The sequence below is a fragment of the Saccoglossus kowalevskii genome, chromosome 2, assembly GCF_978046115.1.
Source record: "Saccoglossus kowalevskii chromosome 2, keSacKowa6.1, whole genome shotgun sequence".
In the NCBI taxonomy this organism is placed as follows: domain Eukaryota; kingdom Metazoa; phylum Hemichordata; class Enteropneusta; family Harrimaniidae; genus Saccoglossus; species Saccoglossus kowalevskii.
In genome coordinates this window covers 42,985,521-43,260,983 of record NC_140642.1, presented here as the reverse complement: position 1 = coordinate 43,260,983, position 275,463 = coordinate 42,985,521, and the positions used below count along the sequence as shown (strand labels likewise).

At 37.7% G+C, this 275,463-nt stretch overlaps 1 protein-coding gene across 1 annotated transcript; it reads right to left on the bottom strand.

Annotated features, from left to right (window-relative positions):
* Positions 1–96,036: 96,036 nt before the first annotated feature.
* Positions 96,037–222,959, bottom strand: LOC144353126 (uncharacterized). Its single transcript, XM_085495767.1, has 11 exons — positions 222,774–222,959; positions 222,323–222,385; positions 131,629–131,801; positions 128,981–129,093; positions 127,227–127,316; positions 118,474–118,645; positions 118,261–118,376; positions 112,398–112,582; positions 106,976–107,082; positions 101,439–101,583; positions 96,037–99,434 (listed from the first exon to the last, which is right to left on the bottom strand). Exons 1-11 carry the CDS (start codon positions 222,791–222,793, stop codon positions 96,821–96,823), a joined length of 3,798 nt encoding a protein of 1,265 aa, XP_085351893.1. The 5' UTR covers positions 222,794–222,959; the 3' UTR covers positions 96,037–96,820.
* Between the last annotated feature and the right edge of the window lie 52,504 nt (positions 222,960–275,463).

Below are 275,463 nucleotides of genomic sequence, written 5' to 3'. Positions count from 1 at the left end.
AAAACATTGTACATGCAAAAGGTGCACTACAAACTAGCATGAGTGAATGTAAAACATTGTACATGCGCAAAAGGTGGGCTGGAAACTGACATGAGTGAATGTAAATAATTATACATGCAAAAGGTGGACTACAAACTAGCATGAGTGAATGTAAAACAATGTACATGCAAAAGGTGGACTACAAACTAGCATGAGTGAATGTAAAACATTGTACATACAAAAGATGGACTACAAACTAGCATGTGTGAATGTAAAACATTGTACATGCAAAAGGTTGACTACAAACTAGCATGAGTGAATGTAAAACAATGTACATGCAAAAGGTGGGCTAGAAACTGACATGAGTGAATGTAAAACATTGTACATGCAAAAGGTGGACTACAAACTGACATGAGTGAATGTAAAACATTGTACATGCAAAAGGTGGACTACAAACTAGCATGAGTGAATGTAAAACATTGTACATTCAAAAGGTGGACTACAAACTAGCATAAGTGAATGTAAAACATTGTACATGCAAAAGGTGGACTACAAACTGACATGAGTGAATGTAAAACATTGTACATGCAAAAGGTGGACTACAAACTAGCATGAGTGAATGTAAAACAATGTACATGCAAAAGGTGGACTACAAACTAGCATGAGTGAATGTAAAACATTGTACATGCAAAAGGTGGGCTAGAAACTAGCATTAGTGAATGTAAAACAATGTACATGCAAAAGGTGGACTACAAACTAGCATGAGTGAATGTAAAACAATGTACATGCAAAAGGTGGGCTAGAAACTGACATGAGTGAATGTAAAACATTGTACATGCAAAAGGTGGACTACAAACTGACATGAGTAAATGTAAAACATTGTACATGCAAAAGGTGGACTACAAACTAGCATGAGTGAATGTAAAACAATGTACATGCAAAAGGTGGGCTAGAAACTGACATGAGTGAATGTAAAACATTGTACATGCAAAAGGTGGACTACAAACTGACATGAGTGAATGTAAAACATTGTACATGCAAAAGGTGGACTACAAACTAGCATGAGTGAGTGTAAAACAATGTACATGCAAAAGGTGGGCTAGAAACTGACATGAGTGAATGTAAAACATTGTACATGCAAAAGGTGGGCTAGAAACTGACATGAGGGAATGTAAAACAATGTACATGCAAAAGGTGGACTACAAACTAGCATGAGTGAATGTAAAACATTGTACATGCAAAAGGTGGGCTAGAAACTGACATGAGTGAATGTAAAATATTGTACATGCAAAAGGTGGACTACAAACTGTCATGAGTGAATGTAAAACATTGTACATGCAAAAGGTGGACTACAAACTAGCATGAGTAAATGTAAAACAATGTACATGCAAAAGGTGGGCTAGAAACTGACATGAGTGAATGTAAAACATTGTACATGCAAAAGGTGGGCTAGTAACTGACATGAGTGAATGTAAAACATTGTACATGCAAAAGGTGAACTACAAACTGTCATGAGTGAATGTAAAACATTGTACATGCAAAAGGTGGGCTAGAAACTGACATGAGTGAATGTAAAACAATGTACATGAAAAAGGTGGGCTGGAAACTGACATGATTGAATGTAAAACATTGTACATGCAAAAGGTGCACTACAAACTAGCATGAGTGAATGTAAAACATTGTACATGCAAAAGGTGGGCTGGAAACTGACATGAGTGAATGTAAATAATTATACATGCAAAAGGTGGACTACAAACTAGCATGAGTGAATGTAAAACAATGTACATGCAAAAGGTGGACTACAAACTAGCATGAGTGAATGTAAAACATTGTACATACAAAAGGTGGACTACAAACTAGCATGTGTGAATGTAAAACAATGTACATGCAAAAGGTGGGCTAGAAACTGACATGAGTGAATGTAAAACATTGTACATGCAAAAGGTGGACTACAAACTGACATGAGTGAATGTAAAACATTGTACATGCAAAAGGTGGACTACAAACTAGCATGAGTGAATGTAAAACAATGTACATGCAAAAGGTGGGCTAGAAACTGACATGAGTGAATGTAAAACATTGTACATGCAAAAGGTGGGCTAGAAACTGACATGAGTGAATGTAAAACAATGTACATGCAAAAGGTGGACTACAAACTAGCATGAGTGAATGTAAAACATTGTACATGCAAAAGGTGGGCTAGAAACTGACATGAGTGAATGTAAAACATTGTACATGCAAAATGTGGACTAGAAACTAGCATGAGTGAATGTAAAACATACATGCAAAAGGTGGGCTGGAAACTGACATGAGTGAATGTAAAACATTGTGCATGCAAAAGGTGGGCTAGAAACTGACATGAGTGAATGTAAAACAATGTACATGAAAAAGGTGGGCTGGAAACTGACATGATTGAATGTAAAACATTGTACATGCAAAAGGTGCACTACAAACTAGCATGAGTGAATGTAAAACATTGTACATGCAAAAGGTGGGCTGGAAACTGACATGAGTGAATGTAAATAATTATACATGCAAAAGGTGGACTACAAACTAGCATGAGTGAATGTAAAACAATGTACATGCAAAAGGTGGACTACAAACTAGCATGAGTGAATGTAAAACATTGTACATACAAAAGGTGGACTACAAACTAGCATGTGTGAATGTAAAACAATGTACATGCAAAAGGTGGGCTAGAAACTGACATGAGTGAATGTAAAACATTGTACATGCAAAAGGTGGACTACAAACTAGCATGAGTGAATGTAAAACAATGTACATGCAAAAGGTGGGCTAGAAACTGACATGAGTGAATGTAAAACATTGTACATGCAAAAGGTGGGCTAGAAACTGACATGAGTGAATGTAAAACAATGTACATGCAAAAGGTGGACTACAAACTAGCATGAGTGAATGTAAAACATTGTACATGCAAAAGGTGGGCTAGAAACTGACATGAGTGAATGTAAAACATTGTACATGCAAAATGTGGACTAGAAACTAGCATGAGTGAATGTAAAACATACATGCAAAAGGTGGGCTGGAAACTGACATGAGTGAATGTAAAACATTGTGCATGCAAAAGGTGCGCTAGAAACTGACATGAGTGAATGTAAAACATTGTACATGCAAAAGGTGGACTACAAACTAGCATGAGTGAATGTAAAACAATGTACATGCAAAAGGTGGGCTAGAAATTAGCATGTACGAATGTAAAACATTGTACATGCAAAAGGTGGGCAGCAAACTGACATGAGTGAATGTAAAACATTGTACATGCAAAAGGTGGACTGGAAACTGACATGAGTGAATGTAAAACATTGTACATGCAAAAGGTGGACTACAAACTAGCATGAGTGAATGTAAAATATTGTACATACAAAAGGTGGACTACAAACTAGCATGAGTGAATGTAAAACATTGTACATGCAAAAGGTGGGCTGGAAACTGACATGAGTGAATGTAAAACATTGTACATGCAAAAGGTGGGCTGGAAACTGACATGAGTGAATCTAAAACATTGTACATGCAAAAGGTGGGCTGGAAACTAGCATGAGTGAATGTAAAACATTGTACATGCAAAAGGTGGGCTAGAAACTGACATGAGTGAATGTAAAACATTGTACATGCAAAAGGTGGGCTGGAAACTGACATGAGTGAATCTAAAACATTGTACATGCAAAAGGTGGGCTGGAAACTAGCATGAGTGAATGTAAAACATTGTACATGCAAAAGGTGGGCTAGAAATTGACATGAGTGAATGTAAAACATTGTACATGCAAAAGGTGGACTACAAACTAGCATGAGTGAATGTAAAACAATGTACATGCAAAAGGTGGACTACAACTAGCATGAGTGAATGTAAAACAATGTACATGCAAAAGGTGGACTACAAACTAGCATGAGTGAATGTAAAACATTGTACATACAAAAGGTGGACTACAAACTAGCATGAGTGAATGTAAAACAATGTACATGCAAAAGGTGGACTACAAACTAGCATGAGTGAATGTAAAACATTGTACATTCAAAAGGTGGACTACAAACTTGCATGAGTGAATGTAAAACATTGTACATGCAAAAGGTGGACTACAAACTGACATGAGTGAATGTAAAACATTGTACATGCAAAAGGTGGACTACAAACTAGCATGAGTGAATGTAAAACAATGTACATGCAAAAGGTGGACTACAAACTAGCATGAGTGAATGTAAAACATTGTACATGCAAAAGGTGGGCTAGAAACTAGCATTAGTGAATGTAAAACAATGTACATGCAAAAGGTGGACTACAAACTAGCATGAGTGAATGTAAAACAATGTACATGCAAAAGGTGGGCTAGAAACTGACATGAGTGAATGTAAAACATTGTACATGCAAAAGGTGGACTACAAACTGACATGAGTGAATGTAAAACATTGTACATGCAAAAGGTGGACTACAAACTAGCATGAGTGAGTGTAAAACAATGTACATGCAAAAGGTGGGCTAGAAACTGACATGAGTGAATGTAAAACATTGTACATGCAAAAGGTGGGCTAGAAACTGACATGAGTGAATGTAAAACAATGTACATGCAAAAGGTGGACTACAAACTAGCATGAGTGAATGTAAAACATTGTACATGCAAAAGGTGGGCTAGAAACTGACATGAGTGAATGTAAAATATTGTACATGCAAAAGGTGGACTACAAACTGTCATGAGTGAATGTAAAACATTGTACATGCAAAAGGTGGACTACAAACTAGCATGAGTAAATGTAAAACAATGTACATGCAAAAGGTGGGCTAGAAACTGACATGAGTGAATGTAAAACAATGTACATGCAAAAGGTGGGCTGGAAACTGACATGATTGAATGTAAAACATTGTACATGCAAAAGGTGCACTACAAACTAGCATGAGTGAATGTAAAACATTGTACATGCGCAAAAGGTGGGCTGGAAACTGACATGAGTGAATGTAAATAATTATACATGCAAAAGGTGGACTACAAACTAGCATGAGTGAATGTAAAACAATGTACATGCAAAAGGTGGACTACAAACTAGCATGAGTGAATGTAAAACATTGTACATACAAAAGATGGACTACAAACTAGCATGTGTGAATGTAAAACATTGTACATGCAAAAGGTTGACTACAAACTAGCATGAGTGAATGTAAAACAATGTACATGCAAAAGGTGGGCTAGAAACTGACATGAGTGAATGTAAAACATTGTACATGCAAAAGGTGGACTACAAACTGACATGAGTGAATGTAAAACATTGTACATGCAAAAGGTGGACTACAAACTAGCATGAGTGAATGTAAAACATTGTACATTCAAAAGGTGGACTACAAACTAGCATAAGTGAATGTAAAACATTGTACATGCAAAAGGTGGACTACAAACTGACATGAGTGAATGTAAAACATTGTACATGCAAAAGGTGGACTACAAACTAGCATGAGTGAATGTAAAACAATGTACATGCAAAAGGTGGACTACAAACTAGCATGAGTGAATGTAAAACATTGTACATGCAAAAGGTGGGCTAGAAACTAGCATTAGTGAATGTAAAACAATGTACATGCAAAAGGTGGACTACAAACTAGCATGAGTGAATGTAAAACAATGTACATGCAAAAGGTGGGCTAGAAACTGACATGAGTGAATGTAAAACATTGTACATGCAAAAGGTGGACTACAAACTGACATGAGTAAATGTAAAACATTGTACATGCAAAAGGTGGACTACAAACTAGCATGAGTGAATGTAAAACAATGTACATGCAAAAGGTGGGCTAGAAACTGACATGAGTGAATGTAAAACATTGTACATGCAAAAGGTGGACTACAAACTGACATGAGTGAATGTAAAACATTGTACATGCAAAAGGTGGACTACAAACTAGCATGAGTGAGTGTAAAACAATGTACATGCAAAAGGTGGGCTAGAAACTGACATGAGTGAATGTAAAACATTGTACATGCAAAAGGTGGGCTAGAAACTGACATGAGGGAATGTAAAACAATGTACATGCAAAAGGTGGACTACAAACTAGCATGAGTGAATGTAAAACATTGTACATGCAAAAGGTGGGCTAGAAACTGACATGAGTGAATGTAAAATATTGTACATGCAAAAGGTGGACTACAAACTGTCATGAGTGAATGTAAAACATTGTACATGCAAAAGGTGGACTACAAACTAGCATGAGTAAATGTAAAACAATGTACATGCAAAAGGTGGGCTAGAAACTGACATGAGTGAATGTAAAACATTGTACATGCAAAAGGTGGGCTAGTAACTGACATGAGTGAATGTAAAACATTGTACATGCAAAAGGTGAACTACAAACTGTCATGAGTGAATGTAAAACATTGTACATGCAAAAGGTGGGCTAGAAACTGACATGAGTGAATGTAAAACAATGTACATGAAAAAGGTGGGCTGGAAACTGACATGATTGAATGTAAAACATTGTACATGCAAAAGGTGCACTACAAACTAGCATGAGTGAATGTAAAACATTGTACATGCAAAAGGTGGGCTGGAAACTGACATGAGTGAATGTAAATAATTATACATGCAAAAGGTGGACTACAAACTAGCATGAGTGAATGTAAAACAATGTACATGCAAAAGGTGGACTACAAACTAGCATGAGTGAATGTAAAACATTGTACATACAAAAGGTGGACTACAAACTAGCATGTGTGAATGTAAAACAATGTACATGCAAAAGGTGGGCTAGAAACTGACATGAGTGAATGTAAAACATTGTACATGCAAAAGGTGGACTACAAACTGACATGAGTGAATGTAAAACATTGTACATGCAAAAGGTGGACTACAAACTAGCATGAGTGAATGTAAAACAATGTACATGCAAAAGGTGGGCTAGAAACTGACATGAGTGAATGTAAAACATTGTACATGCAAAAGGTGGGCTAGAAACTGACATGAGTGAATGTAAAACAATGTACATGCAAAAGGTGGACTACAAACTAGCATGAGTGAATGTAAAACATTGTACATGCAAAAGGTGGGCTAGAAACTGACATGAGTGAATGTAAAACATTGTACATGCAAAATGTGGACTAGAAACTAGCATGAGTGAATGTAAAACATACATGCAAAAGGTGGGCTGGAAACTGACATGAGTGAATGTAAAACATTGTGCATGCAAAAGGTGGGCTAGAAACTGACATGAGTGAATGTAAAACAATGTACATGAAAAAGGTGGGCTGGAAACTGACATGATTGAATGTAAAACATTGTACATGCAAAAGGTGCACTACAAACTAGCATGAGTGAATGTAAAACATTGTACATGCAAAAGGTGGGCTGGAAACTGACATGAGTGAATGTAAATAATTATACATGCAAAAGGTGGACTACAAACTAGCATGAGTGAATGTAAAACAATGTACATGCAAAAGGTGGACTACAAACTAGCATGAGTGAATGTAAAACATTGTACATACAAAAGGTGGACTACAAACTAGCATGTGTGAATGTAAAACAATGTACATGCAAAAGGTGGGCTAGAAACTGACATGAGTGAATGTAAAACATTGTACATGCAAAAGGTGGACTACAAACTAGCATGAGTGAATGTAAAACAATGTACATGCAAAAGGTGGGCTAGAAACTGACATGAGTGAATGTAAAACATTGTACATGCAAAAGGTGGGCTAGAAACTGACATGAGTGAATGTAAAACAATGTACATGCAAAAGGTGGACTACAAACTAGCATGAGTGAATGTAAAACATTGTACATGCAAAAGGTGGGCTAGAAACTGACATGAGTGAATGTAAAACATTGTACATGCAAAATGTGGACTAGAAACTAGCATGAGTGAATGTAAAACATACATGCAAAAGGTGGGCTGGAAACTGACATGAGTGAATGTAAAACATTGTGCATGCAAAAGGTGGACGACAAACTAGCATGAGTGAATGTAAACAATACATGCAAAAGGTGGGCTGGAAACTGACATGAGTGAATGCAAAACATTGTACATGCAAAAGGTGGGCTAGAAACTAACATGAGTGAATGTAAAACATTGTACATGCAAAAGGTGGGCTAGAAACTGACATGAGTGAAAGTAAATAATTATACATGCAAAAGGTGGACTACAAACTGACATGAGGCAATGTAAAATATTGTACATGCAAATGGTGGACTAGAAACTGACATGAGTGAATGTAAAACATTGTACATGGAAACGGTGGACTAGAAACTGACATGAGTGAATGTAAAACATTGTACATGCAAAAGGTGGACTACAAACTAGCATGAGTGAATGTAAAACAATGTACATGCAAAAGGTGGGCTAGAAACTGACATGAGTGAATGTAAAACATTGTACATGCAAAAGGTGGACTACAAACTAGCATGAGTGAATGTAAAACAATGTACATGCAAAAGGTGGGCTAGAAACTGACATGAGTGAATGTAAAACATTGTACATGCAAAAGGTGGGCTAGAAACTGACATGAGTGAATGTAAAACAATGTACATGCAAAAGGTGGACTACAAACTAGCATGAGTGAATGTAAAACATTGTACATGCAAAAGGTGGGCTAGAAACTGACATGAGTGAATGTAAAACATTGTACATGCAAAATGTGGACTAGAAACTAGCATGAGTGAATGTAAAACATACATGCAAAAGGTGGGCTGGAAACTGACATGAGTGAATGTAAAACATTGTGCATGCAAAAGGTGGGCTAGAAACTGACATGAGTGAATGTAAAACAATGTACATGAAAAAGGTGGGCTGGAAACTGACATGATTGAATGTAAAACATTGTACATGCAAAAGGTGCACTACAAACTAGCATGAGTGAATGTAAAACATTGTACATGCAAAAGGTGGGCTGGAAACTGACATGAGTGAATGTAAATAATTATACATGCAAAAGGTGGACTACAAACTAGCATGAGTGAATGTAAAACAATGTACATGCAAAAGGTGGACTACAAACTAGCATGAGTGAATGTAAAACATTGTACATACAAAAGGTGGACTACAAACTAGCATGTGTGAATGTAAAACAATGTACATGCAAAAGGTGGGCTAGAAACTGACATGAGTGAATGTAAAACATTGTACATGCAAAAGGTGGACTACAAACTAGCATGAGTGAATGTAAAACAATGTACATGCAAAAGGTGGGCTAGAAACTGACATGAGTGAATGTAAAACATTGTACATGCAAAAGGTGGGCTAGAAACTGACATGAGTGAATGTAAAACAATGTACATGCAAAAGGTGGACTACAAACTAGCATGAGTGAATGTAAAACATTGTACATGCAAAAGGTGGGCTAGAAACTGACATGAGTGAATGTAAAACATTGTACATGCAAAATGTGGACTAGAAACTAGCATGAGTGAATGTAAAACATACATGCAAAAGGTGGGCTGGAAACTGACATGAGTGAATGTAAAACAATGTACATGCAAAAGGTGGGCTGGAAACTGACATGAGTGAATGTAAAACATTGTACATGCAAAAGGTGGGCTGGAAACTGACATGAGTGAATGTAAATAATTATACATGCAAAAGGTGGACTACAAACTAGCATGAGTGAATGTAAAACAATGTACATGCAAAAGGTGGACTACAAACTAGCATGAGTGAATGTAAAACATTGTACATACAAAAGGTGGACTACAAACTAGCATGTGTGAATGTAAAACATTGTACATGCAAAAGGTTGACTACAAACTAGCATGAGTGAATGTAAAACAATGTACATGCAAAAGGTGGGCTAGAAACTGACATGAGTGAATGTAAAACATTGTACATGCAAAAGGTGGACTACAAACTGACATGAGTGAATGTAAAACATTGTACATGCAAAAGGTGGACTACAAACTAGCATGAGTGAATGTAAAACAATGTACATGCAAAAGGTGGGCTAGAAACTGACATGAGTGAATGTAAAACATTGTACATGCAAAAGGTGGACTACAAACTGACATGAGTGAATGTAAAACATTGTACATGCAAAAGGTGGACTACAAACTAGCATGAGTGAATGTAAAACATTGTACATGCAAAAGGTGGGCTAGAAACTGACATGAGTGAATGTAAAACATTGTGCATGCAAAATGTGGAATAGAAACTAGCATGATTGAATGTAAAACATACATGCAAAAGGTGGGCTGGAAACTGACATGAGTGAATGTAAAACATTGTGCATGCAAAAGGTGGACGACAAACTAGCATGAGTGAATGTAAACAATACATGCAAAAGGTGGGCTGGAAACTGACATGAGTGAATGCAAAACATTGTACATGCAAAAGGTGGGCTAGAAACTAACATGAGTGAATGTAAAACATTGTACATGCAAAAGGTGGGCTAGAAACTGACATGAGTGAATTTAAAACATTGTACATGCAAAAGGTGGACTAGAAACTAGCATGAGTGAATGTAAAACATTGTACATGCAAAAGGTGGGCTAGAAACTGACATGAGTGAATGTAAAACATTGTACATGCAAAAGGTGGACTACAAACTAGCATGAGTGAATGTAAAGCATATATGCAAAAGGTGGGCTGGAAACTGACATGAGTGAATGTAAAACATTGTACATACAAAAGGTGGACTACAAACTAGCATGAGTGAATGTAAAACATATATGCAAAAGGTGGGCTGGAAACTGACATGAGTGAATGTAAAACATTGTACATACAAAAGGTGGGCTAGAAACTAACATGAGTGAATGTAAAACATTGTACATGCAAAAGGTGGGCTAGAAACTGACATGAGTGAATGTAAAACATTGTACATGCAAAAGGTGGACTACAAACTAGCATGAGTTAATGTAAAACAATGTACATGCAAAAGGTGGACTACAAACTAGCATGAGTGAATGTAAAACATTGTACATTCAAAAGGTGGACTACAAACTAGCATGAGTGAATGTAAAACATTGTACATGCAAAAGGTGGACTACAAACTGACATGAGTGAATGTAAAACATTGTACATGCAAAAGGTGGACGACAAACTAGCATGAGTGAATGTAAAACAATGTACATGCAAAAGGTGGGCTAGAAACTAACATGAGTGAATGTAAAACATTGTACATGCAAAAGGTGGGCTGGAAACTGACATGAGTGAATCTAAAACATTGTACATGCAAAAGGTGGGCTGGAAACTAGCATGAGTGAATGTAAAACATTGTACATGCAAAAGGTGGGCTAGAAACTGACATGAGTGAATGTAAAACATTGTACATGCAAAAGGTGGACTACAAACTAGCATGAGTTAATGTAAAACAATGTACATGCAAAAGGTGGACTACAAACTAGCATGAGTGAATGTAAAACATTGTACATTCAAAAGGTGGCCTACAAACTAGCATGAGTGAATGTAAAACATTGTACATGCAAAAGGTGGACTACAAACTGACATGAGTGAATGTAAAACATTGTACATGCAAAAGGTGGACTACAAACTAGCATGAGTGAATGTAAAACAATGTACATGCAAAAGGTGGGCTAGAAACTGACATGAGTGAATGTAAAACATTGTACATGCAAAAGGTGGACTACAAACTAACATGAGTGAATGTAAAACATTGTACATGCAAAAGGTGGGCTAGAAACTGACATAAGTGAATGTAAAACAATGTACATGCAAGAGGTGGACTACAAACTAGCATGAGTGAATGTAAAACATTGTACATGCAAAAGGTGGGCTAGAAACTAGCATTAGTGAATGTAAAACAATGTACATGCAAAAGGTGGACTACAAACTAGCATGAGTGAATGTAAAACAATGTACATGCAAAAGGTGGGCTAGAAACTGACATGAGTGAATGTAAAACATTGTACATGCAAAATGTGGACTACAAACTGACATGAGTGAATGTAAAACATTGTACATGCAAAAGGTGGACTACAAACTAGCATGAGTGAATGTAAAACAATGTACATGCAAAAGGTGGGCTAGAAACTGACATGAGTGAATGTAAAACATTGTACATGCAAAAGGTGGACTACAAACTGACATGAGTGAATGTAAATCATTGTACATGCAAACGGCGGACTACAAACTAGCATGAGTGAATGTAAAACATTGTACATGCAAAAGGTGCGCTAGAAACTGACATGAGTGAATGTAAAACATTGTACATGCAAAAGGTGGACTACAAACTAGCATGAGTGAATGTAAAACAATGTACATGCAAAAGGTGGGCTAGAAATTAGCATGTACGAATGTAAAACATTGTACATGCAAAAGGTGGGCTACAAACTGACATGAGTGAATGTAAAACATTGTACATGCAAAAGGTGGACTGGAAACTGACATGAGTGAATGTAAAACATTGTACATGCAAAAGGTGGACTACAAACTAGCATGAGTGAATGTAAAATATTGTACATACAAAAGGTGGACTACAAACTAGCATGAGTGAATGTAAAACATTGTACATGCAAAAGGTGGGCTGGAAACTGACATGAGTGAATGTAAAACATTGTACATGCAAAAGGTGGCTGGAAACTGACATGAGTGAATCTAAAACATTGTACATGCAAAAGGTGGGCTGGAAACTAGCATGAGTGAATGTAAAATATTGTACATGCAAAAGGTGGGCTAGAAACTGACATGAGTGAATGTAAAACATTGTACATGCAAAAGGTGGACTACAAACTAGCGTGAGTGAATGTAAAACAATGTACATGCAAAAGGTGGACTACAAACTAGCATGAGTGAATGTAAAACATTGGACATGCAAAAGGTGGGCTGGAAACTGACATGAGTGAATGTAAAACATTTTACATGCAAAAGGTGGGCTAGAAACTAACATGAGTGAATGTAAAACATTGTACATGCAAAAGGTGGACTACAACTAGCATGAGTGAATGTAAAACAATGTACATGCAAAAGGTGGACTACAAACTAGCATGAGTGAATGTAAAACATTGTACATACAAAAGGTGGACTACAAACTAGCATGAGTGAATGTAAAACAATGTACATGCAAAGGGTGGACTACAAACTAGCATGAGTGAATGTAAAACATTGTACATTCAAAAGGTGGACTACAAACTAGCATGAGTGAATGTAAAACATTGTACATGCAAAAGGTGGACTACAAACTGACATGAGTGAATGTAAAACATTGTACATGCAAAAGGTGGACTACAAACTAGCATGAGTGAATGTAAAACAATGTACATGCAAAAGGTGGGCTAGAAACTGACATGAGTGAATGTAAAACATTGTACATGCAAAAGGTGGACTACAAACTAGCATGAGTGAATGTAAAACATTGTACATGCAAAAGGTGGGCTAGAAACTGACATGAGTGAATGTAAAACAATGTACATGCAAAAGGTGGACTACAAACTAGCATGAGTGAATGTAAAACATTGTACATGCAAAAGGTGGGCTAGAAACTAGCATTAGTGAATGTAAAACAATGTACATGCAAAAGGTGGACTACAAACTAGCATGAGTGAATGTAAAACAATGTACATGCAAAAGGTGGGCTAGAAACTGACATGAGTGAATGTAAAACATTGTACATGCAAAAGGTGGACTACAAACTGACATGAGTGAATGTAAAACATTGTACATGCAAAAGGTGGACTACAAACTAGCATGAGTGAATGTAAAACAATGTACATGCAAAAGGTGGGCTAGAAACTGACATGAGTGAATGTAAATCATTGTACATGCAAAAGGTGGACTACAAACTGACATGAGTGAATGTAAAACATTGTACATGCAAAAGGTGGACTACAAACTAGCATGAGTGAGTGTAAAACAATGTACATGCAAAAGGTGGGCTAGAAACTGACATGAGTGAATGTAAAACATTGTACATGCAAAAGGTGGGCTAGAAACTGACATGAGTGAATGTAAAACAATGTTACATGCAAAAGGTGGACTACAAACTAGCATGAGTGAATGTAAAACATTGTACATGCAAAAGGTGGGCTAGAAACTGACATGAGTGAATGTAAAATATTGTACATGCAAAAGGTGGACTACAAACTGTCATGAGTGAATGTAAAACATTGTACATGCAAAAGGTGGACTACAAACTAGCATGAGTAAATGTAAAACAATGTACATGCAAAAGGTGGGCTAGAAACTGACATGAGTGAATGTAAAACATTGTACATGCAAAAGGTGGGCTAGTAACTGACATGAGTGAATGAAAAACATTGTACATGCAAAAGGTGAACTACAAACTGTCATGAGTGAATGTAAAACATTGTACATGCAAAATGTGGGCTAGAAACTGACATGAGTGAATGTAAAGCAATGTACATGCAAAAGGTGGGCTAGAAACTGACATGAGTGAATGTAAAACATTGTACATGCAAAAGGTGGACTACAAACTAGCATGAGTGAATGTAAAACATTGTACATGCAAAAGGTGGACTACAAACTGACATGAGTGAATGTAAAACATTGTACATGCAAAAGGTGGACTACAAACTAGCATGAGTGAATGTAAAACAATGTACATGCAAAAGGTGGGCTAGAAACTGACATGAGTGAATGTAAAACATTGTACATGCAAAAGGTGGACTACAAACTGACATGAGTGAATGTAAAACATTGTACATGCAAAAGGTGGACTACAAACTAGCATGAGTGAGTGTAAAACAATGTACATGCAAAAGGTGGACTAGAAACTGACATGAGTGAATGTAAAACATTGTACATGCAAAAGGTGGGCTAGAAACTGACATGAGTGAATGTAAAACAATGTACATGCAAAAGGTGGACTACAAACTAGCATGAGTGAATGTAAAACATTGTACATGCAAAAGGTGGGCTAGAAACTGACATGAGTGAATGTAAAATATTGTACATGCAAAAGGTGGACTACAAACTGTCATGAGTGAATGTAAAACATTGTACATGCAAAAGGTGGACTACAAACTAGCATGAGTAAATGTAAAACAATGTACATGCAAAAGGTGGGCTAGAAACTGACATGAGTGAATGTAAAACATTGTACATGCAAAAGGTGGGCTAGTAACTGACATGAGTGAATGTAAAACATTGTACATGCAAAAGGTGAACTACAAACTGTCATGAGTGAATGTAAAACATTGTACATGCAAAATGTGGGCTAGAAACTGACATGAGTGAATGTAAAGCAATGTACATGCAAAAGGTGGGCTAGAAACTGACATGAGTGAATGTAAAACATTGTACATGCAAAAGGTGGACTACAAACTAGCATGAGTGAATGTAAAACATTGTACATGCAAAATGTGGGCTGGAAACTGACATGAGTGAATGTAAATAATTATACATGCAAAAGGTGGACTACAAACTAGCATGAGTGAATGTAAAACAATGTACATGCAAAAGGTGGACTACAAACTAGCATGAGTGAATGTAAAACATTGTGCATACAAAAGGTGGACTACAAACTAGCATGTGTGAATGTAAAACATTGTACATGCAAAAGGTTGACTACAAACTAGCATGAGTGAATGTAAAACAATGTACATGCAAAAGGTGGGCTAGAAACTGACATGAGTGAATGTAAAACATTGTACATGCAAAAGGTGGACTACAAACTGACATGAGTGAATGTAAAACATTGTACATGCAAAAGGTGGACTACAAACTGACATGAGGCAATGTAAAATATTGTACATACAAACGGTGGACTAGAAACTGACATGAGTGAATGTAAAACATTGTACATGGAAACGGTGGACTAGAAACTGACATGAGTGAATTTAAAACATTGTACATGCAAAAGGTGGACTAGAAACTAGCATGAGTGAATGTAAAACATTGTACATGCAAAAAGTGGGCTAGAAACTGACATGAGTGAATGTAAAACATTGTACATGCAAAAGGTGGACTACAAACTAGCATGAGTGAATGTAAAGCATATATGCAAAAGGTGGGCTGGAAACTGACATGAGTGAATGTAAAACATTGTACATACAAAAGGTGGACTACAAACTAGCATGAGTGAATGTAAAACATATATGCAAAAGGTGGGCTGGAAACTGACATGAGGGAATGTAATACATTGTACATACAAAAGGTGGACTACAAACTAGCATGAGTGAATGTAAAACATATATGCAAAAGGTGGGCTGGAAACTGACATGAGTGAACGTAAAACATTGTACATGCAAAAGGTGGACTACAAACTAGCATGAGTGAATGTAAAACATTGTACATGCAAAAGGTGGGCTAGAAACTGACATGAGTGAATGTAAAACATTATACATGCAATAGGTAGGCTAGAAACTGACATGAGTGATTGTAAAACAATGTACATGCAAAAGGAGGACTAGAAACTAACATGAGTGAATGTAAAATATTATACATGCAAAAGGTGGACTACAAACTGACATGAGTGAATGTAAACATTATACATGGAAACGGTGGACTAGAAACTGACATGAGTGAATTTAAAATATTATACATGCAAAAGGTGGGCTAGAAACTGACATGAGTGAATGTAAATCATTGTACATGCAAAAGGTGGACTACAAACTAGCATGAGTGAATGTAAAACAATGTACATGCAAAAGGTGGACTACAAACTGACCTAAGTGAATGTAAAACATTGTACATGCAAACGGTGGACTAGAAACTGACACGAGTGAATGTAAAACATTGTACATGCAAAAGGTGGACTACAAACTGACATGAGTGAATGTAAAACATTGTACATGCAAACGGTGGAATAGAAACTGACACGAGTGAATGTAAATCATTGTACATGCAAAAGGTGGACTACAAACTGTCATGAGTGAATGTAAAACATTGTACATGCAAAAGGTGGACTAATCACTGACATGAGTAAATGTAAACATTGTACATGCAAAAGGTGGACTAATCACTGACATGAGTAAATGTAAAACAATGTACATGCAAAAGGTGGACTACAAACTAGCATGAGTGAATGTAAAACATTGTACATGCAAAAGGTGGGCTGGAAACTGACATGATCTAATGTAAATAATTATACATGCAAAAGGTGGACTACAAACTAGCATCAGTGAATGTAAAACATTGTACATGCAAAAGGTGGGCTAGAAACTGACATGAGTGAATGTAAAACAATGTACATGCAAAAGGTGGGCTGGAAACTGACATGAGTGAATGTAAAACATTGTACATGCGAAAGGTGGACTACAAACTGACATGAGTGAATGTAAAACATTGTACATGCAAAAGGTGGACTACAAACTAGCATGAGTGAATGTAAAACAATGTACATGCAAAAGGTGGGCTAGAAACTGACATGAGTGAATGTAAAACATTGTACATGCAAAAGGTGGACTACAAACTGACATGAGTGAATGTAAAACATTGTACATGCAAAAGGTGGACTACAAACTAGCATGAGTGAATGTAAAACAATGTACATGCAAAAGGTGGGCTGGAAACTGACATGAGTGAATGTAAAACATTGTACATGCAAAAGGTGGACTACAAACTGACATGAGTGAATGTAAAACATTGTACATGCAAAAGGTGGACTACAAACTAGCATGAGTGAATGTAAAACAATGTACATGCAAAAGGTGGGCTAGAAACTGACATGAGTGAATGTAAAACATTGTACATGCAAAAGGTGGACTACAAACTGACATGAGTGAATGTAAAACATTGTACATGCAAAAGGTGGACTACAAACTAGCATGAGTGAATGTAAAACAATGTACATACAAAAGGTGGGCTATAAACTGACATGAGTGAATGTAAAACATTGTACATGCAAAAGGTGGACTACAAACTGACATGAGTGAATGTAAAACATTGTACATGCAAAAGGTGGACTACAAACTAGCATGAGTGAATGTAAAACAATGTACATGCAAAAGGTGGGCTGGAAACTGACATGAGTGAATGTAAAACATTGTACATGCAAAAGGTGGACTACAAACTGACATGAGTGAATGTAAAACATTGTACATGCAAAAGGTGGACTACAAACTAGCATGAGTGAATGTAAAACAATGTACATGCAAAAGGTGGGCTAGAAACTGACATGAGTGAATGTAAAACATTGTACATGCAAAAGGTGGACTACAAACTGACATGAGTGAATGTAAAACATTGTACATGCAAAAGGTGGACTACAAACTAGCATGAGTGAATGTAAAACAATGTACATACAAAAGGTGGGCTATAAACTGACATGAGTGAATGTAAAACATTGTACATGCAAAAGGTGGGCTAGAAACTGACATGAGTGAATGTAAAACAATGTACATGCAAAAGGTGGACTACAAACTGACATGAGTGAATGTAAAACATTGTACATGCAAAAGGTGGACTACAAACTAGCATGAGTGAATGTAAAACAATGTACATGCAAAAGGTGGGCTAGAAACTGACATGAGTGAATGTAAAACATTGTACATGCAAAAGGTGGACTACAAACTGACATGAGTGAATGTAAAACATTGTACATGCAAAAGGTGGACTACAAACTAGCATGAGTGAGTGTAAAACAATGTACATGCAAAAGGTGGGCTAGAAACTGACATGAGTGAATGTAAAACATTGTACATGCAAAAGGTGGGCTAGAAACTGACATGAGTGAATGTAAAACAATGTACATGCAAAAGGTGGACTACAAACTAGCATGAGTGAATGTAAAACATTGTACATGCAAAAGGTGGGCTAGAAACTGACATGAGTGAATGTAAAATATTGTACATGCAAAAGGTGGACTACAAACTGTCATGAGTGAATGTAAAACATTGTACATGCAAAAGGTGGACTACAAACTAGCATGAGTAAATGTAAAACAATGTACATGCAAAAGGTGGGCTAGAAACTGACATGAGTGAATGTAAAACATTGTACATGCAAAAGGTGGGCTAGTAACTGACATGAGTGAATGTAAAACATTGTACATGCAAAAGGTGAACTACAAACTGTCATGAGTGAATGTAAAACATTGTACATGCAAAATGTGGGCTAGAAACTGACATGAGTGAATGTAAAGCAATGTACAAGCAAAAGGTGGGCTAGAAACTGACATGAGTGAATGTAAAACATTGTACATGCAAAAGGTGGACTACAAACTAGCATGAGTGAATGTAAAACATTGTACATGCAAAAGGTGGGCTGGAAACTGACATGAGTGAATGTAAATAATTATACATGCAAAAGGTGGACTACAAACTAGCATGAGTGAATGTAAAACAATGTACATGCAAAAGGTGGACGACAAACTAGCATGAGTGAATGTAAAACATTGTGCATACAAAAGGTGGACTACAAACTAGCATGTGTGAATGTAAAACATTGTACATGCAAAAGATTGACTACAAACTAGCATGAGTGAATGTAAAACAATGTACATGCAAAAGGTGGGCTAGAAACTGACATGAGTGAATGTAAAACATTGTACATGCAAAAGGTGGACTACAAACTGACATGAGTGAATGTAAAACATTGTACATGCAAAAGGTGGACTACAAACTGACATGAGGCAATGTAAAATATTGTACATACAAACGGTGGACTAGAAACTGACATGAGTGAATGTAAAACATTGTACATGGAAACGGTGGACTAGAAACTGACATGAGTGAATTTAAAACATTGTACATGCAAAAGGTGGACTAGAAACTAGCTTGAGTGAATGTAAAACATTGTACATGCAAAAAGTGGGCTAGAAACTGACATGAGTGAATGTAAAACATTGTACATGCAAAAGGTGGACTACAAACTAGCATGAGTGAATGTAAAGCATATATGCAAAAGGTGGGCTGGAAACTGACATGAGTGAATGTAAAACATTGTACATACAAAAGGTGGACTACAAACTAGCATGAGTGAATGTAAAACATATATGCAAAAGGTGGGCTGGAAACTGACATGAGTGAATGTAATACATTGTACATACAAAAGGTGGACTACAAACTAGCATGAGTGAATGTAAAACATATATGCAAAAGGTGGGCTGGAAACTGACATGAGTGAACGTAAAACATTGTACATGCAAAAGGTGGACTACAAACTAGCATGAGTGAATGTAAAACATTGTACATGCAAAAGCTGGGCTAGAAACTGACATGAGTGAATGTAAAACACTATACATGCAATAGGTAGGCTAGAAACTGACATGAGTGATTGTAAAACAATGTACATGCAAAAGGTGGACTAGAAACTAACATGAGTGAATGTAAAATATTATACATGCAAAAGGTGGACTACAAACTGACATGAGTGAATGTAAACATTATACATGGAAACGGTGGACTAGAAACTGACATGAGTGAATTTAAAACATTATACATGCAAAAGGTGGGCTAGAAACTGACATGAGTGAATGTAAATCATTGTACATGCAAAAGGTGGACTACAAACTAGCATGAGTGAATGTAAAACAATGTACATGCAAAAGGTGGACTACAAACTGACCTAAGTGAATGTAAAATATTGTACATGCAAACGGTGGACTAGAAACTGACACGAGTGAATGTAAAACATTGTACATGCAAAAGGTGGACTACAAACTGACATGAGTGAATGTAAAACATTGTACATGCAAACGGTGGAATAGAAACTGACACGAGTGAATGTAAAATATTGTACATGCAAAAGGTGAGCCAGAAACTGTCATGAGGCAATGTAAAATATTGTACATGGAAACGGTGGACTACAAACTGACATGAGTGAATTTAAAACATTGTACATGCAAAAGGTGGACTAGAAACTTACATGAGTGAATGTAAAACATTGTACATGCAAAAGGTGGACTACAAACTGTCATGAGTGAATGTAAAACATTGTACATGCAAAAGGTGGACTAATCACTGACATGAGTAAATGTAAACATTGTACATGCAAAAGGTGGGCTAGAAACTGACATGAGTGAATGTAAAACAATGTACATGCAAAAGGTGGACTACAAACTAGCATGAGTGAATGTAAAACATTGTACATGCAAAAGGTGGGCTGGAAACTGACATGATCGAATGTAAATAATTATACATGCAAAAGGTGGACTACAAACTAGCATCAGTGAATGTAAAACATTGTACATGCAAAAGGTGGGCTAGAAACTGACATGAGTGAATGTAAAACAATGTACATGCAAAAGGTGGGCTGGAAACTGACATGAGTGAATGTAAAACATTGTACATGCGAAAGGTGGACTACAAACAGACATGAGTGAATGTAAAACATTGTACATGCAAAAGGTGGACTACAAACTAGCATGAGTGAATGTAAAACAATGTACATGCAAAAGGTGGGCTAGAAACTGACATGAGTGAATGTAAAACATTGTACATGCAAAAGGTGGACTACAAACTGACATGAGTGAATGTAAAACATTGTACATGCAAAAGGTGGACTACAAACTAGCATGAGTGAATGTAAAACAATGTACATGCAAAAGGTGGGCTGGAAACTGACATGAGTGAATGTAAAACATTGTACATGCAAAAGGTGGACTACAAACTGACATGAGTGAATGTAAAACATTGTACATGCAAAAGGTGGACTACAAACTAGCATGAGTGAATGTAAAAGAATGTACATGCAAAAGGTGGGCTAGAAACTGACATGAGTGAATGTAAAACATTGTACATGCAAAAGGTGGACTACAAACTGACATGAGTGAATGTAAAACATTGTACATGCAAAAGGTGGACTACAAACTAGCATGAGTGAATGTAAAACAATGTACATACAAAAGGTGGGCTATAAACTGACATGAGTGAATGTAAAACATTGTACATGCAAAAGGTGGGCTAGAAACTGACATGAGTGAATGTAAAACAATGTACATGCAAAAGGTGGACTACAAACTAGCATGAGTGAATGTAAAACATTGTACATGCAAAAGACTACTAGCATGAGTGAATGTAAAACATACATGCAAAAGGTGGGCTAGAAACTAACATGAGTGAATGTAAAACATTGTACATGCAAAAGGTGGGCTAGAAACTAACATGAGTGAATGTAAATAATTGTACATGCAAAAGGTGGACTACAAACTGACATGAGGCAATGTAAAATATTGTACATGCAAACGGTGGACTAGAAACTGACATGAGTGAATGTAAAACATTGTACATGCAAAAGGTGGACTACAAACAGACATGAGTGAATGTAAAACATTGTACATGCAAAAGGTGGACTACAAACTAGCATGAGTGAATGTAAAACAATGTACATGCAAAAGGTGGGCTAGAAACTGACATGAGTGAATGTAAAACATTGTACATGCAAAAGGTGGACTACAAACTGACATGAGTGAATGTAAAACATTGTACATGCAAAAGGTGGACTACAAACTAGCATGAGTGAATGTAAAACAATGTACATGCAAAAGGTGGACTACAAACTGACCTAAGTGAATGTAAAATATTGTACATGCAAACGGTGGACTAGAAACTGACACGAGTGAATGTAAAACATTGTACATGCAAAAGGTGGACTACAAACTGACATGAGTGAATGTAAAACATTGTACATGCAAACGGTGGAATAGAAACTGACACGAGTGAATGTAAAATATTGTACATGCAAAAGGTGAGCCAGAAACTGACATGAGGCAATGTAAAATATTGTACATGGAAACGGTGGACTACAAACTGACATGAGTGAATTTAAAACATTGTACATGCAAAAGGTGGACTAGAAACTTACATGAGTGAATGTAAAACATTGTACATGCAAAAGGTGGACTACAAACTGTCATGAGTGAATGTAAAACATTGTACATGCAAAAGGTGGACTAATCACTGACATGAGTAAATGTAAACATTGTACATGCAAAAGGTGGGCTAGAAACTGACATGAGTGAATGTAAAACAATGTACATGCAAAAGGTGGACTACAAACTAGCATGAGTGAATGTAAAACATTGTACATGCAAAAGGTGGGCTGGAAACTGACATGATCGAATGTAAATAATTATACATGCAAAAGGTGGACTACAAACTAGCATCAGTGAATGTAAAACATTGTACATGCAAAAGGTGGGCTAGAAACTGACATGAGTGAATGTAAAACAATGTACATGCAAAAGGTGGGCTGGAAACTGACATGAGTGAATGTAAAACATTGTACATGCGAAAGGTGGACTACAAACAGACATGAGTGAATGTAAAACATTGTACATGCAAAAGGTGGACTACAAACTAGCATGAGTGAATGTAAAACAATGTACATGCAAAAGGTGGGCTAGAAACTGACATGAGTGAATGTAAAACATTGTACATGCAAAAGGTGGACTACAAACTGACATGAGTGAATGTAAAACATTGTACATGCAAAAGGTGGACTACAAACTAGCATGAGTGAATGTAAAACAATGTACATGCAAAAGGTGGGCTGGAAACTGACATGAGTGAATGTAAAACATTGTACATGCAAAAGGTGGACTACAAACTGACATGAGTGAATGTAAAACATTGTACATGCAAAAGGTGGACTACAAACTAGCATGAGTGAATGTAAAAGAATGTACATGCAAAAGGTGGGCTAGAAACTGACATGAGTGAATGTAAAACATTGTACATGCAAAAGGTGGACTACAAACTGACATGAGTGAATGTAAAACATTGTACATGCAAAAGGTGGACTACAAACTAGCATGAGTGAATGTAAAACAATGTACATACAAAAGGTGGGCTATAAACTGACATGAGTGAATGTAAAACATTGTACATGCAAAAGGTGGGCTAGAAACTGACATGAGTGAATGTAAAACAATGTACATGCAAAAGGTGGACTACAAACTAGCATGAGTGAATGTAAAACATTGTACATGCAAAAGACTACTAGCATGAGTGAATGTAAAACATACATGCAAAAGGTGGGCTAGAAACTAACATGAGTGAATGTAAAACATTGTACATGCAAAAGGTGGGCTAGAAACTAACATGAGTGAATGTAAATAATTGTACATGCAAAAGGTGGACTACAAACTGACATGAGGCAATGTAAAATATTGTACATGCAAACGGTGGACTAGAAACTGACATGAGTGAATGTAAAACATTGTACATGCAAAAGGTGGACTACAAACAGACATGAGTGAATGTAAAACATTGTACATGCAAAAGGTGGACTACAAACTAGCATGAGTGAATGTAAAACAATGTACATGCAAAAGGTGGGCTAGAAACTGACATGAGTGAATGTAAAACATTGTACATGCAAAAGGTGGACTACAAACTGACATGAGTGAATGTAAAACATTGTACATGCAAAAGGTGGACTACAAACTAGCATGAGTGAATGTAAAACAATGTACATACAAAAGGTGGGCTAGCAACTGACATGAGTGAATGTAAAACATTGTACATGCAAAAGGTGGACTACAAACTAGCATGAGTGAATGTAAAACAATGTACATACAAAAGGTGGGCTAGAAAGTGACATGAGTGAATGTAAAACATTGTACATGCAAAAGGTGGGCTAGAAACTGACATGAGTGAATGTAAAACAATGTACATGCAAAAGGTGGACTACAAACTAGCATGAGTGAATGTAAAACATTGTACATGCAAAAGGTGGGCTAGAAACTGACATGAGTGAATGTAAAACATTGTACATGCAAAAGGTGGACTAGAAACTAGCATGAGTGAATGTAAAACATACATGCAAAAGGTGGGCTGGAAACTGACATGAGTGAATGTAAATAATTATACATGCAAAAGGTGGACTACAAACTGACATGAGTCAATGTAAAATATTGTACATGCAAACGGTGGACTAGAAACTGACATGAGTGAGTTTAAAACATTGTACATGCAAAAGGTGGACTACAAACTAGCATCAGTGAATGTAAAACATTGTACATGCAAAAGGTGGACTACAAACTAACATGAGTGAATGTAACACATTGTACATGCAAAACGTGGGCTAGAAACTAACATGAGTGAATGTAAAACATTATACATGCAATAGGTGGGCTAGAAACTGACATGAGTGAATGTAAAACAATGTACATGCAAAAGGTGGACTAGAAACTGACATGAGTGAATGTAAAACATTATACATGCAAAAGGTGGACTACAAACTGACATGAGTGAATGTAAAACATTGTACATGGAAACGGTGGACTAGAAACTGACATGAGTGAATTTAAAACATTATACATGCAAAAGGTGGGCTAGAAACTGACATGAGTGAATGTAAATCATTGTACATGCAAAAGGTGGACTACAAACTAGCATGAGTGAATGTAAAACAATGTACATGCAAAAGGTGGACTACAAACTGACCTAAGTGAATGTAAAACATTGTACATGTAAACGGTGGAATAGAAACTGGCACGAGTGAATGTAAAACATTGTACATGCAAAAGGTGGGCCAGAAACTGACATGAGGGAATGTAAAATATTGTACATGCAAAAGGTGAGCCAGAAACTGACATGAGGCAATGTAAAATATTGTACATGGAAACGGTGGACTAGAAACTGACATGAGTGAATTTAAAACATTGTACATGCAAAAGGTGGACTAGAAACTTACATGAGTGAATGTAAAACATTGTACATGCAAAAGGTGAACTGCAAACTGACATGAGTGAATGTAAAACATTGTACATGCAAAAGGTGGGATAGAAACTGACATGAGTGAATGTAAAACATTGTACATGCAAACGGTGGACTACAAACTAGCATGAGTGAATGTAAAACATTGTACATGCAAAAGGTGCGCTAGAAACTGACATGAGTGAATGTAAAACAATGTACATGCAAAAGGTGGGCTAGAAATTAGCATGTACGAATGTAAAACATTTTACATGCAAAAGGTGGGCTACAAACTGACATGAGTGAATGTAAAACATTGTACATGCAAAACGTGGACTACAAACTAGCGTGAGTGAATGTAAAACATATATGCAAAAGGTGGGCTGGAAACTGACATGAGTGAATGTAAAACATTGTACATGCAAAAGGTGGGCTGGAAACTGACATGAGTGAATGTAAAACATTGTACATGCAAAAGGTGGACTACAAACTAGCATGAGTGAATGTAAAACATTGTACATGCAAAAGGTGGACTAGAAACTGACATGAGGCAATGTAAAACATTGTACATGGAAACGGTGGACTAGAAATTGACATGAGTGTATTTAAAACATTGTACATGCAAAAGGTGGACTAGAAACTGACATGAGTGAATGTAAAACATTGTACATGCAAAAGGTTAACTGGAAACTGACATGAGTGAATGTAAAACATTGTACATGCAAAAGGTGGGCTAGAAACTGACATGAGTGAATGTAAAACATTGTACATGCAAACGGTGGACTACAAACTAGCATGAGTGAATGTAAAACATTGTACATGCAAAAGGTGCGCTAGAAACTGACATGAGTGAATGTAAAACATTGTACATGCAAAAGGTGGGCTAGAAATTAGCATGTTCGAATGTAAAACATTGTACATGCAAAAGGTGGACTACAAACTAGCATGAGTGAATGTAAAACATATATGCAAAAGGTGGGCTGGAAACTGACATGAGTGAATGTAAAACATTGTACATACAAAAGGTGGACTACAAACTAGCATGAGTGAATGTAAAACATATATGCAAAAGGTGGGCTGGAAACTGACATGAGTGAATGTAAAAATTGTACATACAAAAGGTGGACTACAAACTAGCATGAGTGAATGTAAAACATATATGCAAAAGATGGGCTGGAAACTGACATGAGTGAATGTAGAACTTTGTACATGCAAAAGGTGGACTACAAACTAGCATGAGTGAATGTAACACATTGTACATGCAAAACGTGGGCTAAAAACTAACATGAGTGAATGTAACACATTGTACATGCAAAACGTGGGCTAGAAACTAACATGAGTGAATGTAAAACATTATACATGCAATAGGTGGGCTAGAAACTGACATGAGTGAATGTAAAACAATGTACATGCAAAAGGTGGACTAGAAACTGACATGAGTGAATGTAAAACATTATACATGCAAAAGGTGGACTACAAACTGACATGAGTGAATGTAAAACATTGTACATGGACACGGTGGACTAGAAACTGACATGAGTGAATTTAAAACATTATACATGCAAAAGGTGGGCTAGAAACTGACATGAGTGAATGTAAATCATTGTACATGCAAAAGGTGGACTACAAACTAGCATGAGTGAATGTAAAACAATGTACATGCAAAAGGTGGACTACAAACTGACCTAAGTGAATGTAAAACATTGTACATGTAAACGGTGGACTAGAAACTGGCACGAGTGAATGTAAAACTTTGTACATGCAAAAGGTGGGCCAGAAACTGACATGAGGCAATGTAAAATATTGTACATGCAAAAGGTGAGCCAGAAACTGACATGAGGCAATGTAAAATATTGTACATGGAAACGGTGGACTAGAAACTGACATGAGTGAATTTAAAACATTGTACATGCAAAAGGTGGACTAGAAACTTACATGAGTGAATGTAAAACATTGTACATGCAAAAGGTGAACTGCAAACTGACATGAGTGAATGTAAAACATTGTACATGCAAAAGGTGGGATAGAAACTGACATGAGTGAATGTAAAACATTGTACATGCAAAGGGTGGACTACAAACTAGCATGAGTGAATGTAAAACATTGTACATGCAAAAGGTGCGCTAGAAACTGACATGAGTGAATGTAAAACAATGTACATGCAAAAGGTGGGCTAGAAATTAGCATGTACGTATGTAAAACATTTTATATGCAAAAGGTGGGCTACAAACTGACATGAGTGAATGTAAAACATTGTACATGCAAAACGTGGACTACAAACTAGCGTGAGTGAATGTAAATCATATATGCAAAAGGTGGGCTGGAAACTGACATGAGTGAATGTAAAACATTGTACATACAAAAGGTGGACTACAAACTAGCATGAGTGAATGTAAAACATATATGCAAAAGGTGGGCTGGAAACTGACATGAGTGAATGTAAAAAATTGTACATACAAAAGGTGGACTACAAACTAGCATGAGTGAATATAAAACATATAAGCAAAAGATGGGCTGGAAACTGACATGAGTGAATGTAAAACATTGTACATGCAAAAGGTAGACTACAAACTAGCATGAGTGAATGTAAAACATTGTACATGCAAAAGGTGGACTAGAAACTGACATGAGGCAATGTAAAACATTGTACATGGAAACGGTGGACTAGAAACTGACATGAGTGTATTTAAAACATTGTACATGCAAAAGGTGGACTAGAAACTGACATGAGTGAATGTAAAACATTGTACATGCAAAAGGTTAACTGGAAACTGACATGAGTGAATGTAAAACATTGAACATGCAAAAGGTGGGCTAGAAACTGACATGAGTGAATGTAAAACATTGTACATGCAAACGGTGGACTACAAACTAGCATGAGTGAATGTAAAACATTGTACATGCAAAAGGTGCGCTAGAAACTGACATGAGTGAATGTAAAACATTGTACATGCAAAAGGTGGGCTAGAAATTAGCATGTACGAATGTAAATCATTGTACATGCAAAAGGTGGACTACAAACTAGCATGAGTGAATGTAAAACATATATGCAAAAGGTGGGCTGGAAACTGACATGAGTGAATGTAAAACATTGTACATACAAAAGGTGGACTACAAACTAGCATGAGTGAATGTAAAACATATATGCAAAAGGTGGGCTGGAAACTGACATGAGTGAATGTAAAAAATTGTACATACAAAAGGTGGACTACAAACTAGCATGAGTGAATGTAAAACATATATGCAAAAGATGGGCTGGAAACTGACATGAGTGAATGTAAAACTTTGTACATGCAAAAGGTGGACTACAAACTAGCATGAGTGAATGTAAAACAATGTACATGCAAAAGGTGGACTACAAACTGACCTAAGTGAATGTAAAACATTGTACATGTAAACGGTGGACTAGAAACTGGCACGAGTGAATGTAAAACATTGTACATGCAAAAGGTGGGCCAGAAACTGACATGAGGCAATGTAAAATATTGTACATGCAAAAGGTGAGCCAGAAACAGACATGAGGCAATGTAAAATATTGTACATGGAAACGGTGGACTAGAAACTGACATGAGTGAATTTAAAACATTGTACATGCAAAAGGTGGACTAGAAACTTACATGAGTGAATGTAAAACATTGTACATGCAAAAGGTGAACTGCAAACTGACATGAGTGAATGTAAAACATTGTACATGCAAAAGGTGGGATAGAAACTGACATGAGTGAATGTAAAACATTGTACATGCAAACGGTGGACTACAAACTAGCATGAGTGAATGTAAAACATTGTACATGCAAAAGGTGCGCTAGAAACTGACATGAGTGAATGTAAAACAATGTACATGCAAAAGGTGGGCTAGAAATTAGCATGTACGAATGTAAAACATTTTACATGCAAAAGGTGGGCTACAAACTGACATGAGTGAATGTAAAACATTGTACATGCAAAACGTGGACTACAAACTAGCGTGAGTGAATGTAAAACATATATGCAAAAGGAGGGCTGGAAACTGACATGAGTGAATGTAAAACATTGTACATACAAAAGGTGGACTACAAACTAGCATGAGTGAATGTAAAACATATATGCAAAAGGTGGGCTGGAAACTGACATGAGTGAATGTAAAAAATTGTACATACAAAAGGTGGACTACAAACTAGCATGAGTGAATATAAAACATATAAGCAAAAGGTGGGCTGGAAACTGACATGAGTGAATGTAAAACATTGTACATGCAAAAGGTAGACTACAAACTAGCATGAGTGAATGTAAAACATTGTACATGCAAAAGGTGGACTAGAAACTGACATGAGGCAATGTAAAACATTGTACATGGAAACGGTGGACTAGAAACTGACATGAGTGTATTTAAAACATTGTACATGCAAAAGGTGGACTAGAAACTGACATGAGTGAATGTAAAACATTGTACATGCAAAAGGTTAACTGGAAACTGACATGAGTGAATGTAAAACATTGTACATGCAAAACGTGGGCTAGAAACTGACATGAGTGAATGTAAAACATTGTACATGCAAACGGTGGACTACAAACTAGCATGAGTGAATGTAAAACATTGTACATGCAAAAGGTGCGCTAGAAACTGACATGAGTGAATGTAAAACATTGTACATGCAAAAGGTGGGCTAGAAATTAGCATGTACGAATGTAAAACATTGTACATGCAAAAGGTGGACTACAAACTAGCATGAGTGAATGTAAAACATATATGCAAAAGGTGGGCTGGAAACTGACATGAGTGAATGTAAAACATTGTACATACAAAAGGTGGACTACAAACTAGCATGAGTGAATGTAAAACATATATGCAAAAGGTGGGCTGGAAACTGACATGAGTGAATGTAAAAAATTGTACATACAAAAGGTGGACTACAAACTAGCATGAGTGAATGTAAAACATATATGCAAAAGATGGGCTGGAAACTGACATGAGTGAATGTAAAACTTTGTACATGCAAAAGGTGGACTACAAACTAGCATGAGTGAATGTAACACATTGTACATGCAAAACGTGGGCTACAAACTAACATGAGTGAATGTAACACATTGTACATGCAAAACGTGGGCTAGAAACTGACATGAGTGAATGTTAAAAATTGTACATACAAAAGGTGGACTACAAACTAGCACGAGTGAATGTAAAACATATATGCAAAAGGTGGGCTGGAAACTGACATGAGTGAATGTAAAACATTGTACATGCAAAAGGTGCGCTAGAAACTGACATGAGTGAATGTAAAACAATGTACATGCAAAAGGTGGGCTAGAAATTAGCATGTACGAATGTAAAACATTTTACATGCAAAAGGTGGGCTACAAACTAGCATGAGTGAATGTAAAACATATATGCAAAAGATGGGCTGGAAACTGACATGAGTGAATGTAAAACTTTGTACATGCAAAAGGTGGACTACAAACTAGCATGAGTGAATGTAACACATTGTACATGCAAAACGTGGGCTACAAACTAACATGAGTGAATGTAACACATTGTACATGCAAAACGTGGGCTAGAAACTAACATGAGTGAATGTAAAACATTATACATGCAATAGGTGGGCTAGAAACTGACATGAGTGAATGTAAAACAATGTACATGCAAAAGATGGACTAGAAACTAACATGAGTGAATGTAAAACATACATGCAAAAGGTGGACTACAAACTGACATAAGTGAATGTAAAACATTGTACATGGAAACGGTGGACTAGAAACTGACATGAGTGAATTTAAAACATTATACATGCAAAAGGTGGGCTAGAAACTGACATGAGTGAATGTAAATCATTGTACATGCAAAAGGTGGACTACAAACTAGCATGAGTGAATGTAAAACAATGTACATGCAAAAGGTGGACTACAAACTGACCTAAGTGAATGTAAAACATTGTACATGCAAACGGTGGACTAGAAACTGGCACGAGTGAATGTAAAACATTGTACATGCAAAAGGTGGGCCAGAAACTGACATAAGGCAATGTAAAATATTGTACATGCAAAAGGTGAGCCAGAAACTGACATGAGGCAATGTAAAATATTGTACATGGAAACGGTGGACTAGAAACTGACATGAGTGAATTTAAAACATTGTACATGCAAAAGGTGGACTAGAAACTTACATGAGTGAATGTAAAACATTGTACATGCAAAAGGTGAACTGCAAACTGACATGAGTGAATGTAAAACATTGTACATGCAAAAGGTGGGATAGAAACTGACATGAGTGAATGTAAAACATTGTACATGCAAAAGGTGGACTACAAACTAGCATGAGTGAATGTAAAACAATGTACATGCAAAAGGTGGGCTAGAAATTAGCATGTACGAATGTAAAACATTGTACATGCAAAAGGTGGGCTACAAACTGACATGAGTGAATGTAAAACATTGTACATGCAAAAGGTGGACTACAAACTAGCGTGAGTGAATGTAAAACATATATGCAAAAGGTGGGCTGGAAACTGACATGAGTGAATGTAAAACATTGTACATACAAAAGGTGGACTACAAACTAGCGTGAGTGAATGTAAAACATATATGCAAAAGGTGGGCTGGAAACTGACATGAGTGAATGTAAAACATTGTACATACAAAAGGTGGACTACAAACTAGCATGAGTGAATGTAAAACATATATGCAAAAGGTGGGCTGGAAACTGACATGAGTGAATGTAAAAAAATGTACATACAAAAGGTGGACTACAAACTAGCATGAGTGAATATAAAACATATAAGCAAAAGGTGGGCTGGAAACTGACATGAGTGAATGTAAAACATTGTACATGCAAAACGTGGGCTAGAAACTGACATGAGTGAATGTAAAACATTGTACATGCAAACGGTGGACTACAAACTAGCATGAGTGAATGTAAAACATTGTACATGCAAAAGGTGCGCTAGAAACTGACATGAGTGAATGTAAAACATTGTACATGCAAAAGGTGGGCTAGAAATTAGCATGTACGAATGTAAAACATTGTACATGCAAAAGGTGGACTACAAACTAGCATGAGTGAATGTAAAACATATATGCAAAAGGTGGGCTGGAAACTGACATGAGTGAATGTAAAACATTGTACATACAAAAGGTGGACTACAAACTAGCATGAGTGAATGTAAAACATATATGCAAAAGGTGGGCTGGAAACTGACATGAGTGAATGTAAAAAATTGTACATACAAAAGGTGGACTACAAACTAGCATGAGTGAATGTAAAACATATATGCAAAAGATGGGCTGGAAACTGACATGAGTGAATGTAAAACTTTGTACATGCAAAAGGTGGACTACAAACTAGCATGAGTGAATGTAACACATTGTACATGCAAAACGTGGGCTACAAACTAACATGAGTGAATGTAACACATTGTACATGCAAAACGTGGGCTAGAAACTGACATGAGTGAATGTTAAAAATTGTACATACAAAAGGTGGACTACAAACTAGCACGAGTGAATGTAAAACATATATGCAAAAGGTGGGCTGGAAACTGACATGAGTGAATGTAAAACATTGTACATGCAAAAGGTGCGCTAGAAACTGACATGAGTGAATGTAAAACAATGTACATGCAAAAGGTGGGCTAGAAATTAGCATGTACGAATGTAAAACATTTTACATGCAAAAGGTGGGCTACAAACTAGCATGAGTGAATGTAAAACATATATGCAAAAGATGGGCTGGAAACTGACATGAGTGAATGTAAAACTTTGTACATGCAAAAGGTGGACTACAAACTAGCATGAGTGAATGTAACACATTGTACATGCAAAACGTGGGCTACAAACTAACATGAGTGAATGTAACACATTGTACATGCAAAACGTGGGCTAGAAACTAACATGAGTGAATGTAAAACATTATACATGCAATAGGTGGGCTAGAAACTGACATGAGTGAATGTAAAACAATGTACATGCAAAAGATGGACTAGAAACTAACATGAGTGAATGTAAAACATACATGCAAAAGGTGGACTACAAACTGACATAAGTGAATGTAAAACATTGTACATGGAAACGGTGGACTAGAAACTGACATGAGTGAATTTAAAACATTATACATGCAAAAGGTGGGCTAGAAACTGACATGAGTGAATGTAAATCATTGTACATGCCAAAGGTGGACTACAAACTAGCATGAGTGAATGTAAAACAATGTACATGCAAAAGGTGGACTACAAACTGACCTAAGTGAATGTAAAACATTGTACATGCAAACGGTGGACTAGAAACTGGCACGAGTGAATGTAAAACATTGTACATGCAAAAGGTGGGCCAGAAACTGACATAAGGCAATGTAAAATATTGTACATGCAAAAGGTGAGCCAGAAACTGACATGAGGCAATGTAAAATATTGTACATGGAAACGGTGGACTAGAAACTGACATGAGTGAATTTAAAACATTGTACATGCAAAAGGTGGACTAGAAACTTACATGAGTGAATGTAAAACATTGTACATGCAAAAGGTGAACTGCAAACTGACATGAGTGAATGTAAAACATTGTACATGCAAAAGGTGGGATAGAAACTGACATGAGTGAATGTAAAACATTGTACATGCAAAAGGTGGACTACAAACTAGCATGAGTGAATGTAAAACAATGTACATGCAAAAGGTGGGCTAGAAATTAGCATGTACGAATGTAAAACATTGTACATGCAAAAGGTGGGCTACAAACTGACATGAGTGAATGTAAAACATTGTACATGCAAAAGGTGGACTACAAACTAGCGTGAGTGAATGTAAAACATATATGCAAAAGGTGGGCTGGAAACTGACATGAGTGAATGTAAAACATTGTACATACAAAAGGTGGACTACAAACTAGCGTGAGTGAATGTAAAACATATATGCAAAAGGTGGGCTGGAAACTGACATGAGTGAATGTAAAACATTGTACATACAAAAGGTGGACTACAAACTAGCATGAGTGAATGTAAAACATATATGCAAAAGGTGGGCTGGAAACTGACATGAGTGAATGTAAAAAAATGTACATACAAAAGGTGGACTACAAACTAGCATGAGTGAATATAAAACATATAAGCAAAAGGTGGGCTGGAAACTGACATGAGTGAATGTAAAAGATTGTACATGCAAAAGGTGGACTACAAACTAGCATGAGTGAATGTAAAACATTGTACATGCAAAACGTGGGCTAGAAAATAACATGAGTGAATGTAAAACATTGTACATGCAAAAGGTGGGCTAGAAACTGACATGAGTGAATGTAAAACATTATACATGCAATAGGTGGGCTAGAAACTGACATGAGTGAATGTAAAACAATGTACATGCAAAAGGTGGACTAGAAACTGACATGAGTGAATGTAAAACATTATACATGCAAAAGGTGGACTACAAACTGACATGAGTGAATGTAAACATTGTACATGGAAACGGTGGACTAGAAACTGACATGAGTGAATTTAAAACATACATGCAAAAGGTGGGCTAGAAACTGACATGAGTGAATGTAAATCATTGTACATGCAAAAGGTGGACTACAAACTAGCATTAGTGAATGTAAAACAATGTACATGCAAAAGGTGGGCTAGAAATTAGCATGTACGAATGTAAAACATTGTACATGCAAAAGGTTGGCTACAAACTGACATGAGTGAATGTAAAACATTGTACATGCAAAAGGTGGACTACAAACTAGCATGAGTGAATGTAAAACATATATGCAAAAGGTGGGCTGGAAACTGACATGAGTGAATGTAAAACATTTTACATGCAAGAGGTGGACTACAAACTAGCATGAGTGAATGTAAAAAATTGTACATGCAAAACGTGGGCTAGAAACTAACATGAGTGAATGTAAAACATTGTACATCCAAAAGGTGGGCTAGAAACTGACATGAGTGAATGTAAAACATTATACATGCAATAGGTGGGCTAGAAACTGACATGAGTGAATGTAAAACAATGTACATGCAAAAGGTGGACTAGAAACTGACATGAGTGAATGTAAAACATTATACATGCAAAATGTGGACTACAAACTGACATGAGTGAATGTAAAACATTGTACATGGAAACGGTGGACTACAAACTAGCATGAGTGAATGTAAAACATATATGCAAAAGATGGGCTGGAAACTGACATGAGTGAATGTAAAACTTTGTACATGCAAAAGGTGGACTACAAACTAGCATGAGTGAATATAAAACATATAAGCAAAAGGTGGGCTGGAAACTGACATGAGTGAATGTAAAACATTGTACATGCAAAAGGTAGACTACAAACTAGCATGAGTGAATGTAAAACATTGTACATGCAAAAGGTGGACTAGAAACTGACATGAGGCAATGTAAAACATTGTACATGGAAACGGTGGACTAGAAACTGACATGAGTGTATTTAAAACATTGTACATGCAAAAGGTGGACTAGAAACTGACATGAGTGAATGTAAAACATTGTACATGCAAAAGGTTAACTGGAAACTGACATGAGTGAATGTAAAACATTGTACATGCAAAAGGTGGGCTAGAAACTGACATGAGTGAATGTAAAACATTGTACATGCAAACGGTGGACTACAAAGTAGCATGAGTGAATGTAAAACATTGTACATGCAAAAGGTGCGCTAGAAACTGACATGAGTGAATGTAAAACATTGTACATGCAAAAGGTGGGCTAGAAATTAGCAAGTACGAATGTAAAACATTGTACATGCAAAAGGTGGACTACAAACTAGCATGAGTGAATGTAAAACATATATGCAAAAGGTGGGCTGGAAACTGACATGAGTGAATGTAAAACATTGTACATACAAAAGGTGGACTACAAACTAGCATGAGTGAATGTAAAACATATATGCAAAAGGTGGGCTGGAAACTGACATGAGTGAATGTAAAAAATTGTACATACAAAAGGTGGACTACAAAATAGCATGAGTGAATGTAAAACATATATGCAAAAGATGGGCTGGAAACTGACATGAGTGAATGTAAAACTTTGTACATGCAAAAGGTGGACTACAAACTAGCATGAGTGAATGTAACACATTGTACATGCAAAACGTGGGCTACAAACTAACATGAGTGAATGTAACACATTGTACATGCAAAACGTGGGCTAGAAACTAACATGAGTGAATGTAAAACATTATACATGCAATAGGTGGGCTAGAAACTGACATGAGTGAATGTAAAACATTATACATGCAAAAGGTGGACTACAAACTGACATGAGTGAATGTTAAAAATTGTACATACAAAAGGTGGACTACAAACTAGCACGAGTGAATGTAAAACATATATGCAAAAGGTGGGCTGGAAACTGACATGAGTGAATGTAAAAAATTGTACATACAAAAGGTGGACTACAAACTAGCATGAGTGAATGTAAAACATATATGCAAAAGATGGGCTGGAAACTGACATGAGTGAATGTAAAACTTTGTACATGCAAAAGGTGGACTACAAACTAGCATGAGTGAATGTAACACATTGTACATGCAAAACGTGGGCTACAAACTAACATGAGTGAATGTAACACATTGTACATGCAAAACGTGGGCTAGAAACTAACATGAGTGAATGTAAAACATTATACATGCAATAGGTGGGCTAGAAACTGACATGAGTGAATGTAAAACAATGTACATGCAAAAGGTGGACTAGAAACTAACATGAGTGAATGTAAAACATTATACATGCAAAAGGTGGACTACAAACTGACATGAGTGAATGTAAAACATTGTACATGGAAACGGTGGACTAGAAACTGACATGAGTGAATTTAAAACATTATACATGCAAAAGGTGGGCTAGAAACTGACATGAGTGAATGTAAATCATTGTACATGCAAAAGGTGGACTACAAACTAGCATGAGTGAATGTAAAACAATGTACATGCAAAAGGTGGACTACAAACTGACCTAAGTGAATGTAAAACATTGTACATGCAAACGGTGGACTAGAAACTGGCACGAGTGAATGTAAAACATTGTACATGCAAAAGGTGGGCCAGAAACTGACATAAGGCAATGTAAAATATTGTACATGCAAAAGGTGAGCCAGAAACTGACATGAGGCAATGTAAAATATTGTACATGGAAACGGTGGACTAGAAACTGACATGAGTGAATGTAAAACATTGTACATGCAAAAGGTGGGCTAGAAACTGACATGAGTGAATGTAAAACATTGTACATGCAAACGGTGGACTACAAACTAGCATGAGTGAATGTAAAACATTGTACATGCAAAAGGTGCGCTAGAAACTGACATGAGTGAATGTAACACATTGTACATGCAAAAGGTGGGCTAGAAATTAGCAAGTACGAATGTAAAACATTGTACATGCAAAAGGTGGACTACAAACTAGCATGAGTGAATGTAAAACATATATGCAAAAGGTGGGCTGGAAACTGACATGAGTGAATGTAAAACATTGTACATACAAAAGGTGGACTACAAACTAGCATGAGTGAATGTAAAACATATATGCAAAAGGTGGGCTGGAAACTGACATGAGTGAATGTAAAAAATTGTACATACAAAAGGTGGACTACAAAATAGCATGAGTGAATGTAAAACATATATGCAAAAGATGGGCTGGAAACTGACATGAGTGAATGTAAAACTTTGTACATGCAAAAGGTGGACTACAAACTAGCATGAGTGAATGTAACACATTGTACATGCAAAACGTGGGCTACAAACTAACATGAGTGAATGTAACACATTGTACATGCAAAACGTGGGCTAGAAACTAACATGAGTGAATGTAAAACATTATACATGCAATAGGTGGGCTAGAAACTGACATGAGTGAATGTAAAACATTATACATGCAAAAGGTGGACTACAAACTGACATGAGTGAATGTTAAAAATTGTACATACAAAAGGTGGACTACAAACTAGCACGAGTGAATGAAAAACATATATGCAAAAGGTGGGCTGGAAACTGACATGAGTGAGTGTAAAAAATTGTACATACAAAAGGTGGACTACAAACTAGCATGAGTGAATGTAAAACATATATGCAAAAGATGGGCTGGAAACTGACATGAGTGAATGTAAAACTTTGTACATGCAAAAGGTGGACTACAAACTAGCATGAGTGAATGTAACACATTGTACATGCAAAACGTGGGCTACAAACTAACATGAGTGAATGTAACACATTGTACATGCAAAACGTGGGCTAGAAACTAACATGAGTGAATGTAAAACATTATACATGCAATAGGTGGGCTAGAAACTGACATGAGTGAATGTAAAACAATGTACATGCAAAAGGTGGACTAGAAACTAACATGAGTGAATGTAAAACATTATACATGCAAAAGGTGGACTACAAACTGACATGAGTGAATGTAAAACATTGTACATGGAAACGGTGGACTAGAAACTGACATGAGTGAATTTAAAACATTATACATGCAAAAGGTGGGCTAGAAACTGACATGAGTGAATGTAAATCATTGTACATGCAAAAGGTGGACTACAAACTAGCATGAGTGAATGTAAAACAATGTACATGCAAAAGGTGGACTACAAACTGACCTAAGTGAATGTAAAACATTGTACATGCAAACGGTGGACTAGAAACTGGCACGAGTGAATGTAAAACATTGTACATGCAAAAGGTGGGCCAGAAACTGACATAAGGCAATGTAAAATATTGTACATGCAAAAGGTGAGCCAGAAACTGACATGAGGCAATGTAAAATATTGTACATGGAAACGGTGGACTAGAAACTGACATGAGTGAATTTAAAACATTGTACATGCAAAAGGTGGACTAGAAACTTACATGAGTGAATGTAAAACATTGTACATGCAAAAGGTGAACTGCAAACTGACATGAGTGAATGTAAAACATTGTACATGCAAACGGTGGACTAGAAACTGGCACGAGTGAATGTAAAACATTGTACATGCAAAAGGTGGGCCAGAAACTGACATAAGGCAATGTAAAATATTGTACATGCAAAAGGTGAGCCAGAAACTGACATGAGGCAATGTAAAATATTGTACATGGAAACGGTGGACTAGAAACTGACATGAGTGAATGTAAAACATTGTACATGCAAAAGGTGGGCTAGAAACTGACATGAGTGAATGTAAAACATTGTACATGCAAACGGTGGACTACAAACTAGCATGAGTGAATGTAAAACATTGTACATGCAAAAGGTGCGCTAGAAACTGACATGAGTGAATGTAACACATTGTACATGCAAAAGGTGGGCTAGAAATTAGCAAGTACGAATGTAAAACATTGTACATGCAAAAGGTGGACTACAAACTAGCATGAGTGAATGTAAAACATATATGCAAAAGGTGGGCTGGAAACTGACATGAGTGAATGTAAAACATTGTACATACAAAAGGTGGACTACAAACTAGCATGAGTGAATGTAAAACATATATGCAAAAGGTGGGCTGGAAACTGACATGAGTGAATGTAAAAAATTGTACATACAAAAGGTGGACTACAAAATAGCATGAGTGAATGTAAAACATATATGCAAAAGATGGGCTGGAAACTGACATGAGTGAATGTAAAACTTTGTACATGCAAAAGGTGGACTACAAACTAGCATGAGTGAATGTAAGACATTGTACATGCAAAACGTGGGCTACAAACTAACATGAGTGAATGTAACACATTGTACATGCAAAACGTGGGCTAGAAACTAACATGAGTGAATGTAAAACATTATACATGCAATAGGTGGGCTAGAAACTGACATGAGTGAATGTAAAACATTATACATGCAAAAGGTGGACTACAAACTGACATGAGTGAATGTTAAAAATTGTACATACAAAAGGTGGACTACAAACTAGCACGAGTGAATGTAAAACATATATGCAAAAGGTGGGCTGGAAACTGACATGAGTGAATGTAAAAAATTGAACATACAAAAGGTGGACTACAAACTAGCATGAGTGAATGTAAAACATATATGCAAAAGATGGGCTGGAAACTGACATGAGTGAATGTAAAACTTTGTACATGCAAAAGGTGGACTACAAACTAGCATGAGTGAATGTAACACATTGTACATGCAAAACGTGGGCTACAAACTAACATGAGTGAATGTAACACATTGTACATGCAAAACGTGGGCTAGAAACTAACATGAGTGAATGTAAAACATTATACATGCAATAGGTGGGCTAGAAACTGACATGAGTGAATGTAAAACAATGTACATGCAAAAGGTGGACTAGAAACTAACATGAGTGAATGTAAAACATTATACATGCAAAAGGTGGACTACAAACTGACATGAGTGAATGTAAAACATTGTACATGGAAACGGTGGACTAGAAACTGACATGAGTGAATTTAAAACATTATACATGCAAAAGGTGGGCTAGAAACTGACATGAGTGAATGTAAATCATTGTACATGCAAAAGGTGGACTACAAACTAGCATGAGTGAATGTAAAACAATGTACATGCAAAAGGTGGACTACAAACTGACCTAAGTGAATGTAAAACATTGTACATGCAAACGGTGGACTAGAAACTGGCACGAGTGAATGTAAAACATTGTACATGCAAAAGGTGGGCCAGAAACTGACATAAGGCAATGTAAAATATTGTACATGCAAAAGGTGAGCCAGAAACTGACATGAGGCAATGTAAAATATTGTACATGGAAACGGTGGACTAGAAACTGACATGAGTGAATTTAAAACATTGTACATGCAAAAGGTGGACTAGAAACTTACATGAGTGAATGTAAAACATTGTACATGCAAAAGGTGAACTGCAAACTGACATGAGTGAATGTAAAACATTGTACATGCAAAAGGTGGACTACAAACTAGCATGAGTGAATGTAAAACAATGTACATGCAAAAGGTGGGCTAGAAATTAGCATGTACGAATGTAAAACATTGTACATGCAAAAGGTGGGCTACAAACTGACATGAGTGAATGTAAAACATTGTACATGCAAAAGGTGGACTACAAACTAGCGTGAGTGAATGTAAAACATATATGCAAAAGGTGGGCTGGAAACTGACATGAGTGAATGTAAAACATTGTACATACAAAAGGTGGACTACAAACTAGCGTGAGTGAATGTAAAACATATATGCAAAAGGTGGGCTGGAAACTGACATGAGTGAATGTAAAACATTTTACATACAAAAGGTGGACTACAAACTAGCATGAGTGAATGTAAAACATATATGCAAAAGGTGGGCTGGAAACTGACATGAGTGAATGTAAAAAATTGTACATACAAAAGGTGGACTACAAACTAGCATGAGTGAATATAAAACATATAAGCAAAAGGTGGGCTGGAAACTGACATGAGTGAATGTAAAAGATTGTACATGCAAAAGGTGGACTACAAACTAGCATGAGTGAATGTAAAACATTGTACATGCAAAACGTGGGCTAGAAAATAACATGAGTGAATGTAAAACATTGTACATGCAAAAGGTGGGCTAGAAACTGACATGAGTGAATGTAAAACATTATACATGCAATAGGTGGGCTAGAAACTGACATGAGTGAATGTAAAACAATGTACATGCAAAAGGTGGACTAGAAACTGACATGAGTGAATGTAAAACATTATACATGCAAAAGGTGGACTACAAACTGACATGAGTGAATGTAAACATTGTACATGGAAACGGTGGACTAGAAACTGACATGAGTGAATTTAAAACATACATGCAAAAGGTGGGCTAGAAACTGACATGAGTGAATGTAAATCATTGTACATGCAAAAGGTGGACTACAAACTAGCATTAGTGAATGTAAAACAATGTACATGCAAAAGGTGGGCTAGAAATTAGCATGTACGAATGTAAAACATTGTACATGCAAAAGGTTGGCTACAAACTGACATGAGTGAATGTAAAACATTGCACATGCAAAAGGTGGACTACAAACTAGCATGAGTGAATGTAAAACATATATGCAAAAGGTGGGCTGGAAACTGACATGAGTGAATGTAAAACATTGTACATACAAAAGGTGGACTACAAACTAGCATGAGTGAATGTAAAACATATATGCAAAAGGTGGGCTGGAAACTGACATGAGTGAATGTAAAAAAATGTACATACAAAAGGTGGACTACAAACAAGCATGAGTGAATATAAAACATATATGCAAAAGGTGGGCTGGAAACTGACATGAGTGAATGTAAAACATTGTACATGCAAGAGGTGGACTACAAACTAGCATGAGTGAATGTAAAAAATTGTACATGCAAAACGTGGGGCTAGAAACTAATATGAGTGAATGTAAAACATTGTACATGCAAAAGGTGGGCTAGAAACTGACATGAGTGAATGTAAAACATTATACATGCAATAGGTGGGCTAGAAACTGACATGAGTGAATGTAAAACAATGTACATGCAAAAGGTGGACTAGAAACTGACATGAGTGAATGTAAAACATTATACATGCAAAATGTGGACTACAAACTGACATGAGTGAATGTAAAACATTGTACATGGAAACGGTGGACTAGAAACTGACATGAGTGAATGTAAAACATTATACATGCAATAGGTGGGCTAGAAACTGACATGAGTGAATGTAAAACAATGTACATGCAAAAGGTGGAGTAGAAACTGACATGAGTGAATGTAAAACATTATACATGCAAAAGGTGGACTACAAACTGACATGAGTGAATGTAAAACATTGTACATGGAAACGGTGGACTAGAAACTGACATGAGTGAATTTAAAACATTATACATGCAAAAGGTGGGCTAGAAACTGACATGAGTGAATGTAAATCATTGTACATGCAAAAGGTGGACTACAAACTAGCATGAGTGAATGTAAAACAATGTACATGCAAAAGGTGGACTACAAACTGACCTAAGTGAATGTAAAACATTGTACATGCAAACGGTGGACTGGAAACTGACATGAGTGAATGTAAAACATTGTACATGCAAAAGGTGGGCCAGAAACTGACATGAGGCAATGTAAAATATTGTACATGCAAAAGGTGGACTAGAAACTGACATGAGTGAATGTAAAACAATGTACATGCAAAAGGTGGACTAGAAACTGACATGAGTGAATGTAAAACATTATACATGCAAAATGTGGACTACAAACTGACATGAGTGAATGTAAAACATTGTACATGGAAACGGTGGACTAGAAACTGACATGAGTGAATGTAAAACATTATACATGCAATAGGTGGGCTAGAAACTGACATGAGTGAATGTAAAACAATGTACATGCAAAAGGTGGACTAGAAACTGACATGAGTGAATGTAAAACATTATACATGCAAAAGGTGGACTACAAACTGACATGAGTGAATGTAAAACATTGTACATGGAAACGGTGGACTAGAAACTGACATGAGTGAATTTAAAACATTATACATGCAAAAGGTGGGCTAGAAACTGACATGAGTGAATGTAAATCATTGTACATGCAAAAGGTGGACTACAAACTTGCATGAGTGAATGTAAAACAATGTACATGCAAAAGGTGGACTACAAACTGACCTAAGTGAATGTAAAACATTGTACATGCAAACGGTGGACTGGAAACTGACATGAGTGAATGTAAAACATTGTACATGCAAAAGGTGGGCCAGAAACTGACATGAGGCAATGTAAAATATTGTACATGCAAAAGGTGGACTAGAAACTGACATGAGTGAATGTAAAACATTATACATGCAAAAGGTGGACTACAAACTGACATGAGTGAATGTAAAACATTGTACATGGAAACGGTGGACTAGAAACTGACATGAGTGAATTTAAAACATTATACATGCAAAAGGTGGGCTAGAAACTGACATGAGTGAATGTAAATCATTGTACATGCAAAAGGTGGACTACAATCTAGCATGAGTGAATGTAAAACAATGTACATGCAAAAGGTGGACTACAAACTGACCTAAGTGAATGTAAAACATTGTACATGCAAACGGTGGACTACAAACTAGCATGAGTGAATGCAAAACATTGTACATGCAAAAGGTGCGCTAGAAACTGACATGAGTGAATGTAAAACAATGTACATGCAAAAGGTGGGCTAGAAATTAGCATGTACGAATGTAAAACATTTTACATGCAAAAGGTGGGCTACAAACTGACATGAGTGAATGTAAAACATTTTACATGCAAAAGGTGGACTACAAACTAGCGTGAGTGAATGTAAAACATATATGCAAAAGGTGGGCTGGAAACTGACATGAGTGAATGTAAAACATTGTACATACAAAAGGTGGACTACAAACTAGCATGAGTGAATGTAAAACATATATGCAAAAGGTGGGCTGGAAACTGACATGAGTGAATGTAAAAAATTGTACATACAAAAGGTGGACTACAAACTAGCATGAGTGAATATAAAACATATATGCAAAAGGTGGGCTGGAAACTGACATGAGTGAATGTAAAACATTGTACATGCAAAAGGTGGACTACAAACTAGCATGAGTGAATGTAAAACATTGTACATGCAAAACGTGGGCTAGAAACTGACATGAGTGAATGAAAAACAATGTACATGCAAAAGGTGGACTAGAAACTGACATGAGTGAATGTAAAACATTATACATGCAAAAGGTGGACTACAAACTGACATGAGTGAATGTAAACATTGTACATGGAAACGGTGGACTAGAAACTGACATGAGTGAATTTAAAACATACATGCAAAAGGTGGGCTAGAAACTGACATGAGTGAATGTAAATCATTGTACATGCAAAAGGTGGACTACAAACTAGCATTAGTGAATGTAAAACAATGTACATGCAAAAGGTGGGCTAGAAATTAGCATGTACGAATGTAAAACATTGTACATGCAAAAGGTTGGCTACAAACTGACATGAGTGAATGTAAAACATTGTACATGCAAAAGGTGGACTACAAACTAGCATGAGTGAATGTAAAACATATATGCAAAAGGTGGGCTGGAAACTGACATGAGTGAATGTAAAACATTGTACATACAAAAGGTGGACTACAAACTAGCATGAGTGAATGTAAAACATATATGCAAAAGGTGGGCTGGAAACTGACATGAGTGAATGTAAAAAAATGTACATACAAAAGGTGGACTACAAACAAGCATGAGTGAATATAAAACATATATGCAAAAGGTGGGCTGGAAACTGACATGAGTGAATGTAAAACATTGTACATGCAAGAGGTGGACTACAAACTAGCATGAGTGAATGTAAAAAATTGTACATGCAAAACGTGGGCTAGAAACTAACATGAGTGAATGTAAAACATTGTACATGCAAAAGGTGGGCTAGAAACTGACATGAGTGAATGTAAAACATTATACATGCAATAGGTGGGCTAGAAACTGACATGAGTGAATGTAAAACAATGTACATGCAAAAGGTGGACTAGAAACTGACATGAGTGAATGTAAAACATTATACATGCAAAATGTGGACTACAAACTGACATGAGTGAATGTAAAACATTGTACATGGAAACGGTGGACTAGAAACTGACATGAGTGAATGTAAAACATTATACATGCAATAGGTGGGCTAGAAACTGACATGAGTGAATGTATAACAATGTACATGCAAAAGGTGGACTAGAAACTGACATGAGTGAATGTAAAACATTATACATGCAAAAGGTGGACTACAAACTGACATGAGTGAATGTAAAACATTGTACATGGAAACGTTGGACTAGAAACTGACATGAGTGAATTTAAAACATTATACATGAAAAAGGTGGGCTAGAAACTGACATGAGTGAATGTAAATCATTGTACATGCAAAAGGTGGACTACAAACTAGCATGAGTGAATGTAAAACAATGTACATGCAAAAGGTGGACTACAAACTGACCTAAGTGAATGTAAAACATTGTACATGCAAACGGTGGACTGGAAACTGACATGAGTGAATGTAAAACATTGTACATGCAAAAGGTGGGCCAGAAACTGACATGAGGCAATGTAAAATATTGTACATGCAAAAGGTGGACTAGAAACTGACATGAGTGAATGTAAAACATTATACATGCAAAAGGTGGACTACAAACTGACATGAGTGAATGTAAAACATTGTACATGGAAACGGTGGACTAGAAACTGACATGAGTGAATTTAAAACATTATACATGCAAAAGGTGGGCTAGAAACTGACATGAGTGAATGTAAATCATTGTACATGCAAAAGGTGGACTACAAACTAGCATGAGTGAATGTAAAACAATGTACATGCAAAAGGTGGACTACAAACTGACCTAAGTGAATGTAAAATATTGTACATGCAAACGGTGGACTACAAACTAGCATGAGTGAATGTAAAACATTGTACATGCAAAAGGTGCGCTAGAAACTGACATGAGTGAATGTAAAACAATGTACATGCAAAAGGTGTGCTAGAAATTAGCATGTACGAATGTAAAACATTTTACATGCAAAAGGTGGGCTACAAACTGACATGAGTGAATGTAAAACATTGTACATGCAAAAGGTGGACTACAAACTAGCGTGAGTGAATGTAAAACATATATGCAAAAGGTGGGCTGGAAACTGACATGAGTGAATGTAAAACATTGTACATACAAAAGGTGGACTACAAACTAGCATGAGTGAATGTAAAACATATATGCAAAAGGTGGGCTGGAAACTGACATGAGTGAATGTAAAAAATTGTACATACAAAAGGTGGACTACAAACTAGCATGAGTGAATATAAAACATATATGCAAAAGGTGGGCTGGAAACTGACATGAGTGAATGTAAAACATTGTACATGCAAAAGGTGGACTACAAACTAGCATGAGTGAATGTAAAACATTGTACATGCAAAACATAGGCTAGAAACTGACATGAGTGAATGTAAAACAATGTACATGCAAAAGGTGGACTAGAAACTGACATGAGTGAATGTAAAACATTATACATGCAAAAGGTGGACTACAAACTGACATGAGTGAATGTAAAACATTGTACATGGAAACGGTGGACTAGAAACTGACATGAGTGAATTTAAAACATACATGCAAAAGGTGGGCTAGAAACTGACATGAGTGAATGTAAATCATTGTACATGCAAAAGGTGGACTGCAAACTAGCATTAGTGAATGTAAAACAATGTACATGCAAAAGGTGGGCTAGAAATTAGCATGTACGAATGTAAAACATTGTACATGCAAAAGGTTGGCTACAAAATGACATGAGTGAATGTAAAACATTGTACATGGAAAAGGTGGACTACAAATTAGCATGAGTGAATGTAAAACATATATGCAAAAGGTGGGCTGGAAACTGACATGAGTGAATGTAAAACATTGTACATACAAAAGGTGGACTACAAACTAGCATGAGTGAATGTAAAACATATATGCAAAAGGTGGGCTGGAAACTGACATGAGTGAATGTAAAAAATTGTACATACAAAAGGTGGACTACAAACTAGCATGAGTGAATATAAAACATATATGCAAAAGGTGGGCTGGAAACTGGCATGAGTGAATGTAAAACATTGTACATGCAAAAGGTGGACTACAAACTAGCATGAGTGAATGTAAAACATTGTACATGCAAAACGTGGGCTAGAAACTAACATGAGTGAATGTAAAACATTGTACATGCAAAAGGTGGGCTAGAAACTGACATGAGTGAATGTAAAACATTATACATGCAATAGGTGGGCTAGAAACTGACATGAGTGAATGTAAAACAATGTACATGCAAAAGGTGGACTAGAAACTGACATGAGTGAATGTAAAACATTATACATGCAAAAGGTGGACTACAAACTGACATGAGTGAATGTAATACATTGTACATGGAAACGGTGGACTACAAACTGACATGAGTGAATGTAAAACATTATACATGCAATACGTGGGCTAGAAACTGACATGAGTGAATGTAAAACAATGTACATGCAAAAGGTGGACTAGAAACTGACATGAGTGAATGTAAAACATTATACATGCAAAAGGTGGACTACAAACTGACATGAGTGAATGTAAAACATTGTACATGGAAACGGTGGACTAGAAACTGACATGAGTGAATTTAAAACATTATACATGCAAAAGGTGGGCTAGAAACTGACATGAGTGAATGTAAATCATTGTACATGCAAAAGGTGGACTACAAACTAGCATGAGTGAATGTAAAACAATGTACATGCAAAAGGTGGACTACAAACTGACCTAAGTGAATGTAAAACATTGTACATGCAAACGGTGGACTACAAACTAGCATGAGTGAATGTAAAACATTGTACATGCAAAAGGTGCGCTAGAAACTGACATGAGTGAATGTAAAACAATGTACATGCAAAAGGTGGACTACAAACTGACCTAAGTGAATGTAAAACATTGTACATGCAAAAGGTGGACTACAAACTAGCATGAGTGAATGTAAAACAATGTACATGCAAAAGGTGGACTACAAACTGACCTAAGTGAATGTAAAACATTGTACATGCAAAAGGTGGACTACAAACTAGCATGAGTGAATGTAAAACATTGTACATGCAAAAGGTGCGCTAGAAACTGACATGAGTGAATGTAAAACAACGTACATGCAAAAGGTAGGCTAGAAATTAGCATGTACGAATGTAAAACATTTTACATGCAAAAGGTGGGCTACAAACTGACATGAGTGAATGTAAAACATTGTACATGCAAATGGTGGACTACAAACTAGCGTGAGTGAATGTAAAACATATATGCAAAAGGTGGGCTGGAAACTGACATGAGTGAATGTAAAACATTGTACATACAAAAGGTGGACTACAAACTAGCATGAGTGAATGTAAAACATATATGCAAAAGGTGGGCTGGAAACTGACATGAGTGAATGTAAAAAATTGTACATACAAAAGGTGGACTACAAACTAGCATGAGTGAATATAAAACATATATGCAAAAGGTGGGCTGGAAACTGACATGAGTGAATGTAAAACATTGTACATGCAAAAGGTGGACTACAAACTAGCATGAGTGAATGTAAAACATTGTACATGCAAAACGTGGGCTAGAAACTAACATGAGTGAATGTAAAACATTGTACATGCAAAAGGTGGGCTAGAAACTGACATGAGTGAATGTAAAACAATGTACATGCAAAAGGTGGACTAGAAACTGACATGAGTGAATGTAAAACATTATACATGCAAAATGTGGACTACAAACTGACATGAGTGAATGTAAAACATTGTACATGGAAACGGTGGACTAGAAACTGACATGAGTGAATGTAAAACATTATACATGCAATAGGTGGGCTAGAAACTGACATGAGTGAATGTAAAACATTGTACATGCAAAAGGTGGACTAGAAACTGACATGAGTGAATGTAAAACATTATACATGCAAAAGGTGGACTACAAACTGACATGAGTGAATGTAAAACAATGTACATGGAAACGGTGGACTAGAAACTGACATGAGTGAATTTAAAACATTATACATGAAAAAGGTGGGCTAGAAACTGACATGAGTGAATGTAAATCATTGTACATGCAAAAGGTGGACTACAAACTAGCATGAGTGAATGTAAAACAATGTACATGCAAAAGGTGGACTACAAACTGACCTAAGTGAATGTAAAACATTGTACATGCAAACGGTGGACTGGAAACTGACATGAGTGAATGTAAAACATTGTACATGCAAAAGGTGGGCCAGAAACTGACATGAGGCAATGTAAAATATTGTACATGCAAAAGGTGGACTAGAAACTGACATGAGTGAATGTAAAACATTATACATGCAAAAGGTGGACTACAAACTGACATGAGTGAATGTAAAACATTGTACATGGAAACGGTGGACTAGAAACTGACATGAGTGAATTTAAAACATTATACATGCAAAAGGTGGGCTAGAAACTGACATGAGTGAATGTAAATCATTGTACATGCAAAAGGTGGACTACAAACTAGCATGAGTGAATGTAAAACAATGTACATGCAAAAGGTGGACTACAAACTGACCTAAGTGAATGTAAAACATTGTACATGCAAACGGTGGACTACAAACTAGCATGAGTGAATGTAAAACATTGTACATGCAAAAGGTGCGCTAGAAACTGACATGAGTGAATGTAAAACAATGTACATGCAAAAGGTGTGCTAGAAATTAGCATGTACGAATGTAAAACATTGTACATGCAAAAGGTGGACTACAAACTAGCGTGAGTGAATGTAAACATATATGCAAAAGGTGGGCTGGAAACTGACATGAGTGAATGTAAAACATTGTACATACAAAAGGTGGACTACAAACTAGCATGAGTGAATGTAAAACATATATGCAAAAGGTGGGCTGGAAACTGACATGAGTGAATGTAAAAAATTGTACATACAAAAGGTGGACTACAAACTAGCATGAGTGAATATAAAACATATATGCAAAAGGTGGGCTGGAAACTGACATGAGTGAATGTAAAACATTGTACATGCAAAAGGTGGACTACAAACTAGCATGAGTGAATGTAAAACATTGTACATGCAAAACATGGGCTAGAAACTGACATGAGTGAATGTAAAACAATGTACATGCAAAAGGTGGACTAGAAACTGACATGAGTGAATGTAAAACATTATACATGCAAAAGGTGGACTACAAACTGACATGAGTGAATGTAAAACATTGTACATGGAAACGGTGGACTAGAAACTGACATGAGTGAATTTAAAACATACATGCAAAAGGTGGGCTAGAAACTGACATGAGTGAATGTAAATCATTGTACATGCAAAAGGTGGACTACAAACTAGCATTAGTGAATGTAAAACAATGTACATGCAAAAGGTGGGCTAGAAATTAGCATGTACGAATGTAAAACATTGTACATGCAAAAGGTTGGCTACAAACTGACATGAGTGAATGTAAAACATTGTACATACAAAAGGTGGACTACAAACTAGCATGAGTGAATGTAAAACATATATGCAAAAGGTGGGCTGGAAACTGACATGAGTGAATGTAAAAAATTGTACATACAAAAGGTGGACTACAAACTAGCATGAGTGAATATAAAACATATATGCAAAAGGTGGGCTGGAAACTGGCATGAGTGAATGTAAAACATTGTACATGCAAAAGGTGGACTACAAACTAGCATGAGTGAATGTAAAACATTGTACATGCAAAACGTGGGCTAGAAACTAACATGAGTGAATGTAAAACATTGTACATGCAAAAGGTGGGCTAGAAACTGACATGAGTGAATGTAAAACATTATACATGCAATAGGTGGGCTAGAAACTGACATGAGTGAATGTAAAACAATGTACATGCAAAAGGTGGACTAGAAACTGACATGAGTGAATGTAAAACATTATACATGCAAAAGGTGGACTACAAACTGACATGATTGAATGTAATACATTGTACATGGAAACGGTGGACTACAAACTGACATGAGTGAATGTAAAACATTATACATGCAATACGTGGGCTAGAAACTGACATGAGTGAATGTAAAACAATGTACATGCAAAAGGTGGACTAGAAACTGACATGAGTGAATGTAAAACATTATACATGCAAAAGGTGGACTACAAACTGACATGAGTGAATGTAAAACATTGTACATGGAAACGGTGGACTAGAAACTGACATGAGTGAATTTAAAACATTATACATGCAAAAGGTGGGCTAGAAACTGACATGAGTGAATGTAAATCATTGTACATGCAAAAGGTGGACTACAAACTAGCATGAGTGAATGTAAAACAATGTACATGCAAAAGGTGGACTACAAACTGACCTAAGTGAATGTAAAACATTGTACATGCAAACGGTGGACTACAAACTAGCATGAGTGAATGTAAAACATTGTACATGCAAAAGGTGCGCTAGAAACTGACATGAGTGAATGTAAAACAATGTACATGCAAAAGGTGGACTACAAACTGACCTAAGTGAATGTAAAACATTGTACATGCAAAAGGTGGACTACAAACTAGCATGAGTGAATGTAAAACAATGTACATGCAAAAGGTGGACTACAAACTGACCTAAGTGAATGTAAAACATTGTACATGCAAAAGGTGGACTACAAACTAGCATGAGTGAATGTAAAACATTGTACATGCAAAAGGTGCGCTAGAAACTGACATGAGTGAATGTAAAACAATGTACATGCAAAAGGTAGGCTAGAAATTAGCATGTACGAATGTAAAACATTTTACATGCAAAAGGTGGGCTACAAACTGACATGAGTGAATGTAAAACATTGTACATGCAAAAGGTGGACTACAAACTAGCGTGAGTGAATGTAAAACATATATGCAAAAGGTGGGCTGGAAACTGACATGAGTGAATGTAAAACATTGTACATACAAAAGGTGGACTACAAACTAGCATGAGTGAATGTAAAACATATATGCAAAAGGTGGGCTGGAAACTGACATGAGTGAATGTAAAAAATTGTACATACAAAAGGTGGACTACAAACTAGCATGAGTGAATATAAAACATATATGCAAAAGGTGGGCTGGAAACTGACATGAGTGAATGTAAAACATTGTACATGCAAAAGGTGGACTACAAACTAGCATGAGTGAATGTAAAACATTGTACATGCAAAACGTGGGCTAGAAACTAACATGAGTGAATGTAAAACATTGTACATGCAAAAGGTGGGCTAGAAACTGACATGAGTGAATGTAAAACATTATACATGCAATAGGTGGGCTAGAAACTGACATGAGTGAATGTAAAACAATGTACATGCAAAAGGTGGACTAGAAACTGACATGAGTGAATGTAAAACATTGTACATGGAAACGGTGGACTAGAAACTGACATGAGTGAATGTAAATCATTGTACATGCAAAAGGTGGACTAGAAACTGACATGAGTGAATTTAAAACATACATGCAAAAGGTGGGCTAGAAACTGACATGAGTGAATGTAAATCATTGTACATGCAAAAGGTGGACTACAAACTAGCATTAGTGAATGTAAAACAACGTACATGCAAAAGGTGAGCTAGAAATTAGCATGTACGAATGTAAAACATTGTACATGCAAAAGGTTGGCTACAAACTGACATGAGTGAATGTAAAACATTGTACATGCAAAAGGTGGACTACAAACTAGCATGAGTGAATGTAAAACATATATGCAAAAGGTGGGCTGGAAACTGACATGAGTGAATGTAAAACATTGTACATACAAAAGGTGGACTACAAACTAGCATGAGTGAATGTAAAACATATATGCAAAAGGTGGGCTGGAAACTGACATGAGTGAAAGTAAAAAATTGTACATACAAAAGGTGGACTACAAACTAGCATGAGTGAATATAAAACATATATGCAAAAGGTGGGCTGGAAACTGACATGAGTGAATGTAAAACATTGTACATGCAAAAGGTGGACTACAAACTAGCATGAGTGAATGTAAAACATTGTACATGCAAAACGTGGGCTAGAAACTAACATGAGTGAATGTAAAACATTGTACATGCAAAAGGTGGGCTAGAAACTGACATGAGTGAATGTAAAACATTATACATGCAATAGGTGGGCTAGAAACTGACATGAGTGAATGTAAAACAATGTACATGCAAAAGGTGGACTAGAAACTGACATGAGTGAATGTAAAACATTATACATGCAAAAGGTGGACTACAAACTGACATGAGTGAATGTAAAACATTGTACATGGAAACGGTGGACTAGAAACTGACATGAGTGAATGTAAAACATTATACATGCAATAGGTGGGCTAGAAACTGACATGAGTGAATGTAAAACAATGTACATGCAAAAGGTGGACTAGAAACTGACATGAGTGAATGTAAAACATTATACATGCAAAAGGTGGACTACAAACTGACCTAAGTGAATGTAAAACATTGTACATGCAAACGGTGGACTGGAAACTGACATGAGTGAATGTAAAACATTGTACATGCAAAAGGTGGACTAGAAACTTACATGAGTGGATGTAAAACATTGTACATGCATAAGGTGGACTAGTTACTGACATAAGTAAATGTAAAACATAGTACATGCAAAAGGTGGACTAATCACTGACATGAGTAAATGTAAACATTGTACATGCAAAAGGTGGACTAGAAACTGACATGAGTGAATGTAAAACATAGTACATGCAAAAGGTGGACTAGTTCCTGACATGCACTATGGTCTTCAGTGAACATTCATTTATAGCAGAGAGTTGAGTCATCTAGCAACATACTTTGTTAATTGTAAAGGGTCATGTGAATTGATTAGATGAAGCTGTAAACAGGCCTCAGAAAGAAAAAGTTCAGTACTAGTCAAGGATGAACAAAAATACATTGTGATATACACCATACATGCATCTAAAGTTAGGATTTTGTTTTTTTCGTAGTTACCAATTCTCTGAGGATAAAATTTAAGGAATCTGATTCTTGGAAAAGGCCAAAAATCACTGTACAAAAAATGACACCGCATTTGCATAGAGTACGAGGCGCGGAATGTAAATTTATTATTTTGTGTATACTAGAAGAAAACGTACAAATCACCTAAGTATTGGAGGCCTTGGCGTGTGTGTTTTAAAATGATGTGTGCATACGAGGCGCGGAATGTAAATTTATTATTTTGTGTATACTAGAAGAAAACGTGCTAATAATTCAAAATTACGTACGTATTGGAGGCCGTGGCGTGTGTGTTTTAAAATGATGTGTGCATTTTAAAAAAACGGCGTGACTGTGCGTTTTAATGGTATGTGCTTTAAAAAAACATGTGTGTATATTAAATGGCGTGGGTGTTTTAAAAAACGTGTGTTTTAAAAATGACATGTGAATTAAAAATGATGTGTGTCTTAAAATGACGTGTGTGTTTTACAATTATGTGTATTTAAAAAAACGTGTGTGTATAAAAGGACATGTGTATACGAGGCGCGGAATGTAAATTTATTATTTTGTGTATACTAGAATAAAACTGACTAATAATTCTAAATTACGTGCGTATTGGAGGCCGTGGCGTGTGTGTTTTAAAATGATGTATGCATTTTAAAAACGGTGTGACTGTGCTTTTTAACGGTATGTGAATTAAATGTATTGTATTAAAAAATGATGTATGTATTTTAAATAGCGTGTGTTTAAAAAAGACGTGTGTGTATTAAACATGATGTATGTATTAAAATGACGTGTGTGTTTAAAAACGATGTGTGTGTTTTAAAAATGGAGTGTGTTTAAAAATGACGTATTAGTTTTGAAAAGACGCGTGTGTATTAAAAATGATGTGTTTTTTAAAAACGACGTGTGTGTTTTAAAAATGATGTGTGTATTAAAATGACGTGTGTGTTTAAAAATTACATGTGCATTTAAAAATAATGTGTGTTTAAAAAATGATGTGTATGTTTTAAAAATGACGTGTGTTTAAAAACGACGTGTGTTTAAAAACGACGTGTGTGTTTTAAATGATGTGTATATTAAAATGGCGTGTGTAAAAAAAACGCGTGCATTAACATTTTTACGCCTGTAGGAGGCGCTATTTGAATGATTTTTTTTCCTGTGTGTGAACAAAACGCGTGCATTAACCTTTTTACGCCTGTGGAGGGCGCTATCTTTGAATGATTTCATCGATTTTTTTCGTGTGTGTGTAAACAAAATCGTGTGCATTTACGAGGCGCGGAATGTAAATTTATTATTTTTTGTATACTAGAAGAAAACGTACTAATAATTCAAAATTACGTACGTATTGGAGGCCGTGGCGTGTGTGTTTTAAAATGATGTGTGCATTTAAAAAAAACGGCGTGACTGTGCGTTTTAATGGTATTGCTTTAAAAAAATCATGTGTGTATATTAAATGGCGTGGGTGTTTTAAAAAACGTGTGTTTTAAAAATGACATGTGTGTTTTTAAAAATGGCGTGTGTTAAAAATTACGTGTGTGTTTAAAAATGACGTGTGGGTTTAAAAACGACGTATGTGTTTTTAAAAATGGCGTGTGTTTAAAAACGACGTGTGTGTTTTTAAAAATGGCGTGTGTTTAAAAACGACGTGCGTGTTAAAAAATGACGTGTGTGTTTTTAAAAATGGCGTGTGTTAAAAATGTCGTGTGTGTTTAAAAATGACGTGTGTGTTTAAAAACGACGTGTGTGTTTTTAAAAATGACGTGTGTGAGGTCGAATGAAAATTTCGTGTGTGTAAAAAGAAAAAAAACGCGTGCATTAACTTATTTACGCCTGTGGGGGCGCTGTTTTGAATGATTTTTTTTTCGTGTGTGTGCAAAAAAACGCAATTGATGTATGCGCACGCTATATACCTCACGAATAGAACCTCACAGATACGACCTCACGAATAGGACTCAGGAAGTGACGTATTGATTGTTCAATGGCGTTGTGGCACATTATAATTTAACGTTGCCGGGCCCATTAGTATCAATATATTTGGTATTTCGTAATGTGTTTTGAGGCCTTCGAGTTCCAGTTCATAATCTTCAACTTACCGGTAGTGATGTTTTCAACAATTAGATTTTTCGGTACTTTGTAGAAGTTGGTCATGGAGAGCGACACGTTTACTATAGAGTCCTGTAGGTCCTAGCGAAGTACTCTGATGACAACAAACAATGATGCTCGCAAGATAATTCTAAAATAAAACAGCGTTTGCTTATAATTATAAATGTGTGGGTTGAATAGAACTGCGGTGCTATCTAAATTTAGCTCTGAAAAACAGATTTCCAAATAATCTGGGTGACAGGAAACTCTCAATCTATTACATAAAATATACATGATTCGTCTTCATAGACTAAAAAAATATTTGACCCATTATTTGAATTGACCATCAGCACTAAGTTTCATGTTTTAATGCTGTAATGGAACTATTTACGTTCAACAAACTTATATAGAACTCACGGTTTCAGGTTTTGTCACAGTCCGTGCTATTACAGAGAATGGCATTTTCCAGTACACTAATAACGCTTTATAAATTCTCTCAGAGTGCAAATTTTATTTCAAATGACAGCAGTGTGATGATACCATTCAAGCGAATGTTTTATTTGCAAAATCAATGTCGAAATATGTAAGATGGTATGTTTTAATAGGTGTTCTAACTCCACTTCTTATTTATATTAGAAAAAGTCTTAAAACTCAGGCTCCATTTTGGGTAAATTGTACTAAAATGGATATTCAAATTTCGACATTTTGATGAAGATGTGTTGTCATAATAAGACATAGTTCTACATTACACTGAAAAGAGGGGTTAAACAGTTTGAAATGAGAACTCCGTAGCGCAGAATGTACCTATACCTATACCTATACCAACACATGGAGCTTCAACTTGGCAGTGAACCCCTTCCATTCACGGTGAATCGTCATTTAAGGATGTAACCCTGCATATTGTCTGTCTTTCTGTTGTCTAATAAGTATATTAAATGAGATTGGGTAATGCCAAAGAAATATTATTTTCTATTGCTATTTTGACAAATTATTATACTCAGTTTAGGTGATGAATTCCACGTCTTTGTTTCACTCATTTAATGAAATATACATTGCACTTACTACTAAATCAGAAAATACAACAACAGCTACATACAAATGAAAACAATATAGAGTACTGAGGCCTTTCATAGAAATGTAGATGTTTTAAGAATTATCATATTTCTACCGTTAAATGCGATTTCAACTTGTGCATTAGTACGGCTGCCAGTGAATGCAATTCATATTCACATAACTGACTTGCAGTTGATTGCCGAATGCGCTGTGAATCAAAACACATTTAAAAGATGCGTAAACTAACCACTGAGCTTAATGTTTCATTTCGCCACGGTTTTGAGAATATGGGCTACTGGCAATAAGCCCCTGCAAAATTCGCCGATTGGCTTTAATACTAACCTCGGAGTATGCAATGTTATTTTTCTTTTAAGGGGCAGTTACACGTGATTCTTTGTGAACCCTGTGACAGACTCATTAAGGCGTAAAAGACAAAATATCCGACATGTACATATAATACACATATCCATGTGATACTAGTATATGACCCAACCATCCGACTACACTATACATATCCATGTGATACTAGTATATGACCCAACCATCCGACTACACTATACATATCCATGTGATACTAGTATATGACCCAACCATCCGACTACAACTACACATATTCATGTGATACCAGTATATCACCTCAACCATTCGACTACAACTACACATATTCATGTGATACCAGTATATCACCTCAACCATCCGACTACAACTACACATATCCACGTGATACTAGTATTTCACCTCAACCATCCGACTACAACTACACATATTCATGTGATACCAGTATATCACCTCAACCATCCGACTACAACTACACATATCCACGTGATACTAGTATATCACCTCCACCATCCGACTACGACTACACATATCCATGTGATACTAGTATATCGTCTCAACCTTCCGACTACAACTACATATATCCATGTGATACTAGTATATGATCTCAACCATCCGACTACAACTACACATATCCATGTGATACTAGTATAGTATATCACCAACCATCCGACTACAACTACATACATCCATGTGATACTAGTATATCATCTCAAACATCCGACTACAACTACACATATCCATGTGATACTAGTATATCACCCAACTATCCGACTACAACTACACATATCCATGTGATACTAGTATTTCACCCAACCATCCGACTACAACTACACATATCCATGTGATACTAGTATATCACCTCAACCATCCGACTACGACTACACATATCCATGTGATACTAGTATATCGTCTCAACCTTCCGACTACAACTACATATATCCATGTGATACTAGTATATGATCTCAACCATCCGACTACAACTACACATATCCATGTGATACTAGTATAGTATATCACCAACCATCCGACTACAACTACATACATCCATGTGATACTAGTATATCATCTCAAACATCCGACTACAACTACACATATCCATGTGATACTAGTATATCACCCAACTATCCGACTACAACTACACATATCCATGTGATACTAGTATATCACCCAACCATCCAACTACAACTACACATATCCATGTGATACTAGTATATCACCCAACCATCCGACTACAACTACACATATCCATGTGATACCAGTATATCATCTCAACCATTCGACTACAACTACACATATCCATGTGATACTAGTATATGACCCAACCATCCAACTACAACTACACATATCCATGTGATACTAGTATATCACCCAACCATCCAACTACAACTACACATATCCATGTGATACTAGTATATCACCCAACCATCTGACTACACTACACATATCAATGTGATACTAGTATATGACCTCAACCATCTGACTACAACTACACATATCCATGTGATACTAGTATATCACCCAACCATCTGACTACACTACACATATCAATGTGATACTAGTATATGACCTCAACCATCCGACTACAACTACACATATCCATGTGATACTAGTATATGATCTCAACCATCCGACTACAACTACACATATCCATGTGATACTAGTATATGACCTCAACCATCTGACTACAACTACACATATCAATGTGATACCAGTATATCATCTCAACCATCCGACTACAACTATCACCCAACTATCCGACTACATATCCATGTGATACTAGTATATGATCTCAACCATCCGACTACAACTACACATATCCATGTGATACTAGTATATGACCTCAACCATCTGACTACAACTACACATATCCATGTGATACTAGTATATCACCCAACCATCTGACTACACTACACATATCAATGTGATACTAGTATATGACCTCAACCATCCAACTACAACTACACATATCCATGTGATACTAGTATATGACCTCAACCATCTGACTACAACTACACATATCAATCTGATACCAGTATATCACCTCAACCATCCGACTACAACTACACATATCCATGTGATACTAGTATATCACCCAACCATCCAACTACAACTACACATATCCATGTGATACTAGTATATCACCCAACCATCCGACTACAACTACACATATCCATGTGATACCAGTATATCATCTCAACCATTCGACTACAACTACACATATCCATGTGATACTAGTATATGACCCAACCATCCAACTACAACTACACATATCCATGTGATACTAGTATATCACCCAACCATCCAACTACAACTACACATATCCATGTGATACTAGTATATCACCCAACCATCTGACTACACTACACATATCCATGTGATACTAGTAGATCACCTCAACCATCCGACTACAACTACATACATCCATGTGATACTAGTATATCACCTCAACCATCCAACTACAACTACACATATCCATGTGATACTAGTAGATCACCTCAACCATCCGACTACAACTACACATATACATGTGATACTAGTAGATCACCTCAACCATCCGACTACAACTACACATATCCATGTGATACTAGTAGATCACCTCAACCATCCGACTACAACTACACATATACATGTGATACTAGTAGATCACCTCAACCATCCGACTACAACTACACATATCCATGTGATACTAGTAGATCACCTCAACCATCCGACTACAACTACACATATCCATGTGATACCAGTATATCATCTCAACCATTCGACTACAACTACACATATCCATGTGATACTAGTATATGACCCAACCATCCAACTACAACTACACATATCCATGTGATACTAGTATATCACCCAACCATCCAACTACAACTACACATATCCATGTGATACTAGTATATCACCCAACCATCTGACTACACTACACATATCAATGTGATACTAGTATATGACCTCAACCATCTGACTACAACTACACATATCCATGTGATACTAGTATATCACCCAACCATCTGACTACACTACACATATCAATGTGATACTAGTATATGACCTCAACCATCCGACTACAACTACACATATCCATGTGATACTAGTATATGATCTCAACCATCCGACTACAACTACACATAGCCATGTGATACTAGTATATGACCTCAACCATCTGACTACAACTACACATATCCATGTGATACTAGTATATCACCCAACCATCTGACTACACTACACATATCAATGTGATACTAGTATATGACCTCAACCATCCAACTACAACTACACATATCCATGTGATACTAGTATATGACCTCAACCATCTGACTACAACTACACATATCAATGTGATACCAGTATATCACCTCAACCATCCGACTACAACTACACATATACATGCGATACTAGTATATGACCTCAACCATCCAACTACAACTACACATATCCATGTGATACTAGTATATCACCTCAACCATCCAACTACAACTACACATATCCATGTGATACCAGTATATCATCTCAACCATTCGACTACAACTACACATATCCATGTGATACTAGTATATGACCCAACCATCCAACTACAACTACACATATCCATGTGATACTAGTATATCACCCAACCATCCAACTACAACTACACATATCCATGTGATACTAGTATATCACCCAACCATCTGACTACACTACACATATCAATGTGATACTAGTATATGACCTCAACCATCTGACTACAACTACACATATCCATGTGATACTAGTATATCACCCAACCATCTGACTACACTACACATATCAATGTGATACTAGTATATGACCTCAACCATCTGACTACAACTACACATATCCATGTGATACTAGTATATGACCTCAACCATCCAACTACAACTACACATATCCATGTGATACTAGTATATGACCTCAACCATCTGACTACAACTACACATATCCATGTGATACTAGTATATGACCTCAACCATCCGACTACAACTACACATATCCATGTGATACTAATATATAACCTCAACCATCTGACTACAACTACACATATCCATGTGATACTAGTAGATCACCTCAACCATCCGACTACAACTACACATATACATGTGATACTAGTAGATCACCTCAACCATCCGACTACAACTACACATATCCATGTGATACTAGTAGATCACCTCAACCATCCGACTACAACTACACATATCCATGTGATACCAGTATATCATCTCAACCATTCGACTACAACTACACATATCCATGTGATACTAGTATATGACCCAACCATCCAACTACAACTACACATATCCATGTGATACTAGTATATCACCCAACCATCCAACTACAACTACACATATCCATGTGATACTAGTATATCACCCAACCATCTGACTACACTACACATATCAATGTGATACTAGTATATGACCTCAACCATCTGACTACAACTACACATATCCATGTGATACTAGTATATCACCCAACCATCTGACTACACTACACATATCAATGTGATACTAGTATATGACCTCAACCATCCGACTACAACTACACATATCCATGTGATACTAGTATATGATCTCAACCATCCGACTACAACTACACATATCCATGTGATACTAGTATATGACCTCAACCATCTGACTACAACTACACATATCCATGTGATACTAGTATATCACCCAACCATCTGACTACACTACACATATCAATGTGATACTAGTATATGACCTCAACCATCCAACTACAACTACACATATCCATGTGATACTAGTATATGACCTCAACCATCTGACTACAACTACACATATCAATGTGATACCAGTATATCACCTCAACCATCCGACTACAACTACACATATACATGCGATACTAGTATATGACCTCAACCATCCAACTACAACTACACATATCCATGTGATACTAGTATATCACCTCAACCATCCAACTACAACTACACATATCCATGTGATACCAGTATATCATCTCAACCATTCGACTACAACTACACATATCCATGTGATACTAGTATATGACCCAACCATCCAACTACAACTACACATATCCATGTGATACTAGTATATCACCCAACCATCCAACTACAACTACACATATCCATGTGATACTAGTATATCACCCAACCATCTGACTACACTACACATATCAATGTGATACTAGTATATGACCTCAACCATCTGACTACAACTACACATATCCATGTGATACTAGTATATCACCCAACCATCTGACTACACTACACATATCAATGTGATACTAGTATATGACCTCAACCATCTGACTACAACTACACATATCCATGTGATACTAGTATATGACCTCAACCATCCAACTACAACTACACATATCCATGTGATACTAGTATATGACCTCAACCATCTGACTACAACTACACATATCCATGTGATACTAGTATATGACCTCAACCATCTGACTACACTACACATATCAATGTGATACTAGTATATGACCTCAACCATCTGACTACAACTACACATATTCATGTGATACTAGTATATCACCCAACCATCTGACTACACTACACATATCAATGTGATACTAGTATATGACCTCAACCATCTGACTACAACTACACATATCCATGTGATACTAGTATATGACCTCAACCATCCAACTACAACTACACATATCCATGTGATACTAGTATATGACCTCAACCATCTGACTACAACTACACATATCCATGTGATACTAGTATATGACCTCAACCATCTGACTACAACTACATACATCCATGTGATACTAATATATAACCTCAACCATCTGACTACAACTACACATATCCATGTGATACTAGTAGATCACCTCAACCATCCGACTACAACTACATACATCCATGTGATACTAGTATATCACCTCAACCATCCAACTACAACTACACATATCCATGTGATACTAGTATATCACCCAACCATCTGACTACACTACACATATCCATGTGATACTAGTATATCACCTCAACCATCCGACTACAACTACACATATCCATGTGATACTAATATATAACCTCAACCATCTGACTACAACTACATACATCCATGTGATACTAGTATATCACCTCAACCATCCAACTACAACTACACATATACATGTGATACTAGTAGATCACCCAACCATCTGACTACAACTACACATATCCATGTGATACTAGTATATGACCCAACCATCCAACTACAACTACACATATCCATGTGATACTAGTAGATCACCTCAACCATCCGACTACAACTACATACATCCATGTGATACTAGTATATCACCTCAACCATTCAACTACAACTACACATATCCATGTGATACTAGTAGATCACCTCAACCATCCGACTACAACTACACATATACATGTGATACTAGTAGATCACCTCAACCATCCGACTACAACTACACATATCCATGTGATACTAGTAGATCACCTCAACCATCCGACTACAACTACACATATACATGTGATACTAGTAGATCACCTCAACCATCCGACTACAACTACACATATCCATGTGATACTAGTAGATCACCTCAACCATCCGACTACAACTACACATATCCATGTGATACTAGTAGATCACCTCAACCATCCGACTACAACTACACATATCCATGTGATACTAGTAGATCACCTCAACCATCCGACTACAACTACACATATCCATGTGATACTAGTAGATCACCTCAACCATCCGACTACAACTACACATATACATGTGATACTAGTATATGATCTCAACCATCCGACTATTTTATAAAGTTTATTCTTTACTCTGGGTTTTAAGTGTTCAGTCAAGAGAGCAAGTAAACATTATTCCTTGCAAAATCCGCTATTCTTATGATGATGCACAGTCCCTCTGATGATACAAGGGTTCTTCAGCTTTTTAAATAAATTTCAAATACGTACACATTTTTTTAAAAACAACAACAACAACAACAACAACAAAAACATTCAATTAACAAAAACATCAAAAGCATACCCTATTGGCGTAATTTCAACACATCAATAAAAACGATTGCCCTGTTAGCATTTTGCCCATCTTTATTCTAAACACCGAATATACATGTTCCCGAATGAGGTTTGCACATCCAACATTAGCCGGCCAAAAAATGAAAATATACTTCTATGAAATCCAGAAATATCATTTTGAAAAAAAATATAATTCATCATACCACCATCATGATATAATTCAGTGTTTGGCTGAACTATTCATTACAAATTAACTCACATCAAAATGTATCATACGCATTAACGATTAGATCAACTAAGTTCTGCATTCAGGAAGGAAATTATACATATTTATGCAGTTAACACGCCAGTCTGTTCTTCGCGATTATTCAGGGGCGGGGGAATTCTGAACGTCACGAACTACTAAGTATACCTTACCGGAGATTCGCTGGTAGGTTCGCCGGAGAGATTCACAGAAGAAATTACAAAAATGTAAAACTTGAAGATCGATTAGTAACCTCTTTTCCGTTTATCTTATATGTCGGAAAAAGTATACCCGTATTTTGTTTTCTCGATTTTAATAACCCTACCTACGTGTAGACATTACTTTCTATTGCATAACCACATTCACGGGCATGCACGCGGGAGGGGGGGGGGCAGTTGATACATAGCTGGGTAGGGAAGTGCCCCTGAGTGCTCAAAAGTGTGGCCAATTTTATAACTGGATAGTGGCAAAATCTATACCCATGTTTATACCAAAGTACCATTTCTGTCCTCACTGTTTATTTCGAATAAAACAGTTACCTAGGGATATGAGGCCGGAATCTGAGGTGGAGATATTCGCTCATATACGGAACCATAAATACACCAAATTGGGAAAATACTACCGATATTCATACCTATCTTGATCAGAAATAAGACCGATACTTATTTCTAATATTCTAAAAACGAGAACCACTTCAGGGGCACGTAAAATATGCCGCCACTCGAAAATCAAGCTGAAACCTTTTGTGTCAGCACAATTTGCCCCTCAAAATGAAGGAAATAGCTTAGGTTGTAGAGGGTCTAGATTTCAAAATTCAAGGAAGAGTATGCCCCTGGGTCCTCCTAGTAAGCGAGGGGTGATGAGCAAATCTCGCCCCTCCATGGGATATTTCGTTCCGCCGCCTCTGTAAGTCATAATAGCGACTGATTTGAATATCTCGGCAAAATGTATCCTTGTTTATATTACTGTGACACCCCCCCCCCAATCCGAGACCACAAAATCTTTGTGCGCGTGTGTTCTCTAGAAAAGTTTGTTCTAGATGATTGGATATAAATTGTATTATCTGATGAAATGTTGAAACCTGTCTACACAACGGAGCAAATGTAACTTCCAGCCATATGTGCTAATTGTTGTAATCTTTCATTTTCCTTCGCAGTGCTGCAAAACAGCACGAACAAGTAATATTAAAATTTACTGTTTTGTCTATTATGTTTCTTTAAGGTTTATGCACACTACGAATTGTTTCCATAAAATGTTAAGAAAATATTGTCGTAACTAATAAGTTTTTGTTGTGTGATAAGTAACTGCCATTTTCGACGGATCAACATGAAACCTCAACCGCAGCCTTTCAAATAGAGTCTGCGATGAACCTCAGACCAATGGTCTGACATTTACAGATAAATATCACAACTAGGACGAAACGAAACGTTGGCATGGCGACATCGATACACATACTGTAAAATGACTAATTTTCACTTGGTTTAAATTTCGCTGATTTACCATTTCAGGTATATTAAGTGGGTTTTAAATTCACGGTTTTGTCATTTAGATAATGTATTCTATGCTAAATTTTACATATTCACTGGGTTTTAATTTAGCGCATTTTTCATTCAGCGAAATAAGCCAAATTAAAACCCGGTGAACAATTGATCCTTTTACAGTATATGGCGCATTACGTATGAAATGCTAGAAAGTTGTAAATATGCACAATGCTTTCAAAACCTTATGCTTTCACAAAGCTTAGAAGACAGGATGCCCATGCACGATTATTTGTTCAAATACAAATCTGCAATATATGACCCTGATTTAGAGCTTGTGCTGCTGGGTGTAATCAGACCAGACGTCACAAACATGATTTATTGGTTGTCATCGTGGGTGGGAAAGTCCAATAACGTGTCGGCAGATGAACATTTGTAGACGGAGTACAGTTCATATAGCTGACGGCCGTACGTGGCTACATGGGGGTCGAAAGTTTTTTTGATAGTGGTTTGTCATCAGCTAGGTCAGTTTACCAGCTACCCAAGTTACAGTTGGTTTTCCAGTTCTCATCATGAATAGCGGCTACTTTTGTTTGAAGTAGATATAAGACGCATAATAATAATAACTGTATTTAAATCTACAAATACAACACTATCAGATATTGACAATAATGAGCTAAAATCGTCACAAATGTCACGGATATACGATAAAATAAAAAATGTATTTATAAAGCATTGGATTAACTCAATTAATGATGATAACAGACAAAACACTAATACAAAAAACAAACTGAGGACTTACAAAAAATTTAAAACAAACTTCATTTTGGAAAACTACTTAATTAAGCTAAAAAATAAAGAACTGAAAAGTACCCTAACTAAATTCAGACTGAGCAATCACAGTTTAGAAATTGAAAAAGAAAGACAAAACAGAATCAAAAGTAGCGACAGAATCTGCAAATTGTGTAATAAAAATGATATTGAAGATGAACATCACTTCCTCATAATATGCCCAGTATATAGTAAAGAGAGGGTCGTTTTATACAATGAAGCTGAAAAGATTATTCCTGACTTTACTAATCTCACACCTGAAAATAAATTCATAAAAATAATGTCAAATAATAACTTAGCAATTCCTCTGGCACAATATCTGAAATACAGCTTTGCTATTAGACAGCAGCACCTACCCCTGGTACTTAGTCATTGACTTTTTATTTTATTTTTTTTTTACACCTATTCATTGGGTTTTTGTTTTTATATTCAGTTTATAGTTTTTTTTTGGTGTTTCATTTTACTTTATTATATATTTCCGTTACTAACTTCGATTTAGTCTGTTTTTGGTTGTCTTTAAACTATTAGCCATTGTAATTTGATTAATTTTTTTTCTGTAATTTTTGTTGTTGTTGTAACCTTTAACCTCCTTCAGTAGGTTGTTATGAGTTAATAAATTGTACTGTATTGCATCTTTAGAAATACGCAATTTTCTATCAGTACCGGTATATAGCAATAACTCCAAATGTATTAGAACAGTGTACAGAACAGTGTTGGGTGCTTCCGCAGTAAGCTATTTTGGGGGTTATGTATTGCATGGAGCTTCATGTGTAGCCAGCTGACAATGAATGTTTGTTAGTTCATGGTATTATCAGCACTTTTAATATGAAAAACATTTAAATATCATCTGAAACAATTTCTTTTCATTGTAATGTTTCAGTGTCACTTTATTTAACCCATCGAGGAAAGGGAATTATTTCCTGGACTCGAGACTCAAGTTAACAAATGAAAATAGCTTATAAGATGATTATCAAAAAAAATATTTTCATTATAAACTGAAATAATCTGGCAAAATGTCTGTCCTGACATTGCACCCACATCTATACAATGTTGATAATTCCAGGTTAGCCAGCATTAATTTATATTATATCCAGTATACAGTGCAGTAATGTTGGTTTCCATACAGCTTGTTCTAAAGAATATAAAGGAAAAAATATGGCATTCTTTATCAGCATCCTCAGTTATATTATATAGGTTCTCTAATAAAACACAATTTGTTTTATAATAATTGTAAATGGTTGCAGTGTTATTCCATACTAAATAAACTTGGTTCTGAATGTCCATATGATTTGTGTGACATTTTAGGCGCAAAACTGACAATTGAGATTTGTGTCCACAAAATATAAATAACTGTACATCCACAATTATGAGCAACTAATTTAAAGGGCCAGTGAAAATTTGCACCACAAATTTCATCAAGTATCTTAAGTAGGTAAAGATAATTTTCCAAAAAAATTGAAAACTGTAAATGTGCTGCCTTCTAGATGACTAATATGGCAAGTGTCAGTTCTGCAGTAGCAATAATTAGCTATTTAAATTTGAACTGACATCAATGAAAATCAGTTGTCACTAATACCCTCATAATTGTATTAAAGTTGCCTACAGTGCATGTAAGTAATATACTGGAATGTGGTGGATACTTATTTCATCGTCATCTCAACATTTTATTACAAACTATGGAATTATAAACTTGTTAAATAGGTTAATCAGGTCTAGTGTACAATGTCTTCATTATAACACTGTGTGACTATCTCTATATGCACTAGTGCTCCTGACAGGACTCTGTACGAACCTGTGAAAATAGGGCATCAAGGGACACCAAATACTTTCTGCATTTTCCTATACTAATGTAACATACAAACTAGAAAAGCATGCACTCAGAATGTCAAACACACATGATATATACAAGGATGATTTATCTGTGGTTCCACAGAATTTCTGTTTTCTCAGCCATGTTTTTTAAGATTTATATATAGTTTAAGCTCAACAAAACAAAATAATGTTTCAGATCACCATGCACATCAGTCAAAGATTACATGTCAAATGTTTTTTTTTGTAGTTGGCCATGGTAGTAAAGAAATGCATCAATTTTGAAAAAATAATTTGACCAGAAACATTGTTTTTGGGCAAAGAGTGTACAATGTCACCTTTGACTTATTGTGGTACATTAAACTGCTATAAATAGATAAAACCCAAGTTTTACTGTATTGCCTGCCCAAAAATACTATTAACAAGTTATACAGTCCTCATTGGTTATGAAGTTTAAGTCATTGCATAAAAAACAAAATCCATCCAAGATGGGGCCTTCTGCAGTCATCTTAATAATATTTATTAGATGCATAAAATCCTCAGGGAAGAATAAAAAGGGTCTTACAAAAAGAAATTTAAAAACTATAATTTAAAAAAAACAAAAAAGAAAACTAACTATTCTAAAAATAAAAAAAAACAAATAAAAAACAAATATGAATAAAAAATATGCATCCCGAGTTGTGTGCATGTTTAAAGTTTCAGGTTAACTATCCAAGTACTTTCAAGATATGGAACCAGAATTATATTTGTTAAATCAAAAGGAAAGGACGCGCATCAAGGTTCAATATTAGTTCAGAAAGGCCAATTTAAATAAGTTTAATGCATTTTTAGTACTAAATCTTGAATCAAGTAGTAGCACATGTTGTATGGTGTTTGTATAAAGTTTGAACTTGACCATTCCAGTGTTTCCAATATAGAGACCTGGAACTGTATTTGGTAAAACAAAATGGCCACCAGTAAGCCATTTTTAATTATATCTGCATGTCTCGTGCATCAAGGTCCCATTCGTTTTCATTGTACCAAGTTTGAATGTAATCAGTCTATGCATTACCAAGATCTGTTTCTGAAATGGCCAAAACAGGGAATTTTGATGTATTTTTAGCACTAAAATTGCCACTGTTTGTCCATGTTAAATAAGTCTGTATCACAAATGGATGTTCATATGTAAGTCATATGTACAAGCCTATATAACAATTTTGTAAAAGTCTGGAAAACAACCAAATTTGAGGTGAAATCAGTGAATAAATTCATTTGCACAGAAATTAAGGGTGACCAATACATTTTCAAGACTGTATTCAGAAATGGCTAAATAAAATGTTTCATTACTATACACCCTTATTCAGTTTACATGGTGGTTTATGGGGAAAACTGCAAACATTTAATGTGATGGTCAATTTTGTAAAAAAAAAATACCAGTTTTCTTTATACTCCAAAAAAATTAGAGAAAAGAAATAGAGAATTTTAATGCACCAATAGAGAAAAACTGTATTGATTGTATATTTTAATATCAGTAACATTTTCCATCAACTGTAAATTCTGCAGTACTGGTAGTAGCATTGGAAATGATGGGAAATGTTCTTAAGAAATATGTTGCTAACATAAACACTGTATTTGCTGTTTAATCTGTTTATGAAAATGATTGGTCAAACTACTACTTGTCCTAATCAATATGGAACTCATGACATACACAATACGTGTAAAATACACATTTGTTTACAGGGAATGCGCAGCAACGCTTTAATGACCATGAATACATTAAATACAATTATTTAATTGTAAATATGGCACTGCCAAACTGTGGTTATATTTATTCCCACTTTTAAGAAACTTCGTGCATGCAAATTTATGGGATCTTCGTTGATTTTATTATCAGGAACAACATAATATAATTTTTAAGATCAAAAGGTAAAATAATAAAACAACATAATTCAACGAGCATGCAACACAAGCTATTATATAGTATTCCCTATTTTGAGTGACGTATCACTAGGAGTCCACAAACTTCAGATCTTCTGTGCAAATCAAAGACTCAGATTCCTATATTTCACATGGATGTTACCCTAATATTCAGAACTTGTAATGGTTGTCGTTTATAGATTGCATATGTGATTTGATAGCATACCATGTACACAGTGATGATTTGTGCTGTGAAATAAATCATTAATCTACTGAAAACCAAGCGACCTGACGGTCGAAATAGGTCCGCTGTTTTCATTATCATGGAACAAGAATCAGTGACGTGGCATTGTGGTTGTAATATTCATAGTCAGTCATTTAGAAAACATTGCAGTTGCAGTTTCTTGCAGTTGCAATTATGAACTTTTATAGTGTTCATAAGGATAGTGCATTTCATTGGACAAACATCATTGAGGCTAAACTTAAGAAATCATGGATGTGCAAAAACCTGAGAAATGGTCGAGAAAAAAAAATATGTTTTTGTTTGAAAATTGTGGTCATGTTTTTGAAATGTTATCTTTCCTGATACGTTGTACATATATGTAATTGTTTTGTTACACCCAAGAACAAATGTTCAATAAATCTGTGCAGTAATAATCTTATGATCAGGTATAAAAGAGTCAATTACAAATGTACTCCAGTTTTACATAAGACATTGCTGAATGCAAGATCAATTGTTGTGCCATATATGTGGTGGCTTCTGAAATAAGCTGAGAAGATCTAAAAGTTGTTTCTAATGACTGCATCAATGTTCTATTTATAATGACCGTCCAAATTATTATGTGTGCAATTTAAGGGACCTGATATAAGCAGAATAATCATCGCATTTTTCATCAAAAATACCAGTTACTTAACTCACTTGTGCTATTACATATTCAAAGTATACTTTAAAGCTGTATTATGTTTTATATTTAGTTGAAAGCTCTCTGTAAATAGGGCTTACGGTTTTGAACCAGTTGTCAAAAATAACATTTTTTACCAAAAATGAGAAAAATGTTCACTAAAAATCCAAATTTGCTTATTTTGACACCAGTTTAACAAATCTGACCATCCAACGTATCATTGCTGGAAATATGAAAGCATTTGGACTTATGGTTTCGAACTAGTTGTCGAAAATAACATTTTTTACCAAAAATGACAAAAATATTCACTTAAAATCTAAATTTCCATATTTTTACACGAATTTAACAAATCTGACAGATATATATATATAACAATTTTTTTTTAGATGGTGCCGAGCATTTTATAGTGGAACTCTGTTAAATCCAATAGCAATGTAAATCAGCATATATTTTTACTTAACTATAAAATATACAAATTAGCAATTGTCTCTTATAAACTTTACGCTTTGACCTTTTGTTTTGAAATTTTCACAAATGATTGACAATGTGTTTATCTTCAAAACGCCGTAGGGGCATTGTTTTTGGTTGAACAGTGTTACAACAATCGTACAGACAACTAGCCTGGGTGTTAATTTATGCATAAACTTGAATTAGTGAAATTTGAGCTGCTGCCCAGGTAGACAGTTTTCAAGACGAAACTTTCTTCATAGTAAACGAATGTACCCGTAAACCAATTTTGACAGGAAACAGAGACATGGTTTAGAAGCGAATTTGTTTTAAATCACTTTTGACCAAAAAAAAAACATTTTTGTGCATATTTCAAACTACAATGTCCATAAAAAAAATACTTACAAAATTTTAAAATTCATACAATAAGCTTTCTAAAAATATATAGTTATGTGGACAAGGGAGGTCATCTTGGTTGCCTAATTAACTAATTAAAATACCTGTCTGGTAAACTGCATCTCTACCTTAAATATCAATTGGCCCAAACCTAATAATCCCCTTATATAGCTACAATGGTATGTTAATGATTTGTAAACACAATCACTTTTCTATTTCAAAACAATATTCCTTCCATGAGAAATCTCAACCCAGGCATTTGGGATGTGGGATTCAATTAGTCTCAAAAATTGAATAATGCTGCCTAGCACAAAGGGATGGCTGGACAAATGTGAACAATAAGATACAGTATTGTATTTATATATGCAATATTATGCAATATTCAAATGCTGCACCTTTCACAATATGAATGATTAAAATATTAAATGAATGAATTTTCAGGACAGCTGATTCCAAAACTATGGTGAACACAATATATTAAGGCATGCCTGAAAAATGATATTCTTCACTTCATGATTTTAAATGGTAGAATTTGAACAAGGTGGAACTACATTTACAATTATCAGACATTAATCTTTCTTGAACTTCTATAAAACTAACAATTGCTATGCAATCTTCAATTTCAATTACCGGGGGTAGTTCACATTATTTTGTATCTTTCTCCAAGCAACCCATAGAGGGCACTGTGTATTTAAAAAACATTCACTGGTTTGAATTCCAGTGGATACTAAATAGAAATATTCATTAGATTAAAAATTCACTTGTTTGAGAAAGGTAACTATACATTCTACTGTTAAATCATGGACCATTTTATTAGGTTCATACTGTCTATCAGCCATCCAAATCAGCTACTGGTAATAATTTAATCTGATTTATGTACATGCAGCGGTAAATTTGATAAAAATCATTAGCCACATTTTATTTATTATAAGTAATAGAGATGACATCTATTAGTAAAATAATTTGATTTTCAATAAACACAAATTAGAAACATACATTGATCATTATTGAGAAAAAAATTGTAGCACCTGATGGTTACCAAAAGAAAGTTGTTGTAAAATACATTGCAGTAATTAGCCTGTAGTAAGCACACCAATCACTGTCTTCCTTTTATTTTAAGGAACTATTCAACATCATGAAAGATGTTTATTCCAATCACAGTTTTGAAATATAGGTTCTGTCTTGTGTATAGGAATGGGATTGAATGTTTTGATCACTGAAGCAATATAAGACCAAACATGCTAAAACAGAAACATGTTATGTTCTAAGATATCAAATTTATACTGCTCCTTATACCGGGGTATAAACCACTACTATACCAAGATAATAATGTTTAAAAATTACAAAGGTATGAAGTATTGTTTTAACGACAACAATAATACACAGTCACCTGAGTTAGCCAGTGAAATTTGTTTACGTCTAATGTGGAAAGAATATTACCCAGTTCTTTAATGCTGTGTTCCCCAATCTTAGAAAAAAAATTTACCCAAAAACACTCAGGTCTAGAACAAGTAATATCAGGATAACCTTACATTTATTGAAACATGTCAAATTCCTGGAGAGGAATTAAACTGGTTTTATACAATTGTACCAGTTAAATGCTACAAGCTAACATACTAGATGTTAAATAGTACATTGGAACAGTACATGCTTCAATGCCCCCAGACATCACTACCTCAAACAAGGATTAGCTGAATTAAAAAATAAATTAATTTGTCAAATAATTTATTTATTCAACACTAAAACGAACTACAGTGAGTTGTTCTATGGTCATATAACAATAAAAATAGATAAGATAAAATAAAATAAACTACACTAAGATACAGTAATGTTAATCAACTACACAGAATGCTAAATAAAGCTAAATAATATTACAAACACGCAAAAGATCAAAATAAACTTATACGGTACAATACAATACACTAGCTAATATTATTAAGAGGTAACAAAACCACATTAAAATCACATTAGAGTCATAATTATGGTGGAAAGAATATTTTTAATTTTGGTGGAGCTGCTCACATCTCATTTGCATACATTTTTGTATGTATTGTGCAGTTCTTATTCCTGAACAATATTTCATGATTGCATTGAACTTTTCTAGTTCATTTAACTTCCTAAAATTTTGTATAATTTCCTTACAGTACTTGAATAATTCAATTCTGTGTGTATTGTACAGACTGCAGTCCATAAGGAAATGTATCTCATCTTCAATCTGCTTTTTAGCAGTGTTTACAGACCCTTTCATTCCTTGGAGTTCTGCAATGCCTGCCAGTTTCAATATGAAGTTTGTGATCAGAGATTCTGAACTGGCATAGGGAGTGTCTCAGTTAAATATTACTCATTGTTATTAAACATTTTTCCATTTTAAACTGTGTTTTGAATGTTCTATAATTTTCCAATTTGTTTGTTCCACCATTTGCTCTGTTGTCATCAAATAGAGCTTCTTTCCATTTTATTTTATAATTTTCTTTCAGTAAAGCAGAGATAGTCTTGGTTTGGTGTGGTTTCTTTTTTTTTATTTGTTGTTTTATTGCCTTATCAAGATTGTTGTCACTGATTATTTTGTCGACATTTCTTGTCCACCTAGTTTTTACTGTATTGACCTCATCAAAGGTGCTTTTTATTAACTTGGGCGTCTATGGAAGTTTTGATCTGAGCCAGAATTTAATTATTTGTGTGATAATTTTTATGGCAAGAGGGTATCTTCCCAATTCCCCTAAGATTGCAAGCTTAGTAACATTCTTTTTAACCCTCAGAAGTAATCAGAAGAAAGAATAGTTAACAGTTTCAATAATATCGCTATTTTTAGTGACTTCCTCTCCCCATACTTCACACCCATAGCTAATGATGGGTGCTATCAATTTATCAAATAGGTTTAGAGCTATGCTTATTTTGAGGTTTGAGACAGAATTGAGTGTTTGTTTTAGTACGAACTTGTACTAGTGTACGTTTGTTTCAGTAATAAGCCTTCTTCCCTATACCCCCTCTAGATAACTATAGGCGTCCTTAGAAGGGACATACGCAATTAAATTGGGCTAGGAGTGGTATGGGGTGGTGGTTTTGGTAAAAGGAGCCCCCCCCCCCCCCCCCGTGTTGGAGCACAGGAACTATGATCAAATTTGAAATTTTAAACAGCAACCAATATTCTTCAAGCTGGTATTTTTTTTTTAGATTTTATTTTTTCATTCCGTTTGACTGTTTTTTCGAGTTTAAAAAATATGAGCTGGCTGGAGCCTTCATCCCTTATTTCTTAAACTAGATACCAGCCGATAACACCCCCCCCCCCTCATAGGGATTGCGTACAGTTGATCAAAGTTCCTGGGCTCCGACTGGTTGGAGGGTCACAAGTGTTCATAGCAAAAATGTCTGGAGAGCATTTATAAAATAAAAACGATTAAATAATGTTGGGCTTAAGTTACAGCTCTGTTTTACTCCTGAAGAGTATGGAAATCTATTTGTTATTCTTCCGTTTAACAAGCTGTCGAAGATTCGGGTCAACGCAACGAGTCCGATGCCAATAAATATTCCAATAAATGTCAATAAATCCTACGTTCATAAACATGAATAAACATGCAAACTGAATCGCTATCTCGCGAGGCGATATTGGTTCAAATACTGCGTCAGGAAAACGTACGATTACTGGTAAACGCAAAACATCAAGTACACACTGCGAAGAAACCGAAAAAAACTAACAACTAACCTACCAGCCATTTTGTATAATGCAATATGGGTAATATGTAAAGTAGGTCGTATTCGTGAGGTCCTATTTGAGAGCTCCCAGATACGACCCAATGTGGCGTGCGCATAACCCTTCTCAAAAAACGCGTGCGTTAACCTTTTTACGCCTGTGGGGGCGCTATTTGAGAGATTTATTTCACGTGTGTGTTAAAAAAATCGCGTGCATTAACCTATTCACGCCAGTGGAGGCGTCGTCTCAAGTGGTAGCCATTTTCGTTTGTGGATTTCTATAGCGTCAATAAGATACGTAAAAAGGAACTTGTCCAGCACGAACGTTTTATTCATTTTGCCCTATAAATTTACCGACACTGTGTATAACTCAGAGACCTGGTGATTTATTTGTGTGGTTGGTTGCTGAAGACAATGTGTGGACGTCTGGTACAATGGGGCAGAAGAAAGTACTCATACTGGTCTCACAGGCGTTCGGAACGTTTCTTGGATAATAAAAAATGACCTAAAGTAGGCTCGGCATATTTAGTCAGTCGCCGGTACATTTGCCTACCACTCATATAAAAAAAAATCGATCGATTGTTTCTACCGATATCATGCTTGAGTTGTGTGAAGTTTCGAAATACAATTTTGAAAATCGTGTTATTTTCGGACAATTTTGGTGTCATGGTGTAAACGCTTTCCTACATTGTGTTATCATATGAGTAGTAGGCGAATGTACCGGCGACTGATTAACTATGCCGACCCTACTTTAGGTCATCCAAGAAACGTTCCGAGCGCCTGTGAGACCAGTATGAGTACTTTGTTCTGCCCCATTGTACCAGACGTCCAAGCATTGTCTTCAGCAACCAACCACACAAATAAATCACCAGGTCTCTGAGGTATACACAGTGTCGGTAAATTTATAGGGCAAAATGAATAAAACGTTCGTGCTGGACAAGTTCCTTTTTATTTCCTTATTGACGTTATAGAAATTTTATTTTCTTTATTGACGTTATAGAAATTTTATTTTCTTTATTGACGTTATAAAAATTCACAAACGAAAATGGCTACCACTTGAGAGGACGCCTCCACGGGCGTGAATAGGTTAATGCACGCGATTTTTTTAACACACAAACGAAATAAATCTCTCAAATAGCGCCCCCACAGGCGCAAAAGAGTTAACGCACGCTACATCAATTGCGTTTTTTTGCACACACACGCGAAAAAAAAATCTATTCAAAACAGCGCCCCCACAGGCGTAAATAAGTTAATGCACGCGTTTTTTTTCTTTTTACACACACGAAATTTTCATTCGACCTCACACACGCCATTTTTAAAAACACACACGTCATTTTTTAACACACATGTCGTTTTTAACACACACGTCATTTTTAAAAACACACACGTCATTTTTAAACACACACGTCATTTTTAAACACACACGTCATTTTTAAACACACGCCATTTTTAAAAACACACACGTCATTTTTTAACACGCACGTCGTTTTTAAACACACGCCATTTTTAAAAACACACACGTCGTTTTTAAACACACGCATCGTTTTTACACACACGTTATGTTTTTAAACACACATTATTTTTAAAACACACATTATTTTTAAAATACACATGTCCTTTTAAACACACACGTTTTTTTAAATACACATAATTGTAAAACACACACGTCATTTTAAGACACACATCATTTTTAATTCACGCGTCATTTTTAAAACACACGTTTTTTAAAACACCTACGCCATTTAATATACACACATGATTTTTTAAAGCACATACCATTAAAACGCACAGTCGCGTCGTTTTTTTAAAAATGCACACATCATTTTAAAATACACACGCCACGGCCTCCAATACGTACGTAATTTTGAATTATTAGTACGTTTTCTTCTAGTATACAAAAAATAATAAATTTACATTCCGCGCCTCGTATGCATTAACCTATTCACGCCTGTGGAGGCGTCGTCTCAAGTGGTAGCCATTTTCGTTTGTGTATTTCTGTAACATCAATGAGGTACGTAAAAAGGAACTTGTCCAGCACGAACGTTTTATTCATTTTACCGTATAAATTTACCGACACTGTGTATACCTCAGAGACCTGGTGATTTATTCGTGTGGTTGGTTGCTGAAGACAATGCGTAGTTGTAAAAAACAATTGGCAGAAAATAGTTTTAAGTTGTTTCTTTGTGGCAAACCTATTTATGGCACTTTGCCATGTCCATGCAATACAGATATCATAGTAAATATATCTGGTGAAGGTGGTGTTCGATCAATAGCAAAAGAAGCACACCCAAATAAAAATGTCTGTGGGTCTTGTGGGAGATGTGCTACAACATCTAGCAGTAGGTGGCATCACAAAATCAAAAAATCAGTAAGGAACTATTATATATATATCTGTTGCACAGGCGCTTGTCAAGTTTCTTAATCCGTTGTCTGTATGTAGAACAAAGTAGAAAATTCCGGAGGGGGTGAAACGGGCCAGACTTTGCTCTTTGGCAACGCCTGCAAACGTATGATCAAAGTACGCGTTCTATTTTCAGCGTTAAATTTGGCTCTTTCGTTTCACCCCCTCCGGAATGTTCTACTTTCGCAGCCCAATCGCAGGTTTTTCGGAAAACGTCGAAAAAACACAAGAATTAGTAGAAATGTTCCTGTTTTGGGCGGATTATTGATAGAGAATAATGTCTTTATTACAAAAATGCTGAAAAACCGTGAGTTTTTGCCTTAGTTATTTTTTTATCGGTGAAAAACTGCGAACTCGGCAATTTTGGTTCCCGGGGTTTTGGTTGCACAACTTCCCTCTATCGTATACACCCAGCGACACCGATGCCAGCTGACTGTGACTCAAAGAGCCAGACTGACTGACAACAACCTTCAAATGAGGGCGCACTGCATTCGATCAGAGGGTTTTGAGCAACCCAGTTTTGATGGTTACACACCTATATTCTGACACCCTATGTTCCGACATCCCTATATTCCGACACCCCTATGTTCCGACATTCCTATATTCCGACAACCCTATGTTGAGATGCTAATAGGTTCTGACACCTACGAAATTTTAGAAACGTTTTTGACATTTCACTGCGTTTTTATCTCTTTACTATAAGAAAAAATATCATTATTCTTCTTCAAATATTATTCAATGCTCACCTTTTGTAACACAATGTTAAATTTCTTTACATTAAAAAATAACTATGCCGGATTATACTTGCCACTCTTCTGGCCATGGGCTTTCATGGAGGTGTTTTTGCGATCATCGTCGGCAATATTCTCAGACGCAATGTATCCTATCAAGCTTCAGACGCAAAATATTTGTTTTTTTTAATTATTGCCAACCGTTCAGATCAACAATAAACTATGTACCTGACAGTCTTCACGTGGGCCCCTGACAACTTGTACTCGGGGAGACCTAAATTACATTGTTTAGTACTTTTATGTTCGACGATCATCCAATAAATTCTGAGCCGGCCATATTTTCAATGGAAATATGTACGCTACTAGTGGTCGGAAGCCAAAATTAGATAAATACCCCTCCCCATGGTAGAACAAAGCAACATGTTTTTTTCTTTGTTCAGCGCGATCAGTCTAGTTACAGAATACTGACTGTACAATTAAAATTAAGACAAGGCTGTCAAATTTACATGCCATAAAATAGACAGAAACATGGGAATTAATTTGGTCAATTTTGGCTGTAGAATCTGAGCCGTTTTGCCCCCGAAAATCAGGGTAAATATGTCAGCTTTAAAAAAATATATACAGCGTCAAATAAAAAGGGAATTTTATGGCATCAATCTTATACAAAGATATAATTACGTAATAGCCTGTCACATATTAAATAGGAATACCTCAGAAACACCATCATGTTATATATCAAGTTAAAGCTATATTGGTGTAGCGTACAAGTATTACGTTGGATATTACATCGTATAATTCATTACTTATTGACATTATGAATTCATTAACTTTATTATACGCTATTCAAAATCACCAAATGGCATTTTCTGGGCAAATCCTGTCTATGATAAAATGAATTAGACATGACATATTCATGTATTTGAAAATAAGTCTTTTTATGCTTTCTCAATATTTTATTTATTTATTTATTTATTTATTTATTTATTTATTTATTTATTTAAGAGAACGCTATTACACTGCCAAGAAATTACATGTAGATAACAATGGAATTCAAATAGATGGCGAGACGTTGCCTGACCTAAGATTTACATAAGTAAATTAAACATATGTAGCAAAGAAGTCTGGGTAATTTACACAAACGTAAAATACAAAATCGACGACTGCACAATGGAGCGAATAGGCAGTTTCAAATACATCTGCAGAACACGAAGGATATTGACAAAGAAATAATGTAAAGTATAAATACGGGATATACATGTTTTGGCATATATAAGGATAAGTATTTAAATTGTGTATTATACCAACTGTAATTTATATTTTCATAATAAAGAGGAATATCAGAACAATGCAATGGAACAACGAAGAATAGAATAGAATAGTGCTTCCTGACTTCCTTAAGGAAATCTGTCTAATATGGACCTTAAACTTGAACGATGAATTATGCATCAAATTTGCAGGTAGTATAAACTTGTGCAATATCCTCGCATTAGAGGAAGCCGGCCTATTGTACATTTGAATTATCGGATAAATATCTGATAATTCTCAATGTTTTAGATTGATATTAGACAGCTACAGCTTGGTGGTGGTTTAATTTTTTTAAACATGGAATTCTCTGAGACCTATCAATGTCTTACATTGATAGGAAAACGTATAACGTGTGGAGGTAAACAAGGAATGTTGGCCGAAAAAACACAATATAGGAATGGAAAGAGATAGTATGAAACCTTTGTATTTTTTGGCAATCTCAAAAACTTATGCAAACACTACGGAAAGCTAAATGCAGTGCCTATTCATCTCTCGCATAATTAATAAATAAATAAATAAATAAATAAATAAATGATTTTAATTAATATGTAGATAAACTTGGAAAGGTGCTACCGGATGTAAACGGCAACCTTGCAATTCCGCGACTGGTGATTATCGAAGTACAACTTTCATAAAAAAGGTAAAATAATTCTCCGATAATTATCGATCTAAAACTTCGATAGTTAGGCAATCGGAGGATTTAAGGTTGGAACCACGTCCAACAGACACGGATAATGTCAAATAATTGTCGAAGTATTAGAATGATACAATGGGCATTGTTTGATAATTCTCTGATAATTATGCGATAACATTATGCAAGATCCCGCCTTCACAGACTTTCGAGCATCATGACCGGACAACACTACAGTTGGATTTCCAGTATTAACCCACAGGACATCAAGGTAGTAAAAGGTCACGCACGGCTAGTCAGATTAAGTTTGACACAAGTATACTGTGTGTCGGAACATAGGGGTGTCGGAACATAAAGATGTCGGAACATAGGGCAGTGAGACTTTGACCATCTCTGCTTATTTAGGACACATTAAAAATACATGTAAATGTTTTCAGGGCCATAGGTCAATTCACTAGGAAAACATTACATTCGTCCCATCATTTTCAAAAATGGAAATAAACATGTGCATTTACAGCTGTTAAATCCGAGAGATTGTGGCTTAACCCATGACGCCATACCTGTGTGTGGCAACCTAGAGTAATGAACTTTTACGAGTTCTCCAATCCAATAACACTAATAAAATGTTTCAATTCTGCAAGTAAATTTCTCGACTTTACAACCATTTTTTCCACTTGCTGGCTGGCATATTACTTTTCATCAACCTTTATTGAAACAAACACACAACAAACAAACCATTTATGTGAATATGATACAATCATTATATCAGTGGAGCAAATAAACATACAACAAACAAACCATTCCTGTGAATATGATACAATCATTAAATTACAGTGGAGCAAACAAACCTACAATAGACAAATTATTTCTGTAAATATGATACAATCACTCTCCATCACAGCCTAACATCTCTGCCACACATGACTTTTCACACTATGATTTGCCACATATCAATATGCAGGTGTTGTTCGGTTATTCAAGACAGCAACCCATACCAATCTTTCTCTTCCCATACACTTTCCATAACTAAAACCTTCTTTGGTTTCAATTCCACGTAAGAATTGTATTCATTCAGAATACGTTTTAAAGCTCTCGCAAACTCCGCCATATTTAAATATAGTTCGGGTTTGACCCTACCAATGACCCTTGATTTGCATAAATGCATAATCAAGCTATGGCAGAGGTGATTTGAAGAAGCGCCTTCTTGCGTGGAGAGTGACAATTATCATATCACAATGTGGAGCAAACAAGAACTGCCATGTGCACTATGAAAGTATTTATAACCTTGATTTCCACAGAAAATACAAAATTGATCTCTAATTTTCCACACAAAAATAGTATTAAATAAGCCATTGTTAATGACACAGTCCCCGTCCAAAATTTTGTGATCTGACATATCAATTTGCTGCTGATGAAGTCATTGAGATTAGATTAAAACCATTAATAGGAGATGGATTTGTAAAAAATTATGATTTAGTGCTTTTACACGAGAATTGGACATTGGGCAGTCATCTTGAATCAAATTACAAAAATAATGTTCATGTTGATGTATCTATTGATTGGTATACTGTCTTTGTACAAAATTTAAACAGAAATGTTCATTGCATTCATGGGAAAGTAGGCATGGGTATCATGAAAAACGAAATGGCCAGCAGTCAGCCATATTAATTTGAATCACAGAAAAAATATGACATGCAACTATAACCCAATATGTATGATCATCATACCAACTTTGATTCAAATTGGCCTAGTCATCTCTGAGAAACAGCTCCGGACATGTAAAAATTACGATTTAGCACTTTTACATAAAAATTGGGCATTGGCCGGCCATATTGAATCGAATTACAAAAATAATGTTGGTGCGCATGTATCCCTTGGTATATTATCTTTGTACAAAATTTAAAGAGAAACGTTCATTTCATTCAAGAGAAAGTAGAATGTTTACCATGAAAAACAAAATGGCCGCCAGTCAGCCATATTTGTTCAAATCACGAAAAAAAAATGACGTGCATCTATAACAAACTCTCCCCATCTTTTATGTGGGATTTATACAAGGAGAAAAATGTAATGTACAATTTAAGAAATTCTCATCAATTACAGTTAAAACGACCAAGGACTAAACGCTATGGACTGGAGTCATTGTCTTATTATGGTGCTAAAATGTAGAACTCACCTCCTAATCGAATGAAGGAGTGCAAAGATTTGTATTCTTTTAAGCAAATGGTGTCATTGTGGTCACCATCATTTTAAGATATTTAATTGATTATTTGTGAAATCTTGTTTTTCTCTGTGTTTGATGTTTGTAAATTTTTGCTTTTGTTTGATGTAATTTTTAGTAGTCAGTGATATTAGCCTTTGGCTAGGTATTTCAAACTGACTTTAAATAAACGAATTCAATTGAACTGAATTGAATTGAACCCAATATGTATGATAAACATATCAACTTTGATCCAAATCGGCCTAGTCATCTCTGAGAAACTGCTGCGAACACGTTTAGGTATCAGAAATAGCAAATTTTACATACAAAATGACTGCCAGTCGGCCATTTTTGCTCCAATCATAAAGTAACTTGACGTGCATATGCGAGACATCATGTATTGTCTTCATGTGAAGTTTGAATGAAATCTGTCAATGGGTGTCCGAGATATAGCTACGGACATACAGACGTACGAACGGACATACGAATGGAACAAACCAAAATTAATAGTCCCCGTTTTTGGACTTCGTCTTTCATTTCTGTGAATATACCATTCATTTTCATATCACAAAGTGGAGCAAACAAACACAACAGATAAACCATTCCTGTGATTTTGATACAATCATTATCATATCACAAAGTGGAGCAAACAAACACACAACAGACAAACCATTCTTGTGATTATGATACAATCATTATCATATCACAAAGTGGAGCAAACAAACAACAGACAAACCATTCCTGTGAATATGATACCATTTATTTATTTTCACATCACCATGGGATAAAACCAAATACAAATATAGGAGATCTAGTGGAAGTTTTTTTTTATTTACACAGACATTTCTAAAAATAAAAAACAAGACTGATTTTTAATTCCATATTCCCTGTATTAGAGTGCATATCTATATTACACAACATAGGATTATTACGGCGCAAAAACAGTGATTCCTAGGATTAAATATTCAAATTTCTAAAACATCTGCAACTAGAAAACACAAAGCGACATCTGACATGGCTTTAAAATATCAACAATATAAAATTGCTTGCTTCCTGTAGCACCTTTCTCATAAATTTGTGTTACCCTCATTTTGCCTGGACTCTATATTACAAAACTTAGCCCAACAATTGGACACTCTTTACTGTTACAATCAATATCATAATGGTATAATCAGTTTTTTTAGTGATTACCTAAATAAAAGACTTATTGTATGTGAATAAGAACATCACCTATATGAGCCACTGAAAATTAACAATATAAGCTTTTATATTCACACACAAATCTCTCACTAATTTTTTTTTATGATTTTTGTTTTATATCTTTTTTGTGTTTGTTTATTTTTAAGAAATCTAGCTAACAAAAGAAATGTACTCTTATTTTCATTAATGGTGTGTTGACTATACATGCTGTAGTGGTCACTACAACCACAACATCCTATCATTAAATCAATAGTCAGGGGGGTAATTTGAAAACATGTTATTTATAAATATGACACAATGTAAGTGTTATCTAAATGAGGTGTGCTGTATCTGTCACAGAAATGGTGCCATTATGAGACAGATAAAGCAGCACCACATTGTAGCCATTTCAGTGTATAACAAAACCATATATGTGAGGTAGGCTGTATGCGTGAGCATAGAACCAATAAAAGTGAATGTGTAGAGCAAAGGGGTTTGTCAAGAAATCACTATTTTATTATCTGTCCTTGCGTCACAGTGCCAGTATTACACAAGTGCCTTGGTGTCACCGTGTAAGTATTACACAAGTGCCTTGGTATCACCAAGTAAGTATTACACAAGTGCCTTGGTGTCACCATGCCAGTATTACACAAGCGCCTTGGTGTCACTGTGTCAGTATTACACAAGTGCCTTGGTGTCACCAAGTAAGTATTACACAAGTGCCTTGGTGTCACCATGTAAGTATTACACAAGTGCCTTGGTGTCACCAAGTAAGTATTACACAAGTGCCTTGGTGTCACTGTGTCAGTATTACACAAGTGCCTTGGTGTCACCAAGTAAGTATTACACAAGTGCCTTGGTGTCACCATGCCAGTATTACACAAGCGCCTTGGTGTCACTGTGTCAGTATTACACAAGTGCCTTGGTGTCACCAAGTAAGTATTACACAAGTGCCTTGGTGTCACCATGCCAGTATTACACAAGCGCCTTGATGTCACAGTGCCAGTATTACACAAGTGCCTTGGTGTCACTGTGTCAGTATTACACAAGTGCCTTGGTGTCACCAAGTAAGTATTACACAAGTGCCTTGGTGTCACCATGCCAGTATTACACAAGCGCCTTGGTGTCACCATGCCAGTATTACACAAGCGCCTTGGTGTCACCATGTAAGTATTACACAAGTGCCTTGGTATCACCAAGTAAGTATTACACAAGTGCCTTGGTGTCACCATGTAAGTATTACACAAGTGCCTTGGTATCACCAAGTAAGTATTACACAAGTGCCTTGGTGTCACCATGCCAGTATTACACAGGTGCCTTGGTGTCACCATGCCAGTATTACACAAGTGCCTTGGTGTCACCATGTAAGTATTACACAAGTGCCTTGGTATCACCAAGTAAGTATTACACAAGTGCCTTGGTGTCACCATGCCAGTATTACACAAGCGCCTTGGTGTCACCATGCCAGTATTACACAAGCGCCTTGGTGTCACCATGCCAGTATTACACAAGCGCCTTGGTGTCACTGTGTCAGTATTACACAAGTGCCTTGGTGTCACTGTGTTAGTATTACACAAGTGTCTTGGTGTCACCGTGTCAGTATTACACAAGTGCCTTGGTATCACTGTGTCAGTATTACACAAGTGCCTTGGTGTCACTGTGTCTGTATAACACAAGTGTCTTGGTGTCACCGTGTCAGTATTACACAAGTGCCTTGGTATCACTGTGTCAGTATTACACAAGTGCCTTGGTGTCACTGTGTAAGTATTACACAAGTGCCTTGGTGTCACTGTGTCAGTATTACACATGTGCCTTGGTATCACCGTATCAGTATTACACAAGTGCCTTGGTATCACTGTCTCAGTATTACACAAGTGCCTTGGTGTCACTGTGTAAGTATTACACAAGTGCCTTGGTGTCACTGTGTCAGTATTACACAAGTGCCTTGGTGTCACTGTGACAGTATAACACAAGTGTCTTGGTGTCACTGTGTAAGTATTACACAAGTGCCTTGGTGTCACTGTGTAAGTATTACACAGTGCCTTGGTGTCACCGTGCCAGTATTACACAAGTGCCTTGGTGTCACTGTACCAGTATTACACAAGTGCCTTGGTGTCACTGTGTAATTATTACACAAGTGCCTTGGTATCACTGTGTAAGTATTACACAAGTGCCTTGGTGTCACTGTGTAAGTATTACACAAGTGCCTTGGTGTCACTGTGTCAGTATTACACACGTGCCTTGGTGTCACTGTGTAAGTATTACACAAGTGCCTTGGTATCACAGTGCCAGTATTACACAAGTGCCTTGGTGTCACCGTGCCAGTATTACACAAGTGCCTTGGTGTCACCGTGCCAGTATTACACAAGTGCCTTGGTGTCACTGTGCCAGTATTACACAAGTGCCTTGGTGTCACTGTGTAAGTATTACACAAGTGCCTTGGTGTCACAGTGCCAGTATTACACAAGTGCCTTGGTGTCACAGTGCCAGTATTACACAAGTGCCTTGGTGTCACAGTGCCAGTATTACACAAGTGCCTTGGTGTCACAGTGCCAGTATTACACAAGTGCCTTGGTGTCACTGTGTCAGTATTACACAAGTGCCTTGGTGTCACTGTGTCAGTATTACACAAGTACCTTGATGTCACAGTGCCAGTATTACACAAGTGCATTGGTGTCACCAAGTAAGTATTACACAAGTGCCTTGGTGTCACTGTGTCAGTATTACACAAGTGCCTTGGTGTCACCAAGTAAGTATTACACAAGTGCCTTGGTGTCACCATGCCAGTATTACACAAGCGCCTTGGTGTCACTGTGTCAGTATTACACAAGTGCCTTGGTGTCACCAAGTAAGTATTACACAAGTGCCTTGGTGTCACCATGCCAGTATTACACAAGCGCCTTGATGTCACAGTGCCAGTATTACACAAGTGCCTTGGTGTCACTGTGTCAGTATTACACAAGTGCCTTGGTGTCACCAAGTAAGTATTACACAAGTGCCTTGGTGTCACCATGCCAGTATTACACAAGCGCCTTGGTGTCACCATGCCAGTATTACACAAGCGCCTTGGTGTCACCATGTAAGTATTACACAAGTGCCTTGGTATCACCAAGTAAGTATTACACAAGTGCCTTGGTGTCACCATGTAAGTATTACACAAGTGCCTTGGTATCACCAAGTAAGTATTACACAAGTGCCTTGGTGTCACCATGCCAGTATTACACAGGTGCCTTGGTGTCACCATGCCAGTATTACACAAGTGCCTTGGTGTCACCATGTAAGTATTACACAAGTGCCTTGGTATCACCAAGTAAGTATTACACAAGTGCCTTGGTGTCACCATGCCAGTATTACACAAGCGCCTTGGTGTCACCATGCCAGTATTACACAAGCGCCTTGGTGTCACCATGCCAGTATTACACAAGCGCCTTGGTGTCACTGTGTCAGTATTACACAAGTGCCTTGGTGTCACTGTGTCAGTATTACACAAGTGTCTTGGTGTCACCGTGTCAGTATTACACAAGTGCCTTGGTATCACTGTGTCAGTATTACACAAGTGCCTTGGTGTCACTGTGTCTGTATAACACAAGTGTCTTGGTGTCACCGTGTCAGTATTACACAAGTGCCTTGGTATCACTGTGTCAGTATTACACAAGTGCCTTGGTGTCACTGTGTAAGTATTACACAAGTGCCTTGGTGTCACTGTGTCAGTATTACACATGTGCCTTGGTATCACCGTATCAGTATTACACAAGTGCCTTGGTATCACTGTCTCAGTATTACACAAGTGCCTTGGTGTCACTGTGTAAGTATTACACAAGTGCCTTGGTGTCACTGTGTCAGTATTACACAAGTGCCTTGGTGTCACTGTGACAGTATAACACAAGTGTCTTGGTGTCACTGTGTAAGTATTACACAAGTGCCTTGGTGTCACTGTGTAAGTATTACACAGTGCCTTGGTGTCACCGTGCCAGTATTACACAAGTGCCTTGGTGTCACTGTACCAGTATTACACAAGTGCCTTGGTGTCACTGTGTAATTATTACACAAGTGCCTTGGTATCACTGTGTAAGTATTACACAAGTGCCTTGGTGTCACTGTGTAAGTATTACACAAGTGCCTTGGTGTCACTGTGTCAGTATTACACACGTGCCTTGGTGTCACTGTGTAAGTATTACACAAGTGCCTTGGTATCACAGTGCCAGTATTACACAAGTGCCTTGGTGTCACCGTGCCAGTATTACACAAGTGCCTTGGTGTCACCGTGCCAGTATTACACAAGTGCCTTGGTGTCACTGTGCCAGTATTACACAAGTGCCTTGGTGTCACTGTGTAAGTATTACACAAGTGCCTTGGTGTCACAGTGCCAGTATTACACAAGTGCCTTGGTGTCACAGTGCCAGTATTACACAAGTGCCTTGGTGTCACAGTGCCAGTATTACACAAGTGCCTTGGTGTCACAGTGCCAGTATTACACAAGTGCCTTGGTGTCACTGTGTCAGTATTACACAAGTGCCTTGGTGTCACTGTGTCAGTATTACACAAGTACCTTGATGTCACAGTGCCAGTATTACACAAGTGCATTGGTGTCACTGTGTCAGTATTACACAAGTGCCTTGGTATCACTGTGTCAGTATTACACAAGTGCCTTGGTGTCACCGTGTCAGTATTACACAAGTGCCTTGGTGTCACCGTGTCAGTATTACACAAGTGCCTTGGTATCACTGTGTCAGTATTACACAAGTGCCTTGGTGTCACTGTGTCAGTATTACACAAGTGCCTTGGTGTCACTGTGTCAGTATTACACAAGTGCCTTGGTATCACTGTCAGTATTACACAAGTGCCTTGGTGTCACTGTGTCAGTATTACACAAGTGCCTTGGTGTCACTGTGTCAGTATTACACAAGTGCCTTGGTGTCACTGTGTCAGTATTACACAAGTGCCTTGGTATCAATGTGTCAGTATTACACAAGTGCCTTGATGTAACTGTGTCAGTATTAAACAAGTGCCTTGATGTCACTGTGTCAGTATTACACAAGTGCCTTGGTGTCACTGTGCCAGTATTACACAAGTGCCTTGATGTAACAGTGCCAGTATTACACAAGTGCCTTGGTGTCACTGTGTCAGTATTACACAAGTGCCTTGGTGTCACAGTGCCAGTATTACACAAGTGCCTTGGTGTCACTGTGTCAGTATTACACAAGTGCCTTGGTGTCACAGTGCCAGTATTACACAAGTGCCTTGGTGTCACTGTGTCAGTATTACACAAGTGCCTTGGTGTCACTGTGTCAGTATTACACAAGTGCCTTGGTGTCACTGTGTCAGTATTACACAAGTGCCTTGGTGTCACTGTGTCAGTATTACACAAGTGCCTTGGTGTCACTGTGTCAGTATTACACAAGTGCCTTGGTATCACTGTGTCAGTATTACACAAGTGCCTTGATGTCACAGTGTCAGTATTACACAAGTGCCTTGGTATCACTGTGTCAGTATTACACAAGTGCCTTGATGTCACAGTGCCAGTATTACACAAGTGCCGTGGTGTCACTGTGTCAGTATTACACAAGTGCCTTGGTGTCACTGTGTCAGTATTACACAAGTGCCTTGGTATCACTGTGTCAGTATTACACAAGTGCCTTGGTGTCACTGTGTAAGTATTACACAAGTGCCTTGGTGTCACTGTGTCAGTATTACACAAGTGCCTTGGTGTCACTGTGTCAGTATTACACAAGTGCCTTGGTGTCACTGTGTCAGTATTACACAAGTGCCTTGGTGTCACAGTGCCAGTATTACACAAGTGCCTTGGTGTCACTGTGTAAGTATTACACAAGTGCCTTGGCATCACTGTGTAAGTATTACACAAGTGCCTTGGTATCACCGTGTCAGTATTACACAAGTGGCAGAGTGTCAGTATTACACAAGTGCCTTGGTGTCACTGTGTAAGTATTACACAAGTGCCTTGGTATCACTGTGTAAGTATTACATAAGTGCCTTGGTATCACCGTGCCAGTATTACACAAGTGCCTTGGTGTCACCGTGCCAGTATTACACAAGTGCCTTGATGTCACAGTGTCAGTATTACACAAGTGGCAGAGTCAGTATTACACAAGTGGCAGAGTGTCAGTATTACACAAGTGCCTTGGTGTCACTGTGTCAGTATTACACAAGTGGCAGAGTGTCAGTATTATACAAGTGCCTTGGTTTCACAGTGTCAGTATTACACAAGTGGCAGAGTGTCAGTATTATACAAGTGCCTTGGTTTCACAGTGTCAGTATTACACAAGTGCCTTGGTATCACTGTGTCAGTATTACACAAGTGCCTTGGTGTCACTGTGTCAGTATTACACAAGTGGCAGAGTGTCAGTATTATACAAGTGCCTTGGTTTCACAGTGTCAGTATTACACAAGTGCCTTGGTGTCACTGTGTCAGTATTACACAAGTGCCTTGGTATCACTGTGTAAGTATTACACAAGTGCCTTGGTTTCACAGTGTCAGTATTACACAAGTGCCTTGGTATCACCATGCCAGTATTACACAAGTGCCTTGGTGTCACCGTGCCAGTATTACACAAGTGCCTTGATGTCACTGTGTCAGTATTGCACATGTGCCTTGGTATCACTGTGTAAGTATTACACAAGTGCCTTGGTGTCACTGTGTAAGTATTACACAAGTGCCTTGGTGTCACTGTGTAAGTATTACACAAGTGCTTTGGTGTCACTGTGTCAGTATTACACAGGTGCCTTGGTGTCACTGTGTCAGTATTACACAAGTGCCTTGGTGTCACTGTGCCAGTATTACACAAGTGTCTTTGTGTCACGGTAAGTATTACACAAGTGCCTTGGTGTCACTGTGTCAGTATTACACAAGTGCCTTGGTGTCACCATGCCAGTATTACACAAGTGCCTTGGTGTCACAGTGCCAGTATTACACAAGTGCCTTGGTGTCACTGTGCCAGTATTACACAAGTGTCTTTGTGTCACTGTAAGTATTACACAAGTGCCTTGGTGTCACTGTGTCAGTATTACACAAGTGCCTTGATGTCAGTGTCAGTATTACACAAGTGCCTTGGTGTCACTGTGTAAGTATTACACAAGTGCCTTGGTATCACAGTGCCAGTATTACACAAGTGCCTTGGTGTCACTGTGCCAGTATTACACAAGTGTCTTTGTGTCACTGTAAGTATTACACAAGTGCCTTGGTGTCACTGTGTCAGTATTACACAAGTGCCTTGATGTCAGTGTCAGTATTACACAAGTGCCTTGGTGTCACTGTGTCAGTATTACACAAGTGCCTTGGTGTCACTGTGTCAGTATTACACAAGTGCCTTGGTGTCACAGTGCCAGTATTACACAAGTGCCTTGGTGTCACTGTGTCAGTATTACACAAGTGCCTTGGTGTCACTGTGTCAGTATTACACAAGTTCTTTGGTGTCACTGTGTAAGTATTACACAAGTGCCTTGGTATCACTGTGTCAGTATTACACAAGTGCCTTGGTATTACAGTGCCAGTATTACACAAGTGCCTTGGTGTCACTGTGTCAGTATTACACAAGTGCCTTGGTGTCACTGTGTAAGTATTACACAAGTGCCTTGGTGTCACTGTGTAAGTATTACACAAGTGCCTTGGTATCACAGTGCCAGTATTACACAAGTGCCTTGATGTCACTGTGTAAGTATTACACAAGTGCCTTGGTGTCACTGTGTAAGTATTACACAAGTGCCTTGGTATCACAGTGCCAGTATTACACAAGTGCCTTGGTGTCACTGTGTCAGTATTACACAAGTGCCTTGGTGTCACAGTGCCAGTATTATACAAGTGCCTTGGTGTCACAGTGCCAGTATTACACAAGTGCCTTGGTATCACTGTGTCAGTATTACACAAGTGCTTTGGTATCACTGTGTAAGTATTACACAAGTGCCTTGGTGTCACCGTGTCAGTATTACACATGGTTCTGAGTATCTGGTTTTGGTAAAAAGTAATTTGAATGCAACACACAATATAATGAATATAATAGTAATACTATACAAAATAGCATGTTTAATTTAATCATTACCCCATACCAAATGTGGTCTTAAATTGAGAGTCACTATTACCAGTTTTAATTCAATTAAAACATATCTAATACAGCAGTTGTAATTTAAATATACAAGATATGGTTATATGTGTAATGTCTACCAGAGTGTAGATACATGTGTAATGTCTACCAGAGTGTAGATATATGTGTAATGTCTACCAGAGTGTAGATATATGTGTAATGTCTACCAGAGTGTAGATATATGTGTAATGTCTACCATAGTGTAGATATATGTGTAATGTCTACCAGGGTGTGGATATATGTGTAATGTCTACCAGGGTGTGGATATATGTGTAATGTCTACCAGGGTGTGGATATATGTGTAATGTCTACCAGAGTGTAGATATATGTGTAATGTCTACCAGAGTGTATATATATATGTGTAATGTCTACCAGGGTGTAGATATATGTGTAATGTCTACCTGAGTGTAGATATATGTGTAATGTCTACCAGGATGTAGATATATGTGTAATGTATACCATAGTGTAGATATATGTGTGAAGTCCACCAACATGTAGATAAATGTGTAATGTCTACCAAGGTGTGAATACATGTGTAATGTCTACCAGGGTGTGAATAATGTCTACCAGAGTTTAGATATATGTGTAATGTCTACCAGGGTGTAAATAGATGTGTAATTTCTACCAGAGTGTAGATATATGTGTAATGTCTACCAGGGTGTAGGTATATGTGTAATGTCTAGCAGAGTGTAGATATATGTGTAATGTCTACCAGGGTGTAAATATATGTGTAATTTCTACCAGAGTGTAGATAGATGTGTAATTTCTACCAGGGTGTAGATATATGTGTAATTTCTACCAGAGTGTAGATATATGTGTAATGTCTACCAGGGTGTGGATATATATATATATATATATATATATATATATATATATATATATATATATATATATATATATATATATATGTAATGTCTACCAGAGTGTAGATATATGTGTAATGTCTAGCAGAGTGTAGATATATGTGTAATGTCCAGCAGAGTGTAGATATATGTGTAATTTCTACCAGAGTGTAGATATATGTGTAATGTCTACCAGGGTGTAGGTATATGTGTAATTTCTACCAGTGTAGATATATGTGTAATGTCTAGCAGAGTGTAGATATATGTGTAATGTCTAGCAGAGTGTAGATATATGTGTAATGTCCAGCAGAGTGTAGATATATGTGTAATGTCTACCAGAGTGTAGATATATGTGTAATTTCTACCAGAGTGTAGACATATGTGTAATGTCTACCAGAGTGTAGATATATGTGTAATGTCTAGCAGAGTGTAGATATATGTGTAATGTCCAGCAGAGTGTAGATATATGTGTAATGTCTACCAGAGTGTAGATATATGTGTAATGTCTAGCAGAGTGTAGATATATGTGTAATGTCTACCAGGGTGTGGATACATGTGTAATGTCTACCAGAGTGTAGATAAATGTGTAATGTCTACCAGAGTGTAGATATATGTGTAATGTCTACCAGAGTGTAGATATATGTGTAATGTCTACCAGAGTGTAGATATATGTGTAATGTCTACCAGGGTGTAGATATATGTGTAATGTCTACCAGGGTGTGGATATATGTGTAATGTCTACCAGGGTATGGATATATGTGTAATGTCTACCAGGGTGTGGATATATGTGTAATGTCTACCAGGGTGTGGATATATGTGTAATGTCTACCAGGGTGTGGATATATGTGTAATGTCTACCAGGGTGTGGATATATGTGTAATGTCTACCAGGGTGTGGATATATGTGTAATGTCTACCAGGGTGTGGATACATGTGTAATGTCTACCAGAGTGTAGATAAATGTGTAATGTCTACCAGAGTGTAGATATATGTGTAATGTCTACCAGAGTGTAGATATATGTGTAATGTCTACCAGAGTGTAGATATATGTGTAATGTCTACCAGGGTGTAGATATATGTGTAATGTCTACCAGGGTGTGGATATATGTGTAATGTCTACCAGGGTATGGATATATGTGTAATGTCTACCAGGGTATGGATATATGTGTAATGTCTACCAGGGTGTGGATATATGTGTAATGTCTACCAGGGTGTGGATATATGTGTAATGTCTACCAGGGTGTGGATATATGTGTAATGTCTACCAGGGTGTGGATATATGTGTAATGTCTACCAGGGTGTGGATATATGTGTAATGTCTACCAGGGTGTGGATATATGTGTAATGTCTACCAGGGTATGGATATATGTGTAATGTCTACCAGGGTGTGGATATATGTGTAATGTCTACCAGGGTGTGGATATATGTGTAATGTCTACCAGGGTATGGATATATGTGTAATGTCTACCAGGGTATGGATATATGTGTAATGTCTACCAGGGTGTGGATATATGTGTAATGTCTACCAGGGTATGGATATATGTGTAATGTTTACCAAAGTGTAGATAAATGCATGGTAGTACAGCATACACAGCTCTCCAAGTTCTGCATTAGAAAGTTTTAAAATAATGTTTGTGTTACTGTATACTGTAAAACAATAAAGAAAAAAGGAAGAGTGCAAAAGCTTGGTATATTGAGAATTCAAGAATGTTACAAGATATTTAGTTATAACTCATATTTAATGTTACAAAGCTATTGTCTGTTTTAATAGAAACTGGTCAGGATTCTAGATAAATAACATACATCACCTGTATATGGTCTTGTTATGCAGACAAACTACTCACTCACTATCCTATGACATTTTCATCAATTTTAACTTACACAAGTAGAAAGAACAGTTTTTTAATCGATGGGTTGAATTCTGGAAAAGTTGTGTAGAAAAAAATTCCTATTTGAAAACTGGGTCTACTGGATATTGAAAAAAAAGATGTGAAGATCAGAGATGAAAGAAACTGTAGCTAGCTTTCACAACTCAAAAAAAAAAAAAAAAATTCATTGCACTTTTGAGATTTACATTAACATTTGATTTTTTGTTTTTGTTTAAAAATTGAAATATATCGATACAAGTAGTCCAGATATTAGTGTACTCTTCAAAAACAGAGAAAATAATATATGGAAGAATTGGTCAATGTTTTGACCAATATAAAGAATTATACAATTATAGCTATTGAATCAAACGATTCATACTCAAAATAACGTAACAATAATGAGCTTCATTATTAAACTTGTCAAGTACAAATAAAATATATTTATATTCTCTTCATTTTACTAAAATGCATGCGATATAGACGGGTTCATTGTCTCTGAGGTAATTTTAGAGTATGATCTGAAAAAAATTTGGCAATTTTTCAAACCAAATGATTTGCATTAAAATGTTTGCTGTATAAGCCTATATATGTAGGCTGGCTTGTGCTGTGGTTTGACTAAGTTTATACCTGCAAACACTAATGTTGCAAAGGAAACGAGAGATCCTGATTATTTAGCTCAGTACTCTGCTGATCAACAACTTGTTGGTTGCCGTTGTACAGACTAGTATGTGCCTGTTGCCATGGGGACATGCTGTGTAGTTGTTGATGGTAGTCAACAATCTGCTGTGAGAGATGAGAAGGTAGTCCTTGATGCACTAATGGAGGTGGGTAGTCTTGTTGCGGACAATTTGGATATTGGATTTGTTCTTGGCACTGTCGGTTCGACTGCATATTCCTTTGGCATGGGATTTGTTGTTGCTGCAGGCCTAGTTGCCATGGTTGTTGTTGAGGTGGTAGTGATAGAGGCAAACCATTTCGAAATGGTTGTTGATTAATGGGTTGTGTAAGTTGCTGTATGTTGCATTGTGGCCTAAACTGTTGTGTTATCTGGTGTTGAATGGGTACAGCTTCAGAATTATTAGTAGGTGGGCTGGTTCTTGATGGCTCTTGAAGATATTGTTGGAGCAATGAATCTGTTTTCTCTAACGCAACATTTGTTGTATGTGGGCTTTGAAGAAGATTTATTTGTTGCAGTTGTTGCTGTAATTGTTGTTGCTGTTCCAAGACTTGCCTTCTCTCCTGTAGCTGACGCTGTAACAGCAACCTTTTCTCTTTCAAATGTGATAACTGTTGGTCCTGCACTTGCTCTGTCTGCTCTGCTTCTAATATTTTTTGCTGTTCTTCCTGAAGCTGGCTCTCTTTTAGCTTCTGTTTCAGGAGTTGTTGTAAGATAAGTTGTTTGTTTAATTTCTGTTCTAGCATATCTCGTTGATGCATATGTTCATTAATCAATCTCTTTTGCTGGTCATTCTGCTTTTGTTCCAGTATGTATCTCTGTCTTTGCTGTTCTTGGAGAACCAATAAATCAGCTTGTTGAGCAACGTTGTTATTTTCAAATTGTAAGTTAGTCGCAATTTGCCTGGAGTCCACCATTGGGGTGTCTTCCAAATCCAATATAGTATCAGTAATTTGTTTTTCCATTGGTGTTAGTGGACCAATGACGTCACTTGTATTCTCAGGCTTGGATGCAAGTGGATTAACCTCATCACCTGTCAACAAAGCACGCAGAAGAGGAGTGTTTTTATCATCAGAAATACCCAACATAGATATTTTTTCTGTTACTTCATGTGCTGGGGTATCTTTCTGAAGTGTATTCTCCTCTAAAGCAGTATTTGCTGTTAGGTGGGCAAATAGTGTGGGACATCGTTGTTGTATTGGTTTATTCTCTTCAGGTGGTGCAATCTTTTCCTTTGTCTCCACTTTTTCATCCGCTGCATGTGCTAATGTGACATCTGGTGCAGTAACAGGGGAAATATTGTTCATCCAAGTTAACATATTACTTGGTATTTCTGGCATCTCTTGACAGTCCATGTTCGCTCCCCCTAACTGTATCATTGCACTTGATGCCATCTGATCCACAAGCTTATCGCAAAACTCCATGGAAAACTCTGCCAATTCCTCTGGAAGTGAGTCACTGTCTTTTCTCTCAGCTTTATTTGACATGGATGATGTATCCAATTTATGGATAGTTGTCTCCAATATGCCAGGCATTATGCCTTTACTTGTATCACCAGATACAACAGTGGTGACTTTGGTTGCCGTGGTGGAAGAGAGAGTAAACGGGCTGCCATTATTGCCTAGTAGAGTTGAAAATAGATCTGATGCCTCACTTATATCCTCTGTGCTAAGTTTATCAACAATGTCACTTAATTCCGAATCCAGGAACTGTCGTGCGGGACTCAATGGACTATTTGAAAAAATATCATTAGGTGATCCTGTGCAATTATTAACCGACTGTGGACTATTTACTGTTGATTGTGGGCTATTTACTGATGTTAATTTGCTAGAAAGCGGACTACATGCAGGAAAGCCTGCCGGGCTGGTCACTGTGAACATTACACTTTCATTCTGATATCTTGGCTGACTATCATTGTCTTTTGTGTAATCATCTTTGGTAATTTCTAACAAGTCTTTTATCATGCTTTCATCCATATTCTCATCACCGCTGTCATCAATCATAGGTAATGATTTGTATTCTTTCCTTTCACATGAATATAAATCAGGAGGGGAAGTAACAGAACTAATGTCACTGCCACTACAAACAGAATCAGCATCACTACATGGAGAACTATCTGCTGCTAACATTTGGCTCTTTCCGACCTTGTTAGTACTAATGTTCTGTACTTTAATTCCTATGTTCTCTGCACAACCAGCTACCCTCATTTCAACATCAATGTCATTCACTAATTTTCCATCACATTCTGCCTTCTTAACAAGTCCTGAAAAGGAGATGTCTTCTTCATCTTTTGGTTTTACAACTTTCTGTGTTTTAACATGCTGTACAGGGTCACGTATGATCTGTGACTCCATGTCAATTTCCATCACATCAATTTCTGACACAGTCATAAAACCAGGAGAGTTGTAGATAGAATACCCTGGACTAGATGCTCCCAAATTGGGATTAGGTGATGCGTCAGAGCTCTCAATACCACTATCTTCAGAATCACCTTGTTTAGCAGCAGCAGCACAGCCATTTGCATGGGCTGCCTGCATCTGCTCCAACATTAAATATTTGTCACCTTCGTCTTTGCTACATGGATGAAAACAAACAGAATGCTTACTTAAAAGTTAACAAGAGGAAGTATCAATGTTTTATAGCATAGTGTGGTAATGGTAAAATTATGTCACAGTGAGGCAATGGTAAGAATTATGTCACAGTGAGGCAATGGTAAGAATTATGTCACAGTGAGGCAATGGTAAGAATTATGTCACAGTGAGGCAATGGTAAGGATTATGTCACAGATTGGCAATGGTAAGGATTATGTCACAGATTGGCAATGGTAAGGATTGTGTCACAGTGAGGCAATGTTAAGAATTATGTCACAGTGAGGCAATGATATGGATTATGTCACAGTGAGGCAATGGTAAGAATTATGTCACAGTGAGGCAATGGTAAGGATTGTGTCACAGTGAGGCAATGATATGGATTATGTCACAGTGAGGCAATGATATGGATTATGTCACAGTGAGGCAATGATATGGATTATGTCACAGTAAGGCAATGATATGAATTATGTCACAGTGAGGCAATGATATGGATTATGTCACAGTGAGGCAATGGTAAAAATTATGTCACAGTGAGGCAATGGTAAGGATTGTGTCACAGTGAGGCAATGGTAAGAATTATGTCACAGTGAGGCAATGATATGAATTATGTCACAGTAAGGCAATGATATGAATTATGTCACAGTGAGGCAATGATATGGACTATGTCACAGTGAGGTAATGATATAGATTATGTCACAGTGAGGCAATGATATGGATTATGTCACAGTGAGGCAATGATATGGATTATGTCACAGTGAGGCAATGGTAAGAATTATGTCACAGTGAGGCAATGATATGGATTATGTCACAGTGAGGCAATGGCAAGAATTATGTCACAGTGAGGCAATGGTAAGGATTGTGTCACAGTGAGGCAATGATATGGATTATGTCACAGTGAGGCAATGGTAAGAATTATGTCACAGTGAGGCAATGGTAAGGATTGTGTCACAGTGAGGCAATGATATGAATTATGTCACAGTGAGGCAATGGTAAGAATTATGTCACAGTGAGGCAATGGTAAGGATTGTGTCACAGTGAGGCAATGATATGGATTATGTCACAGTGAGGCAATGATATGGATTATGTCACAGTAAAGCAATGATATGAATTATGTCACAGTAAGGCAATGATATGAATTATGTCACAGTGAGGCAATGATATGGATTATGTCACAGTGAGGCAATGATATGAATTATGTCACAGTGAGGCAATGTTAAGAATTATGTCACAGTGAGGCAATGGTAAGGATTGTGTCACAGTGAGGCAATGATATGGATTATGTCACAGTGAGGCAATGATATGAATTATGTCACAGTGAGGCAATGATATGGATTATGTCACAGTGAGGCAATGATATGAATTATGTCACAGTGAGGCAATGATATGGATTATGTCACAGTGAGGCAATGATATGAATTATGTCACAGTGAGGCAATGATATGGATTATGTCACAGTAAGGCAATGATATGAATTATGTCACAGTGAGGCAATGATATGGATTATGTCACAGTGAGGCAATGGTAAGGATTATGTCACAGTGAGGCAATGATATGGATTATGTCACAGTGAGGCAATGGTAAGAATTATGTCACAGTGAGGCAATGGTAAGGATTGTGTCACAGTGAGGTAATGATATGAATTATGTCAAAGTGAGGCAATGATATGGATTATGCCACAGTAAGGCAATGATATGAATTATGTCACAGTGAGGCAATGATATGGATTATGTCACAGTGAGGTAATGATATGGATTATGTCACAGTGAGGCAATGATATGGATTATGTCACAGTAAGGCAATGGTAAGAATTATGTCACAGTGAGGCAATGATATGGATTATGTCACAGTGAGGCAATGATATGGATTATGTCACAGTGAGGCAATAGTAAGAATTATGTCACAGTGAGGCAATGGTAAGGATTATGTCACAGTGAGGCAATGGTAAGGATTATGTCACAGTGAAGAAATATGGATACTGTCTACTTACCCTATCACATAATTCTGACAAACAACATACTGAGCTTCATTATTGGTATTATAGATAATAGTAGCTCTCGTCTGCATCCAGATCCATTCACTACTCTTGCCAAGAAATCTGTAATATTTACTTACACTGGTACCCTTTACAATCACTATAAAATATATAAGCAAACCACATTTTATAAGTTGTATAAAATGCCTCCAGAACACTTGATACCCAGCACATTGTCAAAAATCACTGGTATTACTGGTATATGAATTTTATTATAGTTTATATATATGGAGGGAAAAGAATTTTGATATTGCTATCTACTATCAGTCACAAAGCTTGATTCATTTACGAGACATAGTTCTCGGTTATTAATTTTGTGATTTGTCCTCATGGCTTACAATGGTATATTTCAAGTCTTCTCTCTGTTAAATACACATAACCTGGAAATCCTTATTGGTAAAAGAAATTCAAGAGGAAAAAAGCGTGTCACATGTACGGTACAAAGTTGTTACAATCACTCAGTGATCTCAGGAATCTTTATGTAGAAATGTTGGTACTAACAACAGTACGCATTAGACTCTGTAATGGTGTCATCAAAACATGAACTTAAATTAATTTATGATAACATAAATGCAATTACAGATATGTTGAGTTACAACAACTATTTAATATTGTTTGAAGCAATGCAAGCTTGTTGCGTAAAATTAGATTTCTAATTGGAACAACAAACTCTTCTAGGGGAAACAAGATGATTCGTTTTGAGTGCTAGCCTTGCAATTATAATTAAATTACAGTACTGGATTAACAATTTTAATATTTAGGCTACTTTGTCCATTTATGGTAAGAAGAAAATTCATAGCAAGTAATTCAAAATTTTTTGGGGTAATTCAATTTCATAATCTTTAGCCCCTCCACACACAAATTTAATACAAACATGATGGATCTTTAAATATTCTATACACTACAGAATAACAAATACATGATTTTCACTAGTAATTTATTGCACTTGTAAAAGAAATATTGTTAGTTATTGTTAGTTATCAAATTTAAGATATATAGTTTTGTTTACAGTAATATGGCTGGAATATAACCATGTCAGGAATATGATTTTTTAACATTAAAATTGACATTTGTATCTGATCGTCAAACAAGCACTTGTCCATATTGAGAGATATTGCTCTGGAACAGCATTCAAAATCAGCCATTTTGAATACATGTATATATAAAACGTGATGTATAATGAATATTTAAAATTTGAATATAATCAGTCAAAGCAAGTCAGAGATATGGCACGAGAACCACATTCATTAAAACAAAATGGCCGCCAGTCAGCCATTTTGAATCTTATCTGAAAAACAAAATTATTTGCATCAAGGTCCCATAATGTCTAATGTATATACCAAGTTCAAACAAAATCCATCTGTAAAATAGCTGAGAAATGCTTGATTTTTAGGATTTTTTAACACAAAAATGGCCGCCATTCAGCCATCTTGAATCAGATCATAAAACAAAATTATTTGCATCAAGGTCCCATAATGTCTAATGTATATACCAAGTTTGAACAAAATCCATCTGTAAACAGCCGAGAAATGCTTGATTTTGATGATGATTTTTAGCACAAAAATGACCACCATTCGGCCATCTTGAATCAGATCGTGAAACAAATTGACGTATATAATATCATGTATGATGTATGTGTGAAGTTTGATTGTGATTGGTCCAGGCATTTCTAAGATACAGATACTGCGTCTGAATGGGGACTAATTAATGCAATAATTGACTAATGCACCAAAATCTAATGAGCGCATCTACTCATCATATATTAGCTGTGTGCCAAATTTTATTTGAATTGAAATTGTAGATCTTGAGTTATCAGTGGAACAAATTTTAGTCACATTGTCACAGAGTAACAGAGTCACAGACACCGGTACCACATAAGCTCTGTTTCACGGGAACTAAAAATTAGAAAACTGTGAAATGTGCCGACAATTTAAAAATCAAAGAAAGCTTAGAAAGAACTCCCATGTGCTGAGAGTATTGGAGACACATTAAATATAATTCGAAATTACTTAGCTGAAAACTAATTATGCAAATCAGAAAATTAATATGACCAGATTTGAGTGTAAAACTAATGAGGTCTGCGCAATGTAACAGAAAATCTATGTCTCCAAGTTTAATTGAAATGTGATTAGAACCAAAAAATTATGAATTATTATGCTTATTAGGGAATTAATATGAACAGATTTTTACCCCAAACTAATTAGGTTTGTACATTGTCCTAGAGCATCTTTGTACTAAGTTTCATTGAAATGGAATAATTAGTGCCGTAAAAACTCCAAAATTTCGACCCCTCTAAAAATTCGTTCACCTAATTATTTGCCGGGCTTCGGTGTTTTATTTACCTCAAAATTTTCGACTCCACTAAAAATTGCCGACTCATTCTTATTCGAAAATTGCGACCAGTTTTAGTTTTCCCCCAAACGAAAAAAAAACCCGATGTGAGCGTTCAAACGGGACCTTCCTCGACGGCATGAATCCGGGTTTCTGATTGACTGAGAGATTTTTATTTTATTGGTAACGAAAATATATTCTAAATAAACGAAGTTTCAAATAAAAACGAACACAAAAATCTCAGCATGCTGCGTTTCTGAATTGTTGATTATTACCGTACTCAGTAGTGATTATAATAATGTACACAAAATAAATTTGTTGAATGGTTATGAAATACAAATAAAAGTCAACTTAGTTTCATCGTAAGCGAATGATTCCGGTCTCGTATAAACGTTTGATGCTGTAGGATATCCGCCATGTTCTTCCTAGGTCAAATAGGTCAAATCGCTAATTAACCAATCAAAAAACTGGATGATGCCAACGTGTTCAAATTACCATAGCTTATTTAAATATGTTAATGTTATTGAACGCAATGCGGAAGAGATTGATGTTGTAGTACGATATTTTGGCTTGAATTTTGATGCGAAAACGGCATGATTTTTTTTAAATAAAAAAATTAGTTGTTTTTAAAAAATAAACTGGGCATCTGAAGAATAATTTAACATTGTTCACAGTGATAACAGCTCATTCTCGAAAGGAAGCTTACCCGCTCACGCTAGTCACGATAAAAATCATACACGTGTACTCTTGAATAGACAAACGTCAATGACTACGGTAAAACTTAGACTCTATTTTAGCCGGCAGGATTGATTGAAATGTCCGAAAAATAACGCCAAAATACACCTTAAAAGTCCCATTTTATTTTCTTAAATCCCATTTTATTTTTTAATCCAAGGGCGAATTTACGGCAGAATCTGGTCCCTCAAATAAGGGACACGTGAGCTTTGATTCTAACCGGATACATTGCACTGGGTCGGGGAGATAGTTTGCTAAACTTCCATGTATCTTTTGTCCAATGGGTACCTGTACTTCGAACATTCGCAAGTTTTCCTAGGTAGTGCGAGACAGCTTTGTCTTTTGACCTATTAGTTTTGTGCTGACCTCTCCTCCGCGTCTTGATGTTTTGTTTTGCTTGTCATAATACTCAATGATTGATGACTTTGTTTAGATTTTGAGTTACAACTCGGCCACGACCTTTGCTTTTACCGTGAAACATGGGGAAGTTTACGTCAATTGACGGACATTGCATTTTTTTAAAAACTAATAAAGCACACTGTCTATCATCCCCATTTTTTCATTTGCTGATATCTATTCTGAAAAATTCGACCGTCCGAAAATGCACCTTAATTTTGACTCTAAAAACATTTCTAACACCAATTATTTAAAACCGGTCGAAATTTTGGAGTTTTTACGGTACTTTAGATATCAGTGTGAAAGCTTAAAATTGGTTAATTATGCAAATTAGGTAATTAATATGTACAGATTTTAACCCACAATTATTCAGGTCTGTCTATTGTCCTACAGCATCCATGTACATTCATTGATATGTGATGTATAGTACCTGAGATATCAGTGTGAAAGTTGGTTAATTATGCAAATTAGGTGATTAATATGCACAAATATTTACCGGAAACTAATTGGGTCTGCATAATTCTAGATTCATTGAAATGTGATGATTAGTACTTTAGATATCAGTAGAAAAGCTGAAAATTAATTATGCAAATTAGGTAATTAATATGCACAATTATTTACCCTAAAACTAATCAGGTCTCTGCATAGTCCTAAAGGATCTATGTACCAAGTTTCATTGAAATGCGATGATTAGTACTTGAGATACCCGTGGAAAAGCTGACAATTAACTAATTATGCAAATTAGGTGATTAATATGCACAAATATTTATCGAAAACAATCAATCTCTACATAGTCCTTGAGTATGTAAGTACCAAGTTTCATTGATATGTAATGCTAACTACTTATATCAAATGCTGAAAATTAATTAATTATGCAAATTAGGTAATTAATATGTACTGATATTACCATAAAAACTATCACGTCTGTGCAGTGTCATATGACATCTATGTACCAAGTTTCATTGAAATGTCATGATCAGTACTTATATCAAATGCTGAAAATTAATTAATTATGCAAATTAGGTAATTAATATGTACTGATATTATCATAAAAACTATCAGGTCTATGCAGTGTCATATGACATCTATGTACCAAGTTTCATTGAAATGTGATGATTAGTACTTATATCAAATGCTGAAAATTAATTAATTATGCAAATTAGGTAATTAATATGTACTGATATTACCATAAAAACTATCAGGTCTGTGCAGTGTCATATGACATCTATGTACCAAGTTTCATTGAAATGTGATAATTAGTACTTGAGATATCAGTGGAAAAAACGAAAATTGACTAATCATTATGCAAATTAGGTAATTAGTATCCACGGATTATTACCAAAAACTAATCAAAACCTAGCATTAGTTCAGAGCATGTATGTACAAAGTTTCATCAAAATCCAATGAGTGGTTGTTTAGATATCAGTGGAACAATCATGGAACAGCTAAAAATCAGCTAATTATCATGCAAATTAGGTAATTAATATGCACGGATTTTTACCAAAAACTAATCAAATCTGCACATATGTTCAGAGCATCTATGTACCAAGTTTCATCAAAATCCAATGAGTGGTTGTTTAGATATCAGTGGAACAATCATGGAACAGCTAAAAATCAGCTAATTAACATGCAAATTAGGTAATTAATATGCACGGATTTTTACCAAAAACTAATCAAATCTGCGCATATGTTCAGAGCATCTATGTACCAAGTTTCATCAAAATCCAATGAGTGGTTCTTTAGATATCAGTGGAAAAGTCATAGAACAGCTAAAAATTAGCTAATTATCATGCAAATTAGGTAATTAATGAGCATGGATTTTTACCAAAACCTAATCAAATCTGCGCATTGGCCCAGAGCATCTATGCACCAAGTTTCATCAAAAACCGATGTATGGTTCTTGAGATAGCAGTGGAACAGTCGGACACACATACACACATACACACACACAGACACACTAACTGCAAAGACTCCCATTATGTGCTTCGCACATGGGAGTCAATTAGTGAACACTGATGGTAGTTACTTACAGTTAGAATGACAGCTGCTGATTTTGCCGACATCCAATGGATTGTGAAACTGATACGCAGTCTTGCCAATCAACTCATGCGGTTCATACCCAATTAATGTGATAATTCTAAAATATAAAATAATGAGCAACAAGTCATTGTCAATGACACGTCCCCGTTCCGTTCATATTTGAGTGACATATACATTCAAAGCAGATCATGACCGAAATGCACCTGCATATGTACAACACATTGTGCTAAATCTGAACAAAATCCATCCATGCATGACTGAGATCCGGTTCTGAATTGTGAAAATACATGATTTTGATGCATTTTCGGCCTTAAAATGGCCATCATTCCGCTATTGTTAAGCAGATCATGAAACAAATGCACATATCTATTTGTGACATGATGTACCATGTGTGTGTGAAGTTTGAACTTGATCAATCCAGACATGTCTTGGATATGGATCCAGAACTGAATTCTTTAACAAAATGGCCGCCAGTCGACCATTTCGAACTTGATCTGAAAAAAAAAAAGACGTGCATCAAGGTCCTATTATGTTTAATGTATGTACCAAATTTGAACAAAATCCATCCATGCATAACTGAGATACGGGTCCGGAATGGTGAAAATGTGCGATTTCAATGCATTTTCGGCCTTAAAGCGGCCCCCATTTGGCTATCGTTAATGAGATCATGAAACAAATGCACATACATATTTGTGACATGATGTACCTTGTGTGTGTGAAGTTTGAACTTGATCAATCCAGACATGTCTCGGATACGGATCCAGAACTGAATTCTTTAAAACAAAATGGCCGCCAGTCGGCTATTTCGAACTTGATCCGAAAAAAAAAAATGACGTGCATCAAGGTCCTATTATGTTTAATGTATGTACCAAATTTGAATGAAATCCGTCCATGCATAACTGAGATCCGGGTCCGGAATGGTGAAAATGTGCGATTTCAATGCATTTTCGGCCTTAAAGCGGCCGCCATTTGGCTATCATTAATGAGATCATGAAACAAATGCACATACATATTTGTGACATGATGTACCTTGTGTGTGTGAAGTTTGAACTCGATCAATCCAAGCATGTCTCAGATACGGATCCAGAACTGAATTCTTTAAAACAAAATGGCCGCCAGTCGGCCATTTCGAACCCGATCCCCCCAAAACAATGATGTGCATCAAGGTTCTATTATGTTTAATGTATGTACCAAATTTGAACAAAATCCGTCCATGCATAACTGAGACCCGGGTCCGGAATGGTGAAAATGTGCGATTTTGATGCATTTTCGGCCTTAAAATGGTCGCTTTTCGGCTATCGTTAATCGGATCATGAAAAAAATGCATGTGCATATGTCCCATATAATGTGTAATGTATGAGTGAAGTTTGAACTTAATCGGTCCATGCATGTTCGAGATACAGGTGATCACGGACGGACGGACGGACGGACGGATGGACACAGGGCAAAACATAAGTCCCCGTTTTCGGACTGCGTCCGAACGGGGACTAAATATTCTGAAGCAAATTGTCAGCATTCTTCATTCTATGCTTATGTCATATTACCTCAAACCCTGCAAATATTAGTGTGCATGGAATCATGGGAAGAAACAGTATGCATTGCCATGTGATAACTGTCATTGATTGACAGGTCATACTTGTTTTCAAAAATTGGAATCTATCAGGTGTGCTGTTATTTGAATAACCTGAAGACCTATTTTCACGATTAAAGGGGAGCAGAGGTGTGGCTTTTGACACTCTGAACATGAAATTTGAGATCTATGAAAGAATTCTGTCGATAAAAACAACTTATATGTGCTGCAAAATGCCCTAAATATCGGGTATAAAACGGGCTGTGAAGCAGACGACAAACTTCCGCTTTTCCTGGTGTTATTTCGCCTCTAGAGGGCCAGTCAGATGTCATCAGTGAACACTGATAATTGATACCATTCATGCTAGTACGTCAATCCCATAGAAATGCTACTATGAAAGACCTTGTTAACTGACAACTTAAAAGTTGAAACATGGAGAGGTGTTGTGTTATGAATGCCATAACGATTCATGTTATGTTTCTCGAAATCCCAAATAAAAATTCACGTTGCTGGTTGCGAGAAATCAGCGGAAGAACTAACCTGAAAGTGAAGACACGTACAGCGCTCTAGCTATAGTAAACAGTGAGTAAATAAATATTGTACGAGTTAAAATTAAATGAGAAATATGCTAATATCACTTGATCCACAGTACTCATTTTGCCCAACTTCCCACTTTTTAAACGATCGCTTAATTTTCGACCGCACTGTATTTTCCAACCGGAAAACGACCACATTTTTACCGTTTTTTTTTTCTCTCGCTCGCTTATCGAAAACACCAACCGCTTGCCCAAACACTGGTCACCGGCACAGGGGTAGTCAAAATGTTTGGGGATATACAACGAGTGTTAACTATTATAAATTCTGAACGGCTCTTCAAATCTATACCACTCTGTATCATTCGCAAACAACTTCATCTGTGTCCAATACTAGAGCCGGTACAATATTGTAAACAAATGCCATGATATCTCAGTCATATCGCTAATGTATACACAACCTTTTTTTATTCTGGTTTGAACAAACGTTGAATAGCCGTCAAAAATTCAAATATATTTAGTTTTTAACTATCTATAATTATATGCACGCAATTTGACCCTTTGACCTAGATTTGATTGGGATGAAATATTTTATTTTAAACAATATTCTGACGTTACTTACTGCCCCTAAAATGTTTCAACACAATTGCGGTATGACTGTCCGATTTACAAGTACATCGGGTAATATATTAATAACCATTCTCACAAATCGCTAGCTTAGGAGAGAGTAGGAAATCAAACAGCCGCAGGTCGCCCGCCTTTTATGCATAGATTATCATTTCATGACGCCGTCTAACCACGGTCAGGTACGAAAAGCTCGAACAGCAATTCACATAAATTGTCAAGACAATGAATGAACAGAAAGGACTGGGAAATTAAAAAGCTTATATTGCCACAAAGTTAAATAAATTTGGCTGCATCAAAAGCTTGGAAACTAGTTATAATATTTTGCAAAAGACTGAGTGATCAACGACATCATTTTGGGACGCAATAGAACTTTAAGTATTTCATTGCGTAACTTACTGCGCGGCGATGCTGACATCAAGTGTGTGTTGACCGAAGTTTGACCCCCCAAGTCACGCACTGAACAGGCGCGTTACCTTAGCAATCTTTTTCTTTCATGCTCCGCGCGTTGATCTTGTAAAATTGTTATTAGTTCTGACGGTGCTGTACGCAAACTTGTATATTTTGAGGTCGTTTACTTAGTGTGCTGCTTTTCTAATTACGCAAATTTGTTTACAATGTTGTACCGGCTCTAAAAAATTCAACATTGTAATATATCGCTTTCATAATAATTACGCAAACTCAGTTATTTAATATTGGACACAGGTGAAGTTTCGTCCGCGAACGATACAATGTGGTATATATTTAAAGAGTAGTGCGGAATTTAAAAATAGTTAGTACTCGTTGTATCCCCAAACTATATCACTCAAAACCACTATTTCGATCACTCCTGTGCAAGTGACCGGTGTTTTCAATGAGTGGTGAGGGAAAAATTACGATAAAATGCGGTCGTTTTCCGGTCGGAAAATACAGTGCGGTCGGAAATTAAGCGATAGGCGGTCGATTAAAAGTGGGGAAGCTGGGCGAAATGATTACTGTAGTTCAAGTGATATTAGCGTATTTCTAATTTAGTTTTTAACTCAAACAATATTTATTTACTCACTGTTTACTATAGCTAGAGCGCTGTACGTGTCTTCACTTTCAGGTTGGTTCTTCTGCCGATTTCTCGCAACCAACAACGTGATTTTTTTTCTGGGATTTCGAGAAACATAACATGAATTGTTATGGCATTCATACGCACAACATTTCGCCATGTTTCAACTTTTAAGTAGTCAGTTAACAAGGTCTTTCATAGTAGCATTTCTATGGGATTGAAGTACGAGCAATAATGGGTTCAATTATCAGTGTTCACTGATGACATCATCTGACTGGCCCTCTAGAGGCGAAATAACACCAGGAAAAGCGGAAGTTTGTCGTCTGCTTCACAGTCCATTTTATACCCGATATTTAGGGCATTTTGCAGCACATATAAGTTGTTTTTATCGACAGAATTCATTCATAGATCTCAAATTTCATGTAAAGAGTATCAAAAGCCACACCTCTGCTCCCCTTTAAACGAGGGTCGTTTTTCACCAAAATTGATGTTACCAAGGGCAGATCCCCATGAGTGAGGGGGCTTAAAATAAGACAGCCTTTCTCACACAAATATTCTGAAGCAAATGAACAAATATTCTGAAGCAAATGAACAAATATTCTGATTTTTTTATGCAAAAGTAGTTTAGTGAATAACAACATTAAATAAACAAATAGTGTAAAAACCATAGAAATACCCACAAACAACTTTAAGAGGAAGCTATTCAAGGTTTTAGACATCTTGAATGAAACTAGCAGCCTGTGGGCTGATATAGCTCCGCTGTTTGTGATGCATGCTCTGAAAACAATGACTAAGAAGCAATTTAAACTTAATGCTAGCTGCTTTAATATCGCAAGACACCAACTTTTCTTATTTTGTTGCAGAGAATATTTCACTAAAAGTAGAGAATTGAAGATATTTTTACGTATCAAAGAATTTGGACTACTGGTTTTGAAGGACAAAGTCAAAAATATGTTTTTTGATAAAAAATTACAAAAATATTTGCTAAAAATAGAGAATTAAAAATGTAGACAGGAAGTGAACAAATCTGACAGAGGTCCACCCAAGGTACCTAGAAATAAAGTTATAAGTTGCAATCAGGTTAGAGAATTGAAGATATTGTCATGAAATTAAGAAATCTGACAGAGATCCACCCAAGGTACCTACAAACACATTTACAAAGCAATCGAATTAGCGGTTTTCAAGAAGAAGTCGAAAATAGCATTTGTGATCAAAAATGTTCGCTATAAATAAGACAATTGAACATATCCACACGAAATGAACAAATCTGAGAGAGAACCACCCAAGGTACCTTTCTAGAAATGTTCACAGCTATACAGTCTGTGGTTTTCAAGAAAAAGTCAAAAATGTAAAGTTGACGATGACACCGAGGGCGGCCGCGACGGACGCCAACGAACTATCAGTAATTTCGTCGACAGCGGAGCTTATAGTATTACTGATTTTATCACAGGTTCCTATGGCAGAGATATTATGCAATATCTCAAAATCTAGCCTGGTAACATATATTGTTAATGATGAAGTACTTTTTTTATTACCTTAAATAGGTCTAAGTATCAAAGCAATGGTCGATAATAAACTTTTCTTTTTATTAAAAATGACTACTGGCAAAACTGAAATGAGAAATTTTTTAAAGCAATCTAATCACCACTTACCTGGGATCACAGAATGTAAAACTCATATCCAGGCTATGTCTACTCATAAACATATTTCCGTCCATACGGATTTCAAGAATTGGACTTGGCTGTACTGGTCTACATATGAAGATTAATCCTTCCACAATATAGCCTTTATTATTTGAGGAACTCTTTAACTTTAATCTTCCAGAACACTGTACAAGCTGCAAAAAAGAGAGCACACTACTTGAACTACATTGTATTGATCTTTCACAGCGCCCTCTAGAGTTTATTCAAGGTGTTAATGTACACATTTGAATCACATCTTAATGCGGTACAATTATTCATGTCTATTTCATTCAAGTATGTGTTATATATTCTATAACCAAAGAAATGCGTATAACAAATATTCAAACAAGTCATGCATGTCATAGTTCTTGTGTTTGAAAGAGTATCTCAAAAATGCAATAATTTATACTGAGAAAAGAATATTTTCATTTATAATACAGCCATCTTGTGTAACATTTAAAGTAATTCTGCAATGGAACACATTTGTGAATTTGTAATATTTGCATTTATGAAAAATTATTACTCAAAGGGTGAGATATTTTAAAACATTCACCATGGAGCAAAAATGCACATGAGAGACGTACTAATAATACTATTTATTATATGCAATTTGATACTTTGCCCTAGTTTATGCAATAAGAATACAGAAAAGCTGGGCACCCAAATCACACCCTCAATGATGAAACTAAAAGAACATATATTTAGGAAATAACTCCTCGACGAAGTTGGGTATACCACGAGATATTGCACAATTCATGACATGCATGTAGTTTTGGACAACATACCTGAATTTAGCATTTTAGTCGATATATACAGGCGACTGCATACATGTATATGGAGTGAATTGTGCAATATCAAGTGGTATACCCAACTTCGGTGGGGTGGGGGTGGGGGTGGGTGCTATTATATTATACCAGTATATTGACTTGCATCTACTATAAGATCATGATTATGGCCCTTGAACATGAATATTTATAAGAAAAATATGTACACTGGATGCATACACAAATTACATACGCAACACAGTTCAAATTAAATATAAATTAATTCCCGCATGAAAACTAAACGTATCCACAGTGAATAGAGCAGCGTAAACACAAACATTAGCATAACCGACCGAAGTTTGAGATGTGGTGGTGTATCATGTAGGGCAACCGGCATGGCGACCTCATTCTCAACATCTGACCTGGATACATCTTTAGTATAACCAGTTTGTGACAGTATGCCTGAAAAGTTTTGTCATTGTGCTGGAGTAAGTTTGATGGCGTAAGATCCGATTCTCACATCGTTTTTGTGACATGTACATGATATACCTTGTCTCAATCTTGGTTGAATGAAAGACTTTGCACACCGTCGCTCTAACAATGGTGTACACTCGGCACAAATCTGCAGCTTTTGAAATTACCTTCATATTCTCCTGTAATTTATTTACCCATAGTGGAGAATTACAATATCATATATCGTCGTTGAATTCTGCATTGTCCTGTGTTCTTTGAAACAGATGGCAATTACCCGGGTGCAATTTCACTGCATTTTTGTCAGCTAGAATTTGAACGCCGCTACGGGACACCAATTGTTAATGGTGGCATACATTTTTGCCTGTGACTCAGTTTTTTTTCATTTTTTTGTCCTTCAATCTCTCATCTAGTTGGTCACCAGTTAAACTTAAAGATCATGTTTTCTTTGTTGGAGGTTCACAATCCATTTCAAAGTCACAACACAGAGAACACAGCATTCTGGCATTCGTTTAGGCACCTCGTGGTGTTGAGGGACGGTGGTTTAGGTTTGTGTGGCGAACGACAATCACTCAACAACCAACGCTCACAACTTGGATCCCGCAATTAACAAAAAGAATTATTATGATTATATAATTTTTCAGATGTTTTTAATTTGGTATTCAACCGCTATATTCCCCCCAAAATCAAATACTGTATATCGGTTTTATGTATTTCCGTATTAAACCTGTAGTCAATTCATATTCCAGGGCCAATTGGCTTAGCCGTGCATTATCAGCCAATATACCATTAATTGCATATGCAAATTTTGTGTTTGGGCCAATAAAATCGATGAATTAACACCATCAATATACTGGTATAATATAATGATTCATATGACCTGGAGATGAAGGGAAGTGCAGTTAGCTTGTCGAAAAATATTTGGTTGGATGCCGAAATAAAAGTATTTATTAGTATATTGAGAGAAAATGCCATTTTGTATTAAGACTGCTTTAAGATGGAAAAATATTTGGCACTCAAAAAGGTTAACATGAATGCAACTGCTGTAGTTCCTCTGCAAACATGAGGGATTACAAATATTCAACATGTCCCAAGATCCTGTAGTGTGAACATAGCTAATGGCTTCACAAACTGCCAAGATAGATATTTAATACTCTGCAGCCATGTGTTGGTATTTTTTTTAGTAACTATGGTTGTCAAATATTGCATCATCCATCGGTTCAATGGAACTGCCTTCTTGTAATTGCATTATTTTATAAAAACAATTATTTTTTTATAGATTTTAACAGGTTGGATTTATTTTGCTTGCTGTACATGTTGATATTGAAGTCACAATGTGCTAATAATATTTTTTTTCAGTGGATGAAGAACATGGACTGGGTGAAATGAGATATACAACAAAAAACAACCTAGCATTATTTTTGCATATTTGCATGATATGAATAGTGTTTAGTTATTCAAATAAATATCTATGCCTGCTTGCATATTAATAATACTTATTTGAAAGCAACCCTGCCCTAGCTATTTTGAAGTTATCTTCTCATGTTAATTGGTGTTCCTTTGCCTGGTATAGAACAGAGTAAAATGAGTTTGTCTAAAATTAGGAGACACAATGATATTGAAAACATAATTTACTGACCATTTTTATTAATACATTTGAGTCTGTACTAACTGAAAATATAGATATCAAGTTCTCATTATGTTTAATGTTAGTGCCAAATTTGAATTCATGTGTTCATGTACGACTGAGATCAGGGTCCAAAACAGCAGGAATGCTTGATGCAAGTTTAATATAAAAATGGTCACCATTCAACCATCTTCCATTGGATTATCAAACAAATACTGTGTGACATATGTCTGATGTATATAAAAACTTTGTACATTATCAGTTCAGACATACCAAAGTAGAAATATCATACCCAACCATAGATCTGTGAACATAATATAGGGAAATTTACAACATCAAATGATAAACAACAATCAACAAAACAGACAACACAGTTCACATTGAAATTAGGAGAAATGTTATCATGCCTAAAATAAAGCAAGATGGTTGCAAGTGTTGTGTTTTATCTGATCACAAATTGAATTGTTTTGGACAGTATACATACTGTACATACCAAATGTGAATGGAAACCTGTGTATCTGTTATGTATTCAAATTGTAAATACAAATAAGAGCATATATGATGTATGTGCCCTATATGAAGCTTGCCACCAGTCGGCCATCCTATATCCGATTATAAAACAAATAGTCATGGACAGGTATACTAATACATACTGTATGTATAATGTATGTAACAAAAACTGACAAAGCATTCCAAGATATCACATTTTCAAACAAGCCATGCATGGCACATTCCCCAGTTAGTTATAAAATTTAAGATATATAGTTTTGTATATAGTAATATAGCTGGAATATAACCATGTCAGGAATATGATAATGATGATTGTTTAACATTAAAATGATTGACATTTGTATCTGATCGTCAAACAAGTACTTGTCCATATTGAGAGATATTGCTCTGGAACAGCATTAATTAAAACAAAATCAGCATGAATACATGCATAAATCTATAACATGATGTATAACGAATAAAATTTGAACATAATCAGTCAAAGCAAGCCAGAGATCAGGCTCTAGAAGCCCAATCATTAAAACAAAATGGCCACCAGTCAGCCATTTTGAATCTGATCTGAAAAATACAAGCCATGCATGGCACAGTCCCCGTTAGTTATCAAATTTAAGACATAAAGTTTTGTTTATAGTAATATAGCTGGAATATAAACATGTCAGGAATATGATGATTGTTTAACATTTAAATGATTGACATTTGTATCTGATCGTCAAACGAGTATTGAGAGATATTGCTCTGGAACAGCATTAATTAAAACAAAATCAGCCATTATGAATATATGTATAATGAATATATGAAATTTGAACATAGTCAGTCAAAGCATGTCAGAGATATGGCTCTAAAAGCCCATTCATTAAAACAAAATGGCCACGAGTCAGCCATTCAGAATCCGATCTAAAAAATAAAACAAGTTTTTTAGCACAAAAATAGCCACCATTAGGCCACTTTGAAAAGGATCGTCAAACCAATATATCCATATATCTGTGACATGATGTATAATGAATATTAAAAATTTGAACATAATCAGTCAAAACAAGTCAGACATATGGGTCTGGAAACCCATTCATTAAAATAAAATGGCCACCGGACAGCCATTTTGAGTCTGATCTGAAAAATAAAATGACGTGCATCAGGAACCCGTAATGTCTAATGTATGTACCAAGTTTGAACGAAACCCATCCATAAATGCCAGAAATGCTTGATATTTGATGATTTTTTAGCACAAAAATGACAACCATTCGGCCATTTTGAATAGGATCGTCAAACCAATATATCTGTCTATCTATGACATGATGTACAATGAATATTTAAAATTTGAACATAATCAGTCAAAACAAGTTGGAAATATGGGTCTAGAAGCCCATTCATTAAAACAAAATGGCCGCCAGTCGGCCATTTTGAATGTTATCTGAAAAACAAAATTATTTGCATCAAGGTCGCATAATGTCTAATGTATATATCAAGTTCGAACAAAATCCATCTGTAAACAGCCGAGAAATGCTTGATTTTTATGATTTTTTAGCACAAAAATGGCCGCCATTCGGCCATCTTGAATCAGATCGTAAAACAAAATGATGTTCATCAAGGTCCTATAAAGTCCAACGTATATACAAGGTTTGAACAAAATCTATCTGTAAACAGCCGGGAAATGCTTGATTTTGATGATTTTTAGTACAAAAATGGCCAACATTCGGACATCTTGAATCAGATCATGAAACAAATGGACGTACATATGTATGATATCATGTATGATGTATGTGTGAAGATTGATTGTGATTGGTCCAGGCATTTCTAAGATACAGGTCCGGACGCATGCACAGACAGACGGAAACACGGATGCACAAGGGTCAAAACATAAGTCCCCGTTTTCTAATAACCAATAACAATAAATGAATTTGATACAGAGGGTACTAAAATACAAATCTGGATGGACATGTACAGAAACATACAGAGACCAAACTAAAACTGATATGCCCACAATGCTAAACAGTCAAATCAGTAAGAGAAAGATATATGAAGCCATATACATTTGTATACATGAAGTGATGCCAGATAATTCCAAAAGACCCTGCTTCACATGTGGGGTTCTCATATATCAATCTGAATCATAATCAAATGGTTTCTTGAAGAAATCTGGGGAACTGCATTCATTAAAACATAATGGTCAAGCACTCCAAAATGACAGAAATTATTATACATCATGAATTGGGTCATGAAATGAATTGAAATGCATATGTATCCTGAGTTATATGATGTATGTTTGAATGTAATCAGTCAAGACATGTCAGAGTTGTATAGGTGAAGACATACATGTATGCAAAAATACATACACACAACTTTGTCTGAATGGAGACTTAATATAAACCAAACCTACCTACCCAATATTTTGTAAGCCTGGTACTCAAAACACAAAATTTGTTTTCAACGATTTTATTAGTTTCAAAGGAGTTAGCACACTTACTCTATAGCCAATTATTTTGCCTTTTCCGCCTGTTCCTTTCTTGGGAGTTACTGATCTCACTCTCATGAAAAAGGATCGTTCTTGGATATAATCCAAAGTAGATACACATTTCTTTTCTGTTAACACAAAAAGCAAACAAGAACATGTGAGAAGATTGGCACTGCATGTGATCATCCAAGTACAATACATTGCATTGATTTCATTATAGCATACCTTGGTCACCAAAGAAGTGAACTTCCATAGATAGAGGTGAATCACCGGAATCCTGGACTCCAAAACCTTTATAAGATTGTTGACCTGGCCTCTTTACAATAAATTGCTTAGATAATTCTTTTTGATCATCAGGATGTATGAACTCCACTATATTATTACCAATCATGTCATGCTATAAAAAGAAAAATACACATTTTTCATAAATCATGTGACCTGTCTAATATATTTCATTTATGATCCTTACTTGACTCCTTATTAGATACGCTTTACATGTGGTTTCCAACAAGAAGTCAAAAATATAACTTTTCACCAAAATGATAAAAATATTCATCGAAATTAGAGAATTGAGATATCATGATATGAACAAATCTAAGTGAGGTCTACCCAAGGTACGTATACACCAAGTATCAAAGCATTCAGGCTTGTAGTTTTCAACAAAAAGTTGATGAGTATGATAAGCTACACTCAACAAAGTCAACAGCATGGCTAAAAATGTAAACAGGGTTATTTTGTTAAAGGTGACAAAAGTTGACTTTGGCATTCAAGAAAGAACTCATCGACTTCCAAATATAAATATAAAATAGTAGCTACCCTCCCCTTTAGTACAAAGTACTTATCTGTTTCAAGGAAAATGTTGCTCACCATTTATGACAAAAAATTTATCTGATTTTGATTAGCAGATTTTGTTCATCATATTTTGCCTACCTTTTACCTACCCCCGCTATGAACATAGAGAAAGAGTTGAATTATTGATGACAATGCCAGCTAGTAGGTAGCTTAGGAGTAAAGTTACACCCAGACTGTATGGCACATGTTTGCGATATCAAAAAACAGTTGCACATGCATACACAGACACAGTTTGAATATGTGTGATTGTTATCCTGCCGCTGTTTATGTGATTTCAATATTACATTTAATGACACAACACATTGCTTGCTGATTTCAGCTACCCAACAAACAAGTAAGCTTTGTAGATGATGTGTTGTTCAAATATCAAAACTAGCAGCCTGTGGGCTGATATAGCTCCGCTGTTTGTGATGCATGCTCTGAAAACAATGACTAAGAAGCAATTTAAACTTAATGCTAGCTGCTTTAATATCGCAAGACACCAACTTTTCTTGATTTTGTTGCAAGAGAATATTTCACTAAAAGTAGAGAATTGAAGATATCTTTATGAAATGGACAAATCTAATAGAGGTCTACCCAAGTTGCATGTGTACTTGTACTTGTATCAAAGAATTTGGACTACTTTTTTTGAAGGACAAGTCAAAAATGTTTTTTTTTGATGAAAAATGACAAAAATATTTGCTAAAAATAGAGAATTGAAGATGTTGACAGGAAGTGAACAAATCTGATATAGGTCCACCCAGGGTACATATGCACTAAGAATCATGGCATTCAGGTTAATAAATTTGAAGAAGTCGAAAATATCATTTTTGAGCCAAAAACGACAAAACTATTCGCTGAAAAAAGAGACTTTAAGATATGGTTACGAAATGAACAAATCTGAGATCAACCCAAGGTACCTACAAATAAATTTACAAAGCAATCAGGTTAGAAGTTTTCAACAAGAAGTTGAAAATAACATTTTTACGACGAAAAATTACAAAAATATTCATCAAAATTAGAGAATTGAAGATATTGTCACAAAATCAACAAATCTGACAGAGGTCCACCTGATGTACCTACATATACAATATTAGCCCAGAGTCTGGCCGTTGGTTTCTATTCTAACGAACGCCCAGTGAAACAAAATTTTTATTCAGATTAGCAGAATGTGGTCGTGGCAGCAGTCGCCTTCGCTCAGTAACAAGATAAGATCCATCAAATTTTGACAGGGGCCTTTGGTTGGCTATTATTTTTAACCACACTCACTCATTACTATTCATGAGTCTGTTAACTGTAACAACTAGGGGAAAGCGAGAATTTCGCGCATGATAATGTTCAGACTCCTCCCTACTTCCTTTTCTGTCTCTTTCGAGTTGAAACCAGGATCACATGGGGATGCTTTGACGTAATGTTGTTTGTGTCAGTTGTCCAATTAGCTTCATACCACCCATATTCGCCATTTACATACTCGCATCGCACTGATTTCTGTGCTCGATCCAGCTTGTTTCACTGGGCGGTGATTACGGGCAGCTATGCAAAGTATCACAGCCGAGTCTCTGGGCTAATAAAATATCAAAGCAATCAGACTAGCAGTTTTCAAGGAGAAGTCAAAAATATAATATTCATCAAAATGAAGACAAATCTGAGAGAGGTCCACTCGAGGTACCTACATACCAAGTATCAAACCATTTGGGCTAGCGGTTTTCATGAAGAAGTCGAAAATAGCATTTTTGACCAAAAATTACAAAAATATTTGCTATAAATAAGACAATTGAACATATCCACACGAAATGAACAAATCTGAGAGAGAACCACCCAAGGTACCTTCCTAGAAAGTTTCACAGCTATACAGTTTGTGGTTTTTAAGAAGAAGTCGAAAATGTAAAGCTGACGACGGCAGACAATAACCATGGATGCAACAACAAAAAACAAAATGGCTGCTGTCAGCTGCCCTAATTTTGAATGAAATAAGCTTCTTCTGTGTGTCTACTGTGCCAATCAAATAAGTCAATAGATGCCCACAAACTTGTACAGATGGATGTACACTCATCCCTATTTTCCAGACTATGTCTATATGTATGACTATTGTGCATTTCCCAAATTCTCTGAAACCATGAATCGAGTGACAAAAGTAACAGCTAATTTAGATGCCATGCTTTGCATTACAATCAAGAGTGTTTGACTTTTTTTTTTGATTCTGAACAAAAGTTGTCATGTCACACTATGAATGTAAAAAGAAATGTTTACGTCACTCCATTCAATCCATTCAATTCAAAGCCTCTTACTATTATTTCTTGAATATAAAGATAGGTCTGATTATTCCAGACTCTCTTCAATGGCAATTAGTTTGGAGTAAGGAACCCTGCTATATCATTCAAAACCCAATCTATATCACATATCTGACTGTACAGTGGGTTTGGAGTGAAGGACCCTGTTGTACATGAATAGTTTTCAAAAAACAGCAGGTTGAATTCTATGCTATGACTTTGATATTTATGAAATCACTTCTGTAATGCTATAAACCAATATTTGGATAATGACAGACATCATTCTATTATTGGTTAATGACAATGTTGACCTGGAAGTCAAGGATTGAATAGTAAGTCAATTTATGCGTAATAAACAACATGTATTTCCGGAATATTATAAACCTTTGCTCATACATTTTACATACATTTCATAGAAACTCAAAGGAATACAATTTTTTTGTACAGCATTATGTCTTAAAACAATAAGTTATTTTGTTATGTGCAATACATCAAAAACACTTGCATGAATGTCCGATGTTGAGTTTGCCAAAAAAACTTGTGCCTTAATGGGTGACCTCTCAACAACTGCAGTTGGTTTCGAGCCATGATTTGATTGTTCTCATTACGTTGAATAGCATGTACTGTAACAACAGATTGGTTGTGAGCCATGATTTGATTGTTCTCATTACGTTTAATAGCATGTACGGTGACAACAGATTGGTTGTGAGCCATGATTTGATTGTTCTCATTACGTTGAATAGCATGTACTGTGACAACAGATTGGTTGAGAACCATGATTTGATTTTTCTCATTATGTTGAATAGCATGTACTGTGATGCTTAAAAAAGCAGCCAATGCATGAATCCATCCATCGGTTTATAAATCATTCACACAAAAAACTTTTTGCTCTGAAGCATAACGGAATGATACATTCAATGACAAGACTTTATATATATTGTAAACAATATCATACATATAAAGATGGTGATTTGTTTTTTTCGGTATTCACAACCTTGTGCAATCTTTCACATATTAAAAGACTAGCGACCCCATGGTTGACATAGCTCCGCTTCCTTTTTAGAATGTCTTCCTCAAAACAAAGTTGACAATGTTCTGTACGATGAGATATTGGCTATTATCTATTTGTCATGGTTATTGTTCACACAATATTTTTGCCATATCACAGTTTAAATGATTGTTGTCATAGCAATTACAATCATTACAACTGGTTACAAATCTAACAGAGGATCACCCATAGTACCTACATACCAAGTATCAAAGAAATTGAGCTGGTAGTTTTTAAGAAGAAGTCAAAATCAGCACTTTTAACCCAAAATGACAAAAATATTTGCTAAAAATAGAGATTTGAAAATATTGTCCTGAAATGAACAAATCTGACGGAGACCCATACAAGGTACCTGCATATGACATATCAAAGCAATTCAGCTAGTAGTTTCTAAAAAGAAGGCAAAAATAGCACTTTTTATTAAAGATGAAAAAAATATTCGCTAAAATAGAGATTTGAAGATTTCATCTTGAAAGGAATAAATCCAACCAAATTACCTACATACCAAGTATCGAAGCAATTCAGCAGGTAGTTTTCAAGAAGTGGAAAATGCAGACTAATGATAGACGACTATCACTATATGAACAGCTCTGATGGCAGCTAAAAATATATTGCATTGCATTGTTCAGTTACCATCTTTTCTTTTCTAAAACTGAATTTACACAAATCATTTCATATATTTGATTGGTGTTGATTTCTACCCTACATTTACGTGTAGTCGCTGGTTATGCGGCAAATGACATATGTATTGTTGTGATTTATCAATAATCAATGCCAGGCAGTCATTATGTCAGTGACTGTGAATTAATGTGTCACTCTGTGAATGTCTGCGCAGCTCTCATCATGCCTTATTTCTAGTACATTTAGTAGTTTTATCAAGAGATTCAATGTAGGCATATGAAAACAGCATCAAGTAATTATAGAGTAAAATGGCAAATTCAGATAAAATGAACAACTAAAATGGTAAGCAGTCGACCATTTTCAATCATATGAACAAATTATTGTATGTGTATATGTACCTGTATGTACTGTTCACATATATTTATTAAGAAGAATTGAATATATGTCTGAAATAGAATTCAATGGCCACCACTTCACCATCTTAAGTCAAATTTATAAATCAAAGTGCAGGCAATCAACCATAATCGTTAATCCTTCCACCAAGTTCATGCAAAATCAGCCAACACATGTTCAAGATCTACAGTACAGTTCTCGTGTCAGCTTTGCTTCAGCATTGCATCATTATGGCATTGTTATGGCTTCATCATTGCATCAATGTCACGACATTAAAAAGTTAGGTAGTTGCATTTTATCTATGCTGCAGTTAGCAGAAACACTGAATGATGAAACACACTATTAAGCATGTAGTCTAGCTCCTGAAAACTTCAATCGTTGATAAAGACTGCACTCAAAAAAGGAATACACACGTCACAGTGGCATATAATTAATCAAAATGGCCACCAGTCGGCCATTTTGAATACATATATATATCTAAAACATGATGTAAAACAAATAAATAAAATTTGAATACAAGTCATTGTCAATGACACGTCCCCGTTCCGTTCATATTTGAGTGACATATACATTCAAAGCAGATCATGACCGAAATGCACCTGCATATGTACAACACATTGTGCTAAATCTGAACAAAATCCATCCATGCATGACTGAGATCCGGTTCTGAAATTGTGAAAATACGTGATTTTGATGCATTTTCGGCCTTAAAATGGCCATCATTCCGCTATTGTTAAGCAGATCATGAAACAAATGCACATATCTATTTGTGACATGATGTACCATGTGTGTGTGAAGTTTGAACTTGATCAATCCAGACATGTCTTGGATACGAATCCAGAACTGAATTCTTTAACAAAATGGCCGCCAGTCGGCCATTTCGAACTTGATCCGAAAAAAAAAAAGACGTGCATCAAGGTCCTATTATGTTTAATGTATGTACCAAATTTGAACAAAATCCATCGATGCATAACTGAGATACGGGTCCGGAATGGTGAAAATGTGCGATTTCAATGCATTTTCGGCCTTAAAGCGGCCCCCATTTGGCTATCGTTAATGAGATCATGAAACAAATGCACATACATATTTGTGACATGATGTACCTTGTGTGTGTGAAGTTTGAACTTGATCAATCCAGACATGTCTCGGATACGGATCCAGAACTGAATTCTTTAAAACAAAATGGCCGCCAGTCGGCTATTTCGAACTTGATCCGAAAAAAAAAATGACGTGCATCAAGGTCCTATTATGTTTAATGTATGTACCAAATTTGAATGAAATCCGTCCATGCATAACTGAGATCCGGGTCCGGAATGGTGAAAATGTGCGATTTCAATGCATTTTCGGCCTTAAAGCGGCCGCCATTTGGCTATCGTTAATGAGATCATGAAACAAATGCACATACATATTTGTGACATGATGTACCTTGTGTGTGTGAAGTTTGAACTCGATCAATCCAAGCATGTCTCAGATACGGATCCAGAACTGAATTCTTTAAAACAAAATGGCCGCCAGTCGGCCATTTCGAACCCGATCCAAAAAAAAAAATGACGTGCATCAAGGTCCTATTATGTTTAATGTATGTACCAAATTTGAACAAAATCCGTCCATGCATAACTGAGATCCGGGTCCGGAATGGTGAAAATGTGCGATTTTGATGCATTTTCGGCCTTAAAATGGCCGCTATTCGGCTATCGTTAATGAGATCATGAAACAAATGCACATACATATTTGTGACATAATGTACCTTGTGTGTGTGAAGTTTGAACTTGATCAATCCAGACATGTCTCGGATACGGATCCAGAACTGAATTCTTTAAAACAAAATGGCCGCCAGTCGGCTATTTCGAACTTGATCCGAAAAAAAAAATGACGTGCATCAAGGTCCTATTATGTTTAATGTATGTACCAAATTTGAACAAAATCCGTCCATGCATAACTGAGATCCGGGTCCGGAATGGTGAAAATGTGCGATTTTGATGCATTTTCGGCCTTAAAATGGCCGCTATTTGGCTATCGTTAATCGGATCATGAAAAAAATGCATGTGCATATGTCCCATATAATGTGTGATGTATGAGTGAAGTTTGAACTTAATCGGTCCATGCATGTTCGAGATACAGGTGATCACGGACGCACGGACGCACGGACGGACGGACGCACACAGGGCAAAACATAAGTCCCCGTTTTCGGACTGCGTCCGAACGGGGACTAATAATCAGTCAAAGCATATCAGAGATATGGCTCTTGAAGTGCGTTCATTTAAACAAAATGGCCGCCAGTCAGCCATTTTGAATCAGATCTGAAAAATAAAATGACGTGCATCAGGAACGCCAAGATCCAGTTCTGGAATGCCAGAAATGCTTGGTTTTTGAAAATTTTTTAAAACAAATATGGCTGCCATTTGGCCATTTTGAATCAGATAGTCAAACCAATTTATCTATGTCATGATGTATAATGAATATATAAAATTTGATCACAATCATTCAAAGCATGGCAGACATATGGCATTAAAACTACATTCATTAACACAAAATGGCCACCAGTCAACCATTTTATATTGGATCTGAAAAATAAAATGATGTGCATCATAATGTCTAACATATGTACCAAGTTTAAACAAAATCCATCCATAAATGTTTGATTTTGATGATTTTTTAGCACAAAAATGGCCACCATTTTGGCCAACATGAATCAGATTGTGCATGTGTATAATATTACCGTACTCGACCGCGTTAGCGCCCATGCCCGGGCAAGCGCCCACCCCCCACTTTTGCGCAATTTTTATATTTGGGATCACATTCGGCAAAGCGCCCACCCTTTCAAAATGCAACTAATTTGAAACTTGGTCTTGCGTAATGAATCTTGGTAATCGTTTTTATATGATACAGCGTGGATATCGACCGCTGTGAACATGTTGTGAATGCGTAAAACACGGTAACCGTGCGTAAACTACGCTTCGACAATGACCTGTTAATACAAGTAAAATGCGGTAAATATTTCATGCCATATTCAGTTTACCTCTCAAAAATGGCTAGTTACTAGTTTTTTTGAAAAACCATGTCGTTTATTCGCTGAAATCAATTCCAACAGATCGTACTTCGACATCGATAATTCACTTCCGCATTGCGTTACCGGAAAGTCTTCGGGAATTTCCGAAGAATTGCGTCAGTACAACACAGCATTGTGATTGGTTAATAACCAACTTGACCTATTAGGTCAAAGGACGCCGCTGCAGGTGAAATCTGCAAATGCATCGTGGCAAAAAGTGATTTTCTTCGAGAGTTTGCGTATGATCCAACACCTTCGTCAGTGGAGATAATATGACAATTTTGACTTCGACTGTGTTCCAACAGACTCAAATGTTTTTAATTTTGTACATTCTGGTGGTGCGTAATTAACAGTAATAAAATGTGCATATTTTTTGTGATCATTTCTGTTTCTTCGTTGTGAAAATCAATGACGACTCAACTAATTTCGTAATTTGATTTCCCTCAAAGACGTGATCTGTCACTTGATGAATCAAATTTTTCATTTGCACTCTTTTTCGTGGGGGGTGCTCGGGTAAGCGCCCACTCCTAAAAAATCGTGATTTTCTGAGTTGAGGCCCCTGGGCGCTAACACGGTCGAGTACGGTATGTATGATGTACGTGTGAAGTTTGATTGTGAATGGTACAGGCATGTCTAAGATACAGGTCTGGACGCACACACGCACCGACACACAAAGGTCAAAACATAAGTCCCTGTTTTCGGACCGGTCCGAACAAGGACTAACAAGAAATGTCTTAAAAATCAAGTTGTATTTAATGAGAATTACCTGAGGTATACCAAGATGTTTGACAACGTTTTCTGCCACATATAATATTCTTCCCTTACGGGAAATAAAAATAACAAAACCATTCAATGCCTGCAAAATAAAATCATTACAACATATAATGAGAATATTCCTTAGTTTCACATGTAATTATGTAATGAGACTGTCCTTTAGTTTCACATGTAATTATGTAATGAGACTGTCCTTTAGTTTCACATGTAATTATGTAATGAGACTGTCCTTTAGTTTCACATACAAATATGTAATTAGACTGTCCTTTAGTTTCACATGTAATTATGTAATAAGACTGTCCTTTAGTTTCACATGTAATTATGTAATAAGACTGTCCTTTAGTTTCACATGTAATTATGTAATGCAACTGTCCTTTAGTTTCACATGTAATTATGTAATAAGACTGTCCTTTAGTTTCACATGTAATTATGTAATGCAACTGTCCTTTAGTTTCACATGTAATTATGTAATAAGACTGTCCTTTAGTTTCACATGTAATTATGTAATGAGACTGTCCTTTAGTTTCACATACAAATATGTAATGAGACTGTCCTTTAGTTTCACATACAAATATGTAATTAGACTGTCCTTTAGTTTCACATGTAATTATGTAATGAGACTGTCCTTTAATTTCACAAGGAATTATGTAATGAGACTGTCCATTCGTTTCACCTGTAATTATGTAATGAGACTGTCCTTTAGTTTCACATGTAATCATGTAATGAGACTGTCCATTCGTTTCACCTGTAATTATGTAATGAGACTGTCCCTTAGTTTCACATGTAATTATGTAATGAGACTGTCTTTAGTTTCACATGTAATTATGTAATGAGACTGTCCCTTAGTTTCACATGTAATTATGTAATGAGACTGTCCCATAGTTTGATACAATTTCGTAGACTTGTTTAGTTTCACATGTAATTATGTAATTAGACTGTCCCTTAGTTTCACATACAATTTTGTAATTAGACTGTCCCTTAGTTTCACATACAATTATGTAATGAGACTGTCCCTTAGTTTCACATACAATTATGTAATGAGACTGTCCCATAGTTTGATACAATTTCGTAGACTCCTTTAGTTTCACATGTAATTATGTAATTAGACTGTCCCTTAGTTTCACATACAATTTTGTAATTAGACTGTCCCTTAGTTTCACATACAATTATGTAATGAGACTGTCCCTTAGTTTCACATACAATTATGTAATGACACTGTCCCTAAGTTTCACATACAATTATGTAATGACACTGTCCCTTAGTTTCACATACAATTATGTAATTAGACTGTCCCTTAGTTTCACATACAATTATGTAATTAGACTGTCCCTTAGTTTCACATACAATTATGTAATTAGACTGTCCTTTAGTTTCACATACAATTATGTAACTAGACTGTCCCATAGTTTGATACAATTTTGTAGACTCCTTTAGTTTCACATGTAATGAGACTGTCCCTTAGTTTCACATACAATTATGTAATGACACTGTCCCTTAGTTTCACATACAATTATGTAATTAGACTGTCCCTTAGTTTCACATACAATTATGTAATTAGACTGTCCCTTAGTTTCACATACAATTATGTAATGACACTGTCCCTTAGTTTCACATACAATTATGTAATGACACTGTCCCTTAGTTTCACATACAATTATGTAATTAGACTGTCCCTTAGTTTCACATACAATTTTGTAATGCGATTATTAAATTGCATGATTCACTGACAACTGCTGTGCTACTTACTTCCAACATCAATTGCCCTTCCTGAAGATTACTTCTGGAAAGCACACGATTATCCCCATTGGTGATGGCTTTTTGTTGATGGTGTTGAACTTCTTCCAGTAAAGAATCACCATCTTTAAATAATGACAAAAATACAGTTACAATGTTATCATGTAAGAGAATGTAAAAATTTTTCATGATTAAAGATTTGTAATTTTCACAACACTATCTTACACTTATGCTCATAGATATGCAACTATTACTTTAAACTTAGCCATAAATTTATTTCTATATAAACAGAACATAAGGCACATACAGAGAAGTTATTAAAACCAGCAACCTCACGGTTAAAATAACTTGCTTCAGAAAGTGTCTTTTTCAAAACGAAGTAGGTAATGTTCTGTATGATGAAATATGAGCTATCCACATTTTGCTTTCTAGTTTTGAGAACAGCCAACACAAATTATTCAGATCCAAGAAATCACCTGGGCATAGCTGTACATGTATTTCTGAGAACAGCCCACACTTGTTATTCAGATATTAAAACACTGACTCCTGAAAACTACCATCAACAGCCACACATTTCTGATATCTATTTTACTTAAAAAGGCAATGTGTTAACACATTGAATGATAACACAACTCTTATTTTCAAATTGCTTGAATATTTTGGGAACGAAAACTGACTTATTGTTGACAAGACTTTTCTAATATTTAGCTTGCAAGCTAATACATGTACATGTAATCATATTTACTGTTGACATATTATAATTTCAAATTAATAAAATTTGACACAAATGGCTGATCAAATTATAATTGAAATATTATTGAAGACACATCATGTCAGCCATCAAATGAGTAAAGCAAAAATACATTACTAAACTTATATTGTAATTAAATCTCAATAGAACCGAGTAAACACTGCACAAAAAATAACAATGGTCCTCATACACCAACAATTATCTCTGGTTAATAGGTATGAACCTATCACTCTGGTTAATAGGTATGAACCTATCACTCTGATTAATAGGTATGAACCTATCACTCTGGTTAATAGGTATGAACCTATCACTCTGGTTAATAAGCATGAACCTATCACTCTGGTTAATAGGTATGAACCTATCACTCTGGTTAATAGGTATGAACCTATCACTCTGGTTAATAGGTATGAACCTATCACTCTGGTTAATAGGTATGAACCTATCACTCTGGTTAATAGGTATGAACCTATCACTCTGGTTAATAGGTATGAACCTATCACTCTGGTTAATAGGTATGAACCTATCACTCTGGTTAATAGGTATGAACCTATCACTCTGGTTAATAGGTATGAACCTATCACTCTGGTTAATAGGTATGAACCTATCACTCTGGTTAATAGGTATGAACCTATCACTCTGGTTAATAGGTATGAACCTATCACTCTGGTTAATAGGTATGAACCTATCACTCTGGTTAATAGGTATGAACCTATCACTCTGGTTAATAGGTATGAACCTATCACTCTGGTTAATAGGTATGAACCTATCACTCTGGTTAATAGGTATGAACCTATCACTCTGGTTAATAGGTATGAACATATCACTCTGGTTAATAGGTATGAACCTATCACTCTGGTTAATAAGTATTAACCTATCACTCTGGTTATTAGATATTGAACCTATCACTCTGGTTAATAGGTATGAACCTATCACTCTGGTTAATAGGTATGAACCTACCACTCTGGTTAATAGGTATGAACCTATCACTCTGGTTAATAAGTATGAACCTATCACTCTGGTTAATAGGTATGAACCTATCACTCTGGTTAATAAGTATTAACCTATCACTCTGGTTAATAGGTATGAACCTATCACTCTGGTTAATAAGTATGAACCTATCACTCTGGTTAATAGGTATGAACCTATCACTCTGGTTAATAGGTATGAACCTATCACTCTGGTTAATAGGTATGAACATATCACTCTGGTTAATAGGTATGAACCTATCACTCTGGTTAATAGGTATGAACCTAACACTCTGGTTAATAAGTAATAACATATCACTCTGGTTAATAAGTATGAACCTATCACTCTGGTTAATAAGTATGAACCTATCACTCTGGTTAATAGGTATGAACCTATCACTCTGGTTAATAGGTATGAACCTATCACTCTGGTTAATAGGTATGAACCTATTACTCTAGTTAATAGGTACTAACCTATCACTTGGGTTAATAGGTATGAACTTATCACTGGTTAATAGATATGAACCTGAGTAACTTGGCTGAAATCATGTAGACAGGTAGACCTGACTGACTTGGCTGAAATCATGTAGACAGGTAGACCTGACTGACTTGGCTGAAATCATGTAAACAGGTAGACAGGTAGACCCGAGTGACTTGGATGAAATCACGTAGACAGGTAGACCTGAGTGACTTGGCTGAAATCAGGTAGACAGGTAGACCTGAGTAACTTGACTGAAATCATGTAGACAGGTAGACCTGACTGACTTGGCTGAAATCATGTAGACCTGAGTGACTTGGCTGAAATCATGTAGACAGGTAGACCTGAGTAACTGATATAGTGGCATGTTGAGTAATAGCTACATATATAAACTAAAACTTTATCCCACCTGAATATGAAATAAGGCTTTATCTAACTCCATTATATATATAACGCAGTAACTTACCTTTTTGTGTAAATTTTTTTATTCGCAGATAACTTGTTGTTAATCGTATAATAGATCCTTTATCTAATTTAGATGTAATTTCATCTGGAAATGGTAACAGCTTAGCCAGAGCAGCAATTTCAACTCCTTCTTTATCTCGGCGCATTTTGGCAGCACATCTTGACTTCTCAGCCCTACTGGTTGAATAAAATAAAAATGCATTTAGTAAATATACTGGATGTAAAAGCAGTGTTACAAGTCAAACCTCTATCTCTATAATCACCTGTGTATAGGGATCACATTTTGCCAGTCCCACAACAGTATGAGCAACCTGTGTATAAAGACCACCTGCGTATAGGGATCACATTTTGGCAGTCTCACAACAGTATGACAACCTGTGTATAAAGACCACCTGTGTATAGGGATCACTTTTTTGGCAGTCCCACAACAGTATGAGCAACCTGTGTATAGGGATCACTTTTAGGCAGTCCCACAACAGTATGAGCAATCTGTGTATAAAGACCACCTGTGTATAGGGATCACATTTTGGCAGTCCCCCAACAGTATGAGCAACCTGTGTATAACGACCACCTGTGTATAGAGATCACATTTTGGCAGTCCCACAACAGTATGAGCAACCTGTGTATAAAGACCACCTGTGTATAGGGATCACTTTTAGGCAGTCCCACAACAGTATGAGCAACCTGTGTATAAAGATCACCTGTGTATAGAGATCACATTTTGGCAGTCCCACAACAGTATGAGCAACCTGTGTATAAAGACCACCTGTGTATAGAGATCACTTTTAGGCAGTCCCACAACAGTATGAGCAACCTGTGTATAAAGACCACCTGTGTATAGAGATCACATTTTGGCAGTCCCACAACAGTATGAGCAACCTGTGTATAAAGAACACCTGTGTATAGAGATCACTTTTAGGCAGTCCCACAACAGTATGAGCAACCTGTGTATAAAGACCACCTGTGTATAGAGATCACATTTTGGCAGTCCCACAACAGTACGAGCAACCTGTGTATAAAGACCACCTGTGTATAGAGATCACTTTTAGGCAGTCCCACAACAGTGTGAGCAACCTGTGTATAAAGACCACCTGTGTATAGAGATCACATTTTGGCAGTCCCACAACAGTATGAGCAACCTGTGTATAAAGACCACCTGTGTATAGAGATCACATTTTGGCAGTCCCACAACAGTATGAGCAACCTGTGTATAAAGACCACCTGTGTATAGGGATCACATTTTGGCAGCCTCACAGCAGTATGAGCAACCTGTGTATAAAGACCACCTGTGTATAGAGATCACATTTTGGCAGTCCCACAACAGTATGAGCAGCCTGTGTATAAAGACCACCTGTGTATAGAGATTACATTTTGGCAGTCCCACAACAGTATGAGCAACCTGTGTATAAAGACCACCTGTGTATAGAGATAACTTTTAGGCAGTCCCACAACAGTATGAGCAACCTGTGTATAAAGACCACCTGTGTATAGGGATCACATTTAGGCAGTCCCATAACAGTATGAGCAACCTGTGTATAAAGACCACCTGTGTATAGAGATCACATTTTGGCAGTCCCACAACAGTATGAGCAACCTGTGTATAAAGACCACCTGTGTATAGAGATCACATTTTGGCAGTCCCACAACAGTATGAGCAGCCTGTGTATAAAGACCACCTGTGTATAGAGATAACTTTTAGGCAGTCCCACAACAGTATGAGCAACCTGTGTACAAAGAACACCTGTGTATAGAGATCACTTTTAGGCAGTCCCACAACAGTATGAGCAACCTGTGTATAAAGACCACCTGTGTATAGGGATCACTTTTAGGCAGTCCCACAACAGTATGAGCAACCTGTGTATAAAGATCACCTGTGTATAGAGATCACATTTTGGCAGTCCCACAACAGTATGAGCAACCTGTGTATAAAGACCACCTGTGTATAGAGATCACTTTTAGGCAGTCCCACAACAGTATGAGCAACCTGTGTATAAAGACCACCTGTGTATAGAGATCACATTTTGGCAGTCCCACAACAGTATGAGCAACCTGTGTATAAAGAACACCTGTGTATAGAGATCACTTTTAGGCAGTCCCACAACAGTATGAGCAACCTGTGTATAAAGACCACCTGTGTATAGAGATCACATTTTGGCAGTCCCACAACAGTACGAGCAACCTGTGTATAAAGACCACCTGTGTATAGAGATCACTTTTAGGCAGTCCCACAACAGTGTGAGCAACCTGTGTATAAAGACCACCTGTGTATAGAGATCACATTTTGGCAGTCCCACAACAGTATGAGCAACCTGTGTATAAAGACCACCTGTGTATAGAGATCACATTTTGGCAGTCCCACAACAGTATGAGCAACCTGTGTATAAAGACCACCTGTGTATAGGGATCACATTTTGGCAGCCTCACAGCAGTATGAGCAACCTGTGTATAAAGACCACCTGTGTATAGAGATCACATTTTGGCAGTCCCACAACAGTATGAGCAACCTGTGTATAAAGACCACCTGTGTATAGAGATCACATTTTGGCAGTCCCACAACAGTATGAGCAACCTGTGTATAAAGACCACCTGTGTATAGAGATCACATTTTGGCAGTCCCACAACAGTATGAGCAACCTGTATATAAAGAACACCTGTGTATAGAGATCACTTTTAGGCAGTCCCACAACAGTATGAGCAACCTGTGTATAAAGACCACCTGTGTATAGAGATTACATTTTGGCAGTCCCACAACAGTATGAGCAACCTGTGTATAAAGACCACCTGTGTATAGAGATAACTTTTAGGCAGTCCCACAACAGTATGAGCAACCTGTGTATAAAGACCACCTGTGTATAGGGATCACATTTAGGCAGTCCCATAACAGTATGAGCAACCTGTGTATAAAGACCACCTGTGTATAGAGATCACATTTTGGCAGTCCCACAACAGTATGAGCAACCTGTGTATAAAGACCACCTGTGTATAGAGATCACATTTTGGCAGTCCCACAACAGTATGAGCAGCCTGTGTATAAAGACCACCTGTGTATAGAGATAACTTTTAGGCAGTCCCACAACAGTATGAGCAACCTGTGTACAAAGAACACCTGTGTATAGAGATCACTTTTAGGCAGTCCCACAACAGTATGAGCAACCTGTGTATAAAGACCACCTGTGTATAGGGATCACATTTAGGCAGTCCCATAACAGTATGAGCAACCTGTGTATAAAGACCACCTGTGTATAGGGATCACTTTTAGGCAGTCCCACAACAGTATGAGCAACCTGTGTATAGGGATCACTTTTAGGAAGTCCCACAACAGTATGAGCAACCTGTGTATAAAGAGCACCTGTGTATAGAGATCACATTTTGGCAGTCCCACAACAGTATGAGCAACCTGTGTATAAAGACCACCTGTGTATGGAGATCACTTTTAGGCAGTCCCACAACAGTATGAGCAACCTGTGTATAAAGACCACCTGTGTATAGGGATCACATTTTGGCAGTCCCACAACAGTATGAGCAACCTGTGTATAAAGAACACCTGTGTATAGAGATCACTTTTAGGCAGTCCCACAACAGTATGAGCAACCTGTGTATAAAGACCACCTGTGTATAGGGATCACTTTTAGGCAGTCCCACAACAGTATGAGCAGCCTGTGTATAAAGACCACCTGTGTATAGGGATCACATTTTGGCAGTCCCACAACAGTTTGAGCAACCTGTGTATAAAGAACACCTGTGTATAGAGATCACTTTTAGGCAGTCCCACAACAGTATGAGCAACATGTGTATAAAGACCACCTGTGTATAGAGATCACATTTTGGCAGTCCCACAACAGTATGAGCAACCTGTGTATAAAGACCACCTGTCTTATGTGACCCCCTTCCAGCAAAATATGTGAAGTTTTGCTTTTGTTCAGAGACCAGAAGAATAATCAGTTTTCTGTTCATAAAATTATTTTTAATTTCCTAAAGGCAAACTTATTTCATTTTGATCAACTCAAATCTGTTTTTGTTGCAACAACATCTCATTATTTTGTGAACAAATATTATGTCGAAAGTATGAGTTGGTGATCCATAATAAAGTCCTTTGGGTGTTAACTGTAAATACTGTATTGGCAAGGCACCATTTCTTGTCCCAGGCTACTGAATATTGAAAATATTTACTTCATGCATAATTACAATCATTTAGTTAACTCATAGATTTGAACTACCAGTACCACCTTAAGAGAACCTGTACAAGTTTTATACTGATATAGTTAGCTATATTAGGCTATATACCGATACAGTTACAGTACCACTGTCGCATATACATTTTTGTTTTTTTTAGCATCTACAACCTGCATATGACAATAAATTAGGTAAAAAAAATGATAACATAATTTAGACGATGTAAACAGCATCTTTTACCAAATGGTTTGCAGAGTTAGTAGTAGTTGTATATAAGTATTTGAAGTTTAGAAATGGATTCACATTGTTCAAATTTGAATATAAAGCTTGCAAAAAGATTGTGAATTAACCCACATATTGAAACCTACCATAGGGGTATTCGCACAATTAATATGCAAATTAGAATAACAACGTACTTTGTAGCATGGCTAAATGGATAGGAGGAATCACAACAAGATGTAATAATTGAGATATCGTACATGTATTACCTATTTCACAGGCAGGCAGGCAGACAGGCGGGCAGGCACGCGGGCGGGCGGGCGGGCAGGCAGGCAGGCAGGCAGGCAGGCAGGCAGGCAGGCAGGCTTGCAGGCAGGCTTGCAGGCAGGCAGGCTTGCAGGCACGCAGCCAGGCATACATTTGCATATGAATGTTACAGACACAAAGTCATTACCCAATCAGAAGGCATAATTTAAGAGTCATTACTGTTACACTCATAGCAAAACAAAAATTCAATATAATACAATTTAAAATGGTACTATTTTTAATTTTCCAGACTATACAAACACAATTATAGTAATTTTTTTCTCATAACAAATACTTCAATCGATATGTACTGAACAATGTTAATTAAGTCAAGTATGTAAATAAGCACATATCCCATAACAACTGAATGGGCGGCTTGTTGACCTCATTTTGTATCATTTGGATTTCAACAAAATGAAGCATTTTTTTCTAGTCATGGACCATGCATAAAATCTTTTAATAATACAAAAAAATCATTCAATTTATACAACAATATAAATTTACAATTAGTTAATTTCTATAAAAACAAATTTAATTGATAATTATATATACAGATAATACCATATCAATCCTCATCATAATATTTATAACATTCATGTTTCCAGAGTGACCGTAGTTGATAAATCAGGTGGGTTGAATGGAAAAACAAGTAGCAAATCTAATGAAACCTAGATTTGAGGATTTGAATACATAGTAGGAAATCAGAGAATTACAAAAAACAAGACCCCCCCCTCCCCTCCCTCAATGACCTCTGCAACACATGGACACCAATGTACATCTTGCTTGTTGGCATGGTAACAAAGCAATTATTGGCATTATTTTGAAACTAACATTTGTATCAAGTGTTATTTAACATACCTCTCCCACACAGAAAAAAGATACTGTTGACATTTAAATACCTGCTGGGAACAACAAGTTGTTTTCAAATTGTACATGTACCACTCCACCCACATGGTACACACAAACTGTAGGAAGAGAATACTTTTGTGAAAAATTAAATTGCCTCCCATTATATATTTATTTTTGACATTTGGTTATTTACCAACCCTTACAAATTTATACGATGACACCAAACACCTACATGTACTTGTTTTAAAGTGACTGGTAACGCACTTCATATTCTTTATTGCACAGAAAAAAATGATTCATTACAATACCAATTTGCATATCTTTAAATTTTGTGTCTGAACATAATTAGATCCAGGTATGTTAACAAACCATAACACTGCCACTACCATCCAGGTATGTTAACAAACCATAACACTGCCACCACCATCCAGGTATGTTAACAAACCATAACACTGCCACTACCATCCAGGTATGTTAACAAACCATAACACTGCCACCACCATCCAGGTATGCTAACAAAAACCATAACACTGCCACTACCATCCAGGTATGTTAACAAACCATAACACTGCCACCACCATCCAGGTATGTTAACAAACCATAACACTGCCACCACCATCCAGGTATGTTAACAAACCATAACACTGCCACCACCATCCAGGTATGTTAACAAACCATAACACTGCCACCACCATCCAGGTATGTTAACAAACCATAACACTGCCACCACCATCCAGGTATGTTAACAAACCATAACACTGCCACTACCATCCAGGTATGTTAACAAACCATAACACTGCCACCACCATCCAGGTATGTTAACAAACCATAACACTGCCACCACCATCCAGGTATGTTAACAAACCATAACACTGCCACCACCATCCAGGTATGCTAACAAAAACCATAACACTGCCACTACCATCCAGGTATGTTAACAAACCATAACACTGCCACCACCATCCAGGTATGCTAACAAAAACCATAACACTGCCACCACCATCCAGGTATGTTAACAAACCATAACACTGCCACTACCATCCAGGTATGTTAACAAACCATAACACTGCCACCACCATCCAGGTATGCTAACAAAAACCATAACACTGCCACTACCATCCAGGTATGTTAACAAACCATAACACTGCCACTACCATCCAGGTATGTTAACAAACCATAACACTGCCACCACCATCCAGGTATGTTAACAAACCATAACACTGCCACCACCATCCAGGTATGTTAACAAACCATAACACTGCCACTACCATCCAGGTATGTTAACAAACCATAACACTGCCACCACCATCCAGGTATGTTAACAAACCATAACACTGCCACCACCATCCAGGTATGTTAACAAACCATAACACTGCCACCACCATCCAGGTATGCTAACACAACCAATAATACTGCCACATACTGATTTGTATATCTTATATAAAATCAGTGCATAACCATGATTGTGATTTGAATAGATATGGTAGTCAATGTACATACTGACTTGTATGTCTTATATAAAATCAGTGCATAGCCATGATTGATTTGACCATATTCATGTATGTCACTATTTGTTTACTATAAAACCAAGACTAAATATAATATTCAGACACCCTCCCCTTAGAGCAAGGACTATGTAGACTTGTATTCATGCTAAGATTAGATAATATTAGCGAGGTATGTCTGAAATAAAACTACATCTGAGATAATGACTGTCGGGGCTAAAAAAAGGTTCATCACAAACGTCCACACTAAACAAGTCAAAGAAGATTAATCACACTGACTGCATACATTATTAGCGTTAGATGACCTAAATACACAGGTCACTGTACAGGGCTTTTGCATTTACTGAAAAAAGCCCTAGTTTCAGAGGGAATTATATTATGTACTACTAAAACAAAATGTTGAATTATTGTGGTAGCTGACACAATATTATATACTGTATGTGTTGACTGCAACAATTGAAGGCGATAATTAAAAATATGGGTTACATATTATGCAAATGATTCATAGAAAAAATTTGAATATCACTATTTTGAAAAAATAATTCAAGACAAAAATTAAGCGTTCATGTATTTATTTTAATATTAAATTACACTAAACTAATGGCTTACAATATTATCCAAGTGGAAAGAACCAAATAACATACATATAAATGAAACTTGGTAAAAACAACCAAAAAATATGGATCAAAATACATGTACTACATATAAATATCCCTCATATACTACATAAATTCCCTCATTCATTTGCTATTATAAAAAGCACATCAGTTAAATCAAAACTGAACATTTTTCAAAGATATCATACCATATTTCATCCCACACCCTATAGTCAACACAAGTCTGAGGGTTGTATCACATATCAGACCATCTCTCACCCCCATACCCAAAGATCAAAACAAGATTGAGGGTTGTCACACATACCAGACCATCTCTCACCCCTACACCCAATAGTCAAAACAAGACTGAGGGTTGTATTACATATCAGACCATCTCTCACCCCTACACCCAATAGTCAAAACAAGACTGAGGGTTGTATCACATATCAGACCTTCTCTCACCCCCATACCCAAAGATCAAAACAAGACTGAAGGTTGTCACACATACCAGACCATCTCTCACCCCTACACACAATAGTCAAAACCAAACTGTGGGTTATCACACATATCAGACCATCTCTCACCCCAACTCCCAATAGTCAAAACAAGACTGAGGGTTGTATCACATATCAGACCATCTCTCACCCCCACACCCAAAGATCAAAACAAGACTGAGGGTGGTAACACATATCAGACCATCTCTCACCCCTACACCCAATAGTCAAAACAAGACTGAGGTTTGTAACACATATCAGACCATTTCTCACCCCCACACACAAAGATCAAAAGAAGACGGAGGGTTGTATCACATATCAGACCATCTCTCACCCCCACACCCAATTTGTCAACACAAGACTGAGGGTTGTAACACATATCAGACCATCTCTCACCCCTACACCCAATAGTCAAAACAAGACGGAGGGTTGTATCACATATCAGACCTTCTCTCACCCCCATTCCCAAAGATCAAAACAAGACTAAGGGTTGTCACACATACCAGACCATCTCTCACCCCCACACCCAATAGTCAAAACAAGACTGAGGGTTGTATCACATATCAGACCTTTTCTCACCCCCATACCCAAAGATCAAAACAAGACTGAGGGTTGTAACACATATCAGACCATCTCTCACCCCTACACCCAATAGTCAAAACAAGACTGATGACTGTCACACATATCAGACCATCTCTCACCCCCTACACCCAATAGTCAAAACAAGACTGAGGGTTGTATCACATATCAGACCATCTCTCACCCCTACACCCAATAGTCAAAACAAGACTGAGGGTTGTATCACGTATCAGACAATCTCTCACCCCTACACCCAAAAGTCAAAACAAGAATAAGGGTAGTAACACATATCAGACCATCTCCCACCCCTACACCCAATAGTCAAAACAAGAATGAGGGTTGTAACACATATCAGACCATCTCTCACCACCATACCCAATAGTCAAAACAAGACTGAGGGTTGTCACACATATCAGACCATCTCTCACCCCTACACCCAATAGTCAAAACAAGACTGAGGGTTATCACACATACCAGACCATTGCTCACCCCTACACCCAATAGTCAAAACAAGACTGAGGGTTGTATCACATATCAGACCATCTCTCACCCCTACACCCAATAGTCAAAACAAGACCGAGGGTTGTATCACATATCAGACCATCTCTCACCCCTACACCCAATAGTCAAAACAAGACTGAGGGTTGTATCACATATCAGACCATCTCTCACCCCTACACCCAATAGTCAAAACAAGACAGATGGCTGTCACACATATCAGACCATCTCTCACCCCCTACACCCAATAGTCAAAACAAGACTGAGGGTTGTATCACATATCAGACCATCTCTCACCCCTACACCCAATAGTCAAAACAAGACTGAGGGTTGTATCACGTATCAGACAATCTCTCACCCCTACACCCAAAAGTCAAAACAAGAATAAGGGTAGTAACACATATCAGACCATCTCCCACCCCTACACCCAATAGTCAAAACAAGAATGAGGGTTGTAACACATATCAGACCATCTCTCACCACCATACCCAATAGTCAAAACAAGACTGAGGGTTGTCACACATATCAGACCATCTCTCACCCCTACACCCAATAGTCAAAACAAGACTGAGGGTTATCACACATACCAGACCATTGCTCACCCCTACACCCAATAGTCAAAACAAGACTGAGGGTTGTATCACATATCAGACCATCTCTCACCCCTACACCCAATAGTCAAAACAAGACCGAGGGTTGTATCACATATCAGACCATCTCTCACCCCTACACCCAATAGTCAAAACAAGACTGAGGGTTGTATCACATATCAGACCATCTCTCACCCCTACACCCGATAGTCAAAACAAGACTGAGGGTTGTATCACGTATCAGACAATCTCTCACCCCTACACCCAAAAGTCAAAACAAGAATAAGGGTAGTAACACATATCAGACCATCTCCCACCCCTACACCCAATAGTCAAAACAAGAATGAGGGTTGTAACACATATCAGACCATCTCTCACCACCATACCCAATAGTCAAAACAAGACTGAGGGTTGTCACACATATCAGACCATCTCTCACCCCTACACCCAATAGTCAAAACAAGACTGAGGGTTATCACACATACCAGACCATTGCTCACCCCTACACCCAATAGTCAAAACAAGACTGAGGGTTGTATCACATATCAGACCATCTCTCACCCCTACACCCAATAGTCAAAACAAGACCGAGGGTTGTATCACATATCAGACCATCTCTCACCCCTACACCCAATAGTCAAAACAAGACTGAGGGTTGTATCACATATCAGACCATCTCTCACCCCTACACCCAATAGTCAAAACAAGACAGATGGCTGTCACACATATCAGACCATCTCTCACCCCCACACCCAATAGTCAAAACAAAACTGTGGGTTGTATCACATATCAGACCATCTCTCACCCCCATACCCAAAGATCAAAACAAGACTAAGGGTTGTCACACATACCAGACCATCTCTCACCCCCACACCCAATAGTCAAAACAAGACGGAGGGTTGTATCACATATCAGACCTTTTCTCACCCCCATACCCAAAGATCAAAACAAGACTGAGGGTTGTATCACATACCAGACCATCTCTCACCCCCACACCCAATAGTTAAAACAAGACTGAGGGTTGTATCACATATCAGACCTTCTCTCACCCCCATACCCAAAGATCAAAACAAGACTGAAGGTTGTCACACATACCAGACCATCTCTCACCCCTACACACAATAGTCAAAACAAAACTGTGGGTTATCACACATATCAGACCATCTCTCACCCCAACTCCCAATAGTCAAAACAAGACTGAGGGTTGTATCACATATCAGACCATCTCTCACCCCCACACCCAAAGATCAAAACAAGACTGAGGGTGGTAACACATATCAGACCATCTCTCACCCCTACACCCAATAGTCAAAACAAGACTGAGGGTTGTATCACATATCAGACCATGTCTCACCCCACACCCAAAAATCAAAACAAGACTGACGGTTGTAACACATATCAGACCATCTCTCACCCCTACACCCAATAGTCAAAACAAGACTGAGGGTTGTATCACATATCAGACCTTCTCTCACCCCCATACCCAAAGATCAAAACAAGACTGAGGGTTGTCACACATACCAGACCATCTCTCACCCCTACACCCAATAGTCAAAACAAGACTGAGGGTTGTATCACATATCAGACCATCTCTCACCCCTACACCCAATAGTCAAAACAAGGCAGATGGGTGTCACACATATCAGACCATCTCTCACCCCCACACCCAATAGTCAAAACAAGACTGAGGGTTGTAACACATATCAGACCATCTCTCATCCCCACACCCAATTTGTCAACACAAGACTGAGGGTTGTAACACATATCAGACCATCTCTCACCCCCATACCCAAAGATCAAAACAAGATTGAGGGTTGTATCACATATCAGACCATCTCTCACCCCCATACCCAAAGATCAAAACAAGATTGAGGGTTGTCACACATACCAGACCATCTCTCACCCCTACACCCAATAGTCAAAACAAGACTGAGGGTTGTATCACATATCAGACCATCTCTCACCCCTACACCCAATAGTCAAAACAAGACTGAGGGTTGTATCACATATCAGACCATCTCTCACCCCTACACCCAATAGTCAAAACAAGACTGAGGGTTGTATCACATATCAGACCATCTCTCACCCCTACACCCAATAGTCAAAACAAGGCAGATGGGTGTCACACATATCAGACCATCTCTCATCCCCACACCCAATAGTCAAAACAAGACTGAGGGTTGTAACACATATCAGACCATCTCTCATCCCCACACCCAATTTGTCAACACAAGACTGAGGGTTGTAACACATATCAGACCATCTCTCACCCCTACACCCAATAGTCAAAACAAGAATGAGGGTTGTCGCACATATCAGACCATCTCTCACCCCCACACCCAATTTGTCAACACAAGACTGAGGGTTGTAACACACATCAGACCATCTCTCATCCCCACACCCAATTTGTCAACACAAGACTGAGGGTTGTAACACATATCAGACCATCTCTCACCCCCATACGCAAAGATCAAAACAAGATTGAGGGTTGTATCACATATCAGACCATCTCTCACCCCCATACCCAAAGATCAAAACAAGATTGAGGGTTGTCACACATACCAGACCATCTCTCACCCCTACACCCAATAGTCAAAACAAGACTGAGGGTTGTATCACATATCAGACCATCTCTCACCCCTACACCCAATAGTCAAAAGAAGACTGAGGGTTGTATCACATATCAGACCATCTCTCACCCCTACACCCAATAGTCAAAACAAGACTGAGGGTTGTATCACATATCAGACCATCTCTCACCCCTACACCCAATAGTCAAAACAAGGCAGATGGGTGTCACACATATCAGACCATCTCTCACCCCCACACCCAATAGTCAAAACAAGACTGAGGGTTGTAACACATATCAGACCATCTCTCATCCCCACACCCAATTTGTCAACACAAGACTGAGGGTTGTAACACATATCAGACCATCTCTCACCCCTACACCCAATAGTCAAAACAAGAATGAGGGTTGTCGCACATATCAGACCATCTCTCACCCCCACACCCAATTTGTCAACACAAGACTGAGGGTTGTAACACATATCAGACCATCTCTCACCCCTACACCCAATAGTCAAAAGAAGGAGGGTTGTATCACATATCAGACCATCTCTCACCCCTACACCCAATAGTCAAAACAAGACTGATGGCTGTCACACATATCAGACCATCTCTCACCCCTACACCCAATAGTCAAAACAAGACTGAGGGTTGTATCACATATCAGACCATCTCTTACCCCTACACCCGATAGTCAAAACAAGACTGAGGGTTGTATCACATATCAGACAATCTCTCACCCCTACACCCAAAAGTCAAAACAAGAATAAGGGTAGTAACACATATCAGACCATCTCCCACCCCTACACCCAATAGTCAAAACAAGAATGAGGGTTGTAACACATATCAGACCATCTCTCACCCCTATACCCAATAGTCAAAACAAGACTGAGGTTTGTCACACATACCAGACCATCGCTCACCCCTACACCCAATAGTCAAAACAACACTGAGGGTTGTACCACATATCAGACCATCTCTCACCCCTACACCCAATAGTCAAAACAAGACCGAGGGTTGTATCACATATCAGACCATCTCTCACCCCTACACCCAATAGTCAAAACAAGACTGAGGGTTGTATCACATATCAGACCATCTCTCACCCCTACACCCAATAGTCAAAACAAGACAGATGGCTGTCACACATATCAGACCATCTCTCACCCCCACACCCAATAGTCAAAACAAAACTGTGGGTTGTATCACATATCAGACCATCTCTCACCCCCATACCCAAAGATCAAAACAAGACTGAGGGTTGTATCACATATCAGACCATGTCTCACCCCCACACCCAAAGATCAAAACAAGACTGAGGGTTGTATCACATATCAGACCATCTCTCACCCCTACACCCAATAGTCAAAACAAGACTGAGGGTTGTATCACATATCAGACCATCTCTCACCCCCATACCCAATAGTCAAAACAAGACTGAGGGTTGTCACACATACCAGACCATCTCTCACCCCTACACCCAAAGATCAAAACAAGACTGAGGGTTGTATCACATATCAGACCATCTCTCACCCCCATACCCAATAGTCAAAACAAGACTGAGGGTTGTCACACATACCAGACCATCTCCCACCCCACACCCAATAGTCAAAACTTTTAAAACTAGCGCCGAAGGCGCATATTAGTTTTTATGTTTATATAAGAGATTGCATACTTACCTTTGGTTAATGAAATTTTAATTTCATAAACAAATGGGATAATTGCCAATTATCATATAATACTGGTTAAATAAAATCGAAATAACAGTGGATAGCTCCCGTAGGGGGCGTCCTTCCCCTGTCATCTGATTTGCATACTTCCAGATCTTTTTGACCACGATATTGATTCGTAGCTATTTATCTGGGGTGGTTTTGGGTGGGAAGGTAAGTATGCAATCTCTTATATAAACATAAAAACTAATATGCGCCTTCGGCGCTAGTTTTAAAAGTTTATTACAGAGTATTGCATACTAACCCCTTTGGTTAATGAAATTTTAATTTCATAAACAAATGGGACAGATTACCAGAGAATATCTCTTGGCAGATAAATACTACCCCACCTGATTATGGAATTGAAAAAATTCCATCCCCCCAACTGTATAACTCCCGCTAACTGAATAATTCTTGCAGTTGCGGAAAGTTACATGCCCTATTGTTTCGTTACAACTTGGCCTGTCACTAGGTAGCCTAACGAGTGTAGGCCCTGTGACTCGGCCGCTAGGTCTTTCAGGTAATAAGAGAGAAAAGTGTTGCTAGTTTTCCAGGACCCGGCTGCTAGCACCTGGGCTAAAGAAGCTCCGCTAGCAAATGCCAGTGTATAACCTATGCCTCTTAAGTCATGCATCTTGGCAGTGACTTTGCCTGCCTCTGTGCTCAAATACTTATCACTATAAGCGTGGTAAACCGTCTCTTTTACCCATCTCGCTAACGTGAATTTCGACGCCGCTGAGCTTTGTTTACCTTTTTGGTAACAAACGAACATCGACCTTTGACCCCTTCTGACCCCGGAAGTACGTTTCTTATAATAAGCTAGCGCACGTACCAGACAAAGAATTCTGTCTTGTTTTTCATTGGAAATATTGCTCAGTGCCGGGATAACGATCGGAGTCGCAGTCTCGTGCAGTTTCTGATTTTTTCCTCTGAATTTTACTGATGTCATTAAAATCGCTTTATCGGGATAAAACACCGTAAAATTGTCTTCAAATGACAGAGCGTGTATTTCGCTAACTCGCCTCCCTGAAGCGAGTGCTAGTAGAAAAACAGTCTTTTTCGTCCAGTCCTGTAGTGATGCCAATTCCTTCGGTTCGTATGGGAATTGTCGTAGCGCTTCAAGGACTACTGACAAGCTCCATGCAGGTGCCACTAGAATCATGTGCGAGTTCTCCGATTGTTCCAGTTTTTGTAACGTTCGGTGGATCAATGGAAATGGTGGGAATGCGTAACTGAACATTCCGCCCCACTCCATCTGAAGTGCGTCCCACGTCAGTGACTGTTTGTCCGGATCACGCGTCACAAAAACGGGACGTTTTTTGTTTTCCGGTGTTGCAAACAGATCTACCTGGGGTTCCCCCCACATGTCGAACACTAGGTTTACTGCCGTCTGTGACAGCTCCCATTCTGTGTCGTCGTAGGGTTTCCCCCCGGGATAGCGAGTCCGCTACACCGTTTTGGACTCCCGGTATATGTTTGCACATCAGCTCGACTTTGTTTTGTGCACACCACTTTAGCACTGCTACAACTTGGTCGTTTAACGACTGTGATTTCGTTCCCCCTTCCTTGTTGAGGTAAGCTACTACAGTCTGATTGTCGGATCTTATTAACACGGCCCGGTTTTTTACCGCTTTTTTGAAGGATTGCAGGGAGAACTGCACCGCTAGCATTTCCAGTCGGTTTATGTGAAATTTCCTTTGTTTTTCGTTCCACTGACCGTGTACAATCCCGTCCATGCAGTGCCCTCCCCAGCCCGTCATGGATGCGTCCGTCACCAACGTTACTGTCGGTTTCGCCTTGTCCATGGGAATCCCCGCCGTGAGGTTCTTGAGGTTGCCCCACCACGGAAGTGATTCCAGAAAGGCCGGTGTGAACAGTACCGGTTTTTCGTATTTTATCCCGTCCTTTGATAGTCGCATTTTTAACTGTGCGTCTAACACTAGGCGTTGGATCGGTCTGGACTGTAGCGCCGCTCTCGGTACTAAGCCCCTCATCGAAGTTAACATCCCCACTAGTCGCATTACCTGGCGTAGTGTGGCTTGTTTTTGTTTTAGAAATGATTGTTTCCCCGAAATACATGTTCTTTTTTTGCATTTCGGTTCTTTTATCAACGGTATTCGATACCCGTGTGTTATTATCGATATCACATACGGATCGTTTATAGTTTCTTTCCACCGGGGAATACATTTCTGCAGACGCAGTGCCACCGGCGTCGAGGGACTCACCAACCCTCGGTCGCTTGTGGCGGTATACATTGACATCGCCGATTTCTCCATTTCCCCCCGGAGTGAATGCGGCGTTATATCCCCGTTTAACGTCCTTCCCCCCCTTTTTTTCCAACCTGGAGGGGAGTAGGGACTCTGCCTTACGGGTTTCTGTTTTTTCACCGGTCGATGCGTCATTCTCCCTAGGTCCACGCATTCGGCCGGTTGTTTGTTTATACGATCGCCCACCGACCTGAGGTGCGGCCGACCATGTTTTTGTTGTGCACGATTGAGTTCCCGCCATCCTGGGCACTGAACAAAATCGCTTAATGCACGATGTTTTGCACGACTTGGTTCCCGCCGACCTGGGCACTGAACCGAATCGTTTAATGCAAGTGGTATATGTGTGAGGGGATCTGTGGTTTGATTTGTTTGACAAAAATACTCGGAGACTTGAGTAATATTTGACATGTTTAATCGCACCTTGTTTTGATACATTACCATATTTGCTGACGTATAGTCAGGAAGACTTTTTAGTGTTACCAGTCTGTTTCGAGAATTGTTTATTCTGTCGCTGCTGGTTTTCACTTTTTCCTTTTGCCTGATTCGGGTTTGTCTTTGCGTTTCCCTTGGGCTGACCCGTAGTAGCTTGGTTAACTGGCTTCGCCTTGGTCGCGATGCTCTGTTTGTTATTAGCGGCTTGCTAGGCTTTAAAGGCGCCTTCGATCATCACACGGTTAACTTTTGCCGCTGCTTTCTCATTCAACTTAGAATTCACAGCGCTGAGTTTTCCGTCGAATAATTTGGTCCCTCTGAAATCGATCGTCGCCAATTCGTTCTTGATTTCAGCGTTGGCGGCTGTCTTTAGCATAGCGGACCAAACTGCTGCACGGCGAGAGTGTTGAATAGTCACTCGTAACTGGAGGTGACTCTGTATTATGTCAGCGTCGACGACGTTAGTCGCGACCAACAGCGGCTCTAATGTGCTAAACAGTTCATCCTTGGTGATGTTGCCCGTTTTGAATTTCGCTAACTGAATTTGTGTAGTAGTAGTGAAAAATTCTCTATGGCTTAATGCAAGAGAAGTGTCCCAAACGTTGTTTTCCAATCTACATAGCGTTGACTGGGACAGGCAATACGGGATGTAAACTTGTGGTTTGCCGAGTGGATGTTTCGTTATACTTCCTTCGGCGACCATTTCCCGGACGCATGGCTCCAGTTCTGGTGGTTGTACGCCGAGAGGTCGTTCGTGCAGGCTGGCGTCGGTACCGACCGGTGTTTTCCACTCATCAGCGGGCGGTATGACTTTTTGGTAGCATCTGCTCCAATCGTCCCGGTTAGTCCCCAAGAAGTCGTCCTTGGTGGCTGTAGCGGTTTTCTCGGTAACTTCACGATCCCATTTGCCTCCTCCGATCACGCGTTGTGTTATAGCAGCGCCCTGTGTCAGTCGGGGAGACCATGGTAGCATTGCTGAAGTCGTAAAAGTGTCCTTTTTCGGCAGTGTAGACAAACCGATCGAGAAACGTGGGGCGTCCGCCATCGGTGGAATCGGTAGAGGTAAGATTTTCTTGACCATAACCGCACCTTTCGTGATAGCATCGGAGCGGATTTTGAATTCGGGGTCCTCCTTGTCGGTACCACTCGCTGTTGTGGTTTTCGACGAGCCGGCCTCCCCCGCGTTGCTTGTAGCATCTTCAGTAGAAAAAATCACGCCTGCCTCAGCCAGTGCGTCTTCAACATTTTCTCGCACCACTGTTGTGTAGGATTTTTTCTTTTCCGCCTGGAGAGCGCTGACACTCCATGCTTTTGGTGGTACCTCTTCGTCTACTGGGTTTTCCAAAACTTTAATTTTTCTGGTCAGTAGATCCACCTTGTTCTGTAAATGAGCTATAACACTTTGCTCATTGTCAGTCTCCTTTGGACGTTTTTGGCTGGGTTCGTCTGCCAATAGTTCGTCCTCAGCGTTGGTTGGTACCGATGAAACCGAAGACTCCTCCAAATGACGTTTTTTGGATTTCTTCTTTCCTGATTTTCCCGTTGACTTGCGTAGGCGGGAATCCCAGTTCCAAGTTTCTATCGGCCAGGCGAGGCAAACACCGCAGTTGATGTGCTCATTACATTTTCTGCCACATGGAATGCAAATACGGTGATCATCGTAAGTGAGCATCGATATATGGCACTCTTCACACTTTCGTCCGAAATTGTTTGAATCCGAAGTGCTGGGATGAACGGTGTTCAACTCTCCGGTATCCATATTTTCCGCCATCTTGAAACTGAAGGCGGGCTTTTGAGTTTCGTTACTAAAACTACAATTTTTTACTCAAGGTGACTAAGTACGAAGTTCTTGATGTCCACAAGAGCTTCCTGACACACTAATAGTTCGGTGGCTGTGTTGATGGGTGGTAACAATGTATTTCCACCGCAAAAACAATGATATTTTGGCAAGCCCAAATTTCAACCGTGAATCAATCTCGTGGTTAAAAATGGAAGTATGCAAATCAGATGACAGGGGAAGGACGCCCCCTACGGGAGCTATCCACTGTTATTTCGATTTTATTTAACCAGTATTATATGATAATTGGCAATTATCCCATTTGTTTATGAAATTAAAATTTCATGAACCAAAGGGGTTAGTATGCAATACTCTGTAATAAACAAAACTGTGGGTTGTATCACATATCAGACCATCTCTCACCCCCATACCCAAAGATCAAAACAAGACTGAGGGTTGTATCACATATCAGACCATGTCTCACCCCACACCCAAAAATCAAAACAAGACTGACAGTTGTAACACATATCAGACCATCTCTCACCCCTACACCCAATAGTCAAAACAAGACTGAGGGTTGTATCACATATCAGACCTTCTCTCACCCCCATTCCCAAAGATCAAAACAAGACTAAGGGTTGTCACACATACCAGACCATCTCTCACCCCTACACCCAATAGTCAAAACAAGACTGAGGGTTGTATCACATATCAGACCATCTCTCACCCCTACACCCAATAGTCAAAACAAGACTGAGGGTTGTATCACATATCAGACCATCTCTCACCCCTACACCCAATAGTCAAAACAAGACTGAGGGTTGTATCACATATCAGACCATCTCTCACCCCCATACCCAAAGATCAAAACAAGATTGAGGGTTGTCACACATACCAGACCATCTCTCACCCCTACACCCAATAGTCAAAACAAGGCTGAGGGTTGTATCACATATCAGACCATCTCTCACCCCTACAACCAATAGTCAAAACAAGACTGAGGGTTGTATCACATATCAGACCATCTCTCACCCCTACACCCAATAGTCAAAACAAGGCAGTTGGCTGTCACACATATCAGACCATCTCTCACCCCCACACCCAATAGTCAAAACAAGACTGAGGGTTGTAACACATATCAGACCATCTCTCACCCCTACACCCAAAGATCAAAACAAGACTGAGGGTTGTATCACATACCAGACCATCTCTCACCCCCACACCCAATAGTCAAAACAAGACTGAGGGTTGTATCACATATCAGACCATCTCTCACCCCCATACCCAAAGATCAAAACAAGACTGAGGGTTGTAACACATATCAGACCATCTCTCACTCCTACACCCAATAGTCAAAACAAGACTGAGGGTTGTAACACATATCAGACCATCTCTCACCCCTACACCCAAAGATCAAAACAAGACAGAGGGTTGTATCACATACCAGACCATCTCTCACCCCCACACCCAATAGTCAAAACAAGACTGAGGGTTGTATCACATACCAGACCATCTCTCACCCCCACACCCAATAGTCAAAACAAGACTGAGGGTTGTATCACATATCAGACCTTCTCTCACCCCCATACCCAAAGATCAAAACAAGACTGAGGGCTGTCACACATACAGACCATCTCTCACCCCTACACCCAATAGTCAAAACAAGACTGAGGGTTGTATCACATATCAGACCATCTCTGACCCCTACACCCAATAGTCAAAACAAGACTGAGGGTTGTATCACATATCAGACCATCTCTCACCCCTACACCCAATAGTCAAAACAAGACTGAGGGTTGTATCACATCAGACCATCTCTCACCCCTACACCCAATAGTCAAAACAAGACTGAGGGTTGTATCACATATCAGACCATCTGTCACCCCCATACCGTAAGATCAAAACAAGGCTGAGGGTTGTCACATATACCAGACCATCTCCCACCCCCACAGCCAGTAGTCAAAACAAGACTGAGGGTTGTATCACATATCAGACCATCTCTCATTCCTACACCCAATAGTCAAAACAAGACTGAGGGTTGTATCACATATCAGACCATCTCTCACCCCTACACCCAATAGTCAAAACAAAACTGTGGGTTGTAACACATATCAGACCATCTCTCACCCCCATACCCAAAGATCAAAACAATACTGAGGGCTGTATCACATATCAGACCATCTCTCACCCCCATACCCAAAGATCAAAACAAGACTGAGGGTTGTATCACATATCAGACCATCTCTCACCCCCATACCCAAAGATCAAAACAAGGCTGAGGGTTGTCACATATACCAGACCATCTCCCACCCCCACACCCAATATTCAAAACAAAACTGTGGGTTGTAACACATATCAGACCATCTCTCACCCCCATACCCAAAGATCAAAACAAGACTGAGGGTTGCATCACAATCAGACCATCTCTCACCCCCATACCCAAAGGTCAAAACAAGACTGAGGGTTGTAACACATACCAGATCATCTCTCAACCCCCACAACCAATTTGTAAACACAAAACTGTGGGTTGTAACACATATCAGACCATATCTCACCCCCATACCCAAAGATCAAAACAAGACTGAGGGTTGTATCACATATCAGACCATCTCTCACTCCCACACCCAAAGATCAAAATAAGACTGGGCGTTGTATCACATATCAGACCATTTCTCACCCCCACACCCAATAGTCAAAACAAGACTGAGGGTTGTAACACATATCAGACCATCTCTCACCCCCACACCCAATTTGTCAACACAAGACTGGGGGTTGTAACACATATCAGACCATCTCTCACCCCTACACCCAATAGTCAAAACAAGAATGAGGGTTGTCGCACATATCAGACCATCTCTCACCCCCACACCCAATTTGTAAACACAAGACAGACGGTTGTAACACATATCAGACCATCTCTCACACCTACACCCAAGTCAAAAGAAGGAGGGTTGTATCACATATCAGACCATCTCTCACCCCCATACCCAAAGATCAAAACAAGACTGAGGGTTGTATCACATATCAGACCATCTCTCACCCCCATACCCAAAGATCAAAACAAGACTGAGGGTTGTAACACATATCAGACCATCTCTCACCCATACACCCAATAGTCAAAAGAAGGAGGGTTGTATCACATATCAGACCATCTCTCACCCCTACACCCAATAGTCAAAACAAGACTGATGGCTGTCACACATATCAGACCATCTCTCACCCCCACACCCAATTTGTAAACACAAGACAGACGGTTGTAACACATATCAGACCATCTCTCACACCTACACCCAAGTCAAAAGAAGGAGGGTTGTATCACATATCAGACCATCTCTCACCCCTACACCCAATAGTCAAAACAAGACTGATGGCTGTCACACATATCAGACCATCTCTCACCCCCTACACCCAATAGTCAAAACAACACTGAGGGTTGTATCACATATCAGACAATCTCTCACCCCTACACCCAAAAGTCAAAACAAGAATAAGGGTAGTAACACATATCAAACCATCTCCCACCCCTACACCCAATAGTCAAAACAAGAATGATGGCTGTCACACATATCAGACCATCTCTCACCCCCACACCCAATTTGTAAACACAAGACAGACGGTTGTAACACATATCAGACCATCTCTCACACCTACACCCAAGTCAAAAGAAGGAGGGTTGTATCACATATCAGACCATCTCTCACCCCTACACCCAATAGTCAAAACAAGACTGATGGCTGTCACACATATCAGACCATCTCTCACCCCCTACACCCAATAGTCAAAACAACACTGAGGGTTGTATCACATATCAGACAATCTCTCACCCCTACACCCAAAAGTCAAAACAAGAATAAGGGTAGTAACACATATCAAACCATCTCCCACCCCTACACCCAATAGTCAAAACAAGAATGAGGGTTGTAACACATATCAGACCATCTCTCACCACCATACCCAATAGTCAAAACAAGACTGAGGGTTGTATCACATATCAGACCATCTCTCACCCCACCTCCCAATAGTCAAAACAAGACTGAGGGTTGTATCACATATCAGACCATCTCTCACCCCCACATCCAATAGTCAAAACAAGACTGAGGGTTGTCACACATACCAGACCATCTCTCACCCCTACACCCAATAGTCAAAACAAGACTGAGGGTTGTAACACATATCAGACCATCTCTCACCCCTACACCCAATAGTCAAAACAAGACGAGGGTTGTAACACATATCAGACCATCTCTCACCCCTACACCCAATAGTCAAAACAAGACTGAGGTTTGTCACACATACCAGACCATCGCTCACCCCTACACCCAATAGTCAAAACAAGACTGAGGGTTGTATCACATACCAGACCATCTCTCACCCCTACACCCAATAGTCAAAACAAGACTGAGGGTTGTATCACATATCAGACCATCTCTCACCCCTACACCCAATAGTCAAAACAAGACTGAGGGTTGTATCACATATCAGACCATCTCTCACCCCTACACCCAATAGTCAAAACAAGACAGATGGCTGTCACACATATCAGACCATCTCTCACCCCCACACCCAATAGTCAAAACAAAACTGTGGGTTGTATCACATATCAGACCATCTCTCACCCCCATACCCAAAGATCAAAACAAGACTGAGGGTTGTATCACATATCAGACCATGTCTCACCCCACACCCAAAAATCAAAACAAGACTGACGGTTGTATCACATATCAGACCATCTCTCACCCCTACACCCAATAGTCAAAACAAGACTGAGGGTTGTATCACATATCAGACCATCTCCCACCCCCATACCCAATAGTCAAAACAAAACTGTGGGTTGTAACACATATCAGACCATCTCTCACCCCCATACCCAAAGATCAAAACAAGACTGAGGGTTGTATCACATATCAGACCATCTCTCACCCCCATACCCAAAGGTCAAAACAAGACTGAGGGTTGTAACACATACCAGACCATCTCTCAACCCAACACCCAATTTGTAAACACAAAACTGTGGGTTGTAACACATATCAGACCATACCTCACCCCCATACCCAACGATCAAAACAAGACTGAGGGTTGTATCACATATCAGACCATCTCTCACTGCCACACCCAAAGATCAAAATAAGACTGAGCGTTGTATCACATATCAGACCATTTCTCACCCCCACACTCAATAGTCAAAACAAGACTGAGGGTTGTAACACATATCAGACCATCTCTCACCCCTACACCCAATAGTCAAAACAAGACTGAAGGTTGTAACACATATCAGACCATCTCTCACCCCCACACCCAATTTGTCAACACAAGACTGAGGGTTGTAACACATATCAGACCATCTCTCACCCCTACACCCAATAGTCAAAACAAGGCAGATGGCTGTCACACATATCAGACCATCTCTCACCCCCACACCCAATAGTCAAAACAAGACTGAGGGTTGTAACACATATCAGACCATCTCTCACCCCTACACCCAAAGATCAAAACAAGACTGAGGGTTGTATCACATACCAGACCATCTCTCACCCCACACCCAATAGTCAAAACAAGACTGAGGGTTGTATCACATATCAGACCATCTCTCACCCCCATACCCAAAGATCAAAACAAGACTGAGGGTTGTAACACATATCAGACCATCTCTCACCCCTACACCCAAAGATCAAAACAAGACTGAGGGTTGTATCACATACCAGACCATCTCTCACCCCCACACCCAATAGTCAAAACAAGACTGAGGGTTGTATCACATACCAGACCATCTCTCACCCCCACACCCAATAGTCAAAACAAGACTGAGGGTTGTATCACATATCAGACCTTCTCTCACCCCCATACCCAAAGATCAAAACAAGACTGAGGGTTGTCACACATACCAGACCATCTCTCACCCCTACACCCAATAGTCAAAACAAGACTGAGGGTTGTATCACATATCAGACCATCTCTGACCCCTACACCCAATAGTCAAAACAAGACTGAGGGTTGTATCACATATCAGACCATCTCTCACCCCTACACCCAATAGTCAAAACAAGACTGAGGGTTGTATCACATATCAGACCATCTGTCACCCCCATACCCAATAGTCAAAACAAAACTGTGGGTTGTAACACATATCAGACCATCTCTCACCCCCATACCCAAAGACCAAAACAAGACTGAGGGTTGCATCACATATCAGACCATCTCTCACCCCCATACCTTAAGATCAAAACAAGGCTGAGGGTTGTCACACATACCAGACCATCTCCCGCCCCCACAGCCAGTAGTCAAAACAAGACTGAGGGTTGTATCACATATCAGACCATCTCTCATCCCTACACCCAATATTCAAAACAAGACTGAGGGTTGTATCACATATCAGACCATCTCTCACCCCTACACCCAATAGTCAAAACAAAACTGTGGGTTGTAACACATATCAGACCATCTCTCACCCCCATACCCAAAGATCAAAACAATACTGAGGGTTGTATCACATATCAGACCATCTTGCACCCCCATACCCAAAGATCAAAACAAGACTGAGGGTTGTATCACATATCAGACCATCTCTCACCCCCATACCCAAAGATCAAAACAAGGCTGAGGGTTGTCACATATACCAGACCATCTCCCACCCCCACACCCAATATTCAAAACAAAACTGTGGGTTGTAACACATATCAGACCATCTCTCACCCCCATACCCAAAGATCAAAACAAGACTGAGGGTTGCATCACAATCAGACCATCTCTCACCCCCATACCCAAAGGTCAAAACAAGACTGAGGGTTGTAACACATACCAGATCATCTCTCAACCCCCACACCCAATTTGTAAACACAAAACTGTGGGTTGTACCACATATCAGACCATATCTCACCCCCATACCCAAAGATCAAAACAAGACTGAGGGTTGTATCACATATCAGACCATCTCTCACTCCCACACCCAAAGATCAAAATAAGACTGAGCATTGTATCACATATCAGACCATTTCTCACCCCCACACTCAATAGTCAAAACAAGACTGAGGGTTGTAACACATATCAGACCATCTCTCACCCCTACACCCAAAGATCAAAACAAGACTGAGGGTTGTATCACATACCAGACCATCTCTCACCCCCACACCCAATAGTCAAAACAAGACTGAGGGTTGTATCACATATCAGACCATCTCTCACCCCCACACCCAATAGTCAAAACAAGACTGAGGGTTGTAACACATATCAGACCATCTCTCACCCCTACACCCAAAGATCAAAACAAGACTGAGGGTTGTATCACATACCAGACCATCTCTCACCCCCACACCCAATAGTCAAAACAAGACTGAGGGTTGTATCACATATCAGACCATCTCTCACCCCCATACCCAAAGATCAAAACAAGACTGAGGGTTGTAACACATATCAGACCATCTCTCACCTTCTACACCCAATAGTTAAAACAAGACTGAGGGTTGTAACACATATCAGACCATCTCTCACCCCTACACCCAAAGATCAAAACAAGACTGAGGGTTGTATCACATACCAGACCATCTCTCACCCCCACACCCAATAGTCAAAACAAGACTGAGGGTTGCATCACATACCAGACCATCTCTCACCCCCACACCCAATAGTCAAAACAAGACTGAGGGTTGTATCACATATCAGACCTTCTCTCACCCCCATACCCAAAGATCAAAACAAGACTGAGGGTTGTCACACATACCAGACCATCTCTCACCCCTACACCCAATAGTCAAAACAAGACTGAGGGTTGTATCACATATCAGACCATCTCTGACCCCTACACCCAATAGTCAAAACAAGACTGAGGGTTGTATCACATATCAGACCATCTCTCACCCCTACACCCAATAGTCAAAACAAAACTGTGGGTTGTAACACATATCAGACCATCTCTCACCCCCATACCCAAAGACCAAAACAAGACTGAGGGTTGCATCACATATCAGACCATCTCTCACCCCCATACCTTAAGATCAAAACAAGGCTGAGGGTTGTCACACATACCAGACCATCTCCCAACCCCACAGCCAGTAGTCAAAACAAGACTGAGGGTTGTAACACATATCAGACCATCTCTCACCCCTACACCCAATAGTCAAAACAAGACTGAGGGTTGTAACACATATCAGACCATCTCTCACCCCACACCCAATTTGTCAACACAAGACTGAGGGTTGTAACACATATCAGACCATCTCTCACCCCTACACCCAATAGTCAAAACAAGAATGAGGGTTGTCGCACATATCAGACCATCTCTCACCCCCACACCCAATTTGTCAACACAAGACTGAGGGTTGTAACACATATCAGACCATCTCTCACCCCTACACCCAATAGTCAAAAGAAGGAGGGTTGTATCACATATCAGACCATCTCTCACCCCTACACCCAATAGTCAAAACAAGATTGATGGCTGTCACACATATCAGACCATCTCTCACCCCCACACCCAATTTGTAAACACAAGACAGACGGTTGTAACACATATCAGACCATCTCTCACACCTACACCCAAGTCAAAAGAAGGAGGGTTGTATCACATATCAGACCATCTCTCACCCCTACACCCAATAGTCAAAACAAGACTGATGGCTGTCACACATATCAGACCATCTCTCACCCCCTACACCCAATAGTCAAAACAACACTTAGGGTTGTAACACATATCAGACCATCTCTCACCACCATACCCAATAGTCAAAACAAGACTGAGGGTTGTATCACATATCAGACCATCTCTCACCCCACCTCCCAATAGTCAAAACAAGACTGAGGGTTGTATCACATATCAGACCATCTCTCACCCCCACACCCAATAGTCAAAACAAGACTGAGGGTTGTCACACATACCAGACCATCTCTCACCCCTACACCCAATAGTCAAAACAAGACTGAGGGTTGTAACACATATCAGACCATCTCTCACCCCTACACCCAATAGTCAAAACAAGACGAGGGTTGTAACACATATCAGACCATCTCTCACCCCTACACCCAATAGTCAAAACAAGACTGAGGGTTGTCACACATACCAGACCATCGCTCACCCCTACACCCAATAGTCAAAACAAGACTGAGGGTTGTATCACATACCAGACCATCTCTCACCCCTACACCCAATAGTCAAAACAAGACTGAGGGTTGTATCACATATCAGACCATCTCTCACCCCTACACCCAATAGTCAAAACAAGACTGAGGGTTGTATCACATATCAGACCATCTCTCACCCCTACACCCAATAGTCAAAACAAGACAGATGGCTGTCACACATATCAGACCATCTCTCACCCCCACACCCAATAGTCAAAACAAAACTGTGGGTTGTATCACATATCAGACCATCTCTCACCCCCATACCCAAAGATCAAAACAAGACTGAGGGTTGTATCACATATCAGACCATGTCTCACCCCACACCCAAAAATCAAAACAAGACTGACGGTTGTATCACATATCAGACCATCTCTCACTCCTACACCCAACAGTCAAAACAAGACTGAGGGTTGTATCACATATCAGACCATCTCCCACCCCCATACCCAATAGTCAAAACAAAACTGTGGGTTGTAACACATATCAGACCATCTCTCACCCCCATACCCAAAGATCAAAACAAGACTGAGGGTTGTATCACATATCAGACCATCTCTCACCCCCATACCCAAAGGTCAAAACAAGACTGAGGGTTGTAACACATACCAGACCATCTCTCAACCCCACACCCAATTTGTAAACACAAAACTGTGGGTTGTAACACATATCAGACCATCTCTCACCCCCATACCCAAAGACCAAAACAAGACTGAGGGTTGCATCACATATCAGACCATCTCTCACCCCCATACCTTAAGATCAAAACAAGGCTGAGGGTTGTCACACATACCAGACCATCTCCCAACCCCACAGCCAGTAGTCAAAACAAGACTGAGGGTTGTAACACATATCAGACCATCTCTCACCCCTACACCCAATAGTCAAAACAAGACTGAGGGTTGTAACACATATCAGACCATCTCTCACCCCACACCCAATTTGTCAACACAAGACTGAGGGTTGTAACACATATCAGACCATCTCTCACCCCTACACCCAATAGTCAAAACAAGAATGAGGGTTGTCGCACATATCAGACCATCTCTCACCCCCACACCCAATTTGTCAACACAAGACTGAGGGTTGTAACACATATCAGACCATCTCTCACCCCTACACCCAATAGTCAAAAGAAGGAGGGTTGTATCACATATCAGACCATCTCTCACCCCTACACCCAATAGTCAAAACAAGACTGATGGCTGTCACACATATCAGACCATCTCTCACCCCCACACCCAATTTGTAAACACAAGACAGACGGTTGTAACACATATCAGACCATCTCTCACACCTACACCCAAGTCAAAAGAAGGAGGGTTGTATCACATATCAGACCATCTCTCACCCCTACACCCAATAGTCAAAACAAGACTGATGGCTGTCACACATATCAGACCATCTCTCACCCCCTACACCCAATAGTCAAAACAACACTGAGGGTTGTAACACATATCAGACCATCTCTCACCACCATACCCAATAGTCAAAACAAGACTGAGGGTTGTATCACATATCAGACCATCTCTCACCCCACCTCCCAATAGTCAAAACAAGACTGAGGGTTGTATCACATATCAGACCATCTCTCACCCCCACACCCAATAGTCAAAACAAGACTGAGGGTTGTCACACATACCAGACCATCTCTCACCCCTACACCCAATAGTCAAAACAAGACTGAGGGTTGTAACACATATCAGACCATCTCTCACCCCTACACCCAATAGTCAAAACAAGACGAGGGTTGTAACACATATCAGACCATCTCTCACCCCTACACCCAATAGTCAAAACAAGACTGAGGGTTGTCACACATACCAGACCATCGCTCACCCCTACACCCAATAGTCAAAACAAGACTGAGGGTTGTATCACATACCAGACCATCTCTCACCCCTACACCCAATAGTCAAAACAAGACTGAGGGTTGTATCACATATCAGACCATCTCTCACCCCTACACCCAATAGTCAAAACAAGACTGAGGGTTGTATCACATATCAGACCATCTCTCACCCCTACACCCAATAGTCAAAACAAGACAGATGGCTGTCACACATATCAGACCATCTCTCACCCCCACACCCAATAGTCAAAACAAAACTGTGGGTTGTATCACATATCAGACCATCTCTCACCCCCATACCCAAAGATCAAAACAAGACTGAGGGTTGTATCACATATCAGACCATGTCTCACCCCACACCCAAAAATCAAAACAAGACTGACGGTTGTATCACATATCAGACCATCTCTCACTCCTACACCCAACAGTCAAAACAAGACTGAGGGTTGTATCACATATCAGACCATCTCCCACCCCCATACCCAATAGTCAAAACAAAACTGTGGGTTGTAACACATATCAGACCATCTCTCACCCCCATACCCAAAGATCAAAACAAGACTGAGGGTTGTATCACATATCAGACCATCTCTCACCCCATACCCAAAGGTCAAAACAAGACTGAGGGTTGTAACACATACCAGACCATCTCTCAACCCCACACCCAATTTGTAAACACAAAACTGTGGGTTGTAACACATATCAGACCATCTCTCACCCCCATACCCAAAGACCAAAACAAGACTGAGGGTTGCATCACATATCAGACCATCTCTCACCCCCATACCTTAAGATCAAAACAAGGCTGAGGGTTGTCACACATACCAGACCATCTCCCAACCCCACAGCCAGTAGTCAAAACAAGACTGAGGGTTGTAACACATATCAGACCATCTCTCACCCCTACACCCAATAGTCAAAACAAGACTGAGGGTTGTAACACATATCAGACCATCTCTCACCCCACACCCAATTTGTCAACACAAGACTGAGGGTTGTAACACATATCAGACCATCTCTCACCCCTACACCCAATAGTCAAAACAAGAATGAGGGTTGTCGCACATATCAGACCATCTCTCACCCCCACACCCAATTTGTCAACACAAGACTGAGGGTTGTAACACATATCAGACCATCTCTCACCCCTACACCCAATAGTCAAAGGAAGGAGGGTTGTATCACATATCAGACCATCTCTCACCCCTACACCCAATAGTCAAAACAAGACTGATGGCTGTCACACATATCAGACCATCTCTCACCCCCACACCCAATTTGTAAACACAAGACAGACGGTTGTAACACATATCAGACCATCTCTCACACCTACACCCAAGTCAAAAGAAGGAGGGTTGTATCACATATCAGACCATCTCTCACCCCTACACCCAATAGTCAAAACAACACTGAGGGTTGTAACACATATCAGACCATCTCTCACCCCACCTCCCAATAGTCAAAACAAGACTGAGGGTTGTATCACATATCAGACCATCTCTCACCCCCACACCCAATAGTCAAAACAAGACTGAGGGTTGTCACACATACCAGACCATCTCTCACCCCTACACCCAATAGTCAAAACAAGACTGAGGGTTGTAACACATATCAGACCATCTCTCACCCCTACACCCAATAGTCAAAACAAGACGAGGGTTGTAACACATATCAGACCATCTCTCACCCCTACACCCAATAGTCAAAACAAGACTGAGGGTTGTCACACATACCAGACCATCGCTCACCCCCACACCCAATAGTCAAAACAAGACTGAGGGTTGTATCACATACCAGACCATCTCTCACCCCTACACCCAATAGTCAAAACAAGACTGAGGGTTGTATCACATATCAGACCATCTCTCACCCCTACACCCAATAGTAAAAACAAGACTGAGGGTTGTATCACATATCAGACCATCTCTCACCCCTACACTCAATAGTCAAAACAAGACAGATGGCTGTCACACATATCAGACCATCTCTCACCCCCACACCCAATAGTCAAAACAAAACTGTGGGTTGTATCACATATCAGACCATCTCTCACCCCCATACCCAAAGATCAAAACAAGACTGAGGGTTGTATCACATATCAGACCATGTCTCACCCCACACCCAAAAATCAAAACAAGACTGACGGTTGTATCACATATCAGACCATCTCTCACTCCTACACCCAATAGTCAAAACAAGACTGAGGGTTGTATCACATATCAGACCATCTCCCACCCCCATACCCAATAGTCAAAACAAAACTGTGGGTTGTAACACATATCAGACCATCTCTCACCCCCATACCCAAAGATCAAAACAAGACTGAGGGTTGTATCACATATCAGACCATCTCTCACCCCCATACCCAAAGGTCAAAACAAGACTGAGGGTTGTAACACATACCAGACCATCTCTCAACCCCACACCCAATTTGTAAACACAAAACTGTGGGTTGTAACACATATCAGACCATATCTCACCCCCATACCCAACGATCAAAACAAGACTGAGGGTTGTATCACATATCAGACCATCTCTCACTCCCACACCCAAAGATCAAAATAAGACTGAGCGTTGTATCACATATCAGACCATTTCTCACCCCCACACTCAATAGTCAAAACAAGACTGAGGGTTGTAACACATATCAGACCATCTCTCACCCCCACACCCAATTTGACAACACAAGACTGAGGGTTGTAACACATATCAGACCATCTCTCACCCCTACACCCAATAGTCAAAACAAGAATGAGGGTTGTCGCACATATCAGACCATCTCTCACCCCCACACCCAATTTGTCAACACAAGACTGAGGGTTGTAACACATATCAGACCATCTCTCACCCCTACACCCAATAGTCAAAACAAGACTGAGGGTTGTCACACATATCAGACCATCTCTCACCCCTACAACCAATAGTCAAAAGAAGGAGGGTTGTCGCACATATCAGACCATCTCTCACCCCTACACCCAATAGTCAAAACAAGACTGAGGGTTGTATCACATATCAGACCATCTCTCACCCCTACACCCAATAGTCAAAACAAGACAGATGGCTGTCACACATATCAGACCATCTCTCACCCCCATACCCAATAGTCAAAACAAAACTGTGGGTTGTATCACATATCAGACCATCTCTCACCCCCATACCCAAAGATCAAAACAAGACTGAGGGTTGTATCACATATCAGACCATGTCTCACCCCACACCCAAAAATCAAAACAAGACTGACGGTTGTATTACATATCAGACCATCTCTCACCCCTACACCCAATAGTCAAAACAAGACTGAGGGTTGTATCACATATCAGACCATTTCTCACCCCCATACCCAATAGTCAAAACAAAACTGTGGGTTGTAACACATATCAGACCATCTCTCACCCCCATACCCAAAGATCAAAACAAGACTGAGGGTTGTATCACATATCAGACCATCTCTCACCCCCCTACCTAAAGATCAAAACAAGGCTGAGGGTTGTCACACATACCAGACCATCTCCCACCCCCATACCCAAAAGTCAAAACAAAACTGTGGGTTGTAACACATATCAGACCATCTCTCACCCCCATACCCAAAGATCAAAACAAGACTGAGGGTTGTATCACATATCAGACCATGTCTCACCCCACACCCAAAAATCAAAACAAGACTGACGGTTGTATCACATATCAGACCATCTCTCACTCCTACACCCAATAGTCAAAACAAGACTGAGGGTTGTATCACATATCAGACCATCTCCCACCCCCATACCCAATAGTCAAAACAAAACTGTGGGTTGTAACACATATCAGACCATCTCTCACCCCCATACCCAAAGATCAAAACAAGACTGAGGGTTGTATCACATATCAGACCATCTCTCACCCCCATACCCAAAGGTCAAAACAAGACTGAGGGTTGTAACACATACCAGACCATCTCTCAACCCCACACCCAATTTGTAAACACAAAACTGTGGGTTGTAACACATATCAGACCATCTCTCACCCCCATACCCAAAGACCAAAACAAGACTGAGGGTTGCATCACATATCAGACCATCTCTCACCCCCATACCTTAAGATCAAAACAAGGCTGAGGGTTGTCACACATACCAGACCATCTCCCAACCCCACAGCCAGTAGTCAAAACAAGACTGAGGGTTGTAACACATATCAGACCATCTCTCACCCCTACACCCAATAGTCAAAACAAGACTGAGGGTTGTAACACATATCAGACCATCTCTCACCCCACACCCAAAAATCAAAACAAGACTGACGGTTGTATTACATATCAGACCATCTCTCACCCCTACACCCAATAGTCAAAACAAGACTGAGGGTTGTATCACATATCAGACCATTTCTCATCCCCATACCCAATAGTCAAAACAAAACTGTGGGTTGTAACACATATCAGACCATCTCTCACCCCCATACCCAAAGATCAAAACAAGACTGAGGGTTGTATCACATATCAGACCATCTCTCACCCCCCTACCTAAAGATCAAAACAAGGCTGAGGGTTGTCACACATACCAGACCATCTCCCACCCCCATACCCAAAAGTCAAAACAAAACTGTGGGTTGTAACACATATCAGACCATCTCTCACCCCCATACCCAAAGATCAAAACAAGACTGAGGGTTGTATCACATATCAGACCATGTCTCACCCCACACCCAAAAATCAAAACAAGACTGACGGTTGTATCACATATCAGACCATCTCTCACTCCTACACCCAATAGTCAAAACAAGACTGAGGGTTGTATCACATATCAGACCATCTCCCACCCCCATACCCAATAGTCAAAACAAAACTGTGGGTTGTAACACATATCAGACCATCTCTCACCCCCATACCCAAAGATCAAAACAAGACTGAGGGTTGTATCACATATCAGACCATCTCTCACCCCCATACCCAAAGGTCAAAACAAGACTGAGGGTTGTAACACATACCAGACCATCTCTCAACCCCACACCCAATTTGTAAACACAAAACTGTGGGTTGTAACACATATCAGACCATCTCTCACCCCCATACCCAAAGACCAAAACAAGACTGAGGGTTGCATCACATATCAGACCATCTCTCACCCCCATACCTTAAGATCAAAACAAGGCTGAGGGTTGTCACACATACCAGACCATCTCCCAACCCCACAGCCAGTAGTCAAAACAAGACTGAGGGTTGTAACACATATCAGACCATCTCTCACCCCTACACCCAATAGTCAAAACAAGACTGAGGGTTGTAACACATATCAGACCATCTCTCACCCCACACCCAATTTGTCAACACAAGACTGAGGGTTGTAACACATATCAGACCATCTCTCACCCCTACACCCAATAGTCAAAACAAGAATGAGGGTTGTCGCACATATCAGACCATCTCTCACCCCCACACCCAATTTGTCAACACAAGACTGAGGGTTGTAACACATATCAGACCATCTCTCACCCCTACACCCAATAGTCAAAAGAAGGAGGGTTGTATCACATATCAGACCATCTCTCACCCCTACACCCAATAGTCAAAACAAGACTGATGGCTGTCACACATATCAGACCATCTCTCACCCCCACACCCAATTTGTAAACACAAGACAGACGGTTGTAACACATATCAGACCATCTCTCACACCTACACCCAATAGTCAAAACAACACTGAGGGTTGTAACACATATCAGACCATCTCTCACCACCATACCCAATAGTCAAAACAAGACTGAGGGTTGTATCACATATCAGACCATCTCTCACCCCACCTCCCAATAGTCAAAATAAGACTGAGGGTTGTATCACATATCAGACCATCTCTCACCCCCACACCCAATAGTCAAAACAAGACTGAGGGTTGTCACACATACCAGACCATCTCTCACCCCTACACCCAATAGTCAAAACAAGACTGAGGGTTGTAACACATATCAGACCATCTCTCACCCCTACACCCAATAGTCAAAACAAGACGAGGGTTGTAACACATATCAGACCATCTCTCACCCCTACACCCAATAGTCAAAACAAGACTGAGGGTTGTCACACATACCAGACCATCGCTCACCCCTACACCCAATAGTCAAAACAAGACTGAGGGTTGTATCACATACCAGACCATCTCTCACCCCTACACCCAATAGTCAAAACAAGACTGAGGGTTGTATCACATATCAGACCATCTCTCACCCCTACACCCAATAGTCAAAACAAGACTGAGGGTTGTATCACATATCAGACCATCTCTCACCCCTACACCCAATAGTCAAAACAAGACAGATGGCTGTCACACATATCAGACCATCTCTCACCCCCACACCCAATAGTCAAAACAAAACTGTGGGTTGTATCACATATCAGACCATCTCTCACCCCCATACCCAAAGATCAAAACAAGACTGAGGGTTGTATCACATATCAGACCATGTCTCACCCCACACCCAAAAATCAAAACAAGACTGACGGTTGTATCACATATCAGACCATCTCTCACTCCTACACCCAATAGTCAAAACAAGACTGAGGGTTGTATCACATATCAGACCATCTCCCACCCCCATACCCATACCCAATAGTCAAAACAAAACTGTGGGTTGTAACACATATCAGACCATCTCTCACCCCCATACCCAAAGATCAAAACAAGACTGAGGGTTGTATCACATATCAGACCATCTCTCACCCCCATACCCAAAGGTCAAAACAAGACTGAGGGTTGTAACACATACCAGACCATCTCTCAACCCCACACCCAATTTGTAAACACAAAACTGTGGGTTGTAACACATATCAGACCATATCTCACCCCCATACCCAACGATCAAAACAAGACTGAGGGTTGTATCACATATCAGACCATCTCTCACTCCCACACCCAAAGATCAAAATAAGACTGAGCGTTGTATCACATATCAGACCATTTCTCACCCCCACACTCAATAGTCAAAACAAGACTGAGGGTTGTAACACATATCAGACCATCTCTCACCCCCACACCCAATTTGACAACACAAGACTGAGGGTTGTAACACATATCAGACCATCTCTCACCCCTACACCCAATAGTCAAAACAAGAATGAGGGTTGTCGCACATATCAGACCATCTCTCACCCCCACACCCAATTTGTCAACACAAGACTGAGGGTTGTAACACATATCAGACCATCTCTCACCCCTACACCCAATAGTCAAAACAAGACTGAGGGTTGTCACACATATCAGACCATCTCTCACCCCTACAACCAATAGTCAAAAGAAGAAGGAGGGTTGTCGCACATATCAGACCATCTCTCACCCCTACACCCAATAGTCAAAACAAGACTGAGGGTTGTATCACATATCAGACCATCTCTCACCCCTACACCCAATAGTCAAAACAAGACAGATGGCTGTCACACATATCAGACCATCTCTCACCCCCATACCCAATAGTCAAAACAAAACTGTGGGTTGTATCACATATCAGACCATCTCTCACCCCCATACCCAAAGATCAAAACAAGACTGAGGGTTGTATCACATATCAGACCATGTCTCACCCCACACCCAAAAATCAAAACAAGACTGACGGTTGTATTACATATCAGACCATCTCTCACCCCTACACCCAATAGTCAAAACAAGACTGAGGGTTGTATCACATATTAGACCATTTCTCACCCCCATACCCAATAGTCAAAACAAAACTGTGGGTTGTAACACATATCAGACCATCTCTCACCCCCATACCCAAAGATCAAAACAAGACTGAGGGTTGTATCACATATCAGACCATCTCTCACCCCCCTACCTAAAGATCAAAACAAGGCTGAGGGTTGTCACACATACCAGACCATCTCCCACCCCCATACCCAAAAGTCAAAACAAAACTGTGGGTTGTAACACATATCAGACCATCTCTCACCCCCATACCCAAAGATCAAAACAAGACTGAGGGTTGTATCACATATCAGACCATCTCTCACCCCCATACCCAAAGGTCAAAACAAGACTGAGGGTTGTAACACATACCAGACCATCTCTCAACTCCACACCCAATTTGTAAACACAAAACTGTGGGTTGTAACACATATCAGACCATATCTCACCCCCATACTCAACGATCAAAACAAGACTGAGGGTTGTATCACATATCAGACCATCTCTCACTCCCACACCCAAAGATCAAAATAAGACTGGGCGTTGTGTCACATATCAGACCATTTCTCTCCCCCACACTCAATAGTCAAAACAAGACTGAGGGTTGTAACACATATCAGACCATCTCTCACCCCTACACCCAATAGTCAAAACAAGACTGAGGGTTGTAACACATATCAGACCATCTCTCACCCCCACACCCAATTTGTCAACACAAGACTGAGGGTTGTAACACATATCAGACCATCTCTCACCCCTACACCCAATAGCCAAACAAGAATGAGGGTTGTCGCACATATCAGACCATCTCTCACCCCTACACCCAATTTGTCAACACAAGACTGAGGGTTCTAACACATATCAGACCATCTCTCACCCCTACACCCAATAGTCAAAACAAGACTGAGGGTTGTCACACATATCAGACCATCTCTCACCCCTACACCCAATAGTCAAAAGAAGAAGGAGGGTTGTCGCACATATCAGACCATCTCTCACCCCCACACCCAATTTGTCAACACAAGACTGAGGGTTGTAACACATATCAGACCATCTCTCACCCCTACACCCAATAGTCAAAACAAGACTGATGGCTGTCACACATATCAGACCATCTCCCACCCCCACACTCAATTTGTAAACACAAGACTGACGGTTGTAACACATATCAGACCATCTCTCACACCTACACCCAAGTCAAAAGAAGACGGAGGTTTGTATCACATATCAGACCATCTCTCACCCCTACACCCAATAGTCAAAACAAGACTGATGGCTGTCACACATATCAGACCATCTCTCACCCCCATACCCAAAGATCAAAACAAGACTGAGGGTTGTATCACATATCAGACCATCTCCCACCCCCACACCCAATAGTCAAAACAAAACTGTGGGTTGTAACACATATCAGACCATCTCTCACCCCCATACCCAAAGATCAAAACAAGACTGAGGGTTGTATCACATATCAGACCATCTCTCACCCCCATACCCAAAGGTCAAAACAAGACTGAGGGTTGTAACACATACCAGACCATCTCTCAACCCCACACCCAATTTGTAAACACAAAACTGTGGGTTGTAACACATATCAGACCATATCTCACCCCCATACCCAAAGATCAAAACAAGACTGAGGGTTGTATCACATATCAGACCATCTCTCACTCCCACACCCAAAGATCAAAATAAGACTAAGCGTTGTATCACATATCAGACCATTTCTCACCCCCACACTCAATAGTCAAAACAAGACTGAGGGTTGTAACACATATCAGACCATCTCTCACCCCTACACCCAATTTGTCAACACAAGAATGAGGGTTGTAACACATATCAGACCATCTCTCACCCCTACACCCAATAGTCAAAACAAGACTGAGGGTTGTAACACATATCAGACCATCTCTCACCCCTACACCCAATTTGTCAACACAAGAATGAGGGTTGTAACACATATCAGACCATTTCTCACCCCCACACCCAATAGTCAAAACAAGACTGAGGGTTGTAACACATATCAGACCATCTCTCACCCCCACACCCAATTTGTCAACACAAGAATGAGGGTTGTAACACATATCAGACCATCTCTCACCCCTACACCCAATAGTCAAAACAAGAATGAGGGTTGTCGCACATATCAGACCATCTCTCACCCCCACACCCAATTTGTCAACACAAGACTGAGGGTTGTAACACATATCAGACCATCTCTCACCCTTACACCCAATAGTCAAAAGAAGACTGAGGGTTGTCACACATATCAGACCATCTCTCACCCCTACACCCAATAGTCAAAAGAAGAAGGAGGGTTGTCGCATATATCAGACCATCTCTCACTCCCACACCCAATTTGTCAACACAAGACTGAGGGTTGTAACACATATCAGACCATCTCTCACCCCTACACCCAATAGTCAAAACAAGACTGATGGCTGTCACACATATCAGACCATCTCCCACCCCCACACCCAATTTGTAAACACAAGACTGACGGTTGTAACACATATCAGACCATCTCTCACACCTACACCCAAGTCAAAAGAAGACGGAGGGTTGTATCACATATCAGACCATCTCTCACCCCTACACCCAATAGTCAAAACAAGACTGATGGCTGTCACACATATCAGACCATCTCTCACCCCTACTCCCAATAGTCACAACAAGACTGAGGGTTGTATCACATATCAGACCATCTCTCACCCCTACACCCAATAGTCAAAACAAGACTGAGGGTTGTATCACATATCAGACAATCTCTCACCCCTACACCCAAAAGTCAAAACAAGAATAAGGGTAGTAACACATATCAGACCATCTCCCACCCCTACACCCAATAGTCAAAACAAGAATGAGGGTTGTAACACATATCAGACCATCTCTCACCACCATACCCAATAGTCAAAACAAGACTGAGGGTTGTATCACATATCAGACCATCTCTCACCCCCACACCCAATTTGTCAACACAAGACTGAGGGTTGTAACACATATCAGACCATCTCTCACCCTTACACCCAATAGTCAAAAGAAGACTGAGGGTTGTCACACATATCAGACCATCTCTCACCCCTACACCCAATAGTCAAAAGAAGAAGGCGGGTTGTCGCATATATCAGACCATCTCTCACTCCCACACCCAATTTGTCAACACAAGACTGAGGGTTGTAACACATATCAGACCATCTCTCACCCCTACACCCAATAGTCAAAACAAGACTGATGGCTGTCACACATATCAGACCATCTCCCACCCCCACACCCAATTTGTAAACACAAGACTGACGGTTGTAACACATATCAGACCATCTCTCACACCTACACCCAAGTCAAAAGAAGACGGAGGGTTGTATCACATATCAGACCATCTCTCACCCCTACACCCAATAGTCAAAACAAGACTGATGGCTGTCACACATATCAGACCATCTCTCACCCCTACTCCCAATAGTCAAAACAAGACTGAGGGTTGTATCACATATCAGACCATCTCTCACCCCTACACCCAATAGTCAAAACAAGACTGAGGGTTGTATCACATATCAGACAATCTCTCACCCCTACACCCAAAAGTCAAAACAAGAATAAGGGTAGTAACACATATCAGACCATCTCCCACCCCTACACCCAATAGTCAAAACAAGAATGAGGGTTGTAACACATATCAGACCATCTCTCACCACCATACCCAATAGTCAAAACAAGACTGAGGGTTGTATCACATATCAGACCATCTCTCACCCCAACTCCCAATAGTCAAAACAAGACTGAGGGTTGTATCACATATCAGACCATCTCTCACCCCCACACCCAATAGTCAAAACAAGACTGAGGGTTGTCACACATATGTACCAGACCATCTCTCACCCCTACACCCAATAGTCAAAACAAGACTGAGGTTTGTCACACATATCAGACCATCTCTCACCCCTACACCCAATAGTCAAAAGAAGAAGGAGGGTTGTCGCATATATCAGACCATCTCTCACTCCCACACCCAATTTGTCAACACAAGACTGAGGGTTGTAACACATATCAGACCATCTCTCACCCCTACACCCAATAGTCAAAACAAGACTGATGGCTGTCACACATATCAGACCATCTCCCACCCCCACACCCAATTTGTAAACACAAGACTGACGGTTGTAACACATATCAGACCATCTCTCACACCTACACCCAAGTCAAAAGAAGACGGAGGGTTGTATCACATATCAGACCATCTCTCACCCCTACACCCAATAGTCAAAACAAGACTGATGGCTGTCACACATATCAGACCATCTCTCACCCCTACTCCCAATAGTCACAACAAGACTGAGGGTTGTATCACATATCAGACCATCTCTCACCCCTACACCCAATAGTCAAAACAAGACTGAGGGTTGTATCACATATCAGACAATCTCTCACCCCTACACCCAAAAGTCAAAACAAGAATAAGGGTAGTAACACATATCAGACCATCTCCCACCCCTACACCCAATAGTCAAAACAAGAATGAGGGTTGTAACACATATCAGACCATCTCTCACCACCATACCCAATAGTCAAAACAAGACTGAGGGTTGTATCACATATCAGACCATCTCTCACCCCCACACCCAATTTGTCAACACAAGACTGAGGGTTGTAACACATATCAGACCATCTCTCACCCTTACACCCAATAGTCAAAAGAAGACTGAGGGTTGTCAGACATATCAGACCATCTCTCACCCCTACACCCAATAGTCAAAAGAAGAAGGCGGGTTGTCGCATATATCAGACCATCTCTCACTCCCACACCCAATTTGTCAACACAAGACTGAGGGTTGTAACACATATCAGACCATCTCTCACCCCTACACCCAATAGTCAAAACAAGACTGATGGCTGTCACACATATCAGACCATCTCCCACCCCCACACCCAATTTGTAAACACAAGACTGACGGTTGTAACACATATCAGACCATCTCTCACACCTACACCCAAGTCAAAAGAAGACGGAGGGTTGTATCACATATCAGACCATCTCTCACCCCTACACCCAATAGTCAAAACAAGACTGATGGCTGTCACACATATCAGACCATCTCTCACCCCTACTCCCAATAGTCAAAACAAGACTGAGGGTTGTATCACATATCAGACCATCTCTCACCCCTACACCCAATAGTCAAAACAAGACTGAGGGTTGTATCACATATCAGACAATCTCTCACCCCTACACCCAAAAGTCAAAACAAGAATAAGGGTAGTAACACATATCAGACCATCTCCCACCCCTACACCCAATAGTCAAAACAAGAATGAGGGTTGTAACACATATCAGACCATCTCTCACCACCATACCCAATGGTCAAAACAAGACTGAGGGTTGTATCACATATCAGACCATCTCTCACCCCAACTCCCAATAGTCAAAACAAGAATGAGGGTTGTAACACATATCAGACCATCTCTCACCACCATACCCAATAGTCAAAACAAGACTGAGGGTTGTCACACATATGTACCAGACCATCTCTCACCCCTACACCCAATAGTCAAAACAAGACTGAGGGTTGTATCACATATCAGACCATCTCTCACCCCCACACCCAATAGTCAAAACAAGACTGAGGGTTGTCACACATATGTACCAGACCATCTCTCACCCCTACACCCAATAGTCAAAACAAGACTGAGGTTTGTCACACATATCAGACCATCTCTCACCCCTACACCCAATAGTCAAAACAAGACTGAGGTTTGTCACACATACCAGACCATCGCTCACCCCTACACCCAATAGTCAAAACAAGACTGAGGGTTGTATCACATATCAGACCATCTCTCACCACCATACCCAATAGTCAAAACAAGACTGAGGGTTGTATCACATATCAGACCATCTCTCACCCCAACTCCCAATAGTCAAAACAAGACTGAGGGTTGTATCACATATCAGACCATCTCTCACCCCCATACCCAAAGATCAAAACCAGACTGAGGGTTGTATCACATATCAGACCATGTCTCACCCCACACCCAAAAATCAAAACAAGACTGACGGTTGTATCACATATCAGACCATCTCTCACCCCTACACCCAATAGTCAAAACAAGACTGAGGGTTGTATCACATATCAGACCATCTCTCACCCCCATACCCAATAGTCAAAACAAAACTGTGGGTTGTAACACATATCAGACCATCTCTCACCCCCATACCCAAAGATCAAAACAAGACTGAGGGTTGTATCACATATCAGACCATCTCTCACCCCCATACCTAAAGATCAAAACAAGGCTGAGGGTTGTCACACATACCAGACCATCTCCCACCCCCACACCCAATAGTTAAAACAAGACTGAGGGTTGTAACACATATCAGACCATCTCTCACCCCCATACCCAAAGGACAAAAACAAGAGTGAGGGTTGTATCACATATCAGACCATCTCTCACCCCCATACCCAAAGATCAAAACAAGACTGAGGGTTGTATCACATATCAGACCATCTCTCACCCCCATACCCAAAGATCAAAACAAGGCTGAGGGTTGTCACATATATCAGACCATCTCCCACCCCCACACCCAATAGTCAAAACAAAACTGTGGGTTGTAACACATATCAGACCATCTCTCACCCCCATACCCAAAGATCAAAACAAGACTGAGGGTTGTATCACATATCAGACCATCTCTCACCCCCATACCCAAAGGTCAAAACAAGACTTAGGGTTGTAACACATACCAGACCATCTCTCAACCCCACACCCAATTTGTAAACACAAAACTGTGGGTTGTACCACATATCAGACCATATCTCACCCCCATACCCAAAGATCAAAACAAGACTGAGGGTTGTATCACATATCAGACCATCTCTCACTCCCACACTCAAAGATCAAAATAAGACTGAGCGTTGTATCACATATCAGACCATTTCTCACCCCCACACTCAATAGTCAAAACAAGACTGAGGGTTGTAACACATACCAGACCATCGCTCACCCCTACACCCAATAGTCAAAACAAGACTGAGGGTTGTATCACATATCAGACCATCTCTCACCACCATACCCAATAGTCAAAACAAGACTGAGGGTTGTATCACATATCAGACCATCTCTCACCCCAACTCCCAATAGTCAAAACAAGACTGAGGGTTGTATCACATATCAGACCATCTCTCACCCCCACACCCAATAGTCAAAACAAGACTGAGGGTTGTCACACATATGTACCAGACCATCTCTCACCCCTACACCCAATAGTCAAAACAAGACTGAGGGTTGTAACACATATCAGACCATCTCTCACCCCTACACCCAATAGTCAAAACAAGACGAGGGTTGTAACACATATCAGACCATCTCTCACCCCTACACCCAATAGTCAAAACAAGACGAGGGTTGTAACACATATCAGACCATCTCTCACCCCTACACCCAATAGTCAAAACAAGACTGAGGTTTGTCACACATACCAGACCATCTCTCACCCCTACACCCAATAGGCAAAACAAGACTGAGGGTTGTATCACATATCAGACCATCTCTCACCCCTACACCCAATAGTCAAAACAAGACAGATGGCTGTCACACATATCAGACCATCTCTCACCCCTACACCCAATAGTCAAAACAAGACTGAGGGTAGTATCACATATCAGACCATCTCTCACCCCTACACCCAATAGGCAAAACAAGACTGAGGGTTGTATCACATATCAGACCATCTCTCACCCCTACACCCAATAGTCAAAACAAGACAGATGGCTGTCACACATATCAGACCATCTCTCACCCCTACACCCAATAGTCAAAACAAGACGAGGGTTGTAACACATATCAGACCATCTCTCACCCCTACACCCAATAGTCAAAACAAGACTGAGGTTTGTCACACATACCAGACCATCTCTCACCCCCATACCCAAAGATCAAAACCAGACTGAGGGTTGTATCACATATCAGACCATGTCTCACCCCACACCCAAAAATCAAAACAAGACTGACGGTTGTATCACATATCAGACCATCTCTCACCCCTACACCCAATAGTCAAAACAAGACTGAGGGTTGTATCACATATCAGACCATCTCTCACCCCCATACCCAATAGTCAAAACAAAACTGTGGGTTGTAACACATATCAGACCATCTCTCACCCCCATACCCAAAGATCAAAACAAGACTGAGGGTTGTATCACATATCAGACCATCTCTCACCCCCATACCTAAAGATCAAAACAAGGCTGAGGGTTGTCACACATACCAGACCATCTCCCACCCCCACACCCAATAGTTAAAACAAGACTGAGGGTTGTAACACATATCAGACCATCTCTCACCCCCATACCCAAAGGACAAAAACAAGAGTGAGGGTTGTATCACATATCAGACCATCTCTCACCCCCATACCCAAAGATCAAAACAAGACTGAGGGTTGTATCACATATCAGACCATCTCTCACCCCCATACCCAAAGATCAAAACAAAACTGTGGGTTGTAACACATATCAGACCATCTCTCACCCCCATACCCAAAGATCAAAACAAGACTGAGGGTTGTATCACATATCAGACCATCTCTCACCCCCATACCCAAAGGTCAAAACAAGACTTAGGGTTGTAACACATACCAGACCATCTCTCAACCCCACACCCAATTTGTAAACACAAAACTGTGGGTTGTACCACATATCAGACCATATCTCACCCCCATACCCAAAGATCAAAACAAGACTAAGGGTTGTATCACATATCAGACCATCTCTCACTCCCACACCCAAAGATCAAAATAAGACTGAGCGTTGTATCACATATCAGACCATTTCTCACCCCCACACTCAATAGTCAAAACAAGACTGAGGGTTGTAACACATATCAGACCATCTCTCACCCCTACACCCAATAGTCAAAACAAGACTGAGGGTTGTAACACATATCAGACCATCTCTCACCCCCACACCCAATTTGTCAACACAAGACTGAGGGTTGTAACACATATCAGACCATCTCTCACCCCTACACTCAATAGTCAAAACAAGAATGAGGGTTGTCGCACATATCAGACCATCTCTCAACCCCACACCCAATTTGTCAACACAAGACTGAGGGTTGTAACACATATCAGACCATCTCTCACCCCTACACCCAATAGTCAAAACAAGACTGAGGGTTGTCACACATATCAGACCATCTCTCACCCCTACACCCAATAGTCAAAAGAAGGAGGGTTGTCGCACATATCAGACCATCTCTCACCCCCACACCCAATTTGTCAACACAAGACTGAGGGTTGTAACACATATCAGACCATCTCTCACCCCTACACCCAATAGTCAAAACAAGACTGATGGCTGTCACACATATCAGACCATCTCCCACCCCCACACCCAATTTGTAAACGCAAGACTGACGGTTGTAACACATATCAGACCATCTCTCACACCTACACCCAAGTCAAAAGAAGACGGAGGGTTGTATCACATATCAGACCATCTCTCACCCCTACACCCAATAGTCAAAACAAGACTGATGGCTGTCACACATATCAGACCATCTCTCACCCCTACTCCCAATAGTCAAAACAAGACTGAGGGTTGTATCACATATCAGACCATCTCTCACCCCTACACCCAATAGTCAAAACAAGACTGAGGGTTGTATCACATATCAGACAATCTCTCACCCCTACACCCAAAAGTCAAAACAAGAATAAGGGTAGTAACACATATCAGACCATCTCCCACCCCTACACCCAATAGTCAAAACAAGAATGAGGGTTGTAACACATATCAGACCATCTCTCACCACCATACCCAATAGTCAAAACAAGACTGAGGGTTGTATCACATATCAGACCATCTCTCACCCCAACTCCCAATAGTCAAAACAAGAATGAGGGTTGTATCACATATCAGACCATCTCTCACCCCCACACCCAATAGTCAAAACAAGACTGAGGGTTGTAACACATATCAGACCATCTCTCACCCCAACTCCCAATAGTCAAAACAAGACTGAAGGTTGTATCACATATCAGACCATCTCTCACACCCACACCCAATAGTCAAAACAAGACTGAGGGTTGTCACACATATGTACCAGACCATCTCTCACCCCTACACCCAATAGTCAAAACAAGACTGAGGGTTGTAACACATATCAGACCATCTCTCACCCCTACACCCAATAGTCAACACAAGACTGAGGGTTGTCACACATATCAGACCATTTATCACCCCACACCCAATAGTCAACACAAGACTGAGGGTTGTATCACATATCAGACCACCTCTCACCCCTACACCCAATAGTCAAAACAAGACTGAGGGTTGTCACACATACCAGCCCATCTCTCACCCCTACACCCAATAGTCAAAACAAGACTGAGGGTTGTCACACATACCAGCCCATCTCTCACCCCTACACCCAATAGTCAAAACAAGACTGAGGGTTGTAATACATATCAGACCATCTCTCACCCCCATACCCAATAGTGAAAAACAAGACTGAGGGTTGTAACACATATCAGACCATCTCTCACCCCTACACCCAATAGTCAACACAAGACTGAGGGTTGTATCACATATCAGACCATCTCTCACCCCCACACCCAATAGTCAAAACAAGACTGAGGGTTGTATCACATATCAGACCATCTCTCACCCCACACCCAATAGTCAAAACAAGAATAAGGGTTGCCACACATATCAGACCATCTCTCACCCCCATACCCAAAGATCAAAACAAGACTGAGGGTTGTCACACATACCAGACCATCTCTCACCCCACACCCAATAGTCAAAACAAGACTGAGGGTTGTATCACATATCAGACCATCTCTCACCCCACACCCAATAGTCAAAACAAGAATAAGGGTTGCCACACATATCAGACCATCTCTCACCCCCACACCAAATAGTCAAAACAAGATTAAGGGTTGTATCACATATCAGACCATCTCTCACCCCCATACCCAAAGATCAAAACAAGACTGAAGGTTGTCACACTTATCAGACCATCTCTCACCCCTACACCCAATAGTCAAAACAAGAATAAGGGTTGTCACACATATCAGACCATCTCTCACCCCTACACCCAATAGTCAAAACAAGACTGAGGGTTGTCACACATATCAGACCATCTCTCACCCCTACACCCAATAGTCAAAACAAGACTGAGGGTTGTCACACTTATCAGACCATCTCTCACCCCTACACCCAATAGTCAAAACAAGAATGAGGGTTGTCGCACATATCAGACCATCTCTCATCCCCACACCCAGTTTGTCAACACAAGACTGAGGGTTGTAACACATATCAGACCATCTCTCACCCCTACACCCAATAGTCAAAACAAGACTGAGGGTTGTCACACATATCAGACCATCTCTCACCCCTACACCCAATAGTCAAAGAAGGACGAAGGGTTGTCGCACATATCAGACCATCTCTCACCCCCACACCCAATTTGTCAACACAAGACTGAGGGTTGTAACACATATCAGACCATCTCTCACCCCTACACCCAATAGTCAAAACAAGACTGATGGCTGTCACACATATCAGACCATCTCCCACCCCCACACCCAATTTGTAAACACAAGACTGACGGTTGTCACACTTATCAGACCATCTCTCACCCCTACACCCAATAGTCAAAACAAGAATAAGGGTTGTCGCACATATCAGACCATCTCTCACCCCTACACCCAATAGTCAAAACAAGACTGATGGCTGTCACACATATCAGACCATCTCTCACCCCTACTCCCAATAGTCAAAACAAGACTGAGGGTTGTATCACATATCAGACCATCTCTCACCCCTACACCCAATAGTCAAAACAAGACTGAGGGTTGTATCACATATCAGACAATCTCTCACCCCTGCACCCAAAAGTCAAAACAAAAATAAGGGTAGTAACACATATCAGACCATCTCCCACCCCTACACCCAATAGTCAAAACAAGAATGAGGGTTGTAACACATATCAGACCATCTCTCACCACCATACCCAATAGTCAAAACAAGACTGAGGGTTGTATCACATATCAGACCATCTCTCACCCCAACTCCCAATAGTCAAAACAAGACTGAGGGTTGTATCACATATCAGACCATCTCTCACCCCCACACCCAATAGTCAAAACAAGACTGAGGGTTGTCACACATATGTACCAGACAAGACTGAGGGTTGTCACACATATCAAACCATTTCTCACCCCACACCCAATAGTCAACACAAGACTGAGGGTTGTATCACATATCAGACCATCTCTCACCCATACACCCAATAGTCAAAACACGAAAAGGGTTGTCACACATATCAGACCATCTCTCACCCCCACACCCAATCGTCAAAACAAGACTGAGGGTTGTCACACATACCAGCCCATCTCTCACCCCTACACCCAATTGTCAAAACAAGACTGAGGGTTGTAATACATATCAGACCATCTCTCACCCCCATACCCAATAGTCAAAAACAAGACTGAGGGTTGTAACACATATCAGACCATCTCTCACCCCTACACACAATAGTCAACACAAGACTGAGGGTTGTATCACATATCAGACCATCTCTCACCCCTACACCCAATTTGTCAACACAAGACTGAGGGTTGTAACACATATCAGACCATCTCTCACCCCTACAACCAATAGTCAACACAAGACTGAGGGTTGTCACACATACATGTACCAGACCATCTCTCACCCCCCACACCCAATAGTCAACACAAGACTGAGGGTTGTATCACATATCAGACCATCTCTCACCCCTACACCCAATTTGTCAACACAAGACTGAGGGTTGTAACACATATCAGACCATCTCTCACCCCTACAACCAATAGTCAACACAAGACTGAGGGTTGTCACACATACCAGACCATCTCTCACCCCTACACCCAATAGTCAACACAAGACTGAGGGTTGTATCACATATCAGACCATCTCTCACCCCACACCCAATAGTCAAAACAAGAATAAGGGTTGCCACACATATCAGACCATCTCTCACCCCCATACCCAAAGATCAAAACAAGACTGAAGGTTGTCACACATACCAGACCATCTCTCACCCCACACCCAATAGTCAAAACAAGAATAAGGGTTGCCACACATATCAGACCATCTCTCACCCCCATACCCAAAGATCAAAACAAGACTGAAGGTTGTCACACATACCAGACCATCTCTCACCCCCACACCCAATAGTCAAAACAAGACTGAGGGTTGTATCACATATCAGACCATCTCTCACCCCACACCCAATAGTCAAAACAAGAATAAGGGTTGCCACACATATCAGACCATCTCTCACCCCCATACCCAAAGATCAAAACAAGACTGAAGGTTGTCACACATACCAGACCATCTCTCACCCCACACCCAATAGTCAAAACAAGACTGAGGGTTGTATCACATATCAGACCATCTCTCAACCCACACCCAATAGTCAAAACAAGAATAAGGGTTGCCACACATATCAGACCATCTCGCACCCCCATACCCAAAGATCAAAACAAGACTGAAGGTTGTCACACTTATCAGACCATCTCTCACCCCTACACCCAATAGTCAAAACAAGACTGAGGGTTGTCACACATATCAGACCATCTCTCACCCCTACACCCAATAGTCAAAACAAGACTGAGGGTTGTCACACTTATCAGACCATCTCTCACCCCTACACCCAATAGTCAACACAAGACTTGAGGGTTGTATCACATATCAGACCATCTCTCACCCCTACACCCAATAGTCAAAACAAGACTGAGGGTTGTCACACATATCAGACCATTTCTCACACCACACCCAATAGTCAACACAAGACTGAGGGTTGTATCACATATCAGACCATCTCTCACCCATACACCGAATAGTCAAAACACGAATAAGGCTTGTCACACATATCAGACCATCTCTCACCCCCACACCCAATAGTCAAAACAAGAATAAGGGTTGCCACACATATCAGACCATCTCTCACCCCCATACCCAAAGATCAAAACAAGACTGAAGGTTGTCACACTTATCAGACCATCTCTCACCCCTACACCCAATAGTCAAAACAAGAATAAGGGTTGCCACACATATCAGACCATCTCTCACCCCCATACCCAAAGATCAAAACAAGACTGAAGGTTGTCACACATACCAGACCATCTCTCACCCCCACACCCAATAGTCAAAACAAGACTGAGGGTTGTCACACATATCAGACCATCTCTCACCCCTACACCCAATAGTCAACACAAGACTTGAGGGTTGTATCACATATCAGACCATCTCTCACCCCTACACCCAATAGTCAAAACAAGACTGAGGGTTGTCACACATATCAGACCATTTCTCACCCCACACCCAATAGTCAACACAAGACTGAGGGTTGTATCACATATCAGACCATCTCTCACCCATACACCGAATAGTCAAAACACGAATAAGGCTTGTCACACATATCAGACCATCTCTCACCCCCACACCCAATAGTCAAAACAAGACTGAGGGTTGTCACACATACCAGCCCATCTCTCACCCCTACACCCAATAGTCAAAACAAGACTGAGGGTTGTAATACATATCAGACCATCTCTCACCCCCATACCCAATAGTCAAAAACAAGACTGAGGGTTGTAACACATATCAGACCATCTCTCACCCCTACACCCAATAGTCAACACAAGACTGAGGGTTGTATCACATATCAGACCATCTCTCACCCCTACACCCAATTTGTCAACACAAGACTGAGGGTTGTAACACATATCAGACCATCTCTCACCCTTACACCCAATAGTCAAAACAAGACAGAGGGTTGTAACACACATCAGACCATCTCTCACCCCTACAACCAATAGTCAACACAAGACTGAGGGTTGTCACACATACCAGACCATCTCTCACCCCCACACCCAATAGTCAAAACAAGACTGAGGGTTGTATCACATATCAGACCATCTCTCACCCCCATACCCAAAGATCAAAACAAGACTGAGGGTTGTCACACATACCAGACCATCTCTCACCCCACACCCAATAGTCAAAACAAGACTGAGGGTTGTATCACATATCAGACCATCTCTCACCCCACACCCAATAGTCAAACAAGAATAAGGGTTGCCACACATATCAGACCATCTCTCACCCCCACACCAAATAGTCAAAACAAGATTGAGGGTTGTATCACATATCAGACCATCTCTCTACCCACACCCAATAGTCAAAACAAAAATAAGGGTTGCCACACATATCAGACCATCTCTCACCCCCATACCCAAAGATCAAAACAAGACTGAGGGTTGTATCACATATCAGACCATCTCTCACCCCACACCCAATAGTCAAACAAGAATAAGGGTTGCCACACATACCAGACCATCTCTCACCCCTACACCCAATAGTCAAAACAAGACTGAAGGTTGTCACACTTATCAGACCATCTCTCACCCCTACACCCAATAGTCAAAACAAGAATAAGGGTTGTCGCACATATCAGACCATCTCTCACCCCTACACCCAATAGTCAAAACAAGACTGAGGGTTGTCACACTTATCAGACCATCTCTCACCCCTACACCCAATAGTCAAAACAAGACTGAGGGTTGTCACACTTATCAGACCATCTCTCACCCCTACACCCAATAGTCAACACAAGACTGAGGGTTGTATCACATATCAGACCATCTCTCACCCCTACACCCAATAGTCAAAACAAGACTGAGGGTTGTCACACATATCAGACCATCTCTCACCCCCACACCCAATAGTCAAAACAAGACTGAGGGTTGTATCACATATCAGACCATCTCTCACCCCACACCCAATAGTCAAAACAAGAATAAGGGTTGCCACACATATCAGACCATCTCTCACCCCCATACCCAAAGATCAAAACAAGACTGAAGGTTGTCACACATACCAGACCATCTCTCACCCCACACCCAATAGTCAAAACAAGACTGAGGGTTGTATCACATATCAGACCATCTCTCAACCCACACCCAATAGTCAAAACAAGAATAAGGGTTGCCACACATATCAGACCATCTCTCACCCCCATACCCAAAGATCAAAACAAGACTGAAGGTTGTCACACTTATCAGACCATCTCTCACCCCTACACCCAATAGTCAAAACAAGACTGAGGGTTGTCACACATATCAGACCATCTCTCACCCCTACACCCAATAGTCAAAACAAGACTGAGGGTTGTCACACGTATCAGACCATCTCTCACCCCTACACCCAATAGTCAACACAAGACTTGAGGGTTGTATCACATATCAGACCATCTCTCACCCCTACACCCAATAGTCAAAACAAGACTGAGGGTTGTCACACATATCAGACCATTTCTCACCCCACACCCAATAGTCAACACAAGACTGAGGGTTGTATCACATATCAGACCATCTCTCACCCATACACCGAATAGTCAAAACACGAATAAGGCTTGTCACACATATCAGACCATCTCTCACCCCCACACCCAATAGTCAAAACAAGAATAAGGGTTGCCACACATATCAGACCATCTCTCACCCCCATACCCAAAGATCAAAACAAGACTGAAGGTTGTCACACTTATCAGACCATCTCTCACCCCTACACCCAATAGTCAAAACAAGAATAAGGGTTGCCACACATATCAGACCATCTCTCACCCCCATACCCAAAGATCAAAACAAGACTGAAGGTTGTCACACTTATCAGACCATCTCTCACCCCTACACCCAATAGTCAAAACAAGACTGAGGGTTGTCACACATATCAGACCATCTCTCACCCCTACACCCAATAGTCAAAACAAGACTGAGGGTTGTCACACTTATCAGACCATCTCTCACCCCTACACCCAATAGTCAACACAAGACTTGAGGGTTGTATCACATATCAGACCATCTCTCACCCCTACACCCAATAGTCAAAACAAGACTGAGGGTTGTCACACATATCAGACCATTTCTCACCCCACACCCAATAGTCAACACAAGACTGAGGGTTGTATCACATATCAGACCATCTCTCACCCATACACCGAATAGTCAAAACACGAATAAGGCTTGTCACACATATCAGACCATCTCTCACCCCCACACCCAATAGTCAAAACAAGACTGAGGGTTGTCACACATACCAGCCCATCTCTCACCCCTACACCCAATAGTCAAAACAAGACTGAGGGTTGTAATACATATCAGACCATCTCTCACCCCCATACCCAATAGTCAAAAACAAGACTGAGGGTTGTAACACATATCAGACCATCTCTCACCCCTACACCCAATAGTCAACACAAGACTGAGGGTTGTATCACATATCAGACCATCTCTCACCCCTACACCCAATTTGTCAACACAAGACTGAGGGTTGTAACACATATCAGACCATCTCTCACCCTTACACCCAATAGTCAAAACAAGACTGAGGGTTGTAACACACATCAGACCATCTCTCACCCCTACAACCAATAGTCAACACAAGACTGAGGGTTGTCACACATACCAGACCATCTCTCACCCCCACACCCAATAGTCAAAACAAGACTGAGGGTTGTATCACATATCAGACCATCTCTCACCCCCATACCCAAAGATCAAAACAAGACTGAGGGTTGTCACACATACCAGACCATCTCTCACCCCACACCCAATAGTCAAAACAAGACTGAGGGTTGTATCACATATCAGACCATCTCTCACCCCACACCCAATAGTCAAACAAGAATAAGGGTTGCCACACATATCAGACCATCTCTCACCCCCACACCAAATAGTCAAAACAAGATTGAGGGTTGTATCACATATCAGACCATCTCTCTACCCACACCCAATAGTCAAAACAAAAATAAGGGTTGCCACACATATCAGACCATCTCTCACCCCCATACCCAAAGATCAAAACAAGACTGAGGGTTGTATCACATATCAGACCATCTCTCACCCCACACCCAATAGTCAAACAAGAATAAGGGTTGTCACACATACCAGACCATCTCTCACCCCCACACCAAATAGTCAAAACAAGATTGAGGGTTGTATCACATATCAGACCATCTCTCTACCCACACCCAATAGTCAAAACAAAAATAAGGGTTGCCACACATACCAGACCATCTCTCACCCCTACACCCAATAGTCAAAACAAGACTGAAGGTTGTCACACTTATCAGACTATCTCTCACCCCTACACCCAATAGTCAAAACAAGAATAAGGGTTGTCGCACATATCAGACCATCTCTCACCCCTACACCCAATAGTCAAAACAAGACTGAGGGTTGTCACACTTATCAGACCATCTCTCACCCCTACACCCAATAGTCAAAACAAGACTGAGGGTTGTCACACTTATCAGACCATCTCTCACCCCTACACCCAATAGTCAACACAAGACTGAGGGTTGTATCACATATCAGACCATCTCTCACCCCTACACCCAATAGTCAAAACAAGACTGAGGGTTGTCACACATATCAGACCATTTCTCACCCCACACCCAATAGTCAACACAAGACTGAGGGTTGTCACAGATATCAGACCATCTTAGTCTCTTCCTCATATCCAATAAGCAAGACAGAGCGATTTGAAGTTGAGAGGTCAACCATTTTCAAGGCCCTAGAATTAGAAATAATGTAGGGAATATCAAAGGGCTCCAAGGCAAATTCATTGATGTCTCTGTGATGTTCAAGCACTGCACACATATTAACTCATCCCAACCTCTAGCCCCCACACTGGATTTCATATCATGACAAAAGGTCGTCCCACTGTGACAAATGCCAGACCACCCCTCTCACTCATAACTAATACGCACACACCAAATAACACTTAATGGTAAATTAATATCACAGTAAAGTTAGTCATATTTGATCAAATCAATTGTGCTTTTGTGTTGGGTTCTAATAAACATGGGGAGGCTGACACACAGTTGGTCAATTTAAGCCTTGGGGCTGTTACAATACATTCATTACATTCATTCCTAACAGAGGTGAATGAACTCTCACCAATGTGTTGTCTCCTATTAAATAATGGCATTTCTGTATGTTAGATATGTTTAGACAAATTATGCAATACAGATGCAAGAGCAATTTTTCTGTGCACACCAAATTTGATATCTTGTGCAATTACTGCTGAGCTGAAGAGATTAATATATTATAGCTCAACTATAACCAGTGAAAATACTATAAAATTATTTTAAAAAAATGTAAGACAAACACAATAAGATTATTAATAACTAAATGAAAGAGAGAGAACACAGCAAGACATGTACCCGCATACAGTCACATCTGAAGGATACAATATTACACAATACAGTTATGGTAGCAATTAATACTTCCAACTATTTTCGGATACAGTATCAGGGTACATTGGTAGGCTGTTTTACATATTCAGACTGTACACATGCTCATATTGGGAATAGTTTTCCATTGTTTCTCATTCTCATCACATTTTCTTTTAAGGGACAGAAGATCGATAAAAAACTTAAGTTCTTAATTTTTTTTTGGCAACTCCTCTACCTTCCCTTAAGTCAATAATATTAATCACCAGTATAAATTTTACCTCATTTTCAAACATGGTGCAAAGCGAAGTTTTCATAAAAATAGACTGATTTCTTAATTGGGTTATTATTACTCAGTGTGCGCCTGTCAAATATTACTCAGTGTGGATCTGTCAAATATTACTCAGTGTGTGCCTGTCAAATATTAAAGAACATTTTAGAATGTAAACAACTTTAAAATTTCACAAGGACTCTTTAAAAATAATATTGATTTTGGCTGATAGAAACATTTCAGAGTCAAACCCCCACATCAAAAAAAATCAAGCCTTTCATCCAGCATTAGTTTTTTGACATTTGCTCCAAAATAATACTAAACATGATACTGAATTTTGTAAAAGTGTCAACAATCTATTTTATAGAATTGAGACAGGTAAACAAGTGACTTGTCAGTCACCCCCCCCCCAGTGATATTATCAGTCACCACCCCAGTGATATTGTCAGTCACCACCCAGTGATATTGTCAGTCACCACCCAGTGATATTGTCAGCTACCATCCAGTGATATTGTCAGCTACCACCCAGTGATATTGTCAGTCACCACCCAGTGATATTGTCAGTCACCACCCAGTGATATTGTCAGTCACCCCCCAGTGATATTGTCAGTCACCACCCAGTGATATTGTCAGTCACCACCCAGTGATATTGTCAGTCACCACCCAGTGATATTGTCAGCCACCACCCAGTGATATTGCCAGCTACCACCCAATGACATTGTCAGTCACCACCCAGTGATATTGTCAGTCACCGCCCAGTGATATTGTCAGTCACCACCCAGTGATATTGTCAGTCACCACCAATGACATTGTCAGTCACCACCCAGTGATATTGTCAGTCACCACCCCAGTGATATTGTCAGCTACCATCCAGTGATATTGTCAGTCACCACCCAATGATATTGTCAGTCACCACCCAGTGATATTGTCAGTCACCACCCAGTGATATTGCCAGCTACCACCCAGTGATATTGTCAGCTACCACCCAGTGATATTGCCAGCTACCACCCAGTGATATTGTCAGCTACCACCCAGTGATATTGTCAGCTACCACCCAGTGATATTGTCAGCTACCACCCAGTGATATTGTCAGCTACCACCCAGTGATATTGTCAGTCACCACCCAGTGATATTGTCAGTCACCACCCAGTGATATTGTCAGCTACCACCCAGTGATATTGTCAGTCACCACCCAGTGATATTGTCAGCTACCACCCAGTGATATTGTCAGCTACCACCCAGTGATATTGTCAGTCACCACCCAGTGATATTGTCAGCTACCACCCAGTGATATTGTCAGCTACCACCCAGTGATATTGTCAGCTACCATCCAGTGATATTGTCAGTCACCACCCAGTGATATTGTCAGCTACCATCCAGTGATATTGTCAGCTACCATCCAGTGATATATTGTCAGTCACCACCCAGTGATATTGTCAGCTACCACCCAGTGATATTGTCAGCTACGGTCCCAGTGATATTGTCAGCTACCACCCAGTGATATTGTCAGCTACCACCCAGTGATATTGTCAGTCACCACCCAGTGATATTGTCAGTCACCACCCAGTGATATTGCCAGCCACCACCCAATGACATTGTCAGTCACCACCCAGTGATATTGTCAGTCACCACCCAGTGATATTGTCAGTCACCACCCAGTGATATTGTCAGTCACCACCCAGTGATATTGTCAGCTACCATCCAGTGATATTGTCAGCCACCACCCAGAGATATTGTCAGTCACCACCCAGTGATATTGTCAGTCACCACCCAGTGATATTGTCAGTCACCACCCAGTGATATTGCCAGCTACCACCCAATGACATTGTCAGTCACCACCCAGTGATATTGTCAGTCACCACCCAGTGATATTGTCAGTCACCACCCAGTGATATTGTCAGTCACCACCCAGTGATATTGTCAGCCACCACCCAGTGATATTGCCAGCTACCACCCAATGACATTGTCAGTCACCACCCAGTGATATTGTCAGTCACCGCCCAGTGATATTGTCAGTCACCACCCAGTGATATTGTCAGCCACCACCCAGTGATATTGTCAGCCACCACCCAGTGATATTGTCAGCTACCACCCAGTGATATTGTCAGTCACCGCCCAGTGATATTGTCAGTCACCACCCAGTGATATTGTCAGTCACCACCCAGTGATATTGTCAGTCACCACCCAGTGATATTGTCAGTCACCACCCAGTGATATTGTCAGTCACCACCCAGTGATATTGCCAGCTACCACCCAGTGATATTGTCAGCTACCACCCAGTGATATTGTCAGTCACCACCCAGTGATATTGCCAGCTACCACCCAGTGATATTGTCAGCTACCACCCAGTGATATTGTCAGCTACCACCCAGTGATATTGTCAGCTACCACCCAGTGATATTGTCAGTCACCACCCAGTGATATTGTCAGTCACCACCCAGTGATATTGTAAGCTACCACCCAGTGATATTGTCAGTCACCACCCAGTGATATTGCCAGCTACCACCCAGTGATATTGTCAGCTACCACCCAGTGATATTGTCAGCTACCACCCAGTGATATTGTCAGCTACCACCCAGTGATATTGTCAGTCACCACCCAGTGATATTGTCAGCTACCACCCAGTGATATTGTCAGCTACCACCCAGTGATATTGTCAGCTACCATCCAGTGATATTGTCAGTCACCACCCAGTGATATTGTCAGCTACCATCCAGTGATATTGTCAGCTACCATCCAGTGATATATTGTCAGTCACCACCCAGTGATATTGTCAGCTACCACCCAGTGATATTGTCAGCTACCATCCAGTGATATTGTCTGTCACCACCCAGTGATATTGTCAGTCACCACCCAGTGATATTGCCAGCCACCACCCAATGACATTGTCAGTCACTGCCCCAGTGATATTGTCAGCCACCACCCCAGTGATATTGTCAGCTATCACCCAGTGATATTGTCAGCTACCACCCAGTGATATTGTCAGTCACCACCCAGTGATATTGTCAGTCACCACCCAGTGATATTGTCAGCTACCACCCAGTGATATTGTCAGTCACCACCCAGTGATATTGCCAGCTACCACCCAGTGATATTGTCAGCTACCACCCAGTGATATTGTCAGTCACCACCCAGTGATATTGTCAGTCACCACCCAGTGATATTGTCAGCTACCACCCAGTGATATTGTCAGTCACCACCCAGTGATATTGTCAGCTACCACCCAGTGATATTGTCAGCTACCACCCAGTGATATTGTCAGCTACCACCCAGTGATATTGTCAGTCACCACCCAGTGATATTGTCAGCTACCACCCAGTGATATTGTCAGCTACCACCCAGTGATATTGTCAGCTACCACCCAGTGATATTGTCAGCTATCATCCAGTGATATTGTCAGTCACCACCCAGTGATATTGTCAGCTACCATCCAGTGATATTGTCAGCTACCATCCAGTGATATATTGTCAGTCACCACCCAGTGATATTGTCAGCTACCACCCAGTGATATTGTCAGCTACCACCCAGTGATATTGTCAGTTACCACCCAGTGATATTGTCAGTCACCACCCAGTGATATTGTCAGCTACCACCCAGTGATATTGTCAGCTACCACCCAGTGATATTGTCAGTCACCACCCAGTGATATTGTCAGCTACCACCCAGTGATATTGTCAGCTACCACCCAGTGATATTGTCAGCTACCACCCAGTGATATTGTCAGCTACCATCCAGTGATATTGTCAGTCACCACCCAGTGATATTGTCAGCTACCATCCAGTGATATTGTCAGCTACCATCCAGTGATATATTGTCAGTCACCACCCAGTGATATTGTCAGCTACCACCCAGTGATATTGTCAGTTACTGTCCCAGTGATATTGTCAGTTACTGTCCCAGTGATATTGTCAGCTACCACCCAGTGATATTGTCAGCTACCATCCAGTGATATTGTCAGTCACCACCCAGTGATATTGTCAGTCACCACCCAGTGATATTGTCAGTCACCACCCAGTGATATTGTCAGTCACTGCCCCAGTGACATTGTCAGCCACCACCCCAGTGATATTGTCAGCTACCACCCAGTGATATTGTCAGCTACCACCCAGTGATATTGTCAGTTACTGTCCCAGTGATATTGTCAGCTACCACCCAGTGATATTGTCAGTTACTGTCCCAGTGATATTGTCAGCTACCACCCAGTGATATTGTCAGCTACCACCCAGTGATATTGTCAGTCACCACCCAGTGATATTGTCAGTCACCACCCGGTGATATTGTCTGTCACCACCCAGTGATATTGTCAGTCACCACCCAGTGATATTGTCAGCTACCACCCAGTGATATTGTCAGCTACCATCCAGTGATATTGTCTGTCACCACCCAGTGATATTGTCAGGGGGTTAAATCAACGCACTGCGTCAAGGACCACGCACCATGTTACATGTACACTTGAAATGAAACAGTGAATGGCAAAGCTCACTCTGTACACAAACAAACAATGAACATGTGGCTACAAAGTAGCCGTCTAGCTGCACTGCCTTGATTTATTTTTCTAGGCATCGCCCGGGCGATGTTATGGCAGATATTACAAAGCCCATCTTGTCTGGAAAAATAATCCTGCGTTGATAAAAATGATCTCAGAAAATGTTTAGAAAAAATAATGTTTCGCGTTGACCAAATATAATCATGCAAAATATAAATTCAAAGTGTTTCAATACATTGGTGAGAGGTCGCATTTTACGTGAACAAGAACATGCACTAAGAAGGAAAAGCAAGCCAGAGTCGAAACGGGGTGCATCATGGACATAACACAACACACGCTGCGACAACTGAGTGATCAGCGACATCATTTTGGGACGCAATTGAACTTCAAGTACTTCTTTGCGAAATTTGCTGTGCGGCGATGCTGACATCAAGTGTGTGTTGACCGAAGTTTGACCTCAAGTCACGCACTGAACTGGCGCGTTACCTTAGCAACCTTTTTCTTTCGTGCCCCACGCGTCAATCTAGTAAAATTGTTATTATATCCAAAGGTACTGTAATTACGCAACTTGTATGCAAGTCTGTACTGGCTTTGAATATATCAACGTCATTTATTTAGTGCACAGATTTTCTAATTACGCAAATTTGTTTACAATATTGTACCGGCTCTGAGTATTTCAACTTCGTAATGTATTGCTTTCATGATAAATATTTTTTTTTTAAGCACGCGTTTCAATTAGGTGCGGCATTGGGCAATGACCTCCAGAGTTCATGCACTGGTATTTAAATTTGGGCCACCCAGCTTGACGCAAATCAATATAGTTACTTGTCATTTGTTCGAAAAAATCTTTCAACTCTCACAAATACCATGGACGCAATGAGTTAACTGGGGGTTAAATGAAAAGGAACGTCTTTCTTGGACAAAAAATACGTCAGTACAAGATTATGTGTGCAAGGTTAGATTTATAGAACGTACATGACCGCTTAACTCTGTGTTTTTTCCCGAATCCGGTATATGAAAATGTAACACGAGGTCAATCGCCCGACCAATCAAAAACGTCAATTTACGCACTATAGGGCGGTTCACTTAAATAACATAATGGAATAATGGCGGACACATGGTCGATGCAACCCTGTGGACCAGCGACGAAAAAGCCCTGTACTAAGCTTTCCATCACGGAAATTCGTAATCAATGTGTTGACCGATGGATTTTTATCGACTAAGTAATAATCTTGCCCAACATCTGTAGTGTCATGGGGGAATGATTTTTTTCAGGTCAAATCTTTACCGAACCTAAACTGCTTGCTAACTGAAAGGCTGTGATGATGGAGATCATCTGCGATTGTGGCTACACCAAGTACTGGGAACATAAAAACTCAAACAAAATGTATATTTTTAATGTCTTTATGCAATATATACCGAGTTATCCACTTTATTCTGGCCGGCGAATTAATACGATACAATTTTAAACATGTTTTTGAACGTCGCGAATTAAAAGGATACATTTAAAAATTAGTGTTCGAAAATAGAATGGGTGCGCGAATTAATAGAAACCGCGAATTAATCGAGTTTTCACAGTAGAATAAATGGAAGTCACGTGTTACTTGATGGTGCAGTGATTGGTGTTATTGTACTCGTAAACTTTAGTAGGGTTTTGGATCCTACAGAGACAGTTGCGTGAAAAAGGCATAGGTAACTAATTTTGACAGAGCAGAGAAACAAGGAAACGTTAATGATTAATTCCAAAAATAACGATACCGGTCTGGTAAAATTTGACATTCAATTTTCAAAAATAGGTCACGATCATTGAATGAGTTCGGTCTAATACCGTATACGTACCGTAAAAGTATTCCCACAAAAAGTATTTTCGACTAAAAACGGCCACATGCCCTGAAAAAATCGAACAGAGCTTGACATGTCTGTAGTCAAATTCCATCCGTTTGTCAAAATATACCAATGTTTTCAGAGAATAGTTTTGAAGCCAGTCACAGCACAAAAACACTATGTGAATCGCCGCCGGGAATTGGATGGTACGATGACCCTTTAATTAGCGTCAAATATGCTTTGTGACAACATCATTGATTGGCTGAAAGACACATGATCGGAGCACGACCTGGGTCACATAACCATATTTGTCCGTATTATCCTAAACTCAGTATGAAGAAATCAACTGGGATTGACATTCCAAACAAATTATTGGGACACGGCCGTCAGACATTCCAAACAATCGAAATTATCAACGAAAGACAAGATTTTTCTGGATACAAAAATGTATTTACAGACATACTGTCATGAAAACATATGTAAAATTAACAAATACACAAAGAGGTGTAATATTAGGTATTATTTTAGGCTTAGAACTGCCATCTAGCTTCATGGTCCTTCAGCTTGTCTTCTTCTCGGGGGGGAAAACAACAATAATTATACAAAATACATTGCGAAGACTCAACAACCAGGAAAGAAAACCCAGACAACCATGTCGTACTTGTGTTGAAATACATTTTGTATTTCACGTCAGAATATTGTTTAAAAAATAAAATATTCAGTCCAAGCCAAATCGAGGTCAAAGGGTCAGATTGCATGCATATAATTATAGATAGTTAAAACAAAAAGTATTTGAACTTTTGTCAGCTGTTCAACATCTATAAAAACCAGAGACAAAGACAATTATAAGACAATGTGAATCTTAGAAATTGTTCTATTAGTTGGAATTTTAAATGCACACGAGCGAGTGGGCGAGCGAGCGGTGATATTTCGGGGTTTGCGCGATCAAAAATAAAGTCAAAATTGTCCGGTCAAATTCAACAAGCGGTCGCAAAAGCAAGAGAAAAATATGATTGGAAAGCGGAAGCGGGCGGGAGGTTATGCAAAATGAGTACTGTAACTTTGCACAACTTTCTTTTAAATTGTTTTATTTTCCAAGTCAATATTCTATTTTACTAATACTATTTTTTCAAACACAATGGCGAAGAAAAGAAAGAAAGCGTTGACAGACGAGGCAAAGAAAAATCTGCCACTCAGTGTCGCACTCTGACGCAGCAATTTTTTTTTCAAACATGACCATTTTGTTTCACCATGAAAACCGTTTTATTATATCTCTTATCAGAGACACTTGCTTGTTTGTAAACTGTCAGCGTGTACAGTGGAACAGTAATGTTTGTCAGAGGATTATCCCTCATTGTTCGTTTGCATAACAATGGAAACCCGAACGTTCCTGGAGTACGGACTCAAATGCCAGCAGTTTTCTTCATTTTTCACGCTCGAGCTTGAAATTATTCATTATCTGACACTCTTTATGAGTTCTATGATATCAGTGGTTAATATGTTTGGCCATTTTTAGTGTATATTTATAATATTGCAGCAAATCTACAGTGTTTTATTAACCAAAACTGGTTTTTGCGTTTTTCTCGAGTTGAAGTTTTGATTGAATACGACTCATTGGGACAGCTGCCAAATCAAGTGCGTTTGGACTAGGACATTCATACTCGCAGTTATTGTTCAAAAGATAATGATGGTGCAAAATAAGTCTGGAAAATTCTTTGTCACAGAATAATAGTCTGTTGAAGGTGCCGAGTATGAAATAATTTTGGGACAAAAAAACAAACCTGCGTAGAAATCGGAATAATAGGTCTTTTGATTACCGGGGACACATTTCAATGGATTTGATTACGACAATTCTTGACGTAAATTTCACCAGGAAATTCCGCAGTGTGTTCTCGCAATCGCAGACTTTTTTGATGTCACGTGATTATTATGTAAACAATGACTGTCCAGTTTGTGCGAACTTGTACCTCTATACTTAGTCTTTTGAAATACATAAGCTAAATTACTGTTCTGAACGAGACATCAGACAGAGAATGTTTTATTCGAAAACGTCACAAAACCTTTCTCGCTACCTTAAGTCACCCACACAGATGACAGGAACACTAGTTTTGGCTTCCCACATCCCTGTGTCACATGACTGCCCTACAATCACCCACACAGATGGTAGAAACACTAGTTTTGGCTTCCCACATCCCTGTGTCACATGACTGCCCTAAAATCACCCACACAGATGGTAGAAACACTAGTTTTGGCTTCCCACATCCCTGTGTGTCATATGACTGTTCTAAAATCACCCACACTGGTAGAAACACTAGTTTTGGCTTCCCACATCCCTGTGTGTCATATGACTGTTCTAAAATCACCCACACAGATGGTAGAAACACTAGTTTTGGCTTCCCACATCCCTGTGTGTCACATGACTGCCCTAAATCACCCACACTGGTAGAAACACTAGTTTTGGCTTCCCACATCCCTGTGTGTCACATGACTGCCCTAAAATCACCCACACAGATGGTAGAAACACTAGTTTTGGCTTCCCACATCCCTGTGTGTCACATGACTGCCCTAAAATCACCCACACTGGTAGAAACACTAGTTTTGGCTTCCCACATCCCTGTGTATCATATGACTGTTCTAAAATCACCCACACTCGTAGAAACACTAGTTTTAGCTTCCCACATCCCTGTGTGTCACATGACTGCCCTAAAATCACCCACACAGATAGTAGAAACACTAGTTTTGGCTTCCCACAACCCTGTGTGTCATATGACTGTTCTAAAATCACCCACACTCGTAGAAACACTAGTTTTGGCTTCCCACATCCCTGTGTGTCACATGACTGCCCTAAAATCACCCACACAGATGGTAGAAACACTAGTTTTGGCTTCCCACAACCCTGTGTGTCATATGACTGTTCTAAAATCACCCACACTCGTAGAAACACTAGTTTTAGCTTCCCACATCCCTGTGTGTCACATGACTGCCCTAAAATCACCCACACTCGTAGAAACACTAGTTTTGGCTTCCCACATCCCTGTGTGTCACATGACTGCCCTAAAATCACCCACACAGATGGTAGAAACACTAGTTTTGGCTTCCCACATCCCTGTGTGTCATATGACTGTTCTAAAATCACGCACACTCGTAGAAACACTAGTTTTGGCTTCCCACATCCCTGTGTGTCACATGACTGCCCTAAAATCACTCACGCAGATGGTAGGAACACTAGTTTTGGCTTCCCATGTCCCTGTGTGTCACATGACTGCCCTAAAATCACCCACACTGGTAGAAACACTAGTTTTGACTTCCATATCCCTGTGTGTCACATGACTGCCCTAAAATCACCCACACAGATGGTAGAAACACTAGTTTTGGCTTCCCACATCCCTGTGTGTCACATGACTGCCCTAAAATCACCCACACAGATGGTAGAAACACTAGTTTTGGCTTCCCACAACCCTGTGTGTCATATGACTGTTCTAAAATCACCCACACTCGTGGAAACACTAGTTTTGGCTTCCCACATCCCTGTGTGTCACATGACTGTTCTAAAATCACCCACACTCGTAGAAACACTAGTTTTGGCTTCCCACATCCCTGTGTGTCACATGACTGCCCTAAAATCACCCACACAGATGGTAGAAACACTAGTTTTGGCTTCCCGCATCCGTGTGTCACATGATTGCCCTAAAATCACCCATACTGATAGAAACACTAGTTTTGGCTTCCCACATATGTAACATGATTAGCACAAAGAACAAAATACTAAATTCAATCTGGCAAGTTTGATTTCAATGCAGACATCAATATACAATTGCAGTACTGATGAATCATTGACAAATGTCATACATGTAGAACCTATATAGTGCAAAAAATAGTAAATATAAAATGATTTCAATTAATTATAATTAAAAAAACAAGCAATTAAGAAGAAATTGCACATGATTGGCTAGGTTGAGATAAACCAAATGTGCCTGTCTCATCTAGCCATGAATTATGATTAAATATACCGGTACAAATACCAAATAGGGAATAGTTATCTTTGTATACCTTACACTAACCACATAATTTTGGTAATTTATACAGAACACAAAATATGCCTGCTACTTGAAACTGATACACAATGTTGTTGACAATACAGGAGACTCAGAGTCAAACTGATACACAATGTTGTTGACAATACAGGAGACTCAGAGTCAAACTGATACACAATGTTGTTGACAATACAGGAGACTCAGAGTCAAACTGATACACAATGTTGTTGACAATACAGGAGACTCAAAGTCAAACACCAAAGAATACCAACACAACATTTTGCACATTTTTATGAATTTTACTATAATGTATTTGATAATTTCCTAACGACTGCACCTTTTGATAAAACTTTAGAAAGAAATATGAAAAAAATGATGTGGAAGTTAATTTTGTAAAAGGTGACAAACATTGATGATGGCACAGAAGGGTAAAACTTTGCAGACACCAGTATCAAAAATAACAACCATCTTAAGAATTCAATTTCATATAATATTAATTGCAAATTGTTCAGTCATTCGAGAAAATATCTCACAATCTAGGTTTAATCAAAAGCTGGTAACCTAATAGCGGTAACACAAACCAACGTTATGCTGACAGAGTGGTTTAAATAATAATATTACCAGGCCAATAAATCATGCATTATTTGTTTCATATTAACCACTGAAACAAACACGAGATATTTTTTTTTTATTTTTAATTTAATTGCCATTTGCTGATAATTTATGACCAGAATATAAATTACTACAATAGAGGGTGAATGCAGACTCCTCCCACCATGGACATCAAGAATTCTCCCTTTTTGTTGTAACCTACATTAATTGAGATTGCCATCTGATATGTGAAGCTATGCATGCAAACAACATATAAGTACCCTTTACTTGACTTCATATCCACATATTCTACATCAATGGTTGCCATTGCCAACAGGATGTTTCTAATGACCATATTTGGTAAAAAGCAATGCATTTGTTCTTAGAGACAGATCACTCTCTCCCAGAAGACTAATTTGTTACCATTGGTTACCAGATGAAAAATGGTCTTTAGAATGGTCTGAATTGAAAAACATTCCCAATCAAAACAAATGTCTAGATCATTTGCATACAGTCATAGATCTTCTTCTCCAAATGTTTTTTCTTCATTTCCTGATATTCAATTTTTAATTTTGTCAGCGATTAGTTAAATAATTACAGTAAAAGGCAGCTATGTTTTCACATGTGACGTCAACTGCATAGCAGTGACCCCAATTACCATGTCATATTATTCACATTGCTTCAAAAATACAAGCAGAGAGTCTCTATTGCCTTTCTATATCATTTTATCCTAATCTTTACCACAACAAAAATAATCTTATTTTATTACACTACAAAAATAGAAAATACAAATATGCAAAATGTAATAATAACTATGCAATGACACGGATACTCTAGACATGTCACTCATCATATTCTGTCATTACCTGTGTATGACAATATAAATAGACTGATGGAACCTACATAAACCAATAGATTAGTAGTACAGAAATAACCAACTCAGTGATTGGCTTATAGGAGATCACATGTCTATCATAAGCCAATGAAAGAAAGTTATATCAAAATTCAGGTCATCTTTCTCACAAGAAAATTCTAGTGATCCATGTCAGCAAAGGTTTATTACACAATCAAAAGTGGTTTTACTGTTATAGTGAAAAGGTTTAACACCCCCAAAATAGTTAGATTATAAAGAAAGTGTCTGTGATTGGCAAGTTTAAAACATAAAACAAATCAAATAGCAACAGTAGAGTATTAGTTTCCATGCTCACAGTGTCCTTTGCACTCTCTACATATTTTACAAGATGTGGTAAAATTCTTAATTGCTTCAACTGGCACGTTTCATTCATACATACAAACCATTAACTTCATCTAGCTATCACGTTCTACTTCTAGCACCGTGCCTTTATGGAATACAACCCAATGACATACCATGGAAATGTTCAAAATAAATACAACTGAATGTTTCTAGTTATCATTACTCAGGTCATTTTTGCATTAGAATATTTAATGCAGTTGCAGAAATATGACCCCTATACAGGTCTGAGTATAAATATCTAAATATATATACAATACATTGACCAGTATGACTCATTACAGTTGCAATGTTGGTTATCACAACACAGGTAAGCATAACTCACTACAGTTGCAACATATGAACATAACTCACTACAGTTACAACATATGAACCTAACTCACGACAGTTACAACATATGAACATAACTCACTACAGTTACAACATATGAACCTAACTCACGACAGTTACAACATATGAACATAACTCACTACAGTTACAACATATGAACCTAACTCACGACAGTTACAACATATGAACATAACTCACTACAGTTACAACATATGAACCTAACCCAAAACAGTTACAACATATGAACATAACTCACTACAGTTACAACATATGAACCTAACTCACAACAGTTACAACATATGAACATAACTTACTACAGTTACAACATATGAACCTAACTCACAACAGTTACTACATATGAACATAACTCACTACAGTTACAACATATGAACCTAACCCAAATCAGTTACAACATATGAACATAACTCACTACAGTTGTAACACAGGTGAACATAACTCACTACAGTTGCAACACAGGTGAGCATAACTCACTACAGTTGCAACACAGGTGAGCATAACTCACTACAGTTGTAACACAGGTGAACATAACTCACTACAGTTGTAGCACATATGGGCATAACTCACTACAGTTGTAACACAGGTGAGCATAACTCACTACAGTTGTAACACAGGTGAGCATAACTCACTACAGTTGCAATACAGGTGAGCATAACACACTACAGTTACAACATATGAACCTAACTCACTACAGTTGTAACACAGGTGAGCATAACTCACTACAGTTGTAACACAGGTGAGCATAACTCACTACAGTTACAATATATGGACATAACTCCCTACAGTTGCAACACGGGTGAGCATAACTCACTACAGTTACAACATATGAACCTAACTCACAACAGTTAAAACATAAGAACCTAACTCACTACAGTTGTAACACAGGTGATCATAACTCACTACAGTTGCAACACAGGTGAGCATAACTTACTACAGTTACAACATATGAACATAACTCACTACAGTTGCAACACAGGTGATCATAACTCACTACAGTTGCAACACAGGTGAGCATAACTCACTACAGTTGCAACACAGGCGAGCATAACTCACTACAGTTGCAACACAGGTGAGCATAACTTACTACAGCTACAACATATGAACATAACTCACCACAGTTGCAACACAGGTGAGCATAACTCACTACAGTTGCAACACAGGTGAGCATAACTCACTACAGTTACAACATAAGAACCTAACTCACTACAGTTGTAACACAGGTGAGCATAACTCACTACAGTTGCAACACAGGTGGGCATAACTCACTATAGTTGCAACACAGGTGAGCATAACTCACTACAGTTACAGCATGCACATATGAACCTAACTCACAACAGTTACAACATATGAACATAATTCACTACAGTTGTAACACAGGTGAACACAACTCACCACAGTTGCAACATATGAACCTAACTCACAACAGTAACAACATATGAACATGACTCACTACAGTTGTAACACAGGTGAACATAACTCACTACAGTTGTAACACAGGTGTACATGACTCACTACAGTTGTAACACAGGTGAACATGACTCACTACAGTTGTAACACAGGTGAACATAACTCACTACAGTTGTAACACAGGTGAGCATGACTCACTACAGTTAAAACATGAACATAACTCCCCACAGTTGCAACACAGGTGAGCATAACTCACTACAGTTACAACATATGAACCTAACTCACAACAGTTACAACATATGAACATAACTCACTACAGTTGCAACACAGGTGAGCATAACTCACTACAGTTGCAACACAGGTGAGCATAACTCACTACAGTTGCAACACAGGTGAGCATAACTCACTACAGTTGCAACACAGGTGAGCATAACTTACTACAGCTACAACATATGAACATAACTCACTACAGTTACAATACAGGTGAGCATAACTCACTACAGTAACAACATAAGAACCTAACTCACTACAGTTGTAACACAGGTGAGCATAACTCACTACAGTTGCAACACAGGTGGGCATAACTCACTACAGTTGCAACACAGGTGAGCATAACTCACTACAGTTACAACATGCACGTATGAACCTAACTCACAACAGTTACAACATATGAACATAATTCACTACAGTTGCAACACATGTGAGCATAACTCACTACAGTTGTAACATATGAACATAACTCACTACAGTTGTAACACAGGTGAACACAACTCACCACAGTTGCAACATATGAACCTAACTCACAACAGTAACAACATATGAACATGACTCACTACAGTTGTAACACAGGTGAACATGACTCACTACAGTTGTAACACAGGTGAACATGACTCACTACAGTTGTAACACAGGTGAACATAACTCACTACAGTTGTAACAGGTGAGCATGACTCACTACAGTTAAAACATATGAACATAACTCCCCACAGTTGCAACACAGGTGAGCATAACTCACTACAGTTACAACATATGAACCTAACTCACAACAGTTACAACATATGAACATAACTCACTACAGTTGCAATACAGGTGAGCATACCTCACTACAGTTACAACATACAGTGTATGAACATAACTCACTACAGTTGTAACACAGGTGAACATGACTCACTACAGTTGTAACACAGGTGAACATGACTCACTACAGTTGTAACACAGGTGAACATAACTCACTACAGTTGTAACACAGGTGAGCATGACTCACTACAGTTAAAACATATGAACATAACTCCCCACAGTTGCAACACAGGTGAGCATAACTCACTACAGTTACAACATATGAACCTAACTCACAACAGTTACAACATATGAACATAACTCACTACAGTTGCAATACAGGTGAGCATGCCTCACTACAGTTACAACATACAGTGTATGAACCTAACTCACTACAGTTGCAACACAGGTGAGCATAAATCACTACAGTTGCAACACAGGAGAGCATAAATCACTACAGTTGCAACACAGGTGAGCATAACTTACTACAGCTACAACATATGAACATAACTCACTACAGTTGTAACACAGGTGAGCATAACTCACTACAGTTGCAACACAGGTGAGCATAACTCACTACAGTAACAACATAAGAACCTAACTCACTACAGTTGTAACACAGGTGAGCATAACTCACTACAGTTGCAACACAGGTGAGCATAACTCACTACAGTTGCAACATATGAACATAACTCACTACAGTTGTAACACAGGTGAACACAACTCACCACAGTTGCAACATATGAACCTAACTCACAACAGTAACAACATATGAACATGACTCACTACAGTTGTAACACAGGTGAACATGACTCACTACAGTTGTAACACAGGTGAACATGACTCACTACAGTTGTAACACAGGTGAACATAACTCACTACAGTTGTAACACAGGTGAGCATGACTCACTACAGTTAAAACATATGAACATAACTCCCCACAGTTGCAACACAGGTGAGCATAACTCACTACAGTTACAACATATGAACATAACTCACTACAGTTGCAATACAGGTGAGCATAACTCACTACAGTTGCAACACAGGTGAACATAACTCACTACAGTTGTAACACAGGTGAGCATGACTCACTACAGTTAAAACATATGAACATAACTCCCCACAGTTGCAACACAGGTGAGCATAACTCACTACAGTTACAACATATGAACCTAACTCACAACAGTTACAACATATGAACATAACTCACTACAGTTGCAATACAGGTGAGCATGCCTCACTACAGTTACAACATACAGTGTATGAACCTAACTCACTACAGTTGCAACACAGGTGAGCATAAATCACTACAGTTGCAACACAGGAGAGCATAAATCACTACAGTTGCAACACAGGTGAGCATAACTTACTACAGCTACAACATATGAACATAACTCACTACAGTTGTAACACAGGTGAGCATAACTCACTACAGTTGCAACACAGGTGAGCATAACTCACTACAGTAACAACATAAGAACCTAACTCACTACAGTTGTAACACAGGTGAGCATAACTCACTACAGTTGCAACACAGGTGAGCATAACTCACTACAGTTGCAACATATGAACATAACTCACTACAGTTGTAACACAGGTGAACACAACTCACCACAGTTGCAACATATGAACCTAACTCACAACAGTAACAACATATGAACATGACTCACTACAGTTGTAACACAGGTGAACATGACTCACTACAGTTGTAACACAGGTGAACATGACTCACTACAGTTGTAACACAGGTGAACATAACTCACTACAGTTGTAACACAGGTGAGCATGACTCACTACAGTTAAAACATATGAACATAACTCCCCACAGTTGCAACACAGGTGAGCATAACTCACTACAGTTACAACATATGAACATAACTCACTACAGTTGCAATACAGGTGAGCATACCTCACTACAGTTACAACATAGTGTATGAACATAACTCACTACAGTTGTAACACAGGTGAACACAACTCACCACAGTTGCAACATATGAACCTAACTCACAACAGTAACAACATATGAACATGACTCACTACAGTTGTAACACAGGTGAACATGACTCACTACAGTTGTAACACAGGTGAACATGACTCACTACAGTTGTAACACAGGTGAACATAACTCACTACAGTTGTAACACAGGTGAGCATGACTCACTACAGTTAAAACATATGAACATAACTCCCCACAGTTGCAACACAGGTGAGCATAACTCACTACAGTTACAACATATGAACATAACTCACTACAGTTGCAATACAGGTGAGCATACCTCACTACAGTTACAACATACAGTGTATGAACATAACTCACTACAGTTGTAACACAGGTGAGCATAACTCACTACAGTTGTAACACAAGTGAGCATAACTCACTACAGTTGTAACACAAGTGAGCATAACTCACTACAGTTACAAAATATGAACCTAACTCACTACAGTTGCAACACAGGTGAGCATAAATCACTACAGTTGCAACACAGGTGAGCATAAATCACTACAGTTGCAACACAGGTGAGCATAACTTACTACAGCTACAACATATGAACATAACTCACTACAGTTGTAACACAGGTGAGCATAACTCACTACAGTTGCAACACAGGTGAGCATAACTCACAACAGTTACAACATATGAACATAACTCACTACAGTTGCAATACAGGTGAGCATACCTCACTACAGTTACAACATACAGTGTATGAACATAACTCACTACAGTTGTAACACAGGTGAGCATAACTCACTACAGTTGTAACACAAGTGAGCATAACTCACTACAGTTACAAAATATGAACCTAACTCACTACAGTTGTAACACAGGTGAGCATAACTCACTACAGTTGCAACACAGGTGAGCATAACTCACTACAGTTACAACATATGAACCTAACTCACAACAGTTACAACATATGAACATAATTCACTACAGTTGCAACACAGGTGAGCATAACTCACTACAGTTGCAACACAGGTGAGCATAACTCACTACAGTAACAACATATGAACCTAACTCACGACAGTTGTAACACAGGTGAGCATAACTCACTACAGTTGCAACACAGGTGAGCATAACTCACTACAGTTGCAACACAAGTGAGCATAACTTACTACAGTTACAACATATGAATAAAACTCCTACAGTTGCAACACAGGTGAGCATAACTCACTACAGTTACAACATATGAACCTAACTCACAACAGTTACAACATATGAACATAACTCACTACAGTTGCAACACAGGTGAGCATAACTCACTACAGTTACAACATATGAACATAACTCACTACAGTTGCAACACAGGTGAGCATAACTCACTACAGTTGCAACACAGGTGAGCATAACTCACTACAGTTGCAACACAGGTGAGCATAACTCACTACAGTTGCAACACAGGTGAGCATAACTCACTACAGTAACAAATATGAACCTAACTCACTACAGTTGTAACACAGGTGAGCATAACTCACTACAGTTACAACATATGAACATAACTCACAACAGTTACAACATATGAACATAACTCACTACAGTTGTAACACAGGTGAGCATAACTTATTACAGTTACAACATATGAACACAACTCACTACAGTTGTAACACAGGTGAACAAAACTCACTACAGTTGCACTATATGAACCAAACTCACAAAAGTTACAACATATGAACATGACTCACTACAGATGTAACAAAGGTGAACATAACTCACTACAGTTGTAACACAGGTGAGCATAACTCACTACAGTTGTAACACAGGTGAACATAACTCACTACAGTTAAAACATATGAACATAAGTCACTACAGTTGTAACACAGGTGAACATAAGTCACTACAGTTGTAACACAGGTGAACATGACTCACTACAGTTGCAACACAGGTGAGCATAACTCACTACAGTTGTAACACAGGTGAGCATAACTCACTACAGTTGTAACAAATGTAAGCATAACTCACTACAGTTGCAGCACATGAACATAACTCACTACAGGTGAGCATAACTCATTACAGTTGTAACACATGTGAACACAAGCAATGCAGGTGAGCATAACTCACTACAGATGTAATGCAAGTGAACATAACTCACTACAGATGCAATGCAAGTGAGCATAACTCACTACAGATGCAATGCAGGTGAGCATAACTCACTAGAGATGCAATACAGGTGAGCATAACTCACTACAGATGCAATGCAGGTGAGCATAACTCACTACAGATGTAATGCAGGTGAGCATAACTCACTACAGATGCAATACAGGTGAGCATAACTCACTACAGATGCAATATAGGATACGCCCTCTTGCATCACATCTGTAACTTGCTGCAGATGCAATATAGATGACATAACTCATAACTCACAATCAATAGGATTTAACTTTTTTTAAATTATACAGAATGTAGCAATTACCAAAGTATCATGAAAGTCCCAATGACTCTGGCACTACAAGCAAGCCACTGGGAATTAGTGCATCGCAGGATTGAAACAATGCACTGGCCAACTTGACAACCACTGCTATGTAAAGCCAAAGTCAAGTTAGTTGTCAAAGGTAGACTGTACAGGGCATGATAGTAACACTGCAATAACAATGAATTCACTCACGAATCTATAAGCTCATACAGTGGTAAAACATTGAGTACATTACATGTATTCAGAATTATTATTGGGCACCATGATCACAGTAGCATATGCAGCTCAAAATAGGACAAGTATGTTTGAATAATCGTAAATCAATGGCAAACATAATTCCAAGCTTGTCCCTATTTTCTGCAATGTTGACAATAATAGCTTAACATTAAGCAACACCATTCAATAAACAGAAATACAATGTAGCAACTGAAACTGTTTCAAAACATTTCTGAATTGAAAATTGCACAGATACAACAATTATAGATTTGTATCAGAGCTTTGGATGAAACACAGAAAGTCACACTGACGTGAACAGTACATCGCTGATAAAAAACAAATTAACAGTCAGAAGGAATAACATAAAATTTAAATTTTGTTGACATAAACAACAACCAAATCACGTAGACATTCCTTAATTGCCCTGACAACATCTCACAGTCCTATATGTATCATGCATTATTGCTGAAATTAAATACTATATAGAATACTATAAGCTGGTAGCCCATGGTAAGCCATACAGGTTATCTTATTCTATAGATGGTAGCTTATGGTAGACCAAATAGGCCACTGTCATATGGCAGTTTAAAGTGCCTGTGAAATGGCTGCTATTTTCACGCCTAAAATTATCAATTGATACATAAATATTATTCATTTTTATGTTTCTAAGCATGAATTATTTTTTTTAAGTGAAAAAATGTGTTTTAAACTCAGTCTACGGCAACTTTATTTTTGTGTATTTTAAAACGAGGCTCCTCATTAGCTTTCTCTTCTTTGACTAAATTTTCACTTATGTACTTGTTCGTCGAGAAAGAATGGACCATAATGAACACATAGTATAAATTTTTGTTGCATGGGATTGAGTTAGATGCGAAATATGTCCGTTCTGGTGTAGCTGGTCACCGTGATCGTCACCGACACCGGCGCACGTTTGTACACTGTTGCTGGACAAAATAGAATTTGATGTCGGAATTATCTCGTTAATTAGCAGGTTACTAGGCACGTCACTACACTGTTTTATTTCATCGATCGTCTGAGTAAAACTTTCAAAATTAAAATAAAAGAGAACTTATTTTGACATTGTAAACATTAGACTATAGTGATCACTATAAAATAATTAAAAAAACGACAAATCACAGTTACTAAATAAATGACAGCCGCATGGAAATAAATTGACATTTTGTTGAAATAGATGAACGCGTCGGGTCACGGCGAGGGCAAGTGCGTTAAAAGCGGCGTTTAATTGGATAACAAAAATAATCGAGATCGACACACATACAGATAAATTCAGAGTGGATTCGAGTTAGCTTGATCCATGGCATGATTGTCATAATTATAACATCATATTAAAACTTTATTTGGTGGAAACACATTGACCAAGCCCGGATTCTTATTTCAGAAATTATTACGCAGATCAAGCTGCAAGAACAGGTGTGAATTCGACATTCAACACCAATCACCAAACAATTCAGAAACTTTTAGCCTTCGAAAATGAAAACAATTAGAAGTGTGTAAGGGCTGTGTAATTTCCTGTTTGTCCAACGCTTCGTTTTCGTGTCACTGTCAAAATTACTGCTACCTTTTACTTAACAGGGACTAAATGGTCTCTATAAAACGATAATCAGGATCGCAAAAAAGTCAACTGATTTGAAACACTTGCTGTACGTCTCTCTCTCTTCTGAAATCCGCCTCGGTGATCATGGGCTGGTCCGGAATCTATTTCTTTCAAAAGTGTTGCGCCAGGTTTACGTTGTCGGCGTTTCTCTTTAAACATAGTCGTATTTTTTATGGATGAGGACAGTTGAATGAGTCTAAGGTTAAGTGATGTTGCACCTTCGGATCGATTAGAAACGTGTGAATACATACACTATGGCTATACGTTTCACTGCAACTGCCCACAACACAACATCTAAAACCTCTCTCTCAAAAAAAAAATAAAATAGACAAAAAAAAAGAAAAAACGCCGACCGAAAAATGTGTATCGTTTAAAAGTATACTGAACGACCAGTGTTATTATGGCTCAGGGGTATGACTTCCTCTCACATTTTGTCATTTGGTGGCGCACTTTCAGCGAGAGTCGGAAGTCCAGAAACAGTCGACCGTTTCACGATAGCTGGGCGTGGCTACAACAGGAGAAATATCCCAAATTTACTTGGATACGGAGTAATCATTTTCAGCAAAAAAATCAATAACTACCCTTTTCAGTGGGGCACAGATCTAAAATGGGAAATGTGAGGGTGGGCATTGCACAGGCACTTTAAATCCATCTTTCCACCATTGTCAGAGGCGGCAGCACAAAATTTTGCATGAGGGGATGAGATCTGCTCACCAAACTCACTCGGCCTTAAAATCTAGACCCTCTGAAATGATATTTCCTGTTTTTTCCTGTTTAAAGCCATCTTTTCACCACTGTAGTGTGACAGTTTAAAGCCATTATTTCACCACTGTAGTGTGGCAGTTTAAAGCCATCTTTTCACCACTGTAGTATGACAGTTTAAAGCCATTATTTCACCACTGTAGTGTGGCAGTTTAAAGCCATTATTTCACCACTGTATGACAGTTTAAGGCCATTATTTCACCACTGTAGTATGACAGTTTAAAGTCATTATTTCACCACTGTAGTGTGGCAGTTTAAAGCCATTATTTCACCACTGTATGACAGTTTAAGGCCATTATTTCACCACTGTAGTGTGGCAGTTTAAAGCCATTATTTCACCACTGTAGTGTGGCAGTTTAAAGCCATTATTTCACCACTGTAGTGTGGCAGTTTAAAGCCATTATTTCACCACTGTAGTGTGGCAGTTTAAAGCCATCTTTTCACCACTGTAGTGTGGCAGTTTAAAGCCATCTTTTCACCACTGTAGTGTGGCAGTTTAAAACCATTATTTCACCACTGTAGTGTGGCAGTTTAAAGCCATTATTTCACCACTGTCATGTGACAGTTTAAAGCCATTATTTCACCACTGTAGTGTGACAGTTTAATGCCATTATTTCACCACTGTAGTGTGGCAGTTTAAAGCCATTATTTCACCACTGTAGTGTGGCAGTTTAAAGCCATTATTTCACCACTGTAGTGTGGCAGTTTAAAGCCATCTTTTCACCACTGTAGTGTGGCAGTTTAAAGCCATCTTTTCACCACTGTAGTGTGGCAGTTTAAAGCCATTATTTCACCACTGTAGTGTGGCAGTTTAAAGCCATTATTTCACCACTGTAGTGTGGCAGTTTAAAGCCATTATTTCACCACTGTAGTGTGGCAGTTTAAAGCCATTATTTCACCACTGTAGTGTGGTAGTTTAAAGCTATTATTTCACCACTGTAGTGTGGCAGTTTAAAGCCATCTTTTCACCACTGTAGTGTGGCAGTTAAAAGCCATCTTTTCACCACTGTAGTGTGGCAGTTTAAAGCCATTATTTCACCACTGTAGTGTGGCAATTTAAAGCCATTATTTCACCACTGTAGTGTGGCAATTTAAAGCCATTATTTCACCACTGTAGTGTGGCAGTTTAAAGCCATTATTTCACCACTGTAGTATGACAGTTTAAAGCCATTATTTCCCACTGTAGTTTGGCAGTTTAGAGCCATTATTTCACCACTGTAGTGTGGCAGTTTAAAGCCATTATTTCACCACTGTAGTATGACAGTTTAAAGCCATTATTTCACCACTGTAGTGTGGTAGTTTAAAGCCATTATTTCACCACTGTAGTGTGGCAGTTTAAAGCCATTATTTCACCACTGTAGTGTGGCAGTTTAAAGCCATTATTTCACCACTGTAGTGTGGCAGTTTAAAGCCATTATTTCACCACTGTAGTATGACAGTTTAAAGTCATTATTTCACCACTGTAGTGTGGCAGTTTAAAGCCATTATTTCACCACTGTAGTATGACAGTTTAAAGCCATTATTTCACCACTGTAGTATGACAGTTTAAAGCCATTATTTCACCACTGTAGTGTGACAGTTTAAAGCCATTATTTCACCACTGTAGTGTGGCAGTTTAAAGCCATTATTTCACCACTGTAGTGTGGCAGTTTAAAGCCATTATTTCACCACTGTAGTATGACAGTTTAAAGCCATTATTTCACCACTGTAGTGTGGAGGTTTAAAGCCATTATTTCACCACTGTAGTGTGGAGGTTTAAAGCCATTATTTCACCACTGTAGTGTGGCAGTTTAAAGCCATTATTTCACCACTGTAGTGTAGCAGTTTAAAGCCATTATTTCACCACTGTAGTGTGGCAGTTTAAAGCCATTATTTCACCACTGTAGTGTGGCAGTTTAAAGCCATTATTTCACCACTGTAGTGTGGCAGTTTAAAGCCATTATTTCACCACTGTAGTGTGGCAGTTTAAAGCCATTATTTCACCACTGTAGTGTGGCAGTTTAAAGCCATTATTTCACCACTGTAGTGTGGTAGTTTAAAGCCATTATTTCACCACTGTAGTGTGGCAGTTTAAAGCCATTATTTCACCACTGTAGTGTGGCAGTTTAAAGCCATCTTTTCACAACTGTAGTGTGGCAGTTTAAAGCCATCTTTTCACAACTGTAGTGAGGCAGTTTAAAGCCATCTTTTCACCACTGTAGTGTGGCAGTTTAAAGCCATTATTTCACCACTGTAGTGTGACAGTTTAAAGCCATTATTTCACCACTGTAGTGTGACAGTTTAAAGCCATTATTTCACCACTGTAGTGTGGCAGTTTAAAGCCATCTTTTCACCACTGTAGTGTGGCAGTTTAAAGCCATTATTTCACCACTGTAGTGTGGCAGTTTAAAGCCATTATTTCACCACTGTAGTGTGACAGTTTAAAGCCATTATTTCACCACTGTAGTGTGGCAGTTTAAAGCCATTATTTCACCACTGTAGTGTGGCAGTTTAAAGCCATTATTTCACCACTGTAGTGTGGCAGTTTAAAGCCATTATTTCACCACTGTAGTGTGGCAGTTTAAAGCCATTATTTCACCACTGTAGTGTGGCAGTTTAAAGCCATTATTTCACCACTGTAGTGTGGCAGTTTAAAGCCATCTTTTCACAACTGTAGTGAGGAAGTTTAAAGGCATCTTTTCACAACTGTAGTGAGGTAGTTTAAAGCCATTATTTCACCACTGTAGTGTGGTAGTTTAAAGCCATTATTTCACCACTGTAGTGTGGCAGTTTAATGCCATTATTTCACCACTGTAGTGTGGCAGTTTAAAGCCATCTTTTCACAACTGTAGTGAGGCAGTTTAAAGCCATTATTTCACCACTGTAGTGTGGCAGTTTAAAGCCATCTTTTCACAACTGTAGTGTGGCAGTTTAAAGCCATCTTTTCACCACTGTAGTGAGGCAGTTTAAAGCCATTATTTCACCACTGTAGTGTGGCAGTTTAAAGCCATCTTTTCACCACTGTAGTGTGGCAGTTTAAAGCCATTATTTCACCACTGTAGTGTGACAGTTTAAAGCCATTATTTCACCACTGTAGTGTGACAGTTTAAAGCCATTATTTCACCGCTGTAGTGTGGCAGTTTAAAGCCATTATTTCACCACTGTAGTGTGGCAGTTTAAAGCCATTATTTCACCACTGTAGTGTGGCAGTTTAAAGCCATTATTTCACCACTGTAGTGTGGTAGTTTAAAGCCATTATTTCACCACTGTAGTGTGGCAGTTTAAAGCCATTATTTCACCACTGTAGTGTGGCAGTTTAAAGCCATTATTTCACCACTGTAGTGTGGCAGTTTAAAGCCATTATTTCACCACTGTAGTGTGGCAGTTTAAAGCCATTATTTCACCACTGTAGTGTGGTAGTTTAAAGCCATTATTTCACCACTGCAGTGTGGCAGTTTAAAGCCATTATTTCACCACTGTAGTGTGGCAGTTTAAAGCCATCTTTTCACCACTGTAGTGTGACAGTTTAAAGGCATCTTTTCACCACTGTAGTGTGACAGTTTAAAGCCATTATTTCACCACTGTAGTGTGGCAGTTTAAAGCCATTATTTCACCACTGTAGTGTGGCAGTTTAAAGGCATCTTTTCACAACTGTAGTGAGGCAGTTTAAAGCCATTATTTCACCACTGTAGTGTGGCAGTTTAAAGCCATCTTTTCACCACTGTAGTGTGGCAGTTTAAAGCCATTATTTCACCACTGTAGTGTGACAGTTTAAAGCCATTATTTCACCACTGTAGTGTGGCAGTTTAAAGCCATTATTTCACCACTGTAGTGTGGCAGTTTAAAGCCATCTTTTCACAACTGTAGTGAGGCAGTTTAAAGGCATCTTTTCACAACTGTAGTGTGGCAGTTTAAAGGCATCTTTTCACCACTGTAGTGTGGCAGTTTAAAGCCATTATTTCACCATTGTAGTGTGGTAGTTTAAAGCCATTATTTCACCACTGTAGTGTGGTAGTTTAAAGCCATTATTTCACCACTGTAGTGTGGCAGTTTAAAGCCATTATTTCACCACTGTAGTGTGGCAGTTTAAAGCCATTATTTCACCACTGTAGTGTGGCAGTTTAAAGCCATTATTTCACCACTGTAGTGTGGCAGTTTAAAGCCATGTTTTCACAACTGTAGTGAGGCAGTTTAAAGCCATTATTTCACCACTGTAGTGTGGCAGTTTAAAGGCATCTTTTCACCACTGTAGTGTGGCAGTTTAAAGCCATCTTTTCACAACTGTAGTGAGGCAGTTTAAAGCCATCTTTTCACCACTGTAGTGTGGCAGTTTAAAGCCATTATTTCACCACTGTAGTGTGACAGTTTAAAGCCATTATTTCACCACTGTAGTGTGGCAGTTTAAAGCCATTATTTCACCACTGTAGTGTGGCAGTTTAAAGCCATTATTTCACCACTGTAGTGTGGCAGTTTAAAGCCATCTTTTCACAACTGTAGTGAGGCAGTTTAAAGGCATCTTTTCACAACTGTAGTGTGGCAGTTTAAAGGCATCTTTTCACCACTGTAGTGTGGCAGTTTAAAGCCATTATTTCACCATTGTAGTGTGGTAGTTTAAAGCCATTATTTCACCACTGTAGTGTGGTAGTTTAAAGCCATTATTTCACCACTGTAGTGTGGCAGTTTAAAGCCATTATTTCACCACTGTAGTGTGGCAGTTTAAAGCCATTATTTCACCACTGTAGTGTGGCAGTTTAAAGCCATTATTTCACCACTGTAGTGTGACAGTTTAAAGCCATTATTTCACCACTGTAGTGTGGCAGTTTAAAGCCATTATTTCACCACTGTAGTGTGGCAGTTTAAAGCCATTATTTCACCACTGTAGTGTGGCAGTTTAAAGGCATCTTTTCACAACTGTAGTGAGGCAGTTTAAAGCCATTATTTCACCACTGTAGTGAGGCAATTTAAAACCATCTTTTCACCACTGTAGTATGACAGTTTAAAGCCATTTTTCACCACTGTAGTGTGACAGTTTAAAGCCATTATTTCACCACTGTAGTGTGGCAGTTTAAAGCCATTATTTCACCACTGTAGTGTGGCAGTTTAAAGCCATTATTTCACCACTGTAGTGTGACAGTTTAAAGCCATTATTTCACCACTGTAGTGTGGCAGTTTAAAGCCATTATTTCACCACTGTAGTGAGGCAGTTTAAAGCCATCTTTTCACCACTGTAGTGTGGCACTTTAAAGCCATCTTTTCACCACTGTAGTGTGGCAATTTAAAGCCATTATTTCACCACTGTAGTGTGGCAGTTTAAAACCATCTTCTCACCACTGTAGTGTGGCAGTTTAAAGCCATTATTTCACCACTGTAGTGTGGCAGTTTAAAGCCATTATTTCACCACTGTAGTGTGGCAGTTTAAAGCCATCTTTTCACCACTGTAGTGTGGCAGTTTAAAGCCATTATTTCACCACTGTAGTGTGGCAGTTTAAAACCATCTTTTCACCACTGTAGTGTGGCAGTTTAAAGCCATTATTTCACCACTGTAGTGTGGCAGTTTAAAGCCATCTTTTCACCACTGTAGTGTGGCAGTTTAAAGCCATTATTTCACCACTGTAGTGTGACAGTTTAAAGCCATCTTTTCACCACTGTAGTGTGGCAGTTTAAAGCCATCTTTTCACCACTGTAGTGTGGCAGTTTAAAGCCATCTTTTCACCACTGAAGTGTGGCAGTTTAAAACCATTATTTCACCACTGTAGTGTGGCAGTTTAAAGCCATCTTTTCACCACTGTAGTGTGGCAGTTTAAAACCATCTTTTCACCACTGTAGTGTGGCAGTTTAAAGCCATCTTTTCACCACTGTAGTGTGGCAGTTTAAAACCATCTTTTCACCACTGTAATGTGACAGTTTAAAGCCATCTTTTCACCACTGTAGTATGGCAGTTTAAAGCCATCTTTTCACCACTGTAGTGTGGCAGTTTAAAGCCATCTTTTCACCACTGTAGTGTGGCAGTTTAAAGCCATTATTTCACCACTGTAGTGTGGCAGTTTAAAGCCATCTTTTCACCACTGTAGTGTGGCAGTTTAAAACCATCTTTTCACCACTGTAGTGTGGCAGTTTAAAGCCATCTTTTCACCACTGTAGTGTGGCAGTTTAAAGCCATTATTTCACCACTGTAGTGTGGCAGTTTAAAGCCATCTTTTCACCACTGTAGTGTGGCAGTTTAAAGCCATTATTTCACCACTGTAGTGTGGCAGTTTAAAACCATCTTTTCACCACTGTAGTGTGGCAGTTTAAAGCCATTATTTCACCACTGTAGTGTGGCAGTTTAAAGCCATCTTTTCACCACTGTAGTGTGGCAGTTTAAAGCCATTATTTCACCACTGTAGTGTGGCAGTTTAAAGCCATCTTTTCACCACTGTAGTGTGGCAGTTTAAAGCCATCTTTTCACCACTGTAGTGTGGCAGTTTAAAGCCATCTTTTCACCACTGAAGTGTGGCAGTTTAAAGCCATTATTTCACCACTGTAGTGTGGCAGTTTAAAGCCATCTTTTCACCACTGTAGTGTGGCAGTTTAAAACCATCTTTTCACCACTGTAGTGTGGCAGTTTAAAGCCATCTTTTCACCACTGTAGTGTGGCAGTTTAAAACCATCTTTTCACCACTGTAATGTGACAGTTTAAAGCCATCTTTTCACCACTGTAGTATGGCAGTTTAAAGCCATCTTTTCACCACTGTAGTGTGGCAGTTTAAAGCCATCTTTTCACCACTGTAGTGTGGCAGTTTAAAGCCATTATTTCACCACTGTAGTGTGGCAGTTTAAAGCCATCTTTTCACCACTGTAGTGTGGCAGTTTAAAACCATCTTTTCACCACTGTAGTGTGGCAGTTTAAAGCCATCTTTTCACCACTGTAGTGTGGCAGTTTAAAGCCATTATTTCACCACTGTAGTGTGGCAGTTTAAAGCCATCTTTTCACCACTGTAGTGTGGCAGTTTAAAGCCATCTTTTTACCACTGTAGTGTGGCAGTTTAAAGCCATTATTTCACCACTGTAGTGTGGCAGTTTAAAGCCATCTTTTCACCACTGTAGTGAGGCAGTTTAAAGCCATCTTTTCACTACTGTAGTGTGGCAGTTTACTTGCTGATGAATACTAGGTCACAGAACACTTTCAAAAATTTTGCACAAGAAGAATATTCACATAACAATACTGAAGGAAGATGATCATGACCTAGTTTTTTCAGTTTATTTATAAAATTGATTTAGGTGTCTCCAGCACAGTTCTAATTCAACTTTTTTTGTAAATCACAAATAACTAAGCTTTATGTTTTCCCTCATACAGGGAATAAAATATGTACAAAGGTGGGTGACATAGAATTAGCGTCAAAGACAACATACACATTCACTGCCAAGTTTACAAAATTTATGGTCTTCAACACAACAATGAGCCACTGTATGGAATAGTACTATTTCAGAAAAATGTATTGCAGTCTTATTCACAAAAATAAATTTAAATAAAATGTAAAATGACATATTATTTGATTTAATTTTATTTTTGTTATTAATAAAGGACATATACATGTATATGTAAGCAGATTGAATCCAAGCATAACATGAGTATCGACTGCTGGGTTTGACCTATTTTCTATTTCAATCCCTTTGTCCTCTTAAAATAGACATCACATTGAACTGGAAGCATACTTAATTATATTCTTTATATTTACCTATTAGGAGACACCAACTATAACATTAGCCTAATTCTTCCATTTCCCTAAAATGTGGAATATTTGCTTAAAGACAATTCAAATAGAGTGAGAATACAAGGTTCTTAAACAATGTCTGTATAATACATGCACACAACATTGAAAATTACAAATATATCTAAGAACAAAGCTATAGGAATAAAAATTAATTTTAAAGCCAAATTACCATTAAACTATGATTTTTTCCAATGAATGTGAAAAAATTTTGTCATTTAGACCGACAGCTTGACACTGTCTTCCTGTAAGTTTGATGACTAATGGCAGAAGTCATTACCCTCTATGCTTTCATCTACTTCCTCTCATAACATGCAGGCCTTTCTATGAATACAATGTCAAATCTAGCACACATTGGAAATGACGCCACAAGGAACAAATATTTATTGTTTAAAAACTACTACTGCTCCAAGAGATTTTGTACATATTTGACTACTATAGGGATTGAAAAAACAATGCTAGTCTAATCACCATGGAAGAGATTATTACAAAATTATGCTAGTCTAACTACCAAAGAAAAGGTTATAACAAATGATGCTAGTTTAACTACCAATAAAGAGGTAACATGTCCTGACATGAGAGACTTCCTATTGAAAACTGAAATGAGTCAGCCATTTTGAATCACAAAACAATGATGTCAAGTGAAGTTATAAAGTTTGATTACAATCAGCCAATGTATGTCAAAGACTCTAGAACAGCATTTGCATTCAGTTATTTTGAAGCTGATCTGAAAAATCTGCTTCAGTTATATATATTTTCAATGTACATGTATATACCAAGATGGACAATAAGTTATTTATGTATAACCGTGATCTTGGTCCATAATACAGAAATCTTGATTTTGATGCATTTTTAACATTTAAATAGCTAAGGGACGACATCAAAAGATCGATGTGCGACATGATGTGTATATAAAGTCTGAACACAATCAAGGCATGTCAGATACAGCTCTAGAACCATATTCATTAAAACAAAATGGCAACCAGATTGCCTTTTTCAATCTACACAAAAAGTCCCGTAATGTTCCAATGTTTGTACCAAGTTAGAACAAAATCCTTCCATACATGACTGAGATCAGGATTCAGAATGGGAGAAATATTCAATTTTGATGAATTTTCATATGTATGTGCATATGTATCACAATATATATAATGTGTGTGTGTAGTTTAACCACCAACGAGAGGTAATAACAAAATGACGCTAGTCTTACACCAATGAGAGGTAATAACAAAATGACGCTAGTCTTACACCAATGAGAGGTAATAACAAAATGACGCTAGTCTTACACCAATGAGAGGTAATAACAAAATGACGCCAGTCTTACACCAATGAGAGGTAATAAAAAAATGACGCTAGTCTTACACCAATGAGAGGTAATAACAAAATGACGCTAGTCTTACACCAATGAGAGGTAATAACAAAATGACGCTAGTCTTACACCAATGAGAGGTAATAAAAAAATGACGCTAGTCTTACACCAATGAGAGGTAATAACAAAATGACGCTAGCCTTACACCAATGAGAGGTAATAACAAAATGACGCTAGTCTTACACCAATGAGAGGTAATAACAAAATGACGCTAGTCTTACACCAATGAGAGGTAATAAAAAAATGACGCTAGTCTTACACCAATGAGAGGTAATAACAAAATGACGCTAGCCTTACACCAATGAGAGGTAATAACAAAATGACGCTAGTCTTACACCAATGAGAGGTAATAACAAAATGACGCTAGTCTTACACCAATGAGAGGTAATAACAAAATGACGCTAGTCTTACACCAATGAGAGGTACAATGTAATAACAAAATGACGCTAGTCTTATACCAATGAGAGGTAATAACAAAATGACGCTAGTCTTACACCAATGAGAGGTAATAACAAAATGATGCTAGTCTTACACCAATGAGAGGTAATAACAAAATGACGCTAGTCTTACACCAATGAGAGTTAATAACAAAATGACGCTAGTCTTACACCAATGAGAGGTAATAACAAAATGACGCTAGTCTTACACCAATGAGAGGTAATAACAAAATGACGCTAGTCTTACACCAATGAGAGGTAATAACAAAATGATGCTAGTATAACAACCATTGAAGAAGTAATAACAGAATGAACTACTAATACATACAATTACCAATGCAGGATAATAAAATGTTCTAATCTAGAACAGTAGAAACACAACAATGTTAATGTAAACAACCGTAAATAAAAAAAAAAAAAACACTGTTAAGTTTCAATTCACAGATTATGCTACATTATTATATATATACATATATTTATATATATCAAAAATATTTAAAATTAATAAAGGCTTCACTGATTTTCTAATTCTTATTTATATATTTACAAATTATAGCAAAATGAGGCATGTATTTTATTGATGAGATTCAATATTTGACATTGATTACATATCAGTATATTATGAGTCGATGGTAAAACCAATATAAATTTGGGAAATTTAAGAAAGCTTGAAATTGTGGATGTTTTGCAGGGTTAAAGGTTCCATAAAATCAATTACAACAGCAAATAAAAGGTACTATATTTGTTTTCACCGACCAACCACTGATAGTGTAGGTGTTGTTGGAATTGGGTTGAACACCAAAAAAAGAGATTGATCTAAACCCTGGGTAAGTGAGAACCAAAGACTGCAAAGATTCTATCACTAATGGGTGCGACTTTGGGACAACCTTTGTTAAACGTCAGCAGGTTTTTGTATTCGACCGTACCTGGTTGGCACCGAGCTAGAGCATGCATGACATTGCCATAATGATAGGAAGATGGTTACAAAAGCCTTTCACATAGTGCTAAACATGGAATATGCTTTCTGAAGCAAAATCCATTATATTTTAAGTACCATCAGCAGAATACAAAAAGTCAGGAAAAACAACAGCGACACTCACTGCCAAGGACTGTTGTCTGTCACAAAAATATATTTAAAAAAAAGCCATTTTGAATCAACAAAGTTTCATCACAAGATTTATAAAAAAAATAGTAATTCAATTTTTTAAACCTTTGTGAAAGTAAATGTATTAAACCAAATAAATGTTCCTACAAGAATACACACTGAACAAAACTAATATGTTAATAACCATGACAAGAGCATTCTGAGGACTACTTATGATAAGTTTCATTATCGCATGCACAAGTAAAGGTATTCCCTGGTTGTTCTATTTAAAACACACATCTATATTTTCATGAAAGTGTAACTATTTTTTCAGAATTCCTAATGTTCAAAATAAAATAAAATAAAACAAAATAATTTGAACATAAAAACATAAATGACATATAGATGATGGACATGCCACAATGCTATACATCGATTTACAAACCTAAAACTCACAACATGCAACATATGGATATTCAAAATATAGTCCTAATGAAAGTCATACGAAAATAAATGACAGGTTCATTATTCATTTACAGAAACCAATTACAAATAAATATTAACTTCCATGCAAATGCTTCATAACTACCAATCTTTAACTACCAATCTTTAACTACCAATCTTTAACTACCAATCTTTAACTACCAAACTTTGACTATTATGTCCTTGCATCATCAGAGGATACAGTTAGGTAAAAATACATAACGAGGTCAACTCTGTGAACTCTGAGACAATGATATGCTACTGCATTGATCAAAGTGGTGATGTCTGTGTATTTTGTATTAATATTTTAAATATTTTTATATTTATAATACTATTAAATTATTTAATTTTAATTGCATGAAACTACAAGATCCAATCAGTGTTCACTTGTTTCACACACCTTTAGAAATATTACAATAAAACAGAAATAATTGTTGTTGATACTGTATTATTACATTGTGTCAGCAGTCCGGGATTATGACGGAAAAGCAACTAATATGATAGCATATAACAGCGCTGATAGTTGAATAATACAGTTTGCTACGATAGGCCAATATTTTCAGCATTGCTGAACTCCATTTTGAGAATCGTTTGGTATTAGTTGACCCTTGAGTTTTGCTAGAATAGTAGTACTTGCATTTAGTATGAATCATGGGTAAACAATCAAACTCAGCGGAAACAAGCAACACCATTATTTAATAAATATTCGGACGAGAGGCAGACACTTTATGATAATATGGGTTGGATCACACGCCGCAGCGGAAAACTGGAAATATTAATAATGTAACGCAACATATTTTTTGTACAAATACCAAGAAAATTAAGAAAAATAATTATTTATGAAACAGGAGGAATTTATTTATTTTTACCTTGAGCTCTGACTCCACGGTTCGCCATCACGATCGCTAGAATCGCTACTCGAGAGTTTAGCTCTAAATTAAAAAAAAAACAGAAGCAAAATACTAGTATTCAGACTGCACACACTTACGACGTGACCAACTTGTTTTCGTGACGAGAACGACGCAGTTACCGGGCGTCATGTTTACTGGCGATCACAAACACCATTAATTGTAAACACGTGAGCACATACGCCAAATGTTCGACGACTATGTTTACAGAATAAGCGACAGGGAAAAATAAGGCAAGATGTGATGTTTTTTTCACTGATTAACGGCGATAGTTAATGTATGCAGACTATTGTAATACTCCATTCTCGTTGATTACATAACTATCATTTATGCTAACCTGCTGTGCCCAGCTCCATCATCGTAGAACGTTCAACGTTCAATCACTCAAATACACTCGCGAAAAATAGCTTACCGTTTCTTAAACTGAGACATGGCTGCTTGTAGGAGGCACAAAACCTCCCCAGACAATATAACTAATACTCCTTGTGAAGATCGTATGTGTTAAAACAGGAATTACTCGTGAATAAAACGCGATTTGACGAGTTCGTGTAGCTGTTTTTGGTGACTCCCACTACACATCGCAGCCATGTTGTCTGTTATATTTAACATGCAAATTTTATGCAAATTTATTTCTACTGTACCGCCTTACGTAAACACACTCGTTACTGTGAGGGCGCCTATACTTTCAGCTTGACATCGACATGAAATAACTGAAAGCTTTTTGGCAGGCAGAGAGTCCCTATCGCAATAAGATGCGTGATGTATTGTTTCGGTGGTCATTTTTTTTATTTCATGAATTAATGCTATGATTGTAATCTTTAAGTATCTACTTCAGAATATTGATGTGAAAATAAAATTAAAATAATAGTAATTTAACATTTGATATATATAACATATAAACTATATATGTAAATAGTAATAAAATTTACAAGTACCAACATGGATTTATAATAATAATAATAATTACTTTGTTTATTAACAATACCATCAAAACAGAACTACAACATTCTAAATGCAACAAGTGTATCATAAAATCGCATGTTTCTCTCCTTCTCCAGCTTGGCGCTTATCGATAAATTGTAGATTTCAGGTATTTTGAAACTGTCAAATTTTTGTTCATAATTTTGTTAAAAACTGTAATTTAGTAATCTTCAAAAAGTTCTGTTTCACTTTCAACAGTACTGGGTAGGCGATTTTCTCACAGCCTTTTCTCAAGTTCAATTTTGAGTTACTTCTACCAAAATTTACATAATATTTTCCTGATCCAAAAATAATAAATGGTAATTTAAATATTTTCAAATCCAATAGGCGACAGTTCCGGACATTGAGTGTCACTGTTGTCTTTCCTGACTTTTTTGTATGCACAATTTGCAAGTCACGGTGTGAGTGCTGGCATAGTAACCATATTCCAGTATGGGACTACGTGACATGGGCTGTGTGACAATCTTCCTTTCATAATGGCATTATGACAATTTAATACGCTACTTTGTCGTCACCTATGTCAGGTCGAACACAAACGTTGAATTCGTTAGTGAATGAAACTCAGCCGTTGAATTTATCTTTCCCATTAAGTTTGTGGTGCACTCACCCTTTCAAGTTCAATGTTCAAAACAAGGTAGGACTTGAACTTGGATCTACTGATTAAGTGTCCGATACAACAACAACAAAACAGACTTATATAATCTGTGTGTACTAGGCTTATCTTCATTTTTCTTCCATAACTCAATGTATTTGTTTATACAACTGCCGTCATAGAATTCAAATATGTTTAAATCCAATTTAAATTCAGTTTGATTGCTTCTTTTAGTGCACGTTTTTATGTGTAATTGTTTTGTAGTTCATTTAAACTATGCCAGTATTTAACTTTAATATTAACAGGATTTCTACCCAATTATAATTTCATCAAATTATTGGAGTCATTTTACTGACCCAAAGGATGAAACTTGTTCTATTGTTCTCATCTCCCAGTCATCGATGACTTCTGTTTTAGGTTCTATTAATCCGCCCGTCTGACATCTTTTCTCGGACATGCCTGGGCCAATTGTGTTGAGGTCCGGGAGTAAATGGTGAGCAAAATTGTTCAAGTAAGCAAAACTTTGAATAATGAAAATATCTACCTGTCACACGCAACGTAATATTACCGTAATTGGTATAGTACAGGTGTGATGGTTCAAATACCAAAATGGCAACAGTAACAGGAAGACTTCCCTGGCGGCGATGATAAAACACGAACACGGAGCCAACAGATGAGGTTTCAACTGGTACTGGTATTATTATACTCTGCAAATATCAAGTACAATAACGCAATAAAACTCCACTACTCCAATAACTAGATACTTAAACTCCAATACAATTCAACGAGATCTCCGATCTGATCTCAGTGCTGAACAACTCCCCTATACATACCCACACTGTCTATAAATAGACCATTACATCAGCATACATAATGAGTCTGGAACTTACTACAAATTTCTAGAATGTTCCATTATCTTCTATTGCCTCCTACAGTGTTCTATTACCTATTCAACCAATTTCTAAAAATTCCATCCAGACACAGTACGGTTCTAGAACATTCTCCGTCACACGGAAGTGGTAAACAAGTCGTATGCGACACTACCGATTATCATTTTGCTGACATCTATATTTGACCAAGCTATAAGCTTGATTCTTTGAACGTGTGGCTTTATTTGAGTTAGTTGAGTATAAACAACAACAACTCAGATTTCCCGTAACTCGTTGTTCCGTTGAAATGTTGAATTGAGTTATGAAAATCGAGATACGTACATCGAATACACATCCACATTTTAAAAACCAAGCTTTCTTTTGCAAAAATAATAACTCGATATGCAATCAGTAGTTAACCGAAGTTCGAGTTACGAATAATATTTATTTTATTTATAATATTTTTTTTTATGTTTAACGTCCATGATATTTAATAACTTGACCATTAATTGACATTTAGCAGAACTTCGAGTTACGGGCAACATAGACACTGCTCTTGTTTAAGGTAGCGAGACTATTATTTGTGTTGAAAATTACGATTTTCACATTTATTTATTAATTGATGAAATGCACTATAAACTTTCATGTGATAAAGTCAACATAACATAGAATGTCATGTAAGTTGATTAAAATCTAGATTTTCTGAAGGGAAGCAAGGCAGCCTCAGTAGTGGTTTCCAAAATCAACAACACAGGTTTAATCTGTGTGCCTATAAGTTTCAAAGATAAACTCAAGACAAAGCAATGTTAGGATGTGTTATCAGTAGCTATCTGACACACAATGAGTGTTTCCAAACATTTGAGTGGTTTGTCTCCGCCCCTGTTTGTTTCACAGATTAGTCATTTGCATATGAATGTTTCAGACACAAGGTCACACAGCCACTGAAAAAAAATCATTGATTTTGGTGTTTTCATATGCCGAATTTATCCAATTATAGCTATCCCATTCCTTTATTTTTTGGTTTCCAATAGCCTTACACATTTGGATGTCCCTACCTACACATGTTAAAGCAGACCTTGATGGGAAAACAAATTGATTGTGCCGATAAACAAGCTTGAAAATCTTTGCTGTTACTTCATGGACGTTTTCTAGGAGTTTATGTTTTTCAAAATACAAGGTCTTTAACAAAAAAATAACGTATACTTATTGTCGTCGGATTAACATCAAATTTTCACAGCTTTGAGGTGACAGTGAGAGGAACTTGAATGTGTCCAGACAAACTATTTCATCGATTATTTACCAACGAGTTGTGGTTTGAGTTGGACGCAATGCGACTAAAACAGTAATTGAAATTCAGCACACTGTTTTTTAAAAAGCGTTGCTTGCATAAAACTGACCAGACACATTCAATTTACCAGACTATTGAACAACTAGAAAAAGTGAAAAAAAATACTTATCGCCAGCATAAATGCGTAATTATTTTTTTTTTACAGAAAAAGTAATTTTTCACCTTTGATTAAGTAACGGGTCATAGAATGCAGATACGGGCATGACAAGCACACCTTTGTAAAGCTTGAAGTCTGGCGATTCTAAATATATATACTTTCCTGGGTCTATTTGTAGTCATTTGGTCACAATTAGAAGATGAAAACAAGTATGCAAATAATAGTCCCGCTACCTTAAAGCCCAGATTTAATAACAAAAAATGTAATTAACAGTTAATTATCAAAGTATGCATATACTGGCCCCGTCGTAGCAATTTTATTCTTATTTTACATACTATTTTTAGTCGGTTATTCGGTCACCGTACTGCCTATGTGTACATTTTGCGGTGTTCTCGTGATAACCTATAATAGGCCCCAACAAATCTGTTTCTGGTCCAAAGTTTTTCTCTTAACGACGCAGTGGTTATATTTCTTTGGGGATATAATTTCAGTTGGAACTTACACATACACCGACCAGGTCAGGTCATTTTTTTATTAGACAATTAGACAATTTAGCAAATTAGAAAAAAACACACATTACGTCTTGGGTACGGTAGCTCCAGTCTCGGAATTTATGAGTGAATTACGCTAGTGCGTATTTATGTCACAAATGATTTTTTTTGTCAATTTCAGAACCAATTTTGAAATACTTTGCTATTGTTTCCACATTCGAAAAGAATCACGTTCGCATGTGGTTTTCACATGATGTTATAAGTAGTTTATTGTTAACAGTCTGCATGAAAGGCGTATATCTTACCGTATGGCGTTTTATATATACATCGTCTGTATTATGTGTTTTGACTGTACAAGACTTACCCATCAGCTTTGAGACCTGGTAATCACGTGGCCATATCAGTGGCTTGCAATCAATGGCCGATGACGTACTGTCTCGCTGTTATAAAAGTGCTTTATATAAATATATAGACGCACTGTTGTTGGAGGTTGGAGTTTGTAACTGGCACCATTGCTGTTTGTTGGTTTCAGAAATAAAGTTGAACTATGTAAGACACCGATTTCTTTGTAGTCGTCCAACACATCTCTAACAGTAAGTGTTATGTGCCAAGTCAAGTGGCCATAGTTACGCTCCCATTCGTAATATACTAGTACTGAGTAAAATAATTTATTACATCATTAAATGGCGGTGGTCGTCACGCCGCGTCATGTTTGATATGGGACTCATAGCGACGTATACAACGACGCGTGTAAAATACATTGTTTATTTACATGAAATTCGAACACGCGCTGCGCGAAGACCACCGCGCTTTAATGTGGGCTTGTTGTATCGATTTAAGTTCGTTGGTATCTAAAAGTGTTATAGTGTGTGTGTGTGTGTGTGTGTGTGTGTGTGTGTGTGTGTGTGTGTGTGTGTGTGTGTGTGTGTGTGTGTGTGTGTGTGTGTGTGTGTGTGTGTGTGTGTGTGTGTGTGTGTCTGTTTTCATTAGAATAACGACCCCCGCATACACTTTTCAACCCAATCCCATGCATTAGTCATGAATTAATTTGTAATATGATTTATTATTACCATTGAGCTAAAACAAAACGTGTGTGTAATTAGAATAATAATCCTCTCCACCAATTACTCTCATAGGACATTGACATCAGTCACCCACATTAGGTCGAGTTGACCAGAAAAAGCCACCAAAAAACACCAATCCACCATCGATATATGCAAAATTATGTATTTACATGTAATAGAAACACAACAAGAAAGTGTGGGTTTAGAGATATAAATCCTCAGCATTCAATAATTAGAAAAAACTGTATACGTTGTCATTTGTTCATGAATAATTCAATGCATAGCACCTGACATAACCTTTCTAATACCAGTTTTTCCCCAAAACCGCTATCGGAAATCCATAGTTCAGTCGTTAAAACCCACACACATATGGTTTATGTTGTTGGTTTCAACCCTTTCCCTAGCCAACTTGTTTTCAATTACAGAATAGGATGTATATTTTCTTGTCAACGTTTCACCTTGACTAAAGCTGCTCAGTCCTAGCCAAGGTACAAGGTGTAAGGTTACCGGGTTACCAACTATGCCACAGTTATCAACAGTAATTACACTCTGTATATGAATGCAAGTGCGGCGGTTTACAATAAACATAAAGACAAAGTGATTTGTGTGGATTTACAAAAAATAAACCAAAATCCACATCCACAACAATTGATCACCTTCATTGTAACTTCTTTGATTATTTTATTCAGTGTGACCCTATTATTGCCTATATCAAAGATCACTTCCCAGTTTTGCATTTATTGAAAATGCTGATGTTTTATTTCAAAGGTAGACATCACGTTATGGCATTGATAATTTTCACAATAGTCTTGGCACCTCCAGCTGACACAATATTTTGAATTCTCGTGACGTTTAATAAAATTGTAAAAAGAGCTTGTCCCTATGGTAAAAGTCAAAATGAAGAAAAATAATCCCATAAAACCGTGGATTACCAAGGGCATATTGAAATCAATCAGACACAAACATAAACTCTTCAATAACCACAATATTGATTACTGCTTAATAAATATAAAAATATTCACTACTCAGGAAATCTAAAAACAATCATTATTACATTCAAGTTAATAAGTTTAAAAATAACCCATGAAAATTATAAACTATTAATTACATAACTGCATGGGTGTATAAGAATTTCACCCAACATATTAAAAAAAAAAACGTCCAGATGGTTCGCGGTAAATCGTCACTGACCCAGAATTATGTAACACATTTTCCGCCTACTGACAACGATCTTGCTAACAAAGTCACCAGTACTGTCGCCCCAACACATTTCTCACTCGTTCGCTGTTTTTCTTTATGTGCCCTGACTCGCAGGATGGTAAAGAGAAAAGAGCTGAATCAGTTGGATTTCCCATAAATCATATGGGCATGGCAGCGTCTCTTCTCGGCTAGTGCCCGTTTTAATAAGAAAAACCTTTTAAATAAAATATTTACTGAATGAATTTAAGGTAACTGCTATTACAAAAAGGGTCCCCCATACAGTGCGGGTATCTACTGTAAAGTAGTGCACTGTGACATGTTATTGTATAAGCGTCAACAGCTTATGGGTTTAAGGGAGATATTCGACATTATGTGAACCGGTGGGGGCGCTTGGCAGGCCATGTATTATTTCTACACAGAAAAACGAAATTCGCTTGTACACGAACACCAAAATGTGGTACTAAAGAGTGCATGTAAACACACAGGAAGCTTTTATTGAGCGATTCAGAGTGTAAACAAGCAACGAAACAAAATACGAAACAAATCTCAAAGCTAGTGATGGCGCCTTTCAATAAACGTGTTACAATTACAGACAACACTCTCATAGTTGAACCCCAACTAACTTATATAAATGATCTGTGCACACTTGGTTGTCATATACCATCGTTGAATATCATAAAATATACGTTACCAACAACAAATTAATATATACAGTTGAACATTACGAGCACAAATTCAACGCCAATAAGTGCGATTTGATTTGAACTCGGAGGGGGGGGGGTTCTTGCAAAAAATACCTAAATGGGTGTGTAGCTGGTTATTTGAAACCCCTACCCCTTACTAGAGAAAAATAAACTCAAATTGCATACGCATTATCAGACAAACTGTGGATATTTGACACCCCTTTCCAGAAAGTAAGCATAAATGGTACCAAGGGAAAAGCAGGTGGACTCCCGGGGATGGACTTCGACGATCGAAATGAAGTTACAGAAAGAAAAAAATCAGCTTCATTCTCCTGATTGTTGGATCACTCAAGCTCTAGAGACAGTCTTTGGAACATATGGACCCCTTTTCAGACATAAGTGGTAAATTTGGGACCCCTTATGGCGGCACATATACATATAGCACTTCAATATGAGTACCCCGCCGGGTTTGAAATGCAGTAAGACTGATTTACGTATGACTCAGTATGACAGTGCTTTATGAACATACTATAGTGCATACTTTATGAACATACTATAGTGCCTACTTCATGAACATACTATAGTGCCTACTTTATGAACATACTATAGTGCCTACTTTATGAACATACTATAGTGCCTATTTTATGAACATACTATAGTGCCTACTTTATGAACATACTATAGTGCCTACTTTATGAACATACTATAGTGCCTACTTTATGAACATACTACAGTGCCTACTTTATGAACATACTATAGTGCCTACTTTATGAACATACTATAGTGCCTACTTTATGAACATACTACAGTGCCTACTTTATGAACATACTATAGTGCCTACTTTATGAACATACTACAGTGCCTACTTTATGAACATACTATAGTGCCTACTTTATGAACATACTATAGTGGCTACTTTATGAACATACTATAGTGCCTACTTTATGAACATACTATAGTACCTACTTTATGAACATACTATAGTGCCTACTTTATGAACATACTACAGTGCCTACTTTATGAACATACTATAGTGCCTACTTTATGAAAATACTATAGTGCCTACTTTATGAACATACTACAGTGCCTACTTTATGAACAAACTACAGTGCCTACTTTATGAACATACTACAGTGCCTACTTTATGAACATACTACAGTGCCTACTTTATGCATATTCTACAGTGCCTACTTTATGAACATACTACAGTGCCTACTTTATGCATATTCTACAGTGCCTACTTTATGAACATACTATAGTGCCTACTTTATGAACATACTATAGTGCCTACTTTATGAACATACTATAGTGCCTACTTTATGAACATACTACAGTGCCTACTTTATGAACATACTACAGTGCCTACTTTATGAACATACTACAGTGCCTACTTTATGCATATTCTACAGTGCCTACTTTATGAACATACTATAGTGCCTACTTTATGAACATACTATAGTGCCTACTTTATGAACATACTATAGTGCCTACTTTATGAACATACTACAGTGCCTACTTTATGAACATACTACAGTGCCTACTTTATGAACATACTACAGTGCCTACTTTATGCATATTCTACAGTGCCTAATTTATGAACATACTACAGTGCCTACTTTATGCATATTCTAAGGTGCCTACTTTATGAACATACTATAGTGCCTACTTTATGAACATACTATAGTGCCTACTTTATGAACATACTACAGTGCCTACTTTATGAACATACTACAGTGCCTACTTTATGAACATACTACAGTGCCTACTTTATGCATATTCTACAGTGCCTACTTTATGAACATACTATAGTGCCTACTTTATGAACATACTATAGTGCCTACTTTATGAACATACTACAGTGCCTACTTTATGAACATACTACAGTGCCTACTTTATGCATATTCTACAGTGCCTACTTTATGAACATACTATAGTGCCTACTTTATGAACATACTATAGTGCCTACTTTATGAACATACTATAGTGCCTACTTTATGAACATACTACAGTGCCTACTTTATGAACATACTACAGTGCCTACTTTATGCATATTCTACAGTGCCTACTTTATGAACATACTACAGTGCCTAATTTATGAACATACTATAGTGCCTACTTTATGAACATACTATAGTGCCTGCTATATGAACATACTACAGTGCCTACTTTATGAACATACTACAGTGCCTACTTTATGCATATTCTACAGTGCCTACTTTATGAACATACTACAGTGCCTACTTTATGAACATACTATAGTGCCTACTTTATGAACATACTATAGTGCCTACTTTATGAACATACTACAGTGCCTACTTTATGAACATACTACAGTGCCTACTTTATGCATATTCTACAGTGCCTACTTTATGAACATACCATAGTGCCTACTTTATGAACATACTACAGTGCCTACTTTATGAACATACTACAGTGCCTACTTTATGAACATACTATAGTGACTACTTTATGAACATACTACAGTGCCTACTTTATGAACATACTATAGTGCCTACTTTATGAACATACTATAGTGCCTACTTTATGAACATACTACAGTGCCTAATTTATGAACATACTATAGTGCCTACTTTATGAAAATACTATAGTGCCTACTTTATGAACATACTACAGTGCCTACTTTATGAACATACTACAGTGCCTACTTTATGAACATACTACAGTGCCTACTTTATGAACATACTACAGTGCCTACTTTATGCATATTCTACAGTGCCTACTTTATGAACATACTACAGTGCCTACTTTATGCATATTCTACAGTGCCTACTTTATGAACATACTATAGTGCCTACTTTATGAACATACTATAGTGCCTACTTTATGAACATACTATAGTGCCTACTTTATGAACATACTACAGTGCCTACTTTATGAACATACTACAGTGCCTACTTTATGAACATACTACAGTGCCTACTTTATGCATATTCTACAGTGCCTACTTTATGAACATACTATAGTGCCTACTTTATGAACATACTATAGTGCCTACTTTATGAACATACTATAGTGCCTACTTTATGAACATACTACAGTGCCTATTTTATGAACATACTACAGTGCCTACTTTATGCATATTCTACAGTGCCTACTTTATGAACATACTACAGTGCCTAATTTATGAACATACTATAGTGCCTACTTTATCAACATACTACAGTGCCTACTTTATGCATATTCTACAGTGCCTACTTTATGAACATACTATAGTGCCTACTTTATGAACATACAATAGTGCCTACTTTATGAACATACTATAGTGCCTACTTTATGAACATACTACAGTGCCTACTTTATGAACATACTATAGTGCCTACTTTATGCATATTCAACAGTGCCTACTTTATGAACATACTATAGTGCCTACTTTATGAACATACTATAGTGCCTACTTTATGAACATACTACAGTGCCTAATTTATGAACATACTACAGTGCCTACTTTATGCATATTCTACAGTGCCTACTTTATGAACATACCATAGTGCCTACTTTATGAACATACTATAGTGCCTACTTTATGAACATACTATAGTGCCTACTTTATGAACATACTACAGTGGGTACTTTATGAACATACTACAGTGCCTACTTTATGAACATACTACAGTGCCTACTTTATGCATATTCTACAGTGCCTACTTTATGAACATGCTATAGTGCCCACTTTATGAACATACTATAGTGCCGACTTTATGAACATACTATAGTGCCTACTTTATAAATATACTGCAGTGCCTACTTTATGAACATACTATAGTGCCTATTTTATGAACATACTACAGTGCCTAATTTATGAACATACTACAGTGCCTACTTTATGCATATTCTACAGTGCCTACTTTATGAACATACTACAGTGCCTACTTTATGAACATACTACAGTGCCTACTTTATGAACATACTATAGTGCCTACTTTATGAACATACTATAGTGCCTACTTTATGAACATACTACAGTGCCTACTTTATGAACATACTATTGTGCCTACTTTATGAATATACTGCAGTGCCTACTTTATGAACATACTATAGTGCCTACTTTATGAACATACTACAGTGCCTACTTTATGAACATACTATAGTGCCTACTTTAAGCATAATCTACAGTGCCTACTTTATGAACATACTATAGTGCCTACTTTATGAACATACTACAGTGCCTACTTTATGAACATACTACAGTGGCTACTTTATGAACATACTACAGTGCCTACTTTATGAACATACTATAGTGCCTACTTTATGAACATAATATAGTGCCTATTTTATGAACATACTATAGTGCCTACTTTATGAACATACTACAGTACCTACTTTATGAACATACTACAGTGCCTACTTTATGAACATACTACAGTGCCTACTTTATGTATATTCTACAGTGCCTACTTTATGAACATACTACAGTGCCTACTTTATGAACATACTACAGTGCCTACTTTATGAACATACTACAGTGCCTACTTTATGCATATTCTACAGTGCCTACTTTATGAACATACTACAGTGCCTAATTTATGAACATACTATAGTGCCTACTTTATCAACATACTACAGTGCCTACTTTATCAACATACTACAGTGCCTACTTTATGCATATTCTACAGTGCCTACTTTATGAACATACTATAGTGCCTACTTTATGAACATACAATAGTGCCTACTTTATGAACATACTATAGTGCCTACTTTATGAACATACTACAGTGCCTACTTTATGAACATACTATAGTGCCTACTTTATGCATATTCAACAGTGCCTACTTTATGAACATACTATAGTGCCTACTTTATGAACATACTATAGTGCCTACTTTATGAACATACTACAGTGCCTACTTTATGAACATACTACAGTGCCTACTTTATGCATATTCTACAGTGCCTACTTTATGAACATACCATAGTGCCTACTTTATGAACATACTATAGTGCCTACTTTATGAACATACTATAGTGCCTACTTTATGAACATACTACAGTGGGTACTTTATGAACATACTACAGTGCCTACTTTATGAACATACTACAGTGCCTACTTTATGCATATTCTACAGTGCCTACTTTATGAACATGCTATAGTGCCCACTTTATGAACATACTATAGTGCCCACTTTATGAACATACTATAGTGCCTACTTTATGAATATACTGCAGTGCCTACTTTATGAACATACTATAGTGCCTATTTTATGAACATACTACAGTGCCTAATTTATGAACATACTACAGTGCCTACTTTATGCATATTCTACAGTGCCTACTTTATGAACATACTACAGTGCCTACTTTATGAACATACTACAGTGCCTACTTTATGAACATACTATATTGCCTACTTTATGAACATACTATAGTGCCTACTTTATGAACATACTACAGTGCCTACTTTATGAACATACTACAGTGCCTACTTTATGAATATACTGCAGTGCCTACTTTATGAACATACTACAGTGCCTACTTTATGAACATACTACAGTGCCTACTTTATGAACATACTGTAGTGCCTACTTTAAGCATAATCTACAGTGCCTACTTTATGAACATACTATAGTGCCTACTTTATGAACATACTACAGTGCCTACTTTATGAACATACTACAGTGGCTACTTTATGAACATACTACAGTGCCTACTTTATGAACATACTATAGTGCCTACTTTATGAACATAATATAGTGCCTATTTTATGAACATACTATAGTGCCTACTTTATGAACATACTACAGTACCTACTTTATGAACATACTACAGTGCCTACTTTATGAACATACTACAGTGCCTACTTTATGTATATTCTACAGTGCCTACTTTATGAACATACTACAGTGCCTACTTTATGAACATACTACAGTGCCTACTTTATGAACATACTACAGTGCCTACTTTATGAACATACTATAGTGCCTACTTTATGAACATACTATAGTGCCTACATTGTGAACATACTACAGTGCCTACTTTATGAACATACTATAGTGCCTACTTTATGCATATTCTACAGTGCCTACTTTATGAACATACTATAGTGCCTACTTTATGAACATACTACAGTGCCTACTTTATGAACATACTACAGTGCCTACTTTATGCATATTCTACAGTGCCTACTTTATGAACATACTATAGTGCCTACTTTATGAACATACTATAGTGCCTACTTTATGAACATACTATAGTGCCTACTTTATGAACATACTACAGTGCCTACTTTATGAACATACTACAGTGCCTACTTTATGAACATACTACAGTGCCTACTTTATGCATATTCTACAGTGCCTACTTTATGAACATGCTATAGTGCCCACTTTATGAACATACTATAGTGCCCACTTTATGAACATACTATAGCGCCTACTTTATGAATATACTGCAGTGCCTAATTTATGAACATACTATAGTGTCTACTTTATGAACATACTACAGTGCCTACTTTATGAACATACTATAGTGCCTACTTTATGCATATTCTACAGTGCCTACTTTATGAACATACTACAGTGCCTAATTTATGAACATACTACAGTGCCTACTTTATGAACATACTATAGTGCCTACTTTATGAACATACTACAGTGCCTACTTTATGAACATACTATAGTGCCTACTTTGTGAACATACTATAGTGCCTACTTTATGAACATACTATAGTGCCTACTTTATGAACATACTACAGTGCCTACCTTATGAACATACTACAGTGCCTACTTTATGAACATACTACAGTGCCTACTATATGCATATTCTACAGTGCCTATTTTATGATCATGCTATAGTGCCCACTTTATGAACATATTATAGTGCCCACTTTATGAACATACTATAGTGCCTACTTTATAAATATACTGCAGTGCCTATTTTATGAACATACTATAGTGCCTATTTTATGAACATACTACAGTGCCTAATTTATGAACATACTACAGTGCCTACTTTATGCATATTCTACAGTGCCTACTTTATGAACATACTACAGTGCCTACTTTATGAACATACTACAGTGCCTACTTTATGAACATACTATAGTGCCTACTTTATGAACATACTATAGTGCCTACCTTATGAACATACTACAGTGCCTACTTTATGAACATACTACAGTGCCTACTTTATGAATATACTGCAGTGCCTACTTTATGAACATACTACAGTGCCTACTTTATGAACATACTACAGTGCCTACTTTATGAACATACTATAGTGCCTACTTTAAGCATAATCTACAGTGCCTACTTTATGAACATACTACAGTGCCTACTTTATGAACATACTACAGTGGCTACTTTATGAACATACTACAGTGCCTACTTTATGAACATACTATAGTGCCTACTTTAAGCATAATCTACAGTGCCTACTTTATGAACATACTACAGTGCCTACTTTATGAACATACTACAGTGGCTACTTTATGAACATACTACAGTGCCTACTTTATGAACATACTATAGTGCCTACTTTATGAACATAATATAGTGCCTATTTTATGAACATACTATAGTGCCTACTTTATGAACATACTACAGTACCTACTTTATGAACATACTACAGTGCCTACTTTATGAACATACTACAGTGCCTACTTTATGTATATTCTACAGTGCCTACTTTATGAACATACTACAGTGCCTACTTTATGAACATACTACAGTGCCTACTTTATGAACATACTACAGTGCCTACTTTATGCATATTCTACAGTGCCTACTTTATGAACATACTACAGTGCCTAATTTATGAACATACTATAGTGCCTACTTTATCAACATACTACAGTGCCTACTTTATGCATATTCTACAGTGCCTACTTTATGAACATACTATAGTGCCTACTTTATGAACATACAATAGTGCCTACTTTATGAACATACTATAGTGCCTACTTTATGAACATACTACAGTGCCTACTTTATGAACATACTATAGTGCCTACTTTATGCATATTCAACAGTGCCTACTTTATGAACATACTATAGTGCCTACTTTATGAACATACTATAGTGCCTACTTTATGAACATACTACAGTGCCTACTTTATGAACATACTACAGTGCCTACTTTATGCATATTCTACAGTGCCTACTTTATGAACATACCATAGTGCCTACTTTATGAACATACTATAGTGCCTACTTTATGAACATACTATAGTGCCTACTTTATGAACATACTACAGTGGGTACTTTATGAACATACTACAGTGCCTACTTTATGAACATACTACAGTGCCTACTTTATGCATATTCTACAGTGCCTACTTAATGAACATGCTATAGTGCCCACTTTATGAACATACTATAGTGCCCACTTTATGAACATACTATAGTGCCTACTTTATGAATATACTGCAGTGCCTACTTTATGAACATACTATAGTGCCTATTTTATGAACATACTACAGTGCCTAATTTATGAACATACTACAGTGCCTACTTTATGCATATTCTACAGTGCCTACTTTATGAACATACTACAGTGCCTACTTTATGAACATACTACAGTGCCTACTTTATGAACATACTATATTGCCTACTTTATGAACATACTATAGTGCCTACTTTATGAACATACTACAGTGCCTACTTTATGAACATACTATAGTGCCTACTTTATGAACATACTACAGTGCCTACTTTATGAACATACTATAGTGCCTACTTTGTGAACATACTATAGTGCCTACTTTATGAACATACTATAGTGCCTACTTTATGAACATACTACAGTGCCTACCTTATGAACATACTACAGTGCCTACTTTATGAACATACTACAGTGCCTACTATATGCATATTCTACAGTGCCTATTTTATGATCATGCTATAGTGCCCACTTTATGAACATATTATAGTGCCCACTTTATGAACATACTATAGTGCCTACTTTATAAATATACTGCAGTGCCTACTTTATGAACATACTATAGTGCCTATTTTATGAACATACTACAGTGCCTAATTTATGAACATACTACAGTGCCTACTTTATGCATATTCTACAGTGCCTACTTTATGAACATACTACAGTGCCTACTTTATGAACATACTACAGTGCCTACTTTATGAACATACTATAGTGCCTACTTTATGAACATACTATAGTGCCTACCTTGTGAACATACTACAGTGCCTACTTTATGAACATACTACAGTGCCTACTTTATGAATATACTGCAGTGCCTACTTTATGAACATACTACAGTGCCTACTTTATGAACATACTACAGTGCCTACTTTATGAACATACTATAGTGCCTACTTTAAGCATAATCTACAGTGCCTACTTTATGAACATACTATAGTGCCTACTTTATGAACATACTACAGTGCCTACTTTATGAACATACTACAGTGGCTACTTTATGAACATACTACAGTGCCTACTTTATGAACATACTATAGTGCCTACTTTATGAACATAATATAGTGCCTATTTTATGAACATACTATAGTGCCTACTTTATGAACATACTACAGTACCTACTTTATGAACATACTACAGTGCCTACTTTATGAACATACTACAGTGCCTACTTTATGTATATTCTACAGTGCCTACTTTATGAACATACTACAGTGCCTACTTTATGAACATACTACAGTGCCTACTTTATGAACATACTACAGTGCCTACTTTATGCATATTCTACAGTGCCTACTTTATGAACATACTACAGTGCCTAATTTATGAACATACTATAGTGCCTACTTTATCAACATACTACAGTGCCTACTTTATGCATATTCTACAGTGCCTACTTTATGAACATACTATAGTGCCTACTTTATGAACATACAATAGTGCCTACTTTATGAACATACTATAGTGCCTACTTTATGAACATACTACAGTGCCTACTTTATGAACATACTATAGTGACTACTTTATGCATATTCAACAGTGCCTACTTTATGAACATACTATAGTGCCTACTTTATGAACATACTATAGTGCCTACTTTATGAACATACTACAGTGCCTACTTTATGAACATACTACAGTGCCTACTTTATGCATATTCTACAGTGCCTACTTTATGAACATACCATAGTGCCTACTTTATGAACATACTATAGTGCCTACTTTATGAACATACTATAGTGCCTACTTTATGAACATACTACAGTGGGTACTTTATGAACATACTACAGTGCCTACTTTATGAACATACTACAGTGCCTACTTTATGCATATTCTACAGTGCCTACTTTATGAACATGCTATAGTGCCCACTTTATGAACATACTATAGTGCCCACTTTATGAAAATACTATAGTGCCTACTTTATGAATATACTGCAGTGCCTACTTTATGAACATACTATAGTGCCTATTTTATGAACATACTACAGTGCCTAATTTATGAACATACTACAGTGCCTACTTTATGCATATTCTACAGTGCCTACTTTATGAACATACTACAGTGCCTACTTTATGAACATACTACAGTGCCTACTTTATGAACATACTATATTGCCTACTTTATGAACATACTATAGTGCCTACTTTATGAACATACTACAGTGCCTACTTTATGAACATACTACAGTGCCTACTTTATGAATATACTGCAGTGCCTACTTTATGAACATACTACAGTGCCTACTTTATGAACATACTACAGTGCCTACTTTATGAACATACTATAGTGCCTACTTTAAGCATAATCTACAGTGCCTACTTTATGAACATACTATAGTGCCTACTTTATGAACATACTACAGTGCCTACTTTATGAACATACTACAGTGGCTACTTTATGAACATACTACAGTGCCTACTTTATGAACATACTATAGTGCCTACTTTATGAACATAATATAGTGCCTATTTTATGAACATACTATAGTGCCTACTTTATGAACATACTACAGTACCTACTTTATGAACATACTACAGTGCCTACTTTATGAACATACTACAGTGCCTACTTTATGTATATTCTACAGTGCCTACTTTATGAACATACTACAGTGCCTACTTTATGAACATACTACAGTGCCTACTTTATGAACATACTACAGTGCCTACTTTATGAACATACTATAGTGCCTACTTTATGAACATACTATAGTGCCTACATTGTGAACATACTACAGTGCCTACTTTATGAACATACTATAGTGCCTACTTTATGCATATTCTACAGTGCCTACTTTATGAACATACTATAGTGCCTACTTTATGAACATACTACAGTGCCTACTTTATGAACATACTACAGTGCCTACTTTATGCATATTCTACAGTGCCTACTTTATGAACATACTATAGTGCCTACTTTATGAACATACTATAGTGCCTACTTTATGAACATACTATAGTGCCTACTTTATGAACATACTACAGTGCCTACTTTATGAATATACTACAGTGCCTACTTTATGAACATACTGCAGTGCCTACTTTATGCATATTCTACAGTGCCTACTTTATGACCATGCTATAGTGCCCACTTTATGAACATACTATAGTGCCCACTTTATGAACATACTATAGCGCCTACTTTATGAATATACTGCAGTGCCTAATTTATGAACATACTATAGTGTCTACTTTATGAACATACTACAGTGCCTACTTTATGAACATACTATAGTGCCTACTTTATGCATATTCTACAGTGCCTACTTTATGAACATACTACAGTGCCTACTTTATGAACATACTACAGTGCCTACTTTATGAACATACTATAGTGCCTACTTTATGAACATACTACAGTGCCTACTTTATGAACATACTATAGTGCCTACTTTGTGAACATACTATAGTGCCTACTTTATGAACATACTATAGTGCCTACTTTATGAACATACTACAGTGCCTACCTTATGAACATACTACAGTGCCTACTTTATGAACATACTACAGTGCCTACTATATGCATATTCTACAGTGCCTATTTTATGATCATGCTATAGTGCCCACTTTATGAACATATTATAGTGCCCACTTTATGAACATACTATAGTGCCTACTTTATGAATATACTGCAGTGCCTACTTTATGAACATACTATAGTGCCTACTTTATGAACATACTACAGTGCCTACTTTATGAACATACTATAGTGCCTAATTTATGCATATTCTACAGTGCCTACTTTATGAACATAATACAGTGCCTACTTTATGAACATACTATAGTGCCTACTTTATGAACATACTATAGTGCCTACTTTATGAACATACTACAGTGCCTACTTTATGAACATACTATAGTGCCTACTTTATGAATATACTGCAGTGCCTACTTTATGAACATACTATAGTGCCTACTTTATGAACATACTACAGTGCCTACTTTATGAACATACTATAGTGCCTACTTTATGAACATACTATAGTGCCTACTTTATGAACATACTACAGTGCCTACTTTATGAACATACTACAGTGCCTACTTTATGCATATTCTACAGTGCCTACTTTATGAACATACCATAGTGCCTACTTTATGAACATACTACAGTGCCTACTTTATGAACATACTACAGTGCCTACTTTATGAACATACTATAGTGCCTACTTTATGAACATACTACAGTGCCTACTTTATGAATATACTATAGTGCCTACTTTATGAACATACTATAGTATAGTGCCTACTTTATGAACATACTACAGTGCCTAATTTATGAACATACTATAGTGCCTACTTTATGAAAATACTATAGTGCCTACTTTATGAACATACTACAGTGCCTACTTTATGAACATACTACAGTGCCTACTTTATGAACATACTACAGTGCCTACTTTATGAACATACTACAGTGCCTACTTTATGCATATTCTACAGTGCCTACTTTATGAACATACTACAGTGCCTACTTTATGCATATTCTACAGTGCCTACTTTATGAACATACTATAGTGCCTACTTTATGAACATACTATAGTGCCTACTTTATGAACATACTATAGTGCCTACTTTATGAACATACTACAGTGCCTACTTTATGAACATACTACAGTGCCTACTTTATGAACATACTACAGTGCCTACTTTATGCATATTCTACAGTGCCTACTTTATGAACATACTATAGTGCCTACTTTATGAACATACTATAGTGCCTACTTTATGAACATACTATAGTGCCTACTTTATGAACATACTATAGTGCCTACTTTATGAACATACTACAGTGCCTACTTTATGAACATACTACAGTGCCTACTTTATGCATATTCTACAGTGCCTACTTTATGAACATACTACAGTGCCTAATTTATGAACATACTATAGTGCCTACTTTATGAACATACTATAGTGCCTACTTTATGAACATACTACAGTTCCTACATTATCAACATACTACAGTGCCTACTTTATGCATATTCTACAGTGCCTACTTTATGAACATACTATAGTGCCTACTTTATGAACATACAATAGTGCCTACTTTATGAACATACTATAGTGCCTACTTTATGAACATACTACAGTGCCTACTTTATGAACATACTATAGTGCCTACTTTATGCATATTCTACAGTGCCTACTTTATGAACATACTATAGTGCCTACTTTATGAACATACTATAGTGCCTACTTTATGAACATACTACAGTGCCTACTTTATGCATATTCTACAGTGCCTACTTTATGAACATACCATAGTGCCTACTTTATGAACATACTATAGTGCCTACTTTATGAACATACTATAGTGCCTACTTTATGAACATACTACAGTGCCTACTTTATGAACATACTACAGTGCCTACTTTATGAACATACTACAGTGCCTACTTTATGCATATTCTACAGTGCCTACTTTATGAACATGCTATAGTGCCCACTTTATGAACATACTATAGTGCCCACTTTATGAACATACTATAGTGCCTACTTTATGAATATACTGCAGTGCCTACTTTATGAACATACTATAGTGCCTATTTTATGAACATACTACAGTGCCTAATTTATGAACATACTACAGTGCCTACTTTATGCATATTCTACAGTGCCTACTTTATGAATATACTATAGTGCCTACTTTATGAACATACTATAGTGCCTACTTTATGAACATACTGCAGTGCCTTCTTTATGAACATACTATAGTGCCTACTTTATGAACATACTACAGTGCCTACTTTATGAATATACTATAGTGCCTACTTTATGAACATACTATAGTGCCTACTTTATGAACATACTACAGTGCCTAATTTATGAACATACTATAGTGCCTACTTTATGAAAATACTATAGTGCCTACTTTATGAACATACTACAGTGCCTACTTTATGAACATACTACAGTGGGTACTTTATGAACATACTACAGTGCCTACTTTATGAACATACTACAGTGCCTACTTTATGCATATTCTACAGTGCCTACTTTATGAACATACTACAGTGCCTACTTTATGAACATACTATAGTGCCTACTTTGTGAACATACTACAGTTCCTACTTTATCAACATACTACAGTGCCTACTTTATGCATATTCTACAGTGCCTACTTTATGAACATACTATAGTGCCTACTTTATGAACATACAATAGTGCCTACTTTATGAACATACTATAGTGCCTACTTTATGAACATACTACAGTGCCTACTTTATGAACATACTATAGTGCCTACTTTATGCATATTCTACAGTGCCTACTTTATGAACATACTATAGTGCCTACTTTATGAACATACTATAGTGCCTACTTTATGAACATACTACTGTGCCAACTTTATGCATATTCTACAGTGCCTACTTTATGAACATACCATAGTGCCTACTTTATGAACATACTATAGTGCCTACTTTATGAACATACTATAGTGCCTACTTTATGAACATACTACAGTGCCTACTTTATGAACATACTACAGTGCCTACTTTATGAACATACTACAGTGCCTACTTTATGCATATTCTACAGTGCCTACTTTATGAACATGCTATAGTGCCCACTTTATGAACATACTATAGTGCCCACTTTATGAACATACTATAGTGCCTACTTTATGAATATACTGCAGTGCCTACTTTATGAACATACTATAGTGCCTATTTTATGAACATACTACAGTGCCTAATTTATGAACGTACTACAGTGCCTACTTTATGCATATTCTACAGTGCCTACTTTATGAATATACTATAGTGCCTACTTTATGAACATACTATAGTGCCTACTTTATGAACATACTACAGTGCCTACTTTATGAACATACTGCAGTGCCTACTTTATGAATATACTGCAGTGCCTACTTTATGAACATACTACAGTGCCTACTTTATGAACATACTACAGTGCCTACTTTATGAACATACTATAGTGCCTACTCTAAGCATAATCTACAGTTCCTACTTTATGAACATACTATAGTGCCTACTTTATGAACATACTACAGTGCCTACTTTATGAACATACAACAGTGCCTACTTTATGAACATACTACAGTGCCTACTTTATGAACATACTATAGTGCCTACTTTATGAACATAATATAGTACCTACTTTATGAACATACTATAGTGCCTACTTTATGAATATACTACAGTCCCTACTTTATGAACATACTATAGTGCCTACTTTATGAACATACTATAGTACCTACTTTATGAACATACTATAGTGCCTACTTTATGAACATACTATAGTGCCTACTTTATGAACATACTATAGTGCTTACCTTATACATATACTACAGTACCTACTTCAAGAACATACTATAGTGCCTACTTTATGAACATACTACAGTGCCTACTTCATGAACATACTATAGGGCCTACTTTATGAACACACTATAGTGCCTACTTTATGAACATACTATAGTGCCTATTTTATGAACATACTATAGTGCCTACTTTATGAACATACTACAGTACCTACTTTATGTACATACTACAGTGCCTACTTTATGAACATACTACAGTGCCTACTTTATGCATATTCTACAGTGCCTACTTTATGAACATACTTCAGTGCCTACTTTATGAACATACTACAGTGCCTACTTTATGAACATACTACAGTGCCTACTTTATGAACATACTATAGTGCCTACTTTATGAACATACTATAGTGCCTACATTATGAACATACTACAGTGCCTACTTTATGAACATACTATAGTGCCTACTTTATGCATATTCTACAGTGCCTACTTTATGAACATACTATAGTGCCTACTTTATGAACATACTATAGTGCCTACTTTATGAACATACTACAGTGCCTACTTTATGAACATACTACAGTGCCTACTTTATGAACATACTACAGTGCCTACTTTATGCATATTCTACAGTGCCTACTTTATGAACATACTATAGTGCCTACTTTATGAACATACTATAGTACCTACTTTATGAACATACTATAGTGCCTACTTTATGAACATACTATAGTGCCTACTTTATGAACATACTACAGTGCCTACTTTATGAACATACTATAGTGCCTACTTTCTGAACATACTATAGTGCCTACTTTATGAACATACTACAGTGCCTACTTTATGAACATACTACAGTGCCTACTTTATGAACATACTATAGTGCCTACTTTATGAACATACTATAGTGCCTACTTTATGAACATACTACAGTGCCTACTTTATGAACATACTATAGTACCTACTTTATGAACATACTATAGTGCCTACTTTATGAACATACTATAGTGCCTACTTTATGAACATACTACAGTGCCTACTTTATGAACATACTATAGTGCCTACTTTCTGAACATACTATAGTGCCTACTTTATGAACATACTACAGTGCCTACTTTATGAACATACTACAGTGCCTACTTTATGAACATACTATAGTGCCTACTTTATGAACATACTATAGTGCCTACTTTATGAACATACTACAGTGCCTACTTTATGAACATACTACAGTGCCTACTTTAGGCATATTCTACAGTGCCTACTTTATGAACATACCATAGTGCCTACTTTATGAACATACTACAGTGCCTACTTTATGAACATACTACATTGCTACTTTATGAACATACTATAGTGCCTACTTTATGAACATACTACAGTGCCTACTTTATGAACATACTATAGTGCCTACTTTATGAACATACTATAGTGCCTACTTTATGAACATACTACAGTGCCTAATTTATGAACATACTATAGTGCCTACTTTATGAAAATACTATAGTGCCTACTTTATGAACATACTACAGTGCCTACTTTATGAACATACTACAGTGCCTACTTTATGAACATACTACAGTGCCTATTTTATGAACATACTACAGTGCGTACTTTATGCATATTCTACAGTGCCTACTTTATGAACATACTACAGTGCCTACTTTATGCATATTCTACAGTGCCTACTTTATGAACATACTATAGTGCCTACTTTATGAACATACTATAGTGCCTAATTTGTGAACATACTATAGTGCCTACTATATGAACATACTACAGTGCCTACTTTATGAACATACTTCAGTGCCTACTTTATGAACATACTACAGTGCCTACTTTATGAACATACTACAGTGCCTACTTTATGAACATACTATAGTGCCTACTTTATGAACATACTATAGTGCCTACTTTATGAACATACTACAGTGCCTACTTTATGAACATACTATAGTGCCTACTTTATGAACATACTATAGTGCCTACTTTATGAACATACTACAGTGCCTACTTTATGAACATACTACAGTGCTACTTTATGAACATACTATAGTGCCTACTTTATGAACATACTATAGTGCCTACTTTATGAACATACTACAGTGCCTACTTTATGAACAAACTACAGTGCCTACTTTATGCATATTCTACAGTGCCTACTTTATGAACATACCATAGTGCCTACTTTATGAACATACTACAGTGCCTACTTTATGAACATACTACAGTGCCTACTTTATGAACATACTATAGTGCATACTTTATGAATATACTACAGTGCCTACTTTATGAACATTCTATAGTGCCTACTTTATGAACATACTATAGTGCCTACTTTATGAACATACTACAGTGCTTAATTTATGAACATACTATAGTGCCTACTTTATGAAAATACTATAGTGCCTACTTTATGAACATACTACAGTGCCTAATTTATGAACATACTACAGTGCCTACTTTATGAACATACTACAGTGCCTACTTTAGGAACATACTACAGTGCCTACTTTATGCATATTCTACAGTGCCTACTTTATGAACATACTATAGTGCCTACTTTATGAACATACTATAGTGCCTAATTTATGAACATACTATAGTGCCTACTTTATGAACATACTACAGTGCCTACTTTATGAACATACTAAAGTGCCTACTTTATGAACATACTACAGTGCCTACTTTATGCATATTCTACAGTGCCTACTTTATGAACATACTATAGTGCCTACTTTATGAACATACTATAGTGCCTACTTTATGAACATACTATAGTGCCTACTTTATGAACATACTACAGTGCCTACTTTATGAACATACCACAGTGCCTACTTTATGCATATTCTACAGTGCCTACTTTATGAACATACTACAGTGCCTAATTTATGAACATACTATAGTGCCTACTTTATGAACATACTATAGTGCCTACTTTATGAACATACTACAGTTCCTACTTTATCAACATACTACAGTGCCTACTTTATGCATATTCTACAGTGCCTACTTTATGAACATACTATAGTGCCTACTTTATGAACATACAATAGTGCCTACTTTATGAACATACTATAGTGCCTACTTTATGAACATACTACAGTGCCTAGTTTATGAACATACTATAGTGCCTACTTTATGCATATTCTACAGTGCCTACTTTATGAACATACTATAGTGCCTACTTTATGAACATACTATAGTGCCTACTTTATGAACATACTACAGTGCCTACTTTATGCATATTCTACAGTGCCTACTTTATGAACATACCATAGTGCCTACTTTATGAACATACTATAGTGCCTACTTTATGAACATACTATAGTGCCTACTTTATGAACATACTATAGTGCCTACTTTATGCATATTCTACAGTGCCTACTTTATGAACATACTATAGTGCCTACTTTATGAACATACTATAGTGCCTACTTTATGAACATACTACTGTGCCAACTTTATGCATATTCTACAGTGCCTACTTTATGAACATACCATAGTGCCTACTTTATGAACATACTATAGTGCCTACTTTATGAACATACTATAGTGCCTACTTTATGAACATACTACAGTGCCTACTTTATGAACATACTACAGTGCCTACTTTATGAACATACTACAGTGCCTACTTTATGCATATTCTACAGTGCCTACTTTATGAACATGCTATAGTGCCCACTTTATGAACATACTATAGTGCCCACTTTATGAACATACTATAGTGCCTACTTTATGAATATACTGCAGTGCCTACTTTATGAACATACTATAGTGCCTATTTTATGAACATACTACAGTGCCTAATTTATGAACGTACTACAGTGCCTACTTTATGCATATTCTACAGTGCCTACTTTATGAATATACTATAGTGCCTACTTTATGAACATACTATAGTGCCTACTTTATGAACATACTACAGTGCCTACTTTATGAACATACTGCAGTGCCTACTTTATGAATATACTGCAGTGCCTACTTTATGAACATACTACAGTGCCTACTTTATGAACATACTACAGTGCCTACTTTATGAACATACTATAGTGCCTACTCTAAGCATAATCTACAGTTCCTACTTTATGAACATACTATAGTGCCTACTTTATGAACATACTACAGTGCCTACTTTATGAACATACAACAGTGCCTACTTTATGAACATACTACAGTGCCTACTTTATGAACATACTATAGTGCCTACTTTATGAACATAATATAGTACCTACTTTATGAACATACTATAGTGCCTACTTTATGAATATACTACAGTCCCTACTTTATGAACATACTATAGTGCCTACTTTATGAACATACTATAGTACCTACTTTATGAACATACTATAGTGCCTACTTTATGAACATACTATAGTGCCTACTTTATGAACATACTATAGTGCTTACCTTATACATATACTACAGTACCTACTTCAAGAACATACTATAGTGCCTACTTTATGAACATACTACAGTGCCTACTTCATGAACATACTATAGGGCCTACTTTATGAACACACTATAGTGCCTACTTTATGAACATACTATAGTGCCTATTTTATGAACATACTATAGTGCCTACTTTATGAACATACTACAGTACCTACTTTATGTACATACTACAGTGCCTACTTTATGAACATACTACAGTGCCTACTTTATGCATATTCTACAGTGCCTACTTTATGAACATACTTCAGTGCCTACTTTATGAACATACTACAGTGCCTACTTTATGAACATACTACAGTGCCTACTTTATGAACATACTATAGTGCCTACTTTATGAACATACTATAGTGCCTACATTATGAACATACTACAGTGCCTACTTTATGAACATACTATAGTGCCTACTTTATGCATATTCTACAGTGCCTACTTTATGAACATACTATAGTGCCTACTTTATGAACATACTATAGTGCCTACTTTATGAACATACTACAGTGCCTACTTTATGAACATACTACAGTGCCTACTTTATGAACATACTACAGTGCCTACTTTATGCATATTCTACAGTGCCTACTTTATGAACATACTATAGTGCCTACTTTATGAACATACTATAGTACCTACTTTATGAACATACTATAGTGCCTACTTTATGAACATACTATAGTGCCTACTTTATGAACATACTACAGTGCCTACTTTATGAACATACTATAGTGCCTACTTTCTGAACATACTATAGTGCCTACTTTATGAACATACTACAGTGCCTACTTTATGAACATACTACAGTGCCTACTTTATGAACATACTATAGTGCCTACTTTATGAACATACTATAGTGCCTACTTTATGAACATACTACAGTGCCTACTTTATGAACATACTATAGTACCTACTTTATGAACATACTATAGTGCCTACTTTATGAACATACTATAGTGCCTACTTTATGAACATACTACAGTGCCTACTTTATGAACATACTATAGTGCCTACTTTCTGAACATACTATAGTGCCTACTTTATGAACATACTACAGTGCCTACTTTATGAACATACTACAGTGCCTACTTTATGAACATACTATAGTGCCTACTTTATGAACATACTATAGTGCCTACTTTATGAACATACTACAGTGCCTACTTTATGAACATACTACAGTGCCTACTTTAGGCATATTCTACAGTGCCTACTTTATGAACATACCATAGTGCCTACTTTATGAACATACTACAGTGCCTACTTTATGAACATACTACATTGCTACTTTATGAACATACTATAGTGCCTACTTTATGAACATACTACAGTGCCTACTTTATGAACATACTATAGTGCCTACTTTATGAACATACTATAGTGCCTACTTTATGAACATACTACAGTGCCTAATTTATGAACATACTATAGTGCCTACTTTATGAAAATACTATAGTGCCTACTTTATGAACATACTACAGTGCCTACTTTATGAACATACTACAGTGCCTACTTTATGAACATACTACAGTGCCTATTTTATGAACATACTACAGTGCATACTTTATGCATATTCTACAGTGCCTACTTTATGAACATACTACAGTGCCTACTTTATGCATATTCTACAGTGCCTACTTTATGAACATACTATAGTGCCTACTTTATGAACATACTATAGTGCCTAATTTATGAACATACTATAGTGCCTACTATATGAACATACTACAGTGCCTACTTTATGAACATACTTCAGTGCCTACTTTATGAACATACTACAGTGCCTACTTTATGAACATACTACAGTGCCTACTTTATGAACATACTATAGTGCCTACTTTATGAACATACTATAGTGCCTACTTTATGAACATACTACAGTGCCTACTTTATGAACATACTATAGTGCCTACTTTATGAACATACTATAGTGCCTACTTTATGAACATACTACAGTGCCTACTTTATGAACATACTACAGTGCTACTTTATGAACATACTATAGTGCCTACTTTATGAACATACTATAGTGCCTACTTTATGAACATACTACAGTGCCTACTTTATGAACAAACTACAGTGCCTACTTTATGCATATTCTACAGTGCCTACTTTATGAACATACCATAGTGCCTACTTTATGAACATACTACAGTGCCTACTTTATGAACATACTACAGTGCCTACTTTATGAACATACTATAGTGCATACTTTATGAATATACTACAGTGCCTACTTTATGAACATTCTATAGTGCCTACTTTATGAACATACTATAGTGCCTACTTTATGAACATACTACAGTGCTTAATTTATGAACATACTATAGTGCCTACTTTATGAAAATACTATAGTGCCTACTTTATGAACATACTACAGTGCCTAATTTATGAACATACTACAGTGCCTACTTTATGAACATACTACAGTGCCTACTTTAGGAACATACTACAGTGCCTACTTTATGCATATTCTACAGTGCCTACTTTATGAACATACTATAGTGCCTACTTTATGAACATACTATAGTGCCTAATTTATGAACATACTATAGTGCCTACTTTATGAACATACTACAGTGCCTACTTTATGAACATACTACAGTGCCTACTTTATGAACATACTACAGTGCCTACTTTATGCATATTCTACAGTGCCTACTTTATGAACATACTATAGTGCCTACTTTATGAACATACTATAGTGCCTACTTTATGAACATACTATAGTGCCTACTTTATGAACATACTACAGTGCCTACTTTATGAACATACCACAGTGCCTACTTTATGCATATTCTACAGTGCCTACTTTATGAACATACTACAGTGCCTAATTTATGAACATACTATAGTGCCTACTTTATGAACATACTATAGTGCCTACTTTATGAACATACTACAGTTCCTACTTTATCAACATACTACAGTGCCTACTTTATGCATATTCTACAGTGCCTACTTTATGAACATACTATAGTGCCTACTTTATGAACATACAATAGTGCCTACTTTATGAACATACTATAGTGCCTACTTTATGAACATACTACAGTGCCTAGTTTATGAACATACTATAGTGCCTACTTTATGCATATTCTACAGTGCCTACTTTATGAACATACTATAGTGCCTACTTTATGAACATACTATAGTGCCTACTTTATGAACATACTACAGTGCCTACTTTATGCATATTCTACAGTGCCTACTTTATGAACATACCATAGTGCCTACTTTATGAACATACTATAGTGCCTACTTTATGAACATACTATAGTGCCTACTTTATGAACATACTACAGTGCCTACTTTATGAACATACTACAGTGCCTACTTTATGAACATACTGCAGTGCCTACTTTATGCATATTCTACAGTGCCTACTTTATGAACATGCTATAGTGCCCACTTTATGAACATACTATAGTGCCCACTTTATGAACATACTATAGTGCCCACTTTATGAATATACTACAGTGCCTAATTTATGAACATACTACAGTGCCTACTTTATGCATATTCTACAGTGCCTACTTTATGAACATACTATAGTGCCTACTTTATGAACATAATATAGTACCTACTTTATGAACATACTATAGTGCCTACTTTATGAACATACTATAGTGCTTACCTTATACATATACTACAGTGCCTACTTCAAGAACATACTATAGTGCCTACTTTATGAACATACTACAGTGCCTACTTTATGAATATACTATAGTGCCTACTTTATGAACACACTATAGTGCCTACTTTATGAACATACTATAGTGCCTATTGTATGAACATACTATAGTGCCTACTTTGTGAACATACTATAGTGCCTACTTTATGAACATACTATAGTGCTTACCTTATACATATACTACAGTGCCTACTTCAAGAACATAATATAGTACCTACTTTATGAACATACTATAGTGCCTACTTTATGAATATACTACAGTCCCTACTTTATGAACATACTATAGTGCCTACTTTATGAACATACTATAGTACCTACTTTATGACATTACTATAGTGCCTACTTTATGAACATACTATAGTGCTTACCTTATACATATACTACAGTGCCTACTTCAAGAACATACTATAGTGCCTACTTTATGAACATAATATAGTACCTACTTTATGAACATACTATAGTGCCTACTTTATGAATATACTACAGTCCCTACTTTATGAACATACTATAGTACCTACTTTATGAACATACTATAGTGCCTACTTTATGAACATACTATAGTGCTTACCTTATACATATACTACAGTGCCTACTTCAAGAACATACTATAGTGCCTACTTTATGAACATACTACAGTGCCTACTTTATGAACATACTATAGTGCCTATTTTATGAACATACTATAGTGCCTACTTTGTGAACATACTATAGTGCCTACTTTATGAACATACTATAGTGCCTACTTTATGAACATACTACAGTGCCTACTTTATGCATATTCTACAGTGCCTACTTTATGAACATACTACAGTGCCTACTTTATGAACATACTACAGTGCCTACTTTATGAACATACTATAGTGCCTACTTTATGAACATACTATAGTGCCTACATTATGAACATACTACAGTGCCTACTTTATGAACATACTATAGTGCCTACTTTATGCATATTCTACAGTGCCTACTTTATGAACATACTATAGTGCCTACTTTATGAACATACTATAGTGCCTACTTTATGAACATACTACAGTGCCTACTTTATGAACATACTACAGTGCCTACTTTATGAACATACTACAGTGCCTACTTTATGCATATTCTACAGTGCCTACTTTATGAACATACTATAGTGCCTACTTTATGAACATACTATAGTGCCTACTTTATGAACATACTATAGTGCCTACTTTATGAACATACTACAGTGCCTACTTTATGAATATACTACAGTGCCTACTTTATGAACATACTGCAGTGCCTACTTTATGCATATTCTACAGTGCCTACTTTATGAAAATGCTATAGTGCCCACTGTATGAACATACTATAGTGCCCACTTTATGAACATACTATAGTGCCTACTTTATGAATATACTGCAGTGCCTAATTTATGAACATACTATAGCGTCTACTTTATGAACATACTACAGTGCCTACTTTATGAACATACTATAGTGCCTACTTTATGCATATTCTACAGTGCCTACTTTATGAACATACTACAGTGCCTACTTTATGAACATACTACAGGGCCTACTTTATGAACATACTATAGTGCCTACTTTATGAACATACTACAGTGCCTACTTTATGAATATACTACAGTGCCTAATTTATGAACATACTACAGTGCCTACTTTATGCATATTCTACAGTGCCTACTTTATGAACATACTATAGTGCCTACTTTATGAACATAATATAGTACCTACTTTATGAACATACTATAGTGCCTACTTTATGAACATACTATAGTGCTTACCTTATACATATACTACAGTGCCTACTTCAAGAACATACTATAGTGCCTACTTTATGAACATACTACAGTGCCTACTTTATGAATATACTATAGTGCCTACTTTATGAACACACTATAGTGCCTACTTTATGAACATACTATAGTGCCTATTGTATGAACATACTATAGTGCCTACTTTGTGAACATACTATAGTGCCTACTTTATGAACATACTATAGTGCTTACCTTATACATATACTACAGTGCCTACTTCAAGAACATAATATAGTACCTACTTTATGAACATACTATAGTGCCTACTTTATGAATATACTACAGTCCCTACTTTATGAACATACTATAGTGCCTACTTTATGAACATACTATAGTACCTACTTTATGACATTACTATAGTGCCTACTTTATGAACATACTATAGTGCTTACCTTATACATATACTACAGTGCCTACTTCAAGAACATACTATAGTGCCTACTTTATGAACATAATATAGTACCTACTTTATGAACATACTATAGTGCCTACTTTATGAATATACTACAGTCCCTACTTTATGAACATACTATAGTACCTACTTTATGAACATACTATAGTGCCTACTTTATGAACATACTATAGTGCTTACCTTATACATATACTACAGTGCCTACTTCAAGAACATACTATAGTGCCTACTTTATGAACATACTACAGTGCCTACTTTATGAACATACTATAGTGCCTATTTTATGAACATACTATAGTGCCTACTTTGTGAACATACTATAGTGCCTACTTTATGAACATACTATAGTGCCTACTTTATGAACATACTACAGTGCCTACTTTATGCATATTCTACAGTGCCTACTTTATGAACATACTACAGTGCCTACTTTATGAACATACTACAGTGCCTACTTTATGAACATACTATAGTGCCTACTTTATGAACATACTATAGTGCCTACATTATGAACATACTACAGTGCCTACTTTATGAACATACTATAGTGCCTACTTTATGCATATTCTACAGTGCCTACTTTATGAACATACTATAGTGCCTACTTTATGAACATACTATAGTGCCTACTTTATGAACATACTACAGTGCCTACTTTATGAACATACTACAGTGCCTACTTTATGAACATACTACAGTGCCTACTTTATGCATATTCTACAGTGCCTACTTTATGAACATACTATAGTGCCTACTTTATGAACATACTATAGTGCCTACTTTATGAACATACTATAGTGCCTACTTTATGAACATACTACAGTGCCTACTTTATGAATATACTACAGTGCCTACTTTATGAACATACTGCAGTGCCTACTTTATGCATATTCTACAGTGCCTACTTTATGAAAATGCTATAGTGCCCACTGTATGAACATACTATAGTGCCCACTTTATGAACATACTATAGTGCCTACTTTATGAATATACTGCAGTGCCTAATTTATGAACATACTATAGCGTCTACTTTATGAACATACTACAGTGCCTACTTTATGAACATACTATAGTGCCTACTTTATGCATATTCTACAGTGCCTACTTTATGAACATACTACAGTGCCTACTTTATGAACATACTACAGGGCCTACTTTATGAACATACTATAGTGCCTACTTTATGAACATACTACAGTGCCTACTTTATGAACATACTATAGTGCCTACTTTATGAACATACTATAGTGCCTACTTTATGAACATACTATAGTGCCTACTTTATGAACATACTACAGTGCCTACCTTATGAACATACTACAGTGCCTACTTTATGAACATACTACAGTGCCTACTTTATGCATATTCTACAGTGCCTACTTTATGAACATGCTATAGTGCCCACTTTATGAACATATTATAGTGCCCACTTTATGAACATACTATAGTGCCTACTTTATGAATATACTGCAGTGCCTACTTTATGAACATACTATAGTGCCTACTTTATGAACATACTACAGTGCCTACTTTATGAACATACTATAGTGCCTAATTTATGCATATTCTACAGTGCCTACTTTATGAACATAATACAGTGCCTACTTTATGAACATACTATAGTGCCTACTTTATGAACATACAATAGTGCCTACTTTATGAACATACTACAGTGCCTACTTTATGAACATACTATAGTGCCTACTTTATGAATATACTGCAGTGCCTACTTTATGAACATACTATAGTGCCTACTTTATGAACATACTACAGTGCCTACTTTATGAACATACTATAGTGCCTACTTTATGCATATTCTACAGTGCCTACTTTATGAACATACTATAGTGCCTACTTTATGAACATACTACAGTGCCTACTTTATGAACATACTACAGTGCCTACTTTCTGAACATACTACAGTGCCTACTTTATGAACATACTATAGTGCCTACTTTATGAACATACTATAGTACCTACTTTATGAACATACTATAGTGCCTACTTTATGAATATACAACAGTCCCTACTTTATGAACATACTATAGTGCCTACTTTATGAACATACTATAGTGCCTACTTTATGAACATGCTATAGTGCTTACCTTATACATATACTACAGTGCCTACTTCAAGAACATACTATAGTGCCTACTTTATGAACATACTACAGTGCCTACTTCATGAACATACTACAGTGCCTACTTTATGAACATACTATAGTGCCTACTTTATGAACATACTATAGTGCCTACTTTATGAACATACTATAGTGCCTACTTTATGAACATACTACAGTACCTACCTTATGAACATACTACAGTGCCTACTTTATGAACATACTACAGTGCCTACTTTATGCATATTCTACAGTGCCTACTTTATGAACATACTACAGTGCCTACTTTATGAACATACTATAGTGCCTACTTTATGCATATTCTACTGTGCCTACTTTATGAACATACTATAGTGCCTACTTTATGAACATACTGCAGTGCCTACTTTATGCATATTCTACAGTGCCTACTTTATGAACATACTACAGTGCCTAATTTATGAACATACTATAGTGCCTACTTTATGAACATACTATAGTGCCTACTTTATGAACATACTAGAGTGCCTACTTTATGAACATACTATAGTGCCTACGTTATGAACATACTATAGTGCCTACTTTATGAACATACTATAGTGCCTACTTTATGAACAAACTACAGTGCCTACTTTATGAACATACTATAGTGCCTACTTTATGAACATACTACAGTGCCTACTTTATGAATATACTGCAGTGCCTACTTTATGAACATACTATAGTGCCTACTTTATGAACATACTACAGTGCCTACTTTATGAACATACTATAGTTCCTACTTTAAGCATATTCTACAGTGCCTACTTATGAACATACTATAGTGCCTACTTTATGAACATACTATAGTGCCTACTTTATGAACATACTACAGTGCCTACTTTATGAACATACTACAGTGCTACTTTATGAACATACTATAGTGCCTACTTTATGAACATACTATAGTGCCTACTTTATGAACATACTACAGTGCCTACTTTATGAACAAACTACAGTGCCTACTTTATGCATATTCTACAGTGCCTACTTTATGAACATACCATAGTGCCTACTTTATGAACATACTACAGTGCCTACTTTATGAACATACTACAGTGCCTACTTTATGAACATACTATAGTGCATACTTTATGAATATACTACAGTGCCTACTTTATGAACATTCTATAGTGCCTACTTTATGAACATACTATAGTGCCTACTTTATGAACATACTACAGTGCTTAATTTATGAACATACTATAGTGCCTACTTTATGAAAATACTATAGTGCCTACTTTATGAACATACTACAGTGCCTACTTTATGAACATACTACAGTGCCTACTTTAGGAACATACTACAGTGCCTACTTTATGCATATTCTACAGTGCCTACTTTATGAACATACTATAGTGCCTACTTTATGAACATACTATAGTGCATAATTTATGAACATACTATAGTGCCTACTTTATGAACATACTACAGTGCCTACTTTATGAACATACTACAGTGCCTACTTTATGAACATACTACAGTGCCTACTTTATGCATATTCTACAGTGCCTACTTTATGAACATACTATAGTGCCTACTTTATGAACATACTATAGTGCCTACTTTATGAACATACTATAGTGCCTACTTTATGAACATACTACAGTGCCTACTTTATGAACATACCACAGTGCCTACTTTATGCATATTCTACAGTGCCTACTTTATGAACATACTACAGTGCCTAATTTATGAACATACTATAGTGCCTACTTTATGAACATACTATAGTGCCTACTTTATGAACATACTACAGTTCCTACTTTATCAACATACTACAGTGCCTACTTTATGCATATTCTACAGTGCCTACTTTATGAACATACTATAGTGCCTACTTTATGAACATACAATAGTGTCTACTTTATGAACATACTATAGTGCCTACTTTATGAACATACTACAGTGCCTAGTTTATGAACATACTATAGTGCCTACTTTATGCATATTCTACAGTGCCTACTTTATGAACATACTATAGTGCCTACTTTATGAACATACTATAGTGCCTACTTTATGAACATACTACAGTGCCTACTTTATGCATATTCTACAGTGCCTACTTTATGAACATACCATAGTGCCTACTTTATGAACATACTATAGTGCCTACTTTATGAACATATTATAGTGCCTACTTTATGAACATACTACAGTGCCTACTTTATGAACATACTACAGTGCCTACTTTATGAACATACTGCAGTGCCTACTTTATGCATATTCTACAGTGCCTACTTTATGAACATGCTATAGTGCCCACTTTATGAACATACTATAGTGCCCACTTTATGAACATACTATAGTGCCTACTTTATGAATATACTACAGTGCCTAATTTATGAACATACTACAGTGCCTACTTTATGCATATTCTTCAGTGCCTACTTTATGAACATACTATAGTGCCTACTTTATGAACATAATATAGTACCTACTTTATGAACATACTATAGTGCCTACTTTATGAACATACTATAGTGCTTACCTTATACATATACTACAGTGCCTACTTCAAGAACATACTATAGTGCCTACTTTATGAACATACTACAGTGCCTACTTTATGAATATACTATAGTGCCTACTTTATGAACACACTATAGTGCCTAGTTTATGAACATACTATAGTGCCTATTTTATGAACATACTATAGTGCCTACTTTGTGAACATACTATATTGCCTACTTTATGAACATACTATAGTGCTTACCTTATACATATACTACAGTGCCTACTTCAAGAACATAATATAGTACCTACTTTATGAACATACTATAGTGCCTACTTTATGAATATACTACAGTCCCTACTTTATGAACATACTATAGTGCCTACTGTATGAACATACTATAGTACCTACTTTATGAACATACTATAGTGCCTACTTTATGAACATACTATAGTGCTTACCTTATACATATACTACAGTGCCTACTTCAAGAACATACTATAGTGCCTACTTTATGAACATAATATAGTACCTACTTTATGAACATACTATAGTGCCTACTTTATGAATATACTACAGTCCCTACTTTATGAACATACTATAGTACCTACTTTATGAACATACTATAGTGCCTACTTTATGAACATACTATAGTGCTTACCTTATACATATACTACAGTGCCTACTTCAAGAACATACTATAGTGCCTACTTTATGAACATACTACAGTGCCTACTTTATGAACATACTATAGTGCCTATTTTATGAACATACTATAGTGCCTACTTTGTGAACATACTATAGTGCCTACTTTATGAACATACTATAGTGCCTACTTTATGAACATACTACAGTGCCTACTTTATGCATATTCTACAGTGCCTACTTTATGAACATACTACAGTGCCTACTTTATGAACATACTACAGTGCCTACTTTATGAACATACTATAGTGCCTACTTTATGAACATACTATAGTGCCTACATTATGAACATACTACAGTGCCTACTTTATGAACATACTATAGTGCCTACTTTATGCATATTCTACAATGCCTACTTTATGAACATACTATAGTGCCTACTTTATGAACATACTATAGTGCCTACTTTATGAACATACTACAGTGCCTACTTTATGAACATACTACAGTGCCTACTTTATGAACATACTACAGTGCCTACTTTATGCATATTCTACAGTGCCTACTTTATGAACATACTATAGTGCCTACTTTATGAACATACTATAGTGCCTATTTTATGAACATACTATAGTGCCTACTTTGTGAACATACTATAGTGCCTACTTTATGAACATACTATAGTGCTTACCTTATACATATACTACAGTGCCTACTTCAAGAACATAATATAGTACCTACTTTATGAACATACTATAGTGCCTACTTTATGAATATACTACAGTCCCTACTTTATGAACATACTATAGTGCCTACTGTATGAACATACTATAGTACCTACTTTATGAACATACTATAGTGCCTACTTTATGAACATACTATAGTGCTTACCTTATACATATACTACAGTGCCTACTTCAAGAACATACTATAGTGCCTACTTTATGAACATAATATAGTACCTACTTTATGAACATACTATAGTGCCTACTTTATGAATATACTACAGTCCCTACTTTATGAACATACTATAGTACCTACTTTATGAACATACTATAGTGCCTACTTTATGAACATACTATAGTGCTTACCTTATACATATACTACAGTGCCTACTTCAAGAACATACTATAGTGCCTACTTTATGAACATACTACAGTGCCTACTTTATGAACATACTATAGTGCCTATTTTATGAACATACTATAGTGCCTACTTTGTGAACATACTATAGTGCCTACTTTATGAACATACTATAGTGCCTACTTTATGAACATACTACAGTGCCTACTTTATGCATATTCTACAGTGCCTACTTTATGAACATACTACAGTGCCTACTTTATGAACATACTACAGTGCCTACTTTATGAACATACTATAGTGCCTACTTTATGAACATACTATAGTGCCTACATTATGAACATACTACAGTGCCTACTTTATGAACATACTATAGTGCCTACTTTATGCATATTCTACAATGCCTACTTTATGAACATACTATAGTGCCTACTTTATGAACATACTATAGTGCCTACTTTATGAACATACTACAGTGCCTACTTTATGAACATACTACAGTGCCTACTTTATGAACATACTACAGTGCCTACTTTATGCATATTCTACAGTGCCTACTTTATGAACATACTATAGTGCCTACTTTATGAACATACTATAGTACCTACTTTATGAACATACTATAGTGCCTACTTTATGAACATACTACAGTGCCTACTTTATGAATATACTACAGTGCCTACTTTATGAACATACTGCAGTGCCTACTTTATGCATATTCTACAGTGCCTACTTTATGAACATGCTATAGTGCCCACTGTATGAACATACTATAGTGCCCACTTTATGAACATACTATAGTGCCTACTTTATGAATATACTGCAGTGCCTAATTTATGAACATACTATAGCGTCTACTTTATGAACATACTACAGTGCCTACTTTATGAACATACTATAGTGCCTACTTTATGCATATTCTACAGTGCCTACTTTATGAACATACTACAGTGCCTACTTTATGAACATACTACAGTGCCTACTTTATGAACATACTATAGTGCCTACTTTATGAACATACTACAGTGCCTACTTTATGAACATACTATAGTGCCTACTTTATGAACATACTATAGTGCCTACTTTATGAACATACTATAGTGCCTACTTTATGAACATACTACAGTGCCTACCTTATGAACATACTACAGTGCCTACTTTATGAACATACTACAGTGCCTACTTTATGCATATTCTACAGTGCCTACTTTATGAACATGCTATAGTGCCCACTTTATGAACATATTATAGTGCCCACTTTATGAACATACTATAGTGCCTATTTTATGAATATACTGCAGTGCCTACTTTATGAACATACTATAGTGCCTACTTTATGAACATACTACAGTGCCTACTTTATGAACATACTATAGTGCCTAATTTATGCATATTCTACAGTGCCTACTTTATGAACATAATACAGTGCCTACTTTATGAACATACTATAGTGCCTACTTTATGAACATACTATAGTGCCTACTTTATGAACATACTACAGTGCCTACTTTATGAACATACTATAGTGCCTACTTTATGAATATACTGCAGTGCCTACTTTATGAACATACTATAGTGCCTACTTTATGAACATACTACAGTGCCTACTTTATGAACATACTATAGTGCCTACTTTATGCATATTCTACAGTGCCTAATTTATGAACATACTATAGTGCCTACTTTATGAACATACTACAGTGCCTACTTTATGAACATACTACAGTGCCTACTTTATGAACATACTACAGTGCCTACTTTATGAACATACTATAGTGCCTACTTTATGAACATACTATAGTACCTACTTTATGAACATACTATAGTGCCTACTTTATGAATATACAACAGTCCCTACTTTATGAACATACTATAGTGCCTACTTTATGAACATACTATAGTGCCTACTTTATGAACATGCTATAGTGCTTACCTTATACATATACTACAGTGCCTACTTCAAGAACATACTATAGTGCCTACTTTATGAACATACTACAGTGCCTACTTCATGAACATACTACAGTGCCTACTTTATGAACATACTATAGTGCCTACTTTATGAACATACTATAGTGCCTACTTTATGAACATACTATAGTGCCTACTTTATGAACATACTACAGTACCTACCTTATGAACATACTACAGTGCCTACTTTATGAACATACTACAGTGCCTACTTTATGCATATTCTACAGTGCCTACTTTATGAACATACTACAGTGCCTACTTTATGAACATACTATAGTGCCTACTTTATGCATATTCTACAGTGCCTACTTTATGAACATACTATAGTGCCTACTTTATGAACATACTGCAGTGCCTACTTTATGCATATTCTACAGTGCCTACTTTATGAACATACTACAGTGCCTAATTTATGAACATACTATAGTGCCTACTTTATGAACATACTATAGTGCCTACTTTATGAACATACTAGAGTGCCTACTTTATGAACATACTATAGTGCCTACGTTATGAACATACTATAGTGCCTACTTTATGAACATACTATAGTGCCTACTTTATGAACAAACTACAGTGCCTACTTTATGAACATACTATAGTGCCTACTTTATGAACATACTACAGTGCCTACTTTATGAATATACTGCAGTGCCTACTTTATGAACATACTATAGTGCCTACTTTATGAACATACTACAGTGCCTACTTTATGAACATATTATAGTGCCTACTTTAAGCATATTCTACAGTGCCTACTTATGAACATACTATAGTGCCTACTTTATGAACATACTACAGTGCCTACTTTATGAACATACTACAGTGCCTACTTTATGAACATACTACAGTGCCTACTTTATGAACATACTATAGTGCCTACTTTATGAACATACTATAGTACCTACTTTATGAACATGCTATAGTGCCTACTTTATGAATATACTACAGTCCCTACTTTATGAACATACTATAGTGCCTACTTTATGAACATACTATAGTACCTACTTTATGAACATACTTTAGTGCCTACTTTATGAATATACTACAGTGCCTACTTTTTGAACATACTATAGTGCCTACTTTATGAACATACTATAGTGCCTACTTTATGAACATACTACAGTGCCTACTTTATGCATATTATACAGTGCCTACTTTATGAACATACTATTGTGCCTACTTTATGAACATACTATTGTGCCTACTTTATGAACATACTATAGTGCCTACTTTATGAACATACTACAGTGCCTACTTTATGAACATACTACAGTGCCTACTTTATGAACATACTACAGTGCCTACTTTATGCATATTCTACAGTGCCTACTTCATGAACATACTATAGTGCCTACTTTATGAACATACTATAGTGCCTACTTTATGAACATACTATAGTGCCTACTTTATGAAAATACTACAGTGCCTACTTTATGCATATTCTACAGTGCCTACTTTATGAACATACTACAGTGCCTAATTTATGAACATACTATAGTGCCTACTTTATGAACATACTATAGTGCCTACTTTATGAACATACTACAGTGCCTACTTTATGAACATACTACAGTGCCTACTTTATGCATATTCTACAGTGCCTACTTTATGAACATACTATAGTGCCTACTTTATGCATACTCTTCAGTGCCTACTTTATGAACATACTACAGTGCCTACTTTATGAACATACTACAGTGCCTACTTTATGAACATACTATAGTGCCTACTTTATGAACATACTACAGTGCCTACTTTATGAACATACTATAGTGCCTACTTTATTAACATACTATAGTGCCTACTTTATGAACATACTACAGTGCCTACTTTATGAACATAGTATAGTGCCTACTTTATGAACATACTATAGTGCCTACTTTATGAACATACTATAGTGCCTACTTTATGAACATACTACAGTGCCTACCTTATGAACATACTACAGTGCCTACTTTATGAACATACTACAGTGCCTACTTTATGCATATTCTACAGTGCCTACTTTATGAACATGCTATAGTGCCCACTTTATGAACATATTGTAGTGCCCACTTTATGAACATACTATAGTGCCTACTTTATGAATATACTGCAGTGCCTACTTTATGAACATACTATAGTGCCTACTTTATGAACATACTACAGTGCCTACTTTATGAACATACTATAGTGCCTAATTTATGCATATTCTACAGTGCCTACTTTATGAACATAATACAGTGCCTACTTTATGAACATACTATAGTGCCTACTTTATGAACATACTATAGTGCCTACTTTATGAACATACTACAGTGCCTACTTTATGAACATACTATAGTGCCTACTTTATGAATATACTGCAGTGCCTACTTTATGAACATACTATAGTGCCTACTTTATGAACATACTACAGTGCCTACTTTATGAACATACTATAGTGCCTACTTTATGCATATTCTACAGTGCCTACTTTATGAACATACTATAGTGCCTACTTTATGAACATACTACAGTGCCTACTTTATGAACATACTACAGTGCCTACTTTATGAACATACTACAGTGCCTACTTTATGAACATACTATAGTGCCTACTTTATGAACATACTATAGTACCTACTTTATGAACATACTATAGTGCCTACTTTATGAATATACAACAGTCCCTACTTTATGAACATACTATAGTGCCTACTTTATGAACATACTATAGTGCCTACTTTATGAACATGCTATAGTGCTTACCTTATACATATACTACAGTGCCTACTTCAAGAACATACTATAGTGCCTACTTTATGAACATACTACAGTGCCTACTTCATGAACATACTACAGTGCCTACTTTATGAACATACTATAGTGCCTACTTTATGAACATACTATAGTGCCTACTTTATGAACATACTATAGTGCCTACTTTATGAACATACTACAGTACCTACTTTATGAACATACTACAGTGCCTACTTTATGAACATACTACAGTGCCTACTTTATGCATATTCTACAGTGCCTACTTTATGAACATACTACAGTGCCTACTTTATGAACATACTATAGTGCCTACTTTATGTATATTCTACAGTGCCTACTATATGAACATACTATAGTGCCTACTTTATGAACATACTGCAGTGCCTACTTTATGCATATTCTACATTGCCTACTTTATGAACATACTACAGTGCCTAATTTATGAACATACTATAGTGCCTACTTTATGAACATACTATAGTGCCTACTTTATGAACATACTAGAGTGCCTACTTTATGAACATACTATAGTGCCTACGTTATGAACATACTATAGTGCCTACTTTATGAACATACTATAGTGCCTACTTTATGAACAAACTACAGTGCCTACTTTATGAACATACTATAGTGCCTACTTTATGAACATACTACAGTGCCTACTTTATGAATATACTGCAGTGCCTACTTTATGAACATACTATAGTGCCTACTTTATGAACATACTACAGTGCCTACTTTATGAACATACTATAGTGCCTACTTTAAGCATATTCTACAGTGCCTACTTATGAACATACTATAGTGCCTACTTTATGAACATACTACAGTGCCTACTTTATGAACATACTACAGTGCCTACTTTATGAACATACTACAGTGCCTACTTTATGAACATACTATAGTGCCTACTTTATGAACATACTATAGTACCTACTTTATGAACATGCTATAGTGCCTACTTTATGAATATACTACAGTCCCTACTTTATGAACATACTATAGTGCCTACTTTATGAACATACTATAGTACCTACTTTATGAACATACTTTAGTGCCTACTTTATGAATATACTACAGTGCCTACTTTTTGAACATACTATAGGGCCTACTTTATGAACATACTATAGTGCCTACTTTATGAACATACTACAGTGCCTACTTTATGCATATTATACAGTGCCTACTTTATGAACATACTATTGTGCCTACTTTATGAACATACTATAGTGCCTACTTTATGAACATACTATAGTGCCTACTTTATGAACATACTACAGTGCCTATTTTATGAACATACTACAGTGCCTACTTTATGAACATACTACAGTGCCTACTTTATGCATATTCTACAGTGCCTACTTTATGAACATACTATAGTGCCTACTTTATGAACATACTATAGTGCCTACTTTATGAACATACTATAGTGCCTACTTTATGAAAATACTACAGTGCCTACTTTATGAACATACTACAGTGCCTACTTTATGCATATTCTACAGTGCCTACTTTATGAACATACTACAGTGCCTAATTTATGAACATACTATAGTGCCTACTTTATGAACATACTATAGTGCCTACTTTATGAACATACTACAGTGCCTACTTTATGAACATACTACAGTGCCTACTTTATGCATATTCTACAGTGCCTACTTTATGAACATACTATAGTGCCTACTTTATGCATATTCTACAGTGCCTACTTTATGAACATACTACAGTGCCTACTTTATGAACATACTACAGTGCCTACTTTATGAACATACTATAGTGCCTACTTTATGAACATACTACAGTGCCTACTTTATGAACATATTATAGTGCCTACTTTATTAACATACTATAGTGCCTACTTTATGAACATACTACAGTGCCTAATTTATGAACATACTATAGTGCCTACTTTATGAAAATACTATAGTGCCTACTGTATGAACATACTACAGTGCCTACTTTATGAACATACTACAGTGCCTACTTTATGAACATACTACAGTGCCTACTTTATGAACATACTACAGTGCCTACTTTATGCATATTATACAGTGCCTACTTTATGAACATACTATTGTGCCTACTTTATGAACATACTATAGTGCCTACTTTATGAACATACTATAGTGCCTACTTTATGAACATACTACAGTGCCTACTTTATGAACATACTACAGTGCCTACTTTATGAACATACTACAGTGCCTACTTTATGCATATTCTACAGTGCCTACTTTATGAACATACTATAGTGCCTACTTTATGAACATACTATAGTGCCTACTTTATGAACATACTATAGAGCCTACTTTATGAAAATACTACAGTGCCTACTTTATGAACATACTACAGCGCCTACTTTATGCATATTCTACAGTGCCTACTTCATGAACATACTACAGTGCCTAATTTATGAACATACTATAGTGCCTACTTTATGAACATACTATAGTGCCTACTTTATGAACATACTACAGTGCCTACTTTATGAACATACTACAGTGCCTACTTTATGAACATACTACAGCGCCTACTTTATGCATATTCTACAGTGCCTACTTTATGAACATACTATAGTGCCTACTTTATGAACATACTATAGTGCCTACTTTATGAACATACTATAGTGCCTACTTTATAAACATACTACAGTGCCTACTTTATGAATATACTACAGTGCCTACTTTATGAACATTCTACAGTGCCTACTTTATGAACATGCTATAGTGCCCACTTTATGAACATACTATAGTGCCCACTTTATGAACATACTATAGTGCCTACTTTATGAATATACTGCAGTGCCTACTTTATGAACATACTATAGTGCCTACTTTATGAACATACTACAGTGCCTACTTTATGAACATACTATAGTGCCTACTTTATGCATATTCTACAGTGCCTACTTTATGAACATACTACAGTGCCTACTTTATGAACATACTACAGTGCCTACTTTATGAACATACTATAGTGCCTACTTTATGAACATACTACAGTGCCTACTTTATGAACATACTATAGTGCCTACTTTATGAACATACTATAGTGCCTACTTTATGAACATACTACAGTGCCTAATTTATGAACATATTATAGTGCCTACTTTATGAAAATACTATAGTGCCTACTTTATGAACATACTACAGTGCCTACTTTATGAACATACTACAGTGCCTACTTTATGAACATACTACAGTGCCTACTTTATGAACATACTACAGTGCTTACTTTATGCATATTCTACAGTGCCTACTTTATGAACATACTACAGTGCCTACTTTATGCATATTATACAGTGCCTACTTTATGAACATACTATTGTGCCTACTTTATGAACATACTATCGTGACTACTTTATGAACATGCTATAGTGCCTACTTTATGAACATACTACAGTGCCTACTTTATGAACATACTACAGTGCCTACTTTATGAACATACTACAGTGCCTACTTTATGCATATTCTACAGTGCCTACTTTATGAACATACTATAGTGCCTACTTTATGAACATACTATAGTGCCTACTTTATGAACATACTATAGAGCCTACTTTATGAAAATACTACAGTGCCTACTTTATGAACATACTACAGCGCCTACTTTATGCATATTCTACAGTGCCTACTTTATGAACATACTACAGTGCCTAATTTATGAACATACTATAGTGCCTACTTTATGAACATACTATAGTGCCTACTTTATGAACATACTACAGTGCCTACTTTATGAACATACTACAGTGCCTACTTTATGAACATACTACAGTGCCTACTTTATGCATATTCTACAGTGCCTACTTTATGAACATACTATAGTGCCTACTTTATGAACATACTATAGTGCCTACTTTATGAACATACTATAGTGCCTACTTTATAAACATACTACAGTGCCTACTTTATGAATATACTACAGTGCCTACTTTATGAACATTCTACAGTGCCTACTTTATGAACATGCTATAGTGCCCACTTTATGAACATACTATAGTGCCCACTTTATAAACATACTACAGTGCCTACTTTATGAATATACTACAGTGCCTACTTTATGAACATTCTACAGTGCCTACTTTATGAACATGCTATAGTGCCCACTTTATGAACATACTATAGTGCCCACTTTATGAACATACTGCAGTGCCTACTTTATGAACATACTATAGTGCCTACTTTATGAACATACTATAGTGCCTACTTTATGCATATTCTACAGTGCCTACTTTATGAACATACTACAGTGCCTACTTTATGAACATACTACAGTGCCTACTTTATGAACATACTATAGTGCCTACTTTATGAACATACTACAGTGCCTACTTTATGAACATACTATAGTGCCTACTTTATGAACATACTATAGTGCCTACTTTATGAACATACTACAGTGCCTAATTTATGAACATACTATAGTGCCTACTTTATGAAAATACTATAGTGCCTACTTTATGAACATACTACAGTGCCTACTTTATGAACATACTACAGTGCCTACTTTATGAACATACTACAGTGCCTACTTTATGAACATACTACAGTGCTTACTTTATGCATATTCTACAGTGCCTACATTATGAACATACTACAGTGCCTACTTTATGCATATTATACAGTGCCTACTTTATGAACATACTATTGTGCCTACTTTATGAACATACTATCGTGCCTACTTTATGAACATGCTATAGTGCCTACTTTATGAACATACTACAGTGCCTACTTTATGAACATACTACAGTGCCTACTTTATGAACATACTACAGTGCCTACTTTATGCATATTCTACAGTGCCTACTTTATGAACATACTATAGTGCCTACTTTATGAACATACTATAGTGCCTACTTTATGAACATACTATAGAGCCTACTTTATGAAAATACTACAGTGCCTACTTTATGAACATACTACAGCGCCTACTTTATGCATATTCTACAGTGCCTACTTTATGAACATACTACAGTGCCTAATTTATGAACATACTATAGTGCCTACTTTATGAACATACTATAGTGCCTACTTTATGAACATACTACAGTGCCTACTTTATGAACATACTACAGTGCCTACTTTATGAACACACTACAGTGCCTACTTTATGCATATTCTACAGTGCCTACTTTATGAACATACTATAGTGCCTACTTTATGAACATACTATAGTGCCTACTTTATGAACATACTATAGTGCCTACTTTATAAACATACTACAGTGCCTACTTTATGAATATACTACAGTGCCTACTTTATGAACATTCTACAGTGCCTACTTTATGAACATGCTATAGTGCCCACTTTATGAACATACTATAGTGCCCACTTTATGAACATACTATAGTGCCTACTTTATGAATATACTGCAGTGCCTACTTTATGAACATACTATAGTGCCCACTTTATGAACATACTACAGTGCCTACTTTATGAACATACTATAGTGCCTACTTTATGCATATTCTACAGTGCCTACTTTATGAACATACTACAGTGCCTACTTTATGAACATACTACAGTGCCTACTTTATGAACATACTATAGTGCCTACTTTATGAACATACTACAGTGCCTACTTTATGAACATACTATAGTGCCTACTTTATGAACATACTATAGTGCCTACTTTATGAACATACTACAGTGCCTAATTTATGAACATACTATAGTGCCTACTTTATGAAAATACTATAGTGCCCACTTTATGAACATACTACAGTGCCTACTTTATGAACATACTACAGTGCCTACTTTATGAACATACTACAGTGCCTACTTTATGAACATACTACAGTGCCTACTTTATGCATATTCTACAGTGCCTACTTTATGAACATACTACAGTGCCTACTTTATGCATATTATACAGTGCCTACTTTATGAACATACTATTGTGCCTACTTTATGAACATACTATCGTGCCTACTTTATGAACATACTATAGTGCCTACTTTATGAACATACTACAGTGCCTACTTTATGAACATACTACAGTGCCTACTTTATGAACATACTACAGTGCCTACTTTATGCATATTCTACAGTGCCTACTTCATGAACATACTATAGTGCCTACTTTATGAACATACTATAGTGCCTACTTTATGAACATACAATAGTGCCTACTTTATGAAAATACTACAGTGCCTACTTTATGAACATACTACAGTGCCTACTTTATGCATATTCTACAGTGCCTACTTTATGAACATACTACAGTGCCTAATTTATGAACATACTATAGTGCCTACTTTATGAACATACTATAGTGCCTACTTTATGAACATACTATAGTGCCTACTTTATGAACATACTACAGTGCCTACTTTATGAACATACTACAGTGCCTACTTTATGAACATACTACAGTGCCTACTTTATGCATATTCTACAGTGCCTACTTTATGAACATACTATAGTCCCTACTTTATGAACATACTATAGTGCCTACTTTATGAACATACTATAGTGCCTACTTTATGAACATACTACAGTGCCTACTTTATGAACATACTATAGTGCCTACTTTATGCATATTCTACAGTGCCTACTTTATGAACATACTATAGTGCCTACTTTATGAACATACTATAGTGCCTACTTTATGAACATACTACAGTGCCTACTTTATGCATATTCTATAGTGCCTACTTTATGAACATACTATAGTGCCTACTTTATGAACATACTATAGTGCCTACTTTATGAACATACTATAGTGCCTACTTTATGAACATACTACAGTGCCTACTTTATGAACATACTATAGTGCCTACTTTATGAACATACTATAGTGCCTACTTTATGAACATACTATAGTGTCTACTTTATGAACATACTATAGTGCCTACTTCATGAACATACTACAGTGCCTACTTTATGAACATACTACAGTGCCTACTTTATGCATATTATACAGTGCCTACTTTATGAACATACTATTGTGCCTACTTTATGAACATACTATCGTGCCTACTTTATGAACATACTATAGTGCCTACTTTATGAACATACTACAGTGCCTACTTTATGAACATACTACAGTGCCTACTTTATGAACATACTACAGTGCCTACTTTATGCATATTCTACAGTGCCTACTTCATGAACATACTATAGTGCCTACTTTATGAACATACTATAGTGCCTACTTTATGAACATACAATAGTGCCTACTTTATGAAAATACTACAGTGCCTACTTTATGAACATACTACAGTGCCTACTTTATGCATATTCTACAGTGCCTACTTTATGAACATACTACAGTGCCTAATTTATGAACATACTATAGTGCCTACTTTATGAACATACTATAGTGCCTACTTTATGAACATACTATAGTGCCTACTTTATGAACATACTACAGTGCCTACTTTATGAACATACTACAGTGCCTACTTTATGAACATACTACAGTGCCTACTTTATGCATATTCTACAGTGCCTACTTTATGAACATACTATAGTCCCTACTTTATGAACATACTATAGTGCCTACTTTATGAACATACTATAGTGCCTACTTTATGAACATACTACAGTGCCTACTTTATGAACATACTATAGTGCCTACTTTATGCATATTCTACAGTGCCTACTTTATGAACATACTATAGTGCCTACTTTATGAACATACTATAGTGCCTACTTTATGAACATACTACAGTGCCTACTTTATGCATATTCTATAGTGCCTACTTTATGAACATACTATAGTGCCTACTTTATGAACATACTATAGTGCCTACTTTATGAACATACTATAGTGCCTACTTTATGAACATACTACAGTGCCTACTTTATGAACATACTATAGTGCCTACTTTATGAACATACTATAGTGCCTACTTTATGAACATACTATAGTGTCTACTTTATGAACATACTATAGTGCCTACTTCATGAACATACCTACTTCATGAACATACTATAATGCCTACTTTATGCATATTCTACAGTGCCGACTTTATGAACATACTATAGTGCCTACTTTATGAACATACTATAGTGCCTACTTTATGAACATACTACAGTGCCTACTTTATGAACATACTATAGTGCCTACTTTATGCATATTCTACAGTGCCTACTTTATGAACATACCATAGTGCCTACTTTATGAACATACTATAGTGCCTACGTTATGAACATACTACAGTGCCTACTTTATGCATATTCTACAGTGCCTACTTTATGAACATACTATAGTGCCTACTTTATGAACATACTATAGTGCCTACTTTATGAACATACTATAGTGCCTACTTTATGAACATACTACAGTGCCTACTTTATGAACATACTATAGAGCCTACTTTATGAACATACTATAGTGCCTACTTTATGAACACACTATAGTGTCTACTTTATGAACATACTATAGTGCCTACTTCATGAACATACCTACTTCATGAACATACTATAATGCCTACTTTATGAACATACTATAGTGCCTACTTTATGAACATACTATAATGCCTACTTTATGAACATACTACAGTGCCTACTTTATGAACATACTACAGTGCCTACTTTATGCATATTCTACAGTGCCTACTTTATGAACATACTACAGTGCCTACTTTATGCATATTCTACAGTGCCTACTTTATGAACATACCGTAGTGCCTACTTTATGAACATACTATAGTGCCTACTTTATGAACATACTATAGTGCCTACTTTAT

Coding starts and splice junctions, on each gene's coding strand:
- LOC144353126 (XM_085495767.1), bottom strand. CDS start 222,793: ATGTCTCAGTTTAAGAAACG. Junction 127,317..128,980: donor AAGGGCAATTGATGTTGGAA/GTAAGTAGCACA, acceptor TTTATTTTGCAG/GCATTGAATGGTTTTGTTAT. Junction 107,083..112,397: donor TTTACATTCTGTGATCCCAG/GTAAGTGGTGAT, acceptor TTTATATTTTAG/AATTATCACATTAATTGGGT.